The sequence below is a fragment of the Zootoca vivipara genome, chromosome 10, assembly GCF_963506605.1.
Source record: "Zootoca vivipara chromosome 10, rZooViv1.1, whole genome shotgun sequence".
NCBI lineage: Eukaryota > Metazoa > Chordata > Lepidosauria > Squamata > Lacertidae > Zootoca > Zootoca vivipara.
In genome coordinates, this window is record NC_083285.1 from 50189673 (window position 1) to 50478030 (window position 288358).

The 288358-nt window shown below is 43.9% G+C and overlaps 2 protein-coding genes and 1 long non-coding RNA gene across 9 annotated transcripts in view; 2 read left to right on the forward strand and 1 right to left on the reverse strand.

Moving 5' to 3' along the window:
- The first annotated feature begins 1240 nt into the window (after window positions 1-1240).
- On the forward strand, window positions 1241-171482 carry HIPK2 (homeodomain interacting protein kinase 2). Of its 5 annotated transcripts, none has more exons than XM_035127475.2 (15): window positions 1241-1841; window positions 61721-62816; window positions 118859-118982; window positions 121796-121915; window positions 122781-122867; window positions 123943-124127; window positions 127118-127280; window positions 128474-128696; window positions 133694-133815; window positions 140385-140527; window positions 144072-144251; window positions 149869-150150; window positions 155786-156033; window positions 157512-157672; window positions 158727-171482. In XM_035127475.2, the coding sequence occupies exons 1-15, from the start codon at window positions 1823-1825 to the stop codon at window positions 159189-159191; spliced, it is 3618 nt and encodes a 1205-aa protein (XP_034983366.1). In that variant the 5' UTR covers window positions 1241-1822; the 3' UTR covers window positions 159192-171482. The 5 variants fall into 5 exon arrangements, with proteins under 5 accessions (XP_034983366.1, XP_034983367.1, XP_034983365.1 ...); XM_035127476.2 differs by lacking the exon at window positions 1241-1841 and adding an exon at window positions 1944-2631 and having other exon boundaries at window positions 155870-156033; XM_035127474.2 differs by lacking the exon at window positions 1241-1841 and adding an exon at window positions 1945-2631.
- Window positions 171483-196074: 24592 nt separating this feature from the next.
- KIAA1549 (KIAA1549 ortholog) overlaps window positions 196075-288358 on the forward strand; it is a 110231-nt gene continuing 17947 nt past the window's right edge. The window contains exons 1-12 of the mRNA XM_035127547.2: window positions 196075-196768; window positions 246992-249688; window positions 251011-251099; window positions 253276-253453; window positions 254418-254548; window positions 254988-255171; window positions 257731-257790; window positions 259032-259177; window positions 264124-264301; window positions 273606-273787; window positions 285612-285814; window positions 287052-287176. Coding sequence (XP_034983438.1) covers window positions 196513-196768; window positions 246992-249688; window positions 251011-251099; window positions 253276-253453; window positions 254418-254548; window positions 254988-255171; window positions 257731-257790; window positions 259032-259177; window positions 264124-264301; window positions 273606-273787; window positions 285612-285814; window positions 287052-287176 — 4429 coding nt within the window. The 5' untranslated portion in view covers window positions 196075-196512. The remainder of the gene's footprint in view (window positions 196769-246991; window positions 249689-251010; window positions 251100-253275; window positions 253454-254417; window positions 254549-254987; window positions 255172-257730; window positions 257791-259031; window positions 259178-264123; window positions 264302-273605; window positions 273788-285611; window positions 285815-287051; window positions 287177-288358) is intronic.
- LOC118091012 (uncharacterized) lies at window positions 202625-222610 on the reverse strand. Of its 3 annotated transcripts, XR_009558285.1 has the most exons (4): window positions 217164-222610; window positions 210801-210882; window positions 210317-210439; window positions 202625-204858 (listed from the first exon to the last, which is right to left on the reverse strand). It is a non-coding gene; the product is annotated as an uncharacterized LOC118091012 (long non-coding RNA). The 3 variants fall into 3 exon arrangements; XR_009558284.1 differs by having other exon boundaries at window positions 210317-210882; XR_004693344.2 differs by lacking the exon at window positions 217164-222610 and having other exon boundaries at window positions 210801-212479.

Here is a 288358-nt window from a genome sequence, read left to right on the forward strand (position 1 = left end):
GGTGGAGTTAATAGCTAGCTTCTTTGATTTACTCACTTAAAAGGGTACACAATGAGAATATATATATATATATATATATATATATATATATATATATATATATATACATACAGTCAGTGGCATGTTGCTATGCAAATAGGTTCTGATTTGATAGAGTGATTTTATGCTTTTAAGATCACCCAACAAAGCCCTTCCTGAGGTCAATCTGGGTCCAGTTTGTGTGAAAAAAGTAGTTGCACTGTACTTGGGAGACCTCTATAATATCAAAGTTCTTTATAGAGCAAGAGGAACAGAAGGGCTTTTGCCAACAGCCCCAGGAGAATGTCCTGAAGACAAGTTACAAGAAGAGAGTTGGCAGTGCCAGGGCAGAAACGGAGCGAAAAGGATGGATCACTTAAAACGAACACAGGAGGGGGCTCCCTGCCTGTCATTCTCAATACATAAACACTCTTTTGATGCGGCTCCTTTCAAAGGGGGAAGAAAAAAGAGCCATGGAAGCAACAGTGTATGTTTATCTCAAAAATGCATCCCATAAAGATATTGTTTACAGCAAACCACATTTTCGAAATAGCAAAGAAACAACAACCTAACTCATTTTGTCAGTAAAACAAGGCTGTAAAATGCAAAAGACACTTATTTGAAAACGAAAGAGGCATGGGCAAAACACAAACACCCTGTGTTGCAAAAACAACAACACCACAACCTATTGTATTTGTCTCCACGCCTTGTAAACCGCCCTGAAATCCAAGAGGCGCCATATAAATATTTCAAATGAATAAATAAATGCTGCTGCTGCCGCCATCTCCACAGCCCATGAAAATCACGCTTAAATTCTATGGTATGCCTGGCGCTTTGCAAAATGCGCACAAGGGGGGGGGTCTCTGCCCCGGGCAGCTTACGTTGCCAGCAGCTTGCCTTCCGACTGGAAACGCCACACCTGCCTTTGCATCCTGAACTTAAGGAGAGGCAAGAGCCCGCTTCTCCAACTTCTATTCTCTTTCCCCTTTTTCCTCTCTTTCCCTCCCGCTCCCCCCTCGCAACTCCTCCTCCTCCTGATTGAAATGTGTTGTTAAACAAGATCCCACATAATCTCAGCAGAGGGTGGGTTTTTTCCCCTTCTCTCCCCCCCCCCATGCTCCTCTCTCTCTCTCTCTCCCTCCCTCCCTCCTTCTGGGAAACTGCGATCCGTGCTATCGGCACTTGATTATTGTGCAAACTCCCTGTGCTGTTGCTCGCCCGCCTCTCCTCCCCTTTCCCTCCCTCCCTCTCTGTCTCCGGCTCTCTCTGTCTCCCTCTCCCTCTCTAATGCAACTTTTGCAGAAACCCCCCCTCCTCACACACGCCCCACCACCGGCAGGCGGACAGACATGTTGAGCTGAGAGCTTAGGGGGATCCCTCGAGTCCCCCCTCCCCACCCCCCTGAAAAAAAGATCCCCAAGTCCGGGAGGGGGAACCTCCAGCCGCCCCCCTCCTCCCCACTTGACCTGTTCACTGTGCATCGAACCCCCAACCCCCACCCCATTTCTCCCTTCTCTTCCCCTTCCAACCCCCCCCCCAACCAAACCCCGCATCTTCTGTTTTCGGCTTTGCTGCCGGTGCGACGTTTCTGGTTTTTCTTTTCTTTTTTTATGGGGGGGCTCGGTGGGTCTTCCGCCCCCCTCGACGGATTGAAAGCGGCAGATATGCAGGAGGCTGCTGGCCGCTTCGGCTGCTCGGAGAGACACAGGCTCAAGATGGCAGATTTCTGTTGAGTTTAAAGGGGGGGCTGAAATCCTGCTTCATTTATCTTTCGTTGCCATGAATAACAGACATCCTTGCACCGATGGCCCCGATGTACGAAGGTAAGGGCAGACTTCTTGGGTCTTTTTATTCCTCTTCCTGCTTAGACATCTCTCTCAGACCCAGGCTCCTATTTGTTGGGGGGGGGGGTTGAAAGAAAACAAGAAAAGGGGAAATCAAGCTAAAAGAAGAGGGGGGAGAGTGAGGGGAAAAAATGATGACCACCGATTTGGCACCAATAATTATTATACAGGAGTGCAATTGCTTGGAAAGGAGAGATGTCACATAGCTCCCCTTTGTGTGGTGCGCGTGAAGTATATCTATCTATCTATCTATATCTGTATGTACGCATATTACTATTCAGACCAAATTGCCTGGGGTTTTTAAAGAGCTGCTTGCTGTCCCTTCTCCCCTCTCCCCGCCCCCTTTTGCGATGGTCTCTTCGGTATTTCTCTTCCTCCGATGGCCGAGGGGACTGTAAATGCAAAATGCCCCCTTTCCCCAGCCGGTCGTGCCTTGCAAAAAAAAAAAAAAAAAAGTCTTAATTCAGTGCCGGCTTGGAACAATGCAACTGACAAGGCTTTGCCGTGGAGTCGCCGGTGGTGTGTAGAATTTACATATAATATATAAAATATAATATAATGCGTGCCCACCCTCAAACAGAAAAGCACTTTGATTTTCGAACTCTTCATCTTGAAGTCTATTATATATAAAATAATACCCTAAAGGTGCCGCGGTGTGTATGGTTTTTTATGTGTGCTTTTCTGCTGTTGTGCAAGGCTTTGCCAGAGACGCACCGTGCTTGCATAGTTTTTGAAAAAGCAGAACGAAACGGGGAAAGGATCCAGACAGGTATATTATCGAAATTACGTATCGGTGGATTTGGCCGTGTGTCGGGAGAGGCTTTTTTAAAAAACAACAACAACGTATTTTCTTCCCCAAAGACAGCTGGGTAGTTCTTTCAGTTTCAAGCTAAAACAAGCCGGGGTGAATGGGTGGGACTGAGGTTACGGAGAAGTGTATGAAGTTGGCTTGCCAGGCGCTTTCATTGGAATCGAAACAGAGGAAGAAGGGTTGGTTGCCCCCCCCCCGTTTTGGGTTTTATTTTGCTTTCCCCCCCCCCAGCCAAAAAGTGTAATAAATAAATCAGCCCGGCTTAATCTGAATCACTTTGCGCTTTTATAACTCAGCCCTTTCGCTTCGCCTTGGGGGTTGGCATTGATTAAAAAGCGTGACATAAATGGGGGGCAAAATTATTATTACTATTATCTATATTCAATAATGGCCTCGCCCGATCCTGTTCATTAGCAAAGAGCTGGGTTTCGCTGCAAAGCCACGGCGAGTCTCCCCTGCCTCTCTCTGTTTTGTGCGTGAAGCAGTACGGTACTTTTTATTTTTATTCGTGCGAGGAAAGAGGGCGATAAAACTTACGGGAAACCAGCGCAGTTGGGAGAGCCGGGTTTCCTCCGCACCCCTAACAGCCGGTTTCCTCGATGTTGCAAAGTTGCCGATCTTGAAGGCTTGATGGCATCCGGGGTGGTTAGCAGCAAAAAAAATAAAAGGGTGCGAGTCTGGAATAGTGCGACGTCTCCGTGCGTTTTGGGTTGCTGCTAATGAATTAATGTATTTATTGTTGCTTTCGCGGGATATATACAGTATATATATATGCGCATGGACATGGATAGATTTCTGCGGAAAGCAAAAACTGTATGATTACACACACACACCCAAATTCCAGATGGCGAACCTTTCAGGTCAAAAGGTAACCACTGGGGGGAAAGAAAAAGAAAGCAGAGAAAAAATAATAATTAAGTATTCAGCTCGCTTGTCTCCATAAAAGGGGAGACTGGGGGGGGGGAGCTGCTGTTGCTGGAAGAGTCCGCCAGTCGAGAGTGGCATTTATATGATTAAAAACTGTATTTGGGGGCGCGCGGGGGGGGGCATAGTCTGCAGCAACTAGAACAGCCTGGCGTGTTTATAAAAAAAAGAGAGAGAGAGGAAAAGGTTTCTGTTTAAATACCTCCCTAAAGCGCCCTCTACTGGACCATTGGGTGGCAGCGGTCTACTCTAGGAAAGAAAGTTGCACGTGAATGGAAAAGACTGCAAGGCTGTTTTGAATGGGCAGGGATGGGAGCAGGTTACTGTATTTTAGATCGGCGTTTTTAAAATTATTGCGTATTTCGCTTTCACTCCTCCCTTTCTCTCAACCGCTCAGGGGGGGGCACTTTAATCTCCCTCTCCCTATTTCCTCCCATTTTGCAAAAGTAAGGTTAGGCTGAGATAGAACAAGAGAGAGAGAGAGACTGTGACTGGCCCAAGGTCACCCAGTGAGCTTCATGGCTGAGAGGGGATTTGAACCCAGGTCTCCCCTGTCCTAGTCTGACTCTCTTAACTTTTATGCCACACTGGCTTTTGGATGCCCTTGGTGGGGGCTCTCGGTTTGAATTACAGAGCCTTCCCCTTTTTGTCAGCCTCATAGCTATTGCTTTGAGGAAGCTATAGAGGAGGACATGATTTGGCTGAATTTGGGCGAGGGACGTGTGTGTGTGTGTGTGTGTGAGAGAGAGAGAGAGAGAGAGAGAAAGAGAGAGAGAGAGGAGAGCGCCTTCTGGATCTCCCTACCCCCTCCCACACCAAGAATTCCAGCATTAGGCATTGGATGTGGCAGGGGTGGCCCTACCATTGAACAGTGTGAGGCAGCTGCCTTATAAAGCAGATGCTTGTGAGCTGCAAAATGTTGAAGTGTTATGCCCCTTCCCTGGGGTCCCTAAGCTATTTTATGGTATCTTATGGTATCGTGAAGGACACTGCCTCATCGCCCATGTCAGTGCCCAGTCCAGGTGGCTTCTGTAGGTGGAACTGAGGAGGACTTCCTGTTATCCCTCTCCTTAGGTTGCAAAATGTCTTCTGTGGGCCCTGACTTTGACCCCAATCCAGAGAAAGTTGAGCCCGGATCACATGTGCCGTGACTCTGGGTGCCTGCATGTGTGAATTGGGCGTCACCACAGACAGAATATTCCTTATCTCCTCCTCTGACAACAGCACATTCACTTGACACCACTTGCCGCTGCTCATTCAGGTCCGGTTCCTCGATGCACGCCGATCACTTGCGTTTCCTACTCTTGACGAGTGCATGGCTGATGCCAGGAAAAAGCGCCTGTGTTTTAGATGATGCAAGGAGATACAGAAGCGGTCTCTGCCACGGTCCATTCTGACATGCAAGCCATCCCTTTGCCGTGAATTGGGCCCAACAAGTGCAGAGAAAAAAACCCGGATGCCCATGTATATATGAACCAGCCCTTGGTCACTCTTGAGTCATGATGAAAACTAAGGGAAGGCTAGTTAATTAAGATTAGCCAAGCTTGTTTCATTGATTTCAATGAGTTTCATTCATGAGACATTGGAAGCCTTACAACTCTAGTAGACAGCAGGTTCTCCAGGGCCTTGGGCAGAGGTCTTCCCATCACCTGCTAACTAATCCCATGGAAGCTGTCACTTTGCGTATGCAAATCACGTGCTTACCACTGAGCCAAGGCCCCTGCACATATTTGTCACTGGATGTGGGCCCTTTTATCCAAGTCCTGCTCTGCCATTTCCTTGCTGCTCTAGTCTGGAACTGCTTGTGTTCCCTCCACAATGCTTATGCTGTGCTTGTGCTAGGACTGCTAAAAAGAGAGACTGACGATTGATGCTGGATCAGTTCACTTCTTCTACAGAAGGCATACAGAAACAAGTCTGCTGGGATGAATCAGCCAGGGCCATTTCCTCAGCAAAAGTGGGCTGCAATTTAAATTTAGGAGCGGAAAATCTCCAGAAATTAGGCATGTAAATTGCGGCTGCTTTCTGCACCATGAACAAGAGTTTAACCTTCAGTGTGATTCTTAAATGCTGCTCAGGAATATGCCTCTCATCTGAATATTCTTTTCAGGAAATCACATGACTTATGGGAAATACTAGACCCAGGCTTGCTCTTTGGTTTTTAGTCTTAATTTGTTAATATTCCACATGTTAACTTAACGCAGCAGCAAAAGGGGGTGTGCTACAAAATATACACCTACAGCTAACCACATTCTTGATGATTTTCCTCTTTTAATACATTTGTTTCCAAAAACTACATTTGGCACATTCACACATTACATTTTCTTGGTAAATGCCTTTCAGTTTACAGTATACTAAAAAAAATGTTATGTGTGAAGAGGCCCTTGGGAATCACAGTATAAACCTGGGACAGGCAACCTGTGGCCCTCCAGATGTTGTTGAAATACAGTTCCCATCGTCCTTGACTAATGCCCTTGTGGGCTGAGGCTGAGGCTGCTTGGAGTCAACAAAATCTAGAGGTTCCCTATCCCTGGCATAGACTGTTACTGCCTTTAGAGCTTGCAGTAGTAGGTCTTCACCTGATCTGCTCCAAATCATACGGACCATGGAGAACAAAACAAAACCTTCTGTTTGGGGCCGCAATATAAACAGTCTTAACATTAGGAAAAGGGCTTGGAAGAGAAACCCTACAGGTAGACCCAACAATTAGTATAAGTACAAAACCCTCAGCACTGCAGTGCTTCGTTTCCCTGAGCATAGGAGCACATAGAAGTCTTTGGATAGTTAACGAAGCATTCCAATATTTTTAACGGTGATCACCTGCGCATAAATGAACCATATCTTCTCGCTTTGCAGATTAGCTAAAAATGCATGTGCAGTACTATGTGCTTTGGCCATTCTTACAGCAGCATTGTAAGGTAGGCAGGAATTATAATCCATATGTTTGAGATGTGAGGTCTGAGGCTGACAGATTGTGACCTAAGGGTGCCCAATGTGTTCATCGTTGAACTGAGCTTCGAACGGGGCGTTTTCAGCTCACTCCTGTTAACCACTGTGCTTGAGGCTCTGCCAAACCACCCTCTTTGCTTAAGCCTGATCAGATACTTCCACAGCCTGCCAGTGAGGAAACATGCTTACTTGCAAAGGCAGAACTCTTAGGATGCCACATGCAAGTTTCTCAGGTTGAAATATTGCCCAGATTCTACCTGAACACATACTAATACCTTAAGGAATCTTGATGGCCCTGAAGGTTTAGGCCAAAGGGCCTCCAGCTCCTCCTCCTGTTCTCACATTGGCCAACTGGGTACCTATGGCAAGCCTGCAAGCAGGACCTGAGTGCAAGTTGTGATTCCCAGGAACTGGCCTCGAACAGAGGAGGTAGAAGCCCTTGCCATTGGTGGTTTTATCTACCATGAATTTGTCTAAACCTCTTTTAAAGCCATGGAAGTTGTTGGCCATTGCTTACCTCTTGTGGGAGCATCTTTGCCCAGAGTGCTAAAATCCCTGCAAAATATTAAGGATCTTAATCCGCCTTGCATTAAAGAGACTGGTCAACTGGACATTGATCGCAGTGAAGGATTTATTTCCACCATCTCCTTCTCATCCTCCTCCCTATATTGCAGATCATCACATCCTTTGGAGCTGGAGCAGGAAGAGCTGTATTTTCTCATTACAGACGATGTTCTAATTACAACGAGACTCCTTGCTTCTCAGCTTACTTCCAATAACAAAAGTTTTTCAGTCCTAGCTCCTCCAAGAATCAGATGCTGCTAGGTTTCTGATGTGTTGGATCAATGCTATTCCCAGCTTCTGTACATAGCAGAGCAGAACTCCTAGAAGGCTGGTATCGTCCCTGCAGGATGCCAGTGCTGTTAATTGGACATGTTAATGACAGTGCTATCGATAAAAGGTGGATGAAATCTGGAAGAAGCCACCTTTCCCCAGCAATCTTCTGTTTACACACAAAGGGGGCTGAGTCGCTGTTATTTTATGGGCCCATTATGCCAACCTTTTTTCTTTTTTTTACTTTTTTAAAAACAAAGTAATAATAATAAATAAATAAAAATAAAAAGGTGTCCACCGTCCCCAAGACCATTACATTATAACTATCCAACCTCCCAAAATTTCAATACTTCTTGCGATGGTTTAACTCCTTTCCGTTTTAACAGTGCAAATTATACAAATACCTCCCATATCTCCTCAAAATCATTTCCCCTGAATATTCCCTGTCTTACCTTATTAGCACATGTTAATTTATCATTAATGGCTATATCCCACACCTCTTTATACCATTCTTCCATTTTATATTCACCTTGCCCCTTCTACTTCCTAGCTATCAATAAATTTGTGAGCAAGTCCTTCATAGCCTGAGAACCTTCCACCCCATCGTAAATCGATAACAATGTTACCTCTGGCTTTCGGTCAGCTTTAACCCAGTGATTTCTGTTATCTCCTTAAACACCCTTTGCCAAAAAAATTGTACATATTTGCACCCCTACCACATGTGAACATAAGTCCCGGTTTCCTGGCATCCTCTCCAACATTACACTGAATATTCCTTGTTTATTTGATTTAATCTTATTGGTGTTAAATACCATCTCCATACTAATTTATAGTACAGTAATTTTCTTTTATAGACAACATTTTCAAAGTGTGTTTCTCCCATATCACCCCCCCAGCTTTGACTATTTGCCCTGTTGTCTCCCCCCCCACCTCTTTTAATTGATATTGTTGATCCTCCATTTCTACTATTTCATAAATTTCACTGGTTTCCCCTTTTATAACTATCTTTTCTTCTTTTTCTCCCCTTTTAATAATCTTTTGTTTTCAAATTTTGTATATTCTTTGCAGTTCTTGTTTCCCCTTAACCACTTCTTTGTCCATTGCTCCAGTAGTATAAAGTTAAACCAAGTTATTTTACTTCCTGTTGGAGTTTTTCTAATTTGTTCTTTGCTTCTCATTTTCTCCACCCATTCATTTATTTTTTGTATTTTCTTCTCTTTTGCTATTTTTTCAATTTCCTTTTTTAAATATACTGGGAAGTCTTCTATCATCCCCACCGGGAATTTACTGGTATCAATTTTCCTTTATATTTCGCCCGTATCTCAATGATGTTTCTTAATACTGTAATGGATTTTCAATATTCTGCCAGCACTGCCTATTTGGTTTGATAAAAAAATATATTCACTAACTTCTCCTTCATTTCCTGTGTATCACTCTCTAACCATTCTAACTCTTTTTCTGTTATCCTGTCTATGATATATTAATTGATTTGCTATATAATATAACTTTATGTTGGGGAGACCCAGTCCACCTGTTTTCTGGGGTTTATACCATCTTCTTTTATTAATTCTAGGTTTCTTATCCCCATTATAAATCATACCTTGCCAACCCTTTATCTTATGTCTCCGATATCTTTATTGGTAACATTCTAAATAAAAAAAATATTCTAGACAAAATTTTCATTTTAATTATCGCTATTCTTCCAAACCACGAAAGCTTAATTTTCTTATACACCCCCCCAGCTTTTCCTTAATTTCCGTCTTTAATTTGTTATGGTTCTCTTGTTCTAAATTTTCTAAACTGTGCAGAAAGGCCTTGAAATCCCAGATTACTGTTTCCCATCATCTCTGTCCTTTAGCTATGCTGGCTGGTGCTGATGGCAACATCTGGAGAGCAAGTAGGTTGGGAATGCAGACTTGACTCTGCAGCTCTCCAAGGTCTCAGACAGAGCTCTCGCACAGCACCTAAACAAAGGAAACTAGTACAATATACCGAGTCACACAGTTGGTCCGTCCAGCTCAGTACCGTCTCATCTTCAGGAGCTGGTAGCGACTCCCCAGAGTCAGTGTTTTCCCCCTAGACCTTGCTGGAGATTCCTGTGATAGAACTTGTGACCTTTAGCATTGCAAAGGAAGTGGTCTACTGCTAAGGTATGGTCCCTCCCAACAGTCTCCTGTGCAAACTGCTTTGTTTTAGGTGGCAAGCCAGTCTTGGTAAAAGCTTAGTCTTGCAGCCTTCTGGGTGCGATGCAGTTACAGTACTTTGGTGCAATTGGAACACAATTTCATTTTTCTCCAGTTCTGGACAGGAACTGGCAACAGTCTATGGATATAGGTGGCTATACATTTGAACTGTGGAAATATGAATGAATGAGAGAAATGAGGCTGTTTTAAGAGAGGAGGATCTATACTGCAGTTTTTGGAAACAAAGGAGGATTCCTAAGTTTGCACCATAATTGAACTTTGTACATTTCAGCTGCTAAGGAAGACTTGCTGCCAAAATGTGTTCAGCTGATGTGTGGCCTGATTTTATAATCTAATAATTCAGTATTATTAGATTATACAGTTATAACTTTATAGTTTAGGTTTTTTTCTTAGCTTATGGAAATTGTATGTTGCAGTTGTTACTGCTTTTGCAATAACGAAAGCTTAAATCAATTGTTATTGTAATGGGATTTGTTATTGATCCCCGCACTGAATTTCTTTGGGTACACACCTTGCAGTAGCCAACAGTTGCAGAGGGAAAATCAGTCTGGCTAAAGCTCAGAAAGAGTTCAGGTTTGCAAGAGAGGTTAAAATTAATTTTAAAAAGTTTCTTCAGCTATGTCCGAAGTAAGAGGAAGAACAAGCAAGTGGTAGGTCCTCTGTGTGGGAAAAACGGAGAAATACTATTGGGTGACAGAGGAAAAGCAAAACTTTATAAATGACTTGGATGAAGGAATTGAGGGGATGCCCATCAAATTTGCAGATGACACCAAACTGGGAGGGGTAGCTAATGCAACAGAAGAGAAGAATCAGAATTCAAAATGACCTTAACAGATTGGAGAACTGGCCGCAAGTTAGCAAAATAAATTTCAATAGGGACAAATGTACGGTTCTGCACTTAAGCAGGAAGAACCAGATGCACAAATATAGGATGGGGGACACCTGGCTTACTAGCAGTACATGTGAAAAGGATCTAGGGGTCTTGGTGGACCACAAGATTCATATGAGTCAACAGTGTGATGCAGCAGCAAAAAAAGCTAATGCTATTCTTCAGAAGTATAATGTCCAGATCAAGGGAAGTCATAGTCCCACTCTATTCTGCCTTAGACCCCACTTGGAATGCTGTGTCCAATTCTGGGCACCACAATTTAAGAAGGATGTTGACAAGCTGGAACTTGTACAGAGGAGGGCAACCAAGATGATCAAGGGTCTGGAAACTAAACCTTATGAGGAGTGCTTGAAGGAGCTGGGTATGTTTTGCTTGGAAAAGAGGAGACTGAGAGGAGATACGATAGCCAGCTTCAAGTTGCAAGAAAGGAGATACCGACTCAACATTCGAAAAAACTTTCTGACAGTAAGAGCTGTTCAGCAGTGGAACAGACTCCCATGAGAGGTGGTGGACTCTCCTTCCTTGGAAGTTTTTAAACAGAGGTTGGATGGCCATCTGTTATGGATGCCTTAGCTGAGATTCCTGCATTGCAGGGGGTTGGACTAGATGACCCTTGGGTCCCTTCCAACAAGATTCTATGATCAACCACAAACCCAATCCCCATCAGCTTCAACAAAGTGTGGGGATAATAATCCTGCCTTTCATTAAAGGGCTGCTGTAAAAGCTGTAAGCTGTGTCCAACCACGTTGTATGTTTAGTAGGGCCATTGAAGTCAATGGACCTGGTTAATCAGGTCTCTTCAGTGGTTATACTCAGAACAGGAGCAACATTGCGTATGTATGTGAAGCCCTTTGCACATTTGAAATATGCTCTGTAAATGTTAAGAGCCATTACTAAAATAATATTTGTCTGTCTGTTAAATTTATAACCTGCCTGCCTACCAAATGGTGTTCTGGTTGCCTGGAGCCCATATAAAGCAGCCATGAGCCGGATGTTTAGGTAAACAGGAGCTCTCTTTACAGAGCAGGATGTTGTTACAGGGCTGCGTGGTGGATATGCAATGGATTCAGATAATCGGGCATTTCTGATAAATGGTCTCTTTTTCCCCCCTAAAGAAGGTAAATGGAAGGGTATAAAACAGATGCAGCAAAAAATAAACCGGAAATGCAAACTGAAGCTAATAGTGCATGCTTTGGATTTTTAGTTGCCTTATTCTTAATCAAGAGCTGAAAATATATTGGCATGATGCAGCAAGTGTGGGGCAAAATCCAATAGGCTTATACAGTACTAGATGATCACAATGGCCCTTTCAAAATCAATAGGCCGGTTTTCAGTAAAACCATTTTGATTTACATCAAGTAGGACAAAGCGACCCTTTGCACATAACCTGAGAAGGGAGGGGCCTCTTGCAATATGCTTCATTTACCAGCTCTGTACCTTGTAGTCATAGATAGAGGAAATTTCCATTAGTATAGGGAAATGTTTGCTACAAGGAACGGGAAGAGGGACTTGTTTTATGAAAGTGAGGAATTTTGCTGTCAAGAATAGGAAGGAAGCACTCTAGTTTTGCACATTTCAATATAGGTTTGCTTGCTTTGTTTTTTCTGTATTTACATAGGCCCCCTGTGGCCATAACAACTTACAACGATTGTTCTCTTCCGATACAAACACACAGACACACGCATGCACGCGCACAAACAACTGGGAAGGAGGGTAAGGGCCTGTTTCAGCAATCTAAATGATGGTTTCACTGAACCAGGGTTAGGGCAACAAACCAGGATTAGTACTAACCCTGGGTAAGTGGTATGTTTGCATCAACCTAATAGCTTCCAAAATGTACAGTATTTTAAGTCACGGTTGCTTTTCAGTCACAATGCATTATGCTTCCCTGTTTTCTTTCTCACACACCCATATTGTGATGATGAGAAACACTTTCATTGCTACAGTATGCAGGTGTGTTCAGCAGAAGTTGCAGCTTTTGCGCCTATTTTGGGATTCTGGCACATAAAACTTGTTCCACTAACATTGCTGTGAGTCTGGAGATATTCCAGGCAGGTAAACTCTTTTGAATCCAGACGGAAGTTCGGTGAAGAAAATCTATGAATACAGCTTTATGGCTACCTAAGAGCAAAGAGTTCTGTTCTGCTTAAGTCTCATTCATTGTATAAAGAGTTTCAGAAGGACTTGAGTTGCCTTACAAGTTTCTGGTTGTCTTTTGTCTTAGGGTGAGTTTCAGCTGTTCTTTGCTAATCCAACCAACCAAGCACAACTTGGATTCAGCCGCCTTCTGGGCCCTGTGGGTGTGTCAGGGGATGTCTGTGTGCTTTAATCTTTGTATTAGAGACAGATTATTATATTATGTTTTAGTTTTGGCATCTCTCTCTCTGGTCTCTTTCTCTCTCTCTCTCTCCTTTGCTTACTGCTTCTCCTTGACAACATTTATTGCGATGTGCAGCATATTTTTAGCAACAGTAGTCAGTAGGCTTGTATGTGGGCGGCTTGTGGAATTAATACCTGTAATTTCTGTAAATTGTGCAAAGTGCCTGACATTGGCGAGATGAGAGATAGGACTGCCCCACTTCCAATACATGGTTTGACTACTGAGTATTGTAGGGTTGTATGAGTCTCTAAACCTGCCAAGGCCCAGGTTAGAGGTATGGGCTCCCTAGTAAAATATTTACATAAGGTCAAAATGAAGGTCACTTTCAGGAAAGATAGCCAGTGTGTAGGAAGCCAAACTTAGATCTGGAAAAGTAGATTCAAGTTCCTACCTTTGGCTGTACACTAACATGAGGTCCTAGTTAAATTACTGTCTGCATTCAGACTTATTTTGGACATAATAAACCAAGACAAAAAAAGAGCCTTTTAGGCAACACACACAGCCCCTTTACACAAACCAGCAAGCAAACCAATAAGTCTTCCACTTATAATTTCCCATATTTTTCTGAACTGGGGAATTACGGTTAATGGCTTTGAAACAAACCAGGATATGAAGCCAACTTAAAAGCATGGCCTAAAATCCTGGCTTCATCTGAAGCCATAGTTACCTGGTTTGGACAAAATGGAAAGCTATAGTTTATGAAAGGCTCCCCAGTTTGTTCACTTGCCACAGGCACCCAAACAGGAAAACAAAGGGACTCTGTGTGTGGCCAACAGGCTATTAAGCCAAGATAGGATCCTCCAAATGTGAACACTATCAGTTTAAGATGTCCACTTAACAAAGTTAAACAAGGTCAACATTAATAGAGGCTAGAAAAGATGAAGACCAGACCCAGCAAACGGGAGCATCATAGTAAGAGACCAGATTTACAGCTAGCCATTATCTTGTACAGATGCAACCTTATTCCTGCTTCTGCCTTTATTCCTGCCTTGTCAAGTCATGGGGTGTGGGACAGAGAGCCAGCTGGATACTAGAATGTGCAATAGCAAAGAGATTTAACTGATTTTTAACTAGATTTGCAGTGTCATAGTTTAAATAAGCACTGTACCAAAAACTCAGGTGGTGCTGCTGCTGCTGCTGCTGCTGCTGCTGCTGTTGTTGTTGCATTGACCTTCTGGCTTGCCACATTCATAAACTTCAGACAGAGAAAACATGAGGAAATGTTTCTGTTGTCCACCGGGAAGTCCCTGCATTGCAAAACATGATAGACGACAATAGGAAGCCACTTTCGGCTCCAAAGGAAGGGGTGTAGCTCAGGGGTAGAGCATCTGCTTTGCACGCACAACGCCCCAAGTTCAATCCCCGGGATGTGCAGATAAGGCTGTGAGAGATCTCCATCCGTAGAGACACTACTGAGCTAGATGGACCAATGGTCTCATTCAGTATAAGTCAGTTTCCCGTGTTCCTAGAAATATAATAGTAATAGTAACCATCCCTTCAGTTCACTCAACACTAACTCCAAAACATGTAGTTGCTACCCAGACAACAGGTGAATCCCTTCTAGGTATTACTCATGAAATTTACATACAGAAGATTCTCATTTAAAAGATTTGGAACTATAATTAGGAGCCTGATGCTGTAATTTAGTGAAAGGAAAGAACACACGGAAAGGTTAAGAAACCGAACACATTTAAAGAACAGTCAATGAGGAGACAGAATGGAGAGACGAAGCTCTTTCTCACTCCGAACTGTACAGCTCAACAAAGTTGTCCATACTTACCCGAGCGCCATCGAACACAGTGTGACTTATTCTGAGTAAACATGCAGGCAGTCACTCTGCGTGACAGTAAAGGCCTTAGTACGATACACATTTATTTGGGAATAATCCCCACTTAACTCACAGGGAGTTACTTCTGAGTAAACAAGCATAGGGCAGGATTTTTTTCAATGAATCCGGGGACACTTTTAAACTTCAATGGGTTTTGTATAGGGGCTGATTTCTAAATCCAGGGACTGTCCCGGGGAAACGGGGACGTCTGGTAACCTTAATATAGGGAAGATGTTTCCTTGAACTGAATCTGTGCTATGAAACCTTATGTCTCCACATTAAGACATGCAACTGGGAATCAATTCTTATTAGCCCTATGGGAGAGGTACTCTGAAAAGAGTAATTGGCTGTGGAAATTTCCCGCAGCCAGTTTTCCGAAGTTTATGGTTCCTGCTTTGAGTGTCAGCTTGTCTAGTCTGTCTTTCTCCACAGTCACGTAAGTAAGTATCTGATGCAAAGGCATGTTATTTCTTTCTATTTTAAAAAAGTTTAGTGTTACCCTTTCTCTTTTCACACAACAACTTGCAACTCCTCTCAACCACTAGTTAAAATGAAATAAGGTAGAAGCACAGGTAATTAAATTGTGGTATTTGGAAATCTGGGATGGGAAGCTCTCCTAGCAGGTGAGAAGGCAGCTAAAGGATAGATTTTTTAGAATAGTGGTATCTATTTATAATATACTTACCATAAGTGCACCTCTATGCATGCCTCCTCAGAAGTAAGCCCCATTTAGTTAAATGAGGATGGTTTGTATGTAAGATTGCAGTCAGCACCTTCCCACCCTCCTGAAAAATATAGAAAATTTAGAAATATATATTTTACTAAAGGCTAAGATGAGCACAAGGAGGAATATTTGTGTGGTGCTTCAATAGTTTTGCACCAGAGCTGCTTCCTTTTTTTGCTATATATGGTTTGTTTATGTGCTGTGCTTTATTGCTGGTTATGAACTTTTGGTTGCAATTATAACCCACTTTGGGACCATCTTGTATGATGGATAGAAATTTTTTAAATAAAACAAAAAAGTGAATTCCTATCGTGGATTTCATTGCATCCATACAAATTTCCATGCTGGCAAGAATAGCCTGAGACTGAGGGCTTATCCAAACTTCCCTTTTCCCGCTCTTTCCAGGCACAGCCCACAATATAAAGCTCTGTGTCTGAGTGCCCTTATTTTATTTTATTGCTTTTGATTTTTTCCCCACGAAAACACGCTCTTTAAATCTCAATCAGAGCAAACGTCACTCAGTGGAAAACCCAAAAAATTATTTGCTTCAATTCAGCTTTAAAGAGTGTATTTTTTTCAGAGGCAAAGCTCAGGGCAAAATGATAATAAACAACCACACTCAGACATGGAGCGTTAAAATGTGGACTCCTTCCTGGAAAGAGCGAGGTTGAAAGGTAAGTGTGGATAAGCCCTATATGCATTTTTCTCCTGTTACATGAGGTCTGAAAGCACACTTGTCAGCAGAGCTGTGAATCACATAGGGATGGAAGGAAGGAAGGAAGAAAAGTTTTCATGATACTGAATCCGCTCCAGCAGTGTTACTTTGCTGCAGAAGCTCCCAAACCTCTCATTGGCAGAAACAGATACCGGGTTTGAATTTTCCGTATGCGCTTTGTCTCTCCTAAGTGCTGGTGGGTGAAAAGAGTTCCCATACAAATGTGACGCAGTACTTAGTCATGGAACAGAAAGGTGCACAAAGCATTTGTGCACACGGGAGTAATAAGGCTAAGGAAATAACTGGTTTCTGGAAAATTGCAAAGCACTTCTGACCGAGGCAAATGTTCGAAACACAATTAAAGTTCATGGCACAAAAGTGCTTTTCTGTACAGAGTTCCAATCTTGGGTTATGCAAAGCCTTTGGTTTGTTTCCCTCTTAATGCTTTGGGTTTCTGAAAGATATGTGCTCTCACAGCTGTTTGTAGGTGAGTCCCTCACCTCCCCAATTTATTCTTCCTGTCTGTTCACGGCATCCGTAATCCTCGCTGCCTGACATCACAGTTGTTTCCGTAGCAACAGATTATGATACTGGAACAAAGGATAATGTCAAACGAGAGGAGGGAATAGGTTACAGTATTTGTGTGTGGCAGTGCATGATAATAACCCTGTATCCTAATTTATTCCTGGGACGGGTCCCCTTTCTATTTCACTTTTCTGATAGGAAAGAAGTAGCAACAAGACCATACATTTACTGTTGATATCTTCTCTTGCCAAATGTAATTTAACTCAATTGCAACTCCAAAGTTATTATGTACTACTTCTCTGGATAGTTAGTAATTCATAGGGACCTCAAATTAAGTCTCGGGACTTTGTTATTCATGAAATAACTCAGGAGCTGCACAACATTTACTTAATTTATTGCCAGAACTACAACTGGACAAACTGCTGTCTGAGGTATAAGCTTGCCTGGCAGTTGTTTAACTTTGGGGTTGTTTCACATGGTCTTTTTTTGGACGTACATGGAAAACTTTTCAGATTTACACTTGAAAAGACAAATTAGGAAACCCTTTATCAAGTCAACTGGTAAAGGTAAAGGGTAAAGGGACCCCTGACCATTAATTAGGTCCAGTCGCAGACGACTCTGGGGTTGCAGCGCTCATCTCGCTTTACTGGCTGAGGGAGCCGGCGTACACCTTCCGGGTCATGTGGCCAGCATGACTAAGCCGCTTCTGGAGAACCAGAGCAGTGCACGGAAACGCCATTTACCTTCCCGCCAGAGCGGTACCTATTTATCTACTTGCACTTTGATGTGCTTTCAAACTGCTAGGTGGGCAGGAGCTGGGACCGAGCAACGGGAGCTCACCCCGTTGCGGGGATTCGAACCGCTGACCTTCTGATCAGCAAGCCCTAGGCTCTGTGGTTTAGAGCACAGCGCCACCCACTGAACCCCTGATAATATTAATCTGATTAGGCTAGTAAAATAATAGACAATCACTAACCTTACTTAAGCATTGGGGTGGAAGGATAGCAAAGAGTACAAACATGGTGGAATAGAAATGATTTTACTGCTGAAGAGGGAGGGTGAGAACATGCACATAGAACTTGCTCTTTGTGTCACTCACAGTTGGAAGAAAAGCAGGTAAGGGGCAGTAGCTTAGTGGCTGAGGATGTGTTTTGCATGAAAAACGGGCCCTAATTACAACCTTTGCCATCTACAGGTATGGCTGGGAAAGATATTTCACTGAAATGCTGGAGTGTCATGACACCAGAGTCCAGCAATGACTTGAGTTGGGGTCTTTAGTGTTGCCGGCTAAGGAACCAAACCAGGTTCCTGACTCTGAGCCTAATGCTGGTGAAAAGGAGACCATTGAGGCCAAGGCTGGCAGTACCACCTGGCCCAGATATCACAGCACAAGGGTCTATAGAACTCAAACCAGAACCATCATGCTACCCTAATGCTAGCTGGTTGCCGTTAATTGTTTCTTTGGCACACTTTAACTTTCTTTGCATTGTGCCCATTGAGTTTTTCCAAGTGCAGGTGTGAACTGGCCTAGTGTTGAGTGACTCCTTAGAAGTCCTAAGAAGTTAGAGATTTCTCAATGTATAGAAGTGAAGGAGGAGCAAGACGTAATTGTCTGTTTTAGCCAGCCAACATTTGGAAGCGGTTTTGAACAGGTTTACTTACTACCTTGCTTTTAGAGACATTGGTGGTAATGGGAGTTTTCCTTCCCATTTGTGTAGCGATGGAGGGCAGGGAACAATTATAGTAGAAACCCTGGTGGAGACGAAAGTTTAAGCTTCTCCTTAGCCTTTTGTCACAGCATTTATATTGCTTGGGTTCCTCCGCCCACAGCCTTTTGCATTTTTCTAAAGTGCACCTTAAATGTAAAATATGTTTAGTGTCATGTTTAGTTTGGCAAAAGATGGAGGGAGTTGACTATGAATAAATGGAAGTATGCAAGTGAAAGCTGCCTTGGTGGTGGCTTCATGTCTGTGAAACGGTTTTTTCACTGAAGTATGTTTCTCCCCAGCTCTGTATTCTTTCAGACACCAGGTAAAAACTCACCTTTTGGCCAGGCTTTTAGTGGCTGATGGCTTAAGTCGTTTTATGGGGTTGTTAATTATGCTATTTATGAGAAATTATTTTTTGTTTATTATGTATCCCCCCCTCTTTTTTTTGTAAGCTGCCCTGTGACCATTTTTGGTGAATGGTGTTATACAAATGTCTTGAAATACGTAAATGGAATTGAAAAGACAATATCTCTCGAAGGAACATTTTACTCACAATAATAATAATAAAATTAATGGTCTTGTCTTATAAAATTGCTGCTGTTTTCCTAAGAAACAATTAGCCTTTGAATAGGGTTGCCATACCATTGAAGAGCAAAAAAGAAGACAGTCAGAGCCACTGCCAGCCTGAGCTAGGGAAAGAGGCTTGGGTTGGCAGCAGCCTCAGTGTGCAGAGTAGCCTGAGGCTGAGAAACCGGGACGTTTCCTTTAAAATGTAAAAATCCGCCCAGATGGGCATGTTGGTCCCCAAAAAGAGGACATGTCTGGGATTTCCCGGACGTATGGCAACCCTACCTTTGAATGAAGGCAACTGGCCAGAGCAAAACCCAATTTAGACAGACATCTGATCCTGATTTCCGTTTGCAAACCTAAAACTGCAGATGTAGTAGATTTGTTGGAGCTGATTTGGTGTCTATTTTTTATTCTTCTTAACAACACTGAAAGCTGAGGAATCTGAGATCACAATATGAAGCTGTCTTATACCAAATCAGGCTATTGGTCCACCTAGCTTCCTATTGTCCATATATGTGTCTTGTATTGATCAGTTTGCTCCCCCCCCAAAAAAAACCTCAGCAAGTGTCTCCCAAAATTTAGTTTCTGCACTGGCTGTTTTAATTTACTTATTTGGAATTAGATTATTTCACTGCAGAAGATTTATACCATGCCTTTGGATTTAATAATCCTGAAACCAGCTTCCAGTTTCTTCCAAACGTGTGTGTGCGCGTGCACACACACACACACATCCTTGTAGAACTCAGCAGCTAGGGATGGGAACAAGACTTGAATGAGTTGCTCTGTTTGTTAGTGGCTCTGGCTCCACCTACTGCTTGCCAGTCCCATTGGGGACCCACCATTACTGCACACAAACATGCCCCAAGCCCAAAAAGCCCAGCAGCCATTGGCTGATGGATGGGGGCGGAGTGTTCTTCCCTTTAGCTACCCAGTCCTGGGACAACTGGCAGTTGGCAGGGAGGGAGGAATTGCTCCATCTCTGGCTTATGGATGGAACAGGTTGGTTTCCCTTTTGCCGTGATGTTCTTCCTGGGAGGCAGTGGGATGCAACCCCCACGGTGCAACCGAAGCATGAATCAAGTTATTTCCACGTTCTCCGCTTGCCTGACAAAATGTGGATACCCTTTAATTCTTCATGTTGACGGGCCTTCAGTCGCATAAAGGAATTGATTAACAAAGCTGTAGGATGCGAGAGGGAACGAAGGAAGGAGAGGGAGAATGGATATAAATGTAAGGGTTTCCTCCTCTGACTTTGCGAGGAGGTAAAAGACAAATGAAGTGCCTGGAGTTAATCATAAAAAAAAAAGCCTCAGTAGCTTGCCATTTGTTTTCATATCATCTCGTTAATGCCTGACAATGCTAATAGTCAAATTCCTAGGATACCTATGTCATCTCTTCACATACCAAGTAAATTACTTCTTAGCAGGGCTGTAGCAGTACATGGCACTGATGGGAACATTTGTTATAAATGACGGAGTGATGGGCAAAAAATCTCAAATTACTTCTCACTGGGCTTGCTCGCACATGGACGCGTTGAGCACTAGTGTTGGGGGTGAAAACGGCCCCCTCCATTTTGCAGAGCCATTTGACGAACGTGTGTGTGGGGCATTTTGAGAGATTTTGCTGGAAAGGACAGGGTGAAGATAAATGCGTTTTTCAGGAGACTGGCTTACCATGATCAATACTGCACATGGAAGCAGAGGGTTGCAATCCTGTTTGCGCCGGTAGTAAGGGAGAAGCTTTGCCATTTCTCCAGGTGGTTGGAGAAGAATCGTAGAATTGCAGAGCTTGGAGGGACTGCAAGCGAGCATCTGCGCCCAACCCCCTGCACGGCCGGACTCCTTTGCCCAATGTGGGGCTCAAACCCATGACACCCTGAGATGAAGAGTCACTGAACCACTTAAGACGCAGCAATACAGCAACATTGAGAATAGCCCACGTGATAGCACAGTGTGATTGTCAATGGACCAGTTTCAATAAGGGACACCTGCCAACAGACTACGGGTAAGGAAGGAGGTTCTGCCAAGGTGAGAATTACAGGTGTCGGCATGCAGGGAACAGTGGCCTTCCCTTTTAATATTACCAAGCTGCTGCTATAGGGCAGGTTGTGTTTGTGAATGTTCCATCCAAGCCAGTTTCAAGAACGTTCTGAGTTAATTACAGGCTACTCTCGGCATTTATAGTAGACTGACAGGGCCTTTAGAGTAGAGTTCTCTCCTCTCTCTCCTCTCTCTCTCTCTCTCTCTCTCTCTCTCTCTGTGTGTATGTGTGGAGCACAATATATTAAAGTCTACATCTGTTCCCTTAGCATCCACTTTCTTATTTCCCCCATGCCATTTTGACAACTCAACGTGATGCAGCTCAACAAAAAAGTGGTAAAGAACACCAACATATATACCTGTATAACACACTGCAATGAAACAGAAAAGAATGGAAAATAGAAACACTGAGAGGGTTACTCACAAAGCCAGGGATTGTGTGTGTGTGTGTGTGTGTGTGTGTGTGTGTGTGTGTGTGTGTGTTGGGGGGGGGAGAGGAATCTCAGCTCTTCCACCTGGTTACGAATCTTCCATAAGAGCTGGTCACAAAAGGACTTTTAACATTCTATCCCTGTTCCCAGAGAACTCTGGGAAGAGTACGGCGTAGGGCGTCTCCTAACACCTTCCAGCACCCTTAACAAATTGCACTTCCCAGGATTCTTTGGAGGGGGTGGGTTGGAGAACCCATTGCTGATTAAAATGGTAATCATCTTGCAGATATATCTCTACTGTGCTGTTGCTCTTCTTTTTCCATTTCGTCTTCTATTGTTCTCCTTTGATTCACAGTCTAAAAGACACAACAAGAAAATAAAAAAAGAAGGGGGAGGGGAAGCAAACAAACTCCAGCACAACTTCTTAAAGTTACAGTCCTTTTAACAACCAGCTAGGATGCAGCAATTCTAGGTGATGGATGAGAGAGAAGGAGAGTCAAGGCAACTGGTCTCTCAACAGAATTTGTCCTCTTATGGCAACAAATTTATCAAAATATTATAATTTTGTGGGTGAGCTGCCCTTTGCTGTGTTGTTCAGTGTAAGCAAAACATGTCAAAAATGAAGTTAGGTTTTTCCTATTATTCATGTTTTCTCTCTCAGTCCCCAAGACTTGAAAAGACTTGAAAAGAGATGGGTGGTGGTGCATTTTGTTTTTAATTCCATTGCATTATTTATTTAAAATAGCCATTGCCTTCCTTTCCATTTAAAAAAGATGTCCAAGGTGACTGGCAACTTCATCACAACCAACAAAATCTAAATATAATAGCACTCGTAAAAACATGGGAAAGATAAGAATGCAGATAAAGGATGGGTCACAGCAGATGAAAAGTCAAAGGTTTACATGCAGTGAATCTATTACATGTAGGCTCATCATAGAATTTAGACAGATATGCTTGTTGTTGTTTAGTCGTTTAGTCGTGTCCGACTCTTTGTGACCCCATGGACCATAGCACGCCAGGCACTCCTGTCCTCCACTGCCTCCCGCAGTTTGGTCAAACTCATGTTCGTAGCTTCAAGAACACTGTCCAACCATCTCGTCCTCTGTCGTCCCCTGCTCCTTGTGCCCTCAATCTTTCCCAACATCAGGGTCTTTTCCAGGGAGTCTTCTCTTCTCATGAGGTGGCCAAATTATTGTAGCCTCAGCTACAGGATCTGTCCTTCCAGTGAGCACTCAGGGCTTCTGTGAAGTATTTGTGTTAAATCATCAAGACTATGAGAGTTGGGGATTGGGTCAGATCACTCTTAAACTTTGCCCAAGACATCTATAACTGTGTTTCACATCAAGCTTTACTTACATTCACCTTCAAACTGTCTTTATTCCTTAGCATGGCTCATTCCCAATGCTCTTGCATATATTAACTTCGCTTGGCTCCAGCCAGTGGCACAAAGCACTCAAGATTTTGCAACCCCAATAGTTTGAATGGAGGTATATTGAATTGCCACACCCCTGCCCTCCATAGCTTTCCCTGGCCTTCTCTTCCAATGTTCCCATTTTTATTCCCAGAGCTTTGTAATCCTAAATATATTGGTTTATATTACGTTTAACCAAGTAGAGTTCTTTCTGTGGTGATTTTTGACACCGTGTTTGCTCAAGAAGCAAAGTAGAAATATTGGCAAAACGTGTCATTTTAATCACTACAACTCGGGTGCATCTTTTGATTTGCTGCAATCATTAAGGGGTCAGTGTTAACTTTGAACAGATCTTTGAACACCCCTGGATAATTTTCCTCTGATGTATTTCATGTTTTTAACCTCCCACTTAATTTGTTCACTTGCCATATTTCATCTTGGTTATACAACTCCATGTTAATTCCTAAAAGCTCTGATTTAGTTTGATTGCGCTTATGTACGGACACACTTCCAAATTCTCCTAGTACGTATGTCCATTAATCTTACCGGAGACGAACTAAGGTTTCCTTTGAAAGAAATTCGCATCACCTGCATGTGATGTGACCTTGTAATCATTCTTTGAACACCAAGTACGCTCCATTTGGCTCTTATAGATTCTGACACATATATGCAGGCAATCCTCCATTGCAGGTGGGCAGCATAGCTGCCAAGTTTTCTCTTTTCTCGCGAGGAAGCCTATTCAGCATAAGGGAAAATCCCTTAAATAAAGGGATAACTTGGCAGCTATGGTGGGCAGACGTTCTGAATTTTAACATAGAACACCTGATTCAGGCCCGGCCCACCAATGAGGGAAGGGAAGGCAACGGCCTCAGGCAGCAGGACCCACAGAGGCAGCAGATCCAGCCTCCGAGGATCTGCCTCTTTGGCAGCTCTCTCCATGCTGCTTCTGCAGTGGCCTCTTGGCAAATAAGAGGTGCTGCTGGTCTCCTCCCACACTTGTTCCCAATCTAGTTCTTTATTCCCTACCCATTCCCGATGTGGATCTTCACTCATCCCTTCTTCCCTGGCCAGGGATTTACCTCAGGTGGCAACGTGTCTTCGGCCGGCCCTGACCTGACTTTTGATAGACAAGGAATTCTCTGCTCCTCTGCCCACATAATTTACTGCCAGAGAGAACCCCTTTGGAGGTTCTCAGTTACCCCTATTCTCCATGGAACCATGCAATTGATTTGGCTCATGAAATTTAGAAGGGGGGTCATTTAAATCAAAGCTTTGCTAAGTAGGAAGGAAAGGCACCCTTGGATTGTCAATCTTTACTGAACGATACGTGAAATGCTGTACACGGTTGTCGGGCAGAGCTATTACGAGACAATTGTCTCGTGTGGCAGGTGCAGAGGAGTGGTGAATTGGTGCCCCCCCTCCGGACTCCCTACTCACTTGCCTCACCTCCTGTTGGTCCTGCTGCCGCTGTTACTGTAAAACCTAAAAGGCTTCCTTCTCCTTGTCTCTTTGAGAAAGCATCAAGGCGGCCCTTCCTTAGAACAAAGCATTTTGGTTGAGGTGGCCAGGAGAGTGCAGCTGAAACCACTAAACCAGGGGTGGCCAACTTCCAGGAGACTGCGATCTACTCACAGAGTTAAAAACTGGCAGTGATCTACCCCCCTTTGGGGGGTTCAGGTCAAAGTTGTTGAGCTTCTTTAGGAAGGAGGAAAGCGACATTGAGCTTCTTTTTAGGAAGGAAAGCCCTGTTTTTGGTGGTTCAGGTCATTTTAGGGGTGCAGGGCAAAGGTGTTGAGTCTTTTTTAGGGGAGTCAAAGTTTTTTGACTCTCAGCTTCTTTGGGGGGGAGCCACTGATCTACCACAGACGTGATCTACCACAGACGTCCAGTGATCTACCGGTAGATCACGATCTACCTGTTGGACATGCCTGCACTAAACTAAGCCATGGTTTGACTTAGTTCATCTTAGTGTGTGTGGTTTGCCCTCTCCCGACAATCCATGAGCCGTGGAATAAAACTTGGCTGCTGCTTGCAGTTTTTCTTGAGTGAGACAAACCATGAACCCGGGTTTGCATGGCACACTAAGCCAAACCACGGCTTAGCTCACAGAAGCACAGTGGTAACAAGTGCGGAAGAGGAGCATCCTCTCTGGCATCCCATAGACTTGCTCTAAGGCAGGCACCCCCATACTCGGCTCTCCAGATGTTTTGGGACTACAGTTCCCATCACCCCTGGCCACTGGTCCTGTTAGCTAGGGATGATGGGAGTTGTAGTCCCAAAACATCTGGAGGGCCGAGTTTGAGGATGCCTGCACTAAGGCATGGTTTTGCTTGGCAGAGACATGGGGGTCCTCTGGCCTGTTGTCCTTATTAGGCCCAGCAGGTGTCTTACGGTGGCCTGTAAGGATGTTTACTCAAACCATGCTCACCTGTCTCACTTAAGATTTTGCATATGATGTTGGCCTATAAAGATGCAGCTGTGGGAGGAAACGTTGGGAGCTTAAACGGGCAGGCGGGGCTTGCTGTCAGTGCCAATTAGCTGTCAGTGAACCCCTTTGAAGTTCATAGAATCATGGAACCATAGAATTGTAGAGTTGGAAGGGACATCGAGGGTATTCCAGTCCAACCCCCTGCAATGCAGAGCAAAATCTCAACTAAAGTGGTCCGTTTGTGTGCTGTCACCTGATAATCATAATTTTACCAGTTCATTGGCGGGTGGGTGCACCACTCACCTGTAAAAATGGCCTGGGGAGGGGGGGGGTTGGTTCTGCTTCTGGCCGCCAGGCTGAAAAATGCCCCCCACCCCTGGCTTAGCATAACGTTTGTAACAGGTCAATGTGTATATATAGGATGAAGCAATGTGAGTTACTGAAATGAAGCCTTGCTTGTTCATATTGCCAAGAGGTTTTAGTTCCTGGACACCTTTTGAGCGCAGAGTACCCCATGGCGAAGGGTGGGATCCATCCAGTTTCTTTCCACTTATGGATCTAAAAAAAGGAGGCTTTAATTCAGACCTCAAAGGGTTATTCAGTTCCACATTGCCAGCAAAGGCAAATGACCTCATGGCATGAATAAGCGAGGAAAGATTAGCTGGGGAGAGAAGTAAGCTGCTACTGTATGCAAATGGCCACAGAACAATTTACCAAAGGACACATTAGGAGGGAGCTAGGAGCGGGTGGGAGCAACAAGCAAATTATGTGTACATTAAAATAATATAAAATAAAATAATGCAGCACTTTCAATTAATCCCTGTTGTTCATTTGAGATGCAGGGTTCTCCCTCTCTCTCTATCCCCCCCCCTCTCTTTGTTTGCTTCTATCTGTGCCCTTTTCATTTGCAGGCAGGAGGGAGGAAGGGTTTAGTAAAGTAAAGAGTTAATGAAATGCTCAATGGGGGATTATAAAAGAGCCAAGCACTCACAGACAATTAAGGGAAGAGAACTGAATATGCCAGGAGGGAGTGTGGCTGGGTAATGGGTGGCTTCATTTCATTCCCTTCCCAATAATGTTGTGAAAGGCTCTCCTGTAAGGGCCAGTGCCACCAGAAACTGAAGCTGTGCTTTCCTGTGCATTTATATTTATTCATCCAATTTTCAGCCTGCTCACTCCCCCCAGTTCCAGAGGCTTAGGGGGGGGATTGCAATGTTAAAACACATCAAACTGCTGCTTTCTTTCTTTCTTTTTGCACATATAAAAAGTAGGTTCGCGTGCAAGCTCTCCCTCGTTTGCAAAAGCCAACCAAAAAAAGAGGATTAGCGTTGTTGCTCTTGAAAGATGTTGAGACTTCACTTAATGTCACTGGGATTGCATGGCACATTTCTGTGTTAAGGAGCACGTGGTTTGCCCGCATTAGATTTCAGACCTCCCCATAAAAGCATCAGGTAAGAGGTGGTGGGGAAGAGCTCTGCCTGAAATCCTGGGCACCCCTGCCAGTCAGAGTAGATAATTCAGGGCAAAATGAACCAATGGTCTGTCTTGATATATGGCAGGAGCTTATGTTTTAACAGCTTCTGGCCCACAGTGGGGGGAAACATAATTCTCTCCTGGCAACCTGAGCAAGAGGGTACTCTTATACTCCTTGGCGGGCACCACCAGGTTAAAGGTAAAGGTAAAGGGGCCCCTGACCATCAGGTCCAGTCGTGTCCGACTCTGGGGTTTGCGGCGCTCATCTCGCTCTATAGGCCGAGGGAGCCGGCGTTTGTCCGCAGGCAGCCTTTGGGTCATGTGGCCAGCATGACAAAGCTGCTTCTGGTGAACCAGAGCAGCGCACGGAAACGCCGTTTACCTTCCCGCCGGAGCGGTCCCTATTTATCTACTTGCACTTTGATGTGCTTTCGAACTGCTAGGTGGGCAGGAGCTGGGACCGAGGTTAGTCACTGTAATAACAGAACATTGCGCTAGATTGCCCTTTTTGTGATATAGCAGGGCTCTTTTTAAGTTTATGTTTCCCAAAGTTGGAGGGCAACAGGTTGAGAAAGGCTGGGCTAGAGGAAGGTTCCCCAAACTTGGATCTCCAGCCGTTTTTGGACTACAACTCCTGTCATCCCTAGCTAGCAGGACCTGTGGTCAGGGATGACGGGAACTGTAGTCCGAAAAACAGCTGGGGATCCAAGTTTGGGGAACCCTGCCCAAATTCCCTTGGAGCAAGCTCCTTCCAGGACAACCATTCCTTTCATCAAGGAAAGAGAGTACACCCAAGCCCTCCTGCAACCTTCCCCAGGGTCAGCTGCATTTGTGTGCTAGATGTCTTAGTGACACCCACTAAATGGGTCATGACGAGTTAAGCAGAATGTTGGTGCAGAGGCAGCTGAGAACTCTTCCTATCCTACTAAAATACGTTTTCTAAAATAGGGGGAAAGGGAGGAGGGTAAATATCTTCCTGTTCGTTGACTAATGACACATTCAGCTCATACTCTAGCTGTGAGGTCTGCTACTATTTCTAGAGCAACATTTTTGTGGATGAGTAATGCCAGTATCTACCCATTATGTATGTGCATAATGGGTAACCAGAATGTGGAGATAAAGGGGTGTGCTTATGACGTTGGCCTCAAAAGCCCCATAATTTCAAAATAATATGTATATTAATGCGCATGGACCCAGGAAAGATGCTTTTCTCAGAGAAGCAGATGGCAATGTTGCACTGATAACCGTGTTTACTCCAAGGTGGTTGGCTTCATAGCAGGGTAAAACATTGGAGACATAATTTTGTCGTTTTCAATTTTCGTTTTTTTAAAATATATATAATCAGTTATTGTTAGCCCCCTTGGATTTCCTTTGTGGCTATAAATAAAAAGGTAGGATATAAACATTTTAATTGAAAAGTAAATAAAAGCTGATGGCAATGTGTTCTGAGCAAGGCTGGCAAGAGAGACATTCTTTCTTCCCATCTACCCTTTTTTTTCTTCTGGAAGTTGATCTTAGCTGCACTCCCCCTTCATGTTAAACAATGAGTATTCTTCTTAACAAGCCCTGTCAGGGCCATGCTTGATGTTTTTACCAGGATAAATCCACTCCTCTTTGTTTAATTTTGCAGTCACTCGATGCCTGTGGTCTCTACAAAAATGGATCTGCAGTGCTGTTAATCACTCCAGGGGTCTCAGCGCCGCATTGCTGAGTTTTATCACTAGGAACAGGATCAAACCACAACACCTTTTAACCGTCCACAAATGAAACAACCCTGATGCACATCTCCCATCTTACACAAGACCCAGAGTAGTGGTTTCATTGAAAGAGCATCTTTTGCCAATAAGACAAGCCACTGTAGAAATTGAAAATGGCTTGTCTCTTTGACAGCAAAGATAACAGTTGCAGAGAGAGAGAAAACAGCCCTTGGTGTTTCTGGCTGCAGAGGTGGCTCTCTTCCTTCTGAACAATGTTGTGGGTTTCCCAGAAAATTTTGAAAATAACAAAAATTATGTGCTAGCACTGGAAAAATTGTGTTTTGTGGAAAGTTTTATGCCATCCATCACTGTTTCTGGTTTTATCGCTTTCTTTGGCCCTGACCACTACTGTATTACTAATCCCTTATTTCACATTGTTGCAAAGTATTTCACTTTCCCTACTTGAGAAGTGGTTTATCAGTAGTCCTGTGGGAAATGGACATAGATATGGTAGCTTGTTCCAGAGAGTGTATGGTTAAACTGGGCTCCAGCACTTGCACCCCCTAGATCACAGGACAGGTCAGGACAAAGGTGACCCATTAACTTTGCTCTGCTCCAACTTTTTTGTGTAGCCATTCAGTTCTATTTGTCTAGTTCCACTCTAGCAGAAGCAGCATGCTGCCATTAAGTAAACAAAAGTGCAACTACTATATCAGCAATGAGTCAGGAGTCAGCCTGCTGCAGTGTTTGACCAGATGACCAGCGCTGTGCCCCGTACAGAAATTTCCACCTGGAAATGTGACATCACGGGGTCACTGTAATGAGCGCAATAGTTGCAAGTCCCATATGATAAACTTACACAAGTGGCTGCCACGTCGCAGTGAGTCATTTGTGATTTGGAGTCATCCTTGCAGTGCACTCAAAAACATGTGTTGTTTTGCCCTGGACAATGTCCAGTATAGTTCACTTGTTGCCACCGTTCCACTGTAAATAGGACTGTAAACGCTACTATAGGTTGGAAGCAACCATGTATCCCTAAGTTTGTGTGTAATTGTTACTGCACTCCTTAATCAGGACAACACGTGAAAACTAAAAGCACCCTAAAACTAATGAAGAAGAGGGTCGTCGTTCATTGACCTCATGGAAACCCAACTTCACAAGCATCCCTGCCGTGGCTTCCAGAGACAGCTGCAGGCAGAAGCGGCACCTCCATCCCAGTCTTTTTCTTCTGCCTGCATCTGTCTCGTGGTTCTTTCTCTGTCTGAGCTCTGCTCTCTCTGCCTTTTGTAGAGAGAGAGATCTGTGGGGAGGGGGTGCGAGGAGCCACCCCACCCTTGGCCCTCCAGATCCACCCTGTGATGGGTCTTTTTCTATGCAAGAAAAAAAATCCATGTTTTGGCTTCTTGACTATTCTTGCAGTTTTGTTAGTTTTTTTGCCTCTTCCTTGTCCTCATTTGTTTGTTCGTCTTGTTGTTTCCCTCTTCCCTGCCTCCTTGGTTGAAGTAAAAACATAAACAAATCCAGGACACACACACACACACACACACACACACACACACACACACACACACAAATGAAATCTGCTACGCATGCCTGTGTTACTTCTATAGTTGCTGCTTTGGTCTCTTTTCAAGGGCAAAGCTTTTCTCTCTCTAGCTCACCAGCATGGTGTCTACTGTCCATTTGTTTTGAGTTCCTTTGTCTCTGAAAACACGAGGCTGGACAGAGTTAATTCTGTAAAGCAGGAGCTGCTGTTCAGAATTGAGTAACAAGATGCTGTTATTGTGCATTAAGATTAAGGAATAAATGAATCCCGATTACCTGAATGGATCCAGGAAATAAAAAGAGAGCTTTATCTGCTGTTTGCATCTAAGCTGCATTTCATTGTGTCTGGGTAGCATCTGGCAATAGAGATTTCTCCTTATAGCTGGATAACACATAGTCCGTGGTAGAAATGGAATTAACAGCAGTAGCAGCAGCAACCACCATCACCACAATAATGATGGTGGTGGTTGGTATGATAGCACAAATGGATAGGCACAAAAATATGTGCTGTGCTGTTTATGCAGCAGAAGACTGTCTGGGGGCCTTGATCCTTCGGACAGTTTAGCATCATTTTCTTGGCAAAGCCGTCTATGGAGAGATTAAGAATATAAATATACCAGAAAAGAGCTGCTTCTCAAGACATAGGAAAAATGAAGGATGACTATTGCTAATGGATTTCTGAGACCCTATCTTAGTTGTCCTGACTTACTAAAAATAATAATCATAATCCAGCATTAGAATGTACTATTCCAAAGCACACTATTTTACCATTTTGTTCAGCAGGGATATTAGAAGTGTGGCTGTATTAAAGAATTAAAGTTTGTGTTTACTTTTTATTCAGGCAGTTTAGAACACTGCCCCTGCCCCCAGACGCTGGACTTTGAATAACCCCAGAATATCTGGTCAAAACAAATTTCCTATTTCCACATTAGCTATTCTCTTTTGTAAGCAGCCAGTTCTCATGGTGAATGCATGTATATGTATTCATGAATTTGTGTGTGTGTGTGTGCACTCAATCTCAGGTGACTGATTACCTATCAGCTTGGATGTAAAATGAGACCACCTAGAGACCACATGATTCAGAAGTATTTATAGCCAAGCCAGGCCAGGCAGAACCAATGAACTATCTGAGGTTCTGCTGCACTAGAACCTGAAGTGGATAAGGCTGCCTCTTTCCCCTTTATGAAGATTGCATTTTATTTTGTACCCTCGAATGTTTTCCCATAAGGGGACTAGCCAGAAGACCAGACACCCTGTCTGATCCTGACAGATTAAGACCTATGGACTGATTCTGATTGGATTCTGTGTCTTGCCTTGTTTCTAACCCGTTTAAGAAATTATTGAACCTTGCCACTTAAAATATACACCTTTAAAAACAAAACAAAACAAGCTTCCAGGAAAAAGATATAAGCGCTGGGGGAAATAACATGTCCATTGGCAGCACATAAAATTTATGAGAGTGAAAAAAGAGGTGATATGACAAAATAATCAGATCAGCTCTTGCTGGGTTAAAATTTAGTTGTCTACAGTGAGTCCAAGACATTTTGCTGCCAGAGGCGAAGGACAAGACACATCCTTCCCCTATTCCCACGTGCAGAAGCCGACTAGACTGGGGGCTGAATTTTATTTTGGTACTGGCAATGGCATAGTGTTCTCTCCCTGAGGGAGGCATCCTCGTTGTAGGGGTGTGGGACAAGCCACATGGCACACACAGCTCTGTCCTCCAACAGCCACCAGACTCAGAAGGAACAGCTGCATCCAGCATCTGCCCCCTGAGGCAGTCATACAGCCCTGCCTAATGGTAGGGTTGGCTCTGACAGTGAGACAAGCGGACATATTAAGACCAGTGCCCTCTTTCTGGTGTGGCTGCTAATCCAGGTGTTAAACCTATCACCTGTACAGTCATACCTTGGTTCTCAAATGCCTTGTGACTTGAACGTTTTGGCTCCTGAATGCCGTAAACCCGGAAGTAAGTGTTCCGGTTTGCAAATGTTTTTTGGAAGCCGAACGTCTGACATGGCTTCCACGATTTCTCATTGAGTGCAGGAAGCTCCTGCAACCAATCGGAAGCCACACCTTGGTTTTCAAAGGTTTTCAGAAGTCAAACAGAGTTCCGGAACAGATTCTGTTCGATAACCAAGGTACGACTCTGTCATCTCCTTGGAAGGGGCCTTATATGGTATTGTCCACAGGGCTCTCCAGTCAATCACTCAATGCTTTGCTCTCCCCTTACAGAGAATGCATGGTTGCGATCAATATACAATGTACCTGTTCCGTTAACAACTTGCTCTCTGCATCTGTTTTCTTTGATTTATTTTTAATTTGCACTTTCGAAAAACGTATCTGATGCACCTACAGTTGCTACCGCTCACGCAGAGAACAGACTTTGCTCTTACGGGTATTTTAAGCATACACAAATTTGACATTAGCCACTGACTGGCACTAGCATATAGGCTGAGTTCAAAGTGAAAGAAAACCATTTGAATTTGCTCCAATATCAGCCAACTGGCGAGCCTTATCATGGGACTGAGGAAGAAACTGACCTAGTGCTATGTGTAAAACGGCTTAATATGTGGAATACGAGTCGGTGTGGAAGATTCTGTTTCATGATCTTTTCCCCCTGAAACAGTTTTATGAAACCCTAGTTGCAGAATATGACCATGTGTGGGAGATACTATTCCATGACTGCCTCCCTGGAACATTTTTATTAACGCTGCACTCGTATCCCAGTTGCTGCAGCCAAACTTGGGGTTTGGTCAAGAGTTTTATCCAGAAGTGGGTCTGCTTTTCATCCTGTCCTGTCTTATTTGAAAGCCTGTCTCTCCTAACCAATGTTTATTTTAATTGAAACTTTCAGCATACATATGGGATTTGGGAGTGTGCGGATTATTATTTATTTTATCCGTACATCGATAAGTGAAAAATGTGTTGTAGGTATTCAGGCAGACTTGCCTATGGATTTATGAAGCCCTTGGAAATGTACTAGATGTGATTTTCAGAAAGGCTGTGTCTTTGGCTCAGCAACAATGCTTTCTCATTCTAGGAAGCTGACAAAATACCGAAGTCTCTTAATACTGCTTTTGAAAAGGCATCAGAGTGGATTCTCTAGCCTGACAGAGACAGTTTGGCATTCCTCCTCTAAGGAGGATAAAAATAATATAGGAATTCACAAACCATTCTTATCAGAGGAAATGCTGTTTTAGTCCACAGTTTCTGCAACTCTGCATGTCACTTCTTTAAAAACAACAAATGTTCTTACCAAGAGGGCTGCCAGTTTTGAAAGAGTGTCTTTGTTTCTGCAAACTAGTCATATACAGAACTTTCTGTCTTCAGGGTACCCTTTTAGCACTGGCTTTTACACTGATAAATGTCACCAGGCCTCTCAGCTGAAGCACAAATCTAGCCTATTAGATGGTGCCATCGTTCTGTAGCTGGTAGACCCATTGGGTACTTACTGGGGCCTGGTACCCAGAAACACTGTGCTAATGTTTGGCATCTGGAAGGTACCATTTCACTTTTCCAGTGTCCCTAAGAAATCCTTGAGGGACACAGGTGGCGCTGTAGAGCCTAGGGCTTGGCGATCATAAGGTCGGCGGTTCTTATCCCTGCGACGGGGTGAGCTCTCATTGCTTGGTCCCAGGTCCTGCCAACCTAGCAGTTCAAAAGCACGTCAAAGTGCAAGTAGATAAATAGGTACTGCTACAGCGGGAAGGTAAACAGCGTTTCTGTGCGCTGCTCTGGTTCGCCAGAAGCGGCTTTGTCATGCTGGCTACATGACCTGGAAGCTGTACGCCAGCTCCCTCGGCCAATATAACGCGAGATGAGCGCCGCAACGAAAGAGTCGGTCACGACTGGACCTAATGGTCAGGGGTCCCTTTACCTTTAAGAAAGCCTTGCCATGGAGCACTGTGGGTAATTAAAATGGCAAGTCAAGCTGCCCTGGTTGCAGCACTGCTGCCTTCCTGTAACCCTTGTTGTTGTTTAGTCGTTTAGTCGTGTCCGACTTTTCGTGACCCCATGGACCATAGCACGCCAGGCACTCCTGTCTTGCACTGCCTCCCGCAATTTGGTCAAACTCATGTTCGTAGCTTCGAGAACACTGTCCAACCATCTCGTCCTCTGTCGTCCCCTTCTCCTTGTGCCCTGTAACCCTAGTGGGGCCCATTAAAGTAGGGGGTGCCCCACCCCACTGCGCACTTTGTCAATGGCCCTCTCAGATCTGGTGCTACACATTGCAGAGCGAGATTGGGAGCAGCAGCCAAGCATGCTTGCCTGACGTTACTGACCTTCTTGTTCGAGAACCCTTCTCTGGAAAGCTTCCAGAGAACCCCAGGGCTTTCTAGAACATTCTGAAAACCACTGCTCTAAAACGTTAAAGTATCCGTCTCACTTCTAAAATGGAGAGATGCTTGTTCCACAGACGATGGGGACAACAGAATACATATCTCCCCATCATGATATCCCCATTCAGCTATGACATGCAAGTCACTCACATCTCATTTCTTGCTCTTTCTGGAGAATTTCCAAAGCAGCACCAAATCAGTTGTGAACAACACACATTTTCAGCCTCCCGCCAGCTGTTACATAGGGATGATCTAATACAGGTGTTTATATATTCTAATTGGCTTTATACTTTGGAAAAAATAAACGATACTGGCTTACTCCAATTTCTCGCCAAGCTTTGTTTGGTTTTTTACTGGCAGTGAATATCCAGGGTCTCTGGGCTTCAGCTACTTCCAATCTTTTAATGGAGAATTACTGAACCTGGAGTCTTATACACATGCCAATCATGGACTTAGGTCATCTCCTAGGTTAAGACTGTGGAGTACTGTAAAATGTTTTCAAACTGAAATTAAGCAAACCGAAAAACAGAAGGAAGTTTTATTTCTTACCACCCATTTAGTTGTACTTATTTTAGAAGTCTGCAAACAGCAGGAAAATGCTGTGTTAGGAGCAATAATCTTAAATAGGATGCAAAGTGTTCCTTCATTCTTATTAACTGGAATGATCATAACATTTCTTTTCACATCTAATCTGTTCAAGTTGATTTGAATGGTGAAGAAGGAGCAATCATCGCACCCCTTTCACTTACTATTTATTTTAGTGCATTTTATTAAAGGCTCCTTCTGTTTCCTTCTATTTGAAATGAATAGTTCCAATCCATTAATAAACACACACACACACACACACACACAACACTCTCACACACCAGCAGAAGAAGATGGCCCATCTAGTCCATCATCTTGTTCCTGATGATAGTTGAACCCATGCCTATGAGAAGCCTGCAAGCAAGACCCAGAGTGCAAGAGCATTCTCCTCTCTTGTGCTTTCCAGCAACAGGTATTCAAGATTGCCTCCAATTGTGGAGGCAAACAGTAGCCATCGTGGCTAACAGCCACTGATGGCCCTATCCTCCATGGATTTGTCTAATCTTCTTTCAAAGCCCTCCAAGTTGGTGGTCATCAAGGCCTCCTGTGGGAGTGAATTCCATACTTTGCGCGCTTTGTCTTTCTTTTGTCTACCCTGAATCCTCCAACACACTTTCTACATCTCTTACTGTGCTTGCTGTGTATTTCCAAACCACCTTTGTTTCGCCCAGGAGAACAAGCTTGCCAAAATGCAGAAAATGAGAGCTTGTGACTTTTACAGCTTCGCTGTGTGAAAAGCTGTAATTCTTACAAATGTCTAATGTGAGAGCAGTGGCATTGAGTTAAAGCTGCTTCTCTTTGCTGTGTGTGGAATACTGATGGAAACTTCCATGGGAATCGGAATATTTGAATGGATTTGGAAATGCTCTGATTACGTGGATTCATTAAGCCGTGGACTCGAGTTCACATGCCATTTTTGTGTGTACGTGGGCTTTTCTTAAATGTAGGCAGCTTCTATCAGGTGAGCCTCTTCCACTTACATTCTGAAGTGGTACAGTCCAAAAACAGATTGATCCATCACCTGCTGTTTGTGAAAACTAGGCAAGTGGTCCAAGGCCCCTTAGTCAGTCCGGGCACTGCTCCCTAGATCACAGAAGTGTCATACAATTTGCTCTCTTCATGAGAGATGTAATAGTAGATTGGGTTCCTTTGGTTCGCTCAGGACAGACAGGAATACAGTGTGCTGAGGAAGTTGTAGGTGGGAGACGGAAGATCTTGCACAAATAACCTATTGCTAAAGTCATCATTTCCAAAACATCCTTTCTAGTATTTAAGAGGTCGGTAGACATATTCATCTCCTGGGCACAAATATGAAACATTCCTGTTCCCTTTGTTCTGAAAACAATAGGCCTCAAATACAAAGCACAGGCCCACATTCATGCAAAAGTCACCTGCTCTGTACGCAGAGACACAGTGCTGTGTTTTGTACAGATTAGAATGCTTCTTCAAAGCAGCTGAGTTAATCGGTGTTTTGTTTGATATGTCAGGAGGTTCCAAGGAACTAGCATTTGGAAAGAAATGGGCAGAGGGGGTGGACATTGCCTTCTGTTAGATGCAGACTGGGTGGGAGTTATTGTTAGCTCTTAAAGTTTGTGCCACTGAAACGTGGCCAAGATGAAAACCTTGGAACAGGTAGTGAGCTGTGACGCCAGCTGCCTGCTTGTGCTATTTGTTATAGGGTCAATTTTTAAGGAAGAGTGCAATGTAGATTGTAAGGGCATTTTCAAAGACAATGCAGAAATCAGTGTTTGAATTTATGGCTTTCTTGGATGAGGTCACAATTGTTGGCATTGTTGAATTCATGTGGAACTATTTTGCACATTCCTGATTTCACGTCCCAGTTCTTAAGGAGAACATAGTGTGTACAATGAATGCAGATGGGGTGTGCATGGAGGGGTGAGATTGTGGTTGGAAACCCTGGCATATACCATCTGTTTGGTCCATATACATGTACAAATTGTAGATGTAGGAATTGTATAAATGGGCCTAGTGAACTTGTGGAGATGGAGGACTTGCCACTGCTGTCCAACTCCCCTCTATGCATCATCACAGTACGGAAGGTTTTCCGTTGAAGAGCACTTACTCTTTTGATTAGAAGAGGCTGTGTACCCCAGGAAATCTAAACTCAGATTTTGATATTCAGCAGTGGCACTAATGTTAAAGACTGGGTGTGCTTAAAACAGAAACAGCAAGAGGTGTGTCAGTGGAATGATTAGAATGAAATGCGTAACATGGTGCAAGATCATTTAATTTAACTCTAATAACTAGATAAATAGGGACTTTCATCTAGCCATGTTTCATGACCCTGTAACTATGCACAGCCATGTTGGTAAGAACAACAAGGCTCCATTATTGGGGCACCATCTTTTCCAGTGTGGGTGCAGGGTCTACATATGTAAGAATGATCAGAGGGCATGACAGATCTCTGATCTATAACCCACCATGGGACATGGAAAGCCTGTGTCCTGCCTGGGCTTTGCTGCTGGGCGAAGGAACTCGACCTCAGGTTTCTGTTTCTTCCAAACACTTTAATGCATAGATCTGAGCAACTTGTAGGCACAGCAGGTGAGTTGCATGCTGAAGGGCAAGCTGAGACATTAATCCAACAAGCTACATGGCCCCTGCCTTGTGGGATGGGCACAACTCTTTAACATAGCAAATGGGAGGTGTTCCTGCTCAAGCAAGCCAATAATAGGTCCTTTTGTGAGTGGGTGGGGCCTGTGAGGATTTTTTGTGTCAGTGCTGGTGTCTCTGGGTCCTCTATGATGGAGGTGCCTGCTCAGTATCTGACACAGAAGCTTCCCTCAGGGGAGCCTCCTTATTGAAAGGCATGAGAGGAGCGGGGCTGTCTATAGAGATGTCTGACTAGAGATGTTTGAATTCTCAGAGGTGGGACAAACCCACTTGAACGTTACCCAGGATCCAGCCTCTGCTCTTGGTCACTGGTGTCCCCTGTGAGCTCCAGCATGTTTTCAAGCCCTGATTTTGCCTCATGCTGGAGCTGATATTCTTGCATCCCCTCATTTGCAACAAATTTATCATGACTTAGCTCCATTGGTTTCAATGGGGAGCAAGTTCAACTCACTTAGTCTGGATCCAAGCAATTGTGGTTGGATTTTTGAAGCAAAGGGTGTGATTCCCTCCCCCGTATGCCATACAGATTTATTTATCTGTTTGTATAGACGATGTTAAGCATCTTTTGCACCCATAATGGAACCGGTGAGAGTTCTGTCCTCCTCTTGTTTGGTTCACTTTATTTTTGCTCTGAGGAAAATCTGTATATTTGTATGACCAGCATCTTGTTTATGATCTTATCTGTTTACTAGAAGCTTGGAGGCCCACCTGCTTATTTACTGGTTATGTTTTTATCCAGCCCTTCCTCCAGGGAGCTTAGAGCAGGGCGTATGTTGTTATCTCCCAGCTCATTGTATCCTCACAACAACACTTATGAAGTTGGTTAGGCTGAGAGAGAGAGAGAGAAGGAAACAAACTTTACTCAGGGTCGCCCAGCTTCATGGCTGAGTAAGGATTTGAATATAAGACTTCTAGGGCCAGCCCAATATTTTTCACCGCCAAAAGAGAAGTCGTAATAAGGAGTCTCCCTCTCCAAATCAAAGGTGCACAGTATCCAAAGTATTAGGGCATGCAATGCAGAAAACCCCACAATTGCCTCTCCAAGGGTGGCCGTGTTTCCTACATTACAGACAATCTATCTAGAAGGGAAATCTGGTGCCTTCTTTTCTCTCTCTCTCTCTTTTTTTCGGGTGGAGGGGTTAATGCCTAAGTTTCCCCTCTGGCTTCTTCCTGAAATGTAAAATGCAATAATAGAAAAATAGCAATCAATTTGCTACCTTTTCATGACACTCAAAGGCAGCTTGCCTCAGGCACCTGCTTCACTCTGCCTAATGGTAGGGTTGGGGCCTAGGGGCATCCCGGTGCTAGTTCGACACTCTAGCTAGGAAGCCATGCTAACTTGGTCGCAGCAAAATGAAGGAAAGAGCTCACTGACAGGAAAGCTGACCTTTTCAGCCCAGCCTGTTGCTGATAGGAGTTTCCAGTGACACCTACAAAATAAAGTGCTGAATGTCACGCAACAGCCTTGCTATAAACAAAACACTTATAAAAACGCTTTGAATGTTAACTGACTCAGAGACTCAGTCATGGAATTATATTGCTACAGAATCCGCTGAGGATTTTCTTTATTCTGCTGGCAGAGCCCAATCTGCTTTGTAATCAATAGGACACTCCCCCTTTGACCTGGAAGCTCATGGTAAAATTTATGAAGAGTATATACAAGATCAAGGCCAACTAAGCTATTTAGAGATAAAGAAGATTTTCCACTTCATCATGGAAAGGGCCTTTGCAGTCCAAGATTATGGAAACGGGGTATCTTTGTTTGTTCCTCTTCAAGGCCAGCCCAATATATTTTGCTGCCTGAAGCAAAGGGCAATATGTTGTTTCGTTTCCCCTGTTCAACTAGCAGCTGAATTTCACTTCAGCACTAACACCCATTTTCCACTGCACCCGAGAGCAGCAGTGGACACACCTCCCTGGCACATGTAAGAGTCCTTTAGCACCTCAGCTCCTCTGGCCCCAACATCTGCTGCTGTGTTTACAACCTGAAGTCTTCTGTGTGGTACAACCTGTTGGGATTGCTCCAAGCCCACTGGTGTGGTGGGGTTTGACGACTGAAGCAATTGCAAGAGAGGTTTGGGGTTCTGTGGCAAGAATTTGCAATGTGAGAAGGCACAGAACTAGTACAGTGTATCTGCTCCTCAAAGCCTCTGCTGACACATCTCTTATGGAAAATAGAACTTACTTTCCCTCGGGATGAATTCCCAGTGGGGCGTGTGGGCATCAGCTGGTGAAGTTCGTACAAATCTGTCCCATGCACTAATTAATTCTCCAAACACCCTTGTGTGACAAAGAGCTATTATAAGAATCCATTTTCTTCTTCTTCTGAAGCTGGAAAACGTACTCATAAAAGTTGAGCAATGGGATGAAGTCACATACAAAATCATTGCAAACTAAGGCTCAGGCTAGAGACCAATGTTCTGGATAGCCAGCTGTCTTGAGGCACAATCAGCAGATTGGAACTAAGTTACTTGGGACCTGCATCATTCTTTTTTGAAAGATACGAATTCAATAGAAAGCGTACAATTCAATATATCCGGCTCTCTATTTAATATGGCGGTGAGGCTCCTTGTTTGAGCAGCGCCATTTTCATTAAATGCAAAAGCGACTCCTTGCTTGGGGTTAACAGAGAAGTGGTGAAAGTGATATAATTGTGGTAAATAAGTAACTACATTTGAACTTAACATCATTTCCAGAAAGTGCTTCACCCCTGTTTTATAACCAAAGGCATTGAGGTGTTTCTGTACTTGTCTGATGGTTAGTATCAAAAGGGAGGTGATTCACACAGCAAGTTTATTCTCAATTTATGGCTGGCTTTGAAAACAGGGAAGCAGAGTGGGAAGATGTTCATGAAATACATCACAGACTCATAAGATCTGGTGGCCAGCAGAATCAAAGAAAATAGTAGCTTTGCTTCAGGGAAGAAATAAACGAATCACAACGGTGTCAAAGCCCATACTCAAATAAGTGTGTGTGGAGGGAAAGCCACAAACTCATTCATAATTGAACGTCAGTTTTGCAGTGCTCATTAGAGAACCACATATGGCGATTGGGTTGAATAGTGTATTGATGATGGTTATGGAGAAACAGGAAGCACAAATGACAAGCTTCACGTTACGTTTCTTCCTCTCCCGAATGGGCAAAGGGGGTCTCCCGTATCCCTTCCATATCCAAATCCCAAAGAAGATACAAGTGTTCCTTATGTGGGTGGCAACATATGCAGCCACCTCACTATGTGGGAAGAGTGAAGTGCTGCATTTAGGATTTTATGGAGAAGTGTAATAACAGGGACTGTGAGATAATTGCATTTCCTGTCCTCCATCTCACTACTTTGTCTACCTGCCCTCGCATTAAAACACCTCTGCTTATATAGTTTATTTGCACAGTATTGCAAACTGTTCTCCTTTCTTCTACTTTTATTTAATCTGTCTATTGATCTGTTCCATTCCTCAGCACTCCAAACCCTCCCCCCCCATTTCTCATTTCCCTCCCTCCCAGTTATCTTCTGCTGCTGATTGCATTTGTGAAAAGTACATGAACATCTTAGGAAACAACTCCTGCAGAAGCTGTTGGGTGTTTGCTTTCATGGAACCAGAACCACGGATCTCTGCCAGTTAGCTAGTTTGCAACACATAGCAAGTACAGTACAGTACAGTACTCAGCACACATTTCCCTATCGTTTTACAGGCTGTCGTACCCCGTCAACCTCAGCCCCCACCCTGATTGCCTTGGGAGCCAGATAATAAACTTTTCAGATAAAGCTGAACCTCAGAACTTCCTGAACGTTCTGTTGCCTGTCATTCCACTGCTGTTCTCCATAACCTTAGCTTTAGTTTCACCCTTCATCTTTGTACAGAGCTGTTTTCAAGTGTTTTAAGGGCTAAACACATTATTTCAGTAGTCGTCCCATCAGCTCTGAAAGGTATGTTACTGTTCTCCCTGCTGTAGGTCAGGGCTAACCCTTGTGGTGCTCTCCAGTTTTTGGACTCCAAGTCCTGTTAACCTCTGCCAGCATGGGATGATGGGACCTGTAGTCCAGTAACTTCTTAAAGGCACTACATTGGCTATTCCAGCTGTAGGTAGGTGGAAGGATGAAGGGCAGTGATTACTTTCCCAGTGAGTTTTGGGGTGAAGTAATATTTTGAATCAGAGACCTGACTCTCACAGCTCTGAGCCACACTGAGCCACTTCATTACAAAAACTGCCCCTTCTGACCTTGCTGTGGTCTTTGCTTCACTTCTGCGCCCATCCCCATTACCCAAGAGACTCCTTAATCACAAAGTGATTGAGGAATAGTTCCTAACTTTTATCCTGCTGCATTCCTAAATCTGTCCAATCCACCCAAAAAATATTTAGCAGAAAATTACTGCTGCTAAAAGGAAGGGAGGGAGAGAAGGAAACTTTTTGAATCTTGGTTTGTTTGTTTTTTTAAAAAAAATAAAATCCCAGTGGTTTGTGACATGGGCACTAATTAGACTAAAAATGGTGCCGAAGCAGTTTGGAATTATGAAGCCCTCCATGAATTCAGCTTAAATGTTCAGTGCCGTGACGGAGATCCTCAGGCAACCTCAGCAGGAATTGTTTTTCTAGAGCATTCCTAATCACTAATGCTTCTCTCTCTCTCTCTCTCTCTCTCTCTCTCTCTCTCTCTCTCTCTCTCTCTCTGTGTGTGTGTGTGTGTGTGTGCGCGCGCTCTATAAGATGTAGAAGAAGACTGGCTTTCATTTTCAGATATATTTATCTGGTGGGGAGAGAGGAAATTGGAATTTCTGTAGGTTTCTTTCTCTGTCTCTTTAACTTTCAGGAGCAGACAGGTTTTAAAACAACAACAAAAGATTTCCTCCCTCAAGGTAAACTTTGAAGGCATTTATTTCAAGTGGCTTCTGTGCATCATTGTGATGCTGAACAACTAGCTTCATGCTGTCCACAATATTTTTTCAAGCAGCCAGTGTCATTCCCCTAGTCAGGGGTTTCTGTGAGTTACTGTGCGAGGTTTCATTGCCCGGTTAATGTATTATTGTAGAGCGTAGCCTCGCTCTCCTGCCACCCGTTAGGCCCAGTTTATAAATCACAAGTCAGTGGTACAAATGAAGAGGGAGCACTGCAGTGACTTTCAGGTTCCGTATTTAGCCACCAGCTGCAATTCCTTTTTCTTTTCCATTCTGTGAAGCAGTGCCTATAAAGCCCTCTCTGTGCTCTTCTGAATTTTATGCGGGCGACGTCAATGCAGGTGTGTAAATGCAAAGCGCGCTTGCATGATGAAAAGCAGTCCTCATACAGGAATTAGTGCCTGCACAATTAATATATTTGGTCAGGGTTGAGATGAGAGAAGTCTGCAAAAGAAGGTACAAAATAAAATAAAAAAAACCTTTTGAAGCTAACTCACTGAAAGGGCAGACAGTGCCCTCCTTTTCTCTGGCAGAATGTCAGAATGTCCCCTCCTTTTCTCTGGCAGAGCTACTGTGTCTGTAACAGCTCCTTGACATGCAGAAATTCAATGGGGACAACATTTTCTCACAAGCTTCACCACTTGAATCATGCAGCCTATCATGGAGCTGTTTTAAAAAATAAAAACTTTGCTAGAAATGTTATCTCTTATATTCCCAGTAGATCACTGCGGTTCATAGGACAGCTTCTCCTATATGCTCCATAAATATCAAAAGCCTGCTCCACAGTAACTTGGTGTGGAATAGCATTCCTTTTGAGACGCAACAGGCACCTACTATCTGTGCTTTCTAGAAACAATTGAAGGTATTACATGCATGCAGAGTTTTGTGCTATTGCCCCTGACATTGTACCTTCATTTCATGATACTTTCAACTTACCATCCACATGAGTAAAACTGGAATGGGGCATGTAGTGAAGTCTTGAATCATTCCTCATATTATTTATGCGTTGGAAAAATATAACCCGGTGCACTCAGGGGCTTTGTTATTGACCTTATCATCTACACACACTTTTTCATTCCCTTTGGAAAATGAGCTATCTGCTTTGTGTCAGTCTCTTTCAAATGTTTCCGACTCAGAGATCCAATTTTCTCCTTTATTTAGTGACATTTGTCAATGTATGAACTTTAATCAAAACGAGCTCTTCTTTCGCTAACTCTAGACAAGGGCCTTAGCTAAAACACAACCTGCTAAATCAAATTGAAGGATAGTATAATATTGCAAACTACATTAAGGAAAAGGTCAGGTGCCGTTGGTATAAGATTCCTACCTCTTCGTCCCACAAGCTTTAGAATGGTGCATGGCAGCCGTTTTCTGCTCTGGGGAAGCCAACGGGCACTTTTGCGACTGTGCTGGGCCGGCGAGGTTTGCTCATGTTGGTCAACATTTGTGTTTCCATGTCTTCGGCGACGGAGGTGCTGGCTCAGTATCAGAATTACTATCAGGCGCCCCTCAGAGCAAGACCCTTACAGACGGAAGTGACAGGAGGAGCTAGCAGCAGCCCATTAGAAGGTGGCTGGCTGTAGGTGTCTGATATCACAGGGGGAGGACATTTCTCTGACAACCTGCTTCCACCTTCCCCACAATCCACTCCCTGGCTTTTCTGATCACTGCTTCCGTCTGCCAGCTCCAACATTTACTGAGGTCCTAATTTTGCCTCCCTGCTCCTGCTCCTCCCTGATCTCCTACCCCTTCCATGGCATCTCCACCAGGTTCATGACAGATGTTTCAGGAGTCCCCAACTCCCAGCAGCCTCCAGCCAGCATGACCAGTTGTCAGGGATGATGAGAACTGGAGTCATCCAGCAACAACTGGAGGGCTACAGGTTCTCCACTACTGATATACTGTATATGCTATATCTGATTTACATACGCTGGTGAGTCATGCTCAAGTGGGTGGAATCCCACATCTTTTCAGGTAGAGTTAAAACCACCCTCCCTCATCCCAGGGTACTCATGGAGGAAAGTTACGCCAGTATTGGGAAAAGCTACTTGTCTCAGAACAGAGCTGTTTGTGGAGCTAGGGGAAAAAGCATGATGGAGTTAAGCCTTGAAGGGAGAGGAAACTGTCTATCCAAGAACTGGCCCCCTGCTTGCTGCCTTCTCCCAGCTTCGTAATAAGCTCTGGTCTGGGTAAGCCCAGCCCTAGAAGATACAACTAGCCCTACAGATGTAAATAGTTTGTGTGATTATAAAGATGGTGAATGATCCACAGGCAGTTGAGCTTTGCATGATTTGAAATGAAATCGCCCTACTTCCTCTGCAGTATTATTATTGCTCATATTGCAGAGACGGAGAATAAGACACTGTAGTTTGCTTAGGGCCACTTCAAGGTTGACACAAATACAAGACTGGTATCTCTTAAACATGGTCTACATCAGGCATCCCCAAACTTCGGCCCTCCAGATGTTTTGGACTACAATTCCCATCATCCCTGACCACTGGTCTTGTTAGCTAGGGATCATGGGAGTTGTAGGCCAAAACATCTGGAGGGCCTCTACGTTATCAAGAGGAGACCATGGGATCTTTATACACCCCTGGCTCCCTCTTTGGGGTTCTTAAATCCTCTCTTTTTCACCTAACCCCTTCTTTACTTTAAATAAAAGAAGTGAATAAAAAATGGGTAACACAATCCAGAACTCCACTCCACGCCTAGAGGAGGTAGTGGGAGAATCCAGCATAGGAAATCCTCATCTCTCTGCTTCATTTAGCCTCAGAATTCAAGTCCCCTTTGCTACTGATCCACACAGCAAAGCTCATGGAGGAGGATTTTCTTGAATTGCCTTTCCTTTCCAGCCTTGTTCCCCACCCACTCTCCTGACTTCTGTCATACGTTGTACAATATTCTGGCACGGTAGTTAACTGCCCTGTTCCTTAAGTGCAACACAGCCTCAGATTTCCACTCCCCTTTCTTCATAAGAAGAACCCTTCTTGATCAGGCAAGTGGCCCATCTTAGTCCAACATCCTGTTCTCACAGTGGCCAACCAGATGCCTATGAGAAGCTCCAAAGCCAGACCCTTCCCCTAGCCCAGCATAAATTCTGCTGCAGGCCTGTCTTTGTAGGGAGCTTTGTCCAGGAGCTCTGTCTGACCCTGCATAATAAACCTGTTCCGTTACCTGTTTTGTGGAGTCTAAATCCAAGATAGCATACCATCATTTGTACTCTTCCCCACACTGTGTGTGCAATCTGGATGGTCATGACCATAGGTGTGAGTTAAAAAAAGAAAAAAAGTATTGGTGACGTCTGGGAAAGCTTGGAACCAAAGTGGCAACCTGATGGGCAAAATTGTTCCTCTGTTGTGTCTGCGTAGCACCAGGAGGCCTTTGTTATTTATTATTGGAGAAATACTGACGGGCTGTCGGAACGGGGGTGGTTGGGAATGTACATCAAGCTCAGAAAGGTTAATGCCAGAAAGGGAACTATGACTCTCTTCCAGTGGGAAGAGAAATCATGATTGCAGCCTTAGCCAGATATGATGTTTGTGTCCTGGATGACAAGTTGAGTAATATTGCTGCAGTTCTCTGAGCTCACCATATGCCTCATGCTAAAATCCATTACTGCAACATCATCACCCTGTGGAAAGTCAGGGGGAAAGCGGGGGGCGGGGAGCGAGGGGAAACTGGTATCTCAGTCACTGGAACTTCAGAGGTTCCCCCCCCCTCCGGCTTTAGTGTGTGTGTGTGTGTATGTATAGGATTCCATCAACTTGCTAGGAAATTACACTAAGCAGGGTTTACTCACACTGTCCTTTGTACTGGAATACACAAAGGCTTTTGCATAGCAGGTTAAAAGCATACAGAGGGTTCTTTTCCCTCCCATTCTCCCTAAGAAGGGATTGGCCCTAGCTGCATAATCTAGGTAAGTTTAAATTTGGGAACTCTGGGATAAATCGGCGGCTTGGCAGTTTATACATCAGCAACCCGGAATGCTTATTCCAAAGGCCCTTTCCTTGGTCCCAGCAGTTATGAATTAACTGAAAGGTGTGTGTTTGCTTAATTGAGTCTTTTATTTCTGTTAACAGTTTTGAAATGGTGAAGGACATAGGGATATAAAGGCTTGTTAGAAGGTGGCATGGATTCTCTTGATGGGCTTCCTTGGTACCAGGGTTGTGTGTTGTTGTGGAAGTGGGCATATGGGACACAAACACACTTTAGCTTGAGAGCTACTTCAGCTGTTCTGTGAATGCCTTGTTGCTTTTTCTGTGTTTCGCTCCTGAAGTATTTATCTAGCCTTGGTCATTGTTTCCCCCCTCTCTTTTGAACGTTGGAAACACGTCAAGGTTATGCTTGCTCTTAAAATTTCCGAGAGGCTGCCAGCTCAGCACATTGTCCTTTTTATCCCCAGGGTGGTGAGAGAAGGAAGAGATGTTACTTATTTATAAACCAGGTTAATTGCTATAAAATATTTAATTGACACAAATCTAACATGCATGGTGACATTCTTATCTTTATTTAACAATATTTTCTCCTTCATACATCGTGAGTTGCTTCATGTATTTCCCTTTTCCCATGCATGTTCCAGTTTCTCACCCCGCATTTTTTTTTTAAGTTTATTGAAGGTAAATTACAGATACAATGCAAAAGAATACTTCATACAATTAAAACGAAACTACAAAGCAATATCAATAAAAAAATAATCAGTTTTACGGTTTCTTGTCTCTTTTTCCTACTACCTTTACTGTGATTCCTAATTTCTAACATAAGGTAAGCAAATAATACATCCTTTTTTTTACTCCCCCCACCAAACCATAATTTCTACAATATAACATATTCAACTTTAAGTCATTAAATCATATTAATACCCCTGACTTCCGGTCGCTTATTGCCGTGCGACTCATTTAGTTATTCTATGTACCGTCTTTTCTCTTCAGAATTCTGTTAGTTCTTTTGTACACACTTATACTGATCATACCCAATTAACTGAATCATTTTTCTATACCAATCAATTCAAGGCAGCCATAAAGATTTCGTCATTGTTATAATATTCTTGTAAATATTTCCTAAATTTTCCCCATTTTTCCAGAAATTTTTGTTTCGAATTTCCCCTTAACTTATCTGTTAATTGAGCCATATCAAGAAATTCTAGTAGCTTCGATCTCCATTCTCCAATGGATGGAATTTTGTCCCCTTTCCAGTTGGCTGCTATCAGCAGTCGCCCTGCCGCGGTGGCATATAGGAAGATCTCTCTACACTTCAGTGGGATGTCTTTCGCTAATATTCCAAGAAGGAATGCTTCGGGTTTTTTAACAAAATTGATTCTCAAAATTTTTTTCATTTCCTCATACACTTTGTTCCAAAATTCTTTAATCTTAGAGCAACCCCACCACATATGTATCAAGTCTCCTCTTGCAACCCCACATTTCCAACAATTGTCTGATGCCTTTTGATACATTTTAGATAGTTTAGCTGGTGTGAGGTACCACCGGTACATCATTTTATACATATTTTCCTTGATTGCAAATGACGCCGTAAACTTCATATTGTGATTCCACAGGGTCTCCCAATCCTTCATCATTATTGTGTGGCCCAAATCTTGGGCCCACCTGATCATAACATGTTTCACTGCTTCTTCTTGAACTTCCCATTCTAGGAGTAGGTGGTACATTTTAGAAATAATTTTACTGTTGTTGTTCAACAAATCTCTTTCTAATATGGATGGTTCTTTATTAAATCCTTTCTTTTTATCGTCCTTAAAGACTTCTCTTAATTGATGATAATCTAACCAACTAACTAACTCGCCTTTAATTTCCTCATATCCCTTCATTTCAAACTCTTCCTCATTCCAGCTCAGCAGTGATCGATAAGTTACCCATTTTTCCTTGGTATTTTTTTTCCTTACGGCTTTAGCCTCGACCGGTGATAGCCAGAGTGGGGTTTTGGGCTCTAATAAGTTTTTATATTTCTCCCACACCTTATATAGGGCACCTCTTAATATGTGGTTGGAGAATCCTCTGTGGGCTTTGATTTTATCGTAATAAAGATAGGCGTGCCAACCGAATCTTAAATCAAATCCTTCTAGATCTAATAGATTTGGTCTCTGAAGCACAAGCCATTCTTTTAACCACATTAGACAAGTTGCTTCATAGTATAATTTCAAATCGGGGAGTCCAAAACCTCCCCTTTCTTTGGTGTCAATAAGCAACTTATGTTTGATTCTCGGCCTTGTGCCTTGCCAAATAAATTTAGAGATTTCTTTTTGCCAATCCATTAAACACCCGATGTTGCAGATTATGGGAATATTTTGAAAAAGAAACATAAGCTTTGGCAGCACACTCATTTTGATTGCCGAAATTCTCCCCAAGAAAGATAATTTGAATTTGCTCCAGGTCACCAAATTTCTTTTAATCTCTTCCCATGCTTTCTTATAATTGTCCTGATATAAATTTATATTTTTTGGGGTTACCCAAATTCCTAAATACTTAATTTTTGAGAAAAAATTTAACTGGGTTATTCTCTCAATCTCTGATTTTTCTTCAATTGATAAATTCTTGGCCAGCATTTTGGTTTTTGCCCTATTTAATTTGAATCCCGCCACCATTCCGAATTCATTTATAATTTCTAAGAGTTTGATTATACTTTCTTTTGGGTTTTCCGTTGTAATCATTAAATCGTCGGCAAAGGCCCTTAATTTGTACGTTCTACTACCGAGTGTGATTCCTTTTATCTCCTTTTCACTTCTAATTTTATTATTCAATATTTCCATTACCATAATAAAAATTAACGGAGACAGGGGACAGCCCTGTCTGGTTCCCTTATTTATTTCACACTCTTCTGTAATATTATTATTCAGTAATATTCTTGCCCTTTGCCTGGAATAAATCGCTTGGATTCCCTTACAAAAAGAATTCCCAAGATCCATTTTTTCCAAGGTGGCTTTCATAAATTTCCATGAAATTTGGTCGAACGCTTTTTCCGCGTCGACCGCAATTAGGGCTCCTGGCTTGTCTATACGCATGTCTAAATACTCAATTATATTTATAATATTCCTGATGTTACTCTGCATTTGTCTTTTTGGAAGAAATCCTGTTTGATCCTCATGTATAACTGTTACCAATATGTTTTTTAGTCTGTCTGCTAAAATAGCAGCAAACAATTTATAATCGTTATTCAATAACGCTATGGGTCTGTAATTCGATGGTAATGTTAAATCTGTTCCCTGTTTGGGGATGAGAGTTAAATAACTTTCTCCCCATGTTCCAGGCATTTCACCCTTTTCTAATATTATATTCATGATTTCCTTTAGCGGATCAATCAGAGATTCTTCCATTTTTTTATAGAATATCGCAGGTAGTCCATCAGGACCTGGCATTTTCCCTTTTTTTGCATTCTTTATAGCCTGGCAAATTTCAAATGTAGTGATCCGGGCATTCAATCTTTCAGCTTGTTCCTTGGATATTTTTCCTATGTTATTTTGTTCCAGGTACTGCACTATTTCTACGTTTGTTTCCTTCCCTTCTTTATATAAATCTTGATAAAAGTCCAGAAAATTTTTTTCAATTTCTTTAGGGTTAGATGTATACTTTCCTCCTGACTTCAATTTATTTACAATACGCTCGCTTTGTCTTTTTTTCAGTTGCCAGGCAAGTAATTTGCCTGGTTTATTTGCCTGTTCAAAATTTTTTTGTCTCATCATTTTTAGTTTCCATTGAACTTCTTCATTTAATATCGTAGAATACTGTGTTTGCAGTAATTTGATAATTTGTTTGATTTTGTCATTTTCAGGATTTTGATATAATTTCGCTTCATTTTTTCTAATCTCTTCCAGGAGTTTTTGTCTCTTTTTTTCCTTTTCTTTCTTTTGAATAGCATTCTCTTTAATAAAAAAGCCCCTTATCACAGCCTTTCCGGCATCCCATACCGTCAAGGCTGGGGTCGCCTTATTTAAGTTAAATTGAAAGAATTCTTGAAGGGTCTTTTTTGCTTTATCCACAATCAAATCATCGTCAAGTAGAGCTTCGTTTAATCTCCATCTTTTCATTTTAGGTTGTTCTTTCTTTAACCAAATAAGCACAGGGCTATGATCTGATAGCGCCCTGGGTTGTATTTCGGCTTCTGCTATCGCTGTAGTTAATTCCTTAGGGATCCAGATGGCATCAATCCTGCTTGCTGTCTTGTTTGGCTCTGAAAAATACGTGAATTCTCTTTCCATCGGATGCTTAACTCTCCATGCATCACTCATATTCATAGTTTCCATTGTTTGAGTGAATATTACCGGTAATTTAGATTGTTTTAATCCTTTCCAATTCTTTTTATGCGTTCTATCAATATCTGGTGTCGTGACCCCATTTAAATCTCCTAACAAAATGGTCTTTTCTCCCACATATTAAATTAACTTTTTCTCCAATTTTTGATAGAATTCTTTCTGTCTTTTGTTAGTTGCATAAATTCCTACAATGACTATCTTTTCTCCCTGTGTTGAGACTTCTATAATAACAATCCTCCCCCCCCCCCCGGGTCTTTAAACAACAGTTTGGGTTGCAGATAATCTTTAGCGTAGATTACCACACCTCTCTTTTTTTTTTTTTGTCGGCCGAAATAAATTCCTGGCCTAACTTTCTGTTAACTAAAACTCTTGCGTGTTTTTCCGTCACGTGGGTTTCTTGTAAACAAATCAAATCAATTTTTTGTTTGCTTAGTTCATGCTCAATCCTATTTCGTTTTTTTTTTATCGTTTAAGCCGTTTACGTTCCAAGTCAAGAGTTTAAGATTCATTTTTTGTTTATTATGTTTATTTACTTATTTATTACTAATTTCCTTTTTTTATGCCTTTATTGTTTAAAAATAAAATAAACCTGTACAAAATACACTTCTTGTGCAAAATACACTTCAGTTCCCGACAGTATTCACCAAATCTTTAGTAGTTTGTGGTTCTTTAAAGTACTTCTCTAACTTTCTTCTAACTCCCCTGGGTTATCCGAATCCTCCCCTCCTCCACTTGGCCTTCTTACTGTCCCAAGCTGGTTCGGGTACTTCCTCCAATACTTAGCAGCATCATCTGTTGCCACAAATTTCCTCCTTCTACCCTTGAAGAAGAAAGAGAAACCTTCTGGAAATTCCCATCTGTGAGTTATCGCCTTTCCTCTCAATGCTTCGATGTATGGTTTAAATTTCTCTCGTTTTTTTAAGAATCTTGCTGGTATGTACTTGTGAATAATTATATCACTTTCATCTATTTGTAATTTTTTCTTATTACTTGTTTGTAGGACTTTATCTCTGATATCTAAGTTCTTAAAAGTTATCAGACAGTCCCCAGGCCAATTATTCTCCTTTGCAATGTTTGATTTTATTCGGAAAACTCTGTCTATTTGTTGTTCCATATCCAATTCAGGAATTTCCATCCATTTAGCTAGTTCAACTGTCAATTTTTGTCCAATTTGCTCATCAGGTTTCTCCGGTATTGCCCTCAACCTCAGAGTCCTTTCCCTCCTATGCATCTCTATCATAGAGATTGCATCCATTACAGCCTCATAAGTCATTTTCATTTCAACTATATCTTTCCTTGTTTTTCCCCCTCCCTCTTTAGTTCTCTGTTCTCATTCTGCAATTTCCTCACTGTCTCCTCTAAACCTAAGGATTTACCTTTCAACTCTTGCACCGTTTTTGTAAGCTCTGCATTTTTTATCCCCAATTCGTTCATCTTCTCTGTTAGCTCAGTTACTATCTTAGCATTTCCGTCAATTTTTTCTCCAAAAGAATCCAATTTCTCATTCATATCTTTTTTCATTTCTACAAAATCCCTTTTAAGACTTAAGATTAATTCCTTCACATCCATATTCATATCCATATCTGCTCCTGATCCCCTTCTAAGTTGGTTGTTAACGTTTCCGGAAAGAGTTGTTGAGGTAGTAGCAGTTTTTTCCCCTGCCATTTCTCTTAGCGTTCCTACTGTATCCCAGGAACCTTGCTAACGATAATCACAATAACATTAACAATAGGAAAACAGCTAATGCACTATAACAATCCAAATAAAATAAAATAAAAAAAGGGAGAGAGAGAAAGAAGAAGAGAAGAAGGAGAAAGGAGAATAGCAACAAAACCTAGAAAAAGGCACCCACAAAAAAAGAAAGGAGAGAGAAAAAAAGAAAGGAATAAAGGAGAAAAAAAAAGGGGGAGTGGGGAATTTACAATATATGTAATTTGGTTTAAATTAAACAAATTTAAAAGTTAAGATGAGACCTGGAATGATTTTAGTCCGAATGAATTAACAAGGTTTTACCAACAATCCGATACAGGTAAAAGTTCTGACGTTGTTCAATGAATAAGTAGAATTTTTATGGCCAGTCCCAGTTGCACTTAAAGGCTTTTAAATGTCTTTTTACGACCTTCCTGGAGGTGGCGTAGCTCCCCAAGTGGGATTGTTCTTGTCTGGCTCACCCTTCTGCAACCACTATGACTCGACAGATTGTTGGTATATTTAATTGTCCTTACCCATAGGAGGCTCGACATCCGAGGTTTAGGATTTCCTGGGTTTCTGCTTTAAATTTGCTTCTCAAGTCCACATTGTTTTACACCCTTCTGGGTCTGTAGATCACGTCAAGCATAGAGGAGGGGGGGAGTAGGTTTTAACACAGTTCAGTTTCCCCCATCCTATTCTTCTTTACCCCGTCCTTGAGAAGAAAGCTCCGAAATTAAGAGAATGAAATAGCAATTGTAGGGGGTGTGCGTTTCAGAATATCAATTTAGGTGATACAAAAGTTTCTAAAGTATCAAAGTATCAATTCCGCTTAGAAGCGCCTTTCAGTTGTTACTGCTGGTTTCGCTGAACTTTAGGTTGTTACTGCTGGTTTCAGCTGGTTTCGCTGAACTTTAGGCTGTCAGATATACATGAAGATATTATTTCTCTCCTCCGTTGATTTTACTGTGTCTGGTATCTTAACTCCAGCAAGACACAGCAAGAGCGACCTCCCAAATCGCCATTAAGCAGAACGCCGACCTTCACTCTGCACGAAAGTCCACCGCCCTTCGGCTTTTTAAATAAAAAGCTGCTGTTCCTGGCGAAGTAGGACTTGAGTGAGGAACAAAATAACACGAAAATAACTACCTTAGGTCGGCTTGGTTTTCTAGGGAATCCACCGCTTCTTCGCTTCGGTTTTCGAGCTTCCTCGCCTCAGGCGGGATCTATGGGCAGGCGTCCAAGGGAGATTCCACTCCACCGCGCTTCCTAGCCCGGTACTGGGTTTCTCCCCGACGCTGCTGCCGATCTATTGGGTCTGGACACCCTCCAAGACCTTTTGGGGGGGGCTTTGAAGCCCAATACCCCCCCTTTTCCGCCTTCGGTGAGTGCGCTTTTCGGGAACGACCCACAAGCGCGTCCGAAGCCGATCCGCGGGAAACCGGAAGTCTTCTCACCCCGCATTTAGCATTCCAGATGTTTCTTCCATCTCTAAGCTACCAAACTACTTTTTTTAAACAACAACAACAACAACCCTGAGTTCAAAAAGCATTATAAAGTTGGCAAAGAGAGTTGTTAAAAGGTAAGTATAGAGTTGTGGGGAGGAATAGGATCTTATCACTGGAGGCCTTCTGTTTATTTCCTGTATGGTCGCCGGCCTAGTCCAGGAATGTCTCTTCACCGTTGTATGAGGAAATTCCCGCCTAGAGATACCATTTCTCTCATATCCAGGGCTATATTTGGACAGGACTGGGGATCCCTCTGCTATGGTCTCTTTATGCCAGCTGAGGCATGAAGATTGCGTCCTCGCCCACAACAGCCTGATAGTGTCCTGGCTCCCCCATCACTAGAGCCACAGACAAGGGTAACCAGGAGAGACAGCAAGAGGACCAGGAGGAAAGGCTCTGTTGCCATGGTGATGAGTACCCTTCCTCCCCTGCTAGGAAACTTGGATGTGGAAAGGGATGCCATTATGGGTAGGACAACAGTCAAGTCCGTTCATAAGCTAGCCAGGTAGTGGGCCAGGGGGGAAATAGCAGAGGAGAAAACATACAGAGAAGGGAGCGAGACTTAGAGTGATTTAACCTCTTTTCCCCTAGTGACTGAAGTCTGAAGGGGCAATTAGACATGGAGGCAATTTGGCTAGCTTCTCTCGCCTCATGAATTAATGAGTCCTGGGATTCTGTTTCACTGACTAAGGGGTTAACCATAGCATTGCAATGGGTGCAGGTTGAGGGAATGGCCTTGGATGGCTATTAAACCCTGGCTCCTCAGTAAAACCCTTTCCCATACAGATTTATCTGCTGAGAAAACCCAACAGATTTGCAGCAGATCCCTGGCGGGTGCATTCTACATTCATACCATACATTGAACACGCTATGAAACTGGAGTTGGGTGCTGAGAGTTGTTAGGAGACCCCTTCTTCTTCTTTGGCGATCACTCGTAGCCGAGTAAGATTGTCTTCCATAAACACGGTTTTAACAATGAGTCCGTAAGTGACTGTGGAGGCCAATTCTGGATCCACACGTCCTTCCACAGTGGGGACATTGGTTTCCAGGTGGGAGTTGATCACGGTGTGGATTTGCCAAGCGTGCCTTCCTCCTAGCCCTGAGTTCGAGTGTCTTCAAAGCCCATGACACTTTTGGTAAAGGCTGTTCTCCAACTGGAGCTCTCGCAGGCCCGTGTTTCCCAGTTGTCGGGTTTTTTTTTTTAGATTTGCCTTGAGACAGTCTTTAAACTTCTTTTGTTGACCACCAGCATTACGCTTTCCATTTTTAACAGTTTCCAGAGTGGTTTAACAACCAATCCCATTTCACAGGGAACCCTGGAAATTGTAGCTCTGTAAGGGGAATGGGACCTCTTAGAACTCTCAGCACCTGTAACCCAACTACAGCTCCCAGAATTCTTTGCAGGGAGCCATGGTTGTTTTAAAGCAGCACCATTGCCCTTTAAATGTATCGTGTGAATGTGGTGTTGTAAATTCACTCAGGGCTGCTTCCCTCAGTGCTGGCCAAGATAACCTGTGAGTGTTTGACGATGATGGGCAAACTGTCCTTCAGGGAAGTTGTTCCGTCATTATTGATCTTTTCACTGAGAGCCCCTTAGAAGCTTCTGAAAAAGAGCAGCGTTCCTCAGGTCACAGTGTTCTAGAACAGAGTTGAGTAGAAGGTCAATCAGGATCACTGCCAGATCTCTGGAAAATTTGAAGTAGATAAGCAGCAGTTTCTGGCTCAGAATTGTCTGGCTCAGAAAAATATTTCCCCTACTAAAAGGAAAGCTTGGGGGCAGGGCCAGCTCAAGACATTTTGCTGCCTGAGGCAAACCAGAAAACGATTCCCCTGGGAATTGAAGTTGGTTGAGAGTGCTGAAAACTCTCGCCCAACTGAGACAGTATTCTGCACTTAGTGCCTGCTTGTGGACTTCAGGGTTCTAGCAAAAGAAAAGAAAGAAAAAGGTATATCCCACAAGCCTGATGTCTAGTTACCATGGTTCAGGAAGTTATTCTTAAGTTGATTTGATTTTTGAAATCTAAAGTGGTAGAAAAAGACTGTGGGTGGGGTTGAACTAAGGAGGCATGCCAGTGCAAAGATTACTGCTTGTGCAGCAGAACTCCCCCCCCCCCATCTCTTTCCCCTGCATGCCCCTCCTCCCCATTTGGCTTGTGGGGGGCTGGAGAATCCTTGGAGCAGAACAAGGGGGGAAATTGGGGAGGGGGGATTTCATATGGCAAGCCAAAATATTTGCCATGTCTGGACGGCCACCTTAGTGAGATGTTGAATTCCTCCCTTTCGCTGTTGCAGATTTTGTGGTAATAGGACCAGATTTCACTGTACTGAAAGAGTGGTGTGTTATTTCTTTCCTTGTCCTCTTTTAAAACCTGGTATTGACTAGAAAACAGTTCAGGTAATGAGAGCCTGACCTGCTGGTGGCCCAGGAGACCCAAAACCTGAGTCTTTTGCATTGTCCTACAATATTTCCTACCCCTTCTCCCTGCTTTTAGTAAAAGACTTGGGGAGTGGGGATGGGGGCGGCATTTTGCTTCCAGGGTAGGTGGGTGACTTGCCAAGTACGCTGCCAGTGAGTCTCCCCAGGCACTCCGCCATCTTAAATTGCCCAGAGGCACTCTATACATTTATGCAAATTTGTGTTGTGGGCCTGGGCTCCGAATCCTCTTAAGTACCTAAAAATGGACCTGAAGTCATTTGCAAAGCAGAAGAACTAGTCAAGGGGAATGCGGGGTAGTGTCAAGCTTTGTGTAAGATAGCCACATGCAGAGCGGGCAAAGGTTTTCATTTCCAGCACGTATGGCATCACCAGCTATTTTTGTCTTGAGTTGACTACCTTGCTTTGCAAATGCACCTTAATTTGGATCTGACACCACTAGCTGACCTCATTCAGGGACTCTTATGGAGAGAAAATGGGAATTGCATGTGACCTCTGCTAGGGTTTGAAGTTGAGACATCGGAGATAAAATATGAGCACAGTATCGTTACTACTTCTCAGTTGCCAGAAGGCATTTCTGCATTGCAACAAATCTGCCTGACAAGGCTATTCTGAGTGCACTTTAACATTAATTTAACTTGTGTCATTTGCTTCATACGTTCTCCAAAGCTGTACCTTTGTATGATCTATGGATGTTTGAAGGCATCATGTTGTACGGCAGGCATGGTCTGCAATGTGGTAGAAAGAAGTGAATGGGGCTGGGTGGAGAGAAGGGAGATTTCTCGCTCTCTTTTTTTGTGCTCTGGAAATATGGGATCCCAATGAAGTTGATTGATAGCAGGTTCAGGACTGAAAAAGCAGTTCTTCACTTAATACAGTATGTACAGGTAACTTACAACTTGCACACATTTAACTTGTGCACATTCAACTTTACGTGCTTGGCAATTAAAAATAATAATTAAAAGGGGCCGGAAAGGAGGCATGCCTTGGGGTGGGGGGCTTTGACAATCCCACCTGCTATTGCACCCAGTGTGTTTTGACTATACACAATTTTGGCTTTGCACGCCACCTCTGGAATGTGACCCTCTCCATGTGCTTGCCTGTACTTAAATGAATGAATTTAATTGTTCCTCAATTATTATTGTAGTTAAGTTGCAAACTTGCAGCACATTTCTGTAAGCACTGTTAAATCATATATTGTCTCTTTTCTGAGTGACTATGATTTGTTTTTCCCCCATTTGCCAGATTTTTAGCTACAGATGCTCTCTCTGCAGTGGCACTCTGGTTAAACTTCCGATGTCTGACATTCACACATTTTTAGCTTTTAGTTGCATAACAGAAAATATTTTTTGGTGTTGACACCTTTAATCCTGCTGACATTTTGAATCACTTTCAAACATTTTCCAAACCTATGATCTGTTATTTCATGAATTGCTTTCAGTAACCGTATCCCAGTATTTATAAAATTTATTCGGAAACCCCACTCATCATTGTAAAATATTAGCGTCAATCACAGCAGGATTTCATTTTAAAAGATTATTCCATTTCCGTGGTGTCATCTACCATCTATAAAGAATTTAAATTGGGTTTCCTTTCAATTTCAGTTTGAATTTTATCAGCCTCCATACTCCTGATTTTCACTATACCAAGCTTGGCAATTTTAAACATGCAAATAGGGAAAAGCAAAACAGAAAGAATTGGTCTATTGCTGGGGCCTCCAATATGGTGTCTGTGGGCATCACAATACCCTTAGTACACCCACAACTCCCCTTCCAGTTTTTTTATTTTTTAAATTAGAAGGGGGTTTGGGGTGATTTTTAAAAGTTTTTTTTTCAGTTGAGGAGAGGTTTGCAAGGTTTTGGAATACTACATTGAGTTTTTGTTGTTTGTGGAGGGTGACTTTTTTTAGGGTGTCGGTGCTCTGCCTGTTGTTTTGGGAAGGAAGTTTGCAATCACATTTTTCATCTGTGAAATGTGCGTTTTATGGTTCCCATAAAAGTTCCCTACATTTTCAAATATGCTTTCAGGCCCATAAAAGGCTGGGGACCCCTAGTAAATGACTGTTAGTTCTGTATTGATAAAGTCTTTAATGTAGTTCCTAGGGAGGCAGGGTATATGATTCCCCCCCCCCCGGTCCAACCTCCGTTCAGGTGACACAATTCCCCAAATGCCACCTATTGGTTTCAGATTTCAGAATTCACTTTCAGATTTCATCTACTCTGCCTGCTAACAAAACAAACTCTTACAAACATGTTCATTACTTAGCAAAGGAAGTTGCCTCACTGTACCAGATCAGACCAGTTGTCCGCCTAACTCACTGCTGTCTGCTCTGGCAGCAGCTCTCCAGCTCCTCAGGTAGAGAGGAGTTCTCATCATAACCTGCTGTGTCAGCCTTTTTAAACTGGAGGTGCCAGAGACTGAAACTTCTGCATGCAAAGTATCTGCTCTTCCACTGAACCTTGGCCCATTCTTACACATGTTCCACAGCTGTGTGTCCAATCTTGTAAAGTGCTTTCCGCATTCTTTATGCATGGACCAGCCCAGTTTGAATTAAGCCGTAGCTTCAAGGTGGTAGAAATCAGTAGGAAACAACACCTAAAGCAGGCACTCCCAAACTCCAGATGTTTTGGGACTACAATTCCCATCATCCCTGACCATTGGTCCTGCTAGGTAGGGATGATGGGAGTTGTAGTCCCAAAACATCTGGAGGGCCACGTTTGGGGATGCCTGACCTAAAGGATCCAAGGTGTGGTAGGGAGGAGCAAAATAAAGAAAACCCAGAAGTCACAGTATTTAATATTTCCATGGTTTTTCTTGCATGCATCTACACTGATGTGTGTCTTACCACTTACAACAGTTGGGCATAAATGGGAGGCACTCTAGCCATTAATAAATTACAACTTGATGACCCACTTTGAATGTAGGGTCTACCTAAACTCCAGCGTATTTTGTTTGGGGTGATGTCAGATGATCACAAAGATTTCTCCGTGGTGTTTTGAGTGGGGATGGTTGATTCACACATGCAAGCAAATCACTTGATAGGTGAGGAACATACTTGTGTGTGTGAACTCACCATCTCTAAGCACTGAATCAAGACTTTTTAATAGCTGAAAGAATATTTTCCTGTTTAAGGGTGACAGTCCTCAGAATAAGAGTGTAGAATGAATGTTGTGTGGCATCTGTCAGATAAATAACAATGATATGCAGATTACATTAGTTACATGCCAGTGAACTATGCAAATTCGGAGGAAGTCTAGCTTATTGTGTATTTTCAGTGTGACTTTCTTTGTTGAACACATTTTCTATGTTGGGCATAGGCCAACCATCAGAGGTGATTTCAATTTTCATTTAGGGAATGGCAAGACATTTTGTGTGTGTTTGTGTATGCATTCATAAAGGTCAAAATGGTCCAATTTTCAGTAGGTTTATAGATAAATTGTAGCAAAGCATTATGTTTTAAGAACATTTGTCATAGTTATATTTTTATGCCTCACAAGTGAATTCCCAAAAAAGGTCATTCACCTTTGTATTTAAAAGCAGAGGGCATCCTTCCACAACTGCACTGTCCCAACAGACATTTTGGACTATAATTCCCATCAGTCTCATCGAGCATGAGTGTGCTAGCTGGGGCTGATGGGAACTGTAGTCCAAAATGTCTGTTGGGCTCTGTGTGGTGGAGGCTGGCATACATACACAGTACGTAGTGCTGTTGAACTTTCAATTACAGTGCCGATTTATTGCTCAGGAAGCTGGCCACGAATACAGCAGCGCTCTGGAGAAATAATCATATATAGAAGTGAGACTGCCCCTATCCCTGTTTTTCTTGAACAGTATGTACTTCTGTGGGCCGCTTTAATGTACAGACTCACCAGTGGAAGCACCTGCTAGCTTCATATCTGATATTTGTGTGAGAAATTTGTGTTGAACTGTCCCAGCAGTACCCAGGCATAGCAATTTACCTAGCACAGTTTTCTGTAACTGATATTCCTCTTTACCCATCTTTTCAAATTACTGACTGCTAGTATTGATGATTCTGCTCAGACAGCTTTGAGTGAAGTCAATCGAAACCGAGTTACATCTGTTGTGTGACTCCTGAATTCTCATGTAATTGGGATGGTGAGACCATCTGCATGACCTATGCCTTCTAACCCATGTTTTCACTAATGGGGCAAGTGACAGTTTTCTGGGGAAGGGAAGGATTTACGTCCAGGAAATACTCCAAAGAAGAAAGAGTTAAACCCCTCTCTTCACTTGGCTTCAGATATATATATATATATATATCAACTTTTTTCTGGACTGTACTGTAATATGTTTTAAATTTAATATTGTACCATATTTTTCCGTGTATAAGACGAGCTTTTTTGACCCAAACATGAGGTTCAAAATTTAGGCTCGTCTTATACACGGGTACTGCTGGGGGGGGGCGCAAATAGTTTTTTGGCGCGAGCCCAGATTGTAAGCGGTGATTGGCCACTTGATTGTTGGGGGCGGGCGGGCGGGGGGAGATGCTGAAAATTGCTCGCCACCAGAACAAAGTGTGAGCCCGAGATTGTAAGCGGTGATTGTAAGCAACGCGAGCGGTTGTGTGCTGCGATTTTTGGCATCCCCCCCCCCAAAATAATCCTCCTCAAAAGCTCCACCCCCTGCTATTTTCTAAATAGGGGGCGTCTTATAGACGAAAAATATGGTATTTTTAAATGGCTGCAACCCATCCTGGGGCCTTATAGTGAAGGGTGGAAGGTGGGTAAGGAATCAAATAATAATAATAATAATAATAATAATAATAATAATAATAATAATAATAATGAAATGATACAGTCATGTTTCTTTCATGTCTCATCTAGCTTGGCCCTTACGCTTCATCAAACAGTATTCTTGTTCATTCTTCCTGTTCGTGTACAGAGACAGCTTTACAGGAATCCTTAATTTAACAATTGTTGTCCTTCTTCCGCACAGATTTACATTTTGTAGTTTTCAATGCAGGTAGACTGTCTTATGAGAAGCATTGGCTTACGCTACTAGGTAGTAGAAATTTTTTACTTTCACCCTGTTCTCAGTTGAAAACAAATATAACATGCCACAGGGTCTTCTCAGTTGTGTCACCCACTTTCTGGAACACTCTTCTTAAGAAACTTTTGTAAACCTATTTGAGATTTTTTTTTTGCAATCAAGCAGGGTATAATTTTTAATGAAATAAATAAATGATCTTAAATGACTCTCACCATTAAAAAGCTTGGACTTTGGCTAAACATTGTGTTGTTTTTGCATTCAAAATACTGGTCTTTTTAAAAAGGTTTTTAAAAACTGGATTTTTGTTGTTTTGAAAATCTTGTATGTTTTCTTGAATGGCATGGGTGTAAGAGTGACCTATAAGTATTGTTGCGGCTAACCGTTTTAACACATTTGTTTTCTTCTTGTGTTGCATTGCAGGTATGGCCTCACATGTGCAAGTTTTCTCCCCTCACACCCTTCAATCAAGTGCCTTCTGTAGCGTGAAGAAACTGAAAGTGGAACCAAGTTCTAACTGGGACATGACTGGGTACGGCACACATAGCAAAGTCTACAGTCAGAGCAAGAACGTGCAGCCCTCTCAAGCCGCCGCCGCCGCCATCAACGCCTCTCTCCAGATCCCCAACCCCAGCATCCCTTACGAGCAGACCATCATCTTCCCAGCCAGCACGGGGCACATTGTGGTGACATCCGCCAGCAGCACCTCCGGTGTGGTTGCAGTTCCTGGGCAAGCGTTAGGTGGACCACACAACCTGATGCGTCGAAGCACTGTGAGCCTTTTGGACACCTACCAAAAATGTGGACTTAAGCGCAAGAGTGAGGAAATTGAGAACACAAGCAGCGTGCAGATTATCGAAGAGCACCCACCAATGATTCAGAACAATGCCAGTGGGGCTACGGTAGCCACCACAACCACATCCACGGCCACATCCAAAAACAGTGGCTCCAACAGTGAAGGGGATTACCAGCTGGTGCAACATGAAGTGCTTTGTTCCATGACCAACACGTACGAAGTGTTGGAATTCCTTGGCCGCGGAACCTTTGGGCAAGTGGTCAAATGCTGGAAACGTGGCACCAATGAAATTGTGGCCATCAAGATCCTTAAAAACCATCCATCTTATGCCCGGCAAGGTCAAATTGAAGTGAGCATCCTGGCCCGGTTAAGCACGGAAAGCGCAGATGATTACAACTTTGTCCGAGCCTATGAATGTTTCCAGCACAAGAACCACACCTGCCTGGTCTTTGAAATGTTGGAACAGAACCTTTATGATTTCTTAAAGCAAAACAAGTTCAGCCCATTGCCCCTTAAATACATCCGACCAATTCTGCAGCAGGTAGCCACGGCCCTAATGAAATTGAAAAGTCTGGGCTTGATTCATGCAGACCTCAAGCCAGAGAACATCATGCTGGTGGATCCATCTCGGCAGCCATACAGGGTCAAGGTCATCGACTTTGGTTCTGCGAGTCATGTGTCAAAGGCTGTGTGCTCGACTTACCTTCAGTCCAGATACTACAGGTAAGTGACCTGAGTCAAATAAAAACATCAGAATAAGTGGAGCCTAAGGCGCAATGGGTCACTGCGTCTGGATGTTAACCAGAAGGTTGGTTAACAGCAAGGGATGGCTGTGTGCAGGATTCCTGCATTGCAGGGGTTGGACTAGATGGTCCTAGGGATCCCTTCCAACTCTGCAATTGTATGGCTGTGATTCTATTCCATAAAGGCAGTTGCTGTGATACTATAGAAAGCACTGAACTCAGCCCGATGACCCAAGATCAGGAGGAAACCTATTGTCCCTTTGAATCACCTGATACCACTGACTTGGTAGATGCAATACCACTTTCTTGCCACCTGCCATGGTGGCACTATAGTGTGTCAGAGCTGGCCATTAGCTCTATTGTCTAGCATGATCTCCTATGATAATGCAGATAATAAGAAGGTTGGTTCCCACTGCAAGTCCCCTTCTTGTTGCCTTACGCCAAGATGTTTCTTGTCACCTGAAGTTTTGCAGGCTCCTACTGCGATAATGTTTTACATGTCAAGGGCTTTCTGTTATTTTTGCTGCAGTAGACTTAACATGGTTATGCTGTTGGAGGTAATCAGCGACATAATTCTTTATTGATGTGATTCCTTATCCTGATGGATTTGATCAAAATACGCTGTGCGAGTTACCAATGTGGCCCGTATGTTAAATGCCACAGATGTTTTGCCTATAAAAATGCAGGTAACATTTGGCACTTACGAAAGACTCTTTTACAGGATGCACAGAGGACCGCAAGCACATTTTGTCAGCAGCGCTGCTTCTCCTTGTCTCTTAAAATGCAGATTTCAGACACTAGAGGGGGGAACCTAATCAGGGCTGGAGAAGAGTTAATTTCCAGAATGTGGAAGTTTGACAGTGTAGCATTGCAGCAGCTGATTTTTATCTGTATGTCCTTTTGTTCTGAGAAGGAAAAAACAACCCTGCTTTCTTTTCTTAGAAAAGGTTTAGTAAATAAAACACTCAGCAGTCCTATCCTTTAGGGCGGACATGTTTTTGCTGTAAATACATGAAAGCTTTAGGCTTTTAATTTGCTTGCTGGATGGGATGGGATAAGGGGAGAGAGGGAATCCACGATAATTGGAGCATTTTGCTACTGCATTACCTGTGATGCTGCAGAGCCAACCCAGGTATCCATATAGACCTGGGATGGGCATCCATAGGCAACAGAAATGAAAAGGGTGGAAGTGTTTGGTTTTCTGAGAGGAAGGGAGTGTTTTGCAATGTGCCTGGGAAATGCATAATGGCTACTGTGTCTTGGATTTTGAAATGATGTGTGAAGGCAGCCAGTTTTCAGATCATCAGACTCAGTTTAACTAATCGGTCTCCCTTTATGGGGAAGAAGAAAAAGAGCTGGGGTGAGTTGCCACAGTAGGGGGTTTCTGACAAAGTCATGAGGAAAATTAATATTACTGCCTCTGAGGGTGGCAGTGGAGGGGAGTGTAAGGGGGTTCTGGTGAAACAAGGCTCCATTCTCTGCCAGAGATAGATAGATACCTTTAGGTGAGAGGCAATTTGCAACTCTGAAAAAAAAATGAAAACAAAATAATTTGTTTTACACTGGTTTTTGTTGCCAAGCCATTAGGAAGATGGATGGGGTAGTATTAGGAAAACATAAACTGCAAATGACTGTGATTTTTTAAAAAATGAAACACCCCAACAACCAATCCTGTTAGATGAGAGAATGGTCATACACACACACACACACACAATGTAGCTTGAGATAGTTAAATCCCTGCTTGACAGAGTCTTGGAGAAAATGGTAATCTTGCTTCTGAAGTGGCAAAAGGCATGAACTTGCAAGGATGGATCTGTCTCTGCAGCTTCAATATCAATACCGCATGTAGTTTGCTTGGCAGTGAGGAAGGAGCATTGAATATTAACTATCACAGACAGACTCTTTGCATCACTTGAAGTTTGTTCCCACCAATAGAGAGGCTGGCTGGCATTCAATGAGCCTTAGCATTCACCCTAAGTATTTTAATTAACAGGCGCTCCACTGTGGCATGAATGCTTGATGCCTCATTGCTAGCCCATTCTGGCCGTCAAGATGGTGAAATTAGAGCAGGGAGGACAAGGCAGGGCAATCATCTGGTGGTGTAGGAACAAGCTTTCTCTGCCACCTCCTCTGTCGCTGTTTGGCCACTGCCAAGGGAAAGGGTCACGACTCAAATGTCCCTGTACTACGTGGTATGTTATGAACGTGAACTTTTTGCCCTCTCAAGTTACTGTACTCAAATGTAGCTTGCCTGTAAGGAACTGCACCAGGACTTGCTTAAAATTAGCCATCCACATTTTTGTGCTGGGTTTGTGACAGGCTAAGGCTGTGTACGCATTGCCAGCTTAATGTGCGTCGAGGTGGTTCTTTTTCTCAGTTTGGATCGAAGCTTTTTTTGGGGGGGGAGGATGCATCAAAATGCAGTATTTCTCAAGAAACAAGAGGATAGATACAGGATATGGATTGTGATCAACATCTTATTTATACTTCCCAAACCAGCAGTGCAAGTGTACTGAATGCAGAATGAAAGGGAGTGTGTACACAGCCTAAGGATCTCTCTTGGGTTCCCTACCCCTGAGTTAAATGATCTTTGGTAGTAGGGATTGGGGAAATGTCAGCGGTAAGCTAGGCAGTTGTGGATTGAAAGCTTGGAACCAAGAGTCTGTGCTCAGGAGCCACAGTGGGTATGCTGGATCTAGAAACCTTTACAGTCCTCCCAGGACAGGGGGAACCAATGACTAGACAGGGTGGGGCAGGTTATTTTGGACTGTAGCAGACACAGATTTAGGGGAGCGTGACCAATTCAGTTGTACTTGGGCATGGAGCCTTGGGAGCGCTGCAACTGTTATGTACAATGGAAGGCAAGAGGCAGGGGTGCTGAAATTTGGTGTATCACAAGGCCCCACTGGAATCTGACAACCCAAGGTCCGCCACTGACTGTAGGAACACTTCACAACCCAGGGAACACCCTCAGCTTCCAGTTCTAGTGACTCACCCTGTAGGGTAGCAGGATATACATCTGTGCTTTCCCAGGCCGCGGTACCTTCTGACAGAAATACTTCTCCCTAAAACCTTAGATGGGTGGATGGTATTTTCTGCAATCCTCAGATACATGGGCTAGTGGAGCCATTTACACAACAGTGACTGGGATTGAAGCATAATGCTGCGGAAGGATCATACCTCAGAGACTGAGTGCAACATTTGCATGCAGAAGACATTTTGGGTTCCATCTCTGGCATCTCTGGTTTAAAAAGGACCAGTAGGAAGCGAGATAGGAAATACCTCCATCCTGAGGCTCTGTTGCCAGTCTAACATCCCAGGGCTAGATAGATGGACAGATAGTCTGACCTGGTATAAGGCAACTCTGTGTGCTCCTCGTGTGACCTTGTGCTGCTTAGTTTGCTCAAGCGGTTTATTTTAGAAAAAGCCTGTCTGCTTCCCTGATTTTGTTATTGAACTTACGAATATGAAGTCAAGGTCATGCAGAGTTCTTCCATGGAAAGCATTTCCATAATCCCTTTTATAAAACCAGCATCTTATTGCAACCAGATGGGTATACTGACTTTGCAGATGTGTTCTTGGTTGCAGAATGTAAGCATGCCTCGAATAGCCTGGGTTCTTTTGTGTGTCTCAGTCCAAACAGTTTGACCACAGCATATTGTTGTTTTTAGCCAAAAGCCCTTGGGGAGAGGCAGAGAAGCCACTTCCTAATGAGCGTATTGTATTAATTCAGTGAAACAAAGATTGCTTCACCTGTATGGATGGACGAACCTGTCACTCTCTCCGTTCATTGCTTTCCCAGTCTTAAATTCAGTTTGCCCTGCTTCTCCATCAGCTTTGTTTGTTTTTGTTGTCAAGTCCTCATGAAAATTAATGTTTCAGAGCCCATTTGTCCCAATACAATAGACACATTTTTGCAAGCAATGCTTCTCAATAGCATAGATTTTTATGCACACCTTCTCCTAATAGACACATTTCCGTACACTTCTTTCATTTGCTTGGAGAAATGCATCACAACATTTGGAGAATTTTGAAGGATAACTGCATTTCACTTTACATATTGTTTAAGGTAATGCAAATTAGGTAGGCTTGTATCAAAAGATGAACCGAAATGAATTTTCTCCCCATCTCCTAGTCATGTGTCATGGTAGGGAAACGATTTTCAACATTCTGCCAGGCAGAGATGGGGAGAAATGGATTTCTGGCTCCCGAAGCAAACAGAGCTCCAGACACATCCTAGGGCCTCGTCGTTGCCACTTTTTAGCCCAGCTGCTATCTGTAACTCTACATTTTTCTCTTTCCCTTTGTTCTTTGGTGCTCAAGTTATTTGCATTTTTTAAAGGACTGTTTGTTTCTTACAGTTCATAATTTCCAGCTGCTTATCTTCCACACCTAAAGTCACGGTCATTCTACTTAGTGGCTTGCCATCAGTTCATGTGGTATACATTAGAATTTCCGATGTGGCCAAACTGTGATTATTTATTTATTTGCACGATCTCTGTTCCGTGCCAACAGCAATGTCCTTTAGACGGTTAACATATATATATATATATATATATATATATATATATACACACACACACACACACACACACACACACACACAGTACAGTATATTAAAACCCATAGAATTAAAGAATTATGAATTCAGGTGAGAAAATAAGCAACAGGAGATAATGAACTTCTGGACAAAAGAGTCTTTCTCTCTCTCTCTCTCTCTCTCTCTCTCTCTCTCTCTCTCTCTCTCTCTCTCTCTCTCTCTCTCTCTTTCTTTTGCCTCAACAAATGAAAAAGGAAGAAAGCAAGCAGGATGCATGCACTTTTTCCTCCTAGGCATCAATGTCTTCCTGAAAGCATCACCAGCTCTTTATGTTTGTTTCTTGGTGATTTTCCAGTGAAGCAGGTGTGGTACCTTTCAAGCTTCAGAGCAAATGCATATGCATGAATGTTCCTGCTGAAACTGGGACTCCGGCTCTTTCCTTTCCCACTTCAATCCATCCATCTCTCTTGCCATGTGATCCTCAAAGCCCACACCTTAATTTATTTCAGCCTCAGTGTGTAAAATGGGAGCGGGGCTGGCCTTAGACATTCCCCCCCCCTCTCACTTAAAGCACTAGAAAGTTCAGTTGTTGCTGTTTTAAAAAAGGGGGTCTGGAGCCAAAAAAGAGAAAGAAACAAAAATGTATGTGTTCTGCAATCAGCTTCCTGCAGTGACTATTTCAAGATGCTACAGGGGAAAGCCATCTCTGATTGTGGGAAGGTGGTGATTCGTCCTTTCTCCTTTTCGCTGTAGTGCATAGCCTACATAGCTAGTGTACTGCCAATCTGCACGTTCCATTCTCTTTTCAGACCGGTGTTTAAATCTTAGGTGGGTCTAGGGCTCAAAGGTGGAGTGTTCCAGGTCACCCAATAAGTAAAGTAAAAACACATTATTGTTATTGTTTTTTTAAAGGGGAGATGGAGTAGGAGACTAGGGGTTTGGAGCCTCTGGGCCACCCCCTAACAAGACCCTTGGATGTATGTAAAAAGGCATTTTCTCTATATGTGGAGGTCAAGGCGCTACAGAGTGTTCTGCTGTGGTAGAAAATCTGTAGTGTATTTGTGGGCTTGGAACTCCTTGGCACGGCACCTTGCCAAATGAGTGGGGCTGGGTTGTAAATGGAGGAGTCTAAACAATTGCAGGTAAATGGCCTGAACAAGAGCTTCATTAATACTTAAAAAATAGAAAGGTTCAGCTTTCGGGAACTGTTCAGCCCATGATTCAGCACCTGTAAGTTTCTGCCACATTTCCTGCTCTCACTGCACCTGCGATGTTCCAAATTAACCACAGACGGACTGGCAGAGGCTTAATGGCAGCCAGCTGGGAAGGAGAAGCTGACAGGTACCGGGTGCCACCCAGAAAACCCTGGGGTTTCAGACTCAAACCCCACCATTCACTACAGTGGGGCGCAGCTCAGAGTCCTCTAGAAATGAATGGAGGGTGCTCAGTTTAAGTGCTGCCATGATAGGAGATTGCCCAGGGGGCAGTGTGGTGTCGTGGTTAGGGCGTTGGACTTAGAGCTTTAAAACCCTACATAGCCACAAAAATTGGAGACCTTAGACTCGTCTGTATAGTGGGCAGGGTGATATGCACTGGGATGGTGGGAGCAGACTGTGTGTGTGTGCTCCCCCCCCCCCCGAATGGATACACATTCACATGTTCAGGCAAATAAATGTCTATTGTCTGCTGCATGTATTCAAATATATGTTCACACCAATGGTACCTGGAAACTTGTTTTCAAAGAGACTGTATTTTTACTACTGTAGTCCAAATTCTGGACTCTACATGAATTGTATTACAGAAGATAAGCAACCTTTCACTGGAAAAAGGTTTAATTCTTAATTTATTTAGGGAGCTTACTGCAAGAATGCTTGAGGACTTTTTGAAAAGTGTGTCAGCTCATAATTAGTTTTTAGCAAGGAAGTACACTTGAGTACCTATCCCATTGCTTCGGTTCTAGGTGCTTTTTAAAATGCAGATTACATTGCCTCCTGTGTCAGATCTGCAGTGGTGTTTGATGAATGCAGGCTCTATCCACTTGTCTGTACAAGCTCGCCTTTACATGCTCCCCACTTGTCTAGGAGGAGAAATTAGCAGTTTTGTCAAACGCCAAGGGGCTGTAGGATTTTTAGAGCAGAGCTCAGTTTCTAGATGTGGCTTTTGGCTGTATTGCAGGATTTGCAGTTCCTTTCACCAACCACCTGTGATGTTGGTGCAGCAAATGAGAAACTAGTTAATGTGTAGGGATTTGGACCCACTGTTTCTGTTTACTCTTTAAGATGCAAATCCATTGTAAGAGTCAACCTCAGGGCATGGCAGTGTTAGCGGCTATGAGAACAGGCCTCAGTTTTCAACTGGAAAAAAAGAACATAGCCCAAACAAACAAACAAAAACCTAATACAGTCGTAACTTGGAAGTCGAATGGAATCCGTTCCTGAAGTCTGACTTCCAAAACATTCAGAAACCAAACTGTGGCTTTTGATTGGCTGCAGGAAGCTCCTGCAGCCAATCGGAAGCCCTGCCATACGTTCGGCTTCCAAAAATAGTTCGCAAACCGGAACAGTCACTTCTGGGTTTGCGACGTTCAGTAGCCAAAACGTTTGAGAACTAAGCTGTTTGAAAACCAAGGTACGACTTTAAATGTCCAAAGGCTGAATCAAACATTTTAACCATCTTTTTCTTTACACACATTTTCTTTCAAGTTTCCGATTTTAACGTACCAGAGCAGTGTGGCTTAGAACACATTTCCCTTTAGCTCTTGTGACAATTCTAGTCTAGCTAGAAACCACTTAGAAACCTGTTTTCTTTGGTGGTGAGGCGTGTGGTTTGAACAGTTTGTAGAGAAGCAAGCGAAACATAAATTATTGAAGGAAACCCAGTAGTCTTTCTTTGCTTTCTTCCCTTGCTTTCTTACATTTTTAGCTTGCTCACTTGACCTGCCCTTTCACAAAGCCAGATAACATACAGGTATGCTGAGAATCTTTCCAATCGCTCCCTGCCTCCCTTCTCCTGAAGCTATCAATAAGAGCCTTGACAATGACATGACAAGCCAAGAGTGTGAAGGGAAAAAGAAACACATGATTGTGTATGACCTGCTGTATGAAATGAAACTTTACAAGAGCTTCAGGAGAAGCAGGTTGTGCCTCTTAGAGCACCTGCCTCTGTGAACCAATTAGTTTCTAAGGTGCCCCTGCACTTTTTATCTTTTCTTTCCCCGTCAGGAAGGAGATCGGCGGCTAAATCTTCAGCAGGTAAAACACTCAAAAAGAACGTCTCCACCACACAGTTTAAGGATAACCAATCTCTGAAACTATATAGTATGTACTGAATTGCATGTTGCTATTGTAGGCCTATACTGAGGTGATGACATTAATTAAGGCAGCAGTTGTATACCCACTTAGCTAAGTGGGATTTGTGTCTGAGCAGACATATATAGAAATGTGCTGTGAGCCATAAACATTTCAGTGCAACTAGGAACTAGTGGTGGGGGAAGAAAATCCACTCAGTTCACGTTTAAAGGCAAACCTACCTAATCCTCACTTTCTGGGGGAGAAAATGAACGAAACCACAGCAGTTCTTTGAAACCTTTGAAAATTCACTTCTCTGAATTTTGCTATGCAGTTTTCCAGTCAAGTCATATCTACAAAAAGGCAAGTGCTAGAGTAAAATGTGCAGAAAATGCATATATTATTGAAAACAACATACAGTGGTACCTCGACTTCCGAAGGCGATCCGTTCCGCGGCGCTCTTCAGAAGTCAAAACCTTCGGAAGTCAAAGTGCCATTTTGCACATGCGCAAAGTGCGATTTTGCGCTTTGCGCATGCGCAGACCTCGTGCGGCGAAAATACTTCTGGGTTAGCGGACTTTGGAAGTCGAAACCTTCGGAAGTTGAGGCATTCGTAAGTCGAGGTACCACTGTATAAAGGTGCATTCTGTTAGTGTTCAAAATTCCCATTGTTCTAGGCGCATTTTGTGACAGGGAATTTCATTAGCGCGAGCAGTTTCTGAGCTCTGGGTGCCTAAAATTTCAGGTTATACTGCAGAGTGGAAGGAAAGGAGAACCTTTTCCTGCCTCCCCACTTCTAGCTACTCTCTGAAGATTGGAGAAGAGGGTGTATGTAGGGGAAGGACTAGACCAAGTGAAAAATGAACATAATATTTTGACTGCAACTCATTCATTTTCAGCTTTATATTCTTGTTATAAAAATGTGCGCTTAGACATTCCGTTGTTGCACCCATAACCTAGGCTTAAAGTGCCATTTAGTTTCTAGATTTCATATCTCAGTTTCTAACACTCTGTTAGGGAGCAGTGCTTTGCAGAAATGTGTATATTAGGCAAAAATGCATACAAACATACATATGTTAGGAGAAATTCGCACGAAATGCTGATGAATTTTCATGAGGAGTTGTTGTTTTTTTTTAAAAAAGCAAATTGGTGCAAAATGTACAGTGGTACCTCGGGTTACAGACGCTTCAGGTTACAGACGCTTCAGGTTACAGACTCCGCTAACCCAGAAATAGTACCTCGGGTTAAGAACTTTGCTTCAGGATGAGAACAGAAATCGTGTGGCAGCGGCACGGCAGCAGCAGGAGGCCCCATTAGGTAAAGTGGTGCTTCAGGTTAAGAAAAGTTTCAGGTTAAGAACGGACCGCCAGAACGAATTAAGTTCTTAACCCGAGGTACCACTGTACTTAAGATTGGAAAAGTGAGAAACCAAGAAAAGCCAAAAATTGAAAGATTTGCCCATCCCTACCGGGAACCGAAAGATGACAGGAAATTGCAGATCAACTGTGAATTTGGGGGTGTAGCTAATTAGGGTGTCCAGCTGGGTGGGAAGGACCTGGCATGGTTGGAGGTGCAGATGTGAGAATAGTGTAAATAGTAGATAATAAAAGTATACATAGTGGGTACCGTAAATATGTTCAGATATACAGGAGTCAGTAGTCATCAATACCCCAGACTTTTAAGTCTCACTGCTTTCCTATGCATTTGTATCTTGTTTTTTTGAGGAAAAATGGATCTTTAAGTAAACACACAGACAAACACAACACAGCCCTCTCTCCCACCATTCCTCTTGATTTCCCCGTTCCGTTAGCTCATTGCTGCTGGGGGATTAAGAAGATTGAGCTAAGAGGAAAATGTCATGTTCCACTGTGTTTCCCTGTGAAATTAACAGAGACAAATAAAAATGGAAAGGTAAACTGACACAGTCCCACATTATACAAAACTCAGAAGTGAGTGATGAAACACAGCATTATTTCAACAAAGGAGCATATTGATGACACTGAGCCTCTATATTTATTTACCTTTAATCCTAAGAGATGCTTTCTCCTAGTCACTAAAATGTACAGTTTATTATTTCCAGCAGAACACTGGTTATCTTTTCTGTCAGACTAAATGTATACTATTCAGAATGATGTTACCACCTAGTAAAGTATTCCTGAGTATTTATTTAACCATCTCGGTTAGGAATAAATAATGTCCAATTGTGGTGGGCAGGGGAGAAATTCACTGCTAGTCCTAGATTTTACTCTTATACAAATGAGGCCAGAAATTTTCATTAGTAATATTAATGTGGCATTATTTACAGTTATCATCATTGGCTATTTATGTAGTGTATCCATACTCATAGCACTTTGCACAGAACAGAATTTAAGCATTTTTTTTAAAAAAGTCATGACATCTGGCTCCCAGCTGGATCTATTGCAGGGGTAGGCAACCTAAGGCCCGTGGGCTGGCTGCGTCCCAATTGCCTTCTCAATCCGGCCCACGGATGGTCCGGGAATCAGCGTGTTTTTACATGAGTAGAATGTGTCCTTTTATTTAAAATGTATCTCTGGGTTATTTGTGGGGCCTGCCTGGTGTTTTTAAATGAGTAGAATGTGTGCTTTTATTTAAAATGCATTTCTGGGTTATTTGTGGGGCATGGGAATTCGTTCATTATTTTTTTCAAAATATAGTCCGGCCCACCACATGGTCTGAGGGACAGTGGACCGGCCCACGGCTGAAAAAGGTTGCTGACCTCTGATTTATTGTGTTAACCTGTGAATTGATTTCAGTTTTGTGGTCATAGGAAAGAGGGAGAAACATTTTAAAGGGTATAGATGGTTTCTCAGCAATCAGGTGCCATAGGACTGAGTCCCAAAAGTTTATTTTATCACTAGATTGCTCACTTCTTGATGGCTTCAGATTAAAAGTGCTGAGCCATGCGTTTTCAGTTTCTTTGCCCTTTTTCTAATCTTAATTTTCTTTACCTGACCTTTCCCCCACCTTCTTCTCTTTCTCTCCTCATAACTTCCCCTGATTCATTATCATAATTAGCATTTTTACTGAAAACGCTGGCCTTTCTTTTTGTATTAGATTGTTATATATTAATTAAGTGTTATTTGGTTAGTGGATTAGATTTCATTGTAGTTTGGATTTGTGTTGCGATGTACTTCATGAATTGCTGGTTTTGTTTCATTTTAATTTGTTGACATTTTTGTAACTACGCTCAAATATTTATTTAAAATGTTTTATTTTGATGCAAAGGGAACAGGGTGGTGCTGTGGTCTAAACCACTGAGCCTTTTGGGCTTGCCAATCGGAAGTTCGGTACTTCAAATCCACGCAACGGGGTCCGCTCCTGTGGCTCTGTCCCAGCTTCTGCCAATCTAGCAATTAAAAAGCACACCAGTGCAAGCAGATAAATAGGTACCACTGTGACGGGTAGGTAAACGGTGTTTCCGTGCGCTCTGGCTTCCATCATGGTGTCCCGTTCCGCCAGAAGCGGTTTAGTCATTCCAGCCACATGACCCGGAAAGCTGTCTGTGGACAAAAGCCGGCACCCTTGGCCTGAAACAAGGTGAGCACTGCACCCCATAGTCACCTTTGACTGGACTTAACCATCCAGGGGCCCTTTAACTTTACCTGTATTTTGATATTTATTTGATGCATATTGGGAACCGTTTGGGCACGATCCACGTTGGAAAAGTGGAAGATGAATAAACTAATGACACCCTAACCTTCCTCCCATTTCCCCAGATGTCCTCATCTTCAAATAAGGACTGTGTACATAAAAGTGAATTTTGCACAGTTGATTTCCCAGATAACATCCAGTAATTAACTCCATGATCCCAGCCTACATACCTTGAATTTTGCGAGCATTGCAGCCCTGCAAAGACATCAGGAATGGGGCAGGAGCAGCAGCAGATGGGCAGGGAGAAACAAGCCTGTACTCACTCCCTTCCATGTGTATGAATCTGATTGAGGAGCAGTGTCATCCTGGTCCATCCCACTGTGTTTGAGGTGACATGGTGGTACGAAAGCTCAGTCTGTAGTATTTGATCCATTCATATATACAAATCATCACTTGACGCTGCAAACATCAAATCGATGAACATTCATGTGTTAACACATGGCCTCGCCTGGTGCTTATTTCGGGTATGGAACTGTTGCTGTTGTTTGTTGCGTTTTCCTCTAATGCACTGATAGAGAAGACTGCACACATTGGCTTTATGATGATTGGGCTGTGCCCAAAAATAGATACTTGCATCACCATTCACACATTACCTTTAACATGCGATTCTCAGCCTAGGAGGATGCATATCGCTTCTCAGCCTAGGAGGATGCATATCAGCAGGGTTTGTTATCTCAGGAGAAAGGGAAGGGTCATAAATCTTCCTAGTATGCCTGCATTTAGTTGTCTGATTTCACTTTTCTAACAGACATTTTGAGATATATATTGCAAAGTTTCACTGGCTGGGTTATTATTTATTGAATTGAATTGAATTGAATTTATGTACTACCCTATACCCAGAGATCTCAGGGCGGTTCACAGAACAATAAATATTAGCTTGTTATAAATTTTTGTTGTTGTAAATATTTGCTTGGGCTTCTTTGCTGTACACATAATTGGTGGCAACGATTATGGAACTGGCATAAGCTGTGCTGCAAGACTTTGCCCACCAAAAATCACTTGGCTTCCCCTCACTTCCTGCTTCAGGGTGCACTCTGCATGCTTATTCTTTAGCAGCCTTGTGTCAAACCAGAATTTCAGGTAGCTCCCCTCCACATCACTTTTCAAAACCTTCTGTCTATAGATCAATACAATATGTCCAAAAGAGAAGTCACCAAAGAGTAATAGTACTCTTACTTTTATATCATTTGTTATGCGGCTGCCTTCGCAATAGCAGAAGGAAAGTCCCTGACCGCTTATATGTTGTCTATATATTTGTTTAGTTTGCAGAATGGCAAAACAGATAGGGCTTCTGTTCACAAGCCTCTTTTTCTTCCTGTATTATGTCCGTGTCACACTGTGTTTTTGTGTGTGCGCACATTTGTGTGCGTGTTTGCATTGAATGAGAGTCAAATGTTTGAGTAGGGTGGGTGTATTCAGTTCCGCATCTCTGATCTACATACCCTGTTTCCCCGAAAATAAGACATACCCATAAAATAAGGCGTAGCAGGATTTCTAAGCATTTGCGCAATATAAGCCATACGCCAAAAATAAGACATAGTGATAGGCGCAGTTCTGAAGGGTGCCAAGGAAGAGGTGAGGCTGGATGCGTAATAAAAAATAAGACATCCCCTGAAAATAAGCCATAGTGTGTTTTCTTGGGGGAAAATAAATATAAGACACGGTCTGATTTTCAGGGAAACGCGGGTATCTTGGCTAGGATTGAGAGACAAACATTTATGGGAAATACAAATCACTGTGGATCTGGGGCAAGGTTTGGGTTCCATGGAAGTGCCTAGAATTGCAGTGACCCTGGTACTCAAATTATGTCACCCCCTGACTCTGGCTGAATTTAGCCAAATCATGCACTCTCCCCATGCTTTCAACCGTAGGTAAAGGGTAACTCGAGCACTGGAGAAAGTTGTGGGGTATCTGTTTAGCAGAGCTCTGGTTTCCATATGACAATGGATGATTATTTCTTTCTTTATATAATTTATATCCCATGCCCTTAGTACAAAATACAGTCCCAGGGAAGCAAAATTGAAATAAATAAATCGGGAACATCTGGCATTGACTTAACAATTTTAATGTTGCATTTAGAAAAGAAGCTAACGACACATTTTCAAGCAAATCAGCTGCATGTCAATCATTTTTTCTTTTTTTAGGAGTCTGGAAAATGCAGGATCATGCACTCTTTCCAAACATCCAGTATAACAGATTTACTTTTAAGAAATCATTTTGACTTTTTTAAAAAATTGCTCTGACTCTGATAAATGGATTTCTAAATGACTTGAATATTCCCAAATTTAGTAAATCAGATTTGGGGAAATTGAAGTACCAATAATGCTCGATGAGTTAAGAATAAGAACTAGGAATTCAAAAGATGGGAAACAGATGGACTCCTTGGATAATTTTATAAGGTATTCTTAATGAAATAGAACAGCTGCTATTTTGTACTGTTCATGTTTTAAAAAATTATCCCAATGACTTAGATACATGTAATCGCTAAAAGACTAAACAGTATCACTGGGGAATATGTGGATATAGATTAAATGAGATTTATAAAGGAGAGAAAAATGTATGAAAACACAAAGAGATTAATGGATATAAACCATTAAATCAGTGAAAGTAAGCAACCACGTGCATCATTATTTCTGGATCATAGAAATCATAGAATTGTAGAGTTTGAAAGGACCACTAGTTCAACTCCCTGAAATTTAGGAATCTTTTTTGCCCAATGTGGGGATCAAACCCACAACCCTGGGAATAAGAGTCTTGTGCTCTTATTGACTAACATATCCCAAAACCATTTGACAGGGTTGAATGGGTACATCTATTTAAAACAGAATATTTTAATATGAAGGGCAAATTTAAAAGCTGGATCAAGCTTCTATATTCATTGCCTACAGTGCACATATTGGCAAGCAGACAGTTAGAAGATAGGTTCTCTTTGCAGGACTAGACAGGGATGGGTGGCCCTCTTAGCACTTATTTTTTTGCCCATACTACAGAATCTTTAGTTAGACCTATAAGAGGAAAGGCTAATATTCAAAGAACACAGTATGGATATTGCATACGAAAATGCTATTGTATAATAATGATATAGTATTGATCTCTCATCCATGAAGTTCCTATATATGTATAAATATATATAAATAAAATGACTGAATATGGGCATATTTCGGGATATAAATAAATCTGAATGGCTAGGGAACAACTTCACAAGCGATATATTCTGTGAAGAGTCGGACACGACTAAACGACTAAACAACAACAACAACAAGAGAATACAGGTTAATCAGCCAGATAGTTATATGGGAAAATAGGCTATGTTTTAATGTTTTGCAATAACAAACATCAAGGCAGTGTACAACCATATGATGCTTTCAGTTTATGATAAACCCCCCCCCTCTCTCTCTGTGTGTGTGAAGTTCAAGTACTATTGTAATGAACGGTTATTTTTTGTCTCTGCAAGCAGAATAGTTTTATCAGGAATTCATACAGCTATAAGAACTGTACAAAGCCAGCAGGGTTTGTTGTCTTGGGAGAAGAGGAAGGGTCATAAATCATATTAGTACAATTGCATGTGTTGTTTGATTTCATTGTCTGACGCACAAACCTTTTGCTTTTTTATATAAGGTCTACAGAGCTTCACTAGGCAGGTTATAAAAAAATTCTGTATACAGTCATACCTTGGAAGTCAAACGGAATCCGCTCCGGAAGTCTGTTTGGCTTCCAAAACATTCGGAAACCAAAGCACGACTTCTGAATGGCTGCAGGAAGCTCCTGCAGCCAACTGGAAGCCGCAGAAGCCCTGTTGGACGTCCGGCTTCCAAAAGAACTTTCGAAAACCGGAACATTCACTATGATTAATTCTGCACACCACTGCAAACTTGTACAGTTGTACCTTGGCTCTCGAACGCCTTGGCTCCCAAACAAATCGGCTCCCGAACGATTGAAAGTTTACAGTGGTGTGTAGAAGGATTAATCCTAGGTGTGGCGTGAGTTTTACACAACCAGCAGGCCATAGCCTGGGAACTGATGTCTACAGCAGCTTCAAGTGATCAGGTACAGGGAGCTAATACAGGGAAATCCAAAATCAAGAGTTGGTTGAATTCATGGGAGATTCTGATGGCTGTTAGCCCCAGGAGCTAAAAAGAGACTTCATGTTCAAGAACAATATGCAGTAGAGAACAGAGAACAGACATCCCCTTCATTTGCGTCTGGGTAGCCATTGCTGGAGACAGAATGGTAAAGTAGATTGACCTTTAAAGTTAGGGTTCAGCAAGGCAGTTCTTACGTTCAGTAGCTGTGATGAGTTGTATGAATTGACCTTAAGTATTCTTGCTATTACAGTCCAAATGCACAGGGATGGAGCAGTTTGTGGATCATAAGTGTGCTTCACAGTAGCCTTTTTCAGATGAAATGCAGCATTGAGTGAAAATATAGGACGATGGGAGTCTCAGATTGCATGTCTTGAGCCACACTCATGACATCTATGTGTTCAACTGAAGATCAGGAAAGAATTTATGTTTGCCCAGTTCTGCACGTAAGGATTTCTTTGAAGAAGCGGGGTTCAACTTATGAATGTACTGCCATACAACTGCATTATGTGCATGACAAAGGCTCTTCCCCAAGCTTCACGAGCCATTGCTGGATACTCTCTTGTCAAGATCTATAGTGGTGCAAACCAGTAGTAAGGGGTTTTGGCTCCCCCTTGCTAGGTTGTATGCAAACTATCAGGCTGATGAACTTACCTGCCTGTGCTGTTCTTATGCAGAGGAGGAAGCTTACTGCTGCAGAGCCATCATGGGAAATTTCCTCATTCTTTCATGAGGAAAATCATTCTTTGAGAGTGCTCTAGTACCGTAATCGGCTGTGTGTATATGTTGGTAGGAAGAGGAAGGAGCAGATTTTATTTCATGTGCAATCAAATGGTCATTCGCTTATGCTACACTCAGAGAGGGGAGCAGGTTTTTGTGCTGGACGAGTAGCATTTGCAAATTGCCCGTTCATCAGAAATGTGGGCCAATTCTTCACTATGTCCCTAGGCTTCATGGGCAGCCCCAGATAACCACTATAATATTGAGGACATTGGATAAAGTCCCAGGAAAAAACAGCAATGCATGTCAGTTTGGTGCAGGTTAAGCAGTGTGTTAGCTGTTCTGAACATCAAATGGACATGCTTTCTACCCAGCAGCAAAGCTAAAGGCGGGTTGGGGGGGGGGAGTTAATTAGTAGCAGCAGGTAACTTTTGTTACCATCCAGAAATGAAGTTGTCAATTTGAGAATTCCAAGGAGGAGAACAAAATGGCTTGATGGCATGTGGAGGAAGGTGTTCTAGAACAACGAAATGGTTTGATGGAGTAGAAGAAGTATGGAGAGCAGCACAAAAGGATGCGTTCACTTTTTCAGCACTTGTCAGGAGTCAAGTCCAAGCTGATTCTGAACCTCTGACTTGAGCAGATTGTGTATGTGCCCCTACACACATGTAGTAACTGTGACCCTCTCTATAAGAGACAGATCCCATTTCCTGGCATGTAGCTGTCCCTGGAAAAAACCCTATTTTTGCTCTTTGGGGGTGCCTTGTTAGAATGTTTTTAGATGTTGTTAGTGTGAGGACAGACTACTTAGTTCAGGGGTCGGCAAGCTTTGGGGGCATGTGGCACAAGAGTTTAGGTCCAGACTACTCTTGAATGATTTCTCCTCAAGAGGCCCTTCTTCTTTGCAGCTGACCAATAAGATTTCCATCATTTGAAGATTCATAAGTGCTGAGTTTTGTGTGATGAAAGCCAGAATGTCAACAAGGCAGCTGTGGGTGGTGACAACTGATGTTTTTGGGGTATCATTATTTATTTCCCCCCTGCGAGCTTTACGCACAAACACAGCTCTCTCTCCCCACCCCACTTTTGCGGGTGGAAACTTTATTTTTAAACTTCAGATTCATATATAGTCACAAGATTCCGGGAGCTGGAACTTCAGGAGGGAGGCAAAACCACCAACTCGTATCATGAGACTAAGCAAAACCAGGCTAATTAGGAGCCTTGTAACTGGCAGGCACGCAGGCATCAGATGACAATGGTCCTTTGTTTGCTGCTGACCAGTGATGTTGGGGGGAATGGTTCTGTGTTCCATTAGCAGTCCCTAGAGCCAATTGCTTCTAAGCATTCCCTTTTTTAAAATAATCTAAACATGACACAGGAGATGCCTGGGATACAAGCGTGATGATTTCTCAACTTGCCAGGTCAGGGCAAGGAAAGCGGACGAGTTGTAACCTTTAAAAGGAAAAGGAAAAGGGCAAAAGCAAATGCTGTGTACCATCATATGGAAACACAGGGCCTGACGTGCTTCTAAAGTACGTACAGACTTGTTAAATAAAAAGATTGCAAGCTGTGATTACCGTAAGAGAGGCAGAATGCATAGCAAGAGCAGGATGTGGGAAATACCAGCTCATTATTACTCTGACAGGAGCAGTAACAAAATAAAACAGAAAAGGATGAAGTAAGCAGGGATTCCCCATGGTGCAAGGCAATGATGAGAAATGGCTGAAATCTGTTTGTTTTGGGAGAAGCACATAATCTGACTGGGTTTGCTGAGAGCTAGGGGTTCATCAAGGGTAGGGTTGCCATCCGTTCATAATTTTTATAGGCCGCTGACTACCGTATTTCAAGAACTTTGTTCATTAAAAGAGAGGAGAAAAACATTGTGTGCTGCAGAGTTGCCTGCTTTGTTTGTGTGAAGGCAGAATATACAAACATTAAAATGAGCTGTCTTCGGTTTCAAAAAACATAATTTTGGAAAGAGGGCAAGTTCCCAGAAGGAACACAGAGTTACAGTAAATCATCTTTCAAAAAAAGAAGAAAAGAAAAGAAAAAACGCTACTTGTTTTCTAGAAATAGCCAGAAAATTTAAAAACGTGCCTTTTTTTTGTAGAGCTATAATGAATCGTGTTATTTTGACATACATACACACATTAACAGAAAAACACAGTTGCCAAGTAAACTAGGAAGAGATTACAATGACCAGACATACTGATCTGTTTTTCAGCTCCATGGTTAATCATTACACTGCCTTAAAAGCAGTGAGCAGAGACCCATGGTTCCACTGGTGGTATAATAAGTGCCTTGATACCCAGAATGGTTGGACTGCCCATAATTTGCCAGGTTAATGGCTTTTTACAAAATTGGTGATGCCATGAAACCTGAAAAGGCAGCATTGTGTATTGTTTACTGTAAAAGAGAGAGAATCATAAGGAAATTAGGTAGGAGCACCTCAGAATTCTCCTTTTATGACGGTAATGAGATTTTCCCCCTTACCAAAGCAAGCCTAATAACTTCCTTCAAGTGGCTCCGGAAAGGCAGTGCTTATCGAATGAAACAAACGTGGCCTGACAGCAACTCGGTAAAGAAGGGAGGGAGGCCGACAGACAGACAGACAGACAGACAGACAGACAGACAGACAGACAGACAGACAGACAGACAGACAGAGCATTATCAGACTCTCCTTCAATAGGCTTGCACAAATGACGTGTGATTCCAACCACTGCACACAGATGCATCAGTTGAATGTGTACACAAACCTGTGTACATGTGTGCATGTATGTATGTATGTATGTATGTATGTGGTGGTGTGTGTTTTTTGGTTGTGGCTGTGAACTTTCTGGTATTCTGAGGGGACTTTTCAGTTCCTGCCTTAACTCACTGTAAAATGACAATGATTCAGAGAATGAATGGTTTTGGGATTTTTTTTTTAAGCAAGAGAAAGAAAACAGGAACCTAATTCTGAGACTAGACACTGGCAGCTGTGTGAGGAGACGTGCCACAGGAAGGTGAATTTCCTGAACTGAGGTGGAGGTCAGGTTGTGGGAAGGAGAAGGGCAAACACGAACTAAACTTCCCCAAGTAGATTTCCTATTAAGCAAAAAACCGTGGCGCTTTCCAGGAAATTGAGCTACCCGGCAGCCACTCGAGCAGAAGGAGCGCTTCAGGGGGGGAAAGGAGGGTGGCGGGGAGCAGAGTAGAATGATCTGCGCTCTGGAAAGACTTGAAAAATAACTCTCTCACTGCTCAGTTTCCCCCCCCAGCATGCTCATATCCTGCATTCTGTACCTTGGGCTGCGCAATGCAGTGATTGGCTTGTGTATAGGGCTGAATTCAGTCCACCCCAGATGCAGCACCCATAGGGCACCCATACTCCCTTGCTGCTGGTGAATATAGGCATCCAACTCATCTTGCCTGTATGAGGAATGGGAGGTCTCTGGGAACCTCCCATATTTCTGCCTAGCTTTCCCTCTGTTAAGGAACATGAGTTTAGAGCGTCCACTCCATAGTAATGTTGGACTGTACTGTAACAGCCTAGCACAATGTCTATGTGCACACCTAACAAAAGGGGTGGGGAAACAGGTCTCCATAATATCCTATGGACACCCGTTCAGTAATGGGCACAAAAGTGTCCTTCAGCAAGTCAGCAGATTTAGTGCTTCTGCCTTGGTCAGACCATACCTGGAATACTGTGTCCAATTCTGGGTGCCACAGTTTAGGAAGGATATTGACAAGCTAGAATGTGCACAGAGAATCTGGATGCCAAGCCTTATGAGGAACGGTTGAGGGAGTTGGGTATATTTTTACCCTGGAAAAGAGCTGACTGAGAGATAGATGATGTGATAGCCATCTTCAAATATCCAAAGGGCTATCACAGGGAAGATGGAGCCGCTCGTTTTCTCCTGCTCAGGAGGGCAGGACACAAGCCAATGCATTCAAGTTACAAGAACGGAAATTCCAACTAAACATCAGAAATAACTTTATGACAGTAAGAGCTGTTCGACAGTGGAACTGACTCCCTCAGAGGTTGTGTACTTTCCTTCCTAAGAGGTTTTTAAGCAGAGATTGGATGGTCATCTGTCATAGATGCTTTAGCTGAGATTCCTGCATTCCTGGGTGTTGGACTAGATGACCCTTCGGGTCTCTTCCAACTCTTCAGTTCCTTGATTCTATGCCCTGCTGTTAATCAGAAGTTAATATATGTAGCTATGTATATTCTGTGCTAAAAATTCTGCACCAAGAAAAATGATTTCCATTTTATTTGCACTATGCACATTAAGCAATCTTGCATATATTTTGCATAACTTCTATCTTGAAGAGAGGGTACATATACCTTGCATATCCAGCAAAATCAAGATTCTTCTGTGTGCATGTGTGTGTGCAATTCATTTGTGGAACAGTCTGTGGTTCCATCTGCTTCTCCCACAGGATAGGCTTCTCTTCACAATTCTTAACGTTTCTATGCAGGTGCCCCCTACCCAGACATCAAGGACATTAATGTGTCACTAACACATGCCTTGCCAAATGTTAAGACTACTTGCTGATTAGCTAGCACACCAACAAACAATGCCCGTGATTCTCCTTTGTCGATGCAAGTGAGCATATAGATGGGATCAAAACATTACTCAAGAGGTGGGGACAGATACCTATGGAGACGCGGGTGGTGCTGTGGTCTAAACCACTGAGCCTAGGGCTTGCCAATCAGAAGGTCGGTGGTTTGAATCCCCATGATGGGGTGAGTTTCCATTGCTCGGTCCCTGCTCCTGACAACATAGCAGTTTGAAAGCATGTCAAAGTGCAAGTAGATAAATAGGTACTGCTCCGGTGGGAAGGTCAACGGCCTTTCCGTGTGCTACTCTGGTTCGCCAGAAGTGGCTTAGTCATGCTGGCCACATGACCTGGAAGCTGTATGCCGGCTCCCTCGGCCAGTAAAGTGAGATGAGTGCTGCAACCCCACAGTCGTCCACGACTGGACCTAATGGTCAGGGGTCCTTTTACCTTTACCTTTACCTTTTAACTATGGAGAACTGGATAGATTGTAAATCACATTCTAAAGTAACACCAAGGTCGCAGCCCTAAGTGTGCCTTGAAATCTGTGGGGTTTAATTCAGATTAAATAGGGATAGAACTAGGTTGCCAAGGTAGTGTTTAGGATTGCAAGTTTGTGCATGATTTTTACCACATGAGAACTGCAACACCAAGTGGCCATTTCCATGTGTGAATAGGCCCTTGAAGATAGAATCCCAAATGCAATGCTTTCGTAGAGTCAGTTCCCACATCTACTCGTTCAAGTGTAGATAAATCAATTGCTTTATCTGAACTTGTTCACCTGCTATAAGTCTACTCTGTTGTCTTCTGAGATACAGGCAAGAATGGGTTGAATGGATTACCAAAATTACTATTTTTCATAGTGCCATCTGGGCACTAGCTAGGAGGTTTGACCTTCAGTTCCTCTTTTCGGTATCTCTGCCACTTAGCAAAGGCAAGGAGATTATGATGCTGAAAATGGTCTCAGGCTTACAGTTCAGTTCCTTTGTGTCAGTGCTGAAGTAAGTAATCAACAGTAATTAGCTCAATAAGGAAGATGCAAGTAATCAAATCAGTAACAGATTGCTTTCTAGATGAATTCCCTAATAAGATCTTTGTAATATGTAATAGGTTATACATATATAGTTTCTGAAACCAGTAAATACTTAGCTATAACTACATTCATAAAACCTTCCTTAGTGGTTAATAAATCAGAAGGACTTTAAGGAATTATTTTTCAAAGAAGGTTGTATTCAATGCTGGCATGACTGACAAAATTATCATCATTAGGAGTTTTTTTTATAAAAAAATGTGCACAGTATTCACAGACCTTGAGGCATGTGTACATAATTAAAATGCATGAAATGAATATAAATCATATACATGATAAATATTAAAGGTAGACTTGTAATTAATTTGACAGATTGACTCTGAACATGCACACTTGGATATCCTTATTTGTGCAAACTGTGTGGGTTAAGGAGATAAAACTGAATGGCTGTATGCAAGTCCAGATCCTTACAAGATGCTGGTCCTGAGTCCTGAGCTTCATGTCTGCACGTGAACAATGGTCCACATTCACTTCCATGGAGGGAAAAGGTTGGAAGCAGTGCCAATGGACAACTTATCCCTTTTCTGGCGAATAATAAAGAATACCTTGTGTTGATACTCCCCTCCAAGGAACAGTCAGTGTTTGCATTCCCCCAACAGTATGTTCTACCCCCAGCTACTCTTGAGGATACTCCATGACCACAGTTCAGAGATATGCACACTGGATTGTACCCCCAACATGATTCTGGGCTTCTTTAGACACCCCCTACCGGAAATTTGGTGGAGGTTCAAAGCAGTTTTTGAAGGGCATGCTGGGTTGGTTGGTGATTGCAGCTTCTGCTCATCTGAGGACAATGGGAACCATTTTAATTGCTTTACTTTCACTCTTGAAATCTCCCTTCCAAATCCAGAACTGCTTGCATGGACATAAACATTTAAAACTGACATGCAACTGTTTACCTGATGCACCATTATAAACCCACTTTTAGGATGCCTGGGTGCAATAACTACTCCAGCAGTGTCAATAATCTGTAATGTTTCAGCCATGATGCAAATTGATCTAAGGCATTACACTGATGTGCTAAGATGAATCTGTTTCACTATGGTAGCAGTTTCATCAGCTGATCAGGTGTCTGGACTGTAGCAGGGCGGCTGGGGCACAAACAAGGTGGCTGCTTTTTCTCCAACACAGGATAACAACTCAATGCATCTGATGAAATGGGCTTACGACAAAAAAATTCTTAGTGTTTAAGGGTTGACAAAGTTCTTTGTCATTTCCGTACGCTGTGACCCCTACGCCTAAGCATACTTATAATAACTAAGTTCCAGCGAAAGCAACAGGACTTACTTGCAAGCAAATTTAATTGTGAATAGGATCAGAACATAAAGAAAGTTGACTATTGGGGTGGGGGGTGGGGACTTGTTCCACATAGTGAAAGAGCCTCACATAGGATGCTGCTTTCTGAGTATTGCTGCAGCTTGGTAGAAATTTTGCATGGGAAAAGAGTTATTGCTTTCACAGGCAGTCACATGCACGCAGGCTTTCTTTCTTATGAATCGTCAGAAAGCTCCTTGTGAAAGATCTCCCCCAAAGAATTTGCCAAGACGCATTCATTAACAAAGATGCAGCTTTACCTCCAGCGACAACTCATTAGCGAAATAGGGCATGGGGGAAGTGGGAAATGGAGGGGAGAGGAACACCCGAGCGGGAGAAATCAGTTTGCAAAATATGCAACCTACTCAGCGAAGCTTTTTTTTTTTTTTTTGCAGTCCACTGTACTAAGCTGCTGAGTGGCTTTCTAATCTAATCATTTCACTTGCAATTCAAATGACTTCCCAATTAAAAATGAGCTAATAAATTCTGAAATGTAAATCAGACTCCATTACCTTTTATAATTGCAATGCCAGCTTCAGTCTTCTCTTTGCTCAAATCAGTAGGTACAGGCTTCCTCAGATCTGTGCATATAAGGGGTATATGCTGCATTCATTTGCCTCCTTAATGAACTTCTCCATTATTCTATACGTCAGTCAGCCTTACAAAAATGCACTCGCTCTTGGCTGGCGGGTGCCGAGGGATAGCGCGGGTGTTCTGTGATCTGCAGTGGCACAGGTTGTAGCCCTATCCCTACCATACAGAAATGTAGGCAACGTTTTATAACTGTTTGCGCGCACATCACTTTACAGAGCATAAAGGAAGCACCCTCAACCTGTGGAAACTGCATTTGGGATTTTTATACAGGGAAACAGAGGAAGGGGCAAAGAGGGGAAGTGCTTGTGGCGATTTCAGTCACCCATGCAATCACAAGCCTCCAACGCTGGCATTGCTGCCTCAATACTGTGATGGTGCAGGGGGATGGCAAGGTTCAGGCTGCCAAGGCTGCAGCTCGTCCCTGAAATCCATGGCAGTAAGCGCCTTTGAACAGATGTGGTTTGGAAGTTTCGGTACACGTGGCACTATCACAGAGGAGGCGGCATCCCCAGTGACCACCTCAGAAGTTGGTGGTGGGGTGGCTGGGTCGAGGGCAGGTGTCTGAAGTGACCTAGTAGCTCCAGGAAAAGCCAGCAGTAGCTAGGTAAAAAAAAAAAGCAGCACCTAGTCCTAGACTGTATAGTATACACACACCTTACATTTAGCACATGTGACTTCCCTCAAAGAATCTTGGGAACTGCAGTGTAGTATACCCTCCACAGGGATAGAATTCCCAGCACCCTAGACAATCTACAGTTCCCAGAATTCTCGGAGGGGCGGTGCTTTAAACGTTTCATGTGTACTCTGGAAAAGGCTGTGCACAGTATTTTCATAAATACTGCAGCGTGTGCCAGCTCTGTTGCAGAGGTAAACTTTTTTGCTGAGTTATGGTCTTTTCTAGTGAAGGCCATGGGGTTCTCCTTTATTGATTTAATTGATCACCTCTTAAAACAAGCACACTGGTAAAGAAAAAGGAGTGAATTATCGAGATAATATTTTAACGGGACTGTGTAGGTCAGAAACTATATTGTTTTTAGCCTATTGACTGAGATATGATTTTTAGAAGGAAAGCAAGACATTTGCCCCAGCCATGTAAAAAATAAACTCTGTTTTGTTTTGTTTTGTTTATTTGCACTTCAAAATTATTTTGCATTTGCTGTTTGGAGATTAAACTCATTACCCATGATGCTACAGGGTATTTTGAATTGTTTTAAACTTTTAATAATTGGAGACTGGAACAATAAGAACCATTGATTGGTCACAAGAGCAGGCAAGAAACAGTGCTCAAATTTTCATTCTTTCAGTGAGTACTGTTAACTATCAAATGGTTTACCGTCCTGGGTAGATTAGCTTACAGCTATGTTATACAGTTACTGCAAAAAATAACAAAACAATTTTTAAAAAGGTCTAGTGCAGTTTAGTAGGAGGTCCTCAGCTTTAAGCAAATTATTATGGAGCATAATTTACCTTCTGCTCTCCTTTAAAATGAGTTTGGGGGAGGGAGTGTCGGGAAGTGAAGGTTATTGGTTCATTTCGTTTTTGTTTTTAATTATGTATTTTTTTGTTTTTATCTTGTATTTTTATTCTGTGAACCACCCTGAGACCAAGGGCAGTGTCCAACTTTAAAAAAATAAAATAATAAAAGTAAATAATATGTATCCACATACTGTACAGGAATTACTTTTTGTTACACTTTGCTTCATTTTTCTTGGTTGCCCTGTGCAATGAATCAGGAGACATTCATGTAGCAATGCCTCATAAACTGATATCCAGCAGACAACTTTATTCACAAATTACTTTCAGGTGCATGCTGCTGTAGGAGAGAAACTGTGCTGTTTTATAATGCAACCACAGGTTACTTACGAACAATCAGAATGGAGGACTACTATGTCAAATTTATGTTTAAACAAGAACAGGACCAGATTTTGCGTGTGTGCAGTACAGCTTCTGTGACTTTTCCTGATGGAAAAAATAATCTTTCAGATGGGGCCAGCTGACACATTTACTCACAACCCTTCATGATAGCTGAACAGCCAAGTTGCCAAGTTGTTGATCCAAACTGTGGAAAATAACAGCAAAATGCCTCTGTTCACAAGCCCAGCATCAACCAAATTGTTTGTTTTAGAGAGGTTTATTAGTTTGGGGGATGGCAGGGGGGTCATAGTATATTGAATGCTTTACTTCTGCCATCTATGAAATAATTTAGAGATTGGTTAAAGGTGTTCATAAAAGTAATTCGATTTAACTGAAAGTTTGTTATGTTGATTGGAGCAAAAATAGTTTCGAATTTCCAACAGGTTGATCAGCTTTGCAGGTATGCTCACATGTATATAAAAAAACCCAAACCAAGTAAAGTGGGCTAACTAGAAAGAAAAGAGGATAAGCCAGCCACTTTCATAGTGACTGTCTGCCTTCCCGTAAACCTCAAAGAAATTTTAACTTTGAAAAGTACATTTTCCCAGTCTCCCAGAAAACATGTGCTTTCTATTTTCAGATACTACAAAGCTGTGTGTTTATCAGTGTATCAGAATTCCAAAATATAGAATTATAATAATAAATCAGAGCTAAATTTTGTCATGGTAGCTATCTGTATTGATTTATTCGCTTAAGCTGCATGTGTCCAGGGCAGCTGATACACAATTTCACACAACTGTTGTCCCCAGCAGTATACCAGGTACATAAACACATTGTTAGAAAACTGCTCCAATTAAATAGTTGGAGAAAGTATCCGGCTGTTTAAAAAAAACTATTCAGTGCCCTCTCATTTTGTGGAACCAACAAAATAGCAGGGCACTGGATTGGCCTATTTCTTTCCATCACCCAGTCCTTAAGTGAAAGTGCTCCTGTTTGATTCACTCTCAGTTCACTGATTATTTCTGGCTTTTTGAAGGAAAGCCCTGCCCAGCTCTGGAGCCTTAACAGCTTCTGCCGCTGCCACCCTTGCGTGCGAATCTGCTGTGTTGCCATGTCAACTGTGCATGTCATTTGTTTACATTTGATTTGGCAGAACACTTCATGATAAGAACCAAGGTCTCAAGTGACTTTGAACTGGGGAGGGGAAGGAAGGGGGGGGAAGAGAAGATAATGGTTGAGGTAGGAGACAGGAGCGATGGGAAAGTAGGGAAAGGATCGGCACCCCCTGATAATTAGCACCACATCCATCACCCCTTGCTTCTGTCAAGCCCGTTCATTCAGAGGTGGTGCAATGAAGGAAAAATGATAATCTTTCATAGCTGAAATTGGAGCTGTGAGGCACTGACTGATTTTGAGAAACTAGTTAAACCAAAGTTATCAGGATTTAAGCCGATACTTGACTGCAGTCATGGCGTACGTGCCTTTGATTTAGGGTGGCAGATTTTGCAGGAGACAGCCCATCTTCTGCTTGAAGGCTGGTCAAAGGACATTCGAAGGTGTTGGTTATTTGAAGGGCTGTCCGGTCCAAGTCTGGTTGAAAGATAGATTTAGAAATAAATACCAACAAACTGAACACTGCTTCAGATAATAAAGCTGTCCCACCTTTCATGTTCAACGTGGGGTTCTCCCTTTTTGTAATTTTTCCCTTCTTCCTTATAAAAAAAATGATACATGGATACACATTGACCTACAGCAAAACTGAAAACAGCTCTAATGACTGGGGTGGTAATATGAGTTTTTGATGCACAAGCTCCGGCCAATTGGCACTGCTCACAAACAGATTGATCCCATTCAAGTACCACTGTGTACAAAATCTGCTTTACTATTTATTAAAAAAAAGGACACCTCAGATTAGGTCTGTTTACTGAGCAGTGTAACTTGCCTCCAACACTCTCAAAGTGATAATGTTATTTCTTACCCTATATGTGTATGTGTGCATGTGCATTATAATCATCCATTGATTCTTTTTATTTGCATGCCGCTTTTCCACAAAAGAAATTATGCTCGGAGCGGCTTACAACCAACAAACAAGGTTGCATTTCAAACAAAGGCTACAAAAGCAATTTCATAATAACATAGCAAAACAATAGCAAATATAATGCCACATCCCAATACTATAAATATAACAACATGCAGCATCTGGTAGCAAAGAAAACAATGATAATCATTCCTGTAAGAAAGTAGCGGTGGTTCCAATGAATAATGGCTAAAGAAAACATTAAGTTTGGGGATAATGTTGGATGCTACTTTTCTTTTCTTCCCAGGGATGGATGTTAAGAAAACCATTTCGAGCATTTGGTCACATTAGAAGAAGTTTTAGCTCCAAAATAGGTTTTGAAAAATACTTCTGTGCAGAAAAGCAAATTGATATGACAAGCCTCAGTTATTAATTATTTCTTAATGTAACTCCACCCAACCCCCCCCCCCGGCTCCTGCAAACCCCTAACTGGAAACGATTGGTAAGGACCTCAGCTCTAAATATGCTTTTACTGTAATTATTTTAGAGTCCTTCCCTCCCATGTTTACGATCCCAGTGAGGCTAATAATTTCTACAATTCCTTTTTCCATAATGTCATCTACCTGCTCACCAGGTCACTTACACTATTCTCTCTCTCTCTTTCTATATATATCACTTGTTGCATATAGTGCAAATATATGTAGCATTCAAGATGAAATTAATGCTCGTTTCATCAGCATTCTGATAATTTCCTTTTCTTTTAAAGTCTTTCTAAACTGCCTAATATTTTAAAATCTCTAAGCTGTAAACAAAAACACAACATACAAAACAGTGTCACAAAAACATAGAAACAACATCAAAACAAGTGAAGCGCTATTATGAAAACAGATAAAAACCTTCTAAGAGTAGTTAGCATTGGTAAAAAGCCAGATGGGTACATTTGTTTATTGCCAAGGCCGGTTCTAACATTAGTACAAAAGAGGCAGCTGCCTCAGGCAGCTGATACTGGGTGTCATGGTGAAAGGGCAGCATATTGTTATCAAATTTTAGTGGTGTGGAGGATGAAGATGGAAAGTTCTTCTGTCTCAATTTCCAAAATAGCATGACTTTCCTTCAGTGCTATGCACCTTAGCCTTGGAAGCAGGGAATGCCATTTTCTGCTGCGCTTCAGGCAGCAAAGTGTGGCCAGTGCCCAGTGATGGTGGAAAGTTGTAGTTCGGCCACATCTGGAGGGCCAAAAGTTACCTACACCTGTCTTAGGTGGATGTCTTCCATTGCTCTCTTGCTTGAGATCCTTTCACTGGCCAAGGCTTTAACCTGTGGACCTTGTGAGGGCAAAGTATGTTCTCCACAGCGGGCCTACAAACCCTCCCGGACACTGGTTCTGTTCACACATCACAATAAGTAAAGCAAAGTGCAATCTCTGGTATGGACATAATGTTAAGCTAGGAGATGCTTCCTTCCAGGAGGAAGGGAGGAGACTCTCAGACCTGTCTGCAGTAAACCAGCCTCCCCACAACATGGTGCCCTCCAGCCAGTATGGCTATGCTGACTGAGGCTGACGGAAGCTGTACTCCAAAACATCTGGAGGGCACCAGGTCAGGGAAGACTGCAGAAGACTGCAGGTATGGTTTACAATGCCCTGAGAACTGGGTCATTCTCTCACAAAGTCTGAAATGGTTGCATTTTGGAAGCGAAGCGCTGGTAACACCGAATTTGACATTTGTGACCTCCTGGTTACAGTATGTAAAACAGTAAAATTTGAGGTTTATGTTTCAAAACGTGCCAGGCCACCTGACCTGGGGCTCGGTCATCTGGTCTGTCCATTGACCCTGCTCTTTTAAGTTCCTTTCTCCTTAGTATAAGCCTGTTTGCCTTTCCCCCCTCTCTGTCAAATGTTGAAAAGTTTGGAATTGCCTCCCACTGAAAGCCCGAGGAGATCTGCCCTTACTTAAAAAGAAGCATTTTTATGCCAGTCTCATCTGTGACTGTTGAGCGAGGCAGAGCAGAGGCATCAGAAAAATGTTTTGAAAAGCGGAAACACCGGCAGCTTTCTTGCATGATTAATATCGTGCAGAGTGAATGGCTATGAGAAACAAATCCCGAATGCTGGGGAAATAAGCTCAGTATGATGATCACCACATGTGCCATTATTTTTTCCCCCACATTCCTATCTGGCTCTTTGGTCCAAAAGACAGTCGCCTGCAGTAGCATATTTATTGGCTATAGCAGGTGCTCTGGCATATTTATTGGCTCTAGCAAACCTTCCGGGAAAGGGTTGTAGCTCAGTGCTGAAGCATCTGTCTTGGAGGCAGAAGGTCCCAGGTTCAATCCATAGCATCTCCAGGTAGTGCTGGAAATGGCCTTTGCCTGAAACCCTGGAGAGCTGCTGTCAGTGCGGACGGTACTGAGTTAAATGGGCCACTTCCCTACAATCAAGAAACCCCAAAATAAATGCATCTGGATGCTGTGAGAAGGCAGGGTGGGAAAGGATTATTGGGAGAACCCAGCATACACAAATTTGTGGGAAATCCAATTTGCTGTTTGTTGTTGCGCCTTAGCTTTCGAGAGAGGGTTTTCGTGGGGAAAGCTCTGGGGTGGGGGGAAAAAAGAGCTCTCAGACATGGAGAGTTAAAGTGCCTGGGAAGCATGGGGCAAAAGGTAAGTGCGGATAAGCTCCCCCCCCCCCGCGTATCTCCAAGCCAGGAAAGTATGAGGCACATTCTAGCCAGGCAAAAACAGTTAAGGAGGATGCAAAGCTGGGCTAATGAAGGCTGTGGCTGGAGAGAGTCTGTTAGAGAGGCCGGGAGGTCCAAATGCATCCTTTGGGTCTGAGGTTACCCATCCGTGCTCTGCAAAAATATGCATGGCTGCCAGAGTAAAGAAAAAAATTCATTGCCGTGATGCAAGAAGAAAATACATCGCTGCATTGGGATTACTTCTCTAGGAACTAATGGACTAATTGTAATGGACTCATTGGTAGAGTTTGGTAATTTTAGACCCTGAGCTTAATGGTCTTACAACCTATACCCTCTTAGGTAGATGATCATGTGTAGTTCTTCACTTCAGAATGTCAGAAGTCACTTCAAAATGTGGGAAGTCTGCTGCCTTTGGATCCCCTTCCTCCTCCTCATTTATGCCGAATGCAGTCCTAGATGTTCTGCTTGGGACGTTTTGACCTGATGACACCACTGATGGTAATTTTAAAGCTAGGTAGTCATAAGTGTGTTAACTTGGAAGCAGATTCCAGTGATTCAGTGGGATTTTCTTCTCGGCAAATGAGTTTAGGATTGAAGCCTAAACGTCAGGACTAATTTACAGTTTGGTAGGATTATACAATTGTATTTAGGGAATGAGGAAGTTAAGCTAAGAGCCTGTCATGGGAAGCTCGGTCCAACTATTGAGTGTGTGAGAGTTTGGAAACTAGAGACAAAAGAGATATAGTACATGTTCAGCTTGTAATTGTTCCGGGAAAACAAGGGCCTATTATTTGATTAAGAACATGCCAAAAAAATAAAAAAGTCTCTGCCTATGTAAAGATTAGATGCCGTCAATCAGCAAGTTAAGCAGTAATGTAAAAAAAAGCAGTACCAAATGCATTTCATAATACAGTACATGGAACTACTCAACCGAATATAAAACAGAGCTAATTGAGCCAAACAGTCTCCTCTCTGGGGCACTTCCACACAACAGTTTATTGTAGACTTGGTACAGGTCATGCATGCAAGTTTTTTCACAGCATCCTCATGCATGAAGGTTTTTCATGAGGCCCTCCTCATCAAAATAAGCCAACCCATATTTTGACCCATTTCATTTCCCCCATTGTACCATTTCCGCTTTGTTGTGGAATCTGAATCTGGATTAAATGGAAAGAATAATACTGGACAGCATCTTATATTTCCCCTGCTGTTAATTCTGGGATAGGACTTCAGGAGGACAAAGGGCAAAACAGAGAAACTAAGAAGGGAAAGGAGAGGCGTAAATGCAGATACAGTCAGACAGTAGAAAAAACCAACTCTAGCTTTAAGTGCAGTGACAAAAAGGAAGAAAAAAGAAACATTTCCAAAGAGAAATTGTTGCAAATGGTGTATTGTGTTTAATGCTTCTAAACTCTTTTGAGTATAACTGGCGTTGGGTGCAGCCCCATTAGCTGTAACCATTATTATTATTATTATTATTAGTTTTGATTTCTTTTAAAGGAATAAATGAAATTAATCGAAGGAGAAGAATTGTGGGGTGGGAACCACTACTATAGAAAAAAGGGGGGTTAGGGAGGAAGCCCAATGACAACTAGTGAAGCTTTATGCGCATGCAACATCCGTCAGCATGGACTATTTTTGCACTTACATATCCAAACCCCCAAGTGAGAAATAGCCTCCCTATGGTGTGCCAGCCTGGGAAGCAATCGAAATTCAGGTCCTTCCTCATATTCTTGTATTGTCCCAGCCTGTACATCTGTTTGGTGTTACAGGCAGAACTGGGTAGTGGCATATGCTAATCAAGCTAATGTTATTTTCATATTACTTTGTAGTCAGCTATCTGGGGGCTTATCTAATACATTTCAGACACGAGGACAGGTTGAGATTGGGAGGGATGATAGATAGATCCCTGGACAGTGTATTAACTGAACAGCATGGAGTAGGCAGGCAGAAATGATGGCGTTGGAGGGAGGGAGAGGAGAGGCCAGAGAACCTTGCCGCGAGAGGCTCGCCATCTTGCATGTAGTTAGCCATTAGTGACAGTAATCTGATTACAAGACCCCAGGAGCTGGAATGGTAAATGGCTACTGCAGAGGGAGCTTATTATCATGACCTCTGGAAAAAGATTGCTTTTGCTCTTAAAGATAAAACTGGAGCCGCTTCTGCATTCGGCCCGAGAAATGCAATGTCGATCTCTACGTGCAGTTGCAAAGTGCTGTCAAGTGTGGGCTACCTGGCGGACACGAGCGCTTTGCTACCACGGCTGCTTGATATCCCATTAAACCCGATGAAAGGACAACAGGTTACTTCATTAAATCCAGCTTATAATGGCTCTGCTTACCGAGGAGTGCAAAAATGGACATTTAATAAATCAAGTTGCAAAGAAGGCCGTCTCTTTCTCCCAGAGTCAAAATAACAAGATGTCAGGGGTGCATAATTTTATTTATTATTATTTGATTCCGTTTGTGCATCGCTTCCCATAATCTATCTCAAATATTTCACAGTAAAAACATCAGCAATAAAAGCAAGTCCATATGTAAAAACAATTAAAAGCCGTTTCACGTGGAGAAGCAGATTTCAGTTCCAAGGAGTTACAGACTGGGATAAAGACCTGAACTTAAAAGGCTTGTTGAAAGAGGTCTTTAGTAGGTACCAAAAAACCAATATAGATGTCGCCTGTCTGTCTTCTAATGCCTTCTTAAAAACCTGAAATGGGGAAGTAAGATAGGAATGTGATTGGAGCAGTTCTGAGAGAGGAGATGCTTCACCCTTTCCCCTCAGGTCTTTTCCCCATACCCCACGGATTAAATTAAACTCTCCCCAGTCAATTTCCTTTCCAGGACGAAAGTTACAAGGGAAAGGGGTTAAGCAGCCACTCTCTTTTTCTGCTATTACTTGATGAGATCCACATATATTGATGAGATTCTCTCACATGCAGACCCCTGCGGCTGCATGTCAGTGAAAAGAATAAACCATTAGGAGACTGATCGTGCATTTTCTAGCATGGCATCAAGTCTAGCCCTCAGCTTTAATAGGTTCACTTCTTTGTTTTCATTTCCACCTGACTAGATCATAAAACCAGCAATTGGAAACAGCCCCCCCCCAGTGCTGTGTAAATGAATGCTCCCTATTGCACACCTTTGCGTGGATGCATTGAACCACACTTCACAGGAAATGGAGGGCTTGCAAGCACCCCCCCCCATTTAAATAAATTGACAGGCGGTCATACGGTGATCTCAGGACTTCCGCATTTGTAGCCTGAGCAACACCCCTAAATTTATTTACAGTATTTAACTGCCCTTCAACCGGAAGATTCTGTGGTGGTAGACAAACGTATGAATAAAAGTACTCACACAACACAGGGATACAATATTTAAAAACAACAACAAACAAGACCAAAAGCATGCCGAAAACATGAAGTTAAGGAATAGAGATGGCAATTCTAAGTAAAATATCTAAAATGTCTGAGCAAATAGGAAGGTCTTAACCTGGTGGCAAGTGTTTTGTAGTCAGTACCAAAGATGTATTATTAGGGAAGGCATTCCAAGTCATGGATAAATCAATGAAAAGGCCCTCTCCTGTCCAATTATACAGGGTACCTCTGTTAAACAAGGTACTTGGGAAAGAGCTTCTGTAGAAGGTCTTAAGATATGAGCATGCTAGTGGAATATATTCTCTTGTTCCTGGAAGCAGGACATAGGTCCAGTTCAGATGCCATGGCAACCTGGTTATTGTAAACCAGTGGAGGGAACTGGGAGGGCAGACACCTTCAGCACATTCCTAAAGCGGCGAACCACACCTTAGCCATGGGAATCTGGACCAGGCAGTTGTCTCGTGATGCAATTCTTATCTAGATCTGACTATTTTGGGACAGACCTTTGGTTCTTCTAGGCCAGTATTGCCTACTCTGAACGCCAGCATCTCTGCGGGGTCTTTCCCAGTCTCGCTACCTGAGAGCCTTGGAACTAGAGATGCCAGAGCATAGCTGTCAAGTTCTCCTTTTTTAAAGGAAAATTCCCTTATGCTGAATAGGCTTCCTCGCGAGAAAAGGGAAAACTTGACAGCTATGTGCCAGAGCTTGAATCTGGAACCTTTTGTATGCAAACAATTCTATGATTCTCTGTGCTCTGTCAGCGAGTTACACACCTTCAGCATTTCATCGCGTAGGAGACGAAGAGAGGCACTGTAAATAAAACCTGGATAATGTCAATATAAAATGGCAGTTGTCAGGTGAAATAACATCTGTTCTGCACTTTATCAGCAGAATAAGCAACCCCTTCATATAAATATAAAGCTATATGTCTGTTGAAGAGACTTTGTCAGCTATGTTTAGAAGACACTTGGGTCTTCCTTTCTTTGGGGGGGGAAGGGGGAGGGGCTTGAAAATTAAGATAAAACTCAGCTCCCTAATCCTCAGAAGTACTTCCAAGCATTTAATAATGAATCCTGTCATCTAGTTCCCCGCTTCAAGAAAGAACAGGGGGGGAAGAGATAGTTTTAAATCAAATTTTCTTTTCATGCATTCAGATAGGATCTTTTGCTCATTTTTGTTTGGCTCTTTTATTATTTTCTATAAACAGAAAATGAAACAAATAACAACCTAGACATAAATCGTAAGAGAGGAAATTAGAAATGGTAAAAATTAATTTGATACATTCTTCTTTCACTGCAGTTCTGTCTATTTTGTTCAGAGAAGTTGAAGGGGGTGGGGCGGGACAAAACTTCTGCAAACTTCTACTGCATTCACTGTCCATCTGGGAAGACAAGGAAGTTCAAGGGGGCCTTCATTTGCCATTGCTTTTGATATCTCATCTTGCCCAGCTTAACACAAGGCAAACACAGAAGGGAAGAGAGAACCAAGGGCTGCATTTTGTTTCTCTAGTTGCCTGTCATATTTCTCCTGGCTTCTGAGAATATGTTGTTACCATGGATTTCTCAGCTTCAGCTTCAGGGTTCTTCAAGCCGTTGCTTTTAGTGTGCTTCTTTGGACAAAGGTGGTAACTAGAATTGCAGATTTCTTACATCAGGGCTAGCTAAGCAAGAAGGTGGAAGCAAGGTTGACAAATTGTCCTGTTTTTATGCGGATGTATTTGCGTTAAAAATACGGCTGCATCATGAAACCAACCATATGTCCATTGTTCCTGTGTTTAGGGAATACTTCTAACGATTTGATGTCTTCTTGGTTCAAAATGAAGGCCTTGGGTCTCTGGGTTAGAATCATGGAATTGTAGAGTTGGAAGGGGTCCTGAGGGTCATCTAGTCCAACCCCCTGCAATACAGGGTTCAGCCCTGTATTAAAGCCATACTCCTCAGCTGAGTCCTGGTACACTGTAGTTCCCTGACTCTGGAATGTCCTCCCCAAGAAGACATGTCTGGAACCGACTACAAAATATTTGGCAGCAGACTAAGAATGTTATAGGCTGCTATATGTTCCAAAAGCAAATTAGGGGTTACACGCAATGAATAAGATGTTTGACAGAATTTTAACAGATGAAGCTTTCCTCATAATTGCATTTCCATACTAGAATAGGCTTACTCTGTTTACTTTCTGCCTGCCACACAGCTGTTACACAAGGCATCATTTGCTTTGTTCCTGTACCTATACTTTTCGCTGCAAGCTACTCCTGTTGGAAGAGAGGAAATCTCTTTAACTGGGAAGATGCAGAAAATGTCTCCCATCCCTTCTGATTGATTAACAACAGTGATTAAGTGACTAAGCGACCTTAGCAACAGCAGTGCCTCCAAATTTGTCGAACAAACCTTAGAACGGTTGCCTCCACTCTTTGTCTTCTAACTTTCGTAATTGACCTAAGATTCTGGGCCCTCTGCTTTGGGGGGGTGAGGGGGGGATGATTATGAAGATGAACTAGAAATTGTTCAAGGTTCTACCCCATAACAAACTATCAAGAACTATTTTCAGGCGTAGTTCAAAGATTTTTGAACCAGTTCGGTGCCTGGGTTTGGTTTCAGCCTGAAATGTGTGCCAAAAGGAGTAACCCGTACACCAGATCCATATTCATTATTTTTTCCACCCTTCCAGATTAACAAGAGCTATGGTGCAAGATCTACCCACTGCTTTGTCAGTATGGGATGCTGCAAGTGGTTAAAAAAATCCCAGTCCGGCTTAATTAGCAAGTTTGTGGTAGTTTATATTCAGCTGTGAGTAAAGAGATACAGCTCTGATGTGGCGTGGAGACAGCGAGGTCGTTACAGCTGTAAAAATGACATCTGAGTATAGTAACCTTTCTGGAATAGATGACTTGTGATCAATAGCCTGCATCATTTTCACTTTGACCTTATCATAAGCCTCCCCTTAGAACGATAAAGGAAATATAATTATTCCTCACCAGCGTGTTGTTTTCAGTAATGGGTTTGGGTGGGAGCTTCTTACATTTTATCTGCCTTTAAAAAAAAGTTGGAAAATCCTGATTATATTCATTTCTCACTGAATGACATTTTGTTAAAAATAGTGTGGCATTTGTTTGTGGAGTAAGCATAAGAAGCTGTCTTACACTGAATCAGATCATTGGTCTATGCAGCGCTGTATTTCCTGCACTAACTGGCAGCAGGTCGCCAGGATTTCAGGGAGGGAATCTCATCCTGCTCTACCCTAGAGATGCCAAGGATTGAAATCGGGATCTTCTGCATGCAAACCATCACTATCTCATTTAATCCAGAGTAACCATGCGGAATGGGCATTTCAGTTTCCCCTTTTCTCAGGCTTAGGTGGAGAAACTCTTGTGTTTCAGAGAGTGTTCTTCTGTCTGCATTTGCTGGCTTGGACTGGTGGAATATGAAAACTGGTCTGTTTTGTTCAAGTGATATAGAGTTTCTTCTTTTGGCATTCTTTAAAGAAAAGTCCCATTCCTTGCATACTCCCAAATTATGGAAATAGTTTCAGATTGCTTATTCATCAATGCATTGCAATTATTAGTGACAGTTAACTTCATAATAGTAATATCAAACTGGAGGCAAGATATCTTTTTGAGAGAGCTGAAGGTGGTGCAATATCATTGGCACAAACACATTCACCCCATTCTTACAGATATGTTTCTTCTTCTTCTGTGCTTCTGAACTCCTCAAAGCTTTTTGATTTTTTTTCATTTTATAATGTATATTAAAATGGAGAGAGCAATGCTAACAACTGTCAAAAATTAAAAGATGAAAAACAAAACTATAACAAAGTCTGAGTAAGGACTATCAACTTTATCAGATCATCCAGTATAAGTCCAAATTGGCTAGGCTTGCTCTGAGGGTCATCTTCAAAATGATGGTTCTGCTGCATATGTCTCAAAGGAATGCCAAAACATATAAAAAGTGTCTGGAGTTTCTAGTTCTTGCTGAAATCTCTAGGTCATAGCTGTCAAGTTTTCCATTTTCTCGCGAGGAAGCCTATTCAGCATAAGGGAATTTCCCTTTAAAAAGGGGAGAACTTGATAGCTATGCTCTAGGTGTGCTTTTCTCCATTACAGCTATATTCCAGAGTGAGCGTTACCAAGCATCCAGTCCCGTGTAAGATCCGGAGCTGTTTTCCATGGAGTTGTTATTACTATTACAAAACCAATTCTTTTGACAATTTATTTACATTGGTGTCATAACAAATATTCGATAACATTAATTTTAGACAAAAAACAAGTTTCCTTAGCAATATTTATCATTGCTGTCAAAATTAATTCCAAAACAATCTTGAACCGACAGCCCCATCATAAATGATAACATGTACCAAGTTTGTTGCAACCTCGCTAACAATTAGGTGATACAGAAGAAAACATTTTTGGTGTTTGCAAAGGAGTGTGCCCCTCATAGTTTGTTTGACCAGAGATGATAGGACAGGGAAAAATAAGACTGTGTTCAGATGGTGCCTGTTGCAGCTTCCCAATGCTGTTCCTAATCCCTGTTCATTTTCATGTTTTATGTGATCTTTCACATGATGTAAAAGTCACTTATGGAAATCGAGGGGAAGTTTAGCACTCATTTGCATGTGAATTGTTTTTAAGGAAAAACCTATTTGCAACCATCATTACACAGAAAATTTTGGGAGATTTTCGCTTTAATTTCCCCATGGTTTTCATGATTATGCCACTGCCACTCATGTGGGAAAGAACAGGGCTCTTTCCCGCCATTTAAAATATAGGACAGCATGGCAATATATCAATCAAAAAGCCACAATTCCACAAGGCAACAGGTACTGCAGGAATGTTAAAAACTGGGTCACCAGTAAAACTTGCACAATAAACCTCATATCTGAATGCAGCCCCTTTCAAGTTTATCAATAATTATTGTGTTTCCACACTGTGTTTTCCAGGAGGCATTGTGCAGTGTTATGATTCTGCTAGAGTGCACTTTCGTATTAGCTTTCTCGTTAATTAATTTGTTATCTTTCAATAGCATTTATCTTTCAGTAGCAATTTAAGCTGTCTGTCCCTTCGTCTTCGGGGAGGAAAAAATCTTGGTTAGGGCGGCATTCGTGATTAGTGCTGCCTGTCCTCTTTCCCCCCAAACTTGAAAGGAGCTTCTTATGGGATTGGATGGGGTAGAAAGGATGAAGAAACTTCTGTGCTGAAAATCAGGAGAAACCAGGATGCTCCTATTAGGGCTCGTTTAGAATTTTGCCCACTACTTTTCCCTGGGAAAACCTACTATGTCAGTTGGTTCTTCTGCAGATGGACATTTGTTCTGATGCAGCAGTAAACAGCGGGTTTCCTTGGGGAAAGCAATGGGGCCACCGGAAATCTGACCTGTCCCTTGCCTAGAAAGAAGCATGAGACAAGCGAAAAACCTTTAGGACCTGTGCTTTCTAGGTGCAGGGCAAGGGGAAGTGAGGGTGAGCCCCTGGTCTGATTAATACACAACATTCTGTATTTTGATCAGAGAAATGGGTGGGGATTCTGAATCAAACTGGTCCAGTGCATTTGACAGTGGAAATGCTAAATGCCAAAAGGGGGTTGGGAAAAGTGTAGGCATTTTACACATTAAGAAACAAAAGGAGTTTTTCCCCCCAGAATATAAGATGTGGGTCCCCAAAATGTCGCCATGGAGAAATAACTCTCCAGTCGAATCACCTGCTGTTTGAACTTGACTCGGCTTGACCTTTTGAATTTGGATTGTCACATTCTCTGTGTGTGCTTCAACAGTTTTGAATTGCTTCTCCCGAGCAGGATTTCTTGTGATGCCTGCAGATGAGGTTTAAGAACTCTGTAGCAGTCACATGCATTCCCTGTTCCTCCCCAACTGGTACTTTTTTTTTTTTTACAAAACACACATACAGGGAGAGGCAGGGGATGAGTTTGATTCCGTTTATTGCCATGGAGGAGTTTTGCTAAATAAAATGATTGGGGAGGCACTGTGTTAGAAACACAGTGCCAACAACCTTTTATAACACGCATGTTAGTAAAAATGCATACAAAACCGGGTGCCTGCTGAATGAAAAGCATAGCTCTTTGTGCTTGTGACTTTGGACTGGGTCGTTTGCATTTCTGTGTGGAGTGACAATTGTATTCCCTTCAGCCAGAAGAATTCCTATTAAAAAGCTGTTTCTTGACCATTTTTTGTGGAATGCATCAGCCATTTGTTAAGCAGTCACATTAAGAAATGGCATTTACTGCAGGGAAAATTTGAAACAAATCAAACTGGAATCTTTCCAAATTCTACCCTTCGGCTACTTAAAGAGATATTTAAACATAGCCTGAGGACACATACTCAAGTTCACTTAACTTAGATTAGTTACTCATCATCTTAACGTCCTTTAACTATGACTTAAGGATAGGGTAGCTGAATGGTAGATCCCCCGCCCCCTGCACTTACTGAAAGTAGGTCTGGATAAATCCTTTTGAGTACCTGAAATGAATATTATTATTATTATTATTATTATTATTATTATTATTATTATTATTATTATTATACTTCCCTTCATCACAAGATCTCAGGGTGGTTCACAGAATAAGAAAATAAGTTTGTCACCCACAGAATTCTGTTCACTCTTCTTTTTTGTCTATCTTGCCTATCCTGGAAATCTTGACTGTTTCAGCAGCTGTTTTTGTTTTCCCTCAGTTCAGGGAGAAAAACAAAGGGGCACTAAGGAAATTGCAGTTCTCCAGATATTTGACCAGACAAGCCTGCTTCCGTTAAAACGTCCTAAGCCAGCTTTCCGTACTTGAATTGTCAGCTGTGTTCTGCATATTACCCATAAGCCAAAGATAGAGGTGAAAGTGTGTCAGGCAGAACTGGAGGACAGATAAGAGAAGATATGGGAACAGCAGAGTCCTGTGTTAGAGCTGATTATTTTAACTGTGAGATACATATATATTGTATAAAATAAAAAAATTCATTCAGTAGCACCTTAAAGACCAACTAAGTTTTTATTTTGGTATGAGCTTTCGTGTGCATGCACACTTCTTCAGATACTTCTTCAGATACATATTGTATGTCACTGAATGTTCAATAGCTGTATATTGCCGATCCCAAATTGCACTTGAAGGATTTCTGAAATGATGTTGTTTTCAATTGATAATAAATTCACCCTCTGCTCGTTCATTAGATTACTCCCTTGGAACGGCTTACATTTTGAACATTAACTGGAACATATACCAAAAAAAATAAAAAATGTTTTGAGACTAAAGTTCAGCACTATTGGATATTTTTCTTGGGGGGCTAGGAAGATCGGTTTGCATGTACTGCACAGTCCAGGGGAGAATTAACTTTCATTGCATTGGCATGAATGGAACCCCATAATAGTCATTCTTCCCCTGATGGTCAGATGCCTCCTCAGAAAGATGGAGTATGCAGCACCCAATCTATTGTGAGTCATCTTTTCAGGATTTTGCATAGGAAGGGCTTTTGTTTGCACAGTATTATTTCTCCCCCCCTCCCTCCCTTCCACATTATGCAGTTCCCCACACTTCAGGGGCGGAAAGAAGAGGCTCTTTGAATAGCCTCTTTTGTCCATCGCATCACCCTCCCCTCTTATTCCCATTGCTTCAGCAACACCACATCATGCTACATTGATGGAAGAATATTAGCCCATTGTCACACCAGTATAATTCAATGCATGTGCATCCGTTCAGAAATGAACAAATATCTCAGCTTACGAGGGTTCGTGTTTGGGTTTTCAGAACCTCTCTGTTTTCTTGCTATCAGAAGACAGGGCTGGAAATCAATCAGGCCTTGGGAAATCGGGGTGGCTTGAAAAACAACAGAGGAGGGTGTATCAAGTTTGGTACTTGCAAGGCCTTGAAAGCTGGCCAAGTGGTTAAGGCCTTTACCTCTAAACCCAAAAGATGTTGGGGATCAACATCTGACAGGCACATAAACCCACTGTTATTTAGTTAGAATTGGTAGGTATGCTATTCAAGCCAATCAACAGCTCTGTTGTTTTTTTCTCTCTCTTACATGATCACACTTCTTTCTGTGTGCTGTAAATCCTGAGAGACATTATTTATTTTGATTCCACCCTTCCTCCAAGGATCTTCAGATGATTGACATTGTTCTCCTTACTCTTGCTTGTCCTCAAAACAACCCTGGGAAGGTACAGTAGGTTATCCTGAGAACAACAGAGGCCCCATCTGCACCATACATTTAAGGCAGTATCCTGGCTTTCCCCAAATAATCCTGGGTACTGTAGATAGTTAAGGATGCTGAGAGTTTTTAGGAGACCCCCCATCCCCTTCCCAGAGGTCCCTATGGAGAGGAATTGTTTGTTAAACCACTCTCAGAATTCTAGTTCTGTGTGGGGAATAGGGGGTCTCTTAACAATTCTCAGTACCCTGAGTGGGGATTGCTACCCAAACTGCAGCCCGGGGACCGGATACGGCCAGAAGGACTCATTTATCCGGCCCACGGAGACCCCCGCCTGCTGCTGCCACCTGCTGCCACTGGCGCACTGGTCGCAAGAGCACCGGAAATAGCTTGCGCACATTTCCGGCACAGTTCCGGGCCGAAGAAGGCCTGTGCGCATGCGCACAAGCTATTTCCGGTGCTCCGGTGACCCGGAAGTGCGCTGGAAATAGTGTATGGGCACATGCTCCCCCGCCCTCCGGCCCGCCGTGCGATTGGCGCTGCAGGCACTGGCCCGAAGCGCAGTAAGTTTGGTGACCCCTGGTTTAACCACTGTACCCTTTTGGCTCACTCACTGGTGCTGCTTCGGCTGAGCACTTCAACTAGGCTCAGCTCCTCTTTGAAATTGAAATCTGATTTAAGAATATTGCTGATTCGGGGACCATTTGAATTGTTTCTCCGTCAGGTTTGGAAAGAAAGGGGAGCAGCTGCTGAATGATGGCTGGAAATGGTTGCATACCATGTCCTTTTCTCCTAGGTTTATTGATAGATTAAGCAGTACAGTTGTGATCTATATTTCCTAGGGTGGTTGTTGTTGTTTTTTTAAAAAAGTATTTTGCTGTGTATTGCATCCCCCGAGATACACAAGCTACTATCAGTAGTTCCGTCTGTGAAATTTCAACCCTTCCTTTCAGTAAACAACATGAAGAGGGGAAAGGGTGTGTCAGAGTGGAACGACCATAACTAAAGCTTTTGTCTTGTTTCTAAGAACAGCTGTGCTGTGTCCTCCAGCTCAAGGCTTCAGTCTTTTGTGAGCTGTGTTTGTGTGCTTCCCTCTAGCTGCTCTTAATTTGAACAGGTGTTTCCCTTCCAGACTCTTGCCTACTTTATAAGGTATATCTGTTTGTATGCCATCATACTGCTTACAGCCTGCTAATGGAAACATGCCTATTTATTTGGACATGCCGCACTGAATAAAATGGGAGTTTATACTGCTGTACTTCTCTCAGAGAGCATGCCAAAATTAATAGGGGTGGTTTCGTGCAAGTGGAAACATGTGGTCAGTTAGGTTAGAAGCTGCATCTTGTGGTACCCTCTGTGCCATATCACAGACAAATGGCAGGTGTCAATGAGAGTCAATGTTATGTAGGATCTGGAATGTTGTGCCTGGACAGAAAGAAGTCCAGATTCTGCTCCCCAGAAGAGGATCGTACCCCTTCCAGGGAACTGTTGTTCCCTAAGGGTGCAATTGGCTCCTTCCTTACTGAGTTTCAGGCATGGCCTGAAAACACACCTCTTTAAAGCAGAGCAGTGCTGTTTGTTTGTTTTATTAGGATCCCTGCTTCAGTTTTGTTTCATGATTTGGTTTCTTAGTAGCAGGACTTCTCACTTGATTTTCTATTTTATTGTGTATTTTGTTATTTTAACTGGAGAGATGTGTAAACTCCTGGGATCTTTTTTTTGATGAAGGTCAGTTAAAACATTCCAGTAGTACCTTAGAGACCAACTAAGTTTGTCATTGATATGAGCTTTCGTGTGCATGCACACTTCTTCAGATACACTGAAACAGAAGTCACCAGACTCTTATATACAGTGAGAGGGTGGGGAGGGGTATAACCCAGAAGGGTGGTGGGAATGGGTGGTTGGCTGATAGGTGTGGTAAACCTGTTGACGACTGTTAACGACTGCAGTTGGTCTTACAGGAAAAAGCAAGGGGTGAGATGGCTAGAAATAGCTTTATCATGTATAATGAGATAAGAATCCAATGTCTCTATTCAGACCAGGTCCCTCCATGGTTTTAAGTTTGGTAATAAGTTGCAATTCAGCAGCTTCTCTTTCCAGTCTATTTCTGAAATTCTTTGGGAGATTGAAGTGTTCTCCTACTGGTTTCTCTGTCTTGTGATTCCTGATGTCAGATTTATGTCCATTTATCCTTGTCCAATATAGAGAGCTGAAGGGCACTATTGGCATTTGATGGCATACACAATGTTACAAGATGAGCAATTAAATAGTCCTGAGATGGTATGTTTGATGTTGTTGGGGCCAGTAATGGTGTTGTCCGGGTGTATGTGGCAGCAAAGTTGGCATCTGGATTTATTGCAGGCTCTGGTACCAGTGTCCATGTTAAGTCTAGTGGTTGTATTAATGGAGTTGTTAACAGTCGTCAACAATTGCAGTCGTTAACAGTCAACAGGTTTACCACACCTAGCAGCCAATCACCCATTCCCACCACCCTTCTGAGTACCCCTCCCCACCCTCTCACTATATATAAGGGTCTGGTGACTTCTGTTTCAGTGTATCTGAAGAAGTGTGCATGCACACAAAAGCTCATACCAATGACAAACTTAGTTGGTCTCTAAGGTGCTACTGGAAGGAATTTTTTAATTTTGTTTTGACTATGGCAGACCAACACTGCTACCTACCTGTAGTTAAAACATTGTAAACAAACAAATAAATATTAAAAAGCAGCACTGTATGAAGGTAAGTCTTTTTGACTCTGGCTACTACTAAAGTCTTAATAGCAGGTGTTAGAAGCAGAATGGGCCAAGGTGGAATTTTCAATCATAGGCTCTATAGCCTATTTGCTATTAAATACTCAGTGGTAATTACAGGCTCCAGAAACCACTTGGTAAAATTATACTTATCAAGGCCAAAAGTAACTGCTCTGTAACCTGCCCTCTGTTTTAAGAAGACAGAAATAACAGTGCACATACTTGAGGAGTTGGGGGGGGGAGAGGGATGGTTAGATCTGCCCCTCACCTCTCTATGACACCCTCAATTACCTAACATTTTAGTTATGGAAACCAAGGGCTAGCAGTTGCCATGTCAGGGATGAATATATAGTTGCTGCACATTATACTTAGGCTATGTAACCCAGACCTTTCCCTGAATGTTGTCTGACTTACTTCATTCTTTCCAGCTTATTGAAGTCCTCTGAGGTCTTAACCCACAGCCTCTGAATGAAAGAAAAAGGAGAGAACAGTAAATTGGACCTGTGGTTAGGCTTTAGCTGTAATTCCTGACCCAGCACGGCTGTTTGAAGAAGCCTGGAATGCTTATCAGGGTGTCTATAACTATGCATTGGGCCCGCAATCCTGGATATGGTTTTTCTGCTTTTAAAAAAGGCTGGTTCACACATGCATGCAGCATCTTGCTTCTGTCAATAACACAACTGCAGAACGCTGCAAAGGAACCATGTGTGTGTCACCTCACACAGAGTTTTCTTTTTCCAGTGGAGTCAATTCACATATTCAGCTGCCACTCATCAAGTGTACAGTCCTTCAAAATCTGTGATTCTGTTTTGGGAAATTTCTCTCCAAATAAGTGTGCTTAGTGTGGAACTGTTAAGTCTATGGCTTCCTGCTCTCGAGGTAGATATGAGATGAACAACGTATTTATTATATTTGCATCCCATCGCCCACAGCAGCTCTGTTGTCAAAGAGGTCAAGGCAGTAGTTTTCAAAAGCCCACCATGGGATAACATCTGTAGTTTAACGGCAGAGCGTATGCTTTGTGTGCAAAAGGTCCCAGATTCAATCGTTGACATCTCCAGGTAGGGCTGAAAGGACTCCTGGCTGAAGTCCTAGAGAGATGCTGCCATTGTTGACATTAGCAAGCTAAATGGACCAATGGTCCTATCCCATAAAAAGCTTTGCGTCATACAAGCCCTTTTTACACATTCAAGGAATTTCGCCACCTGAGGACCCTTGTCTGCTAAAGAACTGCTGCGAGTCTGCTTTACAGAGGAGTATATACACAAAAACCGTGAAGCATCCAATGATATAAACAGAAAGGAGAAATGTGTCTCAAAGATGCTGGCAGAAGAAAGGGAAGCTCCCAGGTGAGAGCTGGGAGGGTCTACACCAGGCATCCCCAAACTTCGGCCCTCCAGATGTTTTGGCCTACAACTCCCATGATCCCTAGTTAAGAGGACCAGTGGTCAGGGATGATGGGAATTGTAGTCCAAAACATCTGGAGGGCTGAAGTTTGGGGGTGCCTGGTCTACACACTTTTGTGTGAGACACAGTTTAAGATCTACCTTGGATAGAGGGCTTTGTATTTTTTTCTTTTTCTTTTCTTTTGTGTTACTTCCTTTTTTCATTTTTATTTAGATTAACCTGTTTTTGTATTGTATTTGATGCTGAGAAGTTTCAATAATTTATATATATATTTGTTTTAAAGATGCTGGAAAGGATGAATATTTATTACTAAATTCTCCCAAGCTTTTGCCTCGCAAGGCCTTTTAAGTTGATGGGTTTTTTAAGCAGTATGAAAAGAAACAAATAAACCCCTGAATAAGGCACTTGAGCCAAAACGTATTGGGCTAATTTAATATGATCAACACTCATCCTTCCCAGTATTTTTGAGACAGTATTTTTTGCTTAAAGAGGAGTATGAATTATATCCTCACTTCAAAGGGGGCAGGCCTCACTGGGACTCTGAAAGGGGATGTTTACATCTCCCTCCATATACCTAGTGCGGGGAGGACTGGATATTATGGGCTGCTTCTCCCATCCCTGATGTCTGTGTGCCTCCTGAACCTGCCCTCCAGTGTCTGAGTATTCAGTTCAACTTAGAATCGTAGTCCAAGCCCCTGCAATGCAGGAATATGCAGCTGTCCCATGCGGGGGATCAAACCTGTGACCACGGTGTTAACAGCACCATGTTCTAACCAACTGAGCTATCTGCTTGTGAACAGGGGAGACTACATCCATACGTGTAAGGCTCTCCATGTGATCAGACCCCTTGATTGCTGGTGAACCTGTGTAACCTATGTGTGTACAGCTGTATGGACGTGGCACCTTTTTTCAGATATTGCTACACATGTGTAGATGGCGGGGCGGGGAGGCACAGTCCCACTTCCCCCTCCGTGTGTTGGAATATGCATAGAAGGGAATCGAGAATCCCGGGATGTGCCCTGGAAACACACCCTTTCCGGTACGGTGTGCATTGCAAGGTGTGATTGCAGCAGCTAGCAGTGGTCTATCTGCATTCCAGGAGTATTTGTGCACCCTTAGCAGTCTTCTTTTTTGAAGAACCCATGTTAAGTTTTGCAGGAACTCTTGAGATCCCTAGAATGCACTTTGAAAAACATTGGGCTCAGAGTAGAGGTGCTGTTTGACCTTTACCGTTGAGAAGAGCCTTGAGCCGAAGGCAGCCAACCAGTCTTAACAGCTTGGCCTGACCCTGTTCCGTTAGCAGGAGTTTGATATGCAGAAATAGGCAGGTGAAGCTTTTCACAGCACAGTGAATCAGGATCACATGCTCATTCCTACTGATCAATGTGCTGTCAAAGGCACAGCCAGGCTTCATAAGCTGGACACCCATGAGTTTACCTGTCCCCAAATCCAATGCTCCAGCCCAGGGTTTCCCAAACTTGGGTCTCTGGCTGTATTTGGAATACAATTCCCATCATCCCTGACCACTAGCTGGGGACCCAAGTTTGGGAAACCCTCCTCTAGCCCAGCCTTTCTCAACTTGTTGCCCTCCAGATCTTGCTGAACTGCAGCTTCCATCATCCCAGCCAATCCGATGAGAGTTGTAGTCCAACAATGTCTGGAGAGCACTAGCTTGCCAGGAAGGCTGCTCTAGGCGCAACAGTACACTGCTTTTCACAGCAACTGCACCAGCTCTCCAAAGTGGAGCCACACTGTTTCATGGACAGTATGAGAGTACAAAAGCAGAAGTGGGAGAGTGTTTCTTCTTATTAAATATTTCACTCTTCAGGCTCAGCAGCTGCAATTCAACTCTGTATGACCTATGAAATCCCAAGTCTCTGGAAAACAGGTTAAAAAGCTGAGCTGGAAGGCTGGGAAGGTGTCAAAACAAATACCATTTTCAAAGGAGAGATAAAAAAAACCAAGACGCCAGGGCATGCAGCCTGTGAATGGATTACAGGGCAGAGATGAGAAACTTGCATAGCACATAAGGTCCCATCAGGAACATGTCTTGAACCAGAGGTCCTCAGCTAATTTGCATTTTTTCATTGCATGCAATTAGCATGATTGGTATATCACTTTCCTAAAGATGCCAGATGTTAAATTTTCAATTGATGAGCATGTTGCATTTGCAGTGCAATATTTTGAACTTGGTTACCCTCAGACATGAAAAAAATAATTGATCCAGACTTCTGCAAGTAATATGGAGTGTTGCAAAGCATACAGTACTAAATTTAAGCTTCTTATTTATTTCTTTGCTTATCATTTTTATTAAACATTTTTAGCTGTTATGTTTTCAGATACATACAGTATAAGCCAGAAGAGCTGAGACAGCCTTCACCAACTTGGTACCTTCCAACGGTTTTAGACTACATCTCCCATCAGCCCCAGAGAGCTTGTGCCAACTGGGGCTAATGGGAGTTGTAGTCCAAAACATCTAGAGGGCACCAGGTGAGCTAAGAGCTTCCTAGGGGTGGGCGAGGGCACAAGGAAAAAGTTGGGGTTTGTGGGTTTCTAATGAGAAGTCTTGGGCCATATTCAAGAGTGCTGGAGCTTGCAAGGGGGCATGTCTGCTCAACAGAGTGGCTCAAAGTTCTTTCCCAGGAGTGACATCAATGTAGCAAAAGACATTACTGGAATCTGTACTGTACTTCAGCATATTATGGAATCCTCATGTTGGAAGGGATATTGGAGGCCATGTAGTCCCAACGCAAGATCAACAACGCAGGATGCAACTGTACCATCGGACTTGCGAGTTCTTTCTTCAATGTGTGGCTGCTTGTTGTGCTTAGGTTACACCCCAAAGTTCAGTTGAAATGTAGAACTGCGTGGTTAGTTCAAAAGAAAATGTGGAAGTTGCCTCATGTGCACAAAACAGAGAGGCAGAGGGAGTGTGAGTCTCATGCAGGCTCATTCTCCTAATGACAAACTGTGGTTTGCCATTACATCTGAACTACGTCCCCCTTCAGTTTGGTCTTTTACTGGAGGTGCACTTAGGTTGTGCGCCATTCCTTACACAGAAATGCTTTTCTGCGTCGGACATTTATTGCACTTGTGAAGAGGCCCTGGATGCTTTATCTATTTGTAATACAGTGGTACCTTGGTTCTCAAACACCTTGGTCCTCAAACAGCTTGGAACCCAAACACTGCAAGCCCAGAAGCAAGTGTTCCGGTTTGCGGACTTTTTTCGGAAGCCGAATGTACTCTGTTTTGAGTGTTACGCTTCCGCTTTGAGTGTTATGCTGAGGTCTGTCTGTTTTTGCTATTTATTTTGCATTTTTGTTTTTGCAGCTTTTTTGTTTTGTTTTTGTGACTGTGTGGAACCTAGTTCAGCTACTGATTGATTGTTGATTGTGTGACTGCAGTGCATCGCTTATTGCTTTCATTTTATGGATCAATGGTCTTATGAGATAGTAAAATTCATGTGAAATTGCTGTTTTAGGGGTTGTTTTTAAAAGTCCGGGACGGATTAATCCGTTTTGCATTACTTTCTATGGGAAAGCGCACCTTGGTTTTAGAACACTTTGGTTTTGGAACAGACTTCTGGAACGGATTAAGTTTGAGAACCAAGATAGTTGGGGGTTGTGTGCAGATTTATTCCTCCCCATTTTTTCAATATGTGGATGCTTGTCCAGCTAGGAACAGGCAATAAAATCCATTCCTGTGCTGGCTAGGCCCCTGCAGGTGTTATATGCTATTCTGAGGCAGGTTTAGCATTCAGAGAGGGTCTAGCTCCCAAACAGCCCAAGCTGTGGAAGCTGAAAGTCCCTGGCAGTTGCTTTTAATGTTTCTGTGATGTGCGGGCGAGGGAGCTGGTGAGTAGGAGCAGTAATTAATTTTGCTGACAGAAACACCAGACAATGAAATTACCCTGCCACAGAGCAGGGTCACTAAAGTAAATATTCTGCTGGAGGCAGGTGGAACGTTGGCAGAGAGTCACATGGTGAGGGCCGACCAATGGCGAGGCGAAGCTTCTTCTGCCAGGGAATTGTGAGCAGAGCGAGGATGAGAGCTCAGGGCCCCCGGCGTGCTGGTTTTGCAGCTTGAGAGGTTGAGGATGGCAGGTCCCAAACCAAAACGAAACAGCTGTTGCAAAGATGCAAGTCCTGCTGTTATTCATTTCCAAGGGGAAGACAGGAGACGGGGACCCAAGCTCCAGCAGCATGACAGGCACTTTGATCCGAATCTTCCCTGGTTGCTTGGTGCAGAAATTAGATTTGAATACAGGATATAAGGGGTGGGAACTGAGGAAGTGGGCAGCTGGTTTTAGCTGTCCGTAGGTTATAACTGCTATCTAAGGTATCTGACGCGGGTGACGCTGTGGGTTAAACCTAGGACTTGCCGATCAGAAGGTCGGCGGTTTGAATCCCCGCGACGAGGTGAGCTCCCGTTGCTCAGTCCCAGCTTCTGCCAACCTAGCAGTTCGAAAGCACGTCAAAGTGCAAGTAGATCAATAGGTACCGCTCTGGCGGGAAGGTAAACGGCTTTTCCATGTGCTGCTCTGGTTCTCCAGAAGTGGCTTTGTCATGCTGGCCACATGACCTGGAAGCTGTACGCCGGCTCCCTCGGCCAATAATGCGAGATGAGCGCCGCAACCCCAGAGTCGGGTCACGACTGGACCTAATGGTCAGGGGTCCCTTTACCTTTACCTTTAAGGCATCTGAAGTTAGCTTTAGCTCCCCCCCCCTCTTCCATTTTACTCATGCCAGCCTTTGTGTCCCATAAATAAAAACAATACATTGAGACGATGAGATGACACTTAAGGGGGTAAAAGCTAGTTTCAGAACATAGTTGTCAGAGCACTTGACCAAAATGAATATGCAGGTATCTATCCTGCGTATTTATTGCAGGCCTAGATGAAGCTGTTTAAATAAAATTCCAGCGCACAACATGGTGTTCAAACTTTTTACTCTTTCTCATTCCTGGTTGCTGCAAATTGCAGAGCTGACCTGCACTGCTAAGAAGTGCTAAGACAGCAGGCTAACTTGCAAATGGATAAACATTTTAAACTGTCAGCATACTTTGAGGGGAGAGGGGCAAGTGTGTAATATCTTTAACATTTTTAAATACATAAATGTTATACATATATTGTGCAGGGCATTTTCACAGATGACACTAAAAGCACCTTTGACCCTCTCTTCTGCTATTTATATGCATGTTGCTAACGTGGGATATAAAGAGGAAGAGAGGACCATTTGAAACATAGCTGCCAAGTTTTCCCTTTTCTCGCGAGGAAGCCTATTCAGCATAAGGGAAAATCCCTTTAAAAAAGGGATAACTTGGCAGCTATGATTTGAAATTGATTCTACATTCTAGCCTGTGTAGGTTTTAATATTCACGTTACAGATCTGCAAAATACAAAAAGCACTTTTAGTGTCAAGAGTGAAAACCTGCTTAGTGTTTTACATAATAACTTGATCTGAACAAAGCATGCAATGCAATCAGCATACAGCAAGGCAATAATGAACAAAAGGAAACATTTATTTCCCATACACCACAACACTGCTGTTTGGAACTCATTGCCATGGAATGTGGTAAGTAAGGGTCAACATTACAGGAGAGTTCCAGAAATAATCAGCTGTTCTTTTCTAATAGTCTTCTTCTGAAAAGCATGGCAATGGAGCTTTGTGCATCCCTGCTATCCCCTGCTTGATCTGAGTTGCATGATCAGCAGAGACGTAAGATGTATCTGTTGGCAGACTGCAGAACTTCAGCCCTCAGTTGGCGGATGAAATGTTTGAATGGCTCCCAATATTTTATACATGCTGGGAATGGCTCCCCTGCATGTATAAAACTAGCACATCAAGGATGACCATACAAGTTTGCTGATTGTACAGCTCGACTTTCACACATGCTGATCTAAGATTCTTGCCTGCTGTTTTTGTGGGGGGGGGGGAGAAAGTGAGAAAGTGAAGGGGGAGTTGGTACTGCACAAGATCTCCCACCTTTCAGGACAAGAGGTTTAGAACAGGGTGGAAGAAGGCATGCACAGCATAGATCGGTATCGCAGAAAAGCCTTGTTTCCCTTGGTGTAAGCCTAATGCACTGATCCTAACATTAAAAAATGGTACAGGTTTGGTGTGCTCCAACCCAGAGGACTAGGCTTATAGGGAGCCTGTGTATTTCCCCAAATGCAGTAGAATAGCAGACTGTGGAATTTGCTTGCATAATTGCACGGATATGACAGGAGAACAAGTTGCTCTCAGGCTGTGTTCCCAGAGGCTGGTTGCAGAGACTTGGTTACTAGCTTAGACCGCCTGAGCATGTGCGGTCAAATAAGCTGTCAGATGAGCTTGATAACTCAGCAGTAAGTGGGTGGGGAAAAGTCTCCTCCTTTGCGCTGAGAAGCGCGTCAAGCTGCAATTTCACGCACACGGAAACAGGGCTGGAAAAAATTGCGAGCGAATCCTTTTGAAGCAAACGCTGTGCTGTGTTCATGAAAGCTGCTCTATTCCCTTCTGAGCTACAAACAGTGATCAAGTGGATAGTTACAGGATGTTCGTATTGATTATTTTACATCAGAAGGATGTGTTTTCCAGGCAGTTCACAGAGGGTCTCGCTCCTATCCGTTGGGGTTGTGTATATACATCGAACCACCCAAAGTGGAAAGCTGAAAAACTGTTCTTCCAGGTAGAAACATACAGTATAAGATCTAGAGTAATGGTGCCTTTAGGCAGGTTCAGCACCAGATTTTTTTGGTGACGGTGAGGAGAGAGAAGAGGAACTCAACCCAAGCCCTTATTAACCCATCTGGAGGGAGCCCTATGGAGCATATACAGGGCGAGTCCTTTAAAAGAGGCCCTGTGGATATGCATGTTCCACGGGACCTCTTTTAAAAGACTCACCCAATTGCTCTTGTCCTTTTGCTTTCACCCTCAGCCCCATGGCTGCAGACAGTGTCCCTTTCCATGATGTGAGGGAAAGCTGCTCTCTTTTATTTCTCTTAACTAGTGGGCCTAAAAAGAATGTCCCTTGAACTGATTTCAGCAAATCCTACAAACTTGGATTTGTTTGCACATTTCTCCTTCCCTTCTCCTCTCATGCCTAGGGCTGAATTCATTGCATCCTGTTTAATTTAAACCATAGTTTACTATACAACCAAGCCAACAAACTGTGGGTCAAGTGATTGCTCCCGACCAAGATTTCAAACCAAGATCAAATTGTGGTTTGCAATCCTGGTATGGAAAAATCAGGCAAACCACAGTTTCCTATTGGGGGCATGATGATAGCAAACCCTGGTTTGATTAAAATGGAATGCAATGAATTAAGCCCCATGCCAAAGAGGAGGAGGAGAGGATAATATGAGCAGTGCTTTTTCAGGATCTTGCAAACAGTAATTTGGAGGATCACCTGAGTACAGCCATAGTTCCTAGGCTCAGTAGCTGACCGTGTGGCAGGCCATAAACTCATAGAATTGTAACATTGGAAGGGACCCCTGAGGCTCGTCCAGTCCAGCCCCTGCAATGCAGGAATCTTTTACCCAACGTAGGGCTCAAACTCACAACCCTGAGATTAAAGGTCTTACGTTCTACCAACTGAGCTATCCCAGGCATTCATATTGCTTTTGCTAAGAGTGACCAGATGTAAAGGAGGACAGGGCTTGCATATTAGCAATAGAATTTTGGTAGGTGCAGCTTTCCTCGTCCCTGCATGCTTCAGCCAAAATGCCATCTATTGCACAAATATTAAAGATACAGAATCTCTGAAATCTTTTGCATGCACGTGGTTACAGTCTGAGGAGCAGTTAAGCTGTCATGTGTGTGAACTTGGGTCTCAATAATTTCAAGCAAGAGTTTCCTTGCCGTTTTTTTGGTGAAAATGGGTTAAATATTCATCACAAAGAAATGTAATAGGCAGGATGGGGGTGGGGGGAGATAGAAACACTTGGCTGGCTGTCAAAGGCTTGAATGGGCTTGGAGACTGGCTGAGCTGACCTCCCCCCCCCCCAATGGGATTTTCCTAAGGTCTAGCTTCTTGTCAACTTACTGATTGCAGGGTTGTGTCTATGTGTGTGTGTGGGTTTTTTTTTAAAAAAAAATTGACTTCCTGGGTTTTGAAAGATAATGAATTTAACTATGGATACTGCAGTGAAAATTGAGCAAATGCATACCTCTCCCCAATATTTACAGATTGTGGATCCTGCTGCAGCTGAGATCTGGGAGATCTCACCATACACTGTTAAACAAAATGGGACTGCTCTTATAATGGAAGAAAATATCTGAACTGGCCTGTAGTCATTAATCTAAAGTTACACTGCTTTTCCAAAATGTATTTAAAGCAGCTTACAATAACGAACTTGAGTGCTGCATATATAGTGGAAAGGAAGGATACCCCCCCCTAATAATAATAATAATAATAATAATAATAATAATGGCGGCAGCAGAGAGAGAGAGAGAGAAAACATTTAATCTCCAATAATACAAATCAGAAACAAATATTACAAATAGCTGTATATCAGCCACCAAAGAAACGTTTAAAAAACCCTCTATGAGAAAATCTTAAAGGCCAGACAAAGGCAAAAAGTGCAGTAATTTATCAGTTTCTAAAAGGGGTTGTTCCTTCGGCTCAGGGCTGCTTCAAATGTACAGTTTATTTTTTACTTCCTTTAGGAATGTTTTCTTTTGAAATGTTTTAAGGTCTTTTTTAAAAAACAACAACACTTTGCTATGTTAAATGTGCATTCTGTACTTGACCTCCTTTGTAACGTTTCCTTTTGAAACTTTTAAGATACTATTTTTATTTCCCGTTAATTATGTTGCTTTGAATGTATACTTTATATTTAACTTTTTTCAGGAATGTTTTATTCAGGATTATTGTATTATTGGATGTCTTAATGTAGGTTGTAAACCACATTGAGATTTTTTAACTTAAAAGTATAAAGCGGCATGGAAATTAAATAATAACAGTCCTGTTTCTAGCAACAGAAGGGACCCAGGTGGCGCTGTGGGATAATCCACAGAGTCTAGGGCTTGCTGATCAGAAGGTCGGCAGTTCGAATCCCTGCAACGGGGTGAGTTCCCGTTGCTCGGTCCCAGCTCCTGCCCACCTAGCAGTTCGAAAGCACATCAAAGTGCAAGTAGATAAATAGGGACCGCTTCGGTGGGAAGGTAAACGGCGTTTCTGTGCGCCGCTCTGGTTCGCCAGAAGCAGCTTTGTCATGCTGGCCACATGACCCGGAAGCTGTCTGCGGACAAACGCCGGCTCCCTTGGCCTATAGAGCGAGACGAGCGCCGCAACCCCAGAGTCGGACACGACTGGACCTGATGGTCAGGGGCCCCTTTACCTTACCTTCTAGCAACAGAAGTTAACAGTCCTGTTTCTAGCAACAGAAGTTAACACCTTTTTATGGACAGGTTCTATGTGCCTTTCGGCCAATGAAGAAGTCTCAGTTATATCTTTTTTTGTGTAGTGTTGCAACATTAAAAATTGCATCAAAGAAGTAATGTCCTCCCGAAACTTGCTAGGCATTAACAATTCTGATAAACTTTTTTTTGGGGGGGGGGCTTTTGAGAACTTTTCTTCCTTTTTTCTTTTAGTTATACCCATAGTCACTGCACAATAAATGCTTTAAGGCTATAATCTTGCATGCACTTACTTGTTAGTCAGTCCTGTTGGGATTACTTCTGAGTAAGCGTAACTAGTAGGATTGCAATATAAGCCTTATTTTTCTATTGCAGGATGCCTGTAGAACACAAACGGTCTATTTGATGTCCGATGTTGCTGGACTTTAACTACCATCAGACCCAGCCAGCATGGCCAACGGTCAGGGATCATGGGAGTTGTAGTCCAGCGACGTCTGGAAGGTTACAGGTCCCCCACCCCTGTCCATCTCATAATGAAACAGCTATGTTTTGCAATAGCTAATGCTCTCTCTCTCTCGCCTGTTGTTCTTCCACAGAGCCCCTGAAATCATCCTCGGTTTACCCTTCTGTGAAGCAATTGACATGTGGTCTCTGGGGTGTGTAATTGCAGAACTTTTCTTGGGTTGGCCGCTGTATCCAGGAGCTTCAGAGTACGACCAGGTTGGTATTGTTGCCTCTTTTATTTAGTTGGGCAAGAGTGGTACGTACTTTCCTCCCATAGAGATTGAGTGGGGAGGGAATGGGGGGAAAGGCAAGAGTGACACGCAATCTGGAGTTTCGGGGGGGGGGGAACTGAGTTGCCATTGGTCATGATTCTTCATTGACCAGAGTGTGTTGAACAAGGTGGGTGGATTGCTTAATCTGTTTATTTTATGGCATTTATGCCTCACTTTTCCACCATCATGGGACCCAAGGCAGCCCAGATATGGTTTTCTGCTGGTCACCCATCCATTCACTGACCAGTCCCAGCCCAGCTTGCCTTCATCAAGGTGGGGGGTCTCATGCAACTGCATTCTCTTATCTCCCAATGCAACACCAAGGTGCCGCATGGCCCCAATTCAACAAGTAGTGCCACTCTGTACCTTTTTAACGCTGTGATGAGACCTCTTTATCCGTTGCACTGGGAGTTAAGAGTGGAAAGCCAGCTCAGTTTTGGACCAGGAGTACCCATGAAGACAAAGATTGTGTATGACTCTAGTCCTTTTCTATCTCCATGTGTCTTTATGTTCGTCCTTCCTCTTCGCTCTTCCTTACTATCTTGAAATGACCTTACCTGTACTTTCAACTCCTGAGACTACTTTTTAATTGTTCGTCTCTAGTGATTTGGTAGTACTGAGCCTTTAAGGGCTGACCGCCTAGGTGATCTGTCAAGCAAGAGTCTAACTTCCAAGTGGCTAGGAAGCTCTGTAGATGGGTGTCTGGTCAAACAGTGAACAAAGCAGGCACCCTTACTCCACTGTAACAGCGAGTATCAATGCAGGTTTATTTGTTATCTACATTGCAGTATCAGCTGCCTCTTGTTGCCACCAAGGACATGTTCTGAGATAGAGGTGGAGAACCGGTGGCCCTCCAGGCATGACTAGACTCCATCTTCCATCAGCCCCAGGTCAGGGATGATGGGAATTGTAGTCCAAGAACCTCAGAAGGACTGCAATTTCCCCATTCCCATTCTAAGGATTGAGAAGCAAGTGAGCACTCATTCACATTAACACTCCTCTTGCACCATCACTGTAGGAGGGGCAGCAGCAGAGGCCTAAGTCAAAGGGCAGGGAGATTCTTGGGTTAGGCTGTTTTCTAGGAGCCCATCATTCAGTTTAACACTGAAGATAGCACAGTCATGGGAAAAACTTTGCCTGCAAAAACCTTGCTTATTGTCAAGCAGCTGTTGAGCTTCTCAGGAAAAAAAAAGTTGGTGAGTTTTGTTATTGGCATTATCACCTGTTTTGTTCCAGTGCCTTTAGCAGTGGTACGACACAAAGGCATTAAGGAGATAAAGCCTTGCCTATCGCTTCTCTCCACACTGCAGAACATTTTGCCTCTTTAATTTTCTGTTTATCGGGCTGCTGCTTAAAGAAACAGGAGCAAGGCCAGAAGAAATGGTGGCAACCCTACCTTTTGCTCAGCAATCCATTGAATGCCAAATATCTGCGACTATCATTAGCACAAAAGTCGATGCGGGCAAAATCTAGTTTTTCAAAATTTGGAGCTGCCTTTCCCAGTTCCCCAGTTTCACTGCCACGGTCTTTGAGACTTTCTCTAGAGGTGACATTTGGAAGATGGTTGGGGCAAAGCCCCAGTTCTCCTCCTTGCTTCTGTTCAGGAAATGTTCGTTTGACAATAATGAAATAATAATATAAAAAATAAAAATGGCAGCTTAAAGCAGTAGACAGTATTATGATAATTGGCACCAGCTCTAAAAAATATTAGAACCAATCAAATAACAGTCAAAAGAAAACAGAAGACATTCACATTTTAAATAGGTTCATGTTTTAAAACCATTACGAGGCAAGCAGACAGAAGAGTTTTAATGGCCATATCAAAAATTCAGCAAATATGCTCCAACCTAGCAAAGAAGAGCCTTCCATGGAAACAGATTTCTGCTGATATAGCTAATAGGTATTTAGGAAGGTGCTTTGTACCAGGTTGGATTATCAATCCAGCACAGTACTGTCCACTTTGACAGGCAGCAGCTCTCCAGAGTCTCAGTCTGCTCCTTTTAAAAACCAGGGATTCCAGGGATTTATTCCTGAGACCTGCTGCACCCAAAGGATGCACTTTACATCAGCTTCTTTGTCTAGGGGTGCAGACGATTATTCTTATGCCTTCCTATCCACATTGTGATGCTCATCTGAACCCCACTGAAGTGGTTGGCTAGGATGTGCCCTGGGGCTACCACTTGTCCGTGGTGACAGCTGTTTGGTGGGCTAGAACATACAGACCTAAACTTATTTCATTCGGAAAAAGATGGCGGAGGGGACGCAACCTGGCCTTCATACCATCTCGCTCAAACAAGCCCTCCTGAAATTAACATTTGAGGATCAAAGCCAAAGTTGTAAAAGGCTCTTTGGCAAAGAAAGCATGCCCGCAAGGCATACACACATTCTTATAGCTTCACTGCTCTCCCTTTATCTTTGCCGTTTATGGATAAAACAATGTATGTCCGCAGGCTTCAAAGGCTAAAGGAGGAGTGCGGTGGAGTTTAACTGCAGAAGGAAAGATAATTGTACAGCACCTAGTTATTTAGACTCTTAATACATCATAAATATTATTAATGGTTAAAGTTTGTGGGCGCTTGCCTTCCTTTTCAGTCCTTGGTTTGAGCCATGCCCTCACTCCCATTTCCTCCCATTATTTCTTTCACTGTTGTAGATACCTAAAGACCCCCCCTCCCCTATTCCAGCCCCCAACCAAGAAATCCTACCACAGATCCCAGCAAGATAAATCTGGACTTCTTTCTTATCCTTCTCTTACAGATCCGATATATTTCACAGACACAGGGCTTGCCAGCTGAGTATTTACTGAGTGCAGGGACGAAGACTACGAGATTTTTCAACAGAGATGCAGATTCGCCGTATCCGCTGTGGAGGCTAAAGGTAAAGATGTTGCTTCCCAGCTTCCTTCATTGGGGCCTGCATCTTGTAACGCCGAAACATTATTGAGGCCTGTGGGCATTAAGGCGGGCTGATACGCAGCTGTTGCAACAACGTGATATGGCTTTTGGGTGGCTTGGCAAGTTAATGCCTCAGGTCTTCGAAACGTTTGCAAATTCATAGAAAGGGCTCCGTGAAGTAGGCTGGCCCCCTCCTCACCCCTCCCTGCTGGGATTGTTTTGGGAGAGGGTGTTACCTCTTCGCATAAGAACATCAGAAGAGCCATTCTGGATCAAACCAAAAGCCCCTTTAATACATCATCCTGTTTCAAACACAGACCAATCATCAAGAAACTGATTCTATACACCACCATGTTGCTCTTACGATAAATATAAATAGAGTGAGGGGAAAGGCTGTGGTTGCCATTTGTTGAGTATGGTAGCACCCCCCCCTCCCCAAAACAAAGCCAGGTGGGTCTCCAAGTCTAGGGTGACCAAACATCTATTCCTTGCATCTGTTCCGTTGGTAGCATGACCCTGTCCCCTGCCCCACCCACAAATAAAGTAAAAAAAGCTTTACACTAGCATTGAATAGGGGAAGGGATGCCACCGTTTCCCTCTACAACCGTGTGTTACCGAGTCTGCAGCTCACATCTGATGAAAATTTAGACGCAGTCTCGAAACGCATGGATTTACTCCAGTTCCTGTGCTATTTCATGTGAGATGGACAATATGTAAAACAGCCAGTAATGCTACCTGGATGCTCGGCCGAAAGGGGTGGTTTTGTGGTGCCTACCTGGAGTAGCAGTGAAGGTTAACTAGAGTTCAAAGCAGATGCAGGTAACTGACTTATTCTTGATTCTGAACAGACACCGGATGATCATGAGACAGAGACGGGGATCAAGTCAAAAGAAGCAAGAAAGTATATTTTCAACTGTTTGGATGATATGGCACAGGTAAGAACGTCGGCGAAATATTCAGGGTAATATCCAGCCAAATAACCCACCGCAGGATAACAATGCATTCTCCATTCTCGTGGAGAATTTAGGTGTTATATGCTTAAATAATATGGGGGGGCATACCCTTGTGGGTCTGCTCAATTTGTTGCTGCTGCACTCACTGGCCATATTGCTCAGCCATGCTGTAAGAGAGAGGGCTTGCAGAGAGCAGCCCACTCTGCTTGCTTCCACCAGCTGGGAGAGCAGCAGCGAGAGCAGCAAGTCTGGGAGGGAAAACCAGGAACAGGAAGTGGTAAAGATGGGTCCAGGGCTCTGCAGAGTCCTGGAGGGTCAGCTCCAGGTTGGTAGCAGGGAAGCAGGGGAGGAGCTAGCTTCAGCAGGGGCTGGAAAGGAGGGAGGAGGTAGAACGGCACCTCAGGAGCCTGGTTTGGGACCACGGAGGACCCGTAGAGCAAGGAGGAGGGGCATTTGGATGCCCAGTCTTAAAAGGGGGGTCAGAGCCCACGAGACGCCATTGTGGGCTTCTGCCCCATGCGGAGCAGACATGATTTGAGACATCTCACCACTGTATATAGCATGCACAATAAAACTCTGAAAATCCAGAGGATGTGTGGAGTGCTTACTCGGGAGTAGCCAACACCCATCTGTGACACATGCCTTTGGTGCCATGTGAAGGGGCCTTATGTGTGTACATCGCAGTACATGTAAGGGCCCTCCATGCATTTGTCATAACCTGTGGAGCAGGCATAGGCAAACTCGACCCCCCCCCCCCGATGTTTTGAGACTACAACTCCCATCATACCTAGCTAACAGGACCAGTGGTCAGGGATGATGGGAGTTGTAGTCTCAAAACATCTGGAGGGCCGGCTTTGCCTATGCTTGCTGTGAAGCAACTTGCACAAAGGGAGACTGTCTGCAGGCTAGCTTTGCCTGTACGGTTGAGTCTTTGATCTCCTGCAGGCTGTTCCCCTGATCCTGCCAAACATGTGTAGGCCATCAGGCTGGGTGTGATTTCTCTAGGCCCAGGATTTCCAGAAATGTAGTTTTGCTACTGATTCGGTTTTCATTGCAGGTGAATATGACAACAGACTTGGAAGGCAGCGATATGTTGGTCGAAAAGGCAGACCGGCGGGAGTTCATAGATCTGTTAAAGAAGATGTTGACGATAGACGCGGATAAGAGGATAACACCGATTGAAACGCTCAACCACCCATTTGTCACCATGACGCACTTGCTGGACTTCCCCCACAGCACCCAGTAAGCTCCCTTCTCTCTACTTTGGGTTGCAGGTCTTGGAGCAGTTTCTGCTCAAATGTGCTTTGAATTTGAGTCGCAGCCAAGCAGAGTGAATACCAACAGAACATAGATGCCAGGAAAAGCATTATCATGGCAAGAATGTTTTGATAAGTGTGGCTGCCATCTCCTGATCCTGACAAGGCCTAAACTGAGTTGCTTTAACAGCTCTGGGCCAGTGAGACATTATTAAGGAATGAGAAATTTGCTTCAGCGGCTTGCTCACCTCTTCCCTAGCTTCTGCAGGTGGTAGGATTAATTTTCATTCAATAACTCTCTGGGAGGATAAGGTAGGTGAGTGGACTCCAAAAAGCAGAAGTTTCACTGCCAGGATCTGTCTGTCATCCTAGCAGGGTGAGAGAAAAGATTCTATGAATGGAAAACAGAGACACTGTATGTACTTTTGTAATTCAAGAAAGCCTTTAATAATTATAATAATAATAAAATTAAAGGAAAGGCCATATTCACACCATACATTTTTAAAACACTATGGTGCCACTTCTGTTTTATCTATTTATTACTATTTTATATTAAATTTATAAATTTAATAAATTCATTCAAAGATCTCAGGGCAGTTCACAAGATGAAAATACAGAATAAAACCACAAATTAATAGCACAAAAAACCAAACCAAAACAATAATCCCTCCTACACACACATTTAAAAGGCTGTATAATATTAATCAGTCCAATGCCTAGTTGAAGAGGGACGTTTTAGCTTGGTGCCTAAAGATGTATAATTAATGTGCCAGGCGAACCTTTTTAACAGGGCTTCCGCCAAATAATTCTGGGAGTTGTAGTTCATTACAATTGTTAGGAAGCTCCTATTCCCTTCCAAGCACGCCAGGCACTCCTGTCTTGCACTGCCTCCCGCAGTTTGGTCAAACTCATGTCCGTAGCTTCGAGAACACTGTCCAACCATCTCGTCCTCTGTCATCCCCTTCTCCTTGTGCCCTCAATCTTTCCCAACATCAGGGTATTTTCCAGGGAGTCTTCTCTTCTCATGAGGTGGCCAAAGTCAGTAGCATGTTGGACGCCTTCCAACCTGGCGTGCTCTGGTCCATGGGGTCACGAAGAGTCGGACACGACTAAACGACTAAACAACAATTCCCTTCCAAGAGCTACAGTTCTCAGAGTTATTGAACAATCAGTCCCTCTTCACAGGGAACTCTGGGAATTATCCCTCTGTGAGGGAAATATATGGATCTCCTTACAACTCTCAGCACCCTTAACAAACTGCAATTCCCAGAATATTTTGTGGGGAAGCCGTGGCTGTTTAAAGTAGTTTAATAAGAACTCTAAATGTAGGGTGTGAATGTGGCCAGAGTTGCTGAGGGAAGTCATGGAAAACCTTTCTTTCCTGAGGGTGGAGAGCACTTCTGAAAATGGCAGCCGCAAGCCTTATTAACACACTTCTGTAATGTGAAGCGCAACTTGCCTGCTGCTGTGATGTCATGGCGTTTTGCATTTGCTTGCCCTTGCCCCACATCATTTGGCTACGAGCTCCATTTTTATACCACAAGACAAGATAAGCTGTATTAAACATGACAGAGGCCAGGAGGGCGGCAAGACACGGGACTCTTACTTTCAACAGCAGCTGGGTGTTTTCAAGTAACCTGTAGTTACACACTAAGAGGTGTTTGAATGAGCATTTGTCAGGAGCTATTGATCTCTCTGGAATCTTGCCCCAAATTGGGAAGCTGGGCTTATTGACCCCAGAGAATATATTTCTTGCAGTAGAGCTGCTTTGCACAGACTGAGGGAGTGTGCTCATGCGTGGCATCCAAACTGTTGTAAAGTTGCATTCCTTTTTATTTTATTTGATCCTTACAAATGAAGGGGCAGAAAATTGTAAGGAGTGTCCATTGAGTCTGCTTGTTACAGGGATCGCATGAGTAGCCGAGACTCAGCTTTGGAACTGCTCTCTGTAGTGTGTTTCGGAGCGGGGGCTTCTCCTGTTCCTACCATTCCTAGAATATTTAAACTTGCTGAGGTTTTGTTTCAGGGCTGGAGCAATTTTAAGGATTGAGGACAACAAGCAACAATGTAAACTACACAGAAAATAGGCTATGATTTGCAACTGATCACGATGTTTGCTTCATTGATAGTACAGTGGTACCTCAGGTTAAGTACTTAATTGGTTCCGGAAGTCCGTACCTAACCTGAAGTGTACTTAACCTGAAGCAAACTTTCCCATTGAAAGTAATGGAAAGTGGATTAATCTGTTCCAGATGATGAAAAACACCCCCTAAAACAGCAATTTAACACGAATTTTACTGTCTTAACGAGATCATTGATCCATAAAATAAAGGCAATTATCAACATACTGTACTATAAAATATATAAGAGAGTATTTTAGATGAAAAAAATTAACATTTACAGTATAGTACAGTACAGTGGTACCTCGGGTTAAGTACTTAATTGGTTCCGGGGTGCCATTCGGACCCCAAAAAGTACTTAATCCAAGCGGCGATAGAGCGCGTGAAGCACTGATAGAGCGCTTCTGCACATGCGTGAAGTGTGCAGATCGCTTCTGCGCATGTGCGAAGCGCGCGGCAGAACTTGGAAGTAAGCACTTCTGGGTCCGCGGAATTCTTAAATTGAAAGTATTCAAACTGAAGCGTACTTAACCCGAGGTATGACTGTAAAGATCCATTGTGATGGTTTTGAGCCTTGGAACACACCAGTGTTACAGCCTTGTTTCTGTTTTGTAACAGTAGCTTCCGTAGTTGCCCTCAAACAATCCCGGGAACTGTAGTGTGGCAAGTTTGATAGGGTTGGGAATACTAGCTGCCTCTTGCCACTCCTGTGCCAGAACTGCAGTTCTATTATTTCCTAGAAAGAAGTCATGTCTACCAAACAATTTCAGTTTGTGGTGTGTGTACAACAGTGGTGAAATGGGAAGTACTCTTTTGGCTTTCTTGCTTCTTCATGCCCTCTCTTTCTCATAAACAGTGTCAAGTCCTGTTTCCAGAACATGGAGATCTGCAAGCGGCGGGTGAACATGTACGATACCGTGAATCAGAGCAAGACCCCATTCATCACTCACGTGGCCCCAAGCACATCAACCAACCTTACCATGACCTTCAACAACCAGCTCAATTCAGTTCATAACCAGGTGAGGGGAACCATTATAATGTAGTCTCTCTCTCTCTCTCTCTCTCTCTCTCTCTCTCTCTCTGTGTGTGTGTGTGTGTGTGTGTGTGTGTGTGTGCAGGCTTGACCAACTCTCTTTGATACTTTTCCACACACAAAGACTTCACCAAATTCTTGATAAACTCTTATCAGTGGAAAGGGATCTGTATATTCCCCACTCTGCGTGATCACAAGATTTTGGCATTTGGTGCAAAATCTTTTTTAAAAAATCTGGTATCCAGGCAGCGCCATATGTGTCAGAGGGCAGAAACACCAAAAATTCTCCCAGTATCTAGTAACTGCATATGCCTGCAAATATCCTACTGTCACCCACGCCTAATATAAGGCCCTTACAGAGTCACGTAATGCACAAGCCTCATTCAGAAAGTGGAAAACAGCCAGTGTGCCCAGCAGGTAACTCGTCAAAGTGAGCCAAGCCACTAACTGCGGATCAAGTCATTCACACACATTACAGGATTAAGGAATTAAACACACAAAAATATCTAGCAATTTTCCAGTCTTCCTTTTCATAGGCAGAAACATATACCCACCATTCTGTACCTGCATGACAACAATGCACTTACCCTCCTGCATTCTTTCTCATATACGGACACGCAAGAAATGCAGGCTGCATTCTTTTGCCCTATTACACAAGATGAAGTCTTAATGAACGTAGTGGTACTTTGTTCAGAGTAGACGTATCTAGAATTGGACTGGTAGACCCTTCCCTTCCCCCACAAAAACACACACACACATTTCAGGGGATGCTGGCTGTGACACATTCCTGACCTTGATGCTACCGGCTGCTTTTGGGGGGCTGTAGGCTCAGTGCTCCCAAGTTGTTGCTGTTGCTGTTGTTGTATTCTGGTCATTTCTCAATCATGAGCGGAACAGTGGTGCATGCAATGGCTAAAGAAAAGTCTTCATCCTTACACATCCTTAGCTTCCACCTTTTTACTTGTACCTTCATCCCCTCTTTCTGCTGCCCTTCTTTATGTTGCTCGCCTTTCCTTTTTGCAACTTGTTGGCTTGCCTTACTTATATTACCTTCCATTATTATTATTATTATTATTATTATTATTATTATTATTATTATTATTATTAGCTTTTTTCCCAACATTGCCATCTCCTTCATATTATGTTTTTATTTCATTTTAAATCCCACCACTCCTTTAGGCCACCACCCTGGCTCCCACCTCCACCACCAGTGCCACTATTTCCTTAGCCAACCCTGAAGTCTCCATACTAAACTACCAATCTGCACTCTACCAGCCCTCGGCAGCCTCCATGGCCGCGGTGGCCCAGAGGAGCGTCCCCCTGCAGACGGGGACGGCGCAGATATGTGCTCGCCCCGACCCCTTCCAGCAAGCCCTCATCGTGTGTCCTCCAGGCTTCCAAGGTAAGAGACGCGGCTTATCTGCTACAAACCTGCCATTCCCTTGTCTCATTCGAAGCGTTTCTGCTTATCCGGCCAGTGCATTTCTCTGGGATGCTCCTAGCGTTGACAAAGGAGATATGTTTGGCAGGCAGAAACGAGAAACGAAACCCAAGTAGAACTTAAGAAGAACCTGCTAGCCAAGACCAAAGACCCATCTAGTCCAGTTGCCCGGATGCCCATGGGAAACCCACAAGCAGGACCAGAGGACAAGAGCTCTCTCCCCTCCTGTGCCTTCCAGCAACTGGCGTTCAGAAGCATCCCTGCCTCTGACTCTGGAGGCAGCATCATCCAGGGAGGGACCACTGTTCAGAAGAAGAGTGCCTGTGTTGCATTTAGGGCAGCCCAGGCTGAGTCCTTAGGAGCTCCAGTAAAAAGATGGAAAGGCCTCTTCCTGAGACCTTGAGGAGCCACAGGCAAGCAGGGTAGTTAATCTTGGGCTAGACAGATTAGCCAGTCTGACCTGGTATTGTCTGAACTGGAGCTTCATAGCGGAGTATTTGAGTACAGTGGTACCTTGGTTCTCAAACTTAATCCATTCTGCGGGTCCTCCCAAAACCATTCAAAAACCAAGGCTCAGCTTCCGATTGGCTGCAGGACCTTCCTGCACTCAAGCGGAAGCCGCGGCGGACGTTCGGCTTCCGAAAAACATTCGCAAACCAGAACACTTCTGGGTTCGCGGCATTCGGGAGCTGATTTGTTCGACAACTAAGCCGTTCAGGACGCAAGGTACCACTATATATTAATAATACTCAAGAAGTCTGTGGGAGACAAAATGTATCTCCTGAAGCGGTAGAAATGCCGTCGGTGAAAGCCACACAGAGCATATTGCAGTAGTTTAGTAGCTGGAGTGCTATGCGGCTTGGGTTAAAGTAATGCTTGGTTGACTGCCAACCTGGTCTGCTTGGTGCCCTTATGGGTATGGTGTCTGAAATGAGTCTCTATTGGAATGTTAACTAACTCCGTTTTCATGGCTAGTAACGCTACTGAGAAATAATCCCCCTGCAGATAATTTCATAGATTCAGCCTGGGCATTGGTTCTGAAAAGCTTATAGTGCTGCTGTTGCTGCTAAGCTATTCTTTGTCCCCATTAGGGGAAGCCACGTGCATTTTTGGCAGACCCATAAAGGAGCAGAATAACTGCCTATTTCCTCAGGTCAGGAGCTTGGATGAGAGCTTAGACTGGAGGCCTACATAAGAGCTGGGAGTTCTTCCATTCCTGGCTTTCAGTCAGGCCCTGATTCCAGTAGATATTTTAACTGGCCACTTCTTAAGCCCGTGCCTGTCTCACCGTACCTTCTGCTCCTGTGTTCCTGGGAGAAAGGGTGGGTGGGTGTGCACATGAGAAATGTCTAAGGACCTAGGTAGTTGGTGTGGGGGCCTCTAGTCCTGGGAAAAGGGATGTCCAGATTCGATGGCTCCTTCGGATCATGGGCAAGGTGTAGCTCTTCTGGAGGGCTCTGCTCCTCTTGCCCCTCACCTGAGGAATGGGATTGGGGCAGGATTGAAACCCTGCAAGTTCCAGGACTAAGCCATCAGGTTAGAAAAGCATGACTCAGTAAATCCAAGCTTTGCCTAAGACGGAAAATCCCCCTGACCCATCAGTATAGCGGCATGCAATGCTTTGCTGTGTGGTGCGATCCTGACCTATGGCAGATGAGTTGAACAAGGGTGCAGGTTGATGTGCATGGGTTGGGTTGCAATGCACTACGGCCATGGTCAGTTTTTGGGGAGGGACGTTACTTGGTGGGATTAGGGACAGGGAAACTGAAGAAAAGACCAATTTCTTCTACCCAGGAGCTGTCCCTGCCTTCGCACACATCTGGGTTCTGCTGCCGTCTGGCAGCCTGTGCTGCTGCCACCTGGCTCCTTTTCTCTCTCTCTCTGTCTCATTTTTATCCAAAGATATTAAAGTTCTTTGCAGATATTGATGTCTCGGCGCACTGCTGTGCAGCAGACGTTTTATCCTTTTTATGCGGGGTTAAAATAACATAAAAGAGCTTGAGGGTGAAATCCTGAAAAGTCCCCTGAGTCTTATTTACAAAAGCTACAAAGGGCATTTTGACTATTTTGGGCAAATTTTTATCCTCAATTATTTCTTCAGCTCAAAAGGCAGGACGGCAGAAAGGATGACAGGCTGCTGGAGTCTTAATTTCTCCCCTTGTGTGTAGCAACAGGCAGCGCTTCCTCTGGAGATGGAGATGTCTCTTTTTCAGCTGTGGCATCCAGCCAGCCTGTATTGGGGGAAGCTATTGGGAAGTGGCACCAAAATAGATGTATTGACTCCGCTTAATTTCTACTCCACCCCATCCCAATGGCTCAAGGACAGTAGCAACCATTCAAAGCAATGCAAAACATAAACAGATAAAAAAACACAGGCACAGAATTTATTCTCTTTTTCAGAAGGGAATGGAAACGCGCCTTCTTTTTTGCTGTTCTTTGTGCCTTGTTTTGCTGTTGTTGTTTTTCTTATCCAGGCCCTGTGTCTTGAATGTCCCGGTGTTGCTGTTTGGGGTTAGAACTCCCTTCCTGTCGATTTTTTGGCTTTTTAAAAGTTTTAATTGTTTAAATTTGTGTTAGCATTTACACTGAAGCTAGCTGGCCTCTTCAGAATGTGATGGGAAGCTCAGTGAATCACTTGGCTTTTCCTCTGTTACCGTCACAACCACCTGGCTTTCCTCTGTTGCTGTCATTGCGGTTTCAGGGTTGACCGTCAGTGGTTCCTATATCACAGTTAAAGATCAACCAAGAGAGTTTGAATGCTCACAAAGTATTTCGATATCATTTGACTCTGTTATATCCTTATCGCTATGCTCTTTTCAGCCTTCTGAATGTAGCATATTTGCTCTGAATTGGCAGGCCCTTATTTCTGTCACCTGACGCAGGTGGCGCTGCGGGTTAAACCGCAGAGCCTAGGGCTTGCTGATCAGAAGGTCGGCGGTTCGAATCCCTGCGACGGGGTGAGCTCCCGTGCTCGGTCCCAGCTCCTGCCAACCTAGCAGTTCGAAAGCACGTCAAAGTGCAAGTAGATAAATAGGGACCGCTACAGCGGCAAGGTAAATGGCATTTCCGTGTGCTGCTCTGGTTCGCCAGAATAGGCTTAGTCATGCTGGCCACATGACCTGGAAGCTGTACGCCGGCTCCCTCGGTCAATAATGCGAGATGAGCGTGCAACCCCAGAGTCGGTCATGACTGGACCTAATGGTCAGGGGTCCCTTTACCTTTACCATTTCTGTTTATTTAATTTTAATTTATCACAGGGATTTATACCTCACCCTCCAACAGCTTCCCAGGGTGACTAACAAAAAGTTAAAACCACTAAGCCTTTGTAAGGTTGGGTATGACTTTTTATGAGCATATGGTGTATGAAATGTGTTATTGCGTATATTAAATTCCAATAAGGCAGATTAAAACAGCAACATTAAAACAATCAGCAGAAGTAGCATAAAAGGAGTCTGCAGATGTAAAAGCAGCATAAAATTAATTCACAGTGGATTTTAAGCAGTCCAGGAAAAGAAGAACGCGTTTCCTTGGCTCCCAAAAGATGTCAAGGCAGGCGCAAGGCAAGTTTCCCTGGGGAGAGCATTCCACAGTAAGGGTGCCACCACCAAGCAGAAACCGTCGGTCCTTCCTCAAATGGTGAGGGAAGTCAAAAAGGATCTGGGTTGAAGAGCCTCCTTTATTGGATTGAGGTATAGTCTACATTCACAGGATTGTAGAGCCTGATTTTCAGAGATGCTAAAAACGGGCCTAGTGGGTCCAGCTTTGCTTATCATTGACTAGGCCACAACTGGAATTGAATGCTCTATCTAGGTTGGCATATTATTATAACCGTGTATAGACATTGCGGAGAATTCTGTGGAGAGCAATAAGGTGGAATAAAACAAAGGAGAAACTCCTTCCTGCCTAAGAAAAAGCTAGCTAGTGGAAAATCAAATTTCTCCTGAAATAAATTGATAGATCTGAGCTATGGTGGTGATGATCCTAGAATTACAGTTTTGGGCTTTATGAAATCTAAAGCTAGTAATTTCCTTTCTAATGATTATTTGCCTGAGGTACTGCTGGAAATAGCAGAGCCTGCCTAAAAAAAAAAGGCCTAGTGGGGTGAATGTGGTAATCTTTTTCTTCCTTGTATTTGTAGCACCCATATATTAATCTATGTGGAGGGTCTGTGGGCCCTATGATTGGGTGGGGAAGCCTTCTATTTCAATTCTTTTACTGTATGCATGTTTAGTGAAATACATTACTGTAAGGGGGAAGGCTTACAGAGAACAGCCTCCCCTCATCAGGAGCAGCCCGTCTCCGAGCAGCCACAAGAGGGAAGGGTCTGATGGGCAGAGCCAGGAAACGGAAAGGGAGTGCCAGCCCTCTAGCAACATCCAAGAGCCCTTGCTCCATAGGCAGGGAGAGAGGGAGGGAGAAAGAGGGGACAGGAGTCAGTCAGTCCGCAGGCCATTCCCCCGACACCGGAATTGAGGAGGCGGAGAAAAGGGAAACGCTTCACAGTTCCGAGGCTTTTATGTTGGTCTAAAACGCGACGATCGCCGAATCTGATTCGGAGTGAGCAGACATGAAACCGCTACACTGTAAATAATGTGCACTAATAAAAGCATCTGAAAGACAAGCAGGTAGAGGGTCGTTACTCAAGAGTAGCCACAACAACCCTGACAATTACGTTGACCTGTGCTTCTGTATGTGCTTTGTATTTCTATTTGTATTGAATCGTTCTGGCCTATGGTTCTGAGTGATAACAGTTTATTCACCAAAGAAAAACAGGAGTAATCTACTTCGGCCAGCGCATGGAATGTGAGAAGAGACAAGTTCAAATGGCAGGTTTGGGTCACTCTTAAATCCATCTGGCCAGAGAGGAGAGTTGCTCAGGAGAGTTTAAGATGTTTTTTCCCCCTAGAAAAGCAACTGATGATGGCTAACACTTTTTATCTTTTATTTTCATTGCACAGGGTTACAGACATCCCCTTCAAAGCATGCTGGGTATTCAGTCCGGATGGAGAATGCTGTTCCAATAGTCACTCAGGCTCCTGGGGCTCAGCCCCTTCAGATCCAGCCAGGACTTTTAGCACAGGTAAATTTTAATAGAATCGTAGAATTGTTTAAGGGACCCCGAGGTTCATCTGGTGCAACCCCCTGCAATGCAGGGATCTCAACTAGATTGTACATGATAGGTGGCCACCCAACCTCTGCTTAAAAACCTCCAAGGAAGGAGAGCCCACCATCTTTTGAGGAAGTCCGTCCCACTGTCAAACAGCTCTTACTGTAAGCTGTCAGCCATAATGCAAAGAAATGGATGCAGAGAGCAACTATTTTTCAGTTTATTAATTAGGAGAGTACCACTTCTGTGTGGGTGCTAATTTGGATTTTGACTATTAAAGGGTTCGTGATTCTGCAGGTATTTTTTACTCACCAGCTTTTAATTCCCTAGAGTCTCTCACTAATGCAGATTCCCCAAAGCTGTCACTCTTGACCCCCTGGGATCAGGGTGAATAGAAACCCAGGGGTCAGACAAAGGTCAAAAAGGGCTAGGGGTGGGAAATAAATTTACGAAGTACAGTGTGAATACTTTAATTAAAAACTTATGAGTGTGAGACATAAAATAAAAGGCATAGGAAAATACAGGGAGCACCTTCCTTGACAGTGAAGAACATCTGCATTTAATAAGATGATTCCACAACACATCGGTATTTCCTTTTTTTCACATTTAATGATTCCTACTCATAGTGATTGCTGATTTAAAAATGTTGATTATATATTGATATTTCTTGACCTTGTTTCATTTAGATTCCTATGAATTTGGGCTGGAGTCAATGACAAATTTGTATATTCATTAAGTGGTTTATGAACTCAGTCTAATGGCGCCTGAGAACACCATGCAGTTTCACAGAATTTGCTATCTCTCCATTTTTAAAAATCCACTTGTCCCAAAGACAAAAAAAAAGACAGTGAGGATGAACGATCTGTTCTACATCTTCTCTTCATTATGTTAGGGAAATAAAGTCTAAATATTAATTGAAGTGATGGACACGAGTCAGGGAGCTGTTGCAGGTGAGCTGTGCGTAAGCGAGCTGATTTGCTAGCTCGGCAGAGGCTCCTTTTATTAGCACAATATGCACACGTGTAGGAACAGTCTGACCTTTAGTGCTTTTACATCATGAGCTGACAAATATGTTTCCTCTGATATTTGCGAGACCTGCTCCACAAAGTCATGTTCCTACCAAGTGCAAAGTGAGCCATGCTTTTCTGAAAGGAGGCAAAGGTCACAGACAGGGCAGGGCAGACTACTAAGAAAGCCAAAGAGGGAGACCAAGGGCATGACGTTCAGACGGTCGCGGCTTGCCTAGGGGTGGAGGTGTGCCTCACTCCCGGTGATCAAGCCGCGGCCTATCTGCGGGCGGAGGTGTGCCTCACGCCCGGTGGTCATTGCTTCAATTAATAATGACATCACCGAACATGGTGCACTAGGAATAGAGCAGAGGTCATTTTAGGTCAGGTGCACCAAAGGCCTGACTCTTTATAAGGCAGCTCCATCAGGGTGGGGGGCATTCAACCACAGCTGCCAAACACTTAGGCTATGCTGCCAGACACTTAGGCTGCATACACACCTTACATTTAAAGCACACCAAAGAATCCCAAGGATTATAGTTTACCTTTCACAGAGCTACAGTTCCCAGCATCCCTAGCCAACTATAGTTCCCAGGATTCTTTGGGGAAAGCCATGTGCTTTAAATGTAGCAGTGCGTATGCAGCCTTGGGGACCATTATATGAGCCCCCTTGTATTCCAGACTAATTCAATTTGAATCAGTGCGCCAGAGCGAATGTCGTTGTCTATGCCAGAGCATTCCAGCGTTCTCAGGCATCAGCAGACTCCAAAATCCTGCCAAAGTGTTGCCTTGCCTGGATAGCATTCCAGTGAGTGTTAGTTCAGTCCTTTTCCTTTTGCCTGCTGCCAGCCCAGCTTATCTGGGAAAGGCAGTATGGAAAAGAACTTGAAGCTTGCCTGATTTCCTTTTCATTAACTAAGTGTTGCCTCCTGTTCCCATGAAGAGTCTTTGTTAAGCAGCTGCCTCTTTGACATGAATGAAGTCCACCTCCATGAAAAGCACACCATCCTTTTCCAAGTGGTACACTCGAGGGGAAGGGGGGGGGATGGCAGGATGGACAGACAGACCCACCCATCTCATTTAAAAATAAAATAAATGGGAGCAATTCAAAAGGATGAACAAGAAAGAAGGAGGGTTTGTTTCCTCCCAAAGCTAAAAGAAAGTTAGTGAATTTTGCAAATGTAAATATGTAAAATATTTGGACAGAAGCACTGTGTGAAATGGTCTGGCTGTGAGCATGTACAGTTTCAAAACTCAGACCCCCAAACGTATTCCAGACTTCTCAGTTGGCCTTAGTACAACTGGCAATCCCAGCAGACAGACTCAAAACACGGGGCTGATCCAAACACTAAGGCAGTAGTGGTGACTGTCCACTTGCACCACTTAAACAGTGGCTAAAGATTGAAGCATGAGCGCAGCCTGGGATTTTTACATTCTGCAGGAGCAAAAAAAAACGAATAAAAAAACAAATCCTGCACTTTCATAAAGGGCCACTCCCATAATTAGTTGTGACAGGTGACAGAAAGTTTGTACAGCAACGTTGTACAACAACATCTGATGAGCCATAGGTTCCCCACCCTGAACTTTTTGAACGAAACAGGTAGTCCCAAGCAAGGATCTAGAGTTTCAAAACATCACTGCAATAAACAATTAATATAGAGGGTCAAAGGAATAAATTCCACGTAACGCATGAAACTGTCGGGGAACAGCCAGCCTCAACCTGGTTCCTTCCAGGTGTTTTGGACTTCAACTTCCATCAACCCTGGCCAGCATGGCCAATGTTCAGGAAAGATGGGAATTTTGGGCCAAAATATCTGAAGGGGCACCAAGTTGGGGGAAGGGCTTTCAGCCCACAGGCTGTGACTTAAGCCCTCACAGCTCTCAATTTAGAAACTGACCTCTTTGAAGAACATTTCTGGGTTGCCACCTTCTTTCCTAGCTTGAGATGCTGTGCATTTAAGAGCTACATAACAAACAATAATTCAAAAGGTGCTGCTGTCCCCCAGTGTAAAAATGTCACTAGGTAGAAAGCTGTGCCTGTTGAGTTTTTGGCACGTGGCTTTTCCTCTCCGACAGGAGGGTGGAAATAGCAACCCTGCTTTAAGGTCCTGATACTGTGAAATATTTACGTCCAACATCACTGGAAGGGTAAGGGTGATGGGCTGAAGCTGGTATATTATCTTCAGAGATGTTGATTGCAGGAAATGTGATATGCAAGTCAGATGAAGTGTGCTGCATGCAACTCCTGGAGCAGGTGGTGAAAAATCAGTCATCGCATCCAATCTTTTAGGATTTGTTTTTACCCACATGAGGCAACTATATCAGTTTGCCTGACTGTACAGGTGAGAGACAGGCTCTGGTTGCACTCTTTGTAAGCATAGCTGCAGCTTCTTAAAGAAGTCTGACCTATTAAGGTAGGACCCCCCCATGATTCCTGGTCAGGGCTTGTCCTTTTGGTGGGGAGGGGAATCAGATTTTTGCATTAGATAACCAGAATTTCTTCCTTAAAAATTGGAAAAGAAATGCAAGTGTGTACACACACACACACACACACACACACACACAGAGAGAGAGAGAGAGAGAGAGAGAGAGAGAGAGAGAGAGAGAGAGATTGCAAAATCTGGGTTTTTTTCATGATGATGTAGGCCAGGCAACCCCAAACTTCGGCCCTCCATATGTTTTGGACTACAATTGCCATCATCCCTGACCACTGGTCCTCTTAGCTAGGGATCATGGGAGTTGTAGGCCAAAACATCTGGAGGACCGCAGTTTGGGGGTGCCTGATGTAGGCTAATGCCAGCTCAGTACATTTGGCCAGTCACAGATGGTATGGTAAGGCAGAGACACTTACCTGACCTCCCAGCAGGTGAATCATGGCTACTTAACAAGTAGGGGAGGAATGAGGTGGTAGGGAGGGCAGCGTAATGCAAAACACACCAGCAGCAGTGCCAGCTTCATTCAGCCAGTGTGTTTGAACGTTGTGGACCTCACTGCTGCTTCACCCCTCCTGGTAAGTAGCAGCAGCTCACCTGCCAGGAGGTCAGGTAAACATCTGCACCCTACCATGCTGCCCACAATGGCATTTTGCTGCCAGAGGCAGAGCAGCCAATGCCTCTCCTCCCTGTGAGGATGCTTAGTACCCAAGACCAGCCAAGTTATGTTGGTACTTTGAGAGAGAAAGTCGCTTGTCAGTAAAAGCATAATAATAAAAACAAATGAATAACAATGTGCTACCCTTTCATGATGCCTGGAGTCAGCTCCCCGAGGTGGTCACCGTACTTTGCCTAATGTTAGGGCTGACCATTGGATAGAAACACATAGGCAGCCATGCAGACTATGCACCTGGGTGAGGACCGTGTGGCCCTCTAAATGTTGTTGAACTCCCATCACCCTAAGCCAGCAAACTCAAGGGCCAGGGCTGATGGGAGTTGTAGTCTAATAACATTCAAAGGGCCACAGGTTCCCTATGTCTGCTCTACATATTCACTCAGAAGCAAGTCCTGCTGATTTTAAGGGAAGCTGACTTCCAGATAGGGTTGCCAGACTCAATAGAGGACAGGACTTCTGTGCCTTTAATTGCCCTGCTCTCTTTTGAGTCTGGAAACCTTAAAGAGAAACCAACAGACCCTTTTTTTAATTTCCAAGCAAAGGGTCTGCTGGTTTCTCTTTAAAGTTTCCGGACTCAAAAGAGAGCAGGGCAATTAAAGGCACAGAAGTCCTGTCCTCTATTGAGTCTGGCAACACTACTTCCAGGTCAGTGTGCGTAGGATCAGGCCGAACCCAGTGGGGCTAATTCCTGAGTAAGCATGCATAGGATCAAGTCTTTATGTGGCTATCTGAGGACAAAATCAGTGCTTAGCCATGGAAATGGATGGTGCCCCAGTCAAACCAGTGGTCTGGATTCTCCCAGTTAACCTTTTTCCATGCAAATGCTAGGGGGAAAGCCTACTCCCAATTCTTGAACGCCTGAAACAAATTATTTATTATTTTTGAGCGTAAAATCCAAAGTGCTTTTGTGCAGAATTTAGGCCTTCGGAGTGTTGAGTGCTCACAGCTGTGGGTGTTAAGCTGCCACCCTTGGTTTCCAGGAGCAAGCAAATCTTTTAGCACATGCATTTCTTAAATCTGTTCTCAGAAAGGATTAAGTTGCCCTGCCGTGTCATGCAGGGGGAATCTGAATGTGACCTACTTGTAAAATATAATATGACTCCAAAATTGAGTCATTTGAGCAAGATGACACTTGTGCATGTCTTAGGTGACCGTCTGTGCAGAATTATGCTTACATGGCAGTGCGGCTGCTCACATGGAACAGGCCTTGCCACTGCCTAGCAAGACAGGAGTGCCTGGGGTGCTATGGTCCATGGGGTCACGAAGAGTCGGACACGACTAAACGACTAAACAACAACAACAACAGCACCAGTTTAGAAAATACCAAAAGAAAAGAGGACTTCCCACCAGTTTGATGGAATTTTACTATATATTACTGTACTTTAAAAGTCCCCACAGCATTTTTTTTGTCACTGATGTCAAATGGCGCATGGTATTGGTTGGCATCCATCTGGCTTGGGAGACAATGGAAGTGTGCGCCTTCCGGGGGCGAAGTCAAACTGTAACATCTCAAATATCCCGCTCAAGAGTCTGCGCCTATGCAAGATAACTTGATCACTCAGGAGTGATCCACGGTCAGAGGCAGTAATGCTTCTGAATACCAGTTGCTGGAAACCACAGGAGGGGAGAGTGCCGTTGTGCTTGAGGGTTTGCCACGGGCATCTGAGCTGCCACCGTGAGAACAGGGTGTTGGGCTAGATGGGCCCTTGGCCTGATCCAGCAGGCTTTTCTTATGTTATTGTAGCCTGGTCCTGTGCACAATTTCTTTGGATCCAGCTCCCTTTGAACTCAGTTAGACTTCTGAGTCAAGGTGTATGGCTTCCTGTGTAAGCCTGCTAGGGTGAATAGCTGCAATTTTGTGTGCACACTTACCTGGGAGTAAGTCCTATTGGGTTCAGTGAAGCATATTCTCTAGTAAGTGTGCATGTGAAATCCAGTGCCGTATATACTTTCCCAAACGTAAGCCCCATTGAACACAGTCTTTAAGGTCGGAGTGCAACCCTAAACACCCTTTGCGGCCTGATTCTGTGCTAACTAAGTTCAATAGAGCTTACTTCCAAAGTACGTCTGCTTAGCATTGCAGCCCCTACAAGAGAGTAAGTCCTATTGCCTAGGATTATGCTGCTTCCACTGCAACAGATAAGAAATGTGCATTTGTACTTAAGCTTTTAATACCAGCAATTTTGTCTTCACAGCTGTCTTTGAAAAGACCTTGGTTTAAAGTTGGGTTGACGTCCTCTCGACTTTATACCATGCTGCTCTTTGCCTTGTCCAAGCTACGCTTGTTGCCTTTGAATTAGTTACAGTACATGGGATTTTTCCCCCTGCCAACTTATATTGAATCTGTTCTGTGCGGTATAGTTTGTAACATGCTTCTAAAAAAAAGTACGGGTTGGCACTGAATTTTGTGATCGTTCTGTTCTACAGCAAGCCTGGCCTAGCGGTACTCAGCAGATCCTGCTCCCCCCAGCTTGGCAACAGCTGACTGGGGTAGCCGCCCACACCTCAGTCCAGCATGCAGCTGTAATTCCGGAGACCATGGCAGGAACCCAGCCCCTGGCAGATTGGAGGTAAACAGGAAAGAGAACTTGTGTCTTGTCTGTAAGGTACCAACTTTGTGAGAGCCTCAGTATCTGTGATCCCATCTTCATTGCATAATGGCTCCATGAGCTAAGCACGTAACTCCAGGGTGCTTGTTTCGTATGCATGGTAGTGAATGGCAGGATGTGGTGATGTTTACCCAACCTCCTGACAGTGGAGTTGCTGCTGCTTACAGAGAGGGAGAGGGGCAATGCATTGAGGACATTGGCACTGTGCAAACACACCAGCAGGAGCCAGTATATTGCTCTTGCTGGCACGCTGACACAATGTCAACCTCCTTGCCTCTTTTCCCTACCACTCTCCCTCCTGATAACCAACAGTGACTCCACTGCAGGAAGGTCAGCTAAGTGCCACCACCCCACCCTTTGCTACTGTGTATGTATAACATTTTAAATATAAAAGTTGTTTCCCATAAAAAAAACTGCTTTGAAAATTGCAAGATTCACTCCAGGGTCTTCTAGGCCGAAGACCATAACCTTGTGTGAAAAAGTCATCCCTGGTCAAAAAGAACCTTGAACTCTTCTGATTTCTTCCCCACTTTTTGTCCCAGGGAACCGTATTAAAGTTAATTCTACACTAGCCCTTTTCCCTGAAATTTGTTTGCTCTCTTTTTATGTAGCGACCTAGTGACAAACTTCTTGGTTTTGTTTTATTGCAATGTTTTCAGGAGTGTCTTGTATCTCTTCAGGCCTGATTTTTGGCAAATCTTTTTGCAACAATAACACAGGTGTGGCACCAACCTGCCTGGGCAAGACCAGCAAACAGAAAATGTTTAATTAAAGGCACACGAGCCCTTAAAAGCCTTAGTAGTGCTTTGCTTGCCCACCTCTGCTCAACATTGACTATGCCACAACTAGAGTGATATGTCCAGTGTGTTGCCATATTTTGGGAATAATTCTGAGATGTTGGGCATAATTCATTGGAGAGTAATGGAGTGGGGGAATGTGAAGAGAATGAGTCTATTTTATTGTTTAAGAAAAAGAAATAGCAATTAGAAGAAATTGGTAATCAATCCTTCATGTGGGTACAGAAACTGACTCTGGGGCAGTTAAGATAGGCTATTCAAGAGGTTCTTCATCACAAATCCTCCAGCTGCAGTCAGCAAGTAGCCGCTATAAAGTAGGCAGGACCTGCAAAGAGGAAGCTTTTAATTAATGTTGCTGGGGATCTTTGCTGAGTGGAACTTAACTTGTGAATAATCATAATAGTAATGGGCAAGGAAGGTATTGGATAATATATTACTATATTAAGAGCTTGAGCGGAACTTCCATTTTAATTACGCTTTCAGCTAACTGCAGAAAAGCAGTGTTTGTACAGCATGCACTGCCTTGAAAGAAAATGTGTATAAGATGATGTATAGATGGTATCTAACACCAGTTAAATTAGCCAAAATGTTTAGAATGAGTGACAAAACTTGCTGGAAATGTAAAGAGGGAAATGGTGAATTTTATCATATGTGGTGGACATGCGATAAGGTAAAAAGATTTTGGGAGATGTTGTATAATGAGTTGAAAAAGATGTTTAGATATACCTTCCCAAAAAAACCGGAAGCATTTTTGCTAGGAATAATGGGAGAAGAGATTAGAAAAGAAGATCAAGTATTGTTTATGTATGCGACAACCGCGGCTAGGACTTTGTTAGCCCAAAAATGGAAATTACAGGAATTACCAACAATTGAGGAGTGGCAGACTAAAATGATGGACTATGCTGAACTCGCAAGGATGACTTGCAAGATTCGCGACCAGGGGGAGACAAGGTTTCAAAAAGACTGGAGTAAATATGTGGATTATATGGAGAAAAACTGTAGATCTTTAAAAACACTTGCAGGATTGAAGTAAATCCTACGAATTGATTAAAAAGTCAAAAAGGAACTGCAAAAAGGGAGTCAACAAGAAACCCGCGTGAAGGGAGGGGGGGAAGTCGTAGCTCGGCAGAGCAGGATGTTAGATGAAAATTTATAATGTTTTGTATAAAAGAATGTTTTTGTTTTTTATTATTTTAATTGGCTAAATTTGGAAAACTGAATAAAATTTATTTAAAAAAAAAAAAAGAAAAGCAGTGTTTGTGGTGCTTATTTGGAAAGCTTGTGCATAACAGCCTTCAACCTGTTGCTACCTTAACATGCTGTAAGCCAAGTATTGAATATGGGAATAGATAACAAATGATCAGCTCTCATGGGCTGGGGTCAACATGCACATAAACTCTTAAAAAAAGAATAAGAAATGAAATGAAAAGGTTATTTCTGACAAGTCACACACTGTGGGATGCATTACTATATTAAACAAACCGATTAATATAGTTTTGCAGACAAAACATTAAGATGGCTGGCACTGCCTCTCCTACCCGGCACGGGCACCCAACTGATCTTTGCAAGAGGCTAAGAATAAGGCATTAATAAAAGCCACCGTTTCTCCTGGAGTGCTTCCTGAGCCTCTGTGCTTGTAGCAAAATGACTTCTCAGAAAGAGCAACCAGCAGCAGCCCTTTTATGATCTTTGAGCTTCCTCTTGCTTGCTTCCCCCATTAAATGCTTCTTAAAAGCTGTATAGGGACGACTCTCCTCTGTATGTCGGCACGCTGCAGAAGCTCTCTGCAGTTTTGTTCTTGGATCGCTAACTGCTTCCATGGAATCGCGGAGGGAAGTTGATACTTATTTATTGCCCTCTTTGAAGCCTTTGTGCCAAGGCGAATAATGGGAGCTTGCAACTTGCAGCAGGCAGATGGAATTCTGGTGGAGTTCCGCCCCTCCCCTGGTATCCCTCCCACGTTGCTGTCTTCCCTCTGCTCTATCTATTGTCAGAAATAGTCCTTGCCCTTGTAATGCGAATGGGCATCAAAGGAACTGTGGCAGTGCAAGAGGCTGTGTCAGTGGGGCCATTGGGGCAGAACTTTGGGGGTGATGTTCAGGGACCCATGCAGCAGAACGAGCAGGCTGGGCCCCATATGCAGCAGGGCTGCCTGCCACATGTTGCAGTAAGTGAAAGAAAACATGTTGCCGTCTAAAGAGCCCGCAATTCGCTCCCCAGCCTTAGGCTGTTAAGAACCTAAACTTACCTACCTGCAGCACTGAGCAGTACCTCTTCCTGAAAAGAGTACTAGCCTGTGGCCAAACTTCATGTGAGCCATTGGTCAAGTCAGTACAGTTGTACCTTGGATCCTGAACACCTTGCAAGTCGAGTTTTTTGGCTCACAAATGCCGCAAACCCAGAAGTGACTTCTGGTTTGTGAATATTTTGGGAAGCCGAACGTCTAGCGGGGCTTCCACATCTTCTGATTGGCTACAGGAGCTTCCTGCAGCCAATCACAAGCCGCACTTTGGTTTCCGAACATTTTGGAAGTCGAATGGACTTCCGGAACAGATTCCGTTCGACTTCCGAAAAAGCCTGATGCCAGCGCTGAAATACCTTAGAAATACCTTACATTGAGCTTTCTGGGATGCTGTTGTGTTTGTCATTTGTTCATGAGCATTCTTCTCGAAATGTGCAAAACGCCTTCCTCTCCGCTTTTCTCGCAGGAGCACACACGCTCACGGAAGCCACTACAATCCCATCATGCAACAGCCGGCACTTTTAGCAAGTCACGTCACCCTTCCAGCAGCCCAGCCCTTAAACGTGGGTGTCGCTCACGTCATGAGGCAACAGCCAACCAGCACCACCTCCTCTCGGAAGAGTAAGCAACACCAGTCATCAGCAAGGTATGCACTGGAAAGGTGGGGAGGATATAAAGGAGGGAGACAAGGAAGGTATCTTCTGTTCGCTTTGGTTAAGATGAGAGACTAGGTCAGGGATGGGAGCCCTGTGGTCCTCCAGATGTTGCTGCGACTCCTAACTCCCATCCGTTCCAGCCAGGATGATCAATGGTCAGGATTGGTTGGAGTTGGAGTCCAGCAACATCTGGAGGGACACAGATTCCCTATCCCTGGACCAGATCAGGAATGGGGCTGCTGACCCTCCTAAATCCATCTGCTTCCTCTTCCCCCTCAGTAAAGGCGCCTCACACACCACCCTGCTGCACATCAGGATGCCTTTACCAAAACATGGAAATAAATGTGCTGTGGGAACGGGGTTGAGTGGGCCTTATTGATTTGCTCTTGTTTTCATTATGTGTTGTGTGTGTGTGTGTGTGTGTGTGTGTTTTCACCTTGCATTTTTGTGTTGTGCACCTGGAATCTACGGATGGAGGGCAATATACAAATAAAAGTAAGAGGTGGCACTGCTCTGGGTAAAAGTAAAGGGACCCCTGACCATTAGGTCCAGTCGTGACCGACTCTGGGGTTGCGGCGCTCATCTCGCTTTACTGGCCGAGGGAGCCAGCGTACAGCTTCCAGGTCATGTGGCCAGCATGACAAAGCTGTTTCTGGTGAACCAGAGCAGCACACGGAAACACCATTTACCTTCCCGCTGTAGTGGCACCTATTTATCTACTTGCACTTTTACGTGCTTTCGAACTGCTAGGTTGGCAGGAGCTGGGACCGAGCAACAGGAGCTCACCCCGTCGCGGGGTTTCGAACTGCCGACCTTCTGATCGGCAAGCCCTAGGCTCAGTGGTTTAACCCACAGCGCCACCGGCATCCCTTTAGGCTGCTGTAATTCTTATTTATGGACAAAGCAATAGGTCTGAAAGGAAATTGTCAAATGCTGCAAAGTGGATTTGCAAAATAATAATATATATATTTTTAATTTTAAAAACCAGCTTGCTCAGTAGAACCCTAAGGTTTGCAGATGTATGGAAAAATTTTTTGGAACCCCTACCTCAGTAGAACCCCGAGGTATTTTGCTTCAGATCCCACTTGCTCCAGTTACAGTTTCTGGTGTGCCACCTTTTTTCAAATGGCCACAGAGGGACAGGGGACTGACAAGAGGACAAATGGTGCAGCAGCTTTTCCTTCCCTCTGGCTTAGAATTTCTCTGATGGGACTTGAGTATTAAGTATTAGCATACTCCACCTGCACTGCAGAAGGTTCTGCTCTGTTTCCCATGAGGAAGTTTGAAAGCCACTCCAAACAGAAGCCTATGCAATTGGACCTGTTTAAACCCATAAAGTGATGTCTTGGCAAAATAGGAGAATATTGAACCACTTTTAAAGGCCTGTTGTTTCTGCTTCAGCGAGTGTGTGTGTGTGTGTGTGTGTGTGTGTGTGTGTGTGTGTGTGTGTGTGTTTGTACACATATGCACAGACATACACACACAGAGAGCAGATCAAGTTAAATATAGACAGTGTGATGGCAGAGGATGGCTTATGCCTTATGTTTGAGATGATCATATCATTCATAAGAAGCAGACACGTCAATGGATTGTACAAACTACCGCAGATGAATGACACTTGGAAGTCACCAGTATCTTGCAATTTCAAGGGTATTCTGCTAATGCTAATTATTTGTTTTCCTTTCTTTCCTTGATTAAATTGGTGGTATAAACTCAAACGCTACTAGGGACACAGGTGGCTCTGTGATCTAAACCACTGATCCTCTTGGGCTTGCTGATCGGAAGGTTGGCAGTTCGAATCCGCACTATGGGATGAGCTCCCATTGCTCTGTCCCAGCTTCTGCCAACCTAGCAGTTTGAAAGCACGCCAGTGCAAGTAGATAAATAGGTGCCGCTGTGGCAGGAAGGTAAATGGCTTTTCCGTGTGCTCTGGTTTCCGTCAAAGTGTCCCTTTGCACCAGAAGCGGTTTAGTCATGCTGACCACATGACCTGGAAAGCTGTCTGTGGACAAATGCCAGCTCCCTCGGCCAGAAAGTAAGATGAGCGCTGCACCCCGTAGTTGTCTTTGACTGGACTTAACCATCCAGGGGTCCTTTACCTTTCCTTGCTACTAGGAATAGGCTTCTGAGGAGATGGGATTTTAGTGACATTCCAACAAACAGAAGCCATTACCCACGCTATGAAATACCCCCTGGATACCTTCAGTCTTATAAGTGGGGAAATGAGATCGTTCACCCAGTTAACACATCCATTCCTATTGTGATTGCTTTGTGGCCATGACGCCATTTTGCTGTGCACTTCCCCTCTCCTGTGCTGGAGAGAACCTCTAATTTTTTAAAATAAGATAAAATATGAGTATATGAAAGCACCGCAGTCTCGCTGCATCAAGACAGGCTTGCCTCAACCTCAAAATTATGCCCCCTTCTATTATAGATGAAATATCGCGATTGCCAGTGAATTGTGAGAATACTCTGCCTCTGTCTTTATATGGTTGATCTATGTTTTTTGACAGAATGAGTGAGAAAGGTCTCAGTTTTTCCTCTGCCCCAGTCTATAACATGGATGGGGAACCTCTAGTATCCCCAGCCAGCATAACCAGTGGCCAAGGATGATAGAGGTTGTAGTCCAGGTGTGAGAACCCTTTGGCCCTCCAGATGTTGCGGAACTGTAATTCCTATCATTCCTAGCAAGCGTGCCCAATGACCAGGGAAAAGATGGGAGTTGCTGTCCAATGGCAGCTGGAGAGTCACAGGTTCCTCATCCCTGTTCTGTAGCTTATTCGGGAGGAAGGGTAGGAATGGATATTTAATTAGTCAATAAATATGTCTGCCCATACCCTGAGGTCCAGTAATGAACCTTGCTTCAGGTTTCGTTACCATCAGAGATGTGATTGTTCTCCACTATTAATAATCTATGCTATGTGCAAATGCAGCCTGTATCTTATTTCTGCTGCTGCATTTATTGGATTATTATATAGATGCCGTGTTTTTAACATACTTGTTTACAGTATTTATGATCTTATTGCTTTGGGAACTCCTTGTTGAAATGTGGATTATAAACACTTAACATTAAATTAATGCATTAAGTCGTGCTTGGCAACAGGTGACTGCTGGGTGCAAGGATAATACTGGAAGGGTGGCTGTTGTTATTTCCCACAAATGCAAATATCCGTAAGAGGAGAAATTGTGAGAGAGTTGGCCAGATCCCTTAGTTTGGCTCCCTGCACTGCAAAACACAAGCCAGGTTCTGCCCTGTGACACTGCAGATATAACTGCATGGGTGAAATGTCTGGGCACTCCCAAGACTGAATGAAACTCCTCCCAAGTGGGTGTTGAGGCACATTGTCATGGCAGGTGTTTGAGCCATTTGCATGACTACGCTGTGCCTCTTTTGTGGGTGGAATTTAATCGACGTATCTGTCCAAACATTGCTTTTAATGAACACTAAAATCCCTCTTAATAGCATGGGAAAGAGTGGAGTTGAAATGGATCTGCACTTTGCAGAACACAGAAGTGTGCATTTCTGCTCTGCCCTGGCCAAGGCCAGAGGACCTGTAATGAATTTACAGCCAGTCTCTGTCTCCATACAAATCTGCTGCTTTAAATCCTTCTCCTTTCTCTGCTGCCCTTGTTTCGTTTACTTTGGGTGCATTCCAGTCTTCTGTGCCCATGTGAAATGGAGAGCAGAGGCTGCAAAGACCTGGTTAGTTAATGAAAAGGGGAACATGCTCTCCTAGCACATTTCAGGCTACCAAAACACCCCCCCCTTCCTACATATCTGTAGTGTTTACACAGGGAAGTGGGAGGGGAGGCCAGGCCCCTGCAGACTGTGCGATTCCCGAGTCCTCTACTTTGCATTATTGTAACCCAATGAGTGATATGCTTCTTTTGAGAGAAGAATGCTCTATATTTCTCATTGGTATTCAACAAGCACCATGAATGCTACTGTGCAGTCATTTGTTATGCAAAGGACTCAGTGCAGTGTGATATGTCCATAATTCCCTCCTTTTGATACATTCCAGCTACTCCCTTTGTTCACTCTCAGACTGAACTGAAAATTCAAACAAAGCCTGGCTGCAGAGTGTTTCCTCCAGAACCAAAACTTGACTTGCTTTGAATACTTGTAATGTTTTGCTGTTAGAGGGACCAATACCAGCAATAATAACAGTAATGCCTAGGATCTCTGGCCTATGCAACTGTGAGCAATTGCCAGTATCATCATCATCATCTATTAAATTTATATCCCCCCCCCCGCTTCATCCGAAGATCACAGGGCGGTTTGCAACATAAAAATACAAAACGAGAACACAAAATACATAATAAAACAAACACAAACCAGTAACTTCCCTCCCACAAACACCGTAGAAAAAGCCGTAGAATGTTAATCAGCCAAATGCTTGGTTTAAGAGAAATGTTTCCCCTAAAGATGTATAATGAATGCACCAGGCGAAACTTCCTGGGGAGAGCATTCCACAAGCGGGGAGTCACTGCAGAAGAGGCCCGTTCTCATGTTGCCATCCTGCAGACCTCTTGAGGAGGAGGCACATGAAGAAAAGCCTCAGAGGATGATCTCGGGGTCTGGGTAGGTTCATATGGAGAGAGGAGGTCCTTGCAGTATTGCAGTCCTTAGCTGTTTTAGGATTTTTAGGTCAAAACCAGCACTTTGAGTTGGTGTAATATGCTCAAACTCTCTTGCCCCGGTGAGCAACCAGGCTGCTGAATTCTACACCACCTGAAGTTTCCAAACTTCAGAGGCAGCCCTATGTATATAATGCATTGGTGTAATCTAACCTAGAGGTTAGAGGGGACCCAGGTGGCACTGTGGGTTAAACCACAGAGTCTAGGGCTTGCTGATCAGAAGGTCGGCGGTTCGAATCCCTGCAACGGGGTGAGCTCCTGTTGCTTGGTCCCAGCTCCTGCCAACCTAGCAGTTCGAAAGCACATCAAAGTGCAAGTAGATAAATAGGGACCGCTCCAGTGGGAAGGTAAACAGCGTTTCCGTGTGCTGCTCTGGTTCGCCAGAAGCAGCTTTGTCATGCTGGCCACATGACCCGGAAGCTGTCTGCGGACAAACGCCGGCTCCCTCGGCCTATAGAGCGAGATGAGCGCCGCACCCCCAGAGTCGGACACGACAGGACCTGATGGTCAGGGACCCCTTCACCTTTACCTAACCTAGAGGTTACCAGAGCAGAGTTAGGTTATCCCTGTCCAGATAGAGGCACAGCTGGACCACCAGCTGGTGTGGATGAAAGGTGCTACTGAGGCCCCCTGAGCCTCAAGCGGCAGCAAAGGATTCAGAAAAACCCCAAAGCTACGTGCCTGCTCCCATTCATCCGATCCAGGGAACCACCCACAAATAGTGCCTCTGTTTTATCTGGATTGACCTTCAGTTTGCTGGCTCTCATCCAGCCCATTACCCAGGCAAAATGACAGTCCAGCACATCCACTGCCTCACCTGCAGGTGTGGGCCAGTGGCCTAACGCTGTATATAGGAGATTTCTGTGTTTCTCATGCATGCGACTGTGCTGTACATAACCTAGAAGTGGAGAAGAAAACACTGCAGCAGTGGAACTATATGCATGTAAATATCTCTTCGGCTCTTTTCAGAAATATATCCAACTTCGAGGTGTCCTCGTCTCAGACGGTCAGCTCCCCACAGCGGTCTAAGCGAGTAAAGGAGAACACCCCCCCTCGCTGCGCCATGGTGCACAACAGCCCCGCCTGCAGCACCTCTGTCACCTGTGGGTGGGGTGATGGGGCTTCCAGTACCACACGGGAGAGGCAGCGGCAGACAATTGTCATCCCCGACACACCCAGCCCCGCCGTCAGCGTTATCACGATCAGCAGTGACACAGACGAGGAGGAGGAGCAGAAACATGCACCCACCAGGTGAGGAGGCATAAGGCGCGTTTGCTGGGGAGTGGGTACATTGTCCTCACGTATGTGCAGGCCTGTGCAAGAGAGAGGAAGCGAGAAGTTTAGAACTCTGGTCCGTCAGACCATGGCTACATTCACATCACACATTGGAATCCATTTAAAGTGCTTTAAACGGTTATATGGCTTCCCCCGAGAATTCTGGGAGCTGTAGTTCTTTGAGTGTGCCAAGAGCTCTTAGGCAGCCCCAGACCTACAATTCCCAGAGTGGTTTAACAAGCAATCGCTCTGCACAGGGAACTCTTTAAGAATTGTAGCTCTTAAAATTGTTTTAAAGGTGGAAATTTTCATAGTTAGGCAGGGCTCCTGCTGGACCCAGAGCAAATTCACTGATGTGTGCTAGCTGTGAAAGGCCCATTATGTTCCTGCTCTTTACTATACCTTACAAAACACATTTCATAGGTTAACCATACATCTAGTGAAACACGTCAAATGCTAAAACTATTTGTTTTTTTACTTTATTAATTTAATGTGTGGGTTTTTTCACTCCACTGTTCAGCCAAAAAGGCTCCCAGATCTGCTTACAATTATGAGCAATAAGATGGGCAAAAAGACATGACACAAAAGGAAAAGGGATTAGGAGGGAAGACAGGGAGAATGAAAGTCAGACACTGAGTTTCCCAACTCAGGCATTTACAAACATGGGCGTAGGCAGGATTTGTGTTGGGGGGGGGGGGCAGAACCTCCATTAGCTATGGATTTCTATTGATTTTGAAGGGGGCCAACTGCCCCTCCCTGCCCCACCTTGGCTATGCCCATGTTTACAAGGACTTTATAACTTCCCATTGAGGTGGGAAGATAGCTCCGTGCAGTTTCTCTGGCTCCTGGATGGGGCCAGGGTAATTTCCCTCTTGTCATAATGGTCTTCCTGGGAGAAGAAATGCACATTTTCATATCAGAATGGGAAAAGGCACTAAATGCAATAGAAATTGGTGGCCAAGATTAAGCCTGTAAAGAGTGGGTTGAGATTAAACGTCTTGATCTAGTGATCTATTCCAGGCATTGGGGCTCCCCTGCACACAGGCGCTCCCCTATCCAATACTGCCTCCCCATTCATTTCAATGGAACATGCCAACCTTGAGTATTTTTTTCTATGCGAACATGTTGGGTGGTGGCTGAAGTATTTTGGACTTGGAGCAAGGAGACCTGAGTTCAAAACTGACTGTTTCTCAGTCTAACCTGCCTCACAGGGTTGTTGTGAGAGTAAGTGTGGTGGGGGATCCAAGGAGGAAGGATGAAATAAAAATGTGAAATCATAATACTAATAAACAAACAAATGTGGACTTGGATTCGATAGAATTCTCATGCATCCAATTCATATTCATAACAGCACACACAAGTCACTGGACTAGTGCATTGATGCGTTGCATTTTATAAGGCTGTGGTTTTTGTGTGTGTCTCTAATTGGATACAGATAGTCCTCTGTTCCACGCATTTGGGGTGCCTCAGAATCATGATGTATGAACAAACAACCATGTTATGGAAAGTTCCATTAGTCTGAAAGTTCCATTATTCTGAAAAACTAACACTCTGAAACCCTAATTATTTATGTTCAGTAAACATTTAGCTATGTCAGCGTTCTGAAGGCTCTACAGTTTAGGTTAGGCTGTTATGCATAGAGGCAGTGCACAGTGCTGCTTGGTGGCTGTGAAACCTATTCAGAGATAATTAGGGATTAGTTCTTTCTCTCCCCACCCCACCCCCCACCCCAATTTGCTCCAGAAATAACCCAAAGTCACTGTATTAATATCCTGGACATACTTTGAGTGCCTGGAAAATTAATTCAGTCTCCAGATGGGATCAAGATCAGGCCTTTAGGCCCTGGCTTGCAACAATGTCAAGCATGCCAAATGTCGCTACAGGGACAGGAAAATCTTAATTTTGGGTTTCATAATGATGATGCTCATATGGCTACGTTTGTTCCATATCAAAAACAATCTATTATAAATAAGGATGCAGGCAAATGCCACGCAATATGGGAAGAATTTCTCACGTTGAAATAACAATGTAGATGCACAATATCGAGTCCTGTTCCAAGATTTTCTGAATGCATAGTCTTTTCTTGGATGGCAACCCTAAAGTGTACTTATTAGGAAGTAAGCCCCATTGAATTTAGTGGGACACACCTCCATCTAAGCAGGCATAGAATCAAGCTGTAAATGAAAACAGCCCAGTTCCCAAGTTATGGTAAAGCATAGTTAATGCTTTACTGTAAAGGCAAAGAGTGATCCTGCTTTGCTGGTCCCCAGTATGATCTCTAGCTTAGTGTTATGTCTGAAGTGGAGGTCATTGTTTGTTTCACTCAGGCAAACCATGGTTGTTAAGTCAAGAACAAACTGGTTTGTTTGAAGTGAATTAACCCATCACCCCCAGTTTGCATGAAATGCTAAGTGAGGGGTGGTGGTTTGTTGCTCCCACTTGCACTCGGGGAGGAGCAAAGCAAGAGTAATCTGAACGTGCATGGTAAACCATGGTTTACTGTGACATAAGAATGAGATACGTGGAGCATTTTTAAAAGGTTAAGAAAAATGACTTGTTTGCTAACAGTGCAACCCAATCATATTTATTCAAAGTAAATCCCATTATAGTCAGTATAGTTTATTCCCAGCTAAGTGTGTGCCAGATTATATGTACACTTACTTGTGAATAGGTCCATTGAACACATTGGAACTTGCTCCAAACTAAACATATAGGATTGTGCTGAAGAGGCTGGATTTCGATCCGCTATTTTTATGCATGCATTTTGTGTAACAGTTTTTAAATCAATAGGCGTTTTACCCTTGCTGTCAATTCTCATGATATGAGCAACAGCAAGCAATGCAAGAAGAAACCCAGGGGCCTTCGAGTGTAACGTAATGAAAGAGTGCCACCTCCTGGAGACAATGGATACGTGTGTGGAACTGAAGATCATATATACTGCGGAATTTATATTAGATGAATTTTAAAAATTAGCCAAGGCCCAAGTGCATAGTTCAGTTTCTTGCCCAAATAAATGACCCGGGAAACAACAGGCGCTGGCTGTTCAAGTGATATTATCATAGCGCCACATCCCTAATGTGTTACTAGGCTTTCAGTTTAGAGCAGGCATCCCCAAACTTCGGCCCTCCAGATGTTTTGGACTACAATTCCCATCTTCCCCGACCACTGGTCCTGTTAGCTAGGGATAATGGGAGTTGTAGGCCAAAACATCTGGAGGGCTGCAGTTTGAGGGTGCCTGGTTTTGAGGTTTTCACCAGTATGCCGTGATTGAAAACTCTGTATGTTATTTCTTCAGAAGAGAAAGCTTAGCCTAACTTAGAAAGCGAAATGTAAAAGTTGAGGATTACAGCAGTCTTATAAAAAGGACAGCAAGGTCTTCATCGATAATTTCCCCACAATCTCTTAGAATGGATGAGTGAGCACAGTTAAGGGCAGAGCCTTCCCTGCCCTTTCAGGAGATGTGTGGAAGGGCACTCCTTGACTTTTGTTTATTTACATAACAAATCTCGACCCTGCTTATTAACCCGAACCAGGACCCAAGCAGTGAACACAAGCATCAAATTACAATAAAGCAAAAATAGAATTCCATCTAGAATTCCACGAAATTCAATTAAGAGTTTTAACCAATATACACAGCCTATAAAACAACAGCACCCAAGACGCCTTGCTAACACAGAGCCCAAACCTCTTTCAATAAATTTGGCATTTATATACAGAGCTTGAATAAATTCCTTGCAGGGTTGCAAGGGTTCCTTCCCCGACGTTGGATGAGAGACAAGGAACACAAGAAAGGTCCTGTTGTTTTATCTCTGCAAATTCAGGAAAGCGGCTGGCATGGGAAAGCAAATCCACTTTGTCAGTGTAGAGTGTAGGTTTGAGCCTTTGGGTTACTTCTGACAGCTGCAAATAGCTAGCAGCTCCCTCTAGAACAGGGTTTCCCCAACTTGGGTCTCGAGCTGTTTTTGAACTACAACTCCCCATCATCTCTGAACACTGGTTCTGGTAGCCAGTAGACCTGTCCAATGCGTTGACAATGTTTTGATTTTTAACTACTGTTCCTCTACTGTGGACATTCGCAACCTTTTTCTCTTATTACCCCAGGAGCTGAGAGTGCCACCTTTAATGCAGTGACATTTCTAGATTTACAGTGGTTCTGTACTCAAATTCTCCCAACCAATGTGGACACTGCAGTTACAATTATTATTATTATTATTATTATTATTATTATTATTATTATTATTATTATTTCCCTTCCCTCCATCCTAAGGTCCCAGAGTGAGTTACAACAATAAAAAACACAATGGTTAAAAACAGTTTTAAACAACTTAAAATTACAGTTTGCCATGTGGGCCCCACCTTCCTTGGGGTTCCTTAAGCCCTGTGTCCTGAGGAAACGCAGATGCCAGGGAACCCAGGCCAGGGAGCACATGAAGGGACCATCAAAGGTCTGAGGTAATTATTGGGGCTACCTAGGTCTAATTAAGAAAGCCCCATGTGCCGTGAGGGAAGGCAGAAACCTCCCCCTCCTTCCTTGAGGCTACTTAAGGCCTGTGTTCCCTGAGGGAAGGCAGAAGCCAGGAATCCCAGGCTACGGAATTGCTGTTTGGATTCTTTACAGTGTTTGCCTCCCCGTGAAATGGCTTCCGCCAACATACCTAATTGCCAAGTTCTTTATATACACGATCTGTTTCTTGTCATCATTTTACAAAAATTGCAGTTGCTATAACAACGTAATGCAATTGGCAAAACACCGCTGCTGTTTTCTGTAGTCAGGCTTGTGTGTGTGTGTCTTTCAGAAGATGAGCCATTTGAGCAAATTTCTGCACAGTCGCCCACTCTCTAATGTAGGTGGAAATGTGGAAGGTGTTCTGTGGGAAATTCTCAGTGTCGTTCGGCACAAAGAGTAGCGTGAGTCCAAAAAGGCCGATGCATTTTCTGTCACAAACTTCTAGCACGACACAAGGGAGGTTGATGCTAGTTTCTCATAATTTCTTTCACATCGTTGCAGGCAGGTTAGCTTGAATAACTGCTTAGCCTTTCTGAGTTCACGCTAACCTAGGGAGAGGGGCAACACAGTGAATGTAGAAGCAGAAAATGAGGGATAAGTTTGTTATTGGTTTGAGCTTTCGTGTGCATGCATGCACACTTCTTCAGATACACTGAGATGCACACGAAAGCTCATACCAATAAACTTAGTTCGTCTCTAAGGTATTACTGGAAGGAATTTTTTTTATTTTGTTTCGACTACGGCAGACCAACACGGCTACCTACCTGTAATCAACATTTGGTCTAAGTTCGGGGTAGCCAATGTCCTGCCCTCCAGATGTTGGCCTCCAACTCCCATCAGCCCCAGTCAGCGTGGGGTCATGGGAGTTGTAGTCCAACAGCTTCTGGAGGGCACCACATTGATTACCTCAGCTCTGAGATGTATTCGCATTTTGAGAGTCATTAGGTTAAAAGCTGGTGTGTGTGTGTGTGTGCCACAAGTCTTCAAAATAAAGAGACTGTAATAAATGTTAAGTGCCGCCATTGAAAGGACAGCCTGAGTTTGCATTTATGCACTGGCGCAAGCGGAAGCCTAATGCGGGAAGGGCCTGGTTTTGTTTTGCAGCCCCCTGTCTAAGCAAAGGAAAAATGTCATCAGCTGTGTAACTGTGCATGACTCCCCCTACTCTGATTCCTCCGGCAACAACAGCCCCTATGCAGTGCAGCACCGAGGAGGGAACAACAACGGAAACAGCTACGACACGAAGGCAGCACCGGAAACGCATTGCAACGGCAACCCCCGGACGATCATCGTGCCGCCACTGAAAACGCAGGCCAGCGAGGTGTTAGTAGAATGTGATAACTTGGTACCAGGTAGGTTGGCGACATCTCTCAGTGTAAAGCAAAGGCCTTAGAATAGGAGTTCCCACTTCATTCAGCAGTTCCACAGCGAGCCTGTGGATTTGCGGTTGAAGACGGGAGATGGTAGATCCACTGGATTAAATATTCATATTGCTTTTTAATTGTCCTTTTATTGCTGCTTTTATTCCTTCTGTCATATTTTATTGTGTTGCAATTTCAATTCCATCACAATGAAAGAAACATTGTGCAGCATGTAGCACAGCACAGCACACTACGAGTGTTGCAACAGGCAGAAATGCCATTAATTGCTCCACCAAGATCCTCAGCAATTTTCAAGTGGGGGGGAAATGGTTGTGAACCACTACCCTAGAGAAGAATCCCTTCTGCTTCAGGATCTGTCTTCAGTGCTTTCAAATCCCTGCTTGGCCATTATTAGCAGGTTTGCTGCATTTTGTTCATGTCATACAGCAGGAGTGGGGGACCTGCAGTCCTTCAGATGTTGTTGTTGCTGTTGTTGTTCCTAATACTATTTAGAATTTAAAGAATACCACTCTCCGTTCAGACATATCAAAGAGGTGTACCAAACAAGTAAAAATAAGATACAATAGCAATACATTAAATCCCTCTGAAACCAACAAGAACAATGTCCAACAGTCTTGCACAGATTCCAGCTCTCATTAGCCCAAGCATAGTCTATGGTCATTGGTGATTGAGCTTTGAGTCCAACAACATCTGGGAGGCTACAGGTTTCCTGTTTTGGTGGTACAGAAATATTTCATTTTATACAGACCAAGGGACTTTGCAGGGGCATTTTTTTTGGGTGGTGGTGGTGGTGGAGTGAGTCCCTAGAAGTTATTTCATGCCTAGCAGACTCCACCGCAGACATCCTGGAAAGGTGCTCGCAAACGCTTTGCTTCTCCCTGCTCCTTATTTGCAGATGTGAGAGGCTAAACTGGGGTTTGGCTTAGCAGTTCATAGTGTTTAAAGTTCTCTCCATATGATCCACAAGCTGTACCCAACGTTTGTTCTCGGCTACGGCTCATGTTTAGTGAGGAGAGATCTCAGCCATGAGTTCCTGACAGCACAGCGTGGGAAGTCAAACCTTACCACCATGCAGCAGCAAAAAGTCCTGGGGAGGGAGCATAGTGGCTGCAGACTCCTCTCCGGAAGTTTGCATGCTCTCATGGTTAGTGTGTTGTGTGAACCAGCTCAGTGTGTCAGGTACCACCACGCATGGCCTTGGGAGAGAGTTGCCCCTCAGGTCTTGAATGGCCTTAAGACAGGCTTCCTCAAACTCGGCCCTCCAGATGTTTTTGGCCTACAACTCCCATGATCCCTAGCTAGCAGGACCAGTGGTCAGGGGCGATGGGAATTGTAGTCTCAAAACATCTGGAGGGCCGAGGTTGAGGAAGCCTGCCTTAAGATAATGGCTTCTGATGACTATTAGGCATGCATGACACCATAAATGCATGCTCTTTCCCCTGCTGCAGTCACCACCAGTCACCACTCGTCCTCCTACAAGTCGAAGTCCTCCAGCATCGTGACCTCCACCAGCGGTCACTCTTCAGGGAGCTCGTCTGGAGCCATTGCCTACAGGCAGCAGCGGCCAGGACCACACTTCCAGCAGCAGCAGCCTCTTAATCTCAGCCAGGTAAGCAAAGAGAGTGTGGAGAGAGAACAGGCAGGCAGGAGGCTCCTGCAAAATCTTTCCAAGACTGCCCAAGAAGCGGCATGACCCACAGGAGACTGCTTGTTTTCATTCAGACCAGCTTTCGCAGATTTCTTTGTGCTAATCTGGCTTCAAATGCAGGGCTTCTTTATTAATTTGAAGCATTTTCACCATGCTCTTTAGCTAAGAAAGTGTTCCCAGAGTGGCGTGAAAATACAACAACCCCAAAACAAAGCAAGAGGAAGACATTTCTTGCTCTTAGGCTTACATTCTGAAAAGGCATGGCATGCAAGGGAAAAAAGGGTGGTGAGGGTGGAGGAAGAAAGAAACCAGCCAGTTGTAATTAAAGTGACTATTACAACAACCGGGTGGGAGGGAAACAGTTCAGGTAGCTCGACAGAATTGTTGCTGCTACTTGAGGGTTTCTCAGCAGATGAAATGGGAAGCCCTTGCATTCCTTCTCCCCCTCCCTCGTTCTTCAGCCTGAGGCTGCTGCTTTTTTGATTACCCAAGAGTTGGGAAGTAAGGTTGGGAACAGAGCTAATGTATCTTTTTAAAGGATGTTCATGAAAGTGAGTGCCAAGTTCAGGTGCCTGCAACCATTGGTGAGGCCCAGAAATCTTACCGGCTGCTGGCAAGGGGCTTGGGATGGCAGGTAGAATGACAAGGGCGACAGTGGCCAAAACACTTCCCAAGAAGAGCATCTTGCCACCTTGAATGCTGGGGCCTCTCTTTAGACAATTTCAGGGTGCTCGTGCATCCCAGCTAGGAATTGAGCACTCATACAGGTACTTCAGATATCCCTTGCAGGAATCGAACCAGTGAATGGTTGCAGCATTGCGGGAAATGCAGTTTGCCAGGCAGGAGAGAAATTGTGACTGTCAAAGAAGCCAGAAATCCAGAAAATGTGCATGATGGACAGGGATAGAAAATAGGTTGAGATTTAAGACTCCCGAGAGCATGCTGTTGTGCGGGTTTTGAGAACTGTGGCGATTAAAACCTCACCCTCGTTTTGTTGGCGCTCCTCTCTGAACAGGCCCAGCAGCACATCACGACAGATCGCACAGGGAGTCACCGGCGGCAGCAAGCCTACATCACTCCGACAATTGCTCAGGCACCCTATTCCTTCCCACACAACAGCCCCAGCCACGGTACGGTCCACCCCCACCTGGCCGCGGCTGCAGCTGCCCACCTCCCCACGCAGCCTCATCTCTACACATACACTGCTCCAGCGGCTCTGGGCTCTACGGGGACGGTGGCCCACTTGGTGGCTTCCCAGGGGTCGGCCCGCCACACTGTCCAACACACCACGTACCCAGCCAGCATCGTCCACCAGGTTCCCGTCAGCATGGGCCCTCGCGTCCTTCCATCACCCACAATCCACCCAAGCCAGTATCAGGCTCAGTTCGCCCACCAGACCTATATCAGTGCGTCTCCAGCCTCCGTCTACACTGGATACCCCTTGAGCCCCACCAAGGTCAACCAGTACCCTTACATCTAAAACGCTGGAATGAGAGGGCGGCAGATGGGGAAACGACAGCGGCTCCCGCTGAGAGGGAAACACGGCTGCTTTTGTTTTGAAGGACACCGCAGGCGAGCAAACAATGCAATGGGAGGCTCAAACGAAACTTGAACAGATGAAACTTTGAGGAAGCGGAAAGGAGAGCCGAGTCGATGCCAGTCCTGCGCTTTTTATTTAAAAAAGGAAAAAGAACAGAAAAAAGATAAATCAAAAAAACAAACAAAAAAAAAAAAACATTCTGCACCAAACTACGTAGTGGGAGAAGGTGGAAGGGGCCACCGTTGTCTGGTCCCATTTTTGGATAACTTCCCCAGTAGAACTTTTACAGATTATTTTCATCTGACTACGTTTAGGAATTTGCTGTTCAAAACCTCCTAATACAAAGTTTCATAGGTGTTTGGGTATATATATATTTTTAAATTAAAACCAAGAAGCATACAAATTAGGGATTTATCCAGAATTTCAAAAGGGTTATCGCTTTTGTCATTTGCACTGGTTGCTGTAACCCAAAATAAAGGAACAATGAAAAATGTGATGTGTTTTCTGTTGGGAGGACAAAGCAGAGCGGGGGTGAGCATAGGATGAGAGGTGCTTGGACTGTTCCAGCTCCCTCATTCTCAGGCTTGGCAGTAGAGGCAGGTTAGAGAAACACACTCACACACACACAGCAGAAAACACTATTGGGTGAAATCAGGGGCAATAGAGATATTTGTTCTTACTCTTAAGCACCCTGGATAAATCCCTGAGAATTGTTGTTCTTAAAAGAAAAGCGTATTTAATAATGTACAATAGAATCTCATCTTCTTTACTCTGGAATATTTCTTTCTTTCTTTCCTTTTGGGTAACCCTTCACCGTTTGCAGTCCAATCCTAACGTTCTCTGCTCCAGCAGATAAATGCATACATTGGGACTGTGCTTGGTAGCTAACCCATCACAGCGCCACATAGCATGGTGCCACACTAACATTGCTGTGACATTGCTGCCCCGTATTGTGAGCAGATAACACAAACCCAAGTGTTTAGGATTGGGCTGTTAGTGTAGGAGTAGTTCTAGCTTGACCTTGGTAGAATGTAGCACTATATGACACACAACACCCTTTTTTCTACTTTGTGTTAAATTCCAATGATACCAATAGACTATTCCTCAATGTGATTGCACAAAAAAGTGATATAACATAGGCATGTAACAAATGTGATTGTCCAGGTATATATGTGAGTGTGTGTGAGAGAGTGTGTGTATGTGTGAATGTGCGCATGGGCGCACTTTGATGCTGCCTTCTCTTGTGGTGTGGTCCTCAGCACAGCCATTGCAAACTGTCACAGTCTTAGTTTTACATCATTCCCTTGTAGTGCCTTACCAAACTATAGTTGCAGTTTTAAGGGTTTACTTCCACTGGTACGCCTAGAAACTGACTGAGGCTGGTTGGAAATTAATCTCGATTCTTTTTTCCTCTTTTGACTGTTCTTTATTGTTGCTTTCCTTCTTCTAGACTTTTTGATTCTTCTTCTTCTTATTTTCATCTTTATTGGGTAAGTTGCGAAGGTCGAGGGAGAGGGGCGGTGTGGAATTTGACTGGAGCGAGGTGGAAATGGGAATTTGAAAGGACCCAGGCTGGCTCTTAGGCCCGAAAGCAGCTTTCCAAATAGTTCCGTTTTGTTGGTGGAGTTACAGATTGAACTTTCTGACAGGATGCTTAGTCTTTGCAGCTTAGTATTCTTACTAAAGCATAAACATAAGAAGAGGGTAGGTGAGTGGGGCCAGGCTTGCTTTGGATCAGAAACACTTAGTACCTCATGTTAAATTCCTATGTCTGGACTGGGGAGGTGGGGGGGGGAGATGATTAGCTGGGACAGACTGTATATATATTTTCACTTGAATGCTTTCAGTGAGGGGAAAAGAAATAAGAGAATTGGGAGGACTTGTTTCTAGAGCATCAGACTCAGGTTTGCTCCAGAAGTTGTTTTTTTTTCTGGAGACGTGGCACTTGGGCAAAGCCACTGGCACTACCTTGGACTGGGTTACGCAACCTTAGCAGGAGGCCTGAGCCCAATGCCTGGCGGTAAGGGAGTTGATCACTTCTAGGCAGTGTGTTCTGAAGGTCCTTTGCCCATTGAAATGCTGGAGGTAAGCCTGACTTAGAGACACAGTGATGAAACGCATCGTGGCTCACGTGGTGCTTTCTTCATCCCCCCCACCATCTCATTCGTATAGTGGATATTTTATTTTAATCACTGTTCAGGTTTGCTATCTGGACTCTGTATCCTCAGCTCCGAATAATCTGAACGCTCTTTTAAAACAAACAAACAAACAAACAAATCAAATTTCCAAAGAGAAGCTTTTGTACCATGAAGCAAAGTTTAGAAGGAAACCGTAAAACGCTACACCAATGCAAGTGGGTGCTTCTGCTGTGTCAGTGCTTAGTATTATTGTTGTCGTTGTCGTTTGTTCCCTGTGGAGATGTACTTGTATCGGTGGTCTGAGGCCTGTCTGCCTGCATAGCCGCTCAGTACCGCAACAGCTGTATTTGTGACTTCAGACAAAGGAGTGTTTAGGCAATATGGTAAGATGTTGGGATATGGCAGGTCAGTTAGCTGAGAGAAGAGGGAGGGATCCCAGGAGTGGTAAAGGCGAAAAGGTTTCTCAAGAGGTAAGTTGGCAAGAAAGACAAGCACAGTTGTAATATCTTGAAGCGGGCACTCGTGTTTTGCCTGGAGGGAGTGAGGACGAGCTCTCACCATGAATACTTGGTTGGACACAGTTGTTTTCCTACGACAAAACCCTCAAATTAACCCTCTTTTTTCTCTTTTAAAACTGAGCACCATATGGTTTTCTTGTTTTCTTCCTTCCCCCCACTAAACATCATAATGTAAATCCTAGTCTGATCTTTCATTGGTTCATGCACCTTACCTTTTCACATTCTGGCGAAAACTCTTTCCAGTTCCTATCCCATTAAATAATTCTCCCCAATTTCTCAGTGTTACACGTTTCATTCCTCCCCTATCCTATCACATCTAGAGTGGAAGCTTCATGTGCATGTGTCATTGAGAGGAAGAACTTTGTTATGTTGTTGTTGTTTGATTGTTATTAATTTTAATGTGTTATAATTATGTTTTACTCTTGTTTTACTCTTGCACATGCATTTCTTTGTATTATTATTATTATTATTATTATTATTATTATTATTATTATTATCTCTTAATAGGTGAATGGTTGTTATTTAAGTAGGATTCCCCCCCCCTGTGTCAGTGGCATCAGAATGCTTGTTACACATGTAGGATTTGCAGGGAAAGGGAGGAACAGGGAAACTGGTTGAGAAACTACGGTAGTCTAGATCACATGAAGGAAGAAGCAGGATTATAGACCCAGTTGAGTTGTAACAGGAAACCATGGTTTGCTGCTAAGTGAATGAGCTATGGCAAGTGCTGGGCTCTCAAGTTTCCCCCTTCTCGCTTTTTTCCCCACACAAGCAAGGAGTTGCTCAGAAGCATTCCTGTTTTAAGCTAACCACAATTCTCTTATCATGTCTGAACTCTGGAAGCTGTGGTTTGTTGAAACTCTGGTCAGTGAGAACAAGCCAGGATCTGAAACCATGGTTTGATTTTGGCCTGTTTTCGCTAACTGTAGCTTAAACAAGCTTCAGTTCCCTGAGTTTGAACACAGCAAGGAACTGTGGATAGGTTAAAATCTGAAACATGTGCATCTAAATCTCCTTTTCTGGTGCATGAAAGAGAAGAAGGGAAGGAGAGTGTGTGTGTAACCCCCAAGGCTTTCTGCACCTCACTCACATAGCAGCAAATCATTCCCCCCCCCCCAAATTAGGTCTGAACAGTGCCATATTGTGACTGTTAAACAATGGCATACCATTGCAGTTTCTGATACCTTTATGTTATATCCTCACATTTCAGAAGAGTGTTATTTTAGGCACAAGCCAAACAACTACTTCTAGCTTCAGAACTGGATTTAAGAAGGATACTGGAATCATGTAGACTGACCTTGCATTATAGGAATTGATGTTTGATGCATTTCTCTTATATCAAAGAACTTAATAAGCAAGGCTTTATTACCGGGTTGAAAGCGGTGGGGATGTTAAGACTCTGGATTTAATGGTCTCAGGCCTGACCCACCCATGAGGTGGAGTGAAGCAGCTGCCTCAGGCGGCAAAACCACCTGAGGCAACATCCCCGTGGGCACTCTGCCTGCCCACTACTTCTGCCAGAGGCAGGACAGGTAGCACAGCTGCAGCGGAAGTGGTTCCTGTTTCGCCTCAAGTGATGAGACGCGCTGGCTCTAAATGGTCTTGTGGGGCCTTGTCTTGAGATGGTAGCATGTGTTAAGGTCACTTCTTTTATACAGTCGTACCTTGGATCATGATCCGGAAGCTGTACGCTGGCTCCCTCGGCCAGTAAAGCGAGATGAGCGCCGCAACCCCAGAGTCGTCTGCGACTGCACCTAATGGTCCAGGGGTCCCTTCACCTTTACCTTGGATCTCAAACGCCTTGGCTCCCAAACAAATCGGCTCCTGGACGATCGAAACCTGGAAGTGAGTGTTCCAGTTTTCGGACGATTTTCAGAAGCCGAACGTCCGGTGCAGCTTCTGATTGGCTGTAGGAGCTTCCTGCAGCCAATCAGAAGCCACACTTTGGTTTCTGAATGTTTTGGAAGTTGAACGGACTTTCGGAACGGATTGCGTTCGACTTCCAATGTACGACTGTAATGTGATATGGCTTGCTGCATTTGGGGGCCTTGCTGCTCATTCTGTGAGCGGGATCTTAGGCTTCTGTCCCAAAGTCCTGTTGTGGCTGCACCACTCAGAGAATGCTTTACATTCCTGTAATAAACGTAAGGTGTGAGTATTTGTATTTAAGTTTACCACTGTAAGAAATTCAGTGGGGAGGTTCTGCAGTGCCAACCAAGTGTGATGATATTTATGGTGCCAGTTAAAGAAAGTGCATGGTTCAATGACTGGAGCTGTGGAGTGTTGAAAACTGAAAAAACTCAGAGACTGAGTCTAAGGTATGGTTGTCTGTTCTGTCCTTGATCATTGCTCAAGATTAAAAGCTTGATTGTGTGGCAAAAATAGTTTGCATATCCTCCTTCCCTAAGGACCTAATGCTTTCTCTTCACAATTAATTCTTATTGGTACTTGTGATGTTTTAAAGTTTTGCTAGTTGTACACAAAGATGGTTTTTATATTTTTAAGAACCTCCATCCTATTCTCCTTTTTAACACTCAACTGAGAATGTTGCTTCTCTTCCAAAACATGGGGTTTGTTTGTTTTTTGCAGAGCATGTTCTTCAAGAGCACCATTACGCCATACTTGATTAATTCATCTCCATTGGTTTATCAGGAATGCAAGTGATTGACTGGTTTGTGGCAAGAAAGGATTGGTTTTAATTACATAGACTGAAATGTTTTAGTTGTGTGTTTTGCTTTGTTTTGGATATTTGTGCGCGCAGCTCTCTTTTTCAGCATAAAATGGTTCTGATTTCTTTACAACAGGAGACTGAAGGGCTTCGGATGTACAGTAGTGGCGACAAATTCATAGACTGTGCAGATGTGTGTTTTTCTCAAGCTAGGTTGGAAAAAGGACTGGCTATAAATCCCAGGCTGGTCAGAGGGTGGATTAGTTTAGAGGCCAGAGTGAACGAGGAAGTAGTTAAATCGAGATGAAATTGACGTTTGCAGTACTAAGGGAGAACTCTGAGTTTCTTCTACAGGCTGAGATGCAAACAGTGCTTTTCTGAACCTTTTAAAAAAACAAAACAGAAAACAAACACATAATCATAGTAAGGTGCTGGTGTTTTTATTTTTTTAATTTTATTTTAAATTTGCTGGAGTCAACTGGAAAGAAGGGAGTGAAAAGGAAATATTGCTGTTTGGGGCATGTCCTTTGGAGGCTTTTTGTGGATCCATGAAGACGTCTGGTTAAAACCCATGAGAGAAAGTGACTGTTTAACAACAGTGGTGTAACAGCACTAGCATCTAGGTGAAATCATGGCTGAAATCCTAGATACACTTCTGTGGAAGGAAGTCCCATTGAACTCCATGGGGCTTTCTTCCGTGTAGGGGTGTATAGGAGTGCATAGTAAAATTGCAGCACCTCAGAGAAGAAATGGTTTAATGTAGTGTGAACTTTAGAAGGAAGCAGCCTGTAAAATGGAGTAGGTTGCTGCCCTCTGAAAGTGTACATTTTCATGTTGACACGGTGATATAATAAGCCTTTTCCCATAGCAGTTTCTTCACGTATGAAGGAGGCAGAGATTATTTTTATTTTGCGATTCTTAACAGTTTGTACTGTTCCAAATGACAGTATGCAGTGAAGGAACCGCTTGCTTAATGAATGAAAGCAATGTCATTAGAGACCTGGATAATTTCTCCCCTAAATCTTTTCTCAGCTGACAGCACAATCCTATACATGTCTACTGTACTCAAAAGCAGTAAATTCATTTAAGTTCAATAGGACTTATTCCCAAGTAAGTGGGCATAGGACTGCAACCTAAATGCATTTTTTTGAACTTCTTCCAGTTTCAGTGAATTTGGCCCTGTACTTAACATAGTTTCATCTTCCCACCCTCCCCTTCATACCAGCTCACAGGCCAATGAAGGAATGCTCCTGTCCATTGTTTTCTGTATTCTTAAGGGACTATACCTCATAATTTGGCTTGAAATAAATTATGGTTTACCAAACTTGAAGGAAAATTTAAACCCATGCCTTTCTTTAACCAAAGAAAAAAACAAAAAAAAAAAACATGAACCTTAGAGTATGTCCATTCAAGATTCCCCAGGCACATGTTGTGACTTTTTGGTCAAGACATGCTACAGAATACAATTTTTTCTTTCTGTTCTTCCACGTTTGTCACACGTTTTAAAATTTTATTTAACCCATTGCGTTTGAAGAAGTTTGCTTGGGAGAATTCGGTCCTATTTGCTGCTGCTGTGCAAACCTTACTGTGACCCTCATCCACTAGGCGAAGTTTCGTGCCAGTGCTGGTAAAGATAATAATCCATCTCTAGAGATGACCCCTATTTGGGTCTGATAGGAGCTGTGGGTCACCACCAAGGCACCAGGTTCCTAAATGCTGGTGTGGGGCAGGTAGCATTCTCTGCCCCTTCCTGTGTCTGGTTTTTAGAATCATAGAATCATAGAATCGTAGAGTTGGAAGAGACCACAAGGGCCATCCAGTCCAACCCCCTGCCGAGCAGGAAACACCATCAAAGCATTCTTGACATATGCCTGTCGGTTCCTGCACACTATTGGTCTTTGCGCCTGCAGCAGGAGAAAGGACTAGGCACTCTTGAGCCACACTTCCAGTTCTCACTGTCTTACTGTTGTCTTATCTTACTGTATAAAATTCCTGGTACATAAGCTAAGACTTTATTGACCCAGAAGTGTCAATCAGAGGAAGGTACCCCGCATCCAACTCTGTACTATAGTGACATCATATTGTGCGTTGTTGAGTTCCAGGTCACTTATGCAATATTTTCCGTCAGGCAAAGCTGATTTCTGCTGCTCTAGTACCGGGCCATGCTGAGAGAGTATTGGGAAATGGCCCTTCTGTGTATGCTGCTTTGTTCTAACCATCACACTCAGTGGCTGGATCGTGTTGTAGCTTTTCTTTAAATCATTGTCATCCTAAGGGTTGGATTCTTATCAGTCAGCTGTGTGGGGGAATAACCACACAGGGATATTTATGTATTTGCAGGGCATTAGGTGCCTGTGAATTTTGCAGGATTTGCCAAGCTGGGCCAGCGGAAGAATAAGAATAATACCACTGAATGTAAACAGACAAAACGGAAAAAAGCTCTTATAGCAGAAGGAAACATATATGTAGCAAGTGTGTCGTTTTGAGTGGGCGATTAGCAGAAGTTGTCAGGAGCCTCCGATAGCTTGTTTTTTTCTAAATATAGCAAATAAGAGTGAAACTCTCATTTCTTATGTACGGGTTAGTATTGTCCTTCCAGTTTTAGCAGTGCTGCTATACCAGACTTTTGTGTGCATATTAAGAAAAGGAAAGGTGTATATTAATCTTTTGCTTAATGTAGTTAAACTAAGAAAGGCAATACTAAAAGCATTTTTTCCCAAATGTGATGTTTTTACTGCACTGATAGAAATTGCGGCATCTCTAGTATACTGGTAACTCTTCAGCTGTAGGGAAAGTTTCATGCTAGTTCGCACAAATATCTGTGTGTGAATGTTACCCACAGGCCTCTCCTTCCTTCCTTCCTTCCTTCCTTCCTTCCTTCCTTCCTTCCTTCCTTCCTTCCTTCCTTCCTTCCTTCATGAAAGAGGTGGGGCAACACTGCTGAAAGCAAATGAAATGTCTCACTTTCAGGACAAAGCTAAGAACTTAACTAAAGGTGCTGGGGTGGAGCTAATAATAACAGAGAACTTGTTAAAAAGCCAGTACATTTTGAGGAAATTTGAAGTACTTTGGTCTGGAATTTCTATTAGAAAATATATGAATTTGCCATCCTTCTTTATTATTATTTTTTACACTACTTTTTGTATTTTTACTTTTTGCTTCTTTGCTATGGTTCTAGAGTAGACTCTGTGTTCTAGATGTTTCTAACTTTCTAGAGCTCACTGACTCCATTGGAAGCAAACCCACCTGATCAGGATTCTGGATCCCGGTTGGTTCAACAAGGATTCCATAATTTTGATCAACACGTTTTATAGATAAAGAAGGATTAAAATATTTCTCTTACAAAAAAACTGTGACCTAATGGCAATAATTACCTCAAACGTGGGCATTCATCTTGGTTTTAGCCTTTAAAAATAAAAACAAACAAACATGTAGCCAGCTTGAATTTGCGATTAAATATATATATATATCTTAAAATGCCCGCCCTGGTCATTGTTGCTTTGAGTGATTCTTTAAAAATAAAACGATGAAACCAAGGATTAAATTACTCTTTTATGTATTTTAATTAATTGTGATATTGAAATGCACATGTAATTATATATGTTCATAGCTACTGTAAAGTGCTTCGACCTTCTCGAAGATATGTAATGAATCACATTTTAAACCAATATGAACTGAACAACCGACTGTGGCTACTAAACATTTTCTGGTTGCATTTTATAGTTATGATGTTTTATAGTTTACATTGAAACTGGTACTTTCTAACTAAATGTTCTGTTTTAATTATACCTTCAGAATCTCAACACTGCTGTCCCTTTAACATTTTGATTTTTTGCGCGCTCTCTCTTTTAAGTAGAACTGGTGTCTTCAATGTGTACATTCTGTTCTGAGATATAACATAGTAGGTAGACGGTCAGACCAGATAATTCCAAAGTTAAGAGGAGCAAATCACTCCGTACATATTAACAAGTAAAGCCCAACAAATGACCTATTTATTTTTTAATTAAGAAGAAAATAATAATAATTGAAGCTCTTGGGGACGAATCAGGAAGCACAATAATTCCCAGCTAGCTCTTTCTCTTAGGCTCCCATCCTAAACACACTTTACCTAGGAGTAAGCCCCAACAAACACATTGTGACTTGCTTCTGGGTAAAGCGTGGGATTAGAACCGCTGAAATCTTAACCTGAACAGGCAGAACTATCGTGAGAACCAAGTATTCAAAGCAAGCGGTCAATTGTATAGCGAGTGGCTTGGAGCTCGTGCGCACACAGGTGGGTAATTCCGCGGGGTTTGCCAGCTTTATCATCATGGGAAGCAGAACCGCCTGCTTAGAATTTCCTTGTAAAAATGGCAATTATGGATCACAGGTGCGTTATGCATTTACCTGTCCCTGAAATTTTTTGGAAGCCTTGCACTTGGTATGCCTCTCCCAAACCCTTCTGGGGTTGATCAATTGGCAGCTGTATCCGTGGAAATCTTACAATGCAGAACTAGCTACCAGCATCCCATGCACATGTCTCACAGCTGGGAAACCTGTGATTAAGTCCTCAAGTACTGAGACAACAAATCCTTGGATTGTTTTGAGAAACAATGACAGGCAGTGCTGTATAATTCTGTAATCATGCAGCCTATCTCATTTGTCACTTGGAAACCCCCTAAGCTAAATATGAAGAACTTGACCAGTACCTTGTAAATTTAATTTGCCTATCAGCCAATGACAGTTTATCGGATGCTGCTTCGTTTTCATATTATCAGTTGTCGCGAATTATGTGTTTGGACGCAAACGGTCTTTGGCTTTCGTTTTTCTCGTTGAGTCCTACTTATATTTGTTTGACGTGTGAGGGTTTCTTTTTCTTACTGTCCGAGTAACCAATGAATGGAAATGTTCTGCTGGGCAAAGAGGTGTTTTTAGGACAATAAATATACAGGAACTGGCACAAAAATGACTTTATCCAAACAGCTGGGCTTCATTGTGGAGCTGACAATCTCAGCAAAGTTCCTAACATTTGTTCAGCACTGGCATTTTAAGGAGTTACAAGGAAAAGGCGAGGAACAGATTGTTTTTAGGTCCTTGTTAAAATCTGTGCTCCCACTGGATTCAGGGGGAGCTCCCCGGCCCCTTCAGCCAATTTAAAGCCATGGTTTCCACAGTATAGCTCACATTACCAAAGTGAACTTGGCATGTTGCTGTGCCGCCATTTTGAAAGCCTATTGGGAAGCCTGTTAGGATTTTAGGCCTCAAGAAAACTGGTAGAGGTTGGGATTCCCTAGCCCTTGGGCACGGTTAACAACGAATCACTCTTTTGCCGCCCTTAGCAACCACTCGTTTCCCCTTTTATATCAACCCTAGTCGTGGAAATATCAGCATACCCCACTGAAAGGGCTATAGATTGTCTTTCCAAACCCTGGGCTTGGAGTCTGTAAAGCACAAAGGAGTTTTTAACATAGCCGTCTCCTCAGAAAGGGAAATCCAGCCTTCCCTGCTTTCATTTGGGGTGGTTGCAAGCAGCGCTTCTCTCTTTTCCTCTGTACATGTTGGGATTTTCCTTTTCCTTTCTGAGGTGGTATTTCCCTCGGCTATTCCGCAGCACGGCTATCTGAGGTGCAGAAAACGCCTCCTCATCCCTTGTGCTTTACCAGCAAAGTTAAAAATATAAAGCTAGGCATTTCCCAGTGCCAAATTTTTACACAGACAGAATTGGAATGTATAATCTGAAAATTCTATACCAAAATCAGTATTTTTTTTTCTTTCAAAAGGGGGGGAAATAATAGCTTTATTAGAAAGGGGAGGAAGAAAGAAGATATATTGGCCGTTAGAATCTTTTTGTGGTAGTTAAAATAAAAATTGGGGAAGGTCTTTGTGAATATATGGACTCTTTTAAACCATAGTTGAAGGGATGTTTTATGCCTCTTGATTTCCCGTAAACCCAGTATACTTTGAATTGAATGAAAAACAGATACTACATTAAAATTGTTTTTTTAAAAAAAAGGGTGTGTGTGCAAAATTATTGAAATATATTCCAATGCAGAAAGAAAAGACACCTCCCCACCCTTTCACCTGATTTATATTTGTAAGGCTTTTGCTTTTTTTCTAGATACAGTATCATCTCAGTTCAAAAAAACCCATGAAAGCCCTGGTTGGTTGTATTCTTTCACTGTACGGTTCTGTATTGAGTGTTAATCCATGTTAAAACTTTGTGAAAATTATTGTGTGCAACCGTATTTTCTTGTGCATTGTTTCTTTTCTTTTTCTTTTTTCTTTTCTGTGAATTGTCCCCTTTGTTTCTTTTCTTTCCTCCCACTTTTGTTACTTTTTTGTTTTCTTTTCTTCTGGTAATGTCTTTGGGGGGAAAGAAAAACCAGAAAAGAAACTGACGTGTTGTAGAACTATATGTAACCTATTCCTTAGTCTCATATTATAGGTATGTTATAAGAATGGATATTTTACTTGGCTTTAGAATGTTTTACAAGAAAACTAATTCTTAACCAATCAAGTTCTTGCTACTAAAAAAAAAAGGAAAAAAATGCTTGTGTTTCTCATCATGATGTTGTGTGCTTCTAATTAATAATCATTTTCGTTGTAGAAAAATGGAGTGAATTTATATTAGACTTGAAAACTAATAATAGCATTGTAAATTTATGAGATGATTTTAACAGAAAAAAGCATTATAGAAGAATATAGTTATTTTAATTGTAATATTACTAACTGTAGGGTGAGAAAGGGGCCCCCGTTGTGGTGAACTATGTTATAGCTTGTTATTCACAGTTTCTTTTTGATCATTTTTTCGGTCTCTGAGGTGAAACGAGTTATTAATCAGAATTTGTAAACTCACATATGCATATTGTATATGTGTAGAAATGTAATCACACTTTGTCTTGGAATTACATTAAACTGTTTTAAGTCACTGCATTGTCTGCTGGTCTTTTAACTGGCATGGGTGTGATCGCTATCTTATACGCATCTGAGTAAGTTTTATTGAGTTTGATGGGACTAACGGCCAGGTAAGTGAGAGCAGGACTGCAGCCTTAGGCTTGCTTTTAGTTTCTTTTAAAAGTCTTGGAAACAGCATGTGATGAAGCTTGAGCCTGTGTTAGGTACAGTTTTTAATATCTGTCCTGCCCGATAGGATGGTTGCCTTTTCTGAGAAGCAGAAAATGTTGGAGATCGTAGAGAAGTCAGTCCCTTGCAATTGGTATGTGATACCTTGTTTTCTCATTTCCTATTTTGTTCAGTGTCCTAGTCATTTATGATTGATTGATTGGTTGGTTAGGAATTGTCACAGTGGCCGGAGTGGGCTACTTCAGAGTAACGACGCTACGCAGCTCTGCATTTTATTCTTTTATTGGTGCTGCGTATTTACAGTGCTGAAGTCATTGCTATTTACACGGAGTGATGTGGTCAGTCGGTTCCAGAACCTCCGAATGGCTTTTGGCGCGTCTTTCTCCAACACAAAAGCTTGGGCAGACCCATCCTCTTTCCCCTCCTCTTTCTGCGTAATTCCGGAGTTGGGGGGATGGGTCTCCCCCCCTTATTCGCCCCTTCCTGTCCCACCTGGGACCCTGGCTCCTCTACCTTGCCTGAGCCTCGGACACGACTTCCTGCTTCCCCATTGGAATCGGAACTCTCTCTGCTTTCCCCTGTGCTCGGGGATGGGCTTGAACTCAGGAGGGGAGGGACTTCGCGATATCCCCTGTCCCTCACATCCACCCCCCTCCCAAGCTCTCCTTCACCCCTCCCCAGGTCCCCCCCAGGTGTCGGTGACGACTGGAAGCCTAAGAACTCAGTGCTTTCCGAGCCCGTTGGTGTGAACACCTCCCCCCAGTCCTGCGAGCCCCCCCCTTCCGCCTGGGAGGACGGGAATCCCAAAAAGTCCGTGGCGTCAGAGCTGGTAGGGGTAAAAATGTTCTGCCAATCTGCTCCTTCCTCTGACTGGGTGGATCTCGGTGACACCCATACCTCATCCTCTGGTTCCTCAAACTCCGCTTCCCAGCGCCATGGTGAACTGCTCTCCCGTGCTTCCTCCCCCTCCCCCTCCCTTTCCATGTGCCAGGGCTTGGGTCTATGGGGAAAGAGGGCGTGAAATTCTTCTACCAGGAATTCCTCCTGTATCTGAGTGGCTGGGACCCATTCATTCTGGGACGGTGGAGCATCCTCCCATGCCATGAGGTACTCCAGGCCCCCCACCCCCCTCCTTGAGTCCAGGATGGCCGTGGCCTCATTGAGTTGCTCCCTGCCTTCTCTCTCCCCCCCTCCCTCAGGGGTTTGTTCGCTGCCTCGGAGCCTGCTGCTTTCCCTGTACGGCGACAGCAGCGATCTATGAAACACTGGGTGCACCCTCATGTCCTCTGGCAGTGCCAGCCTGTATGCCACCGGGTTGACCTGTTGCGTGACCGTGAAGGGGCCCAACCTTCTGGGCGCCAGCTTTTTGCACCTCCCTCTGATGGGAAGGCCCTCCGAGGACAACCAAACTTTGTCCCCCACCCTAATGACCTCCCCCGGTCGCCTGTGGCGATCTGCCCCCTTCTTGTACGCTTCCTTGGCTCTCTCCAAGTGTTCTCTGAGCTGCTGGTGCACCGTCTCCAGTTCCTCTGCCCAATCCTCAGCCTGTGGGCCCTCCTCCTCCTCCTCCCCCTCCCTCTCTGGGAAAGATCTGAGGTCGCGCCCGTAATTGGCCTTAAAGGGCGACACCCCTGTGGAGACGTGCACCGCATTGTTGTAGGCAAATTCTGCCAGTGGCAGGCGATCCACCCAGTCCGTTTGCCGCTGGCTGACGTAGCATCTCAGGTACTGCTGCAGAATGGCGTTGACCCTCTCCGCCTGTCCATTGGTCTGCGGGTGTCTAGCCGTCGACAAGCTGACCTCCACCTGCAGGAGGTTCATGAGCCGCCGCCAGAACCTGGAAACAAATTGGCGGCCACGATCCGAAATAACCCTTAAAGGTAATCCATGCAGTCTGAATACGTGATCCACAAACAGTTTGGCTGTCTCTTCTGCAGAGACCGCCCTGGCACACGGTATAAAGTGGCACATTTTGGACATGAGGTCCACCACCACCAACACTGCGGTCTTGCCCCTGGAAGAAGGCAGATCTGTGATGAAGTCCATGGACACCACTTCCCACGGCCTGTGTGGCGTGGCTAAGGGCTCCAGCAATCCCGGTGGCGCTGCTCTGACCACCTTTGCCCGCTGGCAGGTGTCACAGCCCCGTACATAGTCTCGAACATCTTCCCGCACCCCTGGCCACCAGAAGTGTCTCATGACTAGGTGAGCGGTTTTGTCCCTCCCAAAATGACCCGCCGTTGGGTTGTCGTGCATCTGCTTGAGGACCGTACGTCTAAGCTGGGTGGTGGGCAGGTACAGTGCACCCTTGTAGAAAAGCAGCCCCCTGCGTTCTGCAAAGTCTTTTGCCTGCTCCCCCCCCTCTCAGTTCTCTGAAGATGCGGTTGGCAAATTCATCCGCTGCCGTCAGTGCTGTGAGTTCTGCCTCGCTCACCACTGCTGCTCCGCAGGACCATGCTGACGGGGGGAAAATGTGCCTGGGTGCCGGTGGCGCCTCCTCCTCCATGTACTCTGGCTTGCGGGAGAGGGCATCCGCCCTGACATTCTGCTCTCCCGGGATGTAGTGTATGGAGAAGTTGAAGTTCGAGAAGAACTCTGCCCACCGTATCTGCCGCTGGTTGAGCACCCTGGCAGTTCTCCAGAACTCCAGGTTCTTGTGGTCCGTGCACACCTGAATGGGGTGCTTGGCGCCCACCAGGAAGTGTCTCCAGTGCTGGAACGCAGCGTGGATCGCAAGAAGTTCCCGATCAAACACCGTGTAGTTTCGCTCTGGCTGGGTCAACTTCCTGGAGAAGAAGGCACAGGGTCTCCACTCTCTGTTGGCGTCCAGTTGCAACAAAATGGCGCCCACAGCTTTATCAGAAGCATCTGTCTCCACGCGTAGGGGCGCGTCCTGAACCACGTGGAACAGGTTCTGGTCTGAGGCGAACACCCTCTTGAGGCTTTCGAACGCTGCTTGCGCCTCTGGTGTCCACCTGAACTTCTGCTTGCCTCTCAGGCAGTCAGTGATGGGAGCCGTAACGCGAGAGAAGTTCTTGATGAACTTCCTGTAGAAGTTGGCGAAGCCTAGTAGGCGTTGGGCATCTTTGCGCGTCCTGGGGCTGTGCCAGTCCAGGATGGCCTGCACCTTGTCCTTGTCCATCGCCAGCCCCTTGTCTGACAGCTTGTAGCCCAGGAAGTCCACCTCCTTGGTGTGAAACTTGCACTTCTCCAGCTTCACATACAGGTGGTTCTCCTTCAAGCGCTGCAACACCTCCCTGACATCTTTCACATGCTGCACTGGGTCAGCGGAATAGATAAGGATGTCATCCAGGAAGACCAAGCATTTCCTGAAGAGGAGGGACCCCAGGACGTGGTGCATGAAGGCCTGGAAGCATGCTGAGCCCCCTTGCAACCCGAAGGGCATCACCAGATATTCAAAAGAGCCCAGAGGCGTGAACATCGTGGTTTTCCATTCATCGCCTTCCCGGATCCTGATCAAGTTGTACGCCCCCCTCAGGTCTAGCTTGGTGAAAATCTTGCCCCTGCGTGCCGCTGTCAGGAGATCATCCACTCTGGGCATGGGGAAAGCCACTGGCTCTGTCACTGAATTCAGCCGTCTAAAATCCACCACAAGACGGCGCTGTTGCGTGTCTTTCTTGTCCACCCAGAAGACCGGGCTGCCCCCTGCTGCCTTGCTTTCTCTGATGAACCCCCGCTTGAGGTTCTTGTCGATGAAAGCGCGCAGATCCTCCAGTTCCTGGTCTGACATGGCGTACAGCTTGGCTGGGGGTATAGTTGCCCCTGGCACCAGGTTGATCTGGCAGTCAAAAGGCCTGTGTGGGGGTAGGTGGTCGGACTCCGCTTCGCTGAAGACCTCCTGCAGGTCCCAGTACGGCTTGGGTATCGCCTCACCCCCTTTGACGTGCATGGTGGCCACCGTGGCTATGGGAGGCCCCTCCCCTGGTTGGTGCTGCATGCAATGTTCCAGGCAAAAGTCCGATCCAAAAGTGATGCATCTCTGGTGCCAACTGATGGAGGGGTCGTGGCGTGCCAGCCAGCTCATGCCCAAGACGATGGGGGGGTCTGAGATGGTGGTGACGTTGAATGCCAGTGTCTCTGAGTGCCTTCCCACCGTCATTTTCATGGGGGGGGGGGTTGATGAGTGATGGCCCCTCCCAGCAGCTCTCTGCCGTCAATGGTCGCCACGTGCAGAGGAAAATCCAGCTGCAGAAGCTGGATCTGGTGCTCTTCTGCAAAGTTTCTCGAGAAGAAGTTCGCTGACGCCCCACTGTCAATTAGGGCGAGGACCGTCAGGGGATAGCCATTTGGGAGCGTGAGCGTCACTTCTAGAACCACTCCTGCTCTGGGAGGGGTGGGCTGGCTCTGCTCCTCTCTGTGCGGGTGGGTGGGCTGGGGCTGTTGTCTGCTGACTGTGCCTGGCTGCTGCCCCTTGTCTCCTGCAGCCAGGCTTTCCCGTTTCCCTGCTGTGGTGCTGCGTCAGTGGGGGAGGGCACAACCGTTCCCGCCTTTCCTTGCCACTCCCTGCGATGTGGGCAGTCTCTGACGAGATGCTGGGGGGAGTTGCAGAGAAAGCAATTCCCACCCCTTCCCTCCTTGCGTCTTGGCGCCGCTGGGGTTTGAAAAGCCCGCGCGCGCGCGCTATCAATCTGCATGGGTTCCTGGTCCTGGCTGGCCCCAGGCGTGGCTTGAAAGGGTTGTTGGGGGAGTGGCTTCTCCTGTGACCGTGGGAACCAAGCCCGCTTTGCGCGCGTTGCTTGCTTGTCGCTCCACCGGGATTCCTGTCTCACCCCCACCGCCAGAGCCGCTTTGCTCAGCTGATCCATATTACTGGGCTTTGGACCTCTCGAGAGCTCATCCTTCACCTCCTCATGCAACCCCAAGTAGAACGCCGCTTGCATTGGGGGTGACTCTAGTTCCCACCCCAATCTGTGCACCAGCATGGTGAATTTCGCCCAATACGCGCGAACTGTCATATTTCCTTGGCGTAAATTATGAAGTTCCTCCTTAGTCTGGTCCATATGACTATCGGACGAATACATCGTTTTCAAACCTTCTAGAAATAGTTTGACATTCTTCATGCAAGGATTCTTTGTTGCGATTAACGGTCTTAGCCACTCCCTGGCTGCCCCGGTAAGGTGCTCCACAATAAACGCTACCCTGTGCTCATCATCAGGGAACTCATCGTGGTGCAGCTCAAGAGCATACACAATCTCAGTCTCAAAGCCCTGATATTCCCTCGGGTCTCCATTGAACTTGCTTACTAGGGTCCCGGCTCTCCTTCCTGGCAGCACTTGGACTTGGGGTGCCCCTCCCGCCTTGTTTTTCTCTGCATCCAGCTTGTTTTGGAGGTCTACCGCCACCGCCCTTAATTCCTGCTCTCTTTCCTGTAGCGCTCTCACCTGTTCCGCAAGTTGTAGCCGGTCGTCCTGGACCTTCTTAGTCTCTTCTTTAGCTGCCTTCAATTCCCCCTGCGCCTGCAGCGACAGCTGCTGCAGTTCTTGCTGGGCTTTCTCCGCGATCTGCCGCCATCTCTCCGCCTCTGACACGCTCATCCCGGCAACTCCAAAGTAGCCCCAAAAAGGATTCGGAGGTTGCTGTCACAGTGGCCGGAGTGGGCTACTTCAGAGTAACGACGCTACGCAGCTCTGCATTTTATTCTTTTATTGGTGCTGCGTATTTACAGTGCTGAAGTCATTGCTATTTACACGGAGTGATGTGGTCAGTCGGTTCCAGAACCTCCGAATGGCTTTTGGCGCGTCTTTCTCCAACACAAAAGCTTTGGCAGACCCATCCTCTTTCCCCTCCTCTTTCTGCGTAATTCCGGAGTTGGGGGATGGGTCTCCCCCCCTTATTCGCCCCTTCCTGTCCCACCTGGGACCCTGGCTCCTCTACCTTGCCTGAGCCTCGGACACGACTTCCTGCTTCCCCATTGGAATCGGAACTCTCTCTGCTTTCCCCTGTGCTCGGGGATGGGCTTGAACTCAGGAGGGGAGGGACTTCGCGATATCCCCTGTCCCTCACAGGAATGATAAATGATTTTTATGTATTCTGTCTGTCTTTCCTTTATCCACTGGGATTTTCAATTTTAATATTCAGTTTATTCTACCCCCTCTCCCTTTTATAGTCAACATTGGCCTCCCAAAGCACCTACAATTAATACGAGTAATATTAGGGATATGTGGGTGGAGGCTGTCTCTTCTGAACTCTGATCACTGGTGATAAGGCTCAGGCTTATCCCATCTTTCAATTAGAAAAAAAAATTGAAACACACACAAAAAGTCCTTTCACTGACCTTCCGTTTGCTTGACCCTGGCAGTAAAGTGGTAGCCTACATTACCTGGGGAAGATAAGATCAAACCAAAAGCCTATCAAGCCCAGCATCTTGTTCTCACAAAACCCAGCCGGATGCCCATAGGAAGCCTGTAAGTGTAACCTAAGGTACAAAAGCACACTCACAACTTGTGGTTTCCAAAAACTGGTATTCAGATATGTGCTGACTCTTGACAGTGGAGGCAGAACATAGCCATCCTAGCTAGTAGCCATTGAGAGACTTATTCTGCATGAAGTGGTCCGTGGCTGTTTTATAGCTGCCCAAGTCGTTGGCCATTGCTGCATCATATGGAAGTGAATTTCACAGCTTCGCTACTGCTCTGTATTAAGTATATTCTTTTGTCTGTCCCAATTCTTCCAACATTCAGCTTCCATTTGATGACCCCAGGTTTTTATATTATGAGGTAGAGAGCAAAATTTTCTCTCTGCTCGCTACCTAGAGGCCATGAATAGTTTAACACAACCCTTACCATGTCTCCCCCTTAGTCACCTTTTCTCTAAACTAAAATTCCTCATATGTGGGGCTGCCGGTTTCTCATGTCTGTGGGTGAATGTGCGGTGACTCCCTTTAGCAGGCTAGCAGGAACCACATAGAGCAGGCACCCCCAAACTGCGGCCCTCCAGATGTTTTGGCCTACAACTCCCATGATCCCTAGCTAGCAGGACCAGTGGTCAGGGAAGCTGGGAATTGTAGTCCAAAACATCTGGAGGGCCGAAGTTTGGGGATGCCTGAAATAGAGGGTAGAATCTGTCTTGTCCTCTTAATGCCAGCCTGTTCCATTGCAATAAAGCGGCCAGCCATTATAACCAATTCATTAAGAACATTAACAATTAGGCAGCAGGCAACAATCAATATTCCTTTGGCCGGGTGTGGGGTGGGGTGGGGAATAAAATGCCATGTGCCCTTTACAATCCTGACTCCTCTGCAGGGAAAGCAAAGAAACTTGACTGTTCTTAATGTTTGTTAAGATAGGCCAGTATAATGAATATTTTTCTTTTACAGTAATAGCGAGTATCTTGAAAGTACCGTTTATCTCTCTTAGTCCTCCTGAATATGGCATTGCGCCAAATGGGCATTTTGAATCTTAAAACCTTTGGTTTTTCAATATTTGATCATTATTTTCCCTCTCCCTGCCCCCCCCCCGCCCCAAGTCCCCTCACCCCCAGTTTATCTCTCTTTTGGTGTGACATACACCTGGTGGGACCCAGGTGGCGCTGTGGTTAAACCACTGAGCCTAGGGCTTGCCGATCAGAAGGTCAGCGGTTCGAATCCCTGTGACGGGGTGAGTTCCCGTTGCTCGGTCCCAGCTCCTGCCAACCTACGGTAGCAGTTCGAAAGCACGTCAAAATGCAAGTAGATAAATAGGAACCGCTACAGCGGGAAGGTAAACGGTGTTTCCGTGTGCTGCTCTGGTTTGCCAGAAGTGGCTTTGTCATGCTGGCCACATGACCTGGAAGCTATACGCCGGCTCCCTCGGCCAGTAAAGCAAGATGAGCACTGCAACCCCAGAGTCGGTCACGACTGGACCTAATGGTGAGGGGTCCCTTTACCTTTACCTTTACTTTCCCTGTGTGCCTGATGATATAAGGCAGCTTCCTATGTCTCTATCTTCCTCCACTATAAAGAGAATGGACGCAGACCTGGGGGCTCATGGAAGAAGAAACACATGGTGCTGTTCTCCCTGCCCCACCCCCACCCCCACCCCGGCTGCACATATGATCCCAGTTTCCAGGAAGAGTGTAATCATAGAATCACTGAATTGTCGGGTTGGAAGGGGACCCTGAGGGTCATCTAATCCAACCCACTGCAATGCAGGAATCTCAACTAAAGCATCCATGACAGATCTGCTTTAAAACCTCCAGGGAAGGAGGGTCCACCACCTTCTGAGCGAGTCCATTCCACTGTCAAAACAGCTGTTGCAATGAGAAAGTACTTCCTGATGTTTAGTTGGAATCTCCTTTTTTGGAATTTGAATCCATTGGTTTGGGTCCTAGCCTCTGGAGCAGGAAAACTCATGCTTGTTCAATCTTACGTGTGACAGCCCTTGAGATATTTGAAGATGGCTATCCTATCTCCTTTCAGTCTCCTCTTTTGTCCAGGCTAAACACACCCAGCTCCCTCATCCATTCCTCACTAATCACTAGCATGTTGAAGCTCTGAAATAGAAAGCAACACAGGAAGCTGCTTATACAGAGTCAGACACATTGCTTCATCTAGCCCAGTAGTGCCCACACTGTCTGGTAGCAGCTCCCCAGGGTTTAAGTCAGGGCTCTCTCCCAGCCCTGCTTGGAGCTGCAAGGCTTTGAACCTGGGAGATGCTGCATGCAAAACACTGGCTCTACCACTGAACTCGTTGCACATGGCCTGGGATTTTGTTATTTTTATTTCTTAAACGTAAATTGGATTATTAAAAGTTCAATTGCAATATGTTTCTAAGGTGAGTTTTTTTGCTGTAATTTGTGTTTTGCACATTTATCTTTGTACTTGTAATGCTGAAATGTCTAAAATGCCTTTAAATTCTGTGACATTTGTGTGAAAGCCTTAAGTAAGTGAAGCTAAATTCAGTTTAAGGCAGCAACACCTCTATTTTGAAACTGAATTGTGCTTGATCACATCTAAACATTGTGTGACAGGCAGAAATTCACCAGGTACAGATTTTGTTGGTATGGAAGTACTGGCGTTTCTGACAATTTGCACCAAGATGTCCCTTTGTTAAGCACATTTCTACTTCAGTATTCTGCACTGTCTTCCACCATCCAGCAGAGGATGCTAATCACCTGTTTCCTTAAGCGATGGGTAGGCCATACTAAAGCTTCAATCTATTTTTAAACTCATGCACACTCCTGTTCATCGTAACATCTTCTGCCGTGGCAATAATGGGATGCGAATTTTGCCCTTCCATCTCCTCATGTGGCATGTTGTATAAATGTGGAATATAAATGAAATCTGTTGGGGTTTTTTTTTTTTGAAACACAAAAAAGATAGGAACACAATTATGAACGCTTTAAAAGCTGTTTGTGAGTGAAGAGGAGGAAAGCTGGACCATGAACAATCTGCTGTGTGGATTAGGTTGTTGTAAATTTGAGTTTATTTATATGCTAGGGTCATAAACTACCATTTGATCCTGGCCCGTTAGAACAAACCATGGTTTAAATCAAGCGAGGCAAACATGTGGCCCTTCAAATATTGTTGGACTACAACTCCCATAATCCCTGACCACAGGCCACACTAACTGGCCTCCATCTCTCATAAGCCTCTGTCAAGAAGGTCAACAGGGATTATAGGGCTTGCAATTCAGCAACATGTCGTAGCCCGAAGGTTTTCCATTCCTGGTTTAAACTAACCAGAGTTTCCCAGCAGTGACCCCAATAGCTCACTGACAGCTAGTACAGTGTTTTGAGGATTGGGGTGCTAAGCAATGGCATTCTGCATTGGCAGCAGCTTCTGGACAATTTTCAAAGGTATCCGTATGTAGAGTGTGTTGTAATATACTAGAGGCTAGCTGCGCATGGATAACAGAGCCCAGACTGTTTCAGCTGTAGCCAGCCAAAGCTGGGCCTAGGCATTCTTCACCACTGAAGCCACATGGGGCCTCCAGTGGTACCTCGGCATCAAGGAACACCCTCAGGCTATGGACCTTCTCTTTCAGGATGAGTGCTACCCCATAAGGACTGGGAATTTCCACAGTTTCTAGACTTGGGGAACTGCTGAGCCATAGCACCTCCATTTTGTAAGGAGTCGATGTCCATTTATTGGTTCTCATCCAGCCCGTTGCTCATTCCAGATGCTTTTCCAGCACCTGTACAGCCTCCACTGATTCAGATGGAATGGGGAAACAGAGCTGGGTATCACCTGCATATTGTTGCAACTTTGCTCCTAATCCCAGGATGACGCCTCCCAGCGGTTTCACATAGATGTTGAATGGCTTGGGGAGCAAGACGGAACCCTGTGGGACCCAGCAGGTAGGTCCAAACAGCAGCCTGACAATGCTATTCTAGTGAGCCAGTAAATACAACTGGAACCACTGCAACATAGAAGCCAGCTTCCAGGGGCTTCGGGGGCCCCAATAAAATATTTGAGGATGCTGCCCCCCCCAAAAGTTGATGAGCATTAACATTCAAATGGTGTGTGTGCACTGCATAATGTGTTCAAGTATGCAAGCCCCCCAATATTTTATTCAAGTTGGCACCCTTCACTGCAATGCAAGTGGGCAGTACATGCGCCATGGCTCTGGGTCAAGGGAGGGACTTTCCCAGGGGCAAGTGTGATTCTACACAAGCCCAGCACCCTAAACTGGATTGGTTGTGCCCCCAGCTTAGCTTACAACCCTCCCAGGGTGACAGAGCTATCTGAAGGAGAGTCTAACTTGATCTCATGCTATGGGCAGGTTGATAGAAGAATGCCCCCCCATTCCACATGAGGCAGGGCATTGTCTCTCTTGTCTTTTCAGAACCTATTGAAAACCTTCCCCTTTAAATGGAGACCATTATCCCAGTCTGCATCTGTACTGGAGCTATTCTTTTAAGTGGAATCATTTTTTAAAGTCTGTGTGGTGTGTATGCATGTAATTGTTTTATATAGGGAACTGATTTTTGGTTTTACTCTTTTCTATAGAATCATAGGATTTTTAGAGTTGGAAGGGACCCTGAGGATATTCTAGTCCACCCCCTGCAATGCAGGAATCACGCATTTGTTGTATCATCGAATATTTTTTTGTGGCAACCCACTCTGGGACCTTATGGTGAAATGAGGATGGTGAGAAATCTAACAAAATAAATATTGTGTCAAGCTCTCAGGGCACAAATCATGTGTGAAGCACCGTATAAGATTTCCCATGTTGTGGAAAAGGATATAAACTTGAAAAAAAGAGTCTGGACCACCCTGAGATCTATGGGTAAAGGTAAAGGAACCCCCTGACTGTTAAGTCCAGTTGCTGACAACTGGGGTTGCGGTGCTCATCTCGCTTTACTGGTCGAGGGAGCCAGCGTTTCTCCACAGACAGTTTCCAGGTCATGTGGCCAGCATGACTAAGCCGCTTCTGGTGAACCAGAGCAGCACACAGATACGCCGTTTACCTTCCCGCCGGAGCGGTACCTATTTATCTACTTGCACTTTGATGAGCTTTCGAACTGCTAGGTTGGCAGGAGCTGGGACCGAACAAGAGTTTGGATTTGATATCCCGCTTTATCACTACCCGAAGGAGTCTCAAAGCGGCTAACAATCTCCTTTCCCCTCCTCCCCCACAACAGACACCCTGTGAGGTGAGTGGGGCTGAGAGACTTCAGAGAAGTGTGACTACCGGTAGCCCAAGGTCACCCAGCAGCTGCATGTGGAGGAGCGGAGACGCGAACCCGGTTCCCCAGATTAGGAGTCTACCGCTCTTAACCACTACACCACACTGGCTCACCCCGTCGCGGGGATTCAAACTGCCGACCTTCAGATCAGCAAGCCCTAGTCTAAACCACAGCGCCACCCGCGTCCCATTAAAGGTATGGATAGATGGTGTTAGACAAATTTAATAAATAAAAGAAAAACAAAATGTAACCTCAGATCAAAGAGTTAGGGTATAAATAGCTCAGTCTATTTACCTTGGCCTTTTCGTATCATTACATCCATCTCCTCTCACCAACACATTTGGGCACGGGCAGGGGGATTGTCATATGTGAGGCTGATCACATATTTTGTATTTGATTTTGAAGAGATGGATCTCTCTGCCCTCTCTACAGGGCAGGCAAGTCTGCAGATGCTCAAAATAAGCTGTGCACACATGGATAGCGGTGTTGCTGCTGTTGCCAGGCAACCACTCGATGAGTAACGGGATGAATGAAGAAATATATATATTTCTGGGTCAAGCGACTTGATCGCTTTGCCAGTTTAGCTGCTCTTTTCACTTCTGCTCCCTCGGTCTCTCCATCCTGGGCAACGAGGGGCCCTGCCTATTTATGTGGCACTTTGCATACCTGTATGCGGGAGCCCATGAAGACTTTCACGTCTAGGTTATCTTGGACGATACCAGTGAAAAGCACACTCCTGCAGCCCGGTGTCTCCTGAGCATTGTGATCCATTAACATCCAGTAACAGAAGTGATGGATTTTTGCCTCATTATCTTGGGGAGCCATTTAGGAGGCTAATGTGTCTTGTGATTAGAGAGCTTTCCCTGGTGCTTACATTAGAGCCAACTCTGCACAATTTAATCCATCACTCCTTGTTATGCAAACCAGTCCTTATATAGGCTGTTTGTTGGCCCCCTTTGACCCTCAGTATAATAGAATTCATTCAATATTTAGGCCCAGCACTTAGCTATACTTGAGGAAGAGAGGGGAGGGGGACATAGGAAGCCTTATGTTAAAACTATGGGTTTCCATATTTGCTGTGATTGACAGCTGCTCTCCCAGGATTCAGGAGGAAGCTTTTCCAGTCCTGGGCTGTTTACATTCATATGTATTGTACAGTATTTGTGTTTACATTGGAGAACAATACATTTGGCCTGCTACCTGACACCACCAGTGGCAAGCATTGATCCTCATGCTGTTGGTTAGCGGTCCAGATGAAGTAGCAAGATCAGCAATGAATGAGACAAAAATCACCAATAATAGTTCCATATTCTAGCCCTAGATAGTACCTCCTTCCTGAAGATACTTTCCCTCTTACTTTGTATTTTCGATTACCATGACTGCTGGAAGCAATGCTCGGAAATGCTCAGACACTGGCACCTTGATGGAAAAAAATGCATCAGATGATGATGTTATGCTTTGAACGCAAGTCATGCAATATGCATTTGCTAGTGGTGCAAGTTACAGGACAGAAATGTTATGCCACTATAGTTTACTGTTAAAACAAAAATCTATATTTATATATACAGGTAGGTAGCCGTGTTGGTCTGACGTAGTCGAAACAAAATAAAAAAATTCCTTCCAGCAGCACCTTAAAGACCAACTAAGTTTTTTATTTTGGTATGAGCTTTTGTGCGCCTGCACGCTTCTTCAGATATTATATATTTATATATAATAGTAATTTATTTCATTTATGAACTGCTTACCATGCTTTCACAGTAGAATTAAAAAAGAAACAATTTTGTGTGTGTGTGTGTGTGTGTGTGTGTGTGTGTGTAAATAATAAATAAAGGTGTGTGTGTGTGTGTGTGTGTGTGTGTAAAACAATTGCATATAAAGCAATGAATCCAATACAGAGACTGACTCCCCAAGGCTTGTTGAATATACAGAATAGAGATGTAGTGCGAAACATTTATGGCTAGCCTAATATATTGATGCAAAATTAGTAACTATATTCTTAAAGTACAGTTGCGATACTTTTCTTGATTTTACAGTTATAGTCTCTCTTTTGTAAACCACTTTGAGGGGTTCCCCCCCCCTTTACAAGGAAAAGTGGTGTGTAATTATATACTGTATGACATTTATTGATCTTTGTATTTTTACAAAGCAGAGAGTTCACGTGGATTTTCTGGATCCGAAAACCAACACTTTAGTCGCTGCAAAACAGCAGCTCTCAAAAACATAGACCAGACCAGAGGTGAGGAACCTTTTCTAAACCCGGGGGTTTCATTTCCTTCTGGGCAGCCTTCCAGAGACCCCATATACAAGGTCAGAGGCAGAAGTGGGTAGAGCAACAAATGTAAATATTAGACTAGTTCTGCACACACTAACACACCCTCCATTTTCTTCCATCCAGGCAAGCAAGAAGCCTTATCAGTGTTTGAAGACACATTCCAGCCAGGCAAAAACACTCAAGAAGGATGCAAATCAAGGCAAGTGAGTGGTATGGCCTGGGGAGTTAGGTGTGGCTAAGGAGGGAGTCTGGCCCCGGGGAGACTCATGAAGGCTGGATAGAAAGGCCTAGAGGGGCTGCATTTGTCCCTTGAGCCTGAGGTTCCCCAGCCTAGCTATAGAATGAAAGGTGGCTTTCTGCTCCCCAAAACAAGATGCCTCACATTCCTATAAACACATAGGAAACCAGAGATTCAATGTAACAGAATTCCCAGACTGCAACCCGAGACCAGCATGCTGCTGCAGCGTTACAACAGCTGGCCCATGTATTCCTGTCTGACCTTGGTGTTTAATAATTGCTGCGGCGGTCACATTCTCAGAGTAATTCTGGGAGCAGCCAACAATGCAAGTGAGCACCAGCAAAAATGTCTGAAAGGGGAGATAAAAGGCGAGTTCTCGACTGCTCCAAAGGAAGACCACTCTGCCTGGTGCAAAGTCTTGAAGATCTTCTATTCATGGCATCCTCTGGGCCTGAAAACAGCTGGGGAGGATGGAATCCAACGCAGCAGCGACCCCAGACTGTTCAGCCGTGCTATGAATACGCCACTTCTGTTAAATGAATTACCACCTGTCAAAAATGCATCTGTGTGCATAGATCTGTGGGTCAGGGGTTCCCAAACTCTGGCCCTGCCCCACCACCATGTACCACATGAAAAGCACTGAGGGCCTTGGCAGACCACTTAATGATTCCCCCCCCCCCGGCTTGTTGTGGCAATTGTAATGCGCTGGGCTGGATGCTGTTTTACCCCTCCTTACCTGGCGTCTCTCAGCAATACCACAAATATTGACACTGCCCAGGCTGTCGAAGAAGAAAGGAGACTTCTGCTTCAAAGGGAATTAAAAACTGGAAAACAGTGGGGGAAGGAGGGTTTAAGCAGGGGATGATACCATGGCTTGGCCACACTCACAACATACATTTAAAGCACTATGACAGGCTTCCTCAAACTCAGCCCTCCAGACATAGCTGCCAAGTTTTCCCTTTTCTCGCGAGGAAGCCTATTCAGCATAAGGGAATTTCCCTTAAAAAAGGAGAACTTGGCAGCTATGCCTCCAGATGTTTTTGGCCTACAACTCCCATGGTCCCTATCTAGTAGGACCAGTTGTCAGGGATGATGGGAATTGTAGTCTCAACACATCTGGCCGAGTTTGAGGAAGCCTGCACTATGATGTCACTTTAAACCTTGGGTAGGCAAACTAAGGCCCAGGGGCCGGATCCGGCCCAATCGCCTTCAAAATCCAGCCTGAGGACGGTCCGGGAATCAGCGTGTTTTTACATGAATAGAATGTGTGCTTTTATTTAAAATGCATCTCTGGGTTATTTGTGGGGAATAGGAATGCGTTCATATTTCCCCCCAAAATATAGTCCGGGCCCCCACAAGGTCTGAGGGACAGTGGACCGTTCCCCTGCTGAAAAGGTTTGCTGACCCCATCTTTAAACAGTCATGGTTTTTCCTCCATCCCTCCAAATAATCCTGGGAGCTGTCACTTGTTAAGGGTGCCAAGAGATGTTATGAGACCCATATTCCCCCCACCCCACAGAGCTACAGTTCCCTGGGTAGAGGGATTGTTTGTTAAACCACCCTGAGAATTGCAGCTCTGTGAGGGGAATAGGGGTTGCCTCACAACTCTCAGCACCCTCAACAAATTACCATAATTCTTTGGGAGGGAGCCATGACCTGTTTGAGGTGGTATCATAGTGCTTCAGATATACAGTACTGTGTTTGCCAAGCTCTCACTTGTATGACTTGCTCTGGGCCTTGCCATGCATGCAGAAGGGTGGGAAGGCCCACCAGAACCGGCTTCAGTCTTGCGGAGAATGCCGGCTCCCTCCCTTCTGTGGCTAGGGCTGGGCAGAAGACTTTGAAAGAGAAAAGGGAAATGCTGGTTGCTTTGCTAGCCGTGGGGGAAGCAGCACACAGTGCAAAGCATTTTCTTCGAAGACACACCACAGACATAGCTGCCAAGTTTTCCCTTTTCTCGCGAGGAAGCCTATTCAGCATAAAAGAAAATCCCTTAAAAAAAGGGATAACTTGGCAGCTATGACCACAGACCACCAGCAGGAAGCTCAAGGACCACAGTTTGGGAATCTCTGCTCTAGGTAATAATAGAGAGGCACGGGGAGACTAGAGGAAAAAGTAGGTTGCAGATTCCTTTGCACTATTTATGCCGCTGGGGTCTCAGATTTGGCTACTAGCAAGGGAAAAATAGGATACCGTAAAACTGAGCTGGCAGTCTAATTTGAGAAATACCACCTCCTCACTTTCTGCATATTTATATATTCATAATTTATGGATGCCTCAAAGTGTTTCTAAAGTCTCAGATCGTGTTTAAAAAATTATTGCACACAGAGCCTCTGGAGTGGAAGCTATTTTCTGCGTGTCGGGGCTTATTCAAGTAAATACATTTTCACTCAGCAAAAAATGAGGGATTTCTTGCTTCTCCTGTGGTTGCTCTTCCACCAGGGGCAGAATTTGGTAATATGGCACCCAGAGTAAGGACAGCATTTGGTGCCACCCACCACAAATATTTCTTATTTTCACAATAATTCCATTGGTACAGTAGCTTTATTAACAGCTCTTCTCAGTAGGTACCCAAACAAATATAGATTGCTGTCATTGTTATGCACCCCCAACCGCCCGCTCCGACCTAAATCCAACCTGCTTTCACTCATGCATCCAATTTAAGCTGCAGCCCTTTTATTCGATACCAATAAAACTTTATAGCATAACTCAGTGGTGGGCAGCCTTTGTGGAGTCAGGGACCACGTCCCCATGGAGAAAAGTGGGTTGTGGGACATGGGGGTAGCCAGGATTTATTTTAGGGCGGCAGGTTTTATGTTGGGGGAGCAGAACTGAGCTATCTGCAATGCAGTTGGTCAGTTAATTAAGTGTTGTTGTTGTTGTTGTTTAGTCATTTAGTCGTGTCCGACTCTTTGTGACCCCATGGACCATAGCAACCCAGGCACTCCTGTCTTCCACTGCCTCCCGCAGTTTGGTCAAACTCATGTTCGTAGCTTCGAGAACACTGTCCAACTATCTTGTCCTCTGTCGTCCCCTTCTCCTAGTGCCCTCAGTCTTTCCCAACATCAGGGTCTTTTCCAGGGAGTCTTCTCTTCTCATGAGGTGGCCAAAGTATTGGAGCCTCAGCTTCAGGATCTGTCCTTCCAGTGAGCACTCAGGGCTGATTTCATTCAGAATGGATAGGTTTGGTCTTCTTGCAGTCCATGGGACTCTCAAGAGTCTCCTCCAGCACCATAATTCAAAAGCATCAATTCTTCGGCGATCAGCCTTCTTTATGGTCCAGCTCTCACTTCCATACATCACTACTGGGAAAACCAGTTAATTAAGTATTTTTATTTATTTAATTTAGGGGGAGGGCAGCTGCCCCCCAGCTACGCCCATGTTGTGGAACATATATCACTGACAGCAACATTTCTTCCCTTCTATGTCTCCCCTTTCTTCATCCATCATGATCCATTCATACTTTTCACTTCCCAAGCTCAGACCATATCACTGTGCAGTCCTTGTAGGGACTTCTAAATGTTGCAGGCAGATGTGAAGGAAGACAAGCACCAGTGTGGAATATTGGCTAGGATGCTGACCCCAGTGTCATAAGTGCTGTGCTCCACACTGGCCACCATTGCCCCAACATACCCCCCCCCCAATTAAACTACTTTTGATCCCTACCCATGTTGCAGCTCATCCAGGGGCTTGGATCCTCCTCAGGACCCCTGCCAACTCTCTGATTCTGTTATCTACGATCAACTGGGCAAGAGCAACAGAAGATTCCTTTGGCTACTGGAATGCCCTCCCAGGGGCCATAGGATTGCAGGGTTATATGTGAGTAATAATAAAAACATGAATGAATGTTGGTAAGTGGCTGTAAGGTCTATGGAATAAACGTTGTTGTTGTTGTTTCTTATTGTTTGTATACTGCCCTATACCGCTAGATTTCAGGGCAGTTCACAACATAAAATCACAATGTAAAAATACAGAAAATTAATAATAATAATAATAATAATAATAATAATAATAATAATAATAATAAATTTACAAGGTACCTTCAAAACACAAGTTTAAGTAAATTGAGCATATTTCAATTTATAAAACTGATTAAGAACAATGGATATAAACGACACAAGTCTCCTAGAATTAGTTACTCAGAGGGATGTATATCTTATAGGACTACTGTCATCAATTATAAATTGCCTAAATATGTGCTAGGTGCATGGTTGGACTGTGGTAATGTATTATGTTTGCTTAGATTGTCTTTGAATGGAGACAATATACGGAAGGGGCAGTGAAATGACATTGCTGTCTTGGAAAAGACAGCGGCAGGTTTTACATAATTTGTAGTAAATTTATAGCTGCCAAGTTATCCCTTTTTTACAGGGATTTTCCCTTATGCTGAATAGGCTTCCTCGCGAGAAAAGCGAAAACTTGGCAGCTATGGTAAATTGATCAAAGTGAATTATATTTATAAAGACTTGGTTGAAGTATGTTTGATTGGTGTGACTGTACAAAATCACACTATTATTATTATAAATATTTTAAAAAGGTAATAAAAGAAATCAAAGATTGCTATCTGGAGTGAATAAAGCAAAGTCAGTGGCTGTGATCCAACACTCAGATTGCTTAAGGCTGCAATCCAACAAAGGCTTACCTGGGAATAAGACCCATTTTGCTCAGGTATACAGTATACCTCAGAGCCAAGCAGGGATTGTGCTGCAAATTCAATTGACTTTAACGGAATTTAAGCAGACTGGCTAACTTGTGCAGGACTGAAATAAAGGCTGGATTTTGGTTCGTTAGTGGAAGCAGTTAGATGGTGGAGAGGGTTAAGGCTTAATCAAAGGAGGAAGTTACTGTAATTAGTTAGTTTTATTTTGCCTTTCAGGAAACAAACTCTTCCAAGTCAGTTTACAAGAACAACAAACAATATCAATAATCGGGATCTCTTCTGCACAGGGCCTTTCTTGGGTGCAGGGAGAGATGACAGGGGAAGCCCAGACGCGCTTTGCTTACATTCACACTATTTTAACATTCACTTTGTCAGGGCTCCCTGCCTGGAAAACACCCTCCCCCAAACTATAGTTTGTTAAAGGTCCTGAGAATTATTAGGGCACCCCCACATAGCTAGAATTCCCAGCACCCTTAACAAACTACAGTTCCCAGGATTCCTTGGGGGGGGGAGGCATGTCTGTTTAAAGTGGTACGGCACAGATGAGGCCTTACATAATTCCTTCCTAAACAAAAATGTTTGTAGCAGGCGCAAGAAGTACAGTACAGCGCCCTTTGATGTCACTAGGCAGGGAGTTCCAAAGTGTGCCTGCTGCCGCATTAAAAGGCTTTTTTTCTTACAAATGCAAAATGAGCACTTTTTGTGGCTCCTTAAGCCGTGCCAGTTCCACAGGCTGAAGTGATTGGGTGGGCATATATGGGGTTATTATTTCAATAAAGACACAGCAACAAGCATTTGCTCTTGCGTTAAGTCTGGGATCTGCCTGGACGCCCTTCCTGATTTTGCTTGGATTATTTCAATGGTGCTATAAAGTAGCATGGGCCACCAGCAAGAGCTTTTCCTGTGCTGTATTGCTTATTTGGGCGAATTCCTGGGCTGAGGGTGTGTTTTTTGGGGGGGGGGAAGTGGTGGTGGTGGCACAGAATCCAATTCTTTTTCCTCCAGATATTTTAAAGCCCCCTAAGAATCTGAAGCCCAAGATGCATGGCTGGTTGGTCTGTGGGTAAATCTAGATTTTCCAATCATGCGTTTGGAAAAGAAAAATCAAAAAGATCCGAACTGCGTGCTGAGACTTGTGATCTTTTGGATGGAGTTGCCTTTAAAAGAAATCTCTTGGCCCTGGTTCTTATTTGCAAACCTCACCAAAATATAAATAAATTGGAATTTCAAAGTAAAGGGGGTTGTTTATTTATTTAGCGGGGTGGGAGCTGCTTTTCATTTTAATCTAATGTTCACCAAGGAGGGATACTCCTGTGCTTGTCCTTTGGGTGACCTTAATTTTATGTTGCATAAAGTGCTACTGGGAAAGAAGGGTAGTTTTGTTCGGAGATTACAGCTGCTCCTTTCAGCAGTCCTTCCACTGGCTTGGGGAGCGGGGAAGTGGCAGAAACTGCACCTGGTGCCTTCTTAAGTATTAATGCATGGGAGAGTGTGCATGGAATGATTCTGGTGATACTCCAGAACTAATTTGCGAAGGGAAGGAGGGGGAAAAAAAGAGAGACCTTGCATCCTCATGAGTTTTAATGACTTCCAAAGTTCTTATTCATCACGAGCCATCAAACCTTCAAAGTATTCTTATGATCTAATCCTCATTTGCTCCAACAGAGCGCACCGTACACGAGCCCATTAAATTGTAATCCTGCAGGCATTTTATAAGGGGTTCCTATCCTTTAAAAAAATTCAGTTATGTATTTATTCTTTCTGTTTTTTTTATTTTGTTTTCAAACCAGGGCAGGCCTCCTGGAACCGGCTGACATACTGTCACTGTTTAGGAAAGCGTATGAAATTATTTGCTCAAATGCCAGTTGAATGGTGAGAATCTCTTGTTGCTCTCCTCTGCATATTCACATTCATTCTTGACCCCCCCCCACCCCCCCCCGGTAGTTAAATCTAGAAATCTTTGTCCTTTTCCATAATGTGAGGTGAACCAGTTGCTCTGCATGTTGGTAGGTTTGAGGCGACAGCAGGGAATGGTTTAGAGCAGGCATGTCAAACCTGCGGCCCTCCAGATGTTTTGGACTACAATTCCCATCTTCCCCAACCACTGGTCCTGCTAGCTAGGGATCATGGGAGTTGTAGGCCAAAACATCTGGAGGGCCGCAGGTTTGACATGCCTGGTTTAGAGGCTTCTGATGTCACGGTGTTGCGTAAAGCAGGGACTGACAACAGTTGTTTTTGGCTATTATCACATTTGATAAACCTTCCCTCCCTTTTAGATTACAGTGGTACCTCGGGTTAAGTGCTTAATTGGTTCCGGAAGTCTGTACTTAAACTGAAGCGTACTTAAACTGAAGCTAACTTTCCCATTGAAAGTAATGGAAAGTGGATTAATCTGTTCCAGACGATGAAAAACACCCCCTAAAACAGCAGTTTAACAGAATTTTGCTGTCTAATGAGACCATTGATCCATAAAATGAAGGCAATAATCAATGTACTGTACTATAAAATAAAATAAATAAGACAGTATTGTAGATGATAAAAAATATAATTATTACAGTGGTACCTCAGGTTAAGCACTTAATTGGTTCCGGGGTGCCATTCACACCCCGAAAAGTACTTAATCTGAGCGGCGATAGCGCATGTGCCAATAGAGTGCTTCTGCGCATGCTGCGGAACCCGGAAGTAAACACTGAAAGTACTCAAACCAAAGCATACTTAAACCGAGGTATGACCGAAGGCACAATCAAATGTCACTCAGCAGCAACTTAACACACTGAAACAACTTTGCCGTGCCTCTTTCTCACAAATATCAACTTGCTGCTGAATCGTAAGAAAAGAGGAGAAAGAGAGATAGGAAAAATCTTATCACAGGATTATTATTTTTATTTGATATATTTGTATACCGCCCTCAGGGCAGTTCACAAAATAAAATTCCAATATGAAAACCACAAAATACTTCGTAAAAATAACAACAACAAACCAATAATCCCCCCTCAATACATTTAGAAGAGCATTGGATGTCAATCATCTAGAGGCCTGGTTGTAGAAGAACGTTTAAGCCTGGTGCCTAAAGGTCTATAATGAAGGTGTCAGCCAAACCTCCCTGGGGAGAGCATTCCACAAATGGGGAGCCACTGCAGAAAAGGCCCATTCTCGTGTTGCCACCCTCCGGACCGCTCATGGAGGAAGGCTGCTTGGCAATTTGATGCTCTATGCATGGGCGTACCCAGGATCAAAACTAGGGGGGGGCAAGGGGAGGGGCCAAGGCACGGAAGGGGAGGGGCCACAAAGTGGGCGGGAACGGCGAACTCGCGCTCCGCTGGGCTGTGCCCCTCCCTAGAAGCAGGGCTGGTGGGCGGAGGCGGAGCCCAGCCCAGCGGAGCGCGAGTTCAGCGTTCCCGCCCGCCGCGCCGCGCTCTCTGGTTCCCCGCCGCGCTTGGCCTTGCCAGAGGGCGCGACGGGGAGCTGGAGGGAGGGCGCAGCGTGGCGGGCGGGAACGGCGAACTCGCACTCCGCCGGGCTGTGCCCCTCCCTAGAAGCAGGGCTGGTGGGCGGAGGCGGAGCCCAGCCCAGCGGAGCACGAGTTCGGCGTTCCCGCCCACCGCGCCGCGCTCCCTGGTTCCCCGCCGTGCTTGGCCTTGCCTGAGGGCGCGCCGGGGAGCTGGAGGGAGGGTGCGGCGCGGCGCGGCGGGAATGGCGAACTCGCGCTCCGCCAGGCTGTGCTCCGCCTCTGCCCACCAGCCCTGCTTCTAGAGTAGGGCAGCTGCCCTAACTTGCCCCGTGTGGGTACGCCCTTGGCTCTATGCAATGGTGGCCGGTAGGGCAGAAGGGAGACCAACAGTAGGGGGAGCCAAAGCCAATATGGAAGATAGTTCTGTCCCCATCCTCTTCCCTGCTGAGTTCTAAGAGGGCAAAACAGAGACCAAGGAAAAGGAAGTGAATGGCCAAAAACACCCCCTGGACATGTAGTATATACTGTATAAGCAGGCAGATGGGGGCTGGCTGAGTCAGTGGGACAGTGCCCCATGTGCCAGCTTCCACTGCCTATCCTATGCCACTTGTTAAAGAGGTGCCACTGCAGGAATTCTCTGCAGACAGCAGCAGGATTGGACCATGCCTACTTCTTTAGTGAGAAGAGCACACAGCTTCATGTAGAACATGGCTGGTAAGGAGCCTACAAAGCCATGAATTCTGATGCTCTGTTAGGCTTCTCCTGTTACCAGACAGGCTAGAAACGTGATCTTTTACAGAGCCACTTTACGATTTCCTCTATTTTATCGAGGGCGACTTGTATCTGAATGGATCACAAGGGACGAGTGCCGGCACAATGCTTCGTTTCCTCCTCGCTATGATGCACGTGTGGCACGGCGGCAGAAGACGGGGAAGAGAAATCTACTTCGGTTGGGGAGGCTGGCCCAGCAAAGGAGCAACTCGGCGCTGCAAATATACCTCTCAGTTACCGCGCCGGCATCCTAGCAGGACCTCGGAGGCCTTTTGTTCTCGCCCTGGGCGGAAAAAGGGGACGATGGCGGGGATGCCGCCGGGGCGCGCGGGGGAAATCGGAGAACACCGTCGCAGCGCAAGGAGGAGGTCCCCGCTTTCCCTTGCGCGCAGCTGAAGGGCGCTCGGCGGCCACCCACCCGTTCCCTACGCGGCGCGCTCCCGACTCCTTCCCATGCTCCTCATCCGCTTGGCGCAGCGCACGGAACCGCAGCGGGGAAGAAGGGAAGGCAGGAGAGGCGGAGCCGGAGCTGGTGACATCACGACGCCCCCCTTTAGGAGCCCGCCTTCTCGACCCCCTTCCCAAGTTGCGAGGCGGGCGGGGGTTGGGGTTGTTAATGAAAACGTCTCCTCTACTCCGCCTCCTTCCCGGCGCGCGCTCGGCCTGCACTGCCCGGCCAAGGAGTTGGTTGCGCCGCGCGCGCGCGCGCCTTCCAAGCTGGGCGCCACCTCTCTGCCTGCCCGGGCGCTCGCTCGCCCGCGCGTACATACAAACACGCTCGCTCGCGCGCACGCAGGTGTTGCGACCCTCTCCAGCCTCCGAGCTCTTTTGCTCGCTCTTTCCTTCCCGTCGCTCGCCGGGAGCGCCGCCGGGAAGCCGGAGGACGGGCTCCTTCTCGGAGGAGGGGCCGGGGAGGAGGAGGAGGAGGGAGCAGCTAGGAGGAGAAGAGGAGGGAGGTTCCCCGTTAGCAACAGCGCCGCCGAAGCCTCCCCCCCCACTCCTCAGCCAGCGCCGCCTTCCCACGTGAAGAGCCGGGAAAGGCCAAGCAGCGGCGGCAGCAGCGCCTCGCCAGCCGGCCAGCCAGCCTGCCTGCTCCCGCTCCCTCCGGCTTGTGGAAGAAGACGAGAGCCGCGGCCCAGCCACCGCAGACCCACTCGCCTCCTCCTCCTCCTCCTCTGCCTGCTCCCCTCCTAGCATTACAGGCTTTTCCTTGGCAACCCTTTTCGGCGCCCTGGTCTCTCCTTCCCTTTACGCGCCTCTCTCCCCCCACCCCTCATGTGACCTTTCACTAGATTCCCCCCCCCACTTTGCAATTGTGTGCACCTCCCTTTCTTACCCACCACAGTGCAAGACCTCCCCCCCCTCTCTCCCCCAACCTTGCATCCCCTCCTCCCCGTTTCAGCGCAGGCTTCCCCCTCTCTCCTCTCCATCTCTTGCAATTCCTCCGGCTCCATCCTCCCACGCCTTCCCGCTTCCCTCCTCCCCCCGCATCTCCCGGCAACGGGATACTCCGATCCACTTTCCCCTCTCATTAAGAGGATCGCCTCTCCTTTCACTCTCCTCCGTTTCGGCTCTCTTTTCCCTTTTCTCCTCCTCCTCCTCGCCCCGTAGTTGAGGCTCTCACTTTGATTCTCTCTCTCCTGCCTTCTTCCCCCACTTGTTCTTTGGAGACTCCCTCCATCTCCCCCCCCCTCCCTCCACCTGCTTCTCCCCGCTGCTCCGAGCCCTCTTATTTCACCACAATTTTCGGGAGGCGGGGGGTTCTGCCTCGGCTTGGAGAGCCGGGGAGGGGGGCGCCTCGCTGTAACCCCCTCCCCATGCCTCTGACGCCCGCCCGCCTGCCTGCCGGTGTTGGATGCTCCAAGGAGGAAGCGGGGAGGCCTCCCGGCTCTTTCTTCTGGGGGGTGCGCGGGGTGGCCGAGATGATGACTTGATGCTTGGCTTTGCCATGGATGGGATGACATGCTTCATGGTTGCCTTGGTCACGCTGCTGCTCTCTTGCCCGGGTCCACCTTGGTGCGTTGCCCGCCGCCTGGTGCTTTCGACGGGTCTCCCAGTTCTGCTGCCTCTACTGCTGTCTCTGCCGGCCTCTCTGGCTTCCCCGCTAGCAGGTAAGGGGATGTGGGGAGGCTGGGCGGATGCTACCTGGCATCTAGGTGCTACTCCCAGGCTTCTTTTGTTGGGACCCTGGAGGGCAAGATAAGCTCCCCTTTGGCAACCTCTTGCAAATTCTCCTGTTTTGCATTGCCAGGATATGTTGCAGTTGACCACTTTTTTTTTTAGCATCAACCCCCTCTGTCTCTTCTTATAGTTGTAATTGTGTGTGTTTTCTTCAATAAAAGTGTCCCCCCTCCACTGTAATGTTAAAATATGTGAAGACAATGAAACCTGAACAGCTTCTTTTCTTGTGCTGTGTGTGTGTGTGTGTGTGTGCTTTATGCACCACATAAAAAGGGAGTGTGTCACTTTGGGCACATTCTGTGCACAGAGATATTTTTCTGGATGTTTTTTTATCATTGAGGATATACAAGTATGTAAGCCAGAGCAATCTTTTATTTTTATTTAATGAAAGACACTCCTAATAAGAAACTCATTTTTTTAGGGTTACATAACTGAACACCCCCCTCCCAGCAAAAAAAAAAAAGAAAGGTAGCAGACGGATCTATTGGAATTGAATTAAAATATAAGAATTGTGCTCCTACACTGTAACTTGAAATGGGTTTGGAAATTGGGTACAGTATCCAGTCCTCTATGACGTCATCTGAAAGCTGATGTGCAGCTGAAGCCCATTTGAGATTTGCTTATTTCTGGGGAATGGTGGAGTATTATTATTTTTTAATGAATGCTTTGGCACTTTTGAAGGTTTTAGTATTAGCTTGTAGTAGCATTTCTAGGATTCCAGATATATTCACTAGGAGCTCAGTGTGGAACCGCAGAGTTTGGAAATGTGGAAGGGAATCCAGCATACAACTTCATAAGACTAAACACTGCTCACTTCAGAAAAAATAAACACCATGTAATGGGTCTGCTTTTTCCATTGAAACAATAACTATTGTGCTTTGTTAGTATTTTTTTGGTACTTTAAAATTGTAGAGACTGTTTCCGTCTGGTAATAGAAAAATATACAGAATTATAATGCAGTTGCTAAATTGCAGCAAATGGTTTCCGTATGCAGACATCCACTTGTAGAAGAACCCCCACTTTCTCCTATTTGCTCTCTTTCTAAGAAAAGGAAAATGTTATCCTAAAGTTCACAAAACATAGTTGAGAGAGCAGTCACCACCTGCTAGTGTATGCTTAAGGTTATCTCTTTCTCTTTTTTTATCAAAGATATTAATAAAAGAGTGCATCATAAATCTTTTTTCCCCAGCAGCCATCCAGAGAAATAACTGGAAAGAGTAATTTTACCATTGACAAAAGCTTAATTTCTTATTAATAGCCAAGCAGTATTCAATATTTTTCATTTGAATCATCTTTTCATGTCTTAGGCTGCAGCCCTAACTTCAGTTACTGGGGAGTAAGCCTCACTGAATTGAATGTGATGTAGTTAGAATTGTGCTGTTACTTCCTTACCATTTGCATTTTATCCATGGAAGCTAACAAAAAGAATGACAGTAAGGGAAGGGACCATTCCATTAATCTTACTGGCCATAGAACTGGGTCAAGCACAAGGTGAAAATCAGAGGTAATTTTGACAGGTTTAGCATGTGGACTAAATAAAAGATAACAACCGTGTATGGATATATTGGAGTTAATGGTTTTCAAGCACACAAGTGAGATGTTCAGCATTGAAGGTGTCATTGGAAATATACTGCTCATTAGGAGGACACAGCTGACTTTTCCTATTTCATTAACATCAACTGGAAAGTATGACAATGGGCATATTCATGATTGTGGCATGGCTCTTGTTGCTAACGTTGTCCAGCCAGATGATACAGTGAAAAGGCCTGCGATTTTTTTTGAAAAATGTAGGAGCCTCTCCAAAGTTATAATGAGGTTTTTAAAATGTAATTTTGGTTTCTTGGTCTTTAAAACATAATGTCTGTGTTAAGAACTTCCCTCAGATACAAGCAAAGCATAAGAATTTCTCAGCAAAGGAAACTCTGACCTCTGAATTGTAGATAATCTATCTGTACTCTTATTCTTGGAAAGTGTTGAGTCCCTTCAGCTTGCTATACTGTTTATCTCTGAGCGCAATTCAAAATGCAATTTTCGACCCTTAGGTTTTGACCTAAGCAGCTCAGGCTCAGGGTATCTGAAGGACCACTTATTGTATACTCTGCCAGTTAATATTTTAAAAGGGAACTGTGCACTGTATGCTGCTACTAATAGAACTTGGTAGGTATATGGGATCAGGCCTTCTCTACGGTTGACCGTAAGCCAGGGATGAGGAACCATTGGCATTCCCAGATTTTGTTGGTTTCTGTCTGCCTCGACCAGTACAACCTGTGTCAGCGATGATGGAGGTTGCAGTCCAACAACATCTGAAGGGGCATAGGCCCCCTTGCTTTAGGTTTTGCAGCTCTTCCCTAAGAGGTGCAGTTGTCCTCTTCACAGTGAACAATAATTTTGAACAATGAAACATCATAAAGCCATATAAGAAATACACACACCATACAGGCCAAGAGCAAATAACCAAAAGCAAGTGAGCTGGTGATGCAAGAGCCTGACAGTGCTTGAGCGAACAAGGATGTATTCCATTGAATGCCTTGTATAAGGAGGAGGAAAGCTGCTCAGGATCACCCCTCTTCAGCAGGTTGATTTCTGATATTTAATTCCTGAAGTTTGTATGCTGAAGTGTTCTTCCTAGCCAGGGATGAGGGAACATCTGGGGCTACCCAGCTCTCATCACCTTGCCTGTTGGCCATGCTGGTTACATTTGATGGAGGTTGTAGTCCAAAACATCTGGAGGTCACCAGGTTGGGGGTGGTAGCTCTAGGCACTAGGCTGGGGGAAATTGGGATGGGTTGGAGAGGAATGTGAGGACTCGGGGGCTATTGGGGAGGCAGAAGGATTGGCAAAGATAATGGGTCTTGGGCAGAGGTCCCCAGACTACGGCTCGGGGGCCGGATACGGCCCGACGGCCTCATTTATCCGGCCCGCCACCCGCCACCCGCTGCCGTCGCCCGCTCTTAGCAGTATGGCACGGCTGCCCACTTCCGGGTCGAAAGGGGCACCGGAAATAGCTCGTGCACACGCGCAAACATCATTTCCGGCGCACTTCCGGGTCAGAGGAGGTCCGTGTGCATGCGCACAAGCTATTTCCGGTGCTCCTGCAACCCGATAGTGCACCGGAAATAGCGTGTGCGTACACGTATGAGTGCACGCTCCCACTCTCTCCCCCCCCCCGGCCCGCCGTGCGATCGGCGCTGCAGGCACTGGCCCACAACATGGTAAGTTGGGGGACCCCTGGTCTTGGGCTTCTCTTCTAGCTTTGAGGGTTGTAGGAATTTGGGCTGTAGCATTTCTAGAGAGAATGGAAATGTATCCAAACCTTTTTGAAAGACAGTGTCGAGGCCAAATGCAATTGGAGAGTATGACAATATTTAAAAATATATTTTTAATTTTAATGTGTGTTAACCATTGCATACATATTACTGTTGCATAAGGTGGAAACAGTTCTTGTTTCTTGCATAGAAAAGATGGGTGGTGTTCCTTTTTTTAAGACTTGCTAGGTTAATTTATGTCTTTCAGAGTTTGCAATGCATTGCTTTTGCAAGCCATCCCTCTTCTCTTATGCATCCAAGAAGTTCCAACTTCTTTTGTCAGCTCCGTCTATTATTCCTGATTCTCTTTTAGGCTCCTTTACCAGAATGCCTGTCTCCTTTCTTCTTGATATATCAAAATTTACTTCTTCACAGTCAGTGTTCCTGCTGTTTGCAAAATCTGTTCCCTATGCTTGTGCTGTCTCTCTGTCTGCAGTGAAGACAGGTGTGGGAATAGTGGAGCCAGAGAGCTGGTGATTTGTGGGCAGCAAGGCTGGATGCACATGGGAAGCTGATATGATTACCCCTACCGCCACGAAAGCAGTGGGTTATATCCCTCTAAGTTATCCTCTGAGTAGACCCATTAAAATTAAAGGAGCATAAGAACTGGTGGTGCATCTCTTAAGTAGCTGCTTGAGCGTTGATATGAAGAAAACAAGAACTCCCAACTGTTGAAGACTGAAATAAAGGGGAATCGTATACAGTGGTACCTCGACTTACGAACAACTCGACAACCGAATTTTTCGACTTACGAATGGGGGTAATGGCCGCACGTTTACGAATGTCTCGACATCCGGAAAAAAACCCGCGGCGGTTTCAGATTGGGATTTTTTGACCTACGAATTTTTAGATAGGGTTGCTTTGACTTACGAATTTTTCCGTTTTCAATGCATTCCTATGGGAAATTGCGTTTTCCAATGGCCTTTTTCGACTTATGAATTTTTCGACTTACGAAGGTGCCTTCGGAACGGATTAAATTTGTAAGTCGAGGCACCACTGTAGATGGTTAAACTAACTAATATACTAATGGTTAGGGACGGAAGGTAATGGAACAATTTTATAGCGAAATGGAGTATGTTTTTTATATACTGGAGTAACAGGGCTCAAGAAAATGCCTTATTGTTGTAACAAGTAAATTGGGGTTGTTGTAAAATATATTTTTTTTAAAAAAGCAACTATTTTAAAAATAAAGACAAAATGTAAACAGCATTGAAAATACTGATACAAAAGGGGCAAAAAAGAAGGCTAGAGTAGATAAGGAGGGCAGGAAAAGGGAAAATAATACCCTACATTAATTCATCATTTGATGCATCTTTTAGCATCACAATCCAAGGCTTCAAGAAATCACTATCCTAATGTCCCTCTCAACAAACTTAATTGGACTATTGGGGGTTAATGTCTGTCTCTGTTGTATTGACGTGTGTGCGTGTGTGTGTATTATGTCTCTGTCTCTGTCTCTCTCTCTCTAACACCAAAGGGCATAAAAATGATTTAGATTCTCCCCTAGTTGCTTTTCTTTGATATGTGGGATGCTCAGAGAGAGCTATATTCCAGACCTTACCAAACCAATAACCAACTGAGGAAGGTGAGCAAGATTTCCATTGACTGGCTATTGATATTCTCACCACAGCTAGTAATAGAAAGATCAAGGTGTTTGGAGAGATACTCTGGGATCTGCATTGCTTTCTGTCGAAAGCAAGGCCAGGACGGGATCTGGTGTTACTGATTGCTCTATGATTTGGGATTTTATCCAAAAGCTCTATAAAACTTCTTTGATGTATTGGGTGAGTATTGATGATGATGGTGATAATGATGATGATGATGATGATACAAAGAAAAAAGGAGGGGAAAAGTAAGGAACAAGATTGTCATAGGTATTAATTTTAGTGGGTCTGTACTGAGCAGGAGTGTTGGATACAGCCCAGTGTGTGGAGAGGTTGTCTTACTGTAACTTAAGGATGGAAGTCTCACTCAGGAAGATAGTAGGCAGGAAGATATGAGGCACCCAGTGTGTTACGTACAATTGCAGCTCCTTCTGGGTAGTCATTCATCTTTAAGTACCCTGGCCAAGAGGCAATCTAAATGAACACGCAACAAGAAATCTGAGGTACTTGGGAGCCTGCTGTAGTCTCTTTGATGGGGTGCGTGAGTGTATGCTAATTTTCCAAATACATATATACTCGAGTATAAGCTGACCCGAATATAAGCCGAGGCATCAAATTCTACCTCAAAAATTAAAAAAACTGGGAAAACTTATTGACTTGAGTATAAGCCGAGGCTGGGAAATGCAGCAGCTACTGGTAAATTTCAAAAATAAAAATAAATACCATCCTATGCCTTTTCCAGCTGTCGGTGCCGGGGTGAGAAGCGGCCGCTTCTCCCTCCCCGCCGCCTCGCACAGAGCAGGCATAGGACGGGGGTTCGGAGAGTCGCAGTGCAGTGTGCTTCTCCGAACCCCTGGTCCTGTGCCTTTCTCCACCGCCGCCCGCCTCACTCGAATATAAGCCGAGGGCGGCCTTTTCAGCACATTTTTGGTGCTGAAAAAGTAGGCTTATACTCGAGTATATATGGTATTTTTATTTTCTGTTAACCTAAAAGCAAAGCAAAGATTAAATATTGGGACCCCAAATAATTACTTATTAGGTTTGTTTCACAATTAAAAATAACTAGATAGGTCATCTCTGCCTAGGCCCTGCCTCCTTATAGTCCACTCTGGTAACTTTTTTCTGGCTTGCTTGCTCTTCCCAGTTAAGATTGAAATCTTGAAGTCAAGCATATACTGTCTTCTTTGTGGTACTCTACTATTTCCACATTGCAAACAGACTCCTGTTTATCCAGGCTTGTGATTTATCTGTATACAGTATTTGGGATGTTCACAAGGTTGTTCAGGAGAAAAAAACACCAGTTCACAGAAATAAGTATTTTTAGTACATTAGCAGTGGCTGTGTTGTTGTTGTTGTTGTTGTTGTTGTTGTTGTTGTTGTTGTTGTTGTTGTCCACTGAGGGCGATTCTTGACTTTCATGTCTTTTCTGCTTTTGCTGGGTCTTTTTTATTTTATTTTAACATGCTGGTGAGATTTGTTTCTTCTGTTGTGGCAGTGAGGAAAAGCTCATCTCCTGTTCAGCATGATGCCATTTAAAGAGCTGTCTTCTCTTGTATTCATTCCTGTTATGACATTGTTATATTTCATGCCTTGTTTCCAAAACATGTTTAAGGTATTTTGCCTGAGCTGCTTCATTGCTTAGCACAGTGATGAAACTGGCAATTTCTATATAAGCTACTTGCTTATTTCATTGCCTCATTTAACCAGTAACAAAGTTGTACTTTAAAATGTTGTACTGCGTTATGATTAGCAAAACTAATGGCTTTTATATTAGATTGAATCGTCCTTTCAGCTATCGCAAGAGTTACCTCATATCTACCGATTCTAGAATAATTATTGTGTTGTGTAGTATAAAATTGTCAGCTTATACCAGTTACTGTCCTGATAAAGTTTCCAGATTTGTAAAACTTTTTTTTTCTGAATAGGCATGTAAACTAATTGATTGCTACTAGAATGAAAGTATACCTAGTAGGGTTGCGGAAGGGCTGGGAGAAGTCCTCTTGGTTTGGGGGAGGGCTGGCTGAGGCAGGCTGAATAGCCTGGTGGGCGTGACAATAACTAATGTCCAGTTGATTGACAGGAGGGCCCCTATATATTCTCAGTCCCTTTCGTTTTTGGCCACTCTGGCTGGCGTTTTTGAATCTCCCTCCCACCCGCCGCGTGTTTAAGCCTGAAGTTGCTTTGCCTCTCACGGGGTTGTGAATGGCGGAATGGCTGAAATGCTCCTTTCAAACAGTGCTTTGAAAATACTTTACTAAGTAAAAAATAGCAGTGCTCTCTACAAACTATTGTATAGTATTTGTAATTTTTGCCTGAGGAGAGACTAAATTCTTATAGTAGCCTTCCCAGTGGCTGCTCCCAGGCTGTGTAATTCTCTTCCATGGGAAGCTAGGTTAGCTACCTCTCAGCTTTCCTTTTGCAGGCAGGCAAAAGCTTTTTTTTTATTATTCCAACAGGCCTTTGGCCACTGATTGGCTATTGTGGTAGCGACTTCTAAAGGTGGACATTCTTCTTCTGGTCCGCTACCCCCCTGGTACTTTAAAATAGTTTTAATAGTTTTTTAGTGCTGTTTTTAATAATTTTACTTACAGTACTCAAGGAAAGGGGGGGAAACCCCATAGTATGGCTGAGCAGTAGACAGGACCGTTCGACACAAGATGTCAGGGCAAAATTACAGAATTTTGTTTGTCACCTTAAAGGATGACCAGGCCCTCTGTGTGTTTCATCCTACCTGCACCTTTTAGGTTGTTGCTAGGCTTTACTTGGCTTTTCAAGAGTGTCTGGAGTTGCTGACCTCAACAAGACATTATATTTATGGGCCACTTTCATTAGTGGAAAGAAATAGAGGGCTGATCAACAACATCAGCGATCCTTCCCCATCACCCCCGGCATTGTCTTGCATTCTCCACAGAGCCTAAAACAGAACATCCATAATTTTTCTCTTGACGCACATGAACACAAAAAGCATTGCTGCCCCAGCCTACAAAACAAGATTTATAAGTGACAGTTGGCTGTTTGCTGATAAGGCGGCTCATGAGAGGTTTATATTTTAGCCTGGGTTTTCAAATTGTGGTGGTTCATGTTGCATGCAGGTCGATAACACAGAGCAAGCTAAAAAAAGAAAAAGAAAATGCCCTGAATCCTGTTTTTCTTACACTGAAATTACAGGTGGACTGTAGTGCACCTTGAGTGTTAAAAATTCTAGTCTGTAATAATGTTTCATTCTTTGTGGGGTTCAGTAGGAATGGTGGTAGGGGACTTCAGCATGCGCCGAAAGCCTGATCCCTACATTATATTTTTTGGGGGTATGCAGATGTGTGGATTTACTTGCACATGTGCCGAAGCAGTCTAGCTTGTGGAACAGAAACCCATCCACCTGAGAATCTAGGACGATTAATATACAAATGTCTGACTCACTGTTAGAAACTCAGATATAAAAGCTTATCGTCGCCGGAATGGAATGTCTGGCTGCCATTTTGGGGCAATATGGCTCTAAAGTTTTTCAAATGATGGCCCGACTCTGATTGATACTCAGTTAAACACCTGGCTAGTTCAGATGACAACCCTGAGCCTAGGTTAAGAAGAAAAGTCACTTGATCCAGAGACATTACACATATACATTGGCCTATTCCGACATCTTTTTCTTAATGGTTACTGACTGTTCCTGCTCAGGCTTCATAGAAAAAGCATTTTGGTTCCAGGAATTCATTCTGATTGTGCAGATAAAACATAACTGGTAGAATTCTGCAGGATATTATTCCAAAACCAATGATTCCCAGGTATGCGCCTCCAGATGGTGGAGATGTCCAGATATCTTCATTGGTTGAAAGCCAGGTGCAAAATGCGCCTGGCGCCTGGCTAATTTCAAACACTGCCTTGACTGCCTGCAAAATGTGTGCCGTTGCTATGCTACATGATATTTCCCTACCCCTTCATAGGAGGCTATTTACAGGTGACTTCCTCACCTTCACACATAGCCAATCTGAGTTGCTTCTAAGAGTCAGAGATGCAAAATTCCTATGTGCGGAAAAGAAGGCAAATTCTCAAGGCCTGAAAACCATGTTGGGCTGCCGGAAGAACTAACACCCAGAAAGACGTATCAGAAGAAATTTTGGATCCATATGAAAGTGCCATGAGTTTTATCATTGCAGTTGTGTAGATCTCTCTCTCTCTCTCTCTCTCTCTCTCTCTCTCTCTCTCTCTCTCTCTCTCTCTCTCTCTCTCTCTCTCTCTCTCTCCGGGTTCTTTCCTGAATGTGATTTCAGGAAAGCACTGTTTTGGCTTTTCTAAACAAGAGGGCACCATTCACAGACACAGCTGACTATGTTGGGAATGTTTTCTGCCTCAGAGCATATATGCTGCTGCATAGAGACTTGGGACCAGCTGTGAAATATTTCTGAGTAAAAGCAAACTATCCATCAAGGATTTCTTTAAGTCTTCTGTTGCAGCGGACTGTGTCTAAAATAAACTGTATACAACAAGATTCGGGTATCATATGCACACAGAGCCCCTCAGCTGTCAAGAAGACGGTTTGTATCTGTTACATTATGTATATAGCGTATCCCTAGAGTGAGATTGCTTCTTAATTTAGTGGCTGCTGTGTGCCACGGAAAAGGATTAAAGGACACAAGATATACACCATATTCTGGAATCTAGCATCTTTACAAATTCCAGACTCTATTCATACAGATTCATCGTGGAAGAAGGCATCCTTTGCCTGTCCAGAAAATCCAACTCATGCAATGTGCTGTATTAATACTGTATTATTCTGCCTTTCATGCTGGGTAGCTTATTAATATTTTAATTTTTGCATGTTTTGGAGCATGGACACCACCTCCTTACTCCCTCCCCTTCCAGTTATGCAACAAAGCAACAGCTGCCAAGTTTTGAGCCATGGGGAAATCTTAGAAATTTAGGACAGAGAGAGAGTCTTGCTTAAATGTGCTGCAGTAAGAATCACAGCTTTGCCTGGTGGGGGCAAAAAGATGCACATTCACAGCTGCACCCCTCAGTTGAAGTGAATTGAGTGCGGCCAGTTATCCCATGGCTTCATTTCCATGGTGTGGCACATCCATGGTTTGGAACATGGAGTTTTGGTGAAGAGGATGCTCAGAGAAGCCTATTCCTGATTAGCAGAGTATCACTCAACCCCTCATTGCTTGCTATACTTCTGCAAAGGTTTGCAAATTATTGTTGTGTTGCCCTTCACCAGCAGCTCCCAAGGCAGGTTGCAACAATTTAAAATTGAGAGTTAATAACAGTTAAAACCAGGAATAGGGTTGTCCCTGAAAACACACATCTCAAGGGCCAAAGGCCAGGGTAAACAGGTGTGTCTTCAGCATCTGCCAAAAGTTTTACGGGTTAAGAAGCTGGCCACAACTCTGTGGGGAAGGAATTCCACAACTTAGGGGCTGCCACAGATAAGGCCCTCTCTTGGGCCATGCCACACCCCAAACTTCTCAGGGAGGTGGAGCATCCAGGGGGATCTTGAGGTGCTCTTTCAGATATTGGGGGCCTAGGTTGTTTAAGGCTTTAAACACCAATGCGAGCAGCTTGAATTGGGCCTAGAAACGAACTGGCAGCCAATTAACGTTAACTGTGGTTAAGATTTGCATTAAGGTAGGCATAATGTTGCACTGTGGCTATCCCCCCCCCCAAAAAAAAAGAAAAGAAAGGGGCATTCATGCAGAGAAGGAATGAGGTGCTGAGAGTTGTTAGGAGACCCCTGTTTTTCTCACAGTTACAGTTGTCCGATTGGATTAACAATCAATCCCTCTTCCCAGGGAACTCCTGGGATTTGTAGCTGAGGATGAGCAGGGAGAAGTAGGGGTTGCCTAACAACTCTTGACACCCCTTGACAAACCACAGTTCCCAGAATCCTTTTGGGGGAGCCATGACTGTTTATCGGTGGCGACCTAGTGCTTTTAAATCTATGGTGTGGCGGTAGCCAAAGCTAGTTAATTTTGTATGTTGGATACTACCTTCTGTAAATTAGATGATAGATAGATAGATAGATAGATAGATAGATAGATAGATAGATAGATAGATAGAATAAACTAAGGAAGATACTCAAATCAGTACAGTTTCTCCCTCAGTATTCTTGACTTTTAGAGAACTGTGCTCTTGCTCCCATCTCTGCAATCACTGTGTATTTATACATAAAAAGTAAGGACTGACAAAAGAAGTTGCCATCCACCAGAGGATAGTTAATTTGTCTCTACAGCTTGTCATCCCTTTTGTTCGTCTCTTCCACTGCAGCCTCACATTACTCTCCTGTGCTGAAAATCCTGTTGGCGTGTGAAGGCATGGTGCCTTCGGCTATTTTCCAGCTATAGTTCTTACTGGTGACGTGGTATCTATATATTTTTTTCTATCTGGTGATAGGGTACAGTACTTTTATACATAAATAAAAAATAAAAACCACTGAATTGATCTGGATTTTGGTGGTGGCTGGAGATTAGCCCTTAAATTGCGTTAATTGCTTTCCAGGCAATTAATGTCACCATTGATAGATGCTGAGAAGACCAAACAGATTGCAGACCACAGAATACTCCGCAGCCTTCAAAAACCTGCCTTAATGCCATATGCTTGATCTCCAGCATTTATTACATAGGAGGTACATGTGGCGTCGATTGAAAGGATCACAGTGTGAAAAAATCTGCATTCCCGTGGTGCCTGGTGATTCACATTATGCAAATTTTAACTGTAAATTTGCCCACCAATAATGATAAACATTTGGCACATCTTTGTATTCACTGATAATTTAACTTCTGGGTGTTATTTTTTTCCAGAGATTCAAAACTCTGTATGTGTTAACAAAGTTATTAGAATGCCTTCTTTTGTGTTTTGCTGTCAGGACTTTCAGCTGATTGCATCCTATTGTACTTGTGCCTAGTGTTTATGCACATTCATTATACACCAGTTATTGGTATGTGAAGTAAGAAAATGGGTATTGTATCTGTTAAATGGGGACAATTTAATGCTGTGCATCTCTAGAACTGAAATGCCTATGGAATATTTCATAGTTTTCTTTTCAGTACTGCAAAAACAATTTTCCACTTCTCATTTATATGAAATGTGTGCTAAATAAGTTTTTGGATTACAGAAATTTTGGATGGCAGACATGGACCTTTTAATAAAAATTACTTTGTAGCCAGAGCAGCAAGGAAAATTCCTCCTGGCTCAGGCAAAATTAATTCAAATAGGACCATACTGGCCTCCCATTTTTCCTTGGCTGATGAAAATGTCCCGACACCCTCCATGGAAATTACCTAGTAAAAGGAACTTATTGAAGGAGGTTCCCATTCATCATTTTGACACCCTGCTGCCTGGGAAATACCAGCCAAGTTAACTGGCCCCATGGATATTCATAAGCTTTTGTTGATCTTAACACTAAATGAGTTGTCTAGCTTTGCAACCCTACATGAAGCAGGTTTGTTATTGCTGAGAGGGACACTTTTTTCCACTTGGCAAAAGAGTGGAATTTTTATTAGTTAGACATATTCCGGATAATATTTTCTTTACTGTCAAATTAAGCCTTCAGAGTTGCAGTGACAGCACTAAGAAGTATCAGCACTTCCTGTGAAGTATTTTTCTTGGCACCATTGTGTTGTGCTGTGGGCACTCTGAAGTCCTGCACTTCTGCACTCTAACACCTCCAACTGAACTTATTAATTGCTCATATCGTGGTGCATTTTGCTGCCTTGAAGTGAAAAGCTTTGTGATGGAAGTATTGCAAATCTGTGCCACAGCTAACAAGAAAAGCAATGGGATTAGCTTCTTGCTTTTTAGCAACAGCTAAGAGTCTTGTGGCATCTTAAAAGACTGACAAATTTATTATGCCCTAGACAGAGTCATGGGTTCAAAAGATTCCTGCATTGCAGGGGGTTGGACTAGATAACCCTCATGGTCCCTTCCAACTCTACAGTTCTATGATTCTATGAACTTTTGTGGGCTGCAGTCCATATCAACTAATGCATGTGTCAGATAAAATAGTCTGCATACAGGCCACACCATCTGATGTGTGCATTGAATGAGGCGATCTGCAGTCTACAAAAGTTACAGGCCACAATAAATTTCTTAAAAGTTAAGGTGTTGCAAAACTCTTTGTTGTTTTTTGCTGCAACAACTAAGGTTAGCTCTACTGTTAGGCAGAGAGAGGCAACCACCTCAGGTAGCAGTTTGGGCAGGGACAGCATTCCCCTGAACTGGCTTCTTGCCCTTAGGTGCTGTGGAAGATGTTATTCCATTGCCAATGCTGGAAGAAACTGTCAGTTTCTGTTTGTGGAATGAGAGGCATCATCTTGTCCTTTCCGTTGGGCAGCAAATGTCTTGAACTGTCCCTCTCAGCTACCCATCTGTAAGTTAATTTTTTTATGCACCCAGAATAAAATCAATAAGATAACACAGAAAAGAGAGGTGGTGAAATATATTTAGGTCTGCAGTATTTTCTGTCACCTACAGTGTGAAAAACTATACTGCACTCAGTAGCCACTGCCACCTAAAAAATGGGTGTCTGGCACTTGGATTCATGCACAGGGCAAGAGCTACCGTAGTTTCCTTTACTCACTTGTGGGCTGCTATGGACTTGGGTATTTCTCCTTCGACTCCTACTTCCTCAGCCCAATAGTCTTTTGCAAGAGGCATTACTCAGAACTCTAAGGTGATGGCTCCATGTAGACTTGAGCACTGCCTGGAAGGTGATAAAAAAGAGAGAGAAGAGAACAGGAACTGACTTCTCCTTGGCAGACTCAGGTCTCCATGTCTCCTCCCTTCCAAGCGGAGCTTAGTAAATCTCTCTGGCTGCTAGGTTTGGCCAACATCTTTTTGGATGACTGCATGTGCGTAGAGAAACCAAGCTCCATGTCCTGTTCCCCAGATCTGGCCCTGTGTTTGGAGGAGTGCAAGTACATGTAGCCCCTCCTCACTCATTCACACATGCAGCATTCCTGTATGTATGCATGAAGATGGAATATGGCAAACGCCATTTGCATGCGTGTGCAAAGGTTGAATATTTCCCCATAAAATCAGGAAACCAATCTGGTGCTTCTCACCTTTGTGCCTCAAAATGCATCTGCATCCACAGTTTCCAGCCAGTCTGTTGCCTCAGACAGCAGTTTAGGTCAGCCGCCTCTCCTGTTACACATTGAAGAGAGAGGGAGAATTAGGTGTGACCTTGTAAGGTGGTTCTCTGTGGGACACTGTAGCGCAGTTCTTGTTGCACCGAATAGTGACTCCCCATTCCCCACAATGGACCCCTACACCTGACCTTTGGAGCTGGTCCAGAAGGATGCCATGGTCAACAGGATAAAGAACCAGCAGAGTCGTACTGCCCCCCCTCTTTCTCGTCTTACAAAGTGCATCAACCAGGGTGACCAAGGCTGTTTCAGTTCCAAACCTGGCTTGAAGCTAGAATGAAATCGGTCCATATAGTCTGTTTCTTCCATGCATGCCTACTGTTGAACATCTTCTTGAGCACCTTTACTTCAAGGGGATATTTGTGACTGGATGGTAGTTATTCAACACTTCCAGGTCCAGGGAGTTTCTCTGAAGGGAAGGAAATGCCACCACCTCCTTAAGGGCTGGCAGCACCTTCCTCTTCTGCAATGAGGCAGTAACCTTCACGGACTCCTCCTAATGTAGATGTCTTCACTAAGTTTTTTTGGGGGGAGGGGCTAAAAAAGCTAGAGAGAGAGAGCGCATACTCCTTTATTTTCCAGAAGTGCAGAATCAGTTTTGCTGACATTAGCATCTTTGAAAAATATGCCATCTTTTGGCTCCTGGACTTACCTGGCTTTCAGCATCTCTGCTTGTCTTTTTAGAAGTTCCCCAGGGACTCTGAGCCCTTGCTTCAATATTCAAGCACAGCCAGTCTCTGAGATCGTTTGCACCTAAAGATGATGAACCCTTCAGGGTACCTGTGATAGCAGCCTATCACATTGATCAGTGTGATTTGCTTTTCTCCTTTTCATATTAATCTGGTACATTATAAAACGCAAGCCTCTAAGGCTGGTGAAAAGCTTAAGATCATAGATAGATTCCCGCATGTCAGGATATTGGGAGGTTTGCTATTCCTCTACAGAATAAAATACATTTGATCTTGCAGCACTAAGACGGGATACTTTTCTAGGTGGTGAATCACTTAAAGATCAAGCATGGCTGTTTTGCTTAATTTAAATTTCTCGAGAAAGCTGTTAGCTGCTCATGGTACTAGTTGCCAGCCAAGTTCTTTTGGATTCAAAGTCGTTGGCATATGGCAATATGTGAAATGCTTTTATTTCCTTGCAGCGTTTGCAGTTCACTGATGCTGCTATCTAGATCCAATTCAAAGGACTATGCTTTCCCCTGCAAAGGATTAACTGGCTTTAATTCTGGCATATCTGTGACCCTCGGTTAGTTCAAATATTTTGCCAAACCATCATTCGGTACTGTATGAGTGAGCCTCGTTCTCCCATTCACTTTCCCCCTTGCACGCTGGTTTCCCCTAAGTAAACCATAGCTTGCACACTGAGGGCACACTATGGGTTGGCACTAAATTGAAACTGATGGGGCAGCCAGAGGAAGGGGATGCACAGCCCCAAATCACAGCTTGGCATTGCATCCGAACTAACCCATGGCCTTCATCCCTTGCGTCCCATTGCTATATCTAAACGTGACATAGAAAATGGTCTAAAGTACACCATGCATTTGACAAGTTAGACTTCAAGGAACATAGACATTCTTGGGTTCTTCCCCTGCAGTTGCAGCATTTTTGTTTCTTGAAGATAGTCACTAAAAACAGGGTTAAGCTTGGTTCACACAATCATTCCCAGCTTTTAAACTATATAGTTTATGAAGCCAGGAATGAATGCTGGGGCCGAACATTCCTCTGATTCTGGCTTATCACCCTGATTTATTAACTGACTAAGCCAAAGTTTACTAATTTAGATATAAGAGGGAACCTGGCCTTAATACAAGCTGAGAATGAAGCACTGTAGCTGGTGCATGAGAGCTTGCAGGACCAGAGTGGGATGAGAGAGGAGAGCACAGATGACTCACTGAGGTGGGAAAGAGAGTTTAAACCAGGGTTCCCCAAACTAAGGCCCGCGGGCCGGATGCGGCCTGAATGCCTCTTTTATCCGGCCCGCAACGACCCCGCCGCCTGCTTCCGCCGCCCACTCTTACCAGCGTGGCGTGGCACAGCTGCCCACTTCTGGGTCGGAAAAAGTGCCGGAAACAGCTTGTGCGCATGTACAAGCATCGTTTCTGGTGCACTTCCGGGTCGGAAGAGGCCCATGCACATGCGCACAAGCTATTTCCGATGCTTTTCCAACCCGCAAGTGCACCAGAAATAGCGTCTGCGCACAGGCGCACACTCCCCTACCCTCCCGTGCGCTCCCCCACTCTCCGGCCTGCCGCGCCAATGGCCCGGAGGACACCAGCCCAAAGCCAGGTAAGTTTGGGGACCCCTGGTTTAAACAATGTGGTTCCCCTCTGTTTCATTTAATTTACTTCATGGCTGTTGTCAAGTAATTGAATTCATTGGGTATGTCTTTGCCTTCCATTTATGTACCACCTAAGACAGTGTCCAATTGCTGACACGAACCCATCCCATTTGGATGAAGAAGGGTAAACTAGAAGCCAACAAACCCAGCATAGTGGCAACCTTGGTCCTGTCATTTAGTCTTCAGTTTCAGCAGCTAAAGGTTTCCAGATACTTGGAAGAATAAGTCTGGATTACTTCATGCTGCTGGCTAACAGCCGTTTGTTAAAACAGGCAGCATGAATTTGTATAATCTTTGCTGTGCTTTCCAAGGTGCCTCAGAGTAATCAATTCCCCAGGTTAATTCAGCAATATATGATGCCCCGTCTTGAGTGGAGTCAATCCTGTGAGGTTTGCAGCTGGACCTTCCTTTACCTCCTGGTGCAAGAACACTCCCGATTCTTTCCTTTGAAGTTGGGTCACCTGATGTCATGGTGATATCAGTTGATTGACAGGGGAATAACCCCCCCCCCACTTGTCAAAGTTGCTCGCAGGGGATGGGGGAGGTCAGGATTTGACCTGCTGGCTGGATCCTATTCCCTACCCCAAGTTAAATAGTAACTTATTAATAAAATTACTGTGATGTACTCTATATGGGCTCACTATTGGTGATTTTTTTTTTTAATGTGGAAGCTATAGCTCCTCCTTCCTCAATGTGGTGCCCTCCAATTGATCTGCCTGGATGGAAGAAAGACCACTTGGGAATCTGGTGTATGTCAGCTTGAGTTCTGTTGTGAAGGAAAGGCAGGATATAGATGAAATAAATATGGCACACGTCTGTGTTAATGTAAGCAAGGCGAAAAGGAATCCTTGAAGTTTGTGCCTCCCATTGTTGGACGATAACTGTCTTTCTGTGATTTTGATTCAGAAACAGTGATGAGAAATGGAAAAGGTTCTTGAGCTTTTTGAATGTGTCCTCCAGTCAACTTATAAAGGAGTCCCTTCAGGAATTAATTTTGCATTGCAAAAATGCAGGTTGGGCCTGACATTATGTCACTTTATAACTGAATCATCTGCCTAGATTTAACTTTGTTATTTTTAGTCCACAGCTTGTGTGTTGATACTTTTTATTTTATTTTATGGATTCTTCTTCTTCTTCTTCTTCTTCTTCTTCTTCTTCTTCTTCTTCTTCTTCTTCTTCTTCTTCTTCTTCTTGAAGTGATTCAGAAACAGGAGGCTCCTCTAAGAAAAGAGTAAAATCTCAAGCAGATTGTATGGAGTAAAATCTCAAGCAGATGGTCTTGGATTTTATGGAAGTTTCACGAGGAAAGGCAGAATTTTCTCTGAGTGATTTAGAACGAAGCATTATGCTTCCCTTGATTATTTGACTGAGCCAGCATGTTTTTTAATCTAGTAACTCTGTAAAGGTATGAAATAGGCACCTGCTATTTTCTGGGCGTTGGTGTCTTAAAGGCATAGCTAGGATGATGTGCTAATTTAGAGGTGCTCTTTAGAGAGCTATCCTAAGGATGCTTCTCAGTTTAGGTTGACAAGATTTTCTTGAGGTCTAGTACTAAGTTTTATCCATCTATCTATCTATCAGTCAATTATTGGGAGGTCTGTATGTGGAGACTTCAGATTTCAGTACCCTGGCTGTAGTTTTTACATACTTCAGGCAGTTGCACTAATTTATGCTAATAAAATTATCTCTCTGTATATAGTTGCTTACAAAACAAATGGGGGAAAAGAAAGCATTGTCAGCTCACGTTAACAATAAATCAATCCCACCCCATCTCCATCACACACTGTTGACTCAGGTTAAACTTGTGGTTTACTAAGACCCCTGGATCCTTTTCACATGTACTACTGGCAAGACAGTTGTCCCCCATCTTATATTTGTGCAGCTGGTTCTTCCTGCCTAAGTGTAGACATTTGTCCCTATTGAAATTCATTTTGTTAGTTTGGGCCCAGTTCTCCAATCTGTTACAGTCGTCTTGAATCCCAATTCTGTCTTTAGCTGCATTGGCTACCGTTCCCAGTTTGGTATCATCTTCAAATTTGATGAACATCCCCTCAATACCTTCATCCAAGTTGTTTATAAAGATGTTGCACAACAATGGGCCCAGGACAGAAACCCCACTTGCCAGTTTTCCCCAAAGTGACGGGAAACCTTTAGTGCGCACTCTTTGAGCTTGGTCAGTCAACCAGCTAACATCTCAGCTAGTCCACATTTTACCAGCATGGGGGACCATGAACAATAATTTCTGACTAGAAACAAGACACTGTCGGACATCTCCATATTATATTCTTCAAAGAGCTGCCTGTGGGCAAACAGTGGCTCCCTCGGCCTGAAAAGCAAGATGAGCGCAGCACCCCAGAGTCTCCTTTGACTGGACTTAACCGTTCAGGGGTCCTTTATCTTTACCTTTTACATCACCAGCATCTATTTGAACTAGCCGGTTTCTTTCCATTAAGGCCCTGTGGAGTCCATTATACCTGGAACATCAATTTTTGTTGAACCTATCTCAGTTAGTAATGCTTCTTTAGATTTAAAATTGAGCAGAATTGTTATTATTTCATTTTTCTTTCATAACAACCCTGTGATGAAGGTTAGGCTGTTTTGCTTTATGTGTAAATATGTATATTCCAGAGTTAGTGTGCTATAACGGCTTTAAGTGTTTGGAGAACATTTTTTCAAGACCTCTGATAATATTTGGTTCTGTTATGCTGTTTTTCCAGTAGTCATGGTCTGATTTTGGTACATCAACAACAGAACGTCAGCTGGCACCTTCTGTCCATTTCAATGCTATTTTTGCCTGTCTTTTGCCATTTTCCAGGTCTTTAGGCGGTGCCAGTCACTGCGGTGCCTTGCATGGTTACGTAAACCCAGAGCTTCCTGTTTTGTTCGCTTTTAATATAAAGCAAAGCTTTGCACTCTGGCACCAAACTGCATTGTTCCTGCTTCCTTCCAATTTATCTGTTTAAGGGGAGGAAGGCAAGAAGTGATACAATGGCCCTGGTTCCGTTTATTCGCCCTCTATATGCTGCAATCCAAAAGCCACTTAAAGAGGGCACACTTGCATTTTAGCCAACTTGTTTTCCCCCCCCATTTCCATACTAGTTCGGTGCACAGAGAGAGAGCTAATATTTCAATATTATGGTGTTTTGTTTCAACTAGTATAGCTTCAGCCCGTGCTTTTTTTCTGGGGGGACGCAGGGGTATGCATACCCCTAAACATTTTGTGGATCTAAGTTTGGCCTCATTGAGGGGCAGTATTTCAATGTGAGTAGGAAAATGAGAGTACCCCTAAACATTAATTTAGAAAAAACGCACTGGCTTAAGCCATAGGTAGGCCATGCAGTGCCCTCCAGATGTGGTCAGACTCCAGCTCCCATCATCCCTGAGCATTGACCATGCTGGGTGGAGCTGGTGGGAGTTGTGGAAGACAGCTCATTGACCAGCCAAGGCTTATCCTTCTCCAGGCGTTTTGCTTTGTCCTCTTACATTAAAAGGTAAAGGGACCCCTGACCATTAGGTCCAGTCGTGACCGACTCTGGGGTTGTACGCTCATCTTGCATTATTGGCCGAGGGAGCTTCCAGGTCATGTGCAGCTTCCAGGTCATGACTAAGCCCTTCTGGCGAACCAGAGCAGCACACGGAAACGCCATTTACCTTCCCGCTGTAGCGGTACCTATTTATCTACTTGCACTTTGACGTGCTTTCGAACTGCTAGGTTTGCAGGAGCTGGGACCGAGCAACGGGAGCTCACCCCGTCGCAGGGATTCGAACCGCCGACCTTCTGATCAGCAAGCCCTAGGCTCTGTGGTTTAACCCACAGCGCCACCTGTGTCCCTGCCCCTCTTAAATTTAGCAGTTTATTTCATAGAAGGCACATCTCTTTTAACAGGAAGGCTTTATATTCTTAGGGCTGGAATACAATGAAAGGTAACATACCTACATTTCTGCTTTCTCTTTTTTCAGCCTAAGGGCCACATTCCTTCATGGGCAAACATCTGGGGGCCAGAAGACAAAGGCTCTGGCTCCACGCAGGTTCCACGCAGAGGTTTCTGCATGCACAGACATTAGTCCATCTGCCATACAGATAAGTGAGATGAGTCATCTCTGCCCAAGGACACATTCCAGCCAAACAAAAGCAATTGAGTTAGGATCAAAGCAGGGTCTGTAAAGGATGTGGACTCTAGGGATACTTCTAAGGGCCAGATTTTTAAAAATATATAGTTTTATTGTATGACAACAATTGCAACAAAGGGAAAAGATACCAAAACAAAATCCCCTCCCCACTCCAGTTAAATTTGCCCAAGTCCAATCTGTGATTTCTGTGGTTGCTGTTCTTCAGGGTTATCAGTAAATTCTTTTTATAAAAGGATGCCATATTTCAACGAAATCATCTACATGATGTGTATTATTCAATGTATGTAATCTCTTGGTTAATTTTTCTGATTCAGCATTGTGAATGAATTTTCTGATTCAGCATTTTTCTTATCCTGCATTGTGTTTCCAATGAGAAATACAAGGGCCAGATTGAGAGAGCTGGGGTGGGGGGGTGCATTTGGTCTGTCCCAGCACCCAACCCGAGGTTCCCCACCCGTTGCTCTAGTGCAGAGCTTTCCCAACTTTTCATGTTGGTGGCACACTTTTTAGACATGCATCATTTCGCGACAGTAATTCAGTTTTCCTAGAAAACCGGAGGTTAAACTAACCCCCTTCCAGCCCCGGGAGGACCACAAGGGAGCGTTCGCGTGACACACCTACACCCTGCAGCCGACACACTAACGTGTCACATGACCCACGGCTTGGAAAGCTCTGCTCTAGTGCATAACTTTGCAGACGTGGAAAGATGTGGCAGGTGGTCTCAGCCACTCGCTTTTGTTATTTCTGGCGGCAAAAGGTTTGTTGTAGAAAGGCATGACTTTATAGATCCTCAGGTACCTTCAGTTTTAATTTATGTGAGGAAAGTTAATCTTTGCAGGATGGTGTGCTATGCCGTGAGTAAGATAAAAATCTGTACCCAGACAGTTCAGATTCTGTGCTAAGAAAAGAGAAATTTGCTAGCACATGCTCTGTCTTCTGAGATGTCAGCAGGCATTGCCCACACACTGTCAAACATAACTTCAAAATTATAAGGGCTAAATCCTCCCCACCCATTAAAGCAAAAGCTGAACTTGCTAGCTAAACTTTTTTGCACCCAATATCACCTTATGTACTTTTTTACTGGCTCCTGCATAGTACAGCTTTAGCGATCAATTTTGATTGTGTAGAGGATGGCTGGGAAGAACTTTATGCCATAACTCAAGTCTTACATATAAATTTGCAGACCATTTCCCCCCAGCCTGCCCACTCATGTGTTTATAGGACAACTTCAGCAGCAGGACTGGACAGCTACTTATCCAGAAGTAATTGTTGTTTGCTCCAGACATGTGGCTGACTGCCAGGCTGCAATAATGGAATACAAAACTCTTGTGTTGCTCATTTGTGCCATCTGGAATATTCATGATGCCTGCCTCATTTCCATTGGAGAGATTCTGTGTTGACCCTGTTGGGAAACACTTGCCACAACTTGCGCCTGACCAAAAAATGAAAATCAAAAGACTATTATATGTTTGGGGAACTTTATCCAAGTCCTTTGTTGCAGAGGACTTTGCCACCTTGCTTTACCTGTAAAGTATACCTGTCAGTTCAATAATATGCTCATTGTTTGTCCAAGGCTGTTTTAACCATGTTGCTTTTCTTGTCTTGGAGCTTGGAATTATTTTTTGTTTATTTAAAAGAAGCAAATCAAAACCGCAGCACGATTTAACCATGATCAAGCAGATTTTTAAAGCCCCATTAATTTAAAAAGTGTTAAAACTCTTTGCTGAAGCATGTGCTGGAGTCAGAAATATATAACATTGGCTACCATTTACTTCAGACTTTCCCAACCTGTTTTTACTAGCAAACCAGAGGTTAAACTAACCCCATTTCTAGCCCCAGGAGCTGTGCGTGGAGCGTTTGCACGGCACAGCTACACACTGTACCCAACACCAACGTGTCGCAACACACAGTTTGGAAATCTCTGGTTTACATCATCGCCAGCCAGCATGGAGTTGATAGGAGCTGAAGTCCTTGTTTCTGGAGTGCACCAGGTTGGGGAAGACTAATATTCTTTCCCCCAACACCTGGCTTTCTGTAGTTTTGACAGAAACCAACACTTCATGCTGTTCTGTTGTGGTCACATATGATGTTTATTAATGGCCAGTGCATCCCCCCCCCTAAAAAACACGTTTAGAGGTACTCTCGTTTTTCTATTCATATTGAAATAATACCCCTCAATGGGGCCAAACATAGATTCACAAAATGTTTAGGGGTATGCGTCTCTGCAGAAAAGAAACACTGCTAATGACAGTAAAATGTCAGGCAATTGGGCTTGTGGTGGGTGAAACCAGAGGAAGCCCCCTTCTTATATAGAGCCAGACCACAAATTAATGTTGCTTAGTATTGTGTGCACCAAGGGCCAATGAACCTTTTTCACCCTGAGAGCTGCTTTTCCCTGTAAGGCACCTTCCGGGGTCACCTGCCGGAGGTGGTTGAGGCCAAAGTGGGCAGAGCAAGATGCAGCACCTACCTTTGTACAGTAGGCTACATTCGAGCCACGTAGAAGCTACAGGTTCACCTATCCTGCCTATGAAGGCAATGCTTCAAGTGCACGTCCCAGTCAGGCGAAAGAGCCCAGGAGGGAACCGCGCAGGTTCAGTGAGGGGCGTGGCCTATGGAGACGGGTGTGGCCTAGGAAGAGTACTGAGGGGGTGGTTAGAGAGGCATGGGCCCGAAGTTCCTCACAACCAGGCATACACTTGACAGGCAGCAGCCCTCCAGGATCTCAAACAGAACCCCCCCACCAGCAACAGGTTTCTGATTGGTGCTAAAAAAGGTAAAGGGACCCCTGACCGTTAGGTTCAGTTGTGACCGACCCTGGGGTTGCAGTGCTCATCTCGCTTTACTGGTCAAGGGATCCAGTGTACAGCTTCCAGGTCATGTGGCCAGCATGACAAAGCCACTTCCGGTGAACCAGAGCAACACACGGAAACGCCGTTTACCTTCCCACTGGAGTGGTACCTATTTATCTACTGTACTTGCACTTTGACGTGCTTTCGAACTCCTAGGTTGGCAGGAGCAGAGACCAAGCAACGGGAGCTCACCCCATCGCGGGAATTCGAACCACCAACCTTTAACCCACAGTGCCACCCGCATCCCTCTGATTGGTGCTACTGGGGATCATAGCTGCCAAGTTCTCCCTTTTTTTAAGGGAAATTCCCTTATGCTGAATAGGCTTCCTCGCGAGAAAAGGGAAAACTTGGCAGCTATGCTGGGGATTAAATCTGGGTCCATTTACATGCAAAGCAGCTGCTCTGCCACTGAGCTTATGGCCCTTCCCGAATTGATAAATTGTCAATACTTTTTGGTTTTGAGTTCTCAAAGCATTACACTGCTTGTGAGTGGGTTTTCCCCCCAGAAGTCTCTGAGCATGTACAATGCAGTACCCTTTATTTATTTATTTATTTTAAAGGGCTGCTTTTTCATTTAACAACCGTTTTGGTGTAAATTTGGTTGCTGCCCTGCAGGCCAAGCTTTGGCTCCATGCTGAGACATTTTGACATCCTCTCCACTATAAGCGTGAAGACTTTTTTTTACCTAGTCGTTCAGCTAGAAAGCGCTTTGTTAGTTCAGAAAGGTCCAGGTCATTGCGAGGGGTCATGTGCCTGCTTATTCTTGTAATACATAACAGCCCTACAAATTGCTCTGTGACCTGAAGTGCAAGGTAAAAATTTAAAACTGAACCCTAGTACTGCTTGCTCACATGTTGCTAGTGACACTTTAATACTGAAAAGGGAAGATTTTTATTGGATAACCAGTAAAATCAATCCATGACTTCACTTCGCATTTTTGTGGCCATTCTAGTTTATTTTTGGTTCGACCTGCCAGAAATTCCATCAACACTCAAGTTGCATTAAAATAAAAAAAGTTTTAACTACAGAAAACTGTAGTTGTCTGATTATTTTATAACACTTTAGATTTTAAAAGTTTAACCTTAGGTGATACATCACTTTTTCTTTCAAAGCCACTGCATTTAGTATGATTTTAACCTAGCTGTTTTCTTTTATTTCCAGTTATTTAAATCTATTTTTGAATCAGTGAGGTTTATATGCTGCTTAAGATGCTGCAGTTAGGCTTGTAAAGCCCACAAAGGATTGCATAATCTTTGCTAAGATGATAATATGGTTTGAATTAGTGTTGTATAAATTAGCTTCCTTTGTAGTTCTAAAGGAAAGAAATGATGTTATGAATTTACTTAAGTTACTTTCTACTGTTTATTATTGGGTTTTTTAAAAAAGATATTCCAGTGCCTTTAAACATAGAATCATAGAATTGTAGAGTTGACCGTAAGGGTCATCTAGTCCCAACTACCTGCAAATGTAGGAATATTCTGCCCTATGTGGGGCTTGAACCCACAGCCCTGAGATTAAGTGTCTCATGCTCTATGGAAGTGAGAGCTGGACCATAAAGAAGGCTGATCGCTGAAGAATTGATGCTTTTGAATTATGGTGCTGGAGGAGACTCTGGAGAGTCCCATGGACTGCAAGAAGATCAAACCTATCCATTCTGAAGGAAATCAGCCCTGAGTGCTCACTGGAAGGACAGATCGTGAAGCTGAGGCTCCAATACTTTGGCCACCTCATGAGCAGAGAAGACTCCATGGAAAAGACCCTGATGTTGGGAAAGATTGAGGGCACAAGGAGAAGGGGACGACAGAGGACGAGATGGTTGGACAGTGTTCTTGAAGCTACCAACATGCGTCTGACCAAACTGCGGGAGGCAGTGGAAGACAGAAGTGCCTGGTGTGCTTTGGTCCATGGGGTCATGAAGAGTCGGACACGACTAATCGACTAAACAACAGCAAGCTCTACTGAGCTACTCTCACTCCCAGACACTGTATTCATCTCAGTTATGTGACTCTGATAACTTTAGCAACTTTCATGGCAGACGACATCAAACATCTACACCACAAAACTAACATTTGCCTTTCTCAAACTTGGACTGTGATCCATGGTTTCGTCCTCGGAAGGGAAGCTCACTCTGGCCTCATCTATTGGCCAAAAGACTAAGGATCCCTGGGAAGCTGAACCCTCTTCCTCCCAGGAAGAAACTTATGGCAAGAGAAAACTCATGGCCTGGCTCCATCTGCTGTCCAGAGAAGAAGCTTGATTCTGTGCCCCCACCTCCATGCCAGAAATAACAGTGTGTCACGAAAGGTGTTCTGACTCTACCCGTAAGCCAAAGGACCAAGAATAGCTTGGGGTGTGTGAATTTCTGGCAGTGTAGGAGAAGCAAGTTCCCTGCAGCTGCTCCTTCTATGGCTGCAATATAAAAGCTATTGAAGATTTGAAACAACAGTGACATGGAAGATCCGGAGCTGCCTCTTCCCACCCTTTAAAAGACCCCCCCCCAAAAGCCTTTAAAACAGCAATTGTGTTTGTATGGGTTGAGTGTGTGTGATTTAATCAGAGGCAAAATACCGGAATGTTGTAATATGCCTTAGACCTGCTACGATGGTTAGTTCCTATATCTGTTCTGGCAGAACTAGGACACTCACAGTTTTCAAGTTAGGGGCAGTTGTAAGCAATGCACTGTTAAGAATTTACCAAGGAAAATCCCCCTGTGTTTAAATGATAACACAACAACAGAAGGAATTCAGCAGAGACCAACAGTTCTCTTTGGGAACCATGCAAGGTAGTTTTTACAGCTGTGGGAAGATGTTTGAGGGGAGATGGGTTAACATGATTAGAGCAACGATTGGTGCTCACTGTTCATCTCTCGTTGCACCCCTTTTTCTTTTCCCAGTGGCTACAGGTGTGATTTATGGATTGTCCAGAATTTGGCATGAAGATTGAATTCTTAGGAACTAGTATTTAAATTTCTTCAAAGAGTGCCATTATCTGCATGCATAAGGCATTAAAACTACTTTACAGAGTTTGTGGTGAGGATAAAATGGGGAAAGAGGCTTGTGGGATCAAAGGGGGCAGGGCGGAGAGCCATGTAGGCTGCCTCAAACCCCTTAGGGTTTGTAGGATATCTATCTATCTATCTATCTGTCTAATCTATCTAAACAGTCTCCAGCCCAGTTGTATAGTCACTTTAAGATGCTGTAGAGGTGGGTACCAGCCCATTCCCTAGCTTGGAAAACACCCACCCATCTAGAATTAATCCAGCTCTGAGCACCAAGAAGGAGTTTTTGAGAGATACTGCAGATAAATCTTTGACCTTTGAGTTAAGGCTGGGGAACCTGTAGCCTTCCAGATTTTGTTTGACTCCAACTCCCATCATCCCTTGGCCACTGGCTTTGGCTCATGGGATTTGGAGTTCCAGCAGCTTTTGAAGGAGCGCAGGTTCCCCACCCTTGGTTTAAGCTACGGTCTTTCTTTTTCTCCACACTGCGAGAAGGCAGTTTATTTTTAGGAAAGTTAAAGCTGCAGATCTGTTGACTGAAAAGGAAAGCTAATGGAAAAAGTAAACACTTTCTTGTAAATGCCAAGAAAGCTAGCAAAAGTGCACCTGACTGTCGAAACACTCCTTCCTTTTGAAAGAGGAGACTTCTTGACATGGCTGCTTCAGCTTTCTATGTAGTGGTCTAAATTTGCCTTTTCCTTTATTTAACCCAGCTTAAGTTTGTCCATGCTATGAAAAAAAAGTTGGCATATATTTTTAGTTACGTTTGTTCTGCTTTGCTTATTTGTTTTGATGTTTATTGCCCTGAGCTCTTTTTGAGGAAGGGTGATCTATAAATATTCTAAATAAAAATAAATTAAATATAGCCTGACAATTTTTTGAAAAACTAGGAGCACTTTAAAAAAAACACCAGTCTACACAAACTGGTGACTAGCAGTTAAAGATGGAGCGATCTAAACTGCATGAGGCAAGGTGTCCCATAGCACTGGTGTAGCTATGGAAAAGATTCCGCTCTCCCAACCTTTCATGCTTCTGCTATTCGTGGGATACAGAATCTAAATGAACAGGAGGGGGCTGGATTGGGAAGAGGCAATATAAACTGTATTGTGTGTATGTGCATGCCTACTCTTTGCTTCCGTATGGCCTTGCACACTTGTAATTTGTTACACCTTAACTCAAGCTAACAGCATTTGTAGTGGTAGTAACCCATGATCCTAGCAATCAGTGTGGCCCTCTTAGCAGTGGCTCAGCAGACACTAAGAGCTACTGTACTGCTATTGTAGAGACAAGTGGGAGATAGGAGACCCAGCACCATGGCCAGCACCCGAGGTGGCGGAAAGTGCTAAGCAACAAGCCAAGAACCCCACCACTCCCAGGTCACCAGGCACACACTATCTTTCCTCTCTTCCCATGCAAAAACACGTGCAAAACAGTATAAGACCTGGTATTTTTTACACCTACAGTAGATTTGCCCTTTTGCAGTCTCCTAGTAAGTATTGCTTGGTAAAAGATATTAAATAAGGGGTGGGAGGCTTTTTGCTTCCCTATAGGTAACTTTGGCTGCCAACAAGCACAGTCCATTCTAGCATTTTGTTCTTAATTATGAGAATTTCAGAATAGCTTGGCTGAGTGTGCATTCCAAAAATGTCATTGAATTTATTACGAGGTGGTTTTATGTTTTAGGCCCTTCCAAAAAAAAGGACATTATTTTTGCGAGAAAATAGCAGTTTGAGGCATAATTTAGGGTTCATTGAAATTATCCTTTCTGCAGTTGTAGATTGCAAATTTAAAACAAGATTCTTGTCTGAAGTCTTACAATGCATTTCTTTGCTGGTGACAGCCTTTGTGGCTCGGGATACAAAATGAAGCAATTTTGCATATAACATAGACTATTTAGTGGCCTTTTTCATTTGGTATTCTAGCCTATTCACTTACTACCATCATCTCAAATCCATTTTAAGGGATACTGTGTTGATAGTATGGTGCATTCTTTCCTGTGAATTACATCACACTGTGTGTTCATTTCCATGAGTAATTCTGATCGGTGGATTTCCCCTATGTGTAAGAGGCAGAGTTAATTTCCTGAATGGCAATTTTCTTTACGGGTTCAGTGACCTCTTGCATATGGGAATGAAGTTTCCTTGTTCTCTAGTCACTGGTGTGAATAGGCTGGAGCATGGGCAACATTCCAATGTTGTGTGAGTGTACATCCACTTCTTTTACACCTAACTTTCTGTAGCCTTGATAGGTGCTCCTAATTTGCTCTAGTCTAGAGGGTCTCCCGGCCCTCCAGAGCTGTTTTGGAGAGTATGTGGGGGCTGCGGAGAGCGAATCCATTCTTCTGCCAATGGTGCCCACTGGTGGACGGACGCAGGTAGATTTCACTCAAAACCTCCAAGGGCTTTGCTTTTCATTCTTGCGGTGGCCCTAAAACCAATGCTCTTATCTCGAAGCACTGCGCTAGGTCTGTGGTTACAACAGCTGCCTTTGCCAGAGATGTTCCTGTTACCAGCATCTGCCACATGGCCTGTGACTTCCAAGATCTGATGTGAAATGAGCCTTGGAAGAGCTATCTTGCACGATCTCTTCATTTGATAGTCCTCTGTTTCCTCATTTGGGTAACTGAGCTCACTCGTCTCCCATGTGGAGACTGCACAGAATCCACAAAGAAGAAAACGCAGTACTGTAGCTTACTAGTAACTTCTGCTCATTGAACTAGTTACAGGTAAGTAGCCGTGTTGGTCTGACGTAGTCAACAACAACAACAACAAAAAATTCCTTCCAGTAGCACCTTAGAGACCAACTAAGCTTGTCATAGGTATGTGCTTTCGTGTGCATGCACACTTCTTCTGCTCATGGAGTGAGCCTTCTGTGTAGCCCCCCCCCGTCTGCTGTTCCCTCATTAGGAGATGCCCCAGAGAGTCATGACCGCAATTTTAAGGGTATTTAGGTCATGTTCTCTGTGACAGTCACTGGCTAGAACTGAGCAAATGTGCACCGGGTCTGTCTTTGCTCCCCACGTAAGGAACACAACTGTGTGTGGTTAGATGAGGACAATGCCTCAGTTCTTCCGGAGCTGTCTCATAAGTCCTACCTGTAGTCTTCCCAGGTGCATTCCTTTCCATGGTATGGTAAAGAAGAGTAGATAAGAAATCCTGTTTTTTTCCTGAATGCAAGGGGCAACAACTGGGTTATGCTAAACTCATTTGGTCAGAGTAAATCAATTTTGCATATTTTCAGAGGAATGTGCATATAGTTCAAATACTGTTCAAATATTGTTCAAATATAGGCAAATACACTACCTGTGCCGTTATCATTTATACCCCTGGTGTAATCCTTTTGTGTGCTAATATAATATCTGAGTGGGTGTAGCAACCGAGTAATTTTGTTTTTCCCGCAAGGGGACAATGACAATAAAGATAAAGATAAAGATAAAGATAATGCCCTGAGTTTGGCACCTGAAACTTGAAGTCATGTTACACCAGCATTGTAGTGGGTACATTTTACTGAGTGGGCCATTTAGGTTGCTAGTGTTCCAAGGATCTATCTTGCACATGTGTAATGCTCTCAGCGGCCTTTGACACCATTGACCATGACATCCTTCTGGACTGTCTAGAGGAGTTGGGAGCTGGGGGCACTGTTATGCAGTGATTCCACTCCTTCCTCCTGGGCCATGTCCAGAAAGTGGTGTTGAGGGGTGAGTGTTCAGACCCCAGGGCTCTCGCTTGTGGGGTGCCTCAGGACTCCGTACTCTCCCCCATGCTTTCTAACATCAATATGAAGCTGCTGGGAGAGATCATCAGAGAGTTTGGGCTGGGTGTTCACCAGTATGTGGATGATACCCAGCTCTACCTCTCCTTCAGATCAGAACCAGTGAAGGCAGTGAAGTATCTGGAGGCGGCTAACAGATTGAGGTTGAATCCTGACAAGAAAGAAGTGCTGTTTTGGGGGGACGGGGCAGACAGGTGTTGGGGACTCCCAGGTCCTGAATGGGGTAACTGTGCCCCTGGAGGACCAGGTGTGCAGCCTGGGAGTCGTTTTGGACTCACAGCTCTCCATGGAGGCGCAGGTCAATTCTTTACCTCGGGTAACTGGTTACAGAATTGCATCCGTGGTCTGGATTCGATCCAATGAACCAGGATATGCTTTGGAGGGGAGGGGGAGTTTTAAGTTGAAAATTATCTGGGGCGTAAACGATTTACACTCTGTAGTGTTAGTGGTCGTCCCCCCATAATTAAAGAAGGCAGGTGATAGCAGGGTAACATTGCAAATGAAAAGAGCTACCATTGCACTGAATGCACAAATGCCCTCAAAACAAAATAATCTGGAACTCCAGGGGAAGCAGCCTTGTTGATAGGCAACATCAACATTCAGTAGTTTGGGTTCATTTACTTGGAAGAATACATGAGGTAACTGTATTATAATTAATGAGATTGCTAGTAACAATTATCAGTGATTCCAATTTATGTAACTGGCCTGTTAGGGAATGCTGAAGGCCTGAATCCTGGCACTTGAGGGCTCCATTTTTTTTTTTTAAAGTCTCTTGTTTAATCCCCCCCTTAAGCTTGTTGAATTTTTTTTCCTTAGGCTGGTTGAATTGGAAATGGAAGCTTTTTTAGCTGTTAATCTTTCTAACAACAACAACAACAAACCAGTGAAGTTTTTAACCACCCATGTGTAACATTCTTAGCAAGTTTTCAATAATGGATACAACCATTCCGTATGTATAGATGATATTGATATATCAAATATCCAATAAAAATTGAGTAAGAGAGTTTTCTCCTGCAAATGAAATTAGCTCATGCATCTCAAGCGCTTTCAAGTGTTTCACATACGTTATCTCTTTAATCCTTGTAACAACCCTACAAAGCTGTCTTCAGATTTTTTGGGTGGGGGTGGGGGCTCTTGGCATGTGTCCCTCACTTTACTTTGTAGTATGAATTGTGGTAAAGCAAATAGCAGCCGTTGTTGGTTGTCTCCTCATCCCATAAGACAAAACCTTATTAATTTATTCTTGTGTTTTGTCTGGATTTCTTAATCCCCATCTCACATTCCTATTTAAGCAGATTGTGGTCTTGTTAGCCGCACCCCCAGGATAATGTCTCTCCAGGACATTCTGTGGCTAAAAGCAGTGATTTAAATCAACACTGCGTGTCTGGGGGATGCTACTTAATTTCCCCACAATTCCACAGAGAGATGCTAATGTCAGAGGCATTGTGTGAGAAACTTTCATAGCAGCACCAAGCCCCTCAAAGCACTTCTGCCAGCAACACCAGACCCCTTTTTCAAATTTCCTGCAAAATTTCCCGGGGTTAAGCTATGCCAGGGAGCATTGTGGGAAATTTAAATGTCATCATCCGGACTCGGTAGGTCAGTTTTATTATTCCCATATTGCAGATAGGACTGAGACTGAAAAGAGAATTAGCTTTAGGAACACCTACAGAACTCACAGGAGAGATTAAAATGAAGGTAATTCCTGGTTTGTAGTTTAGTCTCTAAACCATTATTACGGTAACTCTTTGAACCTGTGACATTTTGCAATTTCTAGGAACCTTTCTCATTTTTGCTTTTGATTTATACTGGATTCTTATTGCCTGTCTTCAGAAACTGGAAGATAAAACATATTTACCTGGAGACCACATTTGATTTAAGTGCAACTTCTAAGAAATTGTAGTTTAGACTTTTAGCCTTATAATTCTCTGTTGTTGGGCGATAATTGGTGATTTGTTTATTTTTATGCCCCAACTTTTTTTTCTTTTAAGCTTTAAATCTCTCTTCCCCTTCCCTTGATAGTTCTTGGTTTGCACAAAGACATGCACAGTAAGAACATAAAATAATTAGTGAAGGGCTGGTGGGTTTGTAATCATTAATATATTTTCTGTTCAAACCTGTTTAATTCCTTTGCTTTAAAGAATGCTTAACTGTGTATCTAAAACAAATATCTGCCCTGGACTGCATCTATAATCACATCCCGTGATTATTTCAGAAGTACTGTAGTTAGTAATCAACACATATGTATTGAGGAGCCTTATATAATTTCAAAGTTCGCACTTTCAGCATTTTTTATTATTCATTGGCCCAGTTAAAGGAGCTGCCTCACCTATGCTGTGTTTCTTCTTAGTGATCAGCACAACTGCTTAGAAACTGTCAGGTTTTTTGTTTTTCTTATCTCGCTGGTTTTTAGAAACTGAGCTGGCTCTGACCAAATATTTTGAAAATGTTCCTGGGCTGCACTAGATAACAGTTATGTTAATCAAACAAGTTACAATGGTAGTTCTTTTTAAAAGGTGACCCAAAGGCCGAGGAATTTAATCAATATTCTCCCGGCTTGGTGGTGACTGACTTACAGCACAGAAGTCAAAATGAGAGATAACGGAGTTATTTGGCTCTCTCTTACGTGGCTTTTATGTATTTACTATTAATATAAAGTTACGACCCACCTTTCTCTGCAAAGCAGGCTCAAGGTGACTTAAAACAACTTATAAATTAAATTCAAAATACATTTGACAATTTAATATATCATCATTCCTCGCTAACGAAAGCAAAGAGACATTTATATCTTAGATGTGTGGGTTGTTGTTTTCTTCTTCACTGTTTCTGTTTTTAACTGGGATGTGGTTTGTTTGAGCTGCTAAAGAAAACACAACGGTTCTACAACACAATGGTAGAACTATTCAAAATCCAAAGCAGTACCAGCATAATGCAATAAAAAGAGGAGACAAGTGCAGGTTCCAGGGTCTTCAAACACTACAGTGCCCCCCATCCCTTAACTAAAGAATGTCTGCTCAGCTTTTAATGCCCTCTTAAAAGCTAACAATGAAGGGATCAGAGGCGCTGGCCCAGGGAGCTCATTCCCACCGTTCCACATCCTGGATGCCATTATGGAAAATGACCTTTCTCTTGTCTCTATCAGCCATAACCACCACTGGTGAGAAAGCAAGTGCAGCCTTAAAAGAGGAGAGGACGTTAGGTTGAACATGTTTAGCTTTAAAACATTTTAAATCTTTTCTGCTTGTTTTTTTGGCATCATTATTTCACACCAAGATTGAAGACTGACCGTGGCCTTATATGCACAAGCAGTCTATTACATGGTGTGTCTGCTCCTTGCAGATTTCCGTTTTCTCCACACAGGGAGAAGTATTAAGAGGTTTCCATGGTATGTTGCCTTTGAGTTCGCCTGGCCTCAATATTCCAAGGTTTATGGTTGTTATTTCTGTTACATGTTTGATGAGCTGAATGGACAGCCAAAGACAGTCTTTCCCAATTGTATAATTCCAGCCAAAGCAAGTAGCTTAGGCTAGGCTTGCACTGACTAACAGGTGTTAAATAATAATGACTTAACAACCATCTTCACGTGAAATGTTTAAAAGCAAACCTCTCTCAGCTGCTGTTGGAGGGTGTTCCCTATTATTTAGATGGGTCAAGAGCATGTTAATCTTATTTTACTGCCTAGCTTGACAAAGCCTTTTCCTTTCTTTTTGCTCATGTGTAATTCTTTAATGAGATGAACTGATTTTACAGATGGGGAAATGGAAAGTGCTCAAACCACAAGACTTGCCTGTGTGTTGCTTATGACTAAGCAGCTTAGTCATAGCTTTTAAGTTGGAAGTAAAATAACTTTGCCAAATAATCCGTTGGTCAGAGGTCACCCTTTTTTGTACTGTTTTGCTGGGATCAACTTGTTGTTTCACATGTTTGGAGACTGCCGGCTGTTTTTCCTAGTCATAGCGCAGACTGCTGGTTTAAGAATCAGGTGTGCTGCATTTCCCCAAGGGTTCCTGCAGAGAATCACTTACACGTTTGGCAACTCATGGCCAAGCTAGACAAGCTAGGACTGATGAGACTAGTAGTCAGAAATGTATGGAGAGCATCACCCTACTAGTGATGTAGCATGGGTTGCCAGTGTCCAGGGCTACGCAGAGGGGGTGGGGGTGGGGAAGGAGGGAAACAGACAGAGTATGCATGTGCACACAATGGCATCCACATCACCCAGAAAATCGCATCTGCAAAGATAAGAAGAGTTGTTCCGTTGTCTGGAGAGGTCACTTCCTGGTTCACATGGAGAAGCCGTTTTCAACGGAGCCCAGCAACGGAAGCACACAGCTGTATTGAGGCAGCACCGGGTGTTGAAATTTTGCACCCCCTAACAATTTTGCACCCTGGGCAACTGCCCCGTGACCCTCCCCATGCTATACCACCAGGGCCGGTGCTAGGGGTTTTTTGCACCCTAGGCAAGATCACCTTCTGCCCCCCCCCAAGTAAAAATAAAAAATAAAAATAATAAATAGAAAAATAAAAATAATAAATAGAAAAAAATAAAAAATAAAAAATAAAAAATAAAATAAAAAACAGTTGAGAGGCACGGGGAGGTGGTCCCAGGCTCCTGCTCCCGCGCGCCTCCGGAGCTTTGCGCGGGAGCGCGAGCCTGGGGCCACCTCACTGTGCCTGTCAGCTGTAGCCTGTAGGGGGCAGGGGGAAAATATTGTTTGTGTGTGTGTGAGAGAGAAAGACAGACAAGACAGACAGACATAGGCTGAGGAAGCAGTGCTAAGCGCTTATTTCCTCCAGAATTAGTAATCTGGGGAAGCCCTAATTATTCCTTCGTCTTGCTGCCTGAATTCTGAGCAATGGTGTTCAAGGTTAAAAGCGCTGAGCGGCCACAGCATAAGGGTGCAAAAAATTGACAGGCACAGGAGGTGGCCTCAGGCTCGCGCTCCCTCCCGTGCGCCTCCAGGGGAAGTGCGAGCCTGGGGCCGCCTCCACTGCGCCTGTCAGCTGTAGAGCGGCCTGAAGCCGCTCAGCGGTGGGGGGCGGCGGGCAGGCTGGCCAGCGCCTCTAAATTCTGGCGCTCTAGGCAGCTGCCTAGTTCGCCTGAATGGATGCACCGGCCCTGTACACCACTGCACCCTACCATAGGTAATCATGGCTGAAGCACCCCTGGAATAAAATGTAGTTGTTCAGTGCTGCAGCCTTTTTACCCTGTCTTTGAAGCAATCACGCATTGGCTCTGTAGAGGGAAGGACCCTGTCACAACAATATCCTTGTTAAAAACTAGACGGCTTGCGTTCTGGTAGTACGGTGAGTGCATTGCGTTGCACTGCATTGACCCAGTGATATGTAATTGGAGCTTTCCCCAAAGCCGTCTATGCGTTCGGAAATGGATACTTGGTTTGAATCAAATGAGCGGGGGCAGGGGGAGAATATTGTTTGTGTGTGTGAGAGAGAGAAAGACAGACAGACATAGGCTGAGGAAGCAGTACTAAGCGCTTATTTCCTCAAGAATTAGTAATCTGGGGAAGCCCTAATTATTCCTTCGTCTTGCTGCCTGAATTCTGAGCAATGGTGTTCAAGGTTAAAAGCGCTGAGCGGCCACAGCATAAGATATTATGCATGAAAAGTGTGATTACTTTCAGACATCTATGTCATAATGAATGCCAGTAACTGAAGTCTGTTGTCTGGATAAAGACAGTTGAATCAAGACTTGAAACAAACTTCAAGCACTGGGAATTTATAGGGCAGTGGGGAGGGGAAGGGAGGCTTAAGGCAGAAAATGCATTGTGAGTCATGAACCATTATGAAAAACAGGGATTTGCCAGCACTGTGATGTCAGCACTTGGCTTCAAACTCGACTGAGCATGCTCAAATGTTGTGAACCCTGTGAGAGTTTGGCACTGTTGATTAGCCCTTGATGCCGTGGGTACAGATGGGAGAGGCCAATTAAGGCTGAAGGCAGGCAATTGTTTTATAAAGTGTTTTGAGAGAGGCGCCATTTCCCATGGTGCATGCAGACATTCCTGTTGACCCACTGTCACCTCTGTCAAATTTGAAGGCTTTCGAAATAGCACAGAAACTCTTTGAAACTTGCTTTACCAGAGGACAACTGTAGTGTCCATGTACACATTGTGCTCTTGGTGAAAACCTCCTTTGGACCTGTGAAAAAAACCATAATGTCTGTCTCTAGTGATGGGCAAATACTCTAAGGCTCTCCTCAGTTTGCCGCTTCTTGTTTCTTGCTTACCACGGTTTGGGGGAAGCCTTGAAATTTCCTGAGGTAAACTAAGCACTCAGAAGGTTTTGCCCCATCACCCTTCCACCAACCCCAAAGCTGTTTCTGCTACTCCCCAGGGCTGAGAATACTCCCTTATCTTCCTTCCCCCATTACCTTTTTCTGCAGTTAGATGAGAACAGTAGCAGGGCATTCCCCCCCCCTTCCCTTCCGCTCTCTGATTGCTTACAATAACTTGGGTGTGGAGGTCTCTGGGGGGTGGGGTAGCTTATTCTAGAGCAATTTTGAGTTCTTCAGAGAGGAAGTTTGAAAACCGGAAAGTTTTTCCAGTTTGGAATCTGGGTCTTCTGAACTTTCTGGGTTCGGATCAAAGCCAGATTTGGTCAACCACTTGCATTCAGCTACATGTAGTACAGAATCATAGAATTGTAGAGTTGGAAGGTATACCAGGGGGTCCTAGTCTCTGGAGTGGGAGAAAACAAGCTTGCTCCATTTGATGGCCCTTTAGATATGTGAAGATGGCCATCATCTCTTCTCTCAGTCTCCTCTTTACAAGGCTAAACAACTTGGTCACTCACCTCAGCACACATTCCAGCTTGTTAGTATCCTCCTTAAATTGTGGAGCCCAGAATTGGACACAGTACTGCAGGTGACCAAGACAAAATAGAGTGGGACTATTGCTTCCCTTGATCAGGTACAGTCGTACCTTGGTTCGCAAACAGAATGCGTTCCGGGAGTCCGTTTGACTCCCGGAACCGTTCGAAAACCAAGGCGCGGCTTCCAATTGGCTGCAGGAGTGTCCTGCAGCCAATCAGAAGCTGTGGAAGCCGTGTTGGATGTTCGGCTTCTGAAAATCGTTCGAAAACCGGAACACTCACTCCTGGGTTTCGATCGTCCAGGAGCCGGTTTGTTCGGGAGCCAAGGCGTTTGAGATCCAAGGTACAACTGTATATTGAAGAATCAAACCTTTATAAAGCATTCTTTTAAAAACCCCACACATTCATTTTACAGATGTGAGACACTGCGATAGAGACCTTTTCTCTGCATAGGCCTCCTTGGTTAGGAATATCTGTCATAGTCAGTCTGTATCTACAGCACATTCACACGAGACACCAGTTGTCGCCAGGCCATGGCAAGAGAAAGCCAAACAGATTAGAAAAGAACATTAGGACAGTTTAAAAGCTTCTTTTTAAAAAGCATCAAAATTTTGCCTGCACTTTTTTTCTAGTGTAGTGTGGCTTGGTTCGGTTGAATTGCTTTAATGTTTCCAGACTCTTTTAATAATGTAGTTTAGTTACTACACAACCTACTTAGTTGCAGAATAACTCCCAAGTATTTTCTTTTTAAAGGGGGGATTTCTGCCGCCGAATAATAACTGTTCTCCTTCAACTTTACTTTTCCTACCCACGCTCTGCAAGTTGAAAATCTGCTGCATTTCTACGTGTATCAGAGCACACAGTATGCCAGGCGACTGAGGCTGTGTCCTCACGGTGAACAAAGCCATAAATTGAACCATCTGTGAAGTGAAAGCTCTACAGTCTTTACTAATACCGAAGCATTATTGTGAAATCACAAAACTAGTTGTGTGGGTAGAAAGAAAAAGGCAGGCCGCTCTCCTCTCTTGGTTTTCGGTTGCCAGGAAATGATGTGATGGTCTGAGCAAATACTGTGAAGGGTCTCCCAGGAGTCAAAGCCACAAACAGTACTTGCTCTATTTATTAGAAATTGGATACTAGTAAATAAAGGCCTGCCACAGTCTTCAGTCTAAGAATGTAAAATTCATACCGCCTGCTGTGGGTGAGTGGGTGGGATTTTTCCCTCCACCCCCACTATATTGTTTATGCCTTCCAAAAGCGAGAGAATTTTAACGTATAATTCAATCCTGATTTTGTAATGACAGGCTCCTGGTGGCAATATTTTAAGGCTGACCTGCAGCTGTGGAGGGGAATATCCTTTGTACCCCGGTAGCAATTTTGTATTTTCCGAAGTCTCTCCTCAGAAAAACATACAGGTCATTTTCTTTTCAAGCTGTTATGGATGCTATTTCTTTCTGGCATAGAAAATGAACACTAAGTTGTAGCTGTTGCCAAATATGGCAAATGGCTTGTAATCTGTTCTGAAACATGGGTAATTTCTAATATCCAGGATATAGAGGAGAAACTTGTTTATCTAAATATCCTAGTGGTTGGACCAATATCAAGGAAGGACATGGTTAACACCAGTGGAGACTTATCAGCCAAGCAGATGACCCATATGCTAGCAAAATTTCCTTTCTTGGACTTCAGGACAGTTGAGTCCACTACTGCTGGATTCCCCTTGCCCTATAAGGTGATCATCCATTTACCACTTTGAGAAAGAAACTTGGGAGATTTCCTGCTCCTGTCCTCCTTTCCGGGATCTTTCCCAGTGGGAAATGGGAACTTGCCTCGGGGTGTTATGGACAAGTTCCAGTCTCCCATGGTGAGGGTGAGATGGAAGGAACAATTTTCTTATGCTCTAATCTCTCTTGAAGCCTTAGTTTGGTTGATAGGAGGACATGCAATTTGGGAGGGTGAATTGAGAAAGGGACCTGCAGTTGGGGGGCGGTGACGGTCTATGGGCATCCTGTGCAGAGAGCCCACAAAAACCAGAGCCCTGCTTAGGGGCCAGTTCACACATACACAAACACTCCCAGCTCTATCTAGGAATGTGGTGTCTAGAAGAAGCGTACATTGTGATAACATGATCACAGAAATTGTTGCCAGTTGATATCTCTCTGGTCACTTCATTTGCATGTTAAATGTTGGTCCGTGTTAATGAATACCCAATAATTTTTGGGAAAGTGCATAATTAATTAGAAATACCATTTACAAGGAGCTAAATAAATTCCTACTGAGTTACATGTGGGACGGTGGATCACAAGGTATGGCTAAAGGGAGATTGTGTGTTATGAGCCTACTTAGAGCTCTGTGATTTAATGTCAGAACTATTTGGGTTATAAAAACTTCACCTGACAGATCTTTGTGCAGCTAAATATTAATGACCAATCAATGTTATGCCCTGTAAGTAAATTATGAATGACTTAAAAGCATACTGCAGAACTGGATGAATAGATAGACATTTTTATGAATGAGTTTTCAAAGGACTTTGGCAAAAAGGAAGAACTTGGCTGCTCTGGGGCAATGTTGCAATCAATCACAATGACTGCTTAATTGAACTACCCATTGAATCAGTATTGTCTCAAGATTATGTCTAAGTGTACATTATAATGCTCAACCGTGTATTGATAGATGTTCAGGTAACCATCCATGCAGACAGCATCAGGTTGCCTTTGTGAATGTATGGCCAGCAATTTAACTTTAAATAAAATTTGTAGTGACAAAAGAATGCTGTGACCTGGAAACATTTTCTAAAGTTAAGTATTTGGGTTGTTAGTTCTTCTTAGAGTAGAGCCATTGAAATGAATTGATTGAATGAGTCATAGCCATTAATTTTAATGAATCTACTCTAAGTAGGACTAATATTGGATACAACCCTTTGGTATGCGCACAAATGTATGTGTGCACAAGGAAAATCATATTATTTTTGTTATACCCTTGTTGCCATTCCATTACGTTCCCTCACTTTTACAGTAATAAAACAGGGAGTGTTTTTTCATTTTTGTTTCTTTAAAGTGTCATATGCACTGAGGGTGCGTATAAATAATAATATCTAAATACAGTACAATCACAGTCACAAAAGGAGGGATGATGTGATACTGTATCCTATCAATCTTCCCACCCACTTTTTAAATAAATTGAACAGTACAGATAGCTCAATTCTAAGGGAATTGATTGTGAATTGCAAAAATGTGGAGAGCTAAGGGAACTGAAATTACCGGTAACATATATTTCTATTCCTAATTATGGCATAAACTTTTCTGAACCAGACTCCCAATTCAGTTCATCTCTGTGTGTTTTTTAAGTAGAGCATTTATTGCTTATTTTAAGGGGGGGCAGCTACCTTATCCTATGATAGCTCTCAGTGCTACTAACAATGAGAATTAGCTTGCAAAATACTTGCTTTTCATATGACAACTTTTTAATAACTTACCTAAACTGAAATGTTTTAAAGTGCAGTGAATTTGTAGTAGCTTTTCCAGCTAAGTGACAATTACATGGCTCTTCCTTAACCAACATGAAAATTCTTAGATTGATAAATGAAAATATTCTCTTGCTTTAGCACTGACATTTTAAATCCAATGTTCTTCTATCTTCACTCTTGTTAAGCATGCTTATGTATTACTGCAAATAACCACAGACAGTGCCGTTCATTGAGTTAAAAAAATGGATTTGTTTTCCTCTGGCAACTTGTAGCAATTTTGTGCCTGTTAATAGTGAAACAGATAAAACACGGGGGTTGGGGAAGGGGAACCTGACTTTTGATGAAGTGTTGCAACATCTGAATAGTCTTTAGATTATTAAGAAGTCCTCTTCAAACGATCGGGGACATAGCAGAGAATGGAATTAAGACGCAAGGGATGGAAAACCAAACTTTCCTCAGGTTAGCTGGGTTTAATGTTGATGTTATTGTCTGTGCCTTTGTAGTCTATTGATCACTTAGAATTGACCCTCTTTTACCCACCCAGTTCTTCTCAAAATTCCTACCATGTGTCGGCTTCACACGACAAAGGCTGCCAAACTCCGTGGTAGTTTTACAGAGCTTAATACTATATACATATGTACAGGTCAGAGCGCAATGAAATCATGACTGTCTATTCCGAATCAGGATCTGGAACTGGCGCGCGTCTTGACTTCCACCAGCATAGGAACCTCGGCCCCCCTCGTCGCCTCCTTTGCTCCTGACGCTTTTCCCGTCTGCGGACCTCAGGCGAGGGGGCGGGTACAGAACCTTCTCCCCCCCCCCCCCGAGCTGCTGAGCAGCCGCCTCAATTCCTCAATCCCCGACACCTCTCCTGCTGCAGTACCTTCGGCCACCACCTCTTCCCCTTGCACGCTGGTAGCCAGTCCCACCTTCCAGTTCGTATTCCGGCCAGCTCTCCCCCTGCTCCGCTGGCCCCATTGGCTCCTGTCCCTGGGTGAACTCCTGTCCCTGGGTGACCTCTGTACTTTGGCCCTCGACTGACCTCATACCGTATCTTGATTGGCTATTGGATCCTATTGAACAAGAAGGAATGTCTGAGGCCTTCCAGTCCTAGTTAAGAATCGCTGTAGGCATGGTGTCTTTGACACTGACTTCTGGCTTGCAGCTTGGTCTTGCCTCCTGAGTTCTGATTTGCTCTTCGGTCCTGACAACACACTGGTCCCACAAGTGCTTGCTCACCTCAAATTACCAGCCAATGGCCTGCCCATGATAGCTGATTGGTTGTAGGGTCACCCAGTGAGCTGTATGGATGTGCAGCATTCTTTGAACCCAAGCCTAGCAGCACGCAAGCCAGTCTAATGTAATGAATACCGAGTCCTGGGTTCAAAATTTGCACAGATTTATCAGAATTCATTATTGATGTATTTGGAGAGGGGGTTGGAAACTGAGAAAAAAAATGGTGCTGTGGGAGATGCAGCATAATTGTCTCTACAATGAGAGTGTTTTGTTGTTGTTTTTTAAGAGTTAATAGGGTGCTGCATGCCTTTCTCCTTCTTTTTTCACAGTCAAGCTTGCAACAGAAATGGAATAAATAGCCCTGTCAGGAACTTAACTCTACTGGATCCTGTTTTTTGGGGGGGGGGCAATCAATAGATGGTCAGAGTTTCTAAGAATTTTCTCTGCATGCCGATGGAAACCTTTTAGCGCAGAATGTCCATTAAGGGTAACCGCAGAACTTGAATGTGTAAAAACGCAAAAAAAAAAATTAATAGTCTGGGACACATTATGGCAGGAGTGCCAAATTACCCACTCTTCCACCATTCATCATCTTTTTTTAATGGGTGTGTTTATCAGGGCGCCATGGGAGATTCAGCCTCTGCAGAGCTGAAGCATTACTGCTAAATGGATCTGAGGCTCCAGCCCCTTTAATGGCTTGAAAGCAACCTGCCTTTGGAAAATTAGCATGGGGTGGGGAGATATATGAGGTATCTACTATTTTTCTGGGAAGCATTTGGATAACCATCCCCCCCCCAGTCTGCAAAGCTTATTGTAAGTTAGCCAAAGAATGTATGGTTGAACTAATCACATCAGGTTGTATGCAACATAGCTCTAGAGAGAAAGTTCTATCAGTGCAAGGACTTTTCTTTGTGTGGCTGAATGTTTTCCTCTTCCCCTTCCCCTATACCACCCCAAAATTTGTTCTGGGTACTCCCCTACTGGCCCTGGGACCCACTTTTGAATAAAAAAAGTTGGTGACAACAAGAGTTAAAAACAAAGCTCCATTTTCTGTGGAGAGAGTTTGAAAGCCAGGGTGCCACCTCAGAAAAGGTCCTGTTTCCACACACCTCCCTTCTCATGGCAGGTGCACCTGATGAAGAACCTGTGAGGCATATGTTAATATAGGACAGGTTCATGTGAAAGGAGGTGGTCTCTTCAGTAATCAAGTTCTAATCCAGTATCAGCACTTTTAATTCTGGTGGGAAATAGAACAGGAGAGGGTCCAGGTAGAAGGTTTTATGTTCAATCCGTGGCACCTCCAGTTAGAACAGGCAACAATGGGAAATTAAAGAAAGAAATCGGCTTACTAAAAACAGAATATAAAATTAAGATAGAACAAGAAATGGAATGGAGACTCAGAGCATGGAGACAGAATAGGTTCGAGTTCGCAAATAAACCTAGTAAATACCTAGCATGGCAGATAAAGAAGAGGAGAAATGAGAAAATGATAAACAGACTAAGAGAGGGAGGAAAAGTGATAGATAATCCCCAGATGATAATGAAGAGATTTGTAAAATACTATGGGGACTTATATAAGAAAAATGAGGAAAAGAAGGAGGAAATAAACAATTACTTAGAGAAACATCAGTTGAAAATAAACATAGAGGAAAATGCTAAGGAAATAGAGAGACCAATCACAATACAGGAGATAAAAGAAGTAATGAGAAAAAGTAAAGTAGGGAAATCTCCAGGCCCAGACGGGCTTCCCGTTGAATATTATAAGAAATTGGAAAACATACTCCTGAATCCGTTAAAAAATATAATGAATCAAACTTTAGAAAAAGGTAGAATCCCCGAATCGTGGAAAGAAGCGTATATCACACTCCTTCCCAAAGGAGAAGAAGATCTAGAATCAATGGCAAATTATAGGCCTATATCCCTATTGAATAACGATTACAAGATATTCGCAGGAGTAATAGCACAAAGACTGAAGAATATACTAAAAAGCATAATTCACCCAGACCAGACAGGATTCCTCCCAGGGAGGCAGATATTCAATAACACCAGGAATATAATTGACATACTGGAGTACTTGGAATTTAAAATAGATAAAGAAGCAGCTCTGTTAATGTTAGACGCGGAAAAGGCGTTTGACAACGTCTCCTGGGGCTTCCTCAAAAAACAACTAAGTGTAATTGGGTTACAAGAAAAGATGCAGAGAGCAATAGGAGCAATATATCAACAACAAAAAGCGAGACTGATAATAAATGGAGGGGTGACTAATAGTTTTCTGATAGAAAAAGGGACCAGACAAGGATGTCCTCTATCCCCCCTGCTATATATCTTGGTGCTAGAGGTCTTATTAAATAGAATTCGGACTGAGAATAAAATAAAAGGAATAACAGTGGGGAAGAGAGAATACAAAGTTCGCGCATTTGCGGATGATATAGTGGTGACGGCTCAAGATCCTAAGGAAAGTATACCATCAGTTATAGAAGTTATAAATGAATTTGGGAAGGTGGCAGGATTGAAAATAAACTACAAAAAAACAACATTGCTAACAAAAAATATGGATAGTAAAGAAAGGGAAGAACTGAAACAGCGGACAGGTCTGGAGTTAAAAAAGAAAGTTAAATACTTAGGTATTTGGATATCAGCAAGGAGTATAAAGCTATATGAAGATAATTATAAAAAAGTATGGAAGGGAATCAAGACAGAAATGGAGCAGTGGAACAAACTACACCTTTCCCTCTGGGGTAGAATCTCTGTCGTTAAAATGAACGTTCTCCCGAAATTGATGTACCTGTTTCAGGCGATACCAATTCTGGGAGGAATAAAGTGCTTTGCTGAGTGGAAAAAAGACCTAACAAAGTTTATATGGAATAATAAAAGACCAAGAATTAAATATCAACTATTAACAGACAGAAGAGAGAGGGGGGGTTTTCCCTTCCCAATCTAGAATTGTACCATGCAGCAGCTGGATTAGTTTGGATCAAAGAGTGGATAACTTTGGAAAAGCCGGAGATCCTGGACCTAGAGGGAGTAGGAAATAGATTTGGTTGGCACTCCTACCTGCTCCATGAAAAAGTCAAAAACCACAAGGGATTCTTAAATCATCTAATAAGAAAATCCTTGTATTTGATTTGGGCAAAATACAAGGGTATTCTGGAACCCAAGATTCCCTTGTGGGCGTCACCAATAAATGCTGTCACAGTTAAGAAATTGAATATGGAAGAAAAAGTTACCACCTACCATGAGATATTGGAAAATGTGCAAAATGAATTGAGATTAAAAAAATACGAAGAGATAAAGGAAAAATTTTCGACTTGGCTGCAATACTTTCAGGTGAATCAGAGGTTCTTAGAGGATAAAAAATTGGGAATTGCAAAGGAAAAGTCTAAATTTGAGAAGGAACTAATAGATAATGACAAAAAGCTTATTGCTCGAATGTACGACCTGTTATTAGAATGGGAGCTCAAGGAGGAGCAAACTAAACCATCTATGATTAAATGGGCCCAAGACCTGGGTTACAATGTCTATATGGAACAATGGGAAAGGCTGTGGCAGAAAGACTTGAAATTTACCGCCTGTTACAATCTGCGGGAGAATATTCTCAAAATGATGTACAGGTGGTATCAAACACCAGACAAAATATCAAGGATGTATAAAAATAAATCACCAATATGTTGGAGGTGCGAGAAGGAGATAGGGACCCAAATGCACATGTGGTGGAGATGCCCAGAAATAAATAAGTTTTGGAATAATATCTATGAAGAGTTAAAGAAAATGCTGAAGTGTAAGATCATAAAGAAACCAGAACTGTTTCTGTTGAATATAATACCAGAGGATATCAAAGATGCAAGTAGAATTTTACTTATGTATGGTATTGTAGCTGCGAGGGTCCTTATCGCTAGAAAATGGAAAATTAAAGACGTACCAAATATAACAGATTGGCAAATCTTAATGAAGGAATATGCACAGCTTGCTAAAACCACTGGGAGAATTAGAGGTCAAACAAAGCAAAAAGTAAAAAAGGAGTGGAGGATTTTTGAAGACTATATAAATTCATCCAAATAACCAAATCCCGATAGCAGAACAGAATTGAACCATGTCGAAATTTTAAGGATAAGGAAATGTTGATAAGAACTTAAGTGTGAATTTAAATGGGTGTATATAATTTACACAGGATATGATTGGAAGAACACTCTTCTTCTTTTTTTCTTATTTATTTATTTTTCTTTCCTTTTTCTTTTTCTTCCTATATAATCTCCCTATATAATTGTTTTTGTTTCAATTCCCTCCTCTTTCTTTCCCTTGTATTTTTATTTCCTTTACACTTGACATTCCTTTTTTCTTCTTTTTCTCTCAAATGTGGATTCCTTTATATGTAAAAGGGAGATGTACCAATTTCCTGTATGTGTTTTTGAAAATCTTTTGTGTTTCTGCAAATTTGTATGGCTTTTAACATTTGAAATAAATAAAAATTATTTAAAAAAAAAAAAGAACAGGCATAGGCAAAGTCCGGCCCTCCAGATGTTTGGGACTACAATTCCCATCATCCCTGACCACTGGTCCTGTTAGCTAGGGATGATGGGAATTGTAGTCCCAAACATCTGGAGGGCCGGAGTTTGCCTATGCCTGAGTTAGAAGGATCTAACATCTGGTCATGTCAAAGACCTCTGCCTGAGACCTGAGAGGGCAGCTGCCTATCAGACAATTCAAGGCTAGGTGTAAAAATCACCTGAAGTATTACGGTGCCTATGCTTATTCTTTTATAGCTGTATAACCAACCTTTTCCCTTGAAGAATGCCCCATATTTTCAGATTTGGCATTGGTTTAGTCCTTTAGCAAATCTTTGTGTGGGAATGGGAAATGGATGCATTTAATTGCTTCCCCAGCTCTCCCAGCCGTTTATTTTACTCTAATCCGGAAAAGTATTGGGAAGGAGGAAGGGTCACTGCTTTGCATTTGTCGAAGGAGAATAATTTTCCGATATAGCAGAGTTCTGTTACATGCCAGGTAAATAATTGAAATGTTGCTGCAGGAAACCCTAAACCCCAAGGTCATATTGGAGATGGTAGAAGCAATGCAGTGTAAAGGATAGGCTGCAACCAGTAAAAGGGAGCATTTCTGAAAGCATCAAAGAGTGCATATAGTTGAAAGCATTCACATGATACTCTGCCCATCCCCTTTCTCATCACTGGGATGAATAAGAGGCTATTATATTTCACATGCCTAATAGCCATCTGTCATAACAAGAACATGTTCCCCAAGGCTAACAAGGAGAAGGCTGCAACCTCTTCACTGCTCCTGGCTGGCTCTAAAGCATCTCTCTGCTGAGGCCTCATTAGCATTCTTCTCCACAAAAAAAAATGAGGTTGCCTGATCTATTCCCAGCAATTTTCTCTTGTCACTCTTCTTTTCATGCAAAGCCAGGTTCAGGTGGGGCAGAGCGCTTCACTTTCTCTGCTTGTTAAACTCTTCAGCACTGGCAAGCGCCCATTTTACAGTTTTGTCCATTATAAAATTTCAACTCACACCTATTGAAAAAGTTATTCGGAAAAGCTAGCTTCTCAAAATATAACCTTTCTTTTTTTTTCTTTTTACATAAAAAGAAAGCAGTGTTTTCTTTGGCAGCTACTGTATGAAAGAAAGGGGGATTTGGAGTTCTGAGGACCGATTTCATTACCCGAGTCCAGGATGCAAACTCTGTTGAACAGTCAGGAGTTCAGCCTTCTTATGCAAGTGATGCGACCAGCCCAGTGTGTTGAAGCATCAGATGAGAGATCAATATGGATGGGTTGTTTGCAAGTAGAACACTATGACAGCGGTGATCAAGCCTGAGCTATTTAATGCATTAGGCCAAATTCAGGCCAAATAAGAAGCTTCTGCTCCAGGCAAATGTCTTTTACTGGAAAATGATGAGAAAAGAAAAACTGCATTTTCCTTTTGCATGTCATTTTTAGCATAAAGGGAACAAGGGAAACTGGCAGGCTGATTAAAATGAGACGTCATAACCTTTTTGAAACAAACTCTATGCACTTTTTGACATTAAAACCTGTTTCATTCCTTATGAAGTTGTTTGTGACCTAAAGGTGCACACTTAACTTCAGCATTTCATTCTTATCCAGGCATCCCCAAACTTCGGCCCTCCAGATGTTTTGGACTACAGTTCCCATCATCCCTGACCATTCGTCCTGTTAGCTAGGGATCATGGGAGTTGTAGGCCAAAACATCTGGAGGGCCGCAGTTTGGGGATGCCTCTTCTTATCTGTTGCTTCTTCATTCTAGCAGCCTCCCAAATAGCATTTAAGGGCCAAACTAGATGTTATATTAGTCATGCCCTTGCCCTGGTGCACATGATTTTGTAAAAACAAATAGTCGGGATTGAGAATACTAAGAGTCAAATTTAGACCAGATTTTTTTAATCCATACATTGGTTGTGTGCAGGTTTTTGCATTGTGAAGCAGGCAGGCATTTCCTTTGAAGTGGACTTCCTTTGAACCCTCACTGCTATCTGAATTAAATTTGTTTATATTCATATGTGGCACAGTGCTGTGCATGTTGGGATATAAATGTAATAATAAATAAATAAATTGTTTACCTAGAAGTAGGCCTAATTGCATATTTTCAAACAAGTGCATATAGGATTTCAGCCTGAACAAACCTTGAAGCTCTAGGGTGCTTATTTTATTTTTATTTTACAAGATCCTGACATTTAATGTCTAGGGAGACTGGATAATTGGTACCAAAAACTGTGTTGACTTGAACAATTTGAAGAGCAGTGAAAGGTGATGGTGGTGGTTGTTTCTTTTGCCTGTGTCACAATAGTTAAGGCTTGATGTCAGCAAAAAGCTTCCCTGTGGATAACTAGGTTACTAGGATATAAGGGGAAATTCTATTTTAATTAGCCCAGTAGGTTGTTCAGAAGAGAGTTTTGCTACTCTCCTACATTTGTATATTGTGGTTCAGTCAGCTACATCCATTCTCTACTCAAGTCTTATCAGGGCTGAGCAATGGTCAGCAGTTTGAAATGACCAGGAGGCAGGATTTGTTCCAAGAGATTGGAATATAGGGGGGATAATGCTCCAAGTCAGGAGAGCAAGTCAGGGCTAAAGGACAAACCAGGACACAGAGCAAGGCAAAGGTCAGGCCCAAAAAAACAACCAAAAGATACCAGAATAACATAGAGCTTGGGAAGGTCTTGTTGCTTGGGTAAGCCTGAAAAAGGAAGCCCACATGCTCTTGCCTGTCCAGGAGAGTCCAGTGATCAGGCTGGGGTCTTGTACTCTGTGTAGGCCAGGGGCTAGGGGACCTGTGGCCCTTCTGAAGCTATTTGGCTCCAAGTACCATCCCCAACCAGCATGACCTTTGGTCAGGGATAATGGGGGTTGTAGTCAAACAACGTCTGAAGGGCCACAGGTTCCCAACCTCTTGCCTATGTAGATGCTGCAACCAGCAGTTCAGTGGCTCACCAATTTAGTGCTTTGTTCTAGGGAACCCAAGATACAGTCCGACCATGAACCTAAAATGGGCATGCATCAACTTCATTTATAGTCAGAATACCTAACCAAAAAAAGAAAAAAAAGGGAAAAAAAGAATGTGTATCTTGAAAGTTTAGTCCCAACGGGAAGACTAGCTTTATCCCAGAGAATTGCCTGAAGGCACTCTTGCTTGGGGTGAGTCCAGGGGTGTGGAACTTGCCGCTCTTTAGCCACATCATGGCCACTGCTCAGGAATGATGGGAGATGGAATCTGATAACAACTTGAGGGCTACAAATCCCACATCCTTGGTATATAAGGACCTACGTAGTTTAAAATAATTAGCAAGGTAATCAAATCAAAGAGTGTTTGAAATTAATGTTTGCAAGTGCTATTGGCTTATTCCTGCTGCCACACATGGCTCCTTCATTACCGTATACAGCTAAATGCCAAAAAGCAAAAATGCCCCAAGTAAAAGCTACAATTGTGAAGTGTGAAGTGCAGTTCTTTACAACAGTTGAGTATGTACTACATGGTTGCTTTCTGTTTTCCTAGCTTTATGAGTTGCCTTTTCATAAATGTGAAGTGTTCTTGCATTCATATCCTCGAGCACTTGGAATACTTTGGCTTTTGAATAAATGATTGTTGACTAGTGTTCACATCTGGACTGTGGCAAAGTCTACTAAGGTGATATAAAATCTTATGGCAATCTGATCCACTTGCTGTTAGGCTGAGTCTTCAGTAAAATATATGGGTAAGGCTAAAAAGGGAAAGCATTCACAATACAGTTTACAGAAATAAAAAGTTTTAAAGCACTTTAAAACACAACCCATGGATAAGCGGTATTGCGGTCAAACACTCTACCCATTCTTATTTTATTTTGTTATATTTCACAAAGAAAGCCCAGGAATGTCCTCTGCACTGATTTTTGCATTTTGACATGTCAGTGTATTAATAGTAATTTTGCTTAACGTGAATAACTTACCTTTGCCTTCCTTCCTTTTTTTAATAGATGACATATATTTGGAACAGCAGAATATTTCTTCTCTTTTGCCGAGTCAAAGCACCATGGGCAGCATGACTCACGAAGCCTTAACAAAAAGCACAATGGACCCCAAGGCAAATAGTGTGTTTCCTGAGGGGTTGCCGTCACCTGTTACCTCTCCTGAGGTGACCTCATCGGACCAAGAAGGAACAAGCAGAGCCTCAGCTGGACAAAATGTACCACTGTTGGATACTTTGGTAACAAGCAACGAAGCAGTCTTAAGTAATGATGGATTGATCAGCTCCTTTCCAAATGCACAACAAACCCCTTCATTGAAATCCTTTACAGAGGACTATCATTCAGGTTCCTTCCCAGTGAAAGCAACAAAAGAATCCTTGCAAACTTTGCTTTTGGCGCCTTCATTACCTGCCATCTCTTCACTGGACTACCTGGAAACACTGCAAACAACATTGCAAAGGGCTGCCTCTGTCCCTCACGTTCCTCTGCCCTCTTCAGAGCCTTTTGACACGGCAGGTGTAACTCTGACTCCGAGCAGAGACTTGCTGATGTCCTCTACGTACTTAAGTTCTGTTGCATCTGAGGCAGTGGATGCAATGGTTGGAAAAGGAGGAGAGAGTTTGCTGTTTTCTGCGCAATCCTCAGCATTTTTGCTTTTGGATACTACTGCGAAAGGGTCATCCTTCTTCCTGCCAGATGTTTTGACAAGTACTGACACACACACTGAAGCTCGCTATAGTATTAATAGCAGTAGTGTTACAGGAACTCTAAGAAGCTCGTCTGTCCTGAACGTTTTGAATGAAATTCCTGTTTTGTTAACTAACACGGGGACTGATATGTTTTCAGTTCCGCTTCCTTTCGTTTCTCCCCCTGCTTCCCCAGCCTCACTTTTGACTGCCTCCAGTAGTTCTTTTAATGAGGAATTGTTTACACGCGAGCTTTCCTTTCAATTATCCAGAAGTACAGCATCAGTTTTGCCTGACGGTTCAGAGAAACAAACTCAAGTTGAGTTCTTCAGTGACGTTGCAAGCCCAGTGCCTTCCACTAGACCATATGCTTCATGTTCTTACTGTGACTTCACCTCAGTTCTCTCAGAGCCAGTCTTCTCAGTGGCACCTTCAGAAAATGATGTGGGCTCAGGTGATTATGTTGAGACACCGTCATTCACGGCCTCTGAGGTAAAAGGTATTGCGCCACTTACATCCATAGTTAGTGACTTTTATGACCTGCAAGAGCCTCCTCCCGAAGTCTTCGATACTACTTTCCCCTCAAGACCTGTTGTTTCATTCTCTTCAAGGTTTACAGAAATCTCCATGTCAAATGCTGTGGACATTAGCCTTAAAAACATAATATTTACATCACTTTTCCCTTCCTATGGCCGGTCTTCTGAAATAACATCCTTGGAGAGTGTTCCTGTCAGCTTTCCCTACTCTGTAACTGAAATGGTTATGTCTAGTGCTGTAGAACTATCCTCTCTCCTTGCCACGGTTCCCCTTGAATCTGCCTTCACCGAAAATGTGAACACACCACCCATGACAATCAGGAACTCAAGTTTGGAAATATCCGAATTAATGCCATCAGAATCTACCGTTTTCCTTAGCAAAACACTCCTGGGTTTTCCCACAGAAGAGCCCGTTGTAAATAGATCAGACATTCCATCCAGCCTTCCATTAACACCTTTTCCCTCTGAGCCAAATGGCTTCTCACATTTGTCATCTGCTAGAGCCACATCTTTCTTGATAATGCCAAGTGATTTGACAACATCTTTACCTCATGTTTCGCCGACATTCCTTCCGTCATCTGTGTTTCTCGACAGTTCTTCTAGCTGGGGTTCAGCTGAGCTCCCAGCTGTTGACATCACAAGCATAGAGGCATCCCAGACTTCTTCATTTTTTAATTTGAACTCATCTTCCGTTTCAGTCACACATAGTTCGACAACTGTGCCATCATCAAGTCTCTATACGAGCTCTATGTTACTGGAACCAACATCAATCTTAGTGATGGAATCTGAATTTTATTTTACCTCACCTTCCACACAAGCTACCTCTCAGTTTGAGTCATCACCCATAGCTATTGATGCAACCGTCCCTACACTGGTGCTTCCCACTTCTGTCCCAGAGCCTGTTTTCACCAGCAATATATTGGAGGATGAAATGCACGCGACCTCGTGGTTCACCTCGTTGCAGGCAACCCCCATCTTGACATCCTCATCCCTTTTATCTACTATTACCACAACTACTGTTGAGGATGCTGGTGCTACTGCTAACCTCGCCTCGGTTTCTTCATTTACTGAGGCAACTGAGACCACAATGTTTTTTAGAACTACCCCTTATATGCCACCGTTGGCTACGGATGTGAGCAGTGTTGCCGCTTCCGCTACTGAATCAGTGGCCATGGTGTCTTCATCTGCACCTACTGTGATGCCTCCATCTGTGATGACCTCTGTTGAATCTGGAGCTCCAACAAGAACTACTAGTGTAACTGAGTTTACCAGCATGACAATCTCTACTGCCACCACCTCTAGCAGCACAATAGGCCTTTTGACAACTACCAGCAGTACACCAAGCTCTTCTGCAGCACCTACCACTTCTGCTCTGGCCACAACTCCAGAAGTTACAGTGGCAACCATTCCAGCTACCATTCCAGCAACCAGGCGGCCCTATGTTTGTGACATCACAGTCCCTGATAAATATATAGTGAAAGCCGGTAAGACTTCCCACCCTACCCAGATCTGTTGTTGTTCTTGTGTTATTAAAAGTTGTTCCTTAAAATCCACAAATTCATGCCATTTTGCTCAAGGAAAGTGAACTACTTCTGTCCTTCCAGGTTGTGAATGTCATATACTGTTTATTTTGCACAGCAATACTAATATTATTCATTTAAAATATTTCATACGCTGCCTTTCAGTTTAATTCTTTACGGAATACTAATGTTTTCTGTCTCGGGCCAGGAGTGGTGCAAGTAGGTAGACTGTAGTGACCTTCCAGATGTTGCTGGACTATAACTCCCAGCATCCTTAACCGCTGCCGCCAAGAATCTTGGGAACTTTGTTCAGGGTGCTGAGAGCTGTTAGGAGGCTGCCTAATCCCCTCACAGAGCTGCAATTCCCAGAGTGGTTTAAAAATCAGTTCCTCTTTCCCAGGGAACAATGGGAATTGAAGCTCTACGAGGCGAAAGGGGTCTCCTAACAACGCTCAGCACCCTTAACAAACTACAGCTCCCAGGATTCTTGGTGGGAATCCATGATTGTTTGAAGTGGTACGATACTGCTCCAAATGCATAGTGCAGACGGAGCCTGTGATTGGGTGGCTGTCCTTCATTGTTCCCTATATTTCTGATGCTCAGGCATGGAGGAGCTTTGTTTATATAGCCAAAATGACACCAACTGAACACAGCAGGGAATTACTGGCATGCTTGGGAGAATCACCAGGTTTGCAGAAGTTTTTAAAAAAAACATTCAAGGAAAAAAATATTGAGGGTGGGTGGGCACCAAAAAAAACACCAAAAATGATTCAGTCAGGACTGGGCATGCTCAGTGGACATTTTGTTGCAGTACCACTTGATAATCGCAGGGTTACCTGCCAGGAAGGCCAAATAGTGAGGGATTCCCTTAAAAGCCTGCTTAGAGGCTGCGGCTGGTGTCTGCTTCCTGGGAAAGCCAGAAGCATGTTATGTGAGCACATCAGGTAGATTGCTGAAGACAATGCAATGTTTTTGCCCACTAACAGTGCTGCATAATTCTCGAAACTGCATCCTCATCTTGTGCCTAGGGATGCGTGAAAACCACAATTTTTGAACTTTTTTTTTTTAAAAAAAACCCCCACAGGTGTTATTTATGCTTCTTATTTATGCAGGATTGATGGGATGCTATGTTTCAAAATACCTATTAGCGTTTCTGACTGAAAATGAAATATGGATAAGGGTGGAAACTCCAGCTCCCTGTAGTTCTCTGCAATCACTTTTTTTTTAGAGCTGTATGCGCATGGTTTGAACAAATAATATATATATTCATTGATTCAAATTTCTAGTTCTAGCTCGGAAATCTATAGTAGGAAACATCAGCGAATCCATCAAAGAAATCCTGAGAGCTGAATTTAGGAGGCTTGTTGAACTGGAGGTAAGCAATATCAAACCCACTGTGTGCTGCGTGGCTGCTATTAATAATTTGTTTAATTATTCAGATAATTTGTTTCATTATACAGCATCACAGGAACACTTGAGAGATATGGGTGTAACTGGATATATCATCCACTTAACTGGTATCTTGTTCCTCAGCGTTAGTGCTGTTGCATCATTCTGCGGTGCCCGTGTAATGCTGTGGTTGTGATGCATTGATATACGGAATAATTGGCATGCACCTTCCTCATTTTCTCGTCCAAGAAGTCCCAGGGCAAGGCCTTCAATCCATTTGTCTCACTAGGTCACAATATTATTAATATGGTGGTTTTCTAAAGTATAAGCAATTTCCAATTCATTTACACTGCAAACTGTGATTAAAAATTGATCTCTGGGCCATGATAGGCCTGCTTCTTTTGAGAATAATCCACAGAACCTTCCAAACTTAGGTTCATCTCCTGGCAATCCCTTATAATGCTAAAAAAGAGAGGACCTATTTCTGTGCACTTAGTCCTGTTTCTGTTGCGATTGGACGACACCATTGCATGCTCACCATCTTGGGAGGGCAGCTTTATTTCCAAACTGCAACATTTATGTCTGGGGTGTTCTCAACTCCCTCAAGAAAAAAGACCCATGCCTTGTGATGGAATACTGCCAAGGTTAACTGCTGTGCAGCTTAATAACCTACACTAATGAATTGTTGTCAGAGATCCTGGAAATGCATTCCCTAGTGTGAAACCTGCTCCCTGCTAACAGATTTGACTTTACTGTAAGGCTCTGCACATAAACAGGTTTATGAACAGGGAAACCACAGGTAAATAATGTGCGTTCCAGGGTTTGCTTTCCTTACATCTTGCATTTACTGCTCACAGATGTTTCATTTTTATGATGTGTTGTCCCGGGGGTAGTTCTCTTAAATGCAGCACCGTGGCAAAGTACACTTCAGAAAACTGAGGTGTGTGGTTGTAATTTAACATTCAGGGCTCAACACCAATACAAGAGATGATGATGATGATGATGATGATAATGTAAAGTGATAACGCTTTCAATGCAACATCTTCTGGCAGTGAAAGGGGGTTCACACCTTTTAGCCCTACAAAGGTCTTAATTATGACTATGACCAAGCTTGGATTGAGTTTGCACAAAGAGAGATGTCAACATAAAGAGATTATTAGATTATTCCTTTGTAAATTGTCACCTATTCTTAGACATGCATTGCTGTAGCACCACCCCAAGAAATGCTATAGTCATGTTAGGTAAAGGTAAAGGGGCTCCTGACCATTAGGTCCAGTCGTGACAGACTCTGGGGTTGCGGCACTCATCTCGCTTTATTGGCCGAGGGAGCCGGCGTACAGCTTCCAGGTCATGTGGCCAGCATGAATAAGCCGCTTCTGGCGAACCAGAGCGGCGCACGGAAACGCCGTTTACCTTCCCACCGGAGCGGTACCTATTTATCTCCTTGCACTTTGAGGTGCTAGGTTGGCAGGAGCTGGGACCGAGCAACGGGAGCTCACCCCGTCGCGGGGATTCGAACCACCGACCTTCTGATCAGCACGCCCTAGGCTCTGCGGTTTAACCCACAGCGCCACCCACGCAGTCATGTTAGTTGGGTGAATTTCATGTGTGTTTAGGAATGTAATGGGCTGCCTTATACTGAATCACATCATTGGTCAGCACTCAGTATTGTCTCTACTGATGGGCAGCCCCTCATTCCAAGTTTTCAGATCAGAGTCTTTTCCAACCCCATCTGGATATACCAGAAATTGAACCTGGGACCTTTCGCATGTAAAGCATGTGCTCTATCACTGAACTTTTGGGGGGTAGATTGCGATAGAACTGTGGGGACTTCAGCCCTTGAATCTGCAGTTGATTCCATTCCTTTATCACAGTGCCAAAATACTGTGGTCCCATTGCACTTAGGTTCTGTTGAAATCAATATGAAATTAGTTCTGACTTCAGTCCCATTAATTGCAGCAGGATTTAAGAGCAACTGACTTGGTTTTGATCCAGCCCTGTACATTTAGGTATGCAGGACAGAAGATATGACCCCTCCTGTGTAACCTCCTTGGTGCTGAACAGCACACTCACCCCTATACAATCTTTCTGTTTTGCAGTGCAATAAATAATGCTCCTTCTGGGATTTTTGGAATTCTCATTCCCCCCTTTCTTTTTAATAGGTTCATAGATTTTCTCCCAAATTCTCATTTCTGGTGACCTCGGGTCCTTTTGTTTACACGGCAATTGCTGTCATCAATGCTCTTGTGGACAGCAGCCTTCTACGCGGGCAGATACCTCTCATCTCATCGCTACAACCTTCTTTCCCTGTTCCAGACCGCAAGTTCCAGGTGCAAACTGGTAAGCTGAACTGTATCACCCTTGTGTTTTTGCACTGCACACAAGAAAAGAATCACTTGGCATTATTGATCCGAGATCTGTTGTGGGACAAGCATGGGCTCTTTCCTCAAGTTATATGGTTTGGTGTGTGTGTTATATCTCTCACGCTACTAGGGGCCAGTGTTCGTACTCACTTCACTCGCAAATCCCGCCTACCCGTCAGCTCCATCCCTTAGCCAATCCCCTCCCTTGATATCTGGCCAGCCCCACCCCTTAGACCAGGCTTCCTCAACCTCGGCCCTCCAGATGTTTTGAGACTACAATTCCCATCATCCCTGGCTACTGGTCCTGCTAGCTAGGGATTATGGGAGTTGTAGGCCAAAAACATCTGGAGGGCCGAGGTTGAGGAAGCCTACCTTAGACATTCTCCTTTTCACCTTCACAGCACTGAACACAGTACATTGCCATCGTAGCTTGTAGCCACTGATCGCCTTATGCTCCATGAATTTGTCTAATCCTCTTTTAAAGCCATCCGAGTTGATGGCCACCCATTCCTCTTGTGGTAGCAAATTCTATAGTTTTAAATATGCACTGTGTGGAGAAGTACTTTGAGCACTTGGTGTAAAGACAGGGTTTAGTGTTGATAAATAAGAGCAGAAGGATAATTAATGGCCAAAAGCAAAGGAAAGTGTACAAAAACAGCGTCAAAGTATTCTATCATTCAGGTCCTGTATAGCATAAGTTCAGTTTCTACATGGGCTTCCCCGTGCAACAGATTGCAGAACGTGAGTATTCACATAAAACAGCAAATATATGGTACAGATGGGAATCAAGAAGGTTCATTGAACTTGGCATGAGTTTTTTTGTGGGTAGGAACAGGATTTGTGTCTGTGACTGTTTGGGATGGGGGTGGGCACCGGAGTATCCTGTAATTCTCAAGCTAACCTTAAATCTAGTAACACAAATATTTGTTTTCTCCTCCTAGTGCTTCAGTTTGTGCCTCAAAGTGTTGACGTTAGGTTCTGTAACTTCAGCCAGCACATTGAAAAAGGGCTGACAATTGCATTTGGGGAGGTGAGAAAACATCACCAGGGTATTTCCAACTTCAGTGTCCAGGTAAGATGACGACTGTGATGTTGCTTGTTATTATTGCAGTTATTCCCAGCAGATGAATGGCTGTTCATGGCAGAACCATGACTTGAGCTGGTGCCTTTCTGATGTCACACACCGGGTTTTTAGCCATTGCACTAAACTAGCAAACAGAATATTTAGACAAAGTGGATACTCTATAAAGCTGCCTAGACAGTAAGAAAAGAAAATTCTGAATACCCCTTTTGGAAAAATCACTACGCTAGAATCCAGAGGTATATCAAGCAGCTATAGGTATGTTGTGTCAGAGTAACCCCATCTCAGCCAGACAGAAAATTCCATTAACTTTTGTTTAACTTATGTCCTTTGTGATTATTGTATTTTTAGAATGGTGGGTCAGAGAAAGAGGAGCAGGGCTAATGTTTTGTTTTTTGTTTTTTGCTTTGCTCTTACCCGGTCTTTTCAGATACTGAATATAACCCTGGGTAAATCTAGAGCAGTGTTTCGGCAGGGCCCTGTGCAAATTGTTTTTGCCATCCAAGAGAAACACAGATTCTTGAACGGGTCCGAAGTCAGTGAGCTGCTGAGGAACCTCTCTGTGGTGGAGTTCAGTTTCTACATGGGCTTCCCCGTGCAACAGATTGCAGAACGTGAGTATTCACATAAAACAGCAAAATCTTGTTTTCCTGTTGACCTTTATTGCTTATTTCTTGTAACATGTTTATTATTGTTGTTGTTGTTGTTATTGTTATCCTCTCCAGCGTCATGGTTCCCATAAGGACCATGTCCAATAAGGAGGCATTATCTTCCCATCAGTCCCTCCCCCTTAGCTTACAGGATTAAACTGATGAAAATTCTGATTGCACAATTCTGATATGGCAGAATTGCACAAGATCTTTAATACAGTGGTGCCTCGCTTAACGAATGCCCTGCTTAACGAAATTTCTGCTTAACGAAAGGATTTTTCGAGCGGAGGTTGCCTCGCTATTCGTTTTACGAAAAATTCATATAGCGAATCACAGTTTCCCATAGGAATGCATTGAAATTCAAATCAAATCAAATCAAATCAATAACCTTTATTAGGCATGACAAATTCAGAAGCTTCAGAACAAAATTATGAGTAAAACATTCACATTATAAACTTCATGAAATAAAATACATATTAATTGATTTAGTATTTTAGAGCAATATATCAATTTTCAATTAGCATCCCCTGTTCCTCTCCACAGTGGCCCAATCTCTCTGCGTGAACCGAGCACAAAAACTCAGCCACCACTAAAGTAACTCCATCATTATTATCTGACAATAACCCCTGAATAGTTGGCATTGCTGCGATCGATGCATCCACCTGCAAAGCATCCAGCAATCGTCTTCTCGCATTAATACTGTAATTACAGGAAAAGAAAATGTGGTCCAATGTATCTGGTTCATTCTTCCCGCATTTACATAAACGTTCGGCTTTTGGGAGAGCTAGATATCTTCCTTCTGTCTCCATAGAGGGGAACACGTTGAATCTAGCCAACATGAAGAGCCTGCACCCTTCCTGACTCTTCAAGTTTGCCATATATCCCCCTTTAAAGTCTCTACACATTGGGAGGTTCAGGTGTAATGGGGAGCAGGTGCTGCGCCCCGCCATCTCAAGTAAGTAGAGGGTGCTTTTCTCTATAAGAGTCTTTCTAATAATTTTCCAGACTTCTTTGGGGTCAACGTTTTCAAAATCAGTTATCTTTGAATTAATGCATTCCTATGGGCAAAAAAAAAATTCAAAAAAAATTCAATGCATTCCTATGGGATTCGCTAGACGAATTTTTCGTTATAAGAAAAGACCCGTGGAACGAATTAAATTCGTCTAGCGAGGCACCACTGTAGTTAAAACAAACTGGGGCTGCTTAGTGCTGTGTGTGTGTGTGTGTGTGTGTGTGTGTGTGTGTGTGTGCACGTGCTGATCTTTCTAGTAAATTAAGCATCAGAAATATTGGGGGAGAAAAGAGGTTCCAAGGGGCTTCCTGCTGGAGGAGACTCTTGAGGAGGATTGAGAAAACAGCGACAAGAGGCTCCTTTCCTTTCTTCCATTACCAACATGATTTTGAGGTGTTTTAAGCTGAAGCTGAAGGTCACTTGAAGGAGGCTTGGAGAGAGGAATTGCCTTAATTTGCAGAAAGCCTGGCACACATGTACGCCCCCACTCCGACCTCCACTCAGTGCACTAAGCAATGCACATAACCTGTGCAAATCTGCTCATGTGAGAAGTAAATGGAAGTAGGAAGGAAACTCCTTGAAAAGTCACCACACATGTCACATCAACTAAAAAACAACAACAAATGCACTAAGGAGCTTCCAGTGCCAGTTGTGACTGCAGATGTATAAAAGGTTATTTTTTTTCCTTACCGGATTTTCTCTCAGTAAGGGGAAATCAGGGTTGAACTAATTAAAAGTGTGAGCTGGTATTTTGTTTGACTTCGAACTTTGTGTAGATGTTAAGCAAAAAAAAATATGAAAACGAGTAGCCCTGAGCCCACAGTGAACTGCCGCTTGGAAGTGCTCGGGGATTCAGCCTTCTGGGTGCTATTAAACTCTTTAAAAAACAGCAGGAGAAAAAGCAGCCGTGGGGCTCCCACAATCGGGTCTAGTTTGCCTGTAAATTCACCGAGACTCCACAGCCTTAAAGTTTGCTGGGGCCCTGCTCTGGGGAATAGAACAGCGAGGTTTCATTTCGGAAGGAAAGGAATAAAGAGTAAATTATTCCGCTGTAGAAATTTACGTTTAGAAGCAGAAGCAGTTCTCGTTTTGTGCAAAGAAGAACATAAGATTTGTTGTTGTTGCTGCTGCTTTTCTATTGCCTTGAGATACCTTATTCCCAAAAGTGGTGCTTTAGGGTTGCCACTGTGTATATCTAAGCAGGAGACTTCACCACTTTGCAAATAAAATAACAAGCTTTCCAATTTTGTGCTTTAGCTTCCTTCCCCTCCTCCCATTATGCAAGCATATAATAGCTCTGTGGGAATTTAATTAATTTAGTTTAATGGTCAGAATGTAGAGCTGGCAGTGATTATTATCTTGGCCAATTGACTTTCCCCAGGACCTTGGCCAATTTATTTGACTGTCTCAGTATGAATTTTAAAAAATAGCCCCTTGATTCCAGTCTGTTAGATTTCTGGGTCTTTTTAATACATGTTTCTCCACCCATTCCCCTTGTTTCTCCCCTCCAGCTGTTTACTACCCTCAGTTGAACACAACTCACTTGATGAAATCTTCCTGGGTAAGAACAGGTAAGTACAATTGTAAGACTAAATAGCTTCATCTGATAACCTCTGTTTGGCATCCATCTGTCTCGGGAGACATCGGAGGCACATGCCATCTGGGGGTGAAGTCAAACTGTTGGAAGGTCTTAGCCAGATAAGATAAAGAACCCATCATTAAAGTTCCTTTACATTTTAAAAATGGTGGCTGTGGTTTTGCATGGTAAGGAGCAGATTAACCCCCATCCTCACAAAGTGCCCTCAAAAGGCCCCCCCCCAAGGCCCCGCCCCATGGGGAACTTAACCAGAGTGAACAGAGGCAGCACAGGTGGTTCCTGTGGCCCTGGGGGTGACCCAGGAAGGGCATCTGAGAACCAGCGAAGAACTGAAGCTATTGATGTGGAGAACTCCAGTCTAAGGCAGAAAGGTTTGGGCTGCTTGGAGATGACAGCGCAGAGTTCTGCTGGGGGTGGGGTGGGGTGTCTTCTCCCTCTACTAGGCCTTTGAGTAGACCCTAGTTTCCAAGATACAAGAATATGAATTGCCATTCTTCTCTTTGTATACAGTGGTACCTCGACTTACGAAGGCGATCCGTTCCGCGGCGGTCTTCGGAAGTAAAAAACTTTGGAAGTCGAAGCTTCCATTTTGCGCTTTGCACATGCGCAGACATCTTGCACCGCTTCTGCGCATGCGCAGACCGCACGCGCAGCGAAAATACTTCCGGGTTAGCGGACTTTGGAAGTCAAAACCTTTGGAAGTCGAGGCATTCGTAAGTCGAGGTACCACTGTATTTAGTTTGCCTGTAACTGTTTCTTTGGTTGCTGTGTCAGAAGCCAGGTTATTTTCAAAGGAACATGAAGACAGAGGACTAGGTTATTCTTTCGGAGTGAGTAAAAAAGATCTAGTGTGACTAAAGAAGAAGAACAACTTTTGATAACCAGATTTCAGACTTATATGTAAATGATACACATTACAGAACATCAGTTAGGAATGATACATCCTCTAAGGCAGGCATCCCCTCCAGATGTTTTGGCCTACAACTCCCATGATCCCTAGCTAACAGGACTAGTGGTGGGGAAGACAGGAATTGTAGTCCAAAACATCTGGAGGGCTGAGGTTTGGGGATGCCTGCTCTAAGGCTTCCCAACACCCCAAGGATTTCAGATGTTTGCTTCACTATGGCGTTCCGTTAACTAGAAATTGCCTATGATGTGAAGCTTGAAGTTCACTGCTATTATTTATTTTCTCTCTGAATGTTTATTTCAATGTAGTTGTCCTTGGTGTCGTCAACCAGAAAATTCAAGAGGAAGTTTTCCAGGCTGAGATGGAGCGGAAGTTAGCCCAGTTGTTAAGTGAGGCCTTGGGCAGAGGGCGGATATGGAAAAGGGCGACTTTTGCTGGGAACAACGTTGTGCAGGTATTAAAGTTAATTGAAATAGAAGCCTAACATGGGGGAGAAAGCATAAATCACACAGGAGTTGTTGATCTGTGATCAGCCCACCACCACCACAAACAACCTTGGAATTACATTTTATTGGAACTTCTATTTTTAATTTGTTGAGGCTTAAAGGGGAGTTTTGTTCCTCACTTTGGCTTGCATAAACAGAATTTTAATTAATTGGACTGAGTGGGGTTTTTCCTTACTCCCTTTCTTTCATTCTTGCTTCAAATAGATGACATTTTTGCCTCTTTTCTTCTCCTTCCTCTCCTATGCCCCATCAGTCTCCAACTCCTCCTCATTCTCCAAACATAGAAAATATCAGGGGTTGTTTTCTTCCTAACACATGGCAAGCTGAAGCCAGAAAACATTGCCCTGTTAATGTTTCCATGAATGTTGAAACAGATGGTCACGAATCGGTATGTAACTTAGCAGAATACTTCAGAGAGATGCCAGATTCTTCAGAAGTTTAAACTTCTTCCCCCTCCTCCTCCCTTTTTGCAATATTCTGTGTAATTTGGCTGCATGTTATTTCACCTCATAGATTAGTGGGGAATGTAAGAATGCATCACTTTCTGTTCTGCCCTCTGTTTGTCACATGGAGCCCTGTTTCTGTTCTGCTGCATTTCATCTTCTGCTAATAGCTACATTATCTCAGTTGCCTGCTGCGGTGAAATCAAGTAACTTGCATAGCTAGTTACAGAAATTGTGTGAATGATGTTGTCGTTGTGTTACTCCCTCCCAGCCATTTCAAAGGAAACACAAAGCAGATAGTGGGCCAGGGGAGACCTAATCAATTACATATTGTTTGCGGATGGAAAGCTGCAATAACAGCAAATGCTGCTTATATTCATTGAATTGATTTCCATTCCTGACATTGGGCAGATAAGCAAACATTGGCAGTTTCTGCTCACCTTTCCATTTTGGTTGCATTCTCCAATAACCTTAGATATAAGTATGGTAGGACTAGCAAATTGGTGACCTTTTTTTCAATGGAGGATGAAACAGAGGCACAGAGGTGTTCTGCTCAGGGCTGGAAAAAGTTCCTAGGTCTCGACTTCAGGTTACTAGGACCTCTGTTAAAATTGAATAAATAAGATTTCCCACCCAACCTTCACTAACTTGCTAGGCATGCTGCCGACACTCTGCGCCTGTTATCTTCAACCACATTTTCTAGCTGGTACGGGCAACTCCCTGTTTGCACGGGGGTTACATTCTAGGTCACACGCGTGTCAGTGGTTGCACGTAAGCCCGTTCCACCCCCTGTTCCTCCTCTGCCCCCTTCTGGGGTTGAAAGTGGCGCACGTGTGGGAGAGGCCATAGGTCAAGAGGATGTGTGCAAAATGGTTGCCGTCTGTATTTTAATTTTTTTGCTCCAAGATATTTAATTTTTTTTCCCTTACACAGCAGTGGCATCAGTGTGCACAGTGCCTTACAGTGTTAAATCGGCATCAGCACACCTTTTCTAAGGAATTTCTAATCCAAAACAGGTAGTGGAGGGAGAGAGATGGGAGAGGTAGGGATAAGTTTGTGCACAGGTGCTCTTAAAGCAATTGTCACATGCCCCTCTACACAGGGACAGCATCTGAATACAAACCACATTTCAAATGTGGGAAAGTTTTTGTTTGGAGGAAGAGCAGCAGAGATAGGCAATTAAAGTTCCTTTCTGTGAATGCATGTCCAGTAGGGTGACCAGTAGTGGACTCTTTAGACTGCAACTTAGGGCCCCAAATCATTCTTCATATACCTATCCCTTTTTGTAAGAGGCTGGAATTCTTAAATTATTGTTTTTGAAAGATGTTTCCATGCTGATGAGACTGGTAAGTTTTAAATCTTTTCTGTTTTTTAACCATTATTAATTTCTTGGTGTTTTTATTAGCTTTCTGTTCTCAGTTTTGTTTTGAGATTTGGTGATCTGTTCGCTCAAGTGCTGAAGTTACATTAGAAATTTGTGTGAGTCAGCCTGAGCATTTTATGGAAAGGTGGCAATAAATAAATGGCTGCTGTTCTAATCCCAAATTTGAGATTTATTATTCTGCTGCTGTGTTATGTGCTATATATTAATTGAGTAATGTGTTATTGTTTGGCTGTAATGCTAAACCATAGTTCAGTGTTACAAAACATGATGTAAGCGGACCATAAAACTGCTAGCTCATTTGCAAAGCTAAGCAGGATCTGGTATGGTTTTGAATTGAATGGGAGACTGTATGTTGAGATCCCTGCATTACAGGGGTTTGGACTAGATGACTCTTGGGGTCCCTTCCAACTCTACAATTCTGTGATTCTAAGCCTGTTCATGCCTTGTGCTTGAGTGCTCACCCACACTGCCTCCAGAACAACTGTGAGGAAGAAACTGGAAGCATCCATTTCTAGGTTGAAACAAACCACAGTTCGTCATTGCACCTAAACCAGGGACTGCTTGTACTTTAAATTACAGTTTACTGTAACCAGGGTCAGAAAACACCATTTTATCTTGGCTTGTTTCAATAAAACATAGTTTAAACTTAGCAGTTTGGCTCTGTTCAGATATAACAACAATTAGGTTAGCCTGTTTTGGTCATGTAGTGGGTATAGATATGAAAATTAATAAATTGGAGGGTGAATGTGTGCTATACCCTATGCTAGCAACCTGGAGGGAATGTACTACTAGTAGTAAAATGACAAGAGAATCTTTTATATCTATATACCTGTCTGAAGCACTCAAATATATTTTTCATGGCAATATTCATAGACCTAAATTTGCAGTGATGATAACCAGAAACGACAGAGCTGTCACAAACTATATATAATAGTATCCTAGCTATCTTCACTTAAATGTACAAATGCACTTTCCTTCATCCTCAATTACATTTTAGGGTTTGAGCTTCAGTTGGTATGGGGAAGAGAGTTTGGCACAGTGGAGAGGAAATCAGATAATAAATAGCTACCCCAAATGTATTTCCGAAGAAGCATAATTTCTAGAATTTAGAATCCTATTGCTTTTTATTGCTAGAGCATGTTACACAAAGTTTGTGGAGCTGATATTTACAGCAAAGCCCAGAAGCACTGCTATAACTAAAGGTTTGTCAGTGATCCCATTGTAAATTTGACATTTCGAAAAATGTTACCAGTGCCGTAAATAACATTGCTAACTGAAAATAAATTCACAGACAACATGCATTCTTCTTGTGTTTAGATCTTGATAGCAGAATAGCTAGCTTTATTGAAAAGACATATCAAAAATAATTTTCTACTGAAATTAACATAGAACTGACCTTGTGCTATGTAACTCCACACAGGTTCATACAGCTTTGAACCGTTGATAACTCTTTGCTCAGTTCCCCCCTCCCTCCCTCCCCCCCCCCAATTTATGAGATTACGTCATGTGTCTGGTGAAATGGTCTCTGGCCCATGCAAGTTTATGGCACAATAAATTTGTCATTCTCTAAGGTGCCTTTGGAATCTTTGGTGCTTTTGCAGTAATTGTTATATCTCATTCATAACCAGTCCACTAAAGCTTATACCATAATAAAAGGTAAAGGGACCCCTGACCATTAGGTCCAGTCATGACCGACTCTGGGGTTGCATGATCATCTCGCATTATTGGCCGAGGGAGCCTGCGTACATCTTCCAGGTCACGTGGCCAGCATAACAAAGCCGCTTCTGGCGAACCAGAGCAGCACATGGAAACGCCGTTTACCTTCACGCTTGGAGTGGCACCTATTTATCTACTTGCACTTTGACGTGCTTTCGAACTGCTAGGTTGGCAGGAGCTGGAACCGAGCAACGGGAGCTCACCCCGTCGCGGGGATTCAAACCGCCGACCTTCTGATCGGCAAACCCTAGTCTCTGTGGTTTAACCCACAGCGCCACATTTGTTAATATTATATCCAGTTGTGATTTTTACTTGGTGGGAAGGGGTTTGCTAGCAAAAAAGTACAAATAGTGGCACCCAGTTTTTGCTGCTTACCCCCTGCCTCATGTTGCAACACTGTGCTATAATTCATTCTGTTTCAGAGGATATATCATACTAAGAAATAGTTTTTTGAGGGGGGGACGGGACTTAAATAGTTGCAGACTTTTGGGGGTGCGAACGGCACCCCGGAATGGATCATGTCTGCAACTAGAGGTACCACTGTATTTCCAATTGCAAAGCCTCATTCTAAACTGTGAATTGCCTTGAGTGTTATAGTTCCTCTTTCCAGCCAGACCATATTGTCTCCCCCTGGACATTTCAATCTTTGTCTGCCTTTTCTGGAAGCTGCCTACCAGCTTCTTTGGATCACAACATTCGCCTCTGATGCCAACTGGCCCTGAAAATGCCCTGTATTTATTATAAAATGGCATATATAGCTTAAAGATTTACTCATTTTAAAGCTCTCTACCTGGCTGCATTGTAAGACACAACTTTGATGCAGTTTTACTGTCATGATTAATCCACAGCCTGTGTGTGGAACGACATCAACTTTCAATATATTTCTTAAGAGATGCCCATATAAAATCGCAGATGAGACTTTCCATTCCTTCTGCTTTTGTAAAATTAAATCTTTATTTTTTTTAAAGATACTTCCTTCACTGGGCATTTACATGGGTGGGTTTTGTTTAGAAGCAGACAATACAATAGGAAAATTCTGTATCAGAAACCTGACCAAAGATGTGGCTGTATCCAACGGTGCCTTTGTGGTATGTGTTTCCACTTGCACAAGTTGGGACACAGCTTCTCTCTGACTCCCTATCTGTGCAAGCGCGGAGCGGTTTGACGCGTTTGCAAGCTGAAAGGACGCAACTTGAACCTAACGCAACACGAGGTATGACTGTACCAAAATACAAAAGCAGTGAGTTGGGGGAAAATAAGCAGATCAGGTACCAACACTTTCTTACTCTTATACCAGTACTCTGTGTAGTAATGCCAGTCATGTGATGTGGGTGTTGATGTGCCATTTCAGATTGTGAACGTGTCACGCATAGAGGAAGCCGACAGCCCAGTTATGCTGGTGTATTTTGTGGAGGACCAAGATGGAGAAAGACTCGGTGCTGTGAAGACATCTGACTTGATTAACAGAGTCGATATTCAGAGGGCTGCCATCATTCTAGGATACCGCATTCAAGGCCCAGTGGCACAGCGTGAGTCTTCCTAAGAAACACTGCGATAAGTGATCTCGTTCAGCATTTTTCAAAGAAGCTGGGGTCGACACATGCAACCATTTGTCACCCTTTGTTGTCATGCCGGGAGGGGGGGGGGGAGAGCAAGCCTGAGACTCTCCGTGGTCCGTTCTTGCCCCACTAAACTAAGTGCGGTATCTGAACGGTTGTCTTCATTCCCCTGTTGCTTCTTAATTTGGGTTTGCTTAGGTAACATAAAGTAGAGTATCTCATTGGTTGTATGTAAAATCTGCTACAACAGCAACAACAAAAGAGGGAACTACTTTAGGGGGACGCAGGAATAAGATGTGACAATGCCACTTGAAGAAATTATAACAGACGTGACTTCAGGCAAAATTAGTTGGGGAAACATATATTACAAACTATTTCCCTTGATTTTCAAACGTTATTCATAGGGCTGGAGCTTTTCTACATATCAGTCAGTCAATCTATCTTATGTATGTCAGCTATGCGTCATAATTAATTAGTGATTCCAGTTAATATCAGAAAAAAGATAGGAGAGCATATACAACAGTGTGAAGCTGAGCTGTCCTCACATTAAAAATAGCTTTAAACAGCAGGGATATGTAAAGTACATTGGAGGATTCAGTACCCTTAAGGCTCACAAGGCTTATTTACGTGTGGGTTTGGTTATGTAACATCTTCACAGAAAATGCAGTTCCCCATTTTGCTTTGCTTACTTTTTTTCTTATGCGTCCTGCTTTTCTTTCAAGAAAGTTCCATTGGGAACTGTGCTTTTTCCTGCAGGGCAAGCAGCATTGGGAGAAGGTTTGTTTTTTATTTTATTTACTGATTGCAGTTGTATTCTGCCCTTCCTCCGGGGACCTCCAGGGTGGGATTCGTGGTTTTCCCTCTCTCATCTTATCATCACAGCAACCCTGTAGATTAAGCTAAGAAATAGTGAGTGGCCCGTTATCATTAGTGAGTTTCATAGCTGACGTTGAAGCCCTGCGAGGGAAGCCCCACTGTCAGAGGGTCGTCGTGGCTACTCTAGAGTAACTCCGCCTGAGTCCAGTTTGTCTTCAAAGACGTTTATTGTGCTATTTATTTACAGTGTAGAGACAGCTTAAAAATGACCTCTCATCCCGAATCAGAATCCGACAATGGCGTACGTCTGTTCCTATGCCAGCAACGCTTTCCTTACTTCTTGCGCCGGAAGGAGTGATGCCGTTTCAGCTTCCTCCCTAAGTGGTCGGTGCCCTGGCTCTGCAACATCCCTGAGCGTCTGCCTGCATCCCTCCGCCCCCGAGCTTTCCCATTGTTCCTCCCTCTGATTTCTCTCCTCCTCCGAGTCTGTTCCTCCCCATCTGGCTGCTTCAGAACCACTGGTGCTCTCTGTACTTGACAAGGTGGACGTCAGGATGATGGGGGCTGGCTCCCTGTAGGGAGTCACCCTTACACCCACATAAGAGCACATCGCAGCAATCCATTCTTCAAGTAAGCCAAGGCACAAACTACTGTGGCAAGGCTTTCCTGGTCCAAGGATGGCCATAGCTTTCAAAGCAGCCACAGTTGGCAAAAAGCACTGCTAGCCATTGAGTTGTAGGCCTTATTCCCAGATATAGGAACCACTTACCCACAGCCTCAGAATTCAGCCTCAGATTATTGGCCCCCATCACTCCTTCCAGAGGAGTTGGGAGAGGCAGTATTCTATTTGTATCTCTGACAAGTAATGCCTGCACAAATTATAAGGATTTGGGGGTATTTACAAGTGGCTTTATTTCCCTTTGAAGGCAGTAGAATATTTTTTTTGTTTTACTGAAAATAGATTATAGTTTAAATATGTATAAATACAATAATTTTATTATATAAAACTGTGAGGGATTTGTTTTGCTCCACATCCTACATTTGTAAGAGTAGCTATAGGGAAGACGACTAAGCCTTTAAGCTTGTTATTAAGCTGTTTATTAATATATTTTGATACCTTATTCAGAGTTCTAGAAGAGGTAGCGGTTGCATTGACTTACAGAAGAAGCTTAATTTAATTTTATTGTATTCTTGTAATCATATAATTTGCTATTCAAATAAATACCCCTTTCAGTAAATTCTTAAAGATAAGTGCTTAAATAATCAAGAAAGCATGTCAACATGCAGCCCAGAAGACAGTTTCTCTAGACTTGCTGCATTGAAATCCTCTAGCGGCGGCCACTGATGCCTGTGAAAATTCTCAGCGCCCTAAAGGCGTGGACCTCTCCAGTCATATATACATACCACATGGAACAACATCTGTCCATTTGGCCATCCAATCACATTGCTAAAACTCTTCTCCTCTGCTGCTGGTATTTCCCTTCCCTCCTTGTCTTTTTCAATGTAGCACTCAGCCATCTCTATTGGCGTGCCTGTCCCATTAATAGCTGTGCGCCTGGTGTTTTCTCTTGCCACATTACTGTGAGAAGAGAAGGGACATTTGTCAGATGTCTTGCAACGGTTCAGAGGTTCAGGATTCAAGGCTAGGAATGGCGGTCCTAGAAACCTATCACTGTACCCTTTTCTCAAGTAATCTGCACACATTGGCTGGTATCACATGGATAGCTTCAATCTTTGTGCATCAGCCCTCCTTGTTTCTTGAACTCCATGTGATTTGCTCAAGGTGAACATGAGCTCTATACATGCAAACACATAAGACCTGTAATCAAGATCATACCTGATTTTCAATTCAGTTGCTTCTAGGACTACTGAGTGAGTGATACAGAGTGTACATCTGTCCCAGATCCAGAGCCAGTAGGTGGGGAGCAGACTATAAGCTTTCTTTCATTTTTTTAAAATGTCTAGCTCCTTTAACATGAAAGTTATGAAGCAAAATGTGCAAGCACACATTTGTGAGATATGAGCTTGCCTTTCGGTGATTTTAGCCAATAAGTAAAGTGAGCACTGTGGTTGATGACTGCTAGAGAGAAAATTAGACATGAAAGGGGAGACAGAAAAATAGCTTCAAAATATGCCAGGAAGCCCCATCTGCATTATCAAGAGAAGGAACTTCCTGGGTCATTTTGAAGCTGTGTAGGGGTTAGTCTTAGTGCCTGTGTTTCTTTCGATTCAAGACAATGGAAGAGGTTTGCTTGGTTCATTCTGAAGCTTTTTCCTTTTACATTTTATATGGCAGAAATGTTATTTGTTTCCCAGATAAAATAAGTGAGAAAGCCAGTATTTTAATGTAGCTGTCACATGGCAATAGCATGCCCACCCAAAAGCAAAACACAGCAGCAAAGACATGCTCTGTCTCACTCAAATATAATTGCATGCAAAAAAGTGTCCTTTTTCTGAGTATGTAAAGTCTTTTCTCTCCCCACCAAATATTTAGTGACTGTCACAGTGGCCGGAGCGGGCTACTTCAGAGTAACGACTCTACACAGCTCTGCATTTTATTCTTTTATTGGTGCTGCGTATTTACAGTGCTGAAGTCATTGCTATATACACGGAGCTAGGTGTTCAGTCGGGTTCAGAACCTCCGAATGGCTTTTGGCGCGTCTTTCTCCAACACAAAAGCTTTGGCAGACCCATCCTCTTTCCCCTCCTCTTTCTGCGTAATTCCGGAGTTGGGGGGATGGGTCTCCCCCCCTTATTTGCCCCTTCCTGTCCCACCTGGTACCCTGGCTCCTCTACCTTGCCTTAGCCTCGGACACGACTTCCTGCTTCCCCACTGGAATCGGAACTCTCTCTGCTTTCCCCTGTGCTCGGGGATGGGCTTGAACTCAGGAGGGGAGGGACTTCGCGATATCCCCTGTCCCTCACATCCACCCCCCTCCCAAGCTCTCCTTCTCCCCTCCCCAGGTCCCCCCCAGGTGTCGGTGACGACTGGAAGCCTAAGAACTCAGTACTTTCCGAGCCCGTTGGTGTGAACACCTCCCCCCAGTCCTGCGAGCCCCCCCCTTCCGCCTGGGAGGACGGGAATCCTAAAAAGTCCGTGGCGTCAGAGCTGGTGGGGGTAAAAATGTTCTGCCAATCTGCTTCTTCCTCTGACTGGGTGGATCTCAGTGACGCCCATACCTCGTCCTCTGGTTCCTCAAACTCCGCTTCCCAGCGCCATGGTGAACTGCTCTCCCGTGCTTCCTCCCCCTCCCCCTCCCTTTCCATGTGCCAGGGCTTGGGTCTGTGGGGAAAGAGGGCGTGAAATTCTTCTACCAGGAATTCCTCCTCTATCTGAGTGGCTGGGACCCATTCATTCTGTGACGGTGGAGCATCCTCCCATGCCATGAGGTACTCCAGGCCCCCCACCCCTCTCCGTGAATCAAGGATGGCCGTGGCCTCATTGAGTTGCTCCCTGCCTTCCCTCTCCCCCCCTCCCTCGGGGGTTTGTTCGCTGCCTCGGAGCCTGCTGCTTTCCCTGTACGGCGACAGCAGCGATCTATGAAACACTGGATGCACCCTCATGTCCTCTGGCAGTGCCAGCCTGTATGCCACCGGGTTTACCTGCTGCGTGACCGTGAAAGGGCCCAACCTTCTGGGTGCCAGCTTCTTGCACCTCCCTCTGGTGGGAAGGCCCTCCGAGGACAACCAAACCTTGTCCCCCACCCTGATGACCTCCCCCGGTCGCCTGTGGCGATCTGCCCCCTTTTTGTACGCTTCCTTGGCCCTCTCCAAGTGTTCTCTGAGCTGCTGGTGCACCGTCTCCAGCTCCTCTGCCCAATCCTCTGCCTGCGGGCCCTCCTCCTCCTCCTCCTCCCCCTCCCTCTCCGGGAAAGATCTGAGGTCGCGCCCGTAGTTGGCCTTAAAGGGCGACACCCCTGTGGAGACGTGCACCGCATTGTTGTAGGCAAATTCTGCCAGTGGCAGGCGATCCACCCAGTCCGTTTGCCTCTGGCTGACGTAGCATCTCAGGTACTGCTGCAGAATGGCGTTGACCCTCTCTGCCTGTCCATTGGTCTGCGGGTGCCGAGCCGTCGACAAGCTAACCTCCACCTGCAGGAGGTTCATGAGCCGCCTCCAGAACCTGGAAACAAATTGGCGGCCTCTATCCGAAATAACCCTTAAAGGTAATCCATGCAATCTGAATACGTGGTCAACAAACAGTTTGGCTGTCTCTTCTGCAGAGACCGCCCTGGCACACGGTATAAAATGGCACATTTTGGACATAAGGTCCACCACCACCAACACTGCGGTCTTGCCCCTGGACGACGGCAGGTCTGTGATGAAGTCCATTGACACTACTTCCCACGGCCTGTGCGGGGTGGCTAATGGCTCCAGCAACCCTGCTGGTGCTGCTCTGACCACCTTTGCTCGTTGGCAGGTGTCACAGCCCCGTACATAGTCTCTGACATCTTCCCGCACCCCTGGCCACCAGAAGTGTCTCATGACTAGGTGAGCGGTTTTGTCCCTTCCAAAATGACCCGCCGTTGGGTTGTCGTGCATCTGCTTGAGGACCTTACGTCTAAGCTGGGTGGTGGGCAGGTACAGTGCACCCTTGTAGAAAAGCAGCCCCCTGCGGTCTGTGAAGTATTTTGCCTGCTCCCTCCCCCCTCTCAGTTCTCTGAAGATGCGGGTGGCAAATTCATCAGCTGCTGTCAGTGCTGTGAGTTCTGCCTCGCTCACCACTGCTGCTCCGCAGGACCATGCTGATGGGGGGAAAATGTGCCTGGGTGCTGGTGGCAACTCCTCCTCCATGTACTCTGGCTTGCGGGATAGGGCATCCGCCCTGACATTCTGCTCCCCCGGGATGTAGTGGATGGAGAAGTTGAAGTTCGAGAAGAACTCTGCCCACCGTATCTGCCGCTGGTTGAGCACCCTGGCAGTTCTCCAGAACTCCAGGTTCTTGTGGTCTGTGCACACCTGGATGGGGTGCTTGGCGCCCACCAGGAAGTGTCGCCAGTGCTGGAACGCAGCGTGGATCGCGAGAAGTTCCCTATCAAACACTGTGTAGTTGCGTTCTGGCTGGGTCAGCTTCCTGGAGAAGAAGGCACAGGGTCTCCACTCTCTGTTGGCGTCCAGTTGCAACAGAATCGCTCCCAAAGCCTTGTCTGAAGCATCTGTCTCCAGGCGTAGGGGCGCATCCTGCACCACGTGGAACAGGTGCTGGTCTGAAGCGAACACCCTTTTGAGGCTTTCGAACGCTGCTTGCGCCTCCGGTGTCCACCGGAACTTCTGCTTGCCTCTCAGGCAGTCGGTGATAGGAGCCGTGACACGAGAGAAGTTCTTGATGAACTTCCTGTAGAAGTTAGCGAAGCCTAGTAGGCGTTGGGCATCTTTGCGCGTCCTGGGGCTGTGCCAGTCCAGGATGGCCTGCACCTTGTCCTTGTCCATCGCCAGCCCCTTGTCTGACAGCTTGTAGCCTAGGAAGTCCACCTCTTTGGTGTGAAACTTGCACTTCTCCAGCTTCACATACAGGTGGTTCTCCTTCAGGCGCTGCAACACCTCCCTGACATCCTTCACATGCTGCACTGGGTCATTGGAATAGATAAGGATGTCATCTAGGAAGACCAAGCAGTTCTTGAAGAGGAAGGACCCCAGGACGTGGTGCATGAAGGCCTGGAAGCATGCTGAGCCCCCTTGCAACCCGAAGGGCATCACCAGATATTCAAAAGAGCCCAGAGGCGTGAACATCGTGGTTTTCCATTCATCGCCTTCCCGGATCCTGATCAAGTTGTACGCCCCCCTTAGGTCTAGCTTGGTGAAAATCTTGCCCCTGCGTGCCGCTGTCAGTAGATCATCCACTCTGGGCATGGGGAAAGCCACTGGCTCTGTCACTGAATTCAGTCGTCTGAAATCCACCACAAGACGGCGCTGTTGCATGTCTTTCTTGTCCACCCAGAAGACCGGGCTGCCCCCTGCTGCCTTGCTTTCTCTGATGAACCCCCGCTTGAGGTTCTTGTCGATAAAAGCGCGCAGATCCTCCAGTTCCTGGTCTGACATGGCGTACAGCTTGGCTGGGGGTATAGTTGCCCCTGGCACCAGGTTGATCTGGCAGTCGAAAGGCCTGTGTGGGGGTAGGTGGTCGGACTCCGCTTCGCTGAAGACCTCCTGCAGGTCCCAGTATGGCTTGGGTATCGCCTCACCCCCTTTGACGTGCATGGTGGCCACCGTGGCTATTGGAGGCCCCTCCCCTGGTTGGTGCTGCATGCAATGTTCCAGACAAAAGTCCGACCCAAACGTGATGCATCTCTGGTGCCAACTGATGGAGGGGTCGTGGCGCGCCAGCCAGCTCATGCCCAAGACGATGGGGGGGTCTGAGATGGTGGTGACGTTGAATGCCAGTGTCTCAGAGTGCCTTCCCACCGTCATTCTCATGGGGGGGGGTTTGATGAGTGATGGCCCCTCCCAGCAGCTCCCTGCCGTCAATGGTGGCTACGTGCAAAGGAAAGTCCAGCTGCAGAAGCTGGATCTGGTGCTCTTCTGCAAAGTTTCTCGAGAAGAAGTTGGCAGATGCACCACTGTCAATTAAGGCGAGGACTGTCAGGGGATAGCCATTTGGGAGCGTTAGCGTCACTTCTAGAACCACTCCTGCTCTGGGAGGGGTGGGCTGGCTCTGCTCCTCGCTGTGCGGGTGGGTGGGCTGGGGCTGTTGTCTGCTGACTGCGCCTGGCTGCTGCCCCTTGTCTCCTGCAACCAGGCTTTCCCGTTTCCCTGCTGTGGTGCTGCGTCAGTGGGGGAGGGCACAACCGTTCCCGCCTTTCCTTGCCACTCTCTGCGATGTGGGCAGTCTCTGACGAGATGCTGGGGGGAGTTGCAGAGAAAGCAATTCCCGCCCCTTCCCTCCTTGCGTCTTGTCGCCGCTGGGGTTTGAAAAGCCCGCGCGCGCGCGCTATCAATTTGCATGGGTTCCTGGTCCTGGCTGGTCCCAGGCGTGGCTTGGAAGGGTTGTTGGGGGAGTGGCTTCTCCTGCGACCGTGGGAACCAAGCCCGCTTTGCGCGCGTTGCTTGCTTGTCGTTCCACCGGGATTCCTGTCTCACCCCCACCGCCAGAGCCGCTTTGCTCAGCTGATCCATATTACTGGGCTTTGGACCTCTCGAGAGCTCATCTTTCACATCCTCATTCAACCCCAGGTAGAACGCCGCTTCCATCGGAGGCGAGTGCAGTTCCCACCCCAGTCTGTGCACTAGCATGGTGAATCTCGCCCAATATTCGCGAACTGTCATTGTTCTTTGCCTTAAATTATGCAGTTCCTCCTTGGTCTGGTCCATATGACTATCGGATGCATACATAGTTTTTAAAGCCTCTAGAAATAGTTTGACATTCTTCATGCAAGGATTTTTTGTCGCTATTAACGGTCTTAGCCACTCCCTGGCTGCCCCTGTAAGGTGTTCCACAATAAACGCTACCCTGTGCTCATCATCAGGGAACTCATCATGGTGCAGCTCAAGAGCATACACGATCTCAGTCTCAAAGCCATGATATTCCCTCGGGTCTCCATTGAACTTGCTTACTAGGGTCCCCGCTCTCCTTCCTGGCAGCACTTGGAGTTGGGGGGCCCCTCCCGCCTTGTTTTTCTCGGCATCCAGCTTGTTTTGGAGCTCTACCGCCACCGCCCTTAATTGCTGCTCTTTTTCCTGAAGCGCTCTCACCTGTTCCGCAAGTTGTAGCCGGTCCTCCTGGACCTTCTTGGTTTCTTCTTTAGCTGCCTTTAATTCCCCCTGTGCCTGCAGCGCCAGTTGCTGCAGGTCCTGTTGGGCTTTCTCCGCGATCTGCCGCCATTTCTCCGCCTCTGACGCACTCATCCCGGCAACTCCAAAGTAGCCCAAAAAAAGATTCGGAGGTTGCTGTCACAGTGGCCGGAGCGGGCTACTTCAGAGTAACGACTCTACACAGCTCTGCATTTTATTCTTTTATTGGTGCTGCGTATTTACAGTGCTGAAGTCATTGCTATATACACGGAGCTAGGTGTTCAGTCGGGTTCAGAACCTCCGAATGGCTTTTGGCGCGTCTTTCTCCAACACAAAAGCTTTGGCAGACCCATCCTCTTTCCCCTCCTCTTTCTGCGTAATTCCGGAGTTGGGGGGGTGGGTCTCCCCCCCTTATTTGCCCCTTCCTGTCCCACCTGGTACCCTGGCTCCTCTACCTTGCCTGAGCCTCGGACACGACTTCCTGCTTCCCCACTGGAATCGGAACTCTCTCTGCTTTCCCCTGTGCTCGGGGATGGGCTTGAACTCAGGAGGGGAGGGACTTCGCGATATCCCCTGTCCCTCACAGTGACCACATGGAGATTATGTGAGAAGAACATCTAAGTCTCCATTACCTCAAAAAATAAATAAATTAACATACATTAGAAGTTAAGAGATCCTATGATCACACACCACTAGGATATTCTAACGCTTTCCCCCGTTTCTTTTGCAGCTGTGGACAGAGTCAAAGAGTCACCTCCAGAGTCGCAGAACAACCTCTGGATTATTGTTGGTGTTGCAGTTCCGGTAGCTGTGGTGCTGCTGATCATCATCATTTTATACTGGAAGCTCTGCCGCTCTGACAAGCTGGAATTTCAGCCGGACACCATGAGCAACATTCAGCAAAGACAAAAGGTAATGGCGCCAGACATGGGTGAGAACGTCCTGGGGAAACTAGAGTTATCAAGGCTGTTGGGCAACAGAAACGCCTCTCATGTATTACCTCAGGACAAACTGTCTTTGGGTAATTGAAGGATGCTGCCCATGACCAGGGAACCCCGTCAACGCCTTTTTGAAACTATATGTCACTAAAATATTGAACCATATATTGCCATAAGATACTTTTGAGAAAGGGAAAGCAAGAGAACAACTGTTTTTCGACTTGGTTGTCACAGTTAATAAATAAGATAAGTAGCGGTTTTAGACGATATATCTTTTGTCGGCCTCCATGTCTGAGAGGAAAAACTGGATTAGGGTGATACCTTTTTATTGAGCATGTGTTTGTTAGTGTGTGAGTTACTGAAACCAGAAGTCACTTCTGAGGAAATATTTCTGACACAGCTGTTTAGACTGTTGGGCGAATTGGGACAAATAGGTGTACAAAACAGATATACACCTGGCTTACGGGTTATGTTTTAATGTCTCCATGTATGTTTATTCTATTTTCCAACAAATTAAGAACAGCTGGAAATATCAACAAGGTGATCAGCACTGCCAGTATACGTGGCAGGGGGTGGATCCAGGGATTTTATATTATCCGTACTGCATGTGTTCATGTCCCCCACTTTTTCAAATTATTTCTATCCATTGTGATAGAACTCTCTTGGTATCCAAAGTAGGTAAAAATGGGTTTTGGCTTTGCACCCTTAAATGCATTCTGACAATAATAAACTAACATAAGAACTGCAGGATATTTTGTTGCCGAGATGTTTTAGCCAAAGCTCGGTGAGACTGTGAGCTACACCTCCTCCAGCCAAAAAACCCCAATAAGGTTCTAGAGAGGAATGAAACTAAAAAGTCTCACCCAACAGCCTATTACCCTGTTTCTCATATTTTAAGACATACCCATAAAATAAGCCATAGCAGGATTTTTAAGCATTCAAGGAATATAAGCCATACCCCGAAAATAAGACATAGTGATAGGCGCAGCAGCAATGCTGGCTGCGGCAGGAGGAGGAGGAAAAAAATAAGACATCCCTTGAAAATAAGCCATAGTGTGTGTTTTTTGAGGAAAATAAATAAATATAAGACGTGTCTTATAATATGAGAAACACGGTAGTATTTATTTATTGCATTTATAACCTGCCTTTCTCGCCAAGGCACTCAAGATGGCATACATGGTTCTCCCCCTCCTTATTTAAACCCTATAACAACCATGTGAGGTAGGTTAGGCTGAGAGCCAGTGAGTGGCCCAAGATCGTCCAGTGAGCTTCATGGCCAAGTGAGGATTCGAACCATGGTCGCCCAGGTTCTAGTCTAACACTCCACCACACCACAACTCGCAACACTAACCACCACACCACAACTCGCAACACTGTGGTTGGAGACGTTAACTGCATACAGCAGTGACAGGACTGCGTGGTATAACGGCACAGTCCCATACCTACCACACGAGTTCCGGGCCCCAATTATGTGGATGTGATTGCAAAGTACAGCAGTGCGGCAGAAGCTACATCTATTTAGGCTGTGTTAGGCAAACATCCTGGGCAGTTCCCCACCCTGGTTGCGGAGAATAGATCCAAGCACTGACCACAGTACTCATGATTGTCAGGTTGTTGTGTGAGTGGCAGTCATAACAGCACAGTCTTCTTGTGCCCAGAGACTGGTAGGCTGCAGAAGTCCTGTGCTATGTGCCGTACTCTCTGCTGGCCTTAATTAATCATGTGAAAGATGAGAGAGGTAGAAAGTGTTTACTGTTGTGAAGTCACCAGAACAAATGAACGACAGCCCGCACTTCTCTCTTCGTTGTTGAGTCTGAATGGTGGAATCGAGGTCAGTCACACTTATAACCTTAGACGAACTTCTGAACCAGTGACTTCTGTGTTCTCTGCTTTCCTTTGTCTGTGTTGATAATTCAAGGCAGAATTCCGCCTGGGTGAGGCAGGTGTACAGTTTGAGTTCTAAATGCCATCCTGTATTGAAACCACTTGCAGTGTCTTGGATAAGGGCTTTAAAGAATAAATAAAAAGAAGTAGCTCCTTACTACAGAATTCACCTAGGAATCTCAAAGCTGTTAACAATCTCCTTTTCCTTCCTCCCCGACAACAAACACTCTGTGAGGTGAGTGGGGCTGAGAGACTTCAAAGAAGTGTGACTAGCCCAAGGTCACCCAGCAGCTGCATGTGGAGGAGCGGGGAAGTGAACCCGGTTCACCAGATTACAAGTCTACCGCTCTTAACCACTACACCACACCGACTCGTTGAGTTGAATACATGTGTTACATGCATTAAGACCATAGTGCCAGTCCTGTAAACAAGTGGGAAAAGGACACCCTGAAGGTGTTTGTGATACCTGCAAATTATAGCATAAATGAAATCACTAATAGATAAATTTCCACCTTCATATATACCTGTCTGAAGCAGGGACTTGCACATCTTTTCCAGGAGAAGATGTGTGTGCTAGAATCATAAAACTGCAATGCAGGAACCTCAACTAAAGCATCCATGACAGATAGCCATCCAATTTCTGCTTTAAAACCTCCAAGGAAGGGAGTCCACAATCTCCCGAGGGAGACCATTCCACTATTGAACAATTCTTACTGTCAGAAAGTTCTTCCTGATTTTAGTCAGAATCTCCTTTCTTGTAACTTGAAGCCATTGGAGAAAACAAGCTGGCTCCATCTTCCTTGTGAGATATTTGAAGATGGCTATCTCAGTCTCCTCTTTTCCAGGCTAAACATGCCCAGCTCCTTCAACCGTTCCTCATAAGGCTTAGATTTAGGAAGGAGAGCTCACTCTTCCTGTGTTATCATCAGTGTCCAAAGCCACTTCCAGTCAGATCCCCAAAGTACTCTGTCAACTCAAGAAAATTGGTTCCTCCTGGAACAATATACGATTTTAGGCTTAGGTTTACTAACTGCTAATGGCTTTTCATGCTTCAGAGATCTTTCGCATTTACAAATGGACCAGAAACAGTTGAATCAGCTTTGTTCATTTTTCACTCTTTTATTCTTTCTTGCTGTGGAATGCTATATACTTTTTTCTCCTTTCCTTCAATGCATCTGTAAAGTTCTTCATTTGGATATTAGCATAAACTTGTGGCTTTTTCTATAAGTGTAGACTCTGTGATCTGTAGAACGTGAGTGTTAAACATGAAGTGCCTTGAAGAGCCACAATATTCTCTCATAAATTAAAAAGGACCATAAAGGTCTAACTATTGTCCAACTATCCCTTAACATTCATATTTAGTAAAATACGATAATTCGTGTCATAGCCTTTCTCTTGCATAGTGCAAAAGGGACCAATGTCTTCAACAGTTACCTTCATGTAGCCCAGGGGTAGGCAACCTAAGGCCCGGGGGCCGGATCCGGCCCAACCACCTTCTAAATCCGGCCCACGGACAGTTCGGGAATCAGCGTGTTTTTACATGAGTAGAATGTGCCCTTTTATTTAGAATGCATCTCTGGGTTATTTGTGGAGCATAGGAATTCGTTCATATTTTTTTTTCAAAATATAGTCCGGCCCACCACATGGTCTGAGGGACGGTGGACCGGCCCACGGCTGAAACTGAAAACTGTTGTTGACCCCTGATATAGCCTATAAAGAATCTATTTGTAGGTAGGTGGAACAGTATAATAAAACTAGCTGTGAGTTTCTGACATGGGTGCTTTGAAAGGTGGGTAAATCTCAGCCCTTACTGCTCCAGTAGATTTTGAGACAGAGCAGCCTTTTTAGCCCAAAGAGCTTCGTAAAATATTAAAGATCCACTCTGTAAGTCACCATGCATTTTAAGAACTTCACCTTGATGTGATCTGTTTTGTCATATTGTATAAGGATTTCATTTCCTTGAGAAATAAAATTAAATCAGTGGTGACATTTATAAATCACTTTAGTTTTTGCCTCTCGTATTTTCAGCCTGGAAATATGTCATTTCCTTAACTAGATGAATATTCTTAAATGGCAGTGGTGTGTGTGCATGCGCGCACACACACAAAGTTTTCAGATGAAATGATTTTTTATTAGTTGCTGAAGCTTCATCCCAAATCAGTCACATATGAAAATTGCCAAATATGTTCTCCTGATATGCAGATATGACTCTGTATCAGGGCTGAGCAACCCACCCCCTGGCTCCCATCCAACACAGAGGGAAAGAGTCTCTTACTTTTAATTAATAATGAGATCTTTAGTATGACAAGCAACGGCCCAGGCTTGGCAGGAGGGTGCAGTGTTCAGGAGTGACGATTTAGGAGTCCAAGTGCAAGGCAAGAAGTTCAGAAATGGACAGAAGCAACGAAGATGTCCCAACAAGTTTCCCCGTCTCTCCTACCAAGCTTTTAAAGATTAGGTGCAGTGTGGTCACTCACAATACTTGCCTTGCAGGAAAAATGAGATTGCAGGGGTGTGATCCATTGGGGCAGGTGGGTCTGCTCCCATCTGTGAAGGTGACATCTGGATCTAGGCAACAAGATTGCACCCTGCTGTTCTGGCTCTAGTTCATTTGCTGTTCACTCAGCTCTCATGGCTGATCAGACCCTCCCCAGCCTCCACTGAGGCTCTGCTATGGAAGAAGGTTGGCATCCCTGCTCCCACTTCCAAAGTGGTTGAGGTTGGGGTGGAAAGTGGAGATCCCCTCCTTCCAACCCAGGTTCTCACAATTCAATCAGTCCTTCCCCCCCTGTTTCTTCTTCCTCAACAAAGGTCACGGCACCCACAGCCCCAGGCCTGTCCTTTTTTAGGGTACTTGTTGGAATCCTTCCTAAGCCATTTTCCAACTCTTATGATGGAATGAATGCATTTGAACTGTAGGGTTTATTTACAAGTGAAAATGCATAGGATTGTGGCACAAGCGAGATTTTTGTATCTTGACCAAAGACTCACATTGTGCTTTGTGGTAAAATATATTCCTTTGCAGATGCAGCTAGGAATGCAAAGACATAGATATTTTGTTATTTATTCGTCCTTTATCATTCTCTCTGTTGCCTTGACGAATAGCAGCATGCATCTAGTATCACACTTTGAAGATCAGGCTGGGATATAAAGTCTGCGGCTGAGTTTCTGCTGACCCTAAACTGAAGTCATTTCCGCACAAGTGCTTTGCTTATTGGCTTTTAATTTCCTACAGATTTTTAAAAAGACAACTGGATTCAAAGCATTTCTTAAAGCTCCGTTTTGTGGGTGGGTGTGTTTCCTATTTCCCACCACCACCAGTTTTCCAGAACTGTGTACACTAGCAGTTTTGCCAGGTCATAATTCACCAAGACGTTTTTACAGGGTCTCCAGAGCTGCTCACAGATTAGCTGCCAAAGCTGAAATATTATTATTCCTAGGATCAGATATGGGTCCTTACTCATTAAGCAGTGTGCTTTGGCAGCTTCCATATCAGTTTGTACATATCCTAAGCAGAACAAAAGGGCATTTTGCACGTGGGAGCGCATATATAAATAATACTTGCGTAGGTAGCACATGTTCATTTACCTATATCTACAGGAAAATAAGTAAATAATCTTACACAGTTATTGCCTATGTATTGTATCAGTACTTGAGTACTGCTCTGATTAATATATACAGTCATACCTTGGTTTAAGTATGCTTCAGTTTGAGTACTTTCAGTTTAAGTACTCCGCGGACCTGTCTGGAACAGATTAATCCACTTTCCATTACAGTGGAACCTCGGTTTATGAACACCTCGGTTTACGAATTTTCGGTTTATGAACATCGCGGACCCATCTGGAACGGATTAATTCACTTTCCATTACTTTCAATGGGAAAGTTCGCTTCAGTTTATGAACGCTTCAGTTTATGAACAGACTTCCGGAACCAATTACACCCATGCTTCGGGTTAAGTACGCTTCAGGTTGAGTACTCCGCGGACCCGTCTGGAACGGATTAATCCACTTTCCATTACTTTCAATGGGAAAGTTTGCTTCAGTTTATGAACGCTTGAGTTTAAGTACTCTGCGGACTGTCTGGAACAGATTAATCCACTTTCCATTACTTTCAATGGGAAAGTTTGCTTCAGTTTATGAACGCTTCAGTTTATGAACAGTTTATGACTTCCGGAACCAATTGTGTTCATAAACCGAGGTACCACTGTACTTTCAATGGGAAAGTTCGCTTCAGGTTAAGTACGGACTTCCAGAACCAATTACACTCATACTTCAGGTTAAGTACGCTTCAGGTTGAGTTCTCCGCGGACCCATCTGGAATGGATTAATCCACTTTCCATTACTTTCAATGGGAAAGTTCGCTTCAGGTTAAGTACACTTCAGGTTAAGTACAGACTTCTGGAACCAATTATGTACTTAAACTGAGGTACCACTACATATATATATGCTTTTCCCTTCCACTCAAAGCAGCAAACAAAAATAATAATTTATATATATATATTATTATTGATTAGATTTATAAACCGCCCTTCATCAAAAGATCTCGGGGATTCTCGCAAGATAAAAACACAAATAGATAAAACAAAAAAGAACAAAACAATAGCACAAACACATTTAAAAGGCTGTAGAATATTAATTAGCCAAAGGCCTGGTTGAAGGAACAAAAAGAACAACAGTAATCTTAACTGCTAAAACAGAGGTTATTGCCTGGGCTACACTGGTCAAGCTGTTCCAGGAATGGTCACAGCTGTTTTTATCAGCCAAAGCTGGTAAAAGATGCTCCCAGACCATGAGGCCACCTGGAAGTCCAAGGACAAACTTGAATGCAGGAGAACCTCCAGACTATGTACCTGCTCCATGGTAGGCAATTGACCCAACTTATCGGATACAAGAACCACAAACCCACAGAGCCTCTTGCCTTGCCAGGATTCAAGCTCAGTTTATTTCCCCTCCTCTTCCAGCCCACCATGGCACCCAGGCACCAGTCCAGTGTTGCACAGCCACTCCTGCGAGAAGCGAAACCAATTGATAGGGAAGAGAAGATGAAGCTGATCCAGTCTGAAGGGAAATGAGAATTAGGCTGTAAGCAGCTTTCAAAGCAGCAGAGGCGTTTGAAAACAGTGATGGCATTCAGAAGTTCTCAGGGTGCTGTGGTCAGAACCATATGCACCAATAGCACCCCCCAGTTCTCCAGCTGCTGATCCTTTCGTAGAAAAAGGCTCTCAGTGGGTGCTAGTAGCCATGATGGCTGTATTCTTCCTCCACAATTGGAGGCAGTATACCTCTGAATTCCAGTCTTCTTTCTTCTTTGGCAATCACTTGTAGTCAAGTAAGATTGTCTTCCATAAACACGGTTTTAACAATGGGTCCGTAAGTGACTGTGGAGGCCAATTCTGGATCCATATGTCCTTCCACAGTGGGGACATTGGTTTCCAGGTGGGGGTTGATCACGGTGTGGATTTGTCAAGCATGCCTTCCTCTGACTTAGCACGTTTCTCCCTTGTGTCCTGAGATTGAGTTTCTTCAAAGCCCATGACATCTTTGGTAAAGGCTGTTCTCCAACTGGAGTGCTCGCAGGCCAGGGTTTCCCAGTTGTCAGTGTTTATACTACATTTTTTAAGATTTGCCTTGAGACAGTCTTTAAACCTCTTTTGTTGACCACTAGCATTACGCTTTCCATTTTTAAGTTCGGAATAGAGTACAGTGGTACCTCCACTTACGAATAACTCTACTTACGAATGTTTCTACTTACGAATGGAGCTCCATCCGCCATCTTGGATGTGGTTTAGATAGGATTTTTTCTACTTACGAATTTTTAGATAGGGTTGCTTCTACTTACGAATTTTTTCTCCCAATGCATTCCTATGGGATTCGACTTACAATTTTTTTCGACTTACAAATGTGTGTTTGGAACGCATTAAATTCGTAAGTAGAGGTACCACTGTAGTTGCTTGCTTTGGAAGATGATCATAAGGCATCCGCATAACATGATCAGTCCAACGAAGTTGATGTTAAAGTATCATTGCTTCAACACTGGTGATCTTTGCTTCTTCCAGTACACTGATATTAGTTCGCCTGTCTTCCCAAGTGATGTGTAAAAATTTTCGGAGACACTGTTGGTGGAATCTTTCGAGGAGTTGGAGATGGCATTTATAAGTGGTCCGTGTTTCACAAGCATATAGTACAGTATATGCATATAGTAAGGTTGTAGCTGGGAATCACAACTAGGTAGAGTGCTGTTTGCACACAGACTCATAGAACGGCCTTCGCTTCTGTTATTTATCACATGTTTATCTTGCCCTCCGAAAAAGGTTAGGGTGGTGTATATGGGTCCCTGCATCTTTGCCCTCACACTAAGCCTGTGAAATAGGATAGCCTGATTCTCTCAAAGTCTCTTGGTGTTTAAGTGGCAATTCAAATCCATGTCTCCCTGTCTTAGCTGAACACATTAACAATCACAAAGCACTGGTCTTTTTTTCTTTTCTTTTTAATACAAGCAATGAAGGGATTGGGTATAACAGATAAGATGATTTTTTTTATCATCAAAACCTCAAGTTTCCCAGAATCACTTCGGGAAATTGTGGGTGTAAATTTGGAAAAGCACACTTTGAATGTGGCATAAATTAGTGTGAAAAGAGGAAGTGGAGGTAATGGCACATTTTCGTAGCAAACTGTGACCCACTGACAAGCATGGCGGATGTATCAGCACGGTGGGGTGGATCTTAGGATATGCAGAAGTACTTTAAACAAAAACCACAAGAAAATCAGGCAATCTCCCACAAGGAAAACAAACCCAGTGAAATAAGGACTGAGCATGCTTAGTACTCTCAAGGTGTCAGCTGGAAAAGAAGAATGGGAAATTGGGATGGGGAAGAGTAAATTAACTTTCTTAAGTCCCTAAGACAGGAGTGAGAAATCTGTGGCTCTCAAGATGCAGCTCCCATATAACTCCCATCATTCCTGGTCACTGGCTATACTGGCTGGGGCTGATGGGAGTTAGAAATCCAACAACATCTTGCAAGCCACAGGTTCTCCACCATTTCCCTAAGAGCTTGTAATATCCCACAGGAAAATATGCCTGGCTGACTGGGATCCTGAAGAGGAGCACTCCTGTTAAGGGATGGAGAGCCACTGCATCATTTTGTTGCAGGGTCCCACTTGTGTCTGTACTATTGACCCGAAAGCCCGATTGCATTAGCTGTCTGCATAATGTGCAAGGAAGTAGACAGAAAGCATATTTGCCTTTAATGCTTATTATCCCCATCTGCTGGTTCAGATTGACAGTGCAGCTTTCTCCAACCTGTTATGCAATACAGACAAGGTAGGGGGAACACCATATCGTCCAGTAGTAAGCAACTCCTTTTGTTTAATGTTGTGTGGCTGAAAAAATAAAGATTCCATGCCATTTTTCACAAACATAGCTAATGGAACACGTGAATGACATTTCTGTGTATTTGATTTATGTGTACATGTTCGCATTTCTGGAAATCTCAGGTTTGCATTAAGAACGACCCCTTCCCCTTAATTGAATAAGGGAGAATGAACTGTTTTTGCACTCTACACTAAGGCACAGTTTGTTAATCATGAACATGCTTCCCACATCGTGTGCGGCTTCCTTCACCCCTCTGGGTGCTGCATGTGGCACAACAGCATCAGCTTGGTTTGCTGTGACGGGTCAACCCGGATCATGGTTTGTTTATGTGACGTTCCTGGGCTCCCCTATAATGTCCTGTCCTCACGTGGTCACAAAGGTCGGTCCCGCAGCTAATCTGCTGTGCCCAGACTTCTCTTAAAATACCTGAAATACCACCACGTAAGTGACTTTATAGAGAGCTGTAGGGTTCTCTATATTCTTACTCAATTACATCTATAGCACAAGACATTGTGGTGAAATAGGCTTACCTTAACATCTACCTTTACCAGAACACAATGTTATAATGTAAATATAGGTAAAGGTAAAGGGACCCCTGACCATTAGGTCCAGTCGTGACCGACTCTGGGGTAGCGACTCTGGGGGACCGACTCTGGGGTAGCGACTCTGGGGTAGCGACTCTGGACCGACTCTGGGGTAGCGCGCTCATCTCGCATTATTGGCCGAGGGAGCCGGCGTATAGCTTCCAGGTCATGTGGCCAGCATGACAAAGCTGCTTCTGGCGAACCAGAGCAGCACACGGAAACGCCGTTTACCTTCCCGCTGTACCTTCCCGCTTTACCTTCCCGCTGTACCTTCACCTATTTATCTACTTGCATTTTGATGTGCTTTCGAACTGCTAGGTTGGCAGGAGCTGGGACCAAGCAACGGGAGCTCACCCCGTCACAGGGATTCGAACCGCTGACCTTCTGATCAGCAAGTCCTAGGCTCAGTGGTTTAGCCCACAGCGCCACCTGGGTCCCCAATGTAAATATATGTCTTACTAAATAACGTAGTATATACAGGGTTTAAAGCTTTCTATATAGATTTTCTCACTTTGTCTCTCTCAACCACTCCTCACCCCAACTGCCATTTTTTAAAAAAACTGGTAGTTTCTACCTGCACTCACTTTAACTCTGCCCTTCTTTCCAGTCTATAGGATGCGGGTGGCACTGTGGTCTAAACCACTGAGCCTTTGGGGCTTGTCAATCGGAAGGTCGGCGGTTTGAATCCGTGCGACAGGGTGGGCTCCCGTTGCTCTGTCCCAGCTCCTGCCAACCTAGCAGTTCGAAAGCATACCAGCGTGATTACATAAATAGGTACTGCTGTGTCGGGAAGGTGAACGGCATTTCCGTGCACTCTGGTTTCCGTCACGGTGTTCCATTGTGCCAGAAGCGGTTAGGTCATGCTGGCCACATGACCCGGAAAGCTGTCTGTAGACAAACGCCAGCTCCCTCGGCCTGAAAGCGAGATGAGCGCCACACCCCATAGTTGCATAGTTTCTTTCCATTCTACTCCCCTGTGGTCATCCATTCTTGCACTAGCACTTGTGTCACAGTTTGTTCCAAACAAGCCATCAGTGGCAAGCCAGAAATAAGCCAACAATAAACCATGGCTTATTTCGGATCTACCACTCGTGTTTCAAACAAACCACAATCCAGCTTCATACAACACAGAATGCCGTACTGCAATGTCGCTTGCACCATGAACAGCATCCGTAGAGGCTGGGGGGGGGGGTTGTTTGAGTTTAAGCTGTGGTTCAAAAGAAAGTGTAACTTAGTGTGATATGCAAACTAGTTCATTATGAGCAGAAATGCCAAATTGGGGGAGGAGGCAATGGTGCCCAATGGCCTCTCAAGACTCTGGGCATCTCTATAGCACCTACTCATATTTTCCTCCTTTCCCCACAATTTGCCTTTTAGGGAACATATTCTCCAGCTGTGTGTGTGTGTGTGTGTGTGTGTGTGTGTGTGTGTGTGTGTGTGTGTGTGTGTGAAGTGCCTCTGGACCAGGCATGTCAAACCTGCGGCCCTCCAGATGCTTTGGACTACAATTCCCATCTTCCCCAACCACTGGTCCTGCTAGCTAAGGATCATGGGAGTTGTAGGCCAAAACATCTGGAGGGCTGCAGGTTTGACATGCCTGCTCTGGACATTGTAGACACACACTTTGTATTTCATTGTGGGGTTTGTCCCTTTTTTAGGGCTTTGCTTCTGGTCATTGTTCAAAGAGGAGGTTCAGGACCTCTTTCACAAGATACTGATTTTGGACAGCAGAAGTGGTTTAACTTTGTGTAACAAAAATCCAGATCACATCCATACATTCAGGGTGTCTCCCCACCTCCCCACCCCTGGTAGTTCATGTATTTCTGTTCTGTTTTCGTGGTATTATGTCATCCTGCAGGACTTACCAGTCAGATTTCAGTTTGCATGTTTTACCATGCTGGCTCATTAATTTATTTTATTTTTTTTGTCTTCCCTTTTTAAATTTTGTTAACACTCTAGCTGCAAGCCCCCAGTGTGAAGGGCTTTGATTTTGCAAAGCAGCATTTAGGGCAGCACAACAAAGATGACATCCTGATCATACATGAGCCAGCTCCTCTACCGGGACCAATTAAGGACACCACACCTTCCGAAAACGGTGACCTGCCGAGCCCCAAAGCAAAGATCTCTTCGAAGCCATCCAAGAATGTCCGACACAGAGGGAGGTCAGTTCAGTTGATGAGAAACTGCTTGGTACAGATTAAAGTTAATTAGTTATGGGGGATTATTTTTTGCTTCATAAGGGCTTTTATTTCTCAGTTTGAATAGCCTTTGCTCAGGAAGTTGCCTTTTACATTAATCCACCAGGATTTCTGTCTCATTCTCTCTTTTTTTTAGGTTCTTCTGCTGCGCTTCTTAATTATAGAGATTTTTCACTTAGAAGTATGAGATGAGCCAGGATAGGCAGTGGGCATGTGGGCACTAAACGTGATTGCACGGCTAAACTGTCTGATCTTTCTAGCCTTTACAACCTGGTGGGTAAACTGACAGGAGTCAATTCATAGCTAAAGTCCAAGGTGATTCCTTCATTCCCTGCTTTGTTCACCTCTTAAATGCTCATTTCAATTCCAAATTGGATTGCTCATGGAGACCATTAGACCAGCAAGCCACAAAAGCCCCCTTTGTGCCGTTAAAAGAAAGCAGTGCTTCCTGACCCCACCCCTGGTGCCACCCCTGTGTGCTGGCTCAGTTCTTCCCTCAAATGCCTATGCTCTCAGGGTCACATGCACTCAGCGCATGGAAGTCTTGAGAGCAGCACTAGCCAGTGCAGTGCATTGTGAGGGGAATAGTGTTTGTATGATGTACGTTTTTTCTTTACATTGCAATGTAGTCGAAGCAAAATTCCAAGTATGGTTGATACTTGGCCAATAAATTGTTCTGTTCTATTCTATTCTATTATGTTATGTTTAGCATGTGGGAGGGGGCTGCAGTGAGCCCAGTTTCTAGAGGTTGACTGCCTCTGTATATGGAGGTTCTATCTTAGTTTATTGATGGATTTATACCATTTATTTTATAGGCTTCATACAACCAAAGTAAAGCAGTGGCTTCTGTTATAAACAAGAACAAGTTTGTTTGTTTGTTTTTTAAAAATCACAACCACAGTAAAAGTACAACATAAATTAATAAAACAACTATAGAGTCAGAAAACAGAAAGCACTTTGAAAGCAGGCTGCATAGCATTGAATCAGTTAAAAACACAATGCAGAGGAATTAAAAAGCTTACAGAAGCTAAACAAGTCTTGTGTCTGGTCTTGTGTCTGAATGAGAAGCCGCCTGAGAACACTTTGTGTACCGCCTTGGGTTCTGTCATGGAAGAAAGGTAAAATCTAAACATACAAAATAATAAACAGCCATTTTAATTTTTGTTTGTTTGTTTGTTTGTTTGGGACCTGATGCCTGCAGAGTTTCCCCATCAGATGCTGACTCCACAGCAAGTGAGCAGTCCAGTGGTCGAGAAACAGGAGAAGGGCCTGCAAGACCACAGATAGCTGCAAATGAAGTCAAGCCACACAGAGTCAACAAGTCTGGTATGTTGCCTTCTCATGCACCGCACTCTTCTTCCTGTATTCATTCACAAATCACACATGAGTGCCAGGAATAGGGAATCTGCTGAGTCATTTGTTTGGGCACAGCTTGAAACACATCTATTATTTTATATACACTATATATACATACATACACACACACATACACCACACGGCTAGAAGGCAAATTGACATCATAGAACAGAGAAAAACATTTAAATGATGTAGTTGAATAAAGCCACACTCAACAGACAGCTTACAGAGTTTTAAGCCGTGATATCTGTACATTTGTGTGGTATTCTATCCCAGTGTTGTAGTCATTCAAATCTTATTCAGTCCTTAAAAACAACAACAACAACATCATGCAGTGCATTTCTCCAGAATGCAGGTGGTGGTGATAGGTGGATTAAAGCAGTCACACCTAAAAAAACAACAACACCTGTGTATCTCACAATGAAGCATCATTGAAGCATTCATTCATTCTGTATTGCTAGTGTGCCATTTGCTTTTTTTTAAACATTTGAATCAACTCCCTTTCGTTGAAATTTAGAAATAGATATACCTGCGTTCTTTTCGGGAGCACCTGGCTCTCCTTCTGTCACTACTTGCTGAATTATAACGACACTGTTTTTATCTTTCTCTTGATGCTCCAGGAGTAAACCGAGTGGGTAAGTTCCCCCTAAAAATGTGCAATAAGCCTAAGATGAGAAAGTCTTAATTGAAAATGTGTGTGGAGAGGGCTTAGCTTTCAGTGCCTAATAGCTAGGGCTGGCTTTTAGGTGTTTCCTCGTGTTATAGCCAATGGGAACCATTAAAGGCATCCCATCTGCCAGTAAAGGATTGACTAATTATATGCACATAGGAAGTTGCTTCCGTTTTACCTATTCTGGCTGAAAGCTGCTCTCTTGTTGACGTCTGTCACATCACTTGCTACCTGGCTATTCAACTGGAGACGACAGGAACAACCTTGGCCTTCTGCATGCAAAACATGGGCTCCGTTTCTGAACTGTTCCTCTCCCTTCTATATGATACATGTTAATGGGTGTTCCCCACTGTTCCCCAGTTCATAAATGTAATGGTGCTGTTGCGGCTACTCTTGAGTAAAGACACCCAAGTCTGCTCTGTCTTTTAAGAGTTTTTTATTGTGCATAGTATTTACAGTGCAGAGACCGCAGAAAACATGAC

Bases quoted from the DNA above. Each gene is read 5' to 3' on its own strand.
- HIPK2 (XM_035127474.2), top strand. From the start codon at position 2,532: ATGTGTGCTTTTCTGCTGTTGTGCAAGGCTTTGCCAGAGACGCACCGT. The intron at 62,817-118,858 runs GTAAGTGACCTG...GTTCTTCCACAG, and splicing joins CTTCAGTCCAGATACTACAG to AGCCCCTGAAATCATCCTCG. The intron at 156,034-157,511 runs GTAGGTTGGCGA...CCCCTGCTGCAG, and splicing joins ATGTGATAACTTGGTACCAG to TCACCACCAGTCACCACTCG.